General features: G+C 49.0%; 16 protein-coding genes and 3 non-coding genes across 21 annotated transcripts; 9 read left to right on the forward strand and 10 right to left on the reverse strand.

The window, feature by feature from the left end:
* Window positions 1-1,513: 1,513 nt before the first annotated feature.
* GBGT1 (globoside alpha-1,3-N-acetylgalactosaminyltransferase 1 (FORS blood group)) lies at window positions 1,514-10,744 on the reverse strand. Its single transcript, XM_009953511.2, has 7 exons — window positions 10,709-10,744; window positions 7,519-7,635; window positions 6,378-6,440; window positions 5,018-5,068; window positions 4,884-4,919; window positions 2,657-2,791; window positions 1,514-2,198 (listed from the first exon to the last, which is right to left on the reverse strand). Exons 2-7 carry the CDS (start codon window positions 7,578-7,580, stop codon window positions 1,514-1,516), a joined length of 1,032 nt encoding a protein of 343 aa, XP_009951813.2. The 5' UTR covers window positions 7,581-7,635; window positions 10,709-10,744.
* Window positions 10,745-11,315: 571 nt separating this feature from the next.
* On the reverse strand, window positions 11,316-36,703 carry CCDC180 (coiled-coil domain containing 180). Its single transcript, XM_086475724.1, has 37 exons — window positions 36,635-36,703; window positions 35,906-36,090; window positions 35,009-35,091; window positions 34,368-34,477; window positions 34,143-34,271; window positions 33,841-33,951; window positions 32,741-32,833; window positions 32,323-32,486; window positions 31,987-32,106; window positions 31,593-31,672; window positions 30,820-30,908; window positions 30,181-30,300; window positions 29,383-29,556; window positions 28,734-28,849; window positions 28,015-28,141; window positions 27,543-27,582; window positions 27,197-27,444; window positions 26,394-26,611; window positions 25,742-25,917; window positions 24,411-24,591; window positions 23,716-23,862; window positions 23,294-23,438; window positions 22,967-23,083; window positions 22,454-22,552; window positions 22,008-22,121; window positions 21,137-21,336; window positions 20,342-20,412; window positions 19,410-19,548; window positions 18,734-18,808; window positions 17,723-17,789; window positions 17,256-17,397; window positions 16,682-16,842; window positions 14,325-14,462; window positions 13,190-13,301; window positions 12,852-12,957; window positions 12,194-12,332; window positions 11,316-11,447 (listed from the first exon to the last, which is right to left on the reverse strand). Exons 1-37 carry the CDS (start codon window positions 36,701-36,703, stop codon window positions 11,316-11,318), a joined length of 4,737 nt encoding a protein of 1,578 aa, XP_086331850.1.
* Window positions 36,704-37,780: 1,077 nt separating this feature from the next.
* On the reverse strand, window positions 37,781-40,499 carry SURF6 (surfeit 6). The gene is made up of 4 exons (XM_009957021.2): window positions 40,406-40,499; window positions 39,756-39,971; window positions 39,048-39,139; window positions 37,781-38,580 (listed from the first exon to the last, which is right to left on the reverse strand). The coding sequence occupies exons 1-4, from the start codon at window positions 40,497-40,499 to the stop codon at window positions 37,909-37,911; spliced, it is 1,074 nt and encodes a 357-aa protein (XP_009955323.2). The 3' UTR covers window positions 37,781-37,908.
* An 867-nt stretch (window positions 40,500-41,366) lies between these two features.
* MED22 (mediator complex subunit 22) lies at window positions 41,367-48,071 on the reverse strand. The gene is made up of 4 exons (XM_009948843.2): window positions 47,944-48,071; window positions 47,177-47,257; window positions 46,654-46,862; window positions 41,367-42,509 (listed from the first exon to the last, which is right to left on the reverse strand). Exons 1-4 carry the CDS (start codon window positions 48,064-48,066, stop codon window positions 42,311-42,313), a joined length of 612 nt encoding a protein of 203 aa, XP_009947145.2. The 5' UTR covers window positions 48,067-48,071; the 3' UTR covers window positions 41,367-42,310.
* A 105-nt stretch (window positions 48,072-48,176) lies between these two features.
* On the forward strand, window positions 48,177-52,410 carry RPL7A (ribosomal protein L7a). The gene is made up of 8 exons (XM_086475948.1): window positions 48,177-48,205; window positions 48,779-48,899; window positions 49,334-49,483; window positions 50,263-50,403; window positions 50,758-50,837; window positions 51,183-51,313; window positions 51,737-51,806; window positions 52,242-52,410. The coding sequence occupies exons 1-8, from the start codon at window positions 48,203-48,205 to the stop codon at window positions 52,344-52,346; spliced, it is 801 nt and encodes a 266-aa protein (XP_086332074.1). The 5' UTR covers window positions 48,177-48,202; the 3' UTR covers window positions 52,347-52,410.
* On the forward strand, window positions 49,193-49,265 carry LOC147414115 (small nucleolar RNA SNORD24). Its single transcript, XR_015183978.1, has one exon. It is a non-coding gene; the product is annotated as a small nucleolar RNA SNORD24 (small nucleolar RNA).
* LOC147414116 (small nucleolar RNA SNORD36) lies at window positions 50,513-50,589 on the forward strand. Its single transcript, XR_015183977.1, has one exon. It is a non-coding gene; the product is annotated as a small nucleolar RNA SNORD36 (small nucleolar RNA).
* On the forward strand, window positions 51,033-51,105 carry LOC147414117 (small nucleolar RNA SNORD36). Its single transcript, XR_015183972.1, has one exon. It is a non-coding gene; the product is annotated as a small nucleolar RNA SNORD36 (small nucleolar RNA).
* Window positions 52,411-53,028: 618 nt separating the features above from the next.
* Window positions 53,029-58,092, reverse strand: SURF1 (SURF1 cytochrome c oxidase assembly factor). Its single transcript, XM_086475576.1, has 9 exons — window positions 58,030-58,092; window positions 56,844-56,925; window positions 56,592-56,719; window positions 56,155-56,237; window positions 55,168-55,359; window positions 54,797-54,869; window positions 54,262-54,424; window positions 53,740-53,821; window positions 53,029-53,527 (listed from the first exon to the last, which is right to left on the reverse strand). The coding sequence occupies exons 1-9, from the start codon at window positions 58,090-58,092 to the stop codon at window positions 53,461-53,463; spliced, it is 933 nt and encodes a 310-aa protein (XP_086331702.1). The 3' UTR covers window positions 53,029-53,460.
* Window positions 54,898-61,464, forward strand: SURF2 (surfeit 2). 2 transcript variants are annotated; one of them, XM_086475578.1, is made up of 7 exons: window positions 54,898-54,924; window positions 58,300-58,365; window positions 58,733-58,887; window positions 59,111-59,214; window positions 59,652-59,843; window positions 60,431-60,597; window positions 61,381-61,464. In XM_086475578.1, the coding sequence occupies exons 1-7, from the start codon at window positions 54,898-54,900 to the stop codon at window positions 61,462-61,464; spliced, it is 795 nt and encodes a 264-aa protein (XP_086331704.1). The 2 variants fall into 2 exon arrangements, with proteins under 2 accessions (XP_086331704.1, XP_086331703.1); XM_086475577.1 differs by lacking the exon at window positions 54,898-54,924 and having other exon boundaries at window positions 58,255-58,365.
* Window positions 61,465-64,075: 2,611 nt separating this feature from the next.
* Window positions 64,076-75,116, reverse strand: SURF4 (surfeit 4). The gene is made up of 6 exons (XM_086475599.1): window positions 75,062-75,116; window positions 67,867-68,053; window positions 66,633-66,709; window positions 65,979-66,022; window positions 64,838-65,024; window positions 64,076-64,615 (listed from the first exon to the last, which is right to left on the reverse strand). Exons 1-6 carry the CDS (start codon window positions 75,107-75,109, stop codon window positions 64,349-64,351), a joined length of 810 nt encoding a protein of 269 aa, XP_086331725.1. The 5' UTR covers window positions 75,110-75,116; the 3' UTR covers window positions 64,076-64,348.
* Window positions 75,117-75,608: 492 nt separating this feature from the next.
* Window positions 75,609-89,304, forward strand: STKLD1 (serine/threonine kinase like domain containing 1). The gene is made up of 19 exons (XM_009958176.2): window positions 75,609-75,623; window positions 76,191-76,286; window positions 76,772-76,816; window positions 78,122-78,196; window positions 78,821-78,925; window positions 79,132-79,202; window positions 79,812-79,927; window positions 80,397-80,509; window positions 80,611-80,771; window positions 81,228-81,358; window positions 81,978-82,061; window positions 82,952-83,068; window positions 83,630-83,764; window positions 84,671-84,799; window positions 85,931-86,059; window positions 86,961-87,089; window positions 87,624-87,755; window positions 88,085-88,164; window positions 89,257-89,304. Exons 1-19 carry the CDS (start codon window positions 75,609-75,611, stop codon window positions 89,302-89,304), a joined length of 1,911 nt encoding a protein of 636 aa, XP_009956478.2.
* A 606-nt stretch (window positions 89,305-89,910) lies between these two features.
* Window positions 89,911-94,535, reverse strand: REXO4 (RNA exonuclease 4). The gene is made up of 8 exons (XM_086475619.1): window positions 94,341-94,535; window positions 93,640-93,998; window positions 93,180-93,335; window positions 92,768-92,961; window positions 92,204-92,292; window positions 91,533-91,607; window positions 90,760-90,834; window positions 89,911-90,014 (listed from the first exon to the last, which is right to left on the reverse strand). The coding sequence occupies exons 1-8, from the start codon at window positions 94,533-94,535 to the stop codon at window positions 89,913-89,915; spliced, it is 1,245 nt and encodes a 414-aa protein (XP_086331745.1). The 3' UTR covers window positions 89,911-89,912.
* A 579-nt stretch (window positions 94,536-95,114) lies between these two features.
* ADAMTS13 (ADAM metallopeptidase with thrombospondin type 1 motif 13) lies at window positions 95,115-115,165 on the forward strand. Its single transcript, XM_086475687.1, has 29 exons — window positions 95,115-95,189; window positions 95,511-95,577; window positions 96,408-96,691; window positions 96,891-97,032; window positions 97,408-97,547; window positions 98,315-98,398; window positions 98,484-98,608; window positions 99,394-99,540; window positions 99,872-100,006; window positions 100,566-100,716; window positions 101,374-101,478; window positions 101,946-102,097; window positions 102,225-102,288; window positions 102,839-102,965; window positions 103,173-103,321; window positions 104,665-104,785; window positions 105,477-105,557; window positions 105,801-105,982; window positions 106,429-106,564; window positions 108,274-108,403; window positions 109,070-109,259; window positions 109,969-110,086; window positions 110,443-110,572; window positions 111,995-112,199; window positions 112,704-113,013; window positions 113,392-113,538; window positions 114,003-114,179; window positions 114,526-114,710; window positions 114,999-115,165. The coding sequence occupies exons 1-29, from the start codon at window positions 95,115-95,117 to the stop codon at window positions 115,155-115,157; spliced, it is 4,218 nt and encodes a 1,405-aa protein (XP_086331813.1). The 3' UTR covers window positions 115,158-115,165.
* A 2,356-nt stretch (window positions 115,166-117,521) lies between these two features.
* CACFD1 (calcium channel flower domain containing 1) lies at window positions 117,522-124,023 on the forward strand. Its single transcript, XM_086475805.1, has 5 exons — window positions 117,522-117,645; window positions 122,611-122,683; window positions 123,107-123,232; window positions 123,378-123,485; window positions 123,930-124,023. The coding sequence occupies exons 1-5, from the start codon at window positions 117,522-117,524 to the stop codon at window positions 124,021-124,023; spliced, it is 525 nt and encodes a 174-aa protein (XP_086331931.1).
* A 5,841-nt stretch (window positions 124,024-129,864) lies between these two features.
* On the reverse strand, window positions 129,865-134,314 carry SLC2A6 (solute carrier family 2 member 6). Its single transcript, XM_009946067.2, has 10 exons — window positions 134,214-134,314; window positions 133,448-133,610; window positions 133,142-133,348; window positions 132,427-132,526; window positions 131,645-131,856; window positions 131,342-131,494; window positions 130,984-131,092; window positions 130,581-130,754; window positions 130,136-130,281; window positions 129,865-130,046 (listed from the first exon to the last, which is right to left on the reverse strand). The coding sequence occupies exons 1-10, from the start codon at window positions 134,312-134,314 to the stop codon at window positions 129,891-129,893; spliced, it is 1,521 nt and encodes a 506-aa protein (XP_009944369.2). The 3' UTR covers window positions 129,865-129,890.
* A 23,080-nt stretch (window positions 134,315-157,394) lies between these two features.
* On the reverse strand, window positions 157,395-164,985 carry MYMK (myomaker, myoblast fusion factor). Its single transcript, XM_086475879.1, has 5 exons — window positions 164,851-164,985; window positions 162,314-162,428; window positions 159,703-159,851; window positions 158,587-158,703; window positions 157,395-157,541 (listed from the first exon to the last, which is right to left on the reverse strand). Exons 1-5 carry the CDS (start codon window positions 164,983-164,985, stop codon window positions 157,395-157,397), a joined length of 663 nt encoding a protein of 220 aa, XP_086332005.1.
* Window positions 164,986-175,187: 10,202 nt separating this feature from the next.
* Window positions 175,188-200,413, forward strand: ADAMTSL2 (ADAMTS like 2). 2 transcript variants are annotated; one of them, XM_086475719.1, is made up of 18 exons: window positions 175,188-175,298; window positions 176,358-176,503; window positions 177,095-177,170; window positions 177,555-177,657; window positions 179,346-179,491; window positions 179,592-179,715; window positions 180,673-180,753; window positions 181,714-181,889; window positions 182,851-183,193; window positions 183,890-184,271; window positions 189,677-189,780; window positions 191,700-191,826; window positions 193,990-194,203; window positions 196,323-196,478; window positions 197,223-197,393; window positions 197,525-197,701; window positions 198,856-199,000; window positions 200,295-200,413. In XM_086475719.1, the coding sequence occupies exons 1-18, from the start codon at window positions 175,188-175,190 to the stop codon at window positions 200,411-200,413; spliced, it is 2,901 nt and encodes a 966-aa protein (XP_086331845.1). The 2 variants fall into 2 exon arrangements, with proteins under 2 accessions (XP_086331845.1, XP_086331846.1); XM_086475720.1 differs by having other exon boundaries at window positions 176,361-176,503.
* A 3,483-nt stretch (window positions 200,414-203,896) lies between these two features.
* FAM163B (family with sequence similarity 163 member B) lies at window positions 203,897-204,552 on the reverse strand. Its single transcript, XM_009959238.2, has 2 exons — window positions 204,460-204,552; window positions 203,897-204,286 (listed from the first exon to the last, which is right to left on the reverse strand). The coding sequence occupies exons 1-2, from the start codon at window positions 204,550-204,552 to the stop codon at window positions 203,897-203,899; spliced, it is 483 nt and encodes a 160-aa protein (XP_009957540.2).
* Window positions 204,553-205,706: the final 1,154 nt, after the last annotated feature.

Genomic DNA, 205,706 nt, shown 5'->3' on the forward strand with positions numbered 1-205,706 from the left:
AACCATTTTCTCTCTCTCTGCCAAATGAGCCTTTTTTCTTTTCTTTTCTTTTTTTTTTTTCCCCCTTTTCTCTTGCTGAACTGTTCCCTTAGAAACAGCCCGCTCAGCCCTTTCACCCCTGCTTCTCCTCCCCGCGCCGCACAGCGCTGCCATTCTCCGCTGCTCCCCGTGCTCCCTCTCCCCGCTGACACCAAACGAGCGCGGCGCAGACCTGCACAGCCCTCTGGTCACTCGCCTCGGGAGGGAACGGGGCTGTTTATGGCAGACACGCTGCAGCAAGGGAGGTGGCACACGAACCTCCATGCTGTGACCTCAGTTGACAATTACGCTGTCATGTTGGCAAGCCGGGGCTGTTCCCTCAGAACCAGGCCCCCCCAGCCTGTTCACCCCAGGGAGCTGTCAGGCTTTAAAGGCTGCAAAACGCCTGGTTCAGCTTCTCATGGCGTCCACGCAAAGGAAACGTTAACCCCAGCCTACTCCCAGCTCTAGCCTGAACTCACAGGTTCACTAGAGCATTTCACTATAAAATGAAATCACCCTGTTTGCTGGAAATGCCTCAGCCCTTTCTGTCAGTTCCAGCAGCTTCTAGCCAATTTATTTCACAGAGCTTAGAAAAGTTGGAAAGGACCGAAGCAATGGATAGGAACATGAACTTCTCAACACCAGATTTTCTGTGTTGGAAAAGATTACATGATCTACAGAGACATGTGAACCATGGAAAAGGTTCAGAGCACATCTGTGATTGAAATAAACCCAAAGAAGTTCAGTCTGGGCCTGAGCTGTGCCAGTTCTGTCTAAACTCGGCTCTCCAAAACACAGACTGGAATTTGGAAGATAACTGCTATATGAATTCACGCTATTTCTCCTGTTAGACCAGGGTCCTTACTGGCAACGGCTGGCACCGGCCTTCTGCTGAGAAGGTCCAAGAAATCCCGCTGCATACTAATCAGGGACAACTTGCTCCAAGCACAAGTTTCCTCCTGATCCTGACAAAGGGTATGAGTTTAAATCACAATGTGTGAAAATTAATTGCCCTGCAAAGGTTTTGGTTTGTTGTTGGTTTTGTTTGTTTGGGGTTTTTTTAAGTGAAAAGGTCTTTACTAAAACTCTAGGTCTTCTCCTTCTCCACAGGAATGTCAAATACCAATCTGATCTTGTTAAGTTTCTGCTAGGCCTCAGGAAAACGCTTGGGCAAAGGCAGCTGCAGCCTTGCTATAAGGACAGACTTGCATTTGATAACTGGCCTTTTGGATGCCTTTTTGAGGGCTGCAGCCTCAAGCAGGATGCTTGTATTTACAAAGATTAGGAACCTATAAACGTTTTCATTCTCACCTCCACTTTGGCTGCTGCTTCTCCAATGCATTAAGACTCCTGTTCTCTAGAGAAACTACCCACATGTTCCTCTCTCAGTTTGTTCACACTGGAACAAAAATTCATAGTGGGACATGTTCTGCGGGAGCTAATATTTAGTGGGTTTGATTGTGTGGAGGACACTTCTGCAGGGATCAGATGGTCAATCTCGTATCTCTTTGTAGTTCTTATCCACTGTAGAAAAACGTACAAGGTGAATTTCAGGGGGCTTTGCCTTCCTGTCATCCCATAAATACTCTGGAGAAAGCACCTTGGAGGGTTTGTGGGAGAGGAAGTGCCTGTTGAGATGACTTTCTTCCTGCCAAGCTGCCACGATCCCATTGGCTTTGTCTGTCAGGATGGTCATGTGGCAAGTCTTCGTGAACTCATAGACTTTCTTGACCAGCCCTCCAAACACAGCTCCTCCATAGTAGAAGTCCCCTTCTCCATCAGGGATGTAGGCCGCTGAAGAGGTCCTCCTCTCATAAGGGAACTGGCTTCGAGGGACATTGAAATAGCCAGGGTGTATGGCTGCTACCATATCACCCAACGTCTCAGCCCCCCAGACATTGTAGAACACCATGTCAATGTCCAGGCAGAAGAGGTAGTCCACTTCCCGATGGCTCCTCTCTGCTATGTGCTTGTTTATGGCCTCCATCCTGCGCATGGAAATCTCCTGCCAGCTGGGGTATTTCCGGATGGGGACAATGACAAACCTTCGCCCAGGCTGCAGCTGGACATCGGGAATTGTCTCAGGGTTGTCAGTGAAGACATAATAGTTCACCCGATAGCCTTTCATGAAATGTTGCTCTGCTGACTCCAAGAAGCGGCCGACAAACCTTGTGTATCTGCGCAGACACAACACGTGAACAGCACAGCAGAGACAAGGGGACGCACGGTGGATTATGAAGGGCACTTTAATGAATGGAAGAAGACAAGGCATGAAGAGTGTGGACTAGCTATTGCTGCAAGGATCCACACACTATGCATGCAATAGGTGAAGTTTAGTGGAGGACAAGTAACAAGCGGATTATCCCTGCTTTCACCAACCAACCACCTACCTACAGCTCTAATTCCCAAGGCACATGCTGGTACTTCAAAAATACTGACCATGCTTCAGGTACCTTAGGTGCCCAGTCAGTTATCTTGTAGGCTTGTGTGAGTATGGACATAATACATGGGCATAAAAGTTTACTACAGATTAGGACAGATGTCAGCTCTGCTGAGGACAAGAAAAGCCAAAATGATCTTTCGACAGAGGAAGGACATCGACCGAAGGACTGTGCCCACTGAGCGGTTCACTTACTTTCCTACGGCAAAGGCTGTCACCCCTATGGTGAGATTCAGTGGCCTGTAGGCACTGTCTAGGACCTCAGAATTGAAGGTTCCTTCCCAGACAATGGGGGCCAGCCATGGTGTGACTGTCAGCACATCCTGACGCCTGAAGGAAAAGAAAGGGAACGTTAAAGAAATGTAACTGTTCCTCTTGGTTTCAAGGCCGGTAAATGGGAAAGAATCATAAAAAGGCAGCTGCAAGAAGAGCGTGTCCATCAGCATTAACTCATTATGGATGGTATTATCTTCAGATCTTTTTCCCTGCCCTTGTATTTAAGGTTACCAAGCATGTACATTTCAGTTCCTGGGATGAAATTAAGCACTGTTTAATGAATTGGCAAAAACCTGAGGATCTACTAAAATCTCATTTAAGCTCGTAGGACTTTTCTGCTGAGGAGAGTTTAATGACCACTGAACTGACAGAACGAGAAGCTGTGTATATTTGCTATCAGGCTGATGCAGATTGCTACATACAGATTAAAACACAAGTAATAATATGAAAATTACTGTAAAAATACACCCCATTGCTGTGTTATTAAAACACAGCTTGCAGCATGACAGTTTATTTTTCCAGTGTTTATATATAGCTTTAACACATTCAGTTACAATTTAAAATTCTGTATGTGAGCCAGCATTCAAATGTGTAACAAAGTTAGAGAAAATCCTTAATCTCCTGTGTGGCTAGTGGAAATATTGAATATATATGCAGCAGAGTCTGATAATGCCCTATTACAGCTATGCAATGCTATTTTAACTTTCTTCTTTGTTTTCAGGGCTTCTTTCTTACCTTTTGGATTTTAAAACACGACATAGTTTATGATGTGTAATTTACTCTAGCCCACTCACATTCGCCCCAGGCCATGATCGGTGGCACTCTGCTAATGAAATGTGTCATGCACAGCACAGGGCCACACTCGGGGGCTGAAGCAGTCTCCTGTCTGACACGCTCCCAAGGTAACAACAGCACAAAAACCCAACCAAGGGACCTGTGGGGAGCAGGTCGATGGCTGAGGCAGTGGTACATTTTCAACCCAGATCTAACACTTTCAGTCTGAGTGGATACCACGAAAACAATTTCACTCCCTCCTATAGTAATGCATATCATTAAAAGACTAAATTATACAGGAAGAAGAATTTGGTTTGTAGAAAATGTACTAACTGAGCTGTTCTCTTTCTGCATTAATTATCCTTTTTTTAGAGAGGGAGAAGAGAGACAGAGAAGGTAATCTGCAAGTTTGTTTCTCTAAACAGGGCTTTTTTTCGTTTCATTTTGAAGGGTTGCACTGGGTTTCCTGATGACTCATTTCCATGGTATACATCCTCTCACGGCGTGCTAGTGAACTCTCTTCAGAAGACACAGAGCACTAAAAGCTGCAAGATTCTCTCCTCACTTCGTGCAGGATATACCACCTGATTTTGCACATTAATTTATTCCAATACAGAAGAGAGAAACAGTCAGGCCTAGCACATCCTGTGGAAATAGCAGGGGAAAGAAAATATATGTACCAACAGGGCGTGTTTATTAACATGCAACAGAATGGTGGCTGTTGAAGGTGAACTGCCTGAGATAAGAGTCAGGTCATAGGAGCTAGACCAAAGGAGACTGCTAACGAACATGAGCTCACAAGGAGCATTTGCCTAAGCTACTTCTTAACTGCTGCTGCCTGGAACCTTCCACGTCTGTTTAAATTCACTGGTTTGACTGCTTCTCCTAGAGACTTGTCTGTGCGGGTGCCTGCAGTTTGCTCCAGCATAAGATCCAGCAGGTTAGCTGAAACCATCGCTGAAGGTCACACAAGGCACCTGCTTGATTTTGCCCTGAAATGGATTCAAAGCTCTCCCACCGCTGGCTACAGCTGCAACACAGGTTTCCAGAAGGTATTTTTCACTGTCTTCCAGCTATGATGTATCTCCCATCTCAAAAAGAGATGGTTCCTGGCAGCAACCATGTAGACACGTTGTGTGTGTGCGTGCTGATGTATTAATTGGGAATTTACAGGAGGTATGCTGGCCAGTCTACAGTGACTAAACCCAACCTTATGGCAGCACAGACGGCTGTAGACGCACCCTTATGGTTGGGCTTCTCATGGAAGAAGGTAGTGTTCAGTGTGTACCAGGACTCCAAAACTGTGAGTGCCACAGAGCACCCAAACCAAAGTCAGCAGAAACAAACAACGAAGTTCAAACAAGAAACTTACTTTGGAGCCAGCACTCTTGGCTGCTGATAAAATAATCTGTAAAAAGGAAGAATTATCCACTGATTAATGCAGGAATATGCCCAGAGGAGAGGAACAGCAGTTTAAAGGCCAGGAAATAAAAAGCCAGGACTTACTGGGGGAAAAGCTGGATTAGCTTCTCTTCTGTATACTGGAGTTTCATGGAACTGCATGATGGGGTGGAAAAGAAAGGGATTGTAATGCTTTTCCTAAAATACGAAGCAGGCTCAGCTTCAGGACCTGCTGCTGTACTGAGGCCTGTCCAAGTCCTCGCTCCAGCTGCTGTGCGCACCGCTCTGCCTGGTACAGAGAGTCAGACGTTGCCTTGCACGCACATTCAAGGGCTATCAGGTGAGTAACAGTTTTGAAACAGATCACACCACAGAACAGGGACAGAGAGGTGCTGGCAGCTCTCCAAGACTGTGCCTAACTCAGAGTTTAGGGGTCAAAATCCAGGGAAGCACATGCTTGTTGGGGACTGCCAGTACTGGTCACGTATGTGCTCCATTCCCTGCAAAACTGTTCCCGTTCACTTGGAGGGCTGAACTCCCTGAAATATACCACACTTTAAAGAAATTTAAAGAATTTAGCATTTAAAGAAATAAGCATCTTGCTAGACACAATGTTTTTTCATGGCTTGAAATTACTAGAAATGCCTCTATAAGAGATCATCTTTTCTATTTGCATTTTTGTGTGATGAAGGATGGGAAAAAGCCATGGCTTGTCATGTTACAGCCATGGCCTGATATGGCAGTGAAGTCACTTAGGCTCTGTACCCTGCTCCTCCACAGTGTAAAAATTCTCTTTTATGCAGCCTCAAGGTAGCTTTTGGGACCGCTGCTAAGTCAGGTAGCTGTACATCGGTTTGCATCACACAATGAAGCTGACCCCTTAAACTGTAAGGTTTCTGGAGACGCAGCTACCCTTTCATTCTGTTCAGAGCAGGCTTCTGGTCCACAGCTCAAGTGCTGCCATAACACAAATACATTCATAAAGTGAGTGGAAAGCGCAGAGTGAAGGAGATGAACATGATTAGGAGACGGGGGGGGGTTATTCCTAACTGCCAGAACTCCTTATATGATTGTTTGTTTTGCCTGACTTACGTTTCTCTACCCAGTGAGCTGGGATACTTAATGCACATCTCAAAGCACAGAGAGAGCCTGTGTGTACACAGGCATGTGTGTGATTACACCCTGATAACAAAGCCACCGTTAACCTGTTAGTCACGGTCTCTGGGACCCACAACAAACAAGGCCTCACTCCTGCTGTACAAACACAGAGCTATCCTGAAGGGCAAGCAGACTGAAGCAGAAAACGTTGCATTATTACCATTTTGTTTTAAGAGAGTGACTAATTACAGATTGATAAAATAAAGAACAAGTGACTACTTGTTAATAGCTACTTATGCTGTCAGTGAAGTGCAGCTCCTGTAACAAGGACCTGCGTTACCCATTACACACAAAATGGGATACTTACAAGATCTCAGGGCAAGGAAGGTAATATGGGAGGTAGTGCACTTTTCCGTTCCCAACTGTAATCCTGTGACAGCAAAGAAACATTTTAAGATAGGTAATGTTGAAAGATATCTTCCTAGGATTTTCCAAGATCTTCCAGAATCTGGCACATACTTTGAGAAGTGACTGTCGCTAACGGCGCGAATTAGCATAGGATGCGGTGTAGTCATGTTTTAACATCATACACTGCTGCTAAGGCAGAAATGGGAAAGGCAGGAGAAAATGAGTCCAGAAGCATCCAGCTCGTAACATGAGGTCTAAGTATTATTATTTACATCAAGTGGTCTCCAAAGCGTAGGTCTGCATGTTTTTTAAAAGCATACACAAACGGAGGTACACAAGGCAATGCTCAAAATGGATAAATATGCAACATGCACTGATGTGACATGCTGACACTTCCTGGAACTTTAAATGCTGTGTGGGCATCCTTTAGTTTGTGTAGCAGAGAAAGGCTGCATGGGCTTTTTTCTCCCCTCAGTTTTGATCACAATCTATATAGATTTTTATATACAATCACTTAACTATCGATGAAGTGCAACCACCCACAATGTGAAAGCAGAGCAAATTGCAACATCAGAAATACAGTATCATTAATAATAACTAATGATTTAATAGTTAATAGAAATGCCTGATCTCAGATTCCTTTCAAACAATGTTTATATTTGCTCAAGAGAATCTGCAAGGCATACTCGGTAAGTATACCCAAAGCTACAAACATTCTCAGCGTTGGAAAGCAACAGTGTGTGATAGCTACAAAGCTATCCCCAGTTACTTTGGAGTTTGGACTGTTTGAAGAGACAGATAATCTCTTTTAACGCCTTAACTGAAATGTAACCAGAATATTCTGTACTTGAGCACTTGTTTGTGAGGCAGGTATGGCGTTAGCCTAATTTAGTCACAACTGGTCTTTTTTTCCTCTCTCCCTTCAGAGGCTTCTCCCTCTACTAGTGTTACTTTATCTATTATACAAATTACTGTTCATTCTTACTGCTCTAACAGGGGCTTTCCATAAAATGCATTTTTTCTGCTACTATGCTTTTTACCACAGTATAGATATAGACAGGATGTTTTAAATATGACCAAGCTTGCCAGCAAATGCTTACCAGATAAATGTGGTAACAACTGACAGACAAACAAGAGATCCCAACAGTTTCCTGGAAATCATGTCTTCTAGAGTAGAAGGAAGGAAGGGCAGCTTCCTACTCCCAGCAGCTTTCAATCTGCAAAGAACAAAAAAGCAAGGGAAATTTGCTATAAATATCCTACTATGAGAGAAATGTATTATTTCATCATAGGAGCATGAGGTTCTCCAAGCAGTTTCACTTTAACTCAGTCTTTCTGAAATCAGGAACACGGAAGGAACCGGACTGTAACAGCCAGGCCACTTGGTCACTGAGGCAGCCCCTGTAAACCTTTTGAGAAACCTCTCCATTTCGGCAAGACGTAATCACAGTTACAAGTGCGTGGGGAGCCTTTCCTCATTTGATTCTAGTTCCTGTAGATTCCACTTATTAATCTAAAGCACATACCCTTTGCAATTTCATGAACTCACCACAACCAGTCATACCAGGCGATACGGAGAGCTAATCCAGTTATCATTTTAGCTGGTAAATTCCATCTTTGACAGAAGAGGAACTACCAGACATCTCCCTCCAACAGCGCATGCAGGAGAAAGGCAAGCTGAAGTCCAACACAAGCAAAGAAACGCTCCACAATGACGATGCATATTGGCTAACGATATTTCTCTGTAAGTCAGAGAGCTTACTCCCTTCTTAGCAGCCATAAACATCAACTTCCCCCAGCTCAGCTGTCTTACTTTAAAAGCTCAAATTAATCTCTTTTCTGTTCCCAGGGAGGCAAAGGTTCCCACAGCGTGACTCACGGGACCTGGGACAAACACACAAAGCCTTTGCACGTGGCCTCCACAGGGGCTTGTTCCAAGCACGTTAACTGTTACAGGCTACGTTCATTGTTACCTTTGGTGAAGGCAGAGCTGCGGTACTGCAGGTCAGGCTCTCGTGCAGGCACCCTCACTTCTGCCTCCGTGGCATTCTCTGCGTCCACCTAAAGCGCTCTTCTGCAAAGCAGCTTCCCAGGCTGCTGCTCTACGGGCTGCCATGCAGTCTCGAGTCAGAGAAAAGCACTTTCTAGCGTGTGACTGGAGCCTGGGGAGCGGGGTGGGAGGCTGCTTGTCAAGCTCCTATTTATAGACAGTCATAGCATTGATGTTAGTGGGAGGAACCGGTACAGGGCACTTCTTTCGGGAAGGCTGAAGTAAACATCACAGGGATCTTTTCTGTCCTGGCTCTTGGTAAGGCATACAGCAGTGCCAATGGATCTGAAAAGGCAGTGGTGATTTCCCCACTTTAATTTCTTTGGTTATAAAAAGACAGGTAACAAAAATGTCTTTATCCTGCCATACAGAAAGCCTCTCTGGTCCTTCTTCCTCACCCTCTTGTCAACCAATCTAATCAGCTTTCACCAAGAAGCACCTCAAAAATCCCACTTAAAAAAAAATTTAAATATATATATATGTCTTGAGGCCTTCCACCATTTAAAGCCTTCAGGGATTCATGCTAAGCAGTTCTGGATTCTTGCCTAAAAATGCTGCAGATCTACAAGTGTAGAAGGATTTGCAGCCAGGCTTTCCTCTCCAGCTGTTATTCTGTGCTTTGACCAGTTTTACCCAAATCCTGGGCTAATTCTGTAACGAGAGCTGCTACACCGATGTGGGGCTCCTTCGGTGCCACGTATCTGACCTTGTGCTTGATGCCTCCAGCGCACTGAAAACGGACAAGCGTGCAGAGCGGGGTTCAAACAGTTGCTTTTCAGTCATTCTTTGAGAGCTGGCTAGGCATAGGGGGGTAGGCAACCTGTGCCCGTGCCTTACTGCCCTTCTCATCAGGCTTCCTCATTTCCAACCAGGATCTCACTCGCTGCCGTTCAGGTCCACGCCTTTTGGTGGCAGTGATCACGCACCTTTACATGCCTGAAGGACATGATGTTTCTTTCCCTCTTCTATTCTGTGAGCTCAACCATCACAACTTCTTCAAACTTTCTTTGTAGATTAACTTCAAGACCTGTGATTATTTCTGTCAATTCCATCTGAACTCTCTCTAATCAGTCCTTTCTGCTGAAATGTGGTGCCAAACCAAACCAAGTACTTCTGCTGAGCCCTCACCAGTACTGACTAAAGCAGGTTACCCCACAAAACTGAAATGCTCTGACAGTTCATAAATTCCCATATGATATTTCCCTGCTTTCCAAGAGCACAGCACTGATGACGACATTCTGCCTGTGGCCAAATATAATCCACACATGTTTTCTACAGAACCTCTCCTAGCCACATCTGTGACACATAAAGCCTTGTGCTTGACTTTACAGAATTATTCTCCATTTTCAGGCTATTTGTTTTTCCTAAAACATCACACCTTGATTGAATTCTGTTTTCCGTGGTAATTGCAGCCCCTCCCAGCTTGATACCACTTTCCAATTTCAAAAAAACATCCTCTCAAAATTTTCCCCCAAAGCATAAATGAAAACATAAAGACAGTACCACTTTGCAGATAGTCTCCTGGGGATTCTCAATTCTGCACCTGACCATCCTCATGCACTTACTGCCATGGCATAGAACCTGACAGCATAGAACTTGGGTGATGGGAAAGGACAGAGGATAATGAACAGAGAAGAGGAAGGAGAATAAAAGTTATCCTGAAACTGAATAGTAAAATTAACACAGAATAAAAAAAAGAGACATGGGCGTTCTGGTTATTTTAGTGCAGCTTCAGCTGTTGTAATAGGCATAGTGTACTTCCATGTGTCTTTACCAAGTAAACATCTAATCCCTCAGGAAAAGTAATAACACATATTTTGAAATATTGCATCACTAGGAGCACAGCTGATTCATTCCCCCTTTGCTCCAGTTTCTGTGTTACAAAGCTGCAAGCACACAGGAGCCAGATGAGTTCAGAACGTCTCCTTGCAGCTAAAACCATGTCATTGACTTTTACCATGTTTGTCCTCAACTGATTTACAACTCTAGAGTTCACAATGAATGCAAACAAAAATGAAATAGATGCGGTTGCAGTTAATGACAGACTCTCCTAACAAACACAAAAAACAGCTAAAGCATTTTTCATAGTTCCTTGAATTTGCTCAGAGGTTTTTTTTAAAAGCGATATGGTTGAAAGTAGCTATGTTACTGCCAAATGAACTTGCTTGACCTCCCAGAACAAAGCAGTGCTTTATCTTCAAGCCCTGCCTTGGAAAGCATTCTGGATTGCAGATAAATACCTCACTTGTAGACCGTTCCATGGAAAATATTCTTTGCAGAGCGAATGATTCCAGATTCTAAACCTGCATTTCCAATTTCTAAAACTGAAGTGGCGAGCTGTGAGCGCAGCGTCGTTCAGAACGTGAAGAGAGAGAGGATATCCACAGGAAGGGCTTCATCTGCACCAAAGAAAAATCTTCTTTGCTGGACTCCATTATTCAAGAGGCTGCCTTTGACCGTTACAACCTCAGACTGCGCCGTGACACGGACATATTCAATCGCGCCTGAGTCTTGAACATGAACTTCAGTACAAATCCACTGCTTGGGCTTCTAGCTTTTCAGATTCTCCTATTAAAGCTAGCACCACAATGAGTTAACTTTACTCTGGCTGAGATCCAACTAGGAAGTACTATACAGAGTCTACACTTCACTTACAGCACATTCGTCAGATTTTTTTCAAGAAGAAAAAATAGCTCCTTTCACCATCGCACTTGTTCAGTGCAACAGAAATTAAAATAAAAAAAGAAAATTCTGTTCAACTAAATCTATGACATCACTGACATTTGTACAAACTTGTCAGTTTATGCCCACAATGATCAGAAGGACATCGGCAAGATTTGACTGATCTCATGTATAGAGTTGCTTAATCTTCTGAACGGATCGTTTCCACCAATCTTCCCAACGCTGAATTGTCAGCAGCTGAGCTGTACTTTCTTCCTTGACCTGGGCAAACTGCTGCTCAAGTTTACATCTGTATTTCTGTATAAACAACAATAACAACAAAGGACAAAATTGGTAGTGATGAAATATAATTTTACTTTGCCTAAATCCAGGTCCTGATCTACTGTGTCAGAAGATTGCATACGTGCCGCTTATTTTCTGCCTTTGACCACAGAACTATACGAACAATGACTTATCCACTGCCTTCCTTCTATGTTCCTTTTAATTCTGAAACTAAATTAGCAGAAATATTTAAATTTTGCTAAAAGTACAAGATCTTCACCTCACTTCCATTAGCTCCTAAGATTAAAGAGCTGCCTCCTCTAGAGGAGAGAGGGGAGAGGGCGCATCTCAAACCCAGAATGCACTCCTGCTCTTGCCAGAACCTCCTAAGTCATGAGCACGAACTGAACTATTACAAAGCTGCTAAACAGGTAGTTCACCTGAACAGAAAACTTGCAGACTGCCATGAAAACCTCAAGGCACCTTTATTCAAGAGTCTAAGCTCCAAAATACAAAATACTCTATTTTTAATGCAACATGCATTCAGGAAAATACTTCTGTGGCATGCATTTACTGTATGACAGCCTGCTGGCAGACTACGTTCACTTCAAAACTGCACTGTAACCACGTGCTTAGATGCCACAACTAGATACAGAAATACAGCTTTAAGATCTGACAACAGTGTGTATATTAAAAACTTAACTTAGCCGTAATTTTCTTCTTAAAAAAAACAAACCCACAACAGCAGCAGCCCGAATCACAGTCCTTTCCCACAGACCAACCTTATATACGGCATCTCTTGTTTCTACTGCTGCTACGTGGGCCAGGGTAGTCTTAGTTGTGGTAACTGATACGGTTTCTCTGCAAAGGATGTAGTCGGAATTGTCTGTGAGAGTAGTCACGGGTATTCCTGGCCAAGTCCTTTAAAAAAACAAATCAACCAACCAAAAAACACATGAGAGAGAAAGTTAGAAAAGAGAGCAGATCATACTAATTGATGTTTCTTGTACTTAAAATCATTTTTTTCCACAAAGGATTTACCCTGAAAACTAGCTTATTTAGTACAACCAGATTTTCTTTTAAAACTTCAGGATCTCTGCGCAGTAAACACAACTCATATCTTCTGAGTGAAAATATGCAGTGTATTCATAGATCTGAAAGTGCTGAATTGATAAACAGTGGCCAGCAAAGTGGCATAGCAATAATATTGAAATTAGACTGCTTTACAATACAATACATAATTCACTTTTATTTGGAACCATTTCTACTCTTTCTTTAAAATCACCACCAACCCAAACCGCCCCATAACTAGTGAAACTACATCACTAATGATGAGCATTGTATTCAGCAGTTTCAGCAAAAAACTACGAGGACAGTGCCTGACACCAGTTTAGAGAAGAGAAATTCCATAGAACAGTGTTCGATATCTTCAAATATTACCTGCTCCCACGTCCCGTTAACTGTGCAACTTCACAGATTTCTAGAGGAAGCCCAGCTTGTTTACGGCGGATTAAAGTGGAGGTCTTCTCTCTTGGTACTTCAGTTTCTGGGAGGTAACAGAGGATAAACTCAGCAGCCACAAAACCATGGCAGTAATGTCATTGTTTTGAAGTAACTATACACCGCTAGATGCTCTTCACTTTCAAGAAATAACTTTGCATGCAAATCTTTCCATTTAAAGTACTATAGCATATAAAGTCTCCTCTTCCTAGGGAAAGGCTGCTGCGATCTTTGAGAAGGAAACAGAGGCCCGAACAAGCAATCTCTTCTTTACTTACTTGCTACTTCCACATCATCAATAGTGATAGTTTCATCTAATTCCAGAAGCAGCTTTTCGGTGAAGGCAGCGAGCGCAGAAACAAAGTTCTGAGCACACTCAGCAGCACAGTCCTGTTGGGACATTGGAGACAAGTGAGAGGAATTCCTTTGATAATTTGATCTCCTCTCCTGTTAGTTTAGCTCCAAAAGAGCTACACAAGTGTTCAACCTTGACACTTTGCAACAGCTGCAAATAACAGATGTAAGGCCCTGCGTTGCACATAAAAGGGTCTACAAGCGCCTCTCTGCAGTATTCTCAGCGCTACCCGACTGCCTAAGGTAGAGTACAAAAAGCTACAGAGTTCTGTGTATAGTGGCCCAGTAGCTGTATATTTGGTTTAAGCATCCAAACCTGATAAAAACAGCTATCTGTAACTGCCTCCTCCTGCCAAAGCAAAGGCCATTTTGGAATATGGCTACTTTGGGTGGAAGTGCTTCGGCTGGGTATTATTCTAAAACAGGGTGTCTTTCTGTGTGTGTATGGGCTAAGAGGAGAAGGAGATATTACTTTGGAATTAAAAAATCTAGGATTTTGAGTAAGTAAACAAAGTGCTTTAATGCTGGGGAACTGACCATCAGTATCCCTAGAAGATGGAGCAGGAAAAGTGTTTCAATTCCTGAATCTCTCTCCCATAAAAATCTCCTTATTCCTGTTTTTAATCTTATGTAGCAAAATGTCAAATATTTGCACTAATGAAATTCACACAGAAGAAACCCTTCCAGGCATCTGTCATCTGCAAGTAAAATAACTAACCAGAGGATGTCACTATTACTCCAAATTTAGAATTATATCCAACCATTCTACCGTTAAGAGACAAGTCATCTCTTCCTCAGTATGTTCTATGAATGATACAAAAGATCAGTTAGTTCCCCAATAAATCTATGCATGTGTACATGTGCATATGCATTTATGGATATATCGATCTAATGCTGATAATATAGAACTTAAAAGTTAAAAGATATATGGACAGGATTGCCTAAAACTGAAAACACTTTCCAGTTTACTTTTGATGGGGAGGAAAAGTGCACCCAAGATGTACTCTCCTTTCCAAATGCAACATCTAAGATGACGTTAAGCAACGGCTTTACAAGTACCTGCAGCATCTGCGTGTTGAGGTGAACACCATCAGCGTGGTCTTTTTGCCTTTTTATTTCCTCTTGGCACAGAGCGTCCAGCTGAAGTAAGTTGTCCGGGTGTCCCAGAGAGGGATGTAACCGATTCCTGTGCACAGCCTTTAAGTAAATATATTAAGACAGAAATGCCTTCAGTAACGAATGTGCAATTGAGTCATAATAAGGAAGAAGGAAACCCCACACATTTTATATAATATTCAGAAAGACAAAGAAAATTTAGTGTATTCCTTGGCTGTCTAGAGGCAACCCTTGCAGTGCCAAATCGCCTGTCTGCTGGAGAACACGGCCTCTGATCTCACCCTGGTTTTTGTTTTCAACAAACAATAATCTCTCTTGCCAAGTGGTAAACAAGATGTTTTTATATCTTTATACTTATATTTTTTCCTGAATTTAACTTAATACTCAGAGGGACAAAATCTCAAGCTACTACTCTGTAACATGTTATGCATGATCTCTGATATGATTCTGTTACCAGTCCTGATATCAACTCTTTTTTGAAAGGTAGTAAATAATGATATTTCATTATCTGTATGTCACAGTACCTACAAACAAGTGCACCCACACAGTGTGGGCTGTATAGCCATACCATAATGTCACGGTCCCTAAAGAGTTTACAGTCTAAGTGTAAGATGACAGGCAGAGCTGTACGAGATTACATAGGCAGTCCAATGCTGGAAGCAGTGCAAGAAGGGACTGAGGTATTGGAAATAAAAGCTTCCAGCAGAACTACACAGGCTAACTGCAAGCACAGAAACTAAATCTGTGGCTAGCTCAGCAAGGAGTGATTAAGCAAACAGTGAGATTAATAAGAACAGTGAGATTAATAAGAACAGTGAGATTAATAAGAACAGTGAGATTTGCCCATCTACAGGGAGGGCTGGAAGAAGGATCCAGGGAGCTACAGGCCTGTCAGCCTGACCTCGGTACCCGCCAAGATTACGGAGCGGTTCACCTTGGGTGCGCTCACACGGCAAGGGCAGGACACGCAGGGGGTCAGGCCTAGCCAGCATGGGTTCAGGAAGGGCAGGTCCTGTTTGTCCAGCCTGATCTCCCTCTATGATCAGGTGACCCGCCTAGCGGATGAGGGAAGAGCCGTGGATGTTGTCTACGGGACTCCAGCGAGGCATTTGACCCCACCTCCCACAGCATCCTACCAGACAAGCTGGCGGGTCACGGCCTAGACAGGTGCACCCTTCGCTGGGTTAGACTGGCTGGATGGCTGAGCCCAGAAAGTCATCAGAAATGGATTTAAATCCAGTTGGTGACCAGTCACAAGCGGTGTTCCCCAAGGCTCAGTACTGGGGCTGGTCTTGTTTAATATCTTCATCAAGGACCTGGATGAGGGGATCGAGTGCACCCTGAGTGAGTTTGCAGATGGCACGAAGTTAAGCGGGCGTGTCCATCTGCTTGAGGGTAGCGAGGCTCTGCAGAGGAATCTGGGCAGGATGGATTGATGAGGTCAATCATATGAAGTTCAACAAGGCCAAGTGCCAGGTCCTGCACTGGGGTCACAACAACCACACGCAGCGCTGCAGGCTGGCGATGAGTGGCTGGAAAGCTGCCCGGCAGAAAAGGACCTGGGGGTGCTGGTCGACAGCCGGAGGAATGTGAGCCAGCAGTGTGCCCAGGTGGCCGAGGAGGCCAACAGGATCCTGGCCTGCATCAGAAACGGTGTGACCAGCAGGAGTAGGGAAGTGATTGTGCTCCTGTACTCAGCACTGGTGAGACCACACCTTGAGTACTGCGTCCAGTTTTGGGCATCAGAGCGTAAGACAGACATTAAGGACCTGAAGCAGGTCCAAAGAAGGTCAACGAAGCTGGTGAGGGGTCTGGAAAACATGTCTTATGAGGAGCTCCCGAGAGAACTGGGGTTGTTTAGCCTAGTGAAGAGGAGGCTGAGAGGAGACCTTATTGCTCTCTACAACTACCTCAAAGGAAGTTGTAGTGAGGCCAGTGTTGGTCTCTTCTCCCAAATAACTAATGACAAGACAAGAGGTAATGGCCTCAAGTTGCACCAGGGGAGATTTAGATTGGATATTAGGAAAAATTTCTTTACTGAAAGAGCGTTTAGGTGTTGGAACGGGCTGCCCCAGGAGGCGGTGGAGTCACCATCCCTGGAGGTGTTCAAAAGACGTATAGATGTGGTGCTTAGGGACATGGTTTAGTGGTGGGCTTGGTAGTGTTGGGATGGTGGTTGAACCTGATGATCTTAAAGGTTTTTTCCAACCAAAATGATTCTATGAAAAGAAAATTTTGTAATTCTTATGCATTTAGTGTTGCTTACACCGGAAGCGTTCCAGTATGTCCATGATACATACCTTCATACTTTCCCAGTCTTCCAGCTGTTTATTGAAGTGGTGCCGAATCTGATCAGTGGAATAGCTGAGCTTCTGTTCATGCTCTTTAAAAAGACTATCAACTGCCAACCGGGAGACATGAGGGAGTTCCTTCTCAAACAACTTCAGTTGATCATGAAATTCTTTTTGGAAAAGACAGGGTGTTTATGAGATGTGGAAGTATTCATTGCAAGGAAAAAAAACTCGAGTTCAATGTACACTGCAAGGGTCAAACAACCTGGAATTTTCTGTCACAGAGATTCTGTCCCTGGCATTCCTTTTTCCAATTCCAATGCTTTGAGAAACATACACTTGCTAAAAGATGAGACCTCGTACAGGTCTTTCAACTTAGTCAGGTGCCCTTCTGCCATGCTCTTTGTAGCTGATAATATGTAAAAGAGAACATTGGCCCAATTTCCAGTAAAATCAACTGGAGCTTTTCCACCGAGTGTGATGGACTGAGAAAGCTACATAATTCTCCGTCACTGCGATTTTTAGTTTACAAAGCTGAAAAATTACAGACAGAAGAAATTAAGTCTGAACTGAATGAATTTACCTGTGAGACTGGCATTGTAATAATCATCTGTCTGACTTTGGTATGACAACAGACGCTTGTTGAACATTTCTGCACAATGTTCAAATGACTCTGGCAGACCTTCAGGCATTGTCATTTGACGCTTCCCTTTTCCATAGAACTCCTTCAGGAGGCAAAGATAAAACAGAAAAGTTGTTGATAACACATTCCAACAAGTCACATCCAGGCATACAACCCTAACAGGGATACATAAAGGCTATGTATTTGAGACCAGTTTTCTTCCCCTGATTCTGAAATGCCTAGTTAATATTTATAAAGAAACCCATGGTTAAAAATACACTGTGTCAAATACTATTTAAAAATTAGATGCTCTGGTGAAGAAAGGAAAATTCTTGGAACATTGTAAAGAACCAAATTATGTAGCTGACACATAGGTCCGAGTACAGCTATGAAAGCAAAAGTGACTGCAGAACACTGGTTTTTCTTACCTTGGCAAGGGAGAGCAAGCTGCTATTACCCGTCCAGAGAATATTCATAATAATCCCCTTAAAAGTACTGAAAACAAACAAAATTTAATAAAAAAAATTAAAAAGTCAATCACACTGTAAAATGTTCACATCGGCAATATTTACTGGTTTTCAAACACTTTGTTCAGGTTTATTTCAATACATTTTTCAGACCACACACAAACAAATACTCAGAATGCCTAAGAACCTTCACCCCCATTAGTACAGATTCTCTTCAGAAGAAGCCAGGATCTGAGCTATCATAAATGCTTACTGGAGAACGCTGTCACCTCACTGTACCAAAAGAGCAATCTTAGCCAACTTCTGTGCTGGAAACTTACCTTGAGAGCTCACCATGCATCTTAGATAATATTTGAAGGTGGGTCTAGTTGTTTACTGTAAGTATTGTGGAACAAAATTCCCAGGCACATAAACATCTTGGGCATTAATTTTAATAGTTTCGCACGGCACATTTGAATTATCTCAATTCTGTATAGTACAGCTGCAACTATTAAGGAAAAAAATGTCACAGTTTTCTTAGAGGAGACTGGAACTGTTTAAAAATCATCTCCTGAACAGTTTGTTCCTTGTTTACTCATATAAATGTAATACTGTAAATACTGTAAAAAATGTAGTTTATAAAATTTATTGATCTTCTTAGAGGTGAAAGTAACTGAAAGACAGGCTGGTTTACGTTTTCCAGACCATTTTTTGTAAGTGTACAAAATGGGTGTCAATAAGGCCATCCACTTCGGACACGAAACAGAATAAAATGGATGACTTTTATATTCACTATTTGTATGCTGCAAAAAGGAACTGTTCTGTAAACACTTTGACCCATAAATATCAAGGTTAAATACCTCAAAACTCAGTGGTGAACTCTATAGATCGTGGTGAACTCTATAGATCGTGATTATAAATAAATAAAGAGAGAAATAGATAGATATTAATTTGCAAAAAACCCACCTATTTCTGCAAATAAACATGACTTACTCAGATTCTGGAGGCTTCTCTCCAAATATCTGGAATCTCTTGACACTGCGAACTGGACTGGTGTGTTTCTGTTTCCTAGGGAGTCAAAACATTAATTTGAAACTATCCACAAGTATCTTTCTTCTCTGGCTGATTATTTGAGCTAGTCAGTCATATCATGGACATGAAACTGAAGAAAAATTCAGAAAATTGTAACTCTAAAACTAGTGTTATATGAAAATAATTTTTTGATTGAAAAAATTCTCAGAATTCTTTCTTCAACGGCTCTTCAAAACTTTTCTGTTTTCACTATTACAGTAGCTCATTTTGTCTATGAATGGACTAAGCTGAAGACACACTATTCAGATACCAGACCTGAAAATGAAGCCATATTGATTTAAGAGTGGGATTAGTCTATATTTCAACAACTTCAATACACAAAACAACTGCAGACAAAGGAGAAAAAGAAGAATATTTTTCCAGCCAAAATCTAAAAAAAAAAAAAAATAAATATGCAGAGCTGATCATGAGAACATAAACAGGGAAGAGACCCCAAATGACAAGCACAGATAGAAAGAAGGCTAATACAAAGAGGCCTTAAGAATTTTTCAAAGAACAGGCAGTGGACAAAGTTTAAGTAAATTTCTGCACGGACATACTGTAAGTGGAACTGAATGCCTCCTCTCAGGGGTCCTACCTTCCCGTTGGCATGTTTTTCTTTTTCTTGAAAGACGACCCCTTGCTGGTCTGAGTTGCGCAGCGGGAAGTGGCAGAGCTCTGAGGACCTTCATCAGATACATGTAACTGAGAAGTTCTCTTTGATGTGGGAATATTTGCTTCATATTCAACAAGGAAAGATGAAGAACATTGTATAAATGCTGACCAAAGTCTTTTTTTATGTGGCTTTATAGTTTGTGTTCTCATTTCTAGAATGTTTCCTTACGACACTAGGGGGACAACTGCAGGAGCAATCATTTCTGGCAGACAGAACTGAAGTAATCGAGCAGCGGCAACAGCAATAAAGGTTGTGCACTGGGGTATGAGTAACGGGAATGTCATAGAAGTTATGTGGTAGACGGGAGGAGATTTAAAAGAACATTAAGGCAGGGAATAAGAAGGAGAATAAACGGGCTACATTCATAGTCTTGGCTGTGATGCGGAATTATGAATGTGGAAGACAGAGAGGGTATCTTTGCAAGTGGCTGGAGGAGTCAAGCTCTGGAGAAGAGAGATGAGGAAATGGGAACACTAGGTAGGGGAGCAGCTGGAGTTACCTCTGCACTCACCTTTGAGTGAATGATAATACACTCAGAGGGATGCCTGATCCCCTAAATATTTTCACAGCTTCTCTTCTAATGCTTTTCTCCAACCCTTTTCTCTTTTGCTAGCACAAATACAGTACTCCTTATAAAATTATTATCTCATTCTGCAGCTTTCATTGGTTAAGAGCCAAAAATCCTCTTATTATTGCAAAGTAAAGATGTCCAAGAAAAAAATTGGGATGCACAACTCTCTCAGAGCTAGCAAGTAAGGCACTGGCCTGGAGCGTGCTAGACTTGCTCCATGATATGTTAGGAACTACAATTTAAACGAATGTAATATATATATATAAAAGAAATGCTGGCACACCTGGCCGTAACGGATGTGAATGATCACCTCTCTCCTCATTTAGGCCTGAAGATTTTCTGGACGGCTCAATTCTGAAACAACACAAAGAGAGCTAAGCAGCTATTGAATACCCTGCCCTTTATATTCTGTATTATATATTACATGGAGAATTATGCAAGTTCTGTATCCGTACCGTGTGCTAAGCGCAGTTAAATTTCTGAGATAATATTTAACAATTACTTTTACAACTGACAGTGTAAATATAAGTACTTTCATGGGAGTAACTAATTGTTTAACTGGAAATTCAGATTTTCTACAAGCAAAACTGTGCATTAAAATATTTAGTTGCAAATCACACACTTTTCATTTCACACTTTGTATGTTCATTCAATTATGTAGCAGGTAATCACCTTTTAACTAAAATTATATAAACAGTATTATAGAAGACAAAAATGTAATACCTAAAATTTATCATAATGCTATTAACTAGATGTTACTTATTACTCACAATGTGATATTTTTGGCTACTATTGTGCTTTTAAAAAGAAACTAGTCTCAGACTGATTTTTAAAGCTAGACTGATCAGAAAGCATGTAGTAGTATTACCTAAGAACAATATATTCAACTGTTCTGTATATACAAAATATGAATTCAGGAAAACCTTGATACGCTTCTGGAATATAAATTTAAAAAATACTATACTGAAGCCCCTTGTAGTGTTATCATGAGCCTCATGAAGAGAAGAGGAATATATAGCAAAGAAAATCTAAATAAAGATAACGACAGAAAAATACCGTTAGGCAAACAAGTACTTACTCAAGTAAATTTTTAATAACCCTTATTGATAAATCATCAAGTGCAGACTTTTCCATTCTGCTTGGATTTAACAAAGGATATTTGACAGGATCCAGCCCCATCACCATCACTTTGTTGTTAACTCTGAGACACTCTGTTCGACTGGCAAGAGCAATTGGACCTTGTAACTCAACGTCCGTTGCAAGAGGGGTAAAGTCCTCCTGAAATGGGAAGTAAAATGAAACCCTGTTGACTGTAGCAGGCAATTAGCAGCACATGTAGTTACTGATCACCAAAGCAGATCTTCCAAACACACACTATTTTGCTTCACAGGCTGAAAGAAAGTTTTTTATAATTCTACTAGTAATGTTGTTAGAGCTATACAACTCTGAGACGCTTAGAAGTAGTTATGAGTGGTTTCTCACCATTATCATAAGCAGTATTTAAGTCTATACCCTTAAAACAACGATCCACTGTAGATCACAAAATAAAGACAGACTTTCCACACAAGGAGGGAAAAAAAAAAATTCCACCTGGTTAATAAAAACCAACTCTCATCAGGACTTATTTAATTTTTTAAAAAATTTAAAGAAATCCATTAAATATGTATCTATGAATAGTGCTACACCTTGAAAATAAACTCTTTTGAAGAACAGAGCGACTCATTGCGATGCTGTGCATCTTTAACATTTAGTAAACTCAGCGGTGACTGATTTACTCAGCCTCTTAAAAAAGCTGACCTAATGTTACAGTATCTTGGACAGCCTGGCATAAAGCAGCATCTTTATTCATTTGAAATTTCAAAGCACAGATTCTGAAAAACCTTTAAAACATACACATAAAAATTCACTCAATATTAAATAAAATACAGAGAACTTAAACGCTGTCTTACATCAGCACGTGGGCTCATTGCTTTTACTAGCAAGCAGTCAAGGTACTGGCTCCTCTTTTTCAGCTCTTTCGACACTCCTTGGGTAAAATCATACCACTCTTCAGAAGTCAAAGCCTGAAAGATATGATAATACAGGTGGTATTTACTAAAATAGCATTTTCAGTAAATACAACATCGTTTGATTCTGTTCTGTCACCATTTTATTTGCACCTACACGGAAGCAATGAGAGTGAATAGAGGCTGAGGTTTTTGTTTGGCAAACAAGAAAACCGGAGCTTCCTGAGCAAAATCTCTTTCTTAAATCACTCTTTCCACCCACACCCCCAAATGCGCATCAACAGAAGTCTGCCTCAAAAACATTAGTTTCTGCATTACACAAACATGCACAGTGGGTCAAATTAATACCAAGTTGAATTAAATACCATTTCGTGACGATTAGAACTTACTTCTTTATCTGCAGTAGGCTGAGCACAAGCATCTATCTTCTGACGGAGCTTCTCCAGAGAAGAGTTTAATGTCGCTGCCTGCAAATTGGAATTTGCTACCTAAAGCAGAAGCGGATATTGGTGAAGTGAAATCTCATTCAAGGGATTTTCAAAGGCTCCACTTTGAAACCATTAGACTTGCTGGTAAAAACACTCGAACACTGGTACTCAGAGGAGAAGCTGAAAACAGTAACTCAGAAAAGCAACACTTCACATCCTTCACGGCACCACACAAAAACGCTGGTCTATTCAGACGTGCCTACTCAATGTGCTGCAAGACCACAGTGCTCCAGCGTAGCTGCAGCAGTATCAAAACATAGTTTTAAGCTGATAATGGCAGAAAAAAGATTTTGAATGACTATAAAAAGTCACTTAGTGTTTGTTCACTCTGAATTCAGCTAACATCGCTTCAATAGAATAAAAGAGAAATTATCATAATTCATTTAAACAAAGTTCTGATGTTTCTGTTTGTACCTCTGATTTGATTCGCACTTTTAGATTTGCCAAAAATCGTTGCATCTTCTCCATAAAGACTCGACTCGCAAAGAGATGACGGAGCTTTTTTTCAGACCGGTTGATAAGTTCAGTAGCCTTTAAGAATGCCAGAAACAAGAGACACAACTAATTAAATTTCACTTTTTGAAGCTTAAATAATAGAACTCACCATTTCTACTTATTTTTTCCATCACGTAATTGCCACACAGAACAGTCTTACAGCCCTAATCTGGGAGCAGGCTGATTATAAATCACATCAAACGTGCCAATATAATACATAATTTGGAAGAATGAAACTCTGCACACCTGCTTCAAGCAGCTTGATTCCATTTTCTCCATATCTGTCTTGATTAACCTTTCAAAAGAGTCAATATTCTCACTTTCTCTCTGAAGACGCTTGATGAAAGACTTGGCCTCCTCAGGAGAAAAGTCACCTCCCTTCAAAGACAATCTGAAAGCAACCAGCAAAGTAAAAGCAATTGGCTATGAGTCTTCCTTTTCTCAAAGACTATTTTAGCTAAGCAGCCCTAAAACATAGATATCAACACAAATGTGATAAAACCAGTATAATAATTGTAACTTAACAAAATAAATGTTTTTTTTTTTAAATAGCAAACTTGATGATTAACAAAATAAACTTTAACTTTACTGTTCTGCCTATGCAACAAATGCTGACGCCCAGAAAGAGGGAACTATTTATAAAGAGCACTCCAGTGAAATCTCTCTACCTGCAAGCTTTGAGAAGATCCACATTTGAATCCCTTAATTTTCCTAAAGCTTCCTCCAATGAGTTCCGGTAACTCCTCAGGGAAACCTGGATGGCTTCCAGACGATCTTGTAGCTCTGAGTGCACACTGTCGCTGAAAGAAACTAACCTAACAGCAAATAACAAAAGACAGGGAAAACATACAGAAAGAGGAACAGACGTTATTATTCAGAGCTGTAAAGAGAGGGACAAAATCTGAGAACTCACAAGCGGTTTAGCATTCTGAAAGCAGCTCTCTGAACTGTGATTGTGTTGATGAACCCTTGGAAGATACCAGCAAGCAGTTGCTGCTATCGAAGAGTATCCTTCAAAACAAGTTAGTCAATTGCTATTACTATGCAGGTTCAGCAAACTATGTAAAATCTAAACAGATGAAACATCTTTTCTACTCTAAGACTGCCAGCACTTCGAAAATACATAGAAATTGTCATCCGTTCAGTACTGATGTTAACTTATTCAGGGAGAGATAAAGGAAACAAAAAATATTTACATTTTTCTTTGAAAAAGAAAATGTTCATCAACATCTTCATGAAGCAGTCTTCACTGAAGAGTAATGACATAAAATCGATTCAGAACGCATTCAGGAGCATCTCAGACAGCAATCAGGAGTACTTAACTAAGGAAATCCACAGCCAGCAACACCCGTGGCACACTTACTTCTCAGTCATAGGAGCACTGAGGAAGACAGACTCCATGTCATGGATCCGTGAACGTAAGTCTTCGATGATGTTATTTTGCTGATCACAAAATGTGATAAATTCAGCCTTCTCCTTTTTCAGAGCTTCCCCCACCTCTGAACAGTGGCATTTTAGACGCTCTTTGTGAAGCAACATTTCCCCTGATAAGAAAAGAAATTTTACAGTATGGTCATTCTTCCCGGCTGACTGTGGACTACCACAACCACCAGCCAACCTATTATCAGAAACAGTGGTAAAATAAACCAAGCCACATCTCAGAGTGGTTAAAACATACAAACAAAATACATTTGGTTCTATTTCTTTGACTTCTTTCCTGCATTTGACATATATCCCTGGCAGCTCCTAATCCATTCAAATCACAAAGGTCTTTTGTTTGCTCCAAGTCCTCCTTTTCCTTTATTTTTGGTCACTGGTGACATCTCTATTATGTCTCTGTTCTATCTATCTTTTGTTACAAGACTGATCTATCTATCAGTCTTGTAACAAAACTAAAATGTAAAGGATTTTTTTTAATGGAGAATACACTTCTCCCTATTTTTGTGTGGAAAAAAAAAAAAAAAAAAATCACTTTTGGTCTCCCTTCTGGAACGACAGTTGGATAAATCAAGAGCCAGCCAACCAACCTTGAGAAAACTGCCAGAAAAGGCACCTGTCCTCTTTGCAGGAAAAAGTGGAATTCAAAAATTATTTGCCTGTTCTCCCAAAATAGAATTTTTTCATTTATATGTTAAAGACCAATAAACCTGTCTGAAATAATTTTTTTCCACCAGAAAAAACTGACACTTCTCATAGAAAAAAAAGAGTTCTGATAAGTGGCTAATCTGCAGCTGCTCAGTGAGATCTCATATAGATAAATCCTTCCTCTCCTGCACTCAGAAGCCAAGCCCTGGCACTCTGTCTCTCCCAACACTTGCTAATTCTTGTAAACACGTTAAAAATTCTTTTTTGTCCATGGCAAATTCTTGTTAAATCATTTCAAGGAGAATGAGGATTCACAAATATCAACAATAGAAACTGAATGTTTTACAACTTTCACAATCAAGTCATTGATCAAGGCACTGCTGGGTGTTTCCCAAACATAACATAGCACAAACCTGTATGAGCTATAGAAAATAAACATATTTTTTAGCATATATGAGGAACATACTACACTAGGAGTTATTAGACATTCAGCTGCTCCCTACTGTCCTCTACCGCTGAGTCAACTGATGCTGAAACAGATTTTGGTCCACTTATGATCACTTCTAAATGAAGATATGTAATGTTCAGGGTAAACAAAGAAGTCAGTACCAGCTCTAACGTTGTAGATATTTGTCTCTATATTCTCCTGCCTTTGCTGACACAAGTCAAGACGCAGCTGAAGTTCTGAATCCAGCTCCTCTTTCTTGGCAGCTACAAAGACACGGGAGTCGGACAACGACTCTGCAAACCATTTCTCCAAGTGTTCAAAAAACCAGAGGCGAATCCTATGATTGAAAAAGAAATATTACCGTGAGGAACAGTAAGAAATAAATAATTTAGTAAATATATTAATTCTAATAATTTAGCTTCTGACTAGAGGAAGATATGGTTTCATTACCATTGGCACAATACTGGTGGAGTTTTTGAGCGGACTGCATATCACTGAGTACCAGGCATCTTACCTTCATGGCTCTGCAGGGAGTTTGGGCAAATTACTTGCCTTTCTTTAATAAGTTTTCTCACTAAATAATTTGCTGTAAAATATGAATATTCTGTAAGAGGTAAATGCTTGTATGGTACTTTGAGAGCCATGGATGAAAAGCAATATAAAAATTTTCTCTTATTTTATCACTTTAAAAAGAGGAATAACATCAAAATAATTAGGTAATTTTCCCATCATTAGTCTAATGTTTCTTCCAAACAGCTGAAATTTGTCTTTTACCTAGAGGGAAAGAAAGAACATAAACTTTTTGCTACTAACTGTTTCTTCAGCTCTACAAACATAGTTTCTTTGATAAGCACGTATTTCAGGTACGTAGGAAGTGATTCTTCTTTTTCATATTTTGTAAAATAAGTCTCTGGGATGTCAGTCTTTTCTGCCTCTTCAACTCCAAGAACCGTGTAAGAGTTTCCACTTGAAGTAGAAAAGGTCTCAACGGCAATTTCAGAGCTTTCTACCGTGCTGCTCTCGAACGTAGCCTAGGAAACAACTGGAAATCATCATCTATTGCCTTTAAAGGTATTAAGCATAGAACAGTGCACAAGCTAATGTAAGAATCCTAAGGATATTAACAATAACGTTCTCGTTCTCAATTTGGACAGCATTCACACAGAGAATATATGCTTACAAGTGTCAATAGGCAGCCATCAATGTTTTAAAAGGTTTTTGTTATGTTAATAAATTCACATAACTACAGACCTGAAAAACTAATACTTAGATACAAATACAGCTTAAATCATTCACCATGGGTTAAGACTACTACGATAAAAGAAAGATATTTTGAAAAAACAAAAATTCTACACAGGTTTTTACAAGGGTAAAAGCAGTGCAAAAGGAACGGTTACAAACTGTTCTGTGTACTCCTCTTGCCCATAGAAACGATCTAAAGCCCTAATACTCCAGAAATAAATGAAAACAATAAAAATTCCTGTGTGCTTTGTGTTCAAACTGAATCTAATCTACTTCAAGGAATTTAAGACTTACCTCAGCAAAAAGATTTCCTATTCATCATTATTTTGTGCAAGACTTTCTTTACCTTCAAATTTATTCCCCTGTTCACTCACCTGGGTAAGGCTTACCCCCTGTTCGGCATGCTCAGTTTCTTCAATTTCACGAGGAATAGTCTCCACATCTTCTTTTTCCTCTCTTTCATCAGTTTTCCTCTGTCCAAAGCTCTCCTCGTTCTCAGCTGTACTTGTTTCTTCATTTTCTTGTTGACAACTGTCACTCTTTTCCTCTCCTTCATTTTCTGGCACAATGCTCTCAGCTTGCTGCTCCACCAGACATTCAGCTTCTGAAGCCTTAACTAGTTCTTTCCAGTTAAAGCAGAGTTTTACTGGTCACAATCCAAAGAAATACACATTAAAAACAAGAAAGCAAAAATACCTGCTTGTATCATTGAGGCATTACCTTGATCTTGAAACGTGGAGTCTATCTTTGCTTGCAAGTTCTAAAAGCAAAACAACAATAAAAACCACAATTTAAAAATAAGGACTTGCTTGCTTAGAAGAAACCCATATTCCTCCCCAAAATGTATCTATTTTAGTAAGATATGACAGTCTTGAGTGGATCATTTATCTTCTAAAGAAGCTATAACACTGAAATTGATTATTATAACTTTGTTACCTTGCAGTTTTCTGTTTAAAAGGCAAGTGAATTTGCTGAAATGCAGTTTGTAACAAGGACAGAGCTAAAAGAGTGGGACAGAGAAAGGTTTTGTGTTTTCCCCCTCTATTTCTACCAAAAGCATTTCAGTCCTATGGCCAAAACAATGCTTTAGTTCACATAATCTAAATGTTAAAGGTAATGTAAATATTCCCCAAAGTGAAAAATTCATACACCAGTAAGCTTTTAAACCAGAAGTTGTTTATTTTCTTTATACCTGTTTGAAGATTTCCTTTACATTAAAATGTTGGCTGATGGATTCACTATAAGAAATCAACTCCTGCAAAATAGCTTCTGGGTAAGCCATTACTTTATCCGTTAGAATTGGGTGGAATGACTCATACCTGTCAAAATTAAGGTCACTGTTTAAGACACTCAAGTATGTATAGAAATAAAATGTAACATGACTACAGAGACTTTAAATTCAAATCTAACTTTTTGACCAGTCTCATAAAACCTTTAGGCTAAACATTCTACTGCACCCGTGTAGCCATATTTTGGCTATCTGAAAGTTATTAGTAACTTCTAGTGCTTGCAACTTGGAAAGAGATCGAGTCTGTGAGCCCAGAGCAGAGGTGATGGCACAGATCTACTTTCTGATCCCTGGGATTCAAGAATCTGAAGCACTCCTTTCACCTTCTGAATACACAGTTATCCCATTGGCATGGACACACGGTGCACTACATAGTAACAATACTGATCCGGTATATTTTTTAAATGACACGTATTCGTTGGCCTTCTTTAGTTCTGCTCCTGAAATGTGGGTATTATTTGCCTTTACCTTGTTTGATATGGAGATTATTTTATTTTACACACGTACATGAAGTAGCAAGCAGTGTTTCCACACCTTCACACTACAGCATAAACAAGACCTAGGTAGGATAATCAACATTCAAATATGCTTCACTTGTTACATTTGCACTCCAAAATTCATACCTAGCTCTAATGCCATCTAAAGAAGAAAGGGCGTTCTCCAAATATTTATTCAGCTTTTCTTCAGAGCTCGCTGTCCTCATTTTATTCAAAATTATATCCAGTTTAGCTTCCATCGTCTAAGGCCACATAAAAAGAACGCAGTAAAAATGATTTAATAATTACTAAAATGCTTCATAACTATTTAGGATTCAATTAATTTAATTATGTACATATATTCTACACCAAGAAGGGAAGCTACCTTACCAAACCTTGTGGATTTGAAGATCTTTCATAGACAACGAACAACATCTTTGACGTTGCCACCCCAAGTTGCACGATATACCCAGAACATGAGAACTTGACATACAAACAAGACTCTACCTGCACAAGACCTTAGGAGTAATAGAAAGTTGCAGCCACTTAATAAAGAAAACACAATGTTTATCACCGTTGTCACATCAGGAATAAGATATGAATGCTCGTCAGCGTGAATCAAGCAGTTAGCAAAAAAGGCACCTGACAGGATGAAACTACCCTGTAGAAATTCCAGTATAAACGTCAAAGATTACGTTTTAAATTTTATACCAGCTATTTTGAATTGCAGAGCATTCTCTGCATGAGGAAGTCCTTTCTTTACATCATACCACAACCCTTATTTTTATGTTTATACCTGTATTAAGTTATCCCGTTTCCATCTGCATTTGTCTAATTTCTTCTGAAGTTCACCTTCCTGCTCGGACAGTCTGAGTTGATGGACATCCCAGAGACCCATCACCTCCTGAAAATAGCTGTACAAGTCTCTACAATTCTGCTCGTTCTGTTTAGCCAGCTCCTCAAAGTCTCTCTAAAGAAACACATTTAAGTGAAATGGTTATTACTGAACTGTTTGCTGGAAGGTGAAATAAATGAATAAGGGGACCTATGGTAAAAGGTTGCCTGGGAGTACACTATCAGTATTCAACACAGTCTCTTCTACTTGGAGAGGAAAAAAATAGTCCAAAGAGACTGGTTAAGAATTTTTGTTCTAGAAGCCAAGATATCAAAACTTCTGTTTATTCTTCTGGTACTGTAAAGCACAGACTCACCAAGTTCTGCATACCCCCTTAGGTAGCTGGCCATCTATCATTTTAGGAACAACTGCCCAGTCATTTTCATGTACAGAATCATAGAAGATAGGATTGAAATAAATTTGAGAGATCATTTAAATCTACTCCTCCACCTCCAGGCAGGATGAGCTATGCCTAATTCATCCCTGACAACCTATCACAAATATAAACCAAACAATTATGAACTCTTCTCCTTGAATCACACCGAACTATTTTTATTTGTGGGGCTGTTGTTCAGTCACACCGTGGACTTCTTTCTAATGTGACATCAATAGACTAAGATGCACGTGGCATTTCAGGCAGTGGTGCAGGAAGAAGAGACTGCTCCCAGAGAGTAATAAACACAAATGTAATAAACCTACGTCCATATGCTCCAGTTCTTCAAACTGACTTTTTAGTTTCTCGGTCAATGGAAGTAAATCAGAATTCACAATTTCTTCAGCTTCTTTGTTTGTGCAAACATTCCGATTCAACAGATTATTCTAAATGAAAAGAACGCCAAGTTACTGACTGTGAACATAACATAACAAATATTGTGTGGCGTGTAGAGAGCATGGCTAAACTCGGTGTTTCTTCTTTTCTTGAGAACGGTCACAGATTCCTCCCCCGGGATCTCACATTCTGCTAGTAAACAGTACAATTCTATTCGGACACAAAGGGAGAAACTGAGAGAGAGATGGAATTTCTTGCCCAAGATAAGACAGACTCAGCACAAAGGATGAGGATTCTCACCCCACACCTCCCTCCACACAAGTCCTCTACCTAAATGTGGGACAGTACTCCTTCCATTACTGGCATTTGTTACTGCTTTTACACATTCCAACGCAAACACCACGTGCCACTGTGAAACAAAACGGACAGCAGGTTTGCTAACAGAGGTTAAAAAGTAGTTTCACTTGTCAGCTCCACGTTTGGTGATCCTCCAACACCTCTTACTGCAACACCACACCGTACACTGTCACCAGCAATCCTTCCCAGCATTCGCCAAGCTCTGAACTAACCTTGCACAACTGCACTTCTGCTGAACATTTTTGCTGGACCATCTCATACTGGACGCGTATTTTCGTCAGGCACTGCGCATGGCGGGTATCTGAAGGACATGCGAGAACAGGCCATTGCAAAGATTTCTGTATTTCACAGCGCGGTGTGAAACAGCAGCAGGACAGAGGACCTGTGCCGAGTCTCAGCACAGGTAACGTACGCCAGCAGCATCTTCACCCTCGTACGACACTATCAAATGTTTTAATATAAATTGTTTTATCATTATTCTTAAAAATAGTGAGTTATTTATAGTCCCTAGCAACTTCTTTGCTACTATACAGGCTCCAAACATTGAGAGGGAATGTGCTCAGGAGAAAGAAAAGGGAGACACACGGAGGGGAGGCCCACTACAGGGCCCAGAGAAAGGAAGCATCTCAAATACTTCCCTGCTCAGTTCTCCAAGAGGTAAAAAAAAAGAGTCTTTTTATATGATTGGGAACTGATCTGCATTAAAACCAACCTTCTGCTTTCCCTAGATTAATTCTAATCAAGTCAGTTCCTGCTAGATCTCACCATGCAAAAATGCTTGTGCTGGCAAAAGGGAGGCGATGCGAGGGATGGCCTATTTTGGTTGTATCGCTAGCTCGGAGGCACTGAGAAGGTAGATGGAAACACACAGAACAAAGAACACAGCAAATACTTTCAGAGCAACTGTCTGACTCATTACTGCCTGGAAAAAAAGAAAGAAAGAATTGCTTGAATTCCAGACTGCTTTTATGATTTCCCAACTTACCTATACTCCTGTTTAAATTCACCAAAGACGTGTACCATTCATCTATCTCAGCTTTCGTGTGCGTCGGAGGCAACAAGTCACTATCAAAATAGGAAACCAGAGTCAGATATCTTCAAACATAACCCCGTGAGTCCTTAAAGGATAAAATTATTAATCAGAGTAACCAAACTACTGTGATTTATCTTATTTACAGCCACACCAGCAATGAAAATAAAACAAAATGACTGCTGTTTTTCAAGGCCACTTTCTAACAAAAGAAGTTTAGGCCCTGCCTCACTGCCGTGTTATACAATCACACGCTGAAAGGAAGCAAAGTGCGTTTTGTAGTCAAGTCCCTCATTAACTCTAGAAAGAATTCCATTTTCCTTTGTTCCTGTTCTCTCTTTTGTCATACCCAAGGTGCTGTAAAAACTCCAGTCTCCTTTGACTAAGCACAATCTGATCCGTTATCATATTTTCCATCTCTGTTTTCACAGTCGGGGGATTCTGTATTTCTTCACTAGCCATAAATTCTCTGTAGGATGGAAGAATACATCAAAGTAAACGTCTGTGTGAAAAAATTTCATGTTTGAAATACAAATAGCAGGTAAAAAAAAGAAGGTTAAGTTCTTTTAGCTTTTTAATTTTATAATAGAAAAATGATAAAATATTACTGTTTACAGAAAACACAAGTGAACAATTGTCACTTTGTGTGATTCACACTCCAAAATATAACTGTAAAATTTCCGACCTGAAATTGTGAACTACAGAGTTCTTTTGGATGAGCTTCCAGTCCTTGACTCTGTCTTCCCATTTCAATCGATGAGATAATTCTGTCTTCATCTCTGATTTCATTAGATTAAAGAACAGTTTGGCAAGTGCCCTCTGATTAGCCAACAGTGCTCTGTTAATCAGCTGCGTATTAAAAAATAAAAAAAAAGGAATAAAAGCAGCATATAACATGCAAAAAAAAAAAAAAATTGCCTGATCTATGCAAAACGAGGGAAAAATACAAATTATAAAAAATACTCAGAAAAACAGAAAACTCTTCTATATTGCAGCAATTGATAGGTAGAAATAATGAATTTCAGCTGGAAATAAAAGATATTTGAGAATATTCAGATTGCTGTCTTCTCACAGGTAAAACAGACTCAGTACGAAAGATTTACCATGGCCTCATCATTCATGAACCTGTAAACATCAGCTGAAGAGAAGGAAGTTCCCTCCAGTATCACAGTATACTTCCTCAGCACATCTGTTATCTGTGTGATAAAAGGACAAAAAAAAAATAAAAATCCATATAAATCAAATGGCAGTTTTCCAAGTTCAGCAATGACATGAACAAGACATTTTTTTCCATTAAATAAATTCAATTGGCTGGTAGACAGATTGAGAAGTGAATCTTAAAATACCATCTAAAATAATCATTTTTTTTTTAAATCATTCATAAAAATAGTAACTAAACCATTCCATTTTTCTTACTACTCAGCTGATTTCTCTTTAATATCTGTGATAATTGAGTGCTCTGCAGACAGGCTGCAATCTGAATTTAAAAATCAAGCCAACTTCCTTTCAAATATCTGTAGCGAATCCACCAGTGGCTGTTTTAAGCAGACACGAAATTTAAGCAAACACGGTCATCTCTGGCGTTTGTCATAACTAACCAAACAGAGAAGTTACTGGTGATGCTGTTGGACATCAGGCCTACATTGCAGAGACGGGGCAAACTGACAGAGGCGTAACAGGGAGCTTTTATTTGCCTACAAGGACAAAGCAGCACGGGCTTCCTTGTGGACCATCCATTGATTATCCAACCATTTACAGTGATGTCCCATGACTTTCACAGGTCAGGCTGGAGCCTACAGAACTGTGGCATCTACCGACACCCCGCCTACCCAAACTCAAACCAGCGAGGGCACCTCTGTGCTGGTTCTCCGCTGCAGAACAGGTACGTCCCACCAAAGTAACATTCGACCTGATGACAGTTTGACCTAAACAGCCCTGCCAAAAACCAAAAGCAGCTCACATATTCCTTGCATCTTTAGTGCAGGAATTGTGGAAGAAACCTTGTAATTGGCAAAGAAGGATCTTCTCCTGATTAAGGGGGTGTAAAATGAAAGAACGATCTATTGGTGAAAAGACCTACACAGCAGGACCCCTGTCAGACCTCTGCCTCCTGTAGAAACAAGCTGCTCTCTGCTCTGCATCCAGCATTATGAAGAAATAATAATCTTATGCTTAATTAACAGCTATTAAGTCTACAGCTCACTTTATCAGCTCGACTCCTTTCAACCTCTTTTAGGGATTCATCCATTTCCCTAATCCACGCCTTTCTGGTCAGGGATTCCTGATGGATGATATTCCACAGTTCTTCCAAACCCTGCAAGAAGGATTTAACTCTCAATCTCCTTGAAAAGTAAATGTCCAAAAAAATAAAAATAAAAATATATAAAAAAAAAAAAGAAAAAGCATTTATAACTTCAAACTACAGCAAGACATAAGGAGCTATGTTATGTTAGACAGAGCGGGTACAAATAACTGAAGAGGAGATAATGGCAGAAGCTGCCTTACTTCAATGGAGAAACCTTCCAGAGTAGTGTCACACTCAATCTTTTCAAACAGAAGTTCAATTTTTCTATCAGATTCCATCAGTTTTTTCAGCAGCAAATTTCCAGGCTCCAAAACAGAGGGTTCCAACTCCTAAAAAGGTAAGGAAGTCAGTCTGATCTTCTCAATATTAGGCCCTGACCTTAGGATAGTCCTCTAGACTACCAGGGTTACAAAATCCAGTCTTACCCTGGCAATGCAAGCAAGCTCAGCGTACATCGAGGTCAGCGCTTCATCGCGACGGCCGTGCCAGCGCTCTGACAGGCATTCCAAGATATTACTCCCCGTTTCCTCAGTAACTGCCAAGAAAGAAACAAGGATGATGTAGCTTGGAACTGTTGCTGCAGAATACCTCATGCAGGCACAATGAATCACTGAATCCACACTCTGACCTCTGTAGTTTGTGCAGCTGTTACAGTGCATGACAGCTTTCCACGGGAAATCTATGCAAATGTAGGTTAAAAATAGTAAAGCATATTTTAAAATTTCCTTGGGATTTATTAATTTGTGATTTTCAGAGGGATAACAGCATGGAAGCTATGAACTAAGTTCAGGTACGATGCAAAAAAAAATGTGACTTCCAAGAACGAGACCTTACATCATAACTGGAATTTACCACCTGAACACAAACCGTGATTGACTGACAGTTTTACAACCATTTTTTTCTATGAGCAGATTCTCCATCTTCAAAATTACCTACAAATCATCAAAAATGTGTCAGGTCATTTCTGAGCTTGATTTTATACCTTGTCCAGCTAAAATCATTATATGTACAGTGGCTCCCATGAATGCAAATTAAAACATCTGACATTAAGGGAAATCAATTTTACCAACAAAATCAGGTAGGCCTCTGACTTCCTCAGCTGCAGTTATATCCACACTTTTCCAAGCCCTTTGAAATGCTGTGGCTCCTCTGAAACAGAAAGAGAATAAAGCTTTGCTTTGTACTAGATATGTAAGAGAAGGGGCTTGCAGTGGGTATAACATTCAATTTAATTAGCAAAATGTAACATTTAAGTGAACATAAGCATCATCCTAGCTTCCAATAATATGATTCAAAGAATCAGTGTTGCTGCTTCTGAGATAAATTGAACTGAGTAATTATCTAGCCTGGGTTGATCACAACCTCAAATCTGCTCCGATGGTAGAAAAGCAGTAAGTGCTAGATTTAATATGGGTAAACTAGAAAGACATCCGGACCATCACTAAAAGGTATAAAAATCCATGAACTGTTATGGAAGAAGCAGCAAGAAAAGTGGAACTAGCCTGTATTTGCCCACTGCTTTTCCCATCAGCTGGGGCACTGTGTTTCTGCTTGGGGGAAGCGAGAATAAGGGCATCATGATTAGAGGGAAAAGGGGGGATGCACTAATGTCTTTTCTTGCTCACTACATAATCATTACTGCATCATCCTGTAAACCATTAACATAGTTTCAAAATATGTATCAGACTGGGTTTATATCTAGATTGCTTTGAACAAAAAACCCCACACAATTTCTTTTTAAAAGAAAAGCCATACAATACACAGGCTGTTGCAGATATTAGCCTGTTGATCTGCACTTTAACAGGCAGCAGCTCATTATACTCAATTTACATCGGGCAAGGAGACAGTCTATTACAAGTCGTTAGTGCTGCCACCAAGAATTCAGGAGTGTCAGTGCAAGTCTTACAACTTCCTATGTACAGTCACGAACGTATAATTGGGGTTTTATGCTTCTGTTCTCTACCTGTGCAATGGTGGCGTTGCTGTGCAGTCATTGTAGGGCGCTTTTTCAACACACTTCTGCTGGTAACACGGTAGTAGCCTGGCATCAGTAGAAATTTCTGATTCCCTAACCAAAGTGAGCATTTCTGTCTTTATAGGAGACCTAGTCTTGTTCCTTACTTCTTCCAAAGAGCGCACTAACTGCACCTTCAAAGAACCATAATCAAAAGCATTAGAATTCTTTCCAACCTACTGAACAGAGAATAACAACAAGTCAATTGATAAAAATAGCGGGGGAAAGGCAGCAGAAGAGAAAGTTAAAATAATGAACGCTACTTGGCACATGCAGAACAATTTTCAGCCAAGGCTGCTTTAAAAATGAGAAAATATCCCTTTCCTCAGAGAGGAAAACTGAAGCAAACGGGACTGTGTGCCTTGCTTATGGTTACATGGAAAGTCAATGGCAGTGAGAAATGCCCGATTCTGGCTTACTATGACTCTTAAATCATCTCTGCTGCCGTGTCATAACGGTTCTGTCTTCAGTTAATGTATCGTGATACCAAATGAAGACACAGGAACACTCACAGGAAGCATAAGCTGAAGGTGACACCATTATTTTCTACTAAAACAAACAAAAAAAAGAGAGGTAGAAACTGACCTCGGGTTTGAGGCCCCCACCCAACAGCCAGCAACCAAGCGACCAACGTAACAAACTCATTTGGCTTTTACCCCATCCCTTCTTCGTGGTTACCTCAGCCTCAAAGATCTGTTTGCAGACTGCCCCCCTGGGAAGGAGGCGCACGGCTCCCCCCGGCCGCATGCCGGCCCCGGGCCTTGTTTCCAGAACAATCGCGGTTCAGCCGCCGGGCCCTGAGGGGCGGGAAACAATTTCCGCTCGGAAAGGCCCTCCTCGGGGCGACACTGCGTGCCTGCCTGCAAGACGGCGGCAGGCGGAGGGTCTAAAAGCACCTCCGTGGTGATTTACCAGCGCCCGAGGGCACCGGGCGGAGGGGGAAGAGCCCCTGGCCCCGCAGCCCCGCTCCCGCTCCCGCTCCCGCCCGCGCAAGCGCAGCGTCGCGCGCTGGCATAGCAACTCGCAGGGGGGGCGTGGCGAGCAGCGCTCGCCGCTGCCCTGGCAGAGCGGCGAGGCGGGGCCTAAGATAGCCCCGCCCCCTCGGAACTCCGCCCCCCACCCCCGGGCGCACTGACCCCGCCGGGCCCCGGGCGGGGAGGGTGATCCCGGGGGGGGCGGGCCTCGATGGCGGGAGGGTGATCACAGCGGGAGCCCGATCCCAAGCAGGAGCCCTTAAAGGCGGGAGGGTGATCCCGGCAGGGGGTGCCTTGATGGCGGGAGGGTGATCCCAGCGGGAGCCCTCGAAGGCGGGAGGGTGATCCCGGCGGGGGGCCCTCGATGACGGGAGGGTGATCCCGGCGGGAGCCCTCGAAGGCGGGAGTGTGATCCCGGCGGGGGGGCCCTCGATGACGGGAGGGTGATCCCGGCAGGGGGGCCCTCGATGACGGGAGGGTGATCCCGGCGGGGGGGGGGACACCCTCGAAGGCGGGAGGGTGATCCCGGCGGGGGGGGGGGCCCTCGAAGGCGGGAGGGTGGCCCTCGAAGGTGGGAGGGTGATCCCGGTGGAGGGGGCCTCGGTAGCGGGAGGGTGATCCCAGGGGGGGCCCTCAAAGGCGGGAGGGTGATCCCCGCAGGGCAGGCCTCGATGGCAGGAGAGTGATCCCAGGGGGGGCCCTCGATGGCGGGAGGGCTCTGGGAGCCACGGCCAGCACCGCACAGCGCAGCCCAGGAAGTGACAGCAACCGACACGTTCGTTCCCTCTAGGAAAACAATAATAAACCCCAACCCATCAGGAGGTGTTTCTTTGGGACAGGAAATTTAATGAACAACCCTACGGCGCGCTGGTTTTCACCCCGAAGCTGAGCGGCCGTGGCAGCGACCACCCCCTCAGCTGGTTGCCTCGGGCAGCGGTAGCACAGCCACCCCCGCGCCCAGGCTGCCAGGACCAGCTCTCACTTCAAGCCAGCTTTTTTCAAGTCCTCCGGCAGAACCCGGCCCTTCTTCCGGGCCCTGGCTTTCTTCTTCTCTATCCTGTCCTTCTTCTTCTTCTGAATGTTCTTGCGACGCTTCTCCTGCCGCTGCTGCATCTTCTCCACCACTTTTTCCGTCCGCTTCTCCCACTGCCTCTGACGTTGCGCTTTGCGCTTCTCCTTACGCTTCAGAGCTTCCTTCAGACGCTCCTCGTTGTCACGAATCTTCACGCCTTCCGCCTTATAGAGAACGTTTGTCCATTTCATCTTGTTCTCCAGCTCCTGAGCTTTCTTCTGGTCCTTATCCTTGAGTTCCTCCAGCTTATTCTTCCTGGTCTCCAGCCTGCTCAGCAGCTGCTTGTAGTTTTTGCCGGTCAGAGGAGTGATGTTGCCTTTCACTGCTTTCCTTTTCTCTTTCTTCTTCTGGACCTTGCTCAGCTCATTCTCCTCACGGACTTCGACCCTGTTAAAGACAATCTCAGCTGTGCTCTCCTCCTTTTTGCTTTCTGGCTCTACCGGTACCTCCTCAGTTTCTTTCTTCTCCGTTTTTGCCTTCATCTTCAACTCCTTCCTTCGGCGCTTCTTTCTCTCTCTCTCGTACTTCCTTCTCTGCCTCTTCTCCAGGACTGCAGGGGGTAATTCTTTGGCATCATCCTAAGAAGGAAAACGGACAGGAATCAGGAGCCTTAAAGGGATAAACAGAATTAAAAGTGGGATGTCCTCAAGCTCCCAATTTCAAACTCCTCCTAAGAAACAGTACTCATGACAAGCAGCTGTGGGCTCAACTTTTAGAGATGCTAAACACAGCGAAGGCATTCGAAACCCTTTACTCTGTCACAACACCCCATAGCTCTGCTCGCTTTGAGGCTCTTGGTGTGTTTCCCTTTCCTAAAATTCACCAGAGGCACGCTCTCCTCCAGGCCAGGCCCTCCCTTTTCTCCCAGACCACAGAATACACCCAGGTCTCCCAGCAACACCTAAAGACACGGCCTCAGGGGATGGAATTAGCTCAAACCCTCAGCCTTGTCACATTGGAATCTTGTCCCCACATCCCCCGGGAGGCCAGTGAGAATTTCCACTGCATAAACACACTTGTGGATACACATTAAGAGCTCTCATACTTGTCCAGAAGCTTTTTTAATCTTCTCATGGAGTCTCTGACGCAGGAGATTCATCGCAGAAAAAGAAGGGGAACCCACGTCACCTTTGCTCCCTGAAAATCAGAGGGAGAAAATAAAAACATGGAGCAGACAGCACTAGCTAAACAGGAGAATTTTCTACGGCTTTGGGAAAAGGTCCGAGAACTCTTCAGATGCTGTGAATAGAAAGGAAAATCTAGAGAAACCGAGAGTTACTATTTCATTGGTTTCTTTAGAATTCCCCCTCTTCCGTCCGTGTTATCCTTCAGCACCGCCAGGCAGAGCGGCCTGGCACACCCGGTGGCTGCCCAACAAGCCCGAAGGCAAGCACCACCAGTGGAAGCAAAGAGCCGAGGGCAGCCTTTCGTTGGGATCCGGCTTTTCAGAGTCACGACGGAAAGCTGGCCTGGCACGACAGAGATCATACCCGGGCAATAATTCCCAGAAGTGACCCAAATACATAAAAAGTCTGCAATTCAGTTTAAATGCTATTTCCCGAGAGCCACCCAGTGGTGACGTTACAAATGTATGTACACAGGCAAATTTTTAGGGCACGTGGAATAAGCAAAGATGTTTTAAATTCAGCTGAATTTAAAGGCTTTCCAAACTACGCTTGTGTGAAGCAACTGAAAAGCAGCCACCTCAGCTCGGGTAACTTCACCCCGCCCACGGCAACACCAGCATTCTTACCTGCAACCAAACCCCCAGTTTGGCTCTGTGGAACACCCTCTGGGGGGGATTTGCTGGCTTGAGGGGCTGCTTTCTGTCCCGCAGCAGGTTTACTGGCAGGAGAGATTGTCTGTTTGACTGAAGGAGCATTCTTCTTCTCAGCTTCCTTCCTGGATTTCTTTCTCCTCTTTTTCTTGAGCTGTCTGCCAGCATCCTCGGGCTGGCCCGGCTTAGACACTAGAAGGCAAAAGAAAAATAAATGACACAAAACAGGACAAGGCTACGTTCCCATGTTGTAGCAGTCAGTATTACTGACCACTAAAGTTCTAGCATTGCGATGACACATCTCAATCTTCAAAAATTACGTATTTTAGGATTTATTTACACAGACCAAACATGCTTGCACACCGCAGTAAATCCCCAGTTCTCCCACATCCAGCCACCACGTGTGTAAAAGCGAATGGAGGCCACCGGGCTACCAGTGCAACGCACAGAGCCTCGGTGCTCAGGAGCCCCCTCTTTCAGCAAAGATTTTTATTTTTATTTTTATTTTCCCTTAAAAAACCGCCACAACGCCGCTCCCCCGGCCCAAGCCCCCCGCGGAGTCGCCCGCCCAGACTCCCCCAACCCGGCCAGGCCGGAGAGAAGCCGAAGCACGACAGCTCCGTTACCGAACTGCCTCTTCCGCGCCTCCGGGCCGCGCTGCAGGCCGACCTTCCTGGCCAAGGCCTGCAGGTAGGAGTCCTGGGCCGCTAGGCTGGCCATCCCCGCCCCGGCCCGGCTCCCTCAGCGCGGACAGGCCGCAGAGCCCCGGCCGGGCCCGAGTCGCGCTGTCCCGCCCTCACGGCACCGAGAACACCGCCGCATCCTCCGCGCGCGGTACCTCCGGCAGGAAGTGACCTCAGCGCGCCGGGCAGGAAGTGACGGCAGCGCGACGGCGGCGAGGCGGGAGGAGAGCGGCGGTTCCCCGCAGGGGAGGCCGCCCCGGGAGCCGCCGTAGCGCAGCGCCCGGCGGTATCGCCACGAGGCCCCGCGCCGAGCCTCGGGGTGCCCCAGCCGGACGGGGGGCGCTCGGGCCTCCTGTGCGCCACAGTTCGCCCCGCCGCCCCCGACACCGTCCCCGGAGCCACCCGCAGGTAGCCCTCGGGTTCGCCCCTGCCCCGTTAGGCTCCGATGGGGAGGTCCCAAGCCCTCGCTTGCCGCGGCTGGGTCGGCGGCTCGGTCTGCCGGCACGGGGGCCGAGGTGGCGCCCCGGCGGGGTCCGTGACAGTGGCGGTTTGGGGGCCACGGATGGGACTGCAGCCCCCCCCCCCCCCAGCCATAGCTGCCCGGAGCGGGGTTTTCCTCTAAACCCTCCTCCTAGCGCACGCATGTTGCTCGATATTGTCGGATTTTCACAAAGCCTTGTGGCTGAAAACAAAGACCTTAAAAATTATACCAAAAAAGTTAGTTTTATTAAACCACTTAATTACAAAAATAAATGGAATGGAAGAAAAACCGAAACATACACCAAAATTCACATCCTAAGAAACGAGAGGTTACAGCAGAACGCTGGGGAAGCTCAGCTCAGCTGCTGGAACCGAGGCCCTGCAGTGCCGAGCTCACACCCCCATCCCAGTCCCCCCACACCCCCCTGTCAGCGGCAGGTCCGAGGCAACGCACAACAACGACCAAGGGAAGGGGCAGGAGCACCAGCTGCTGCAGCGCTGCAGGCAAAGCACCAGATGTGCAGCTTTGGAAGAAAACGGCGAGAGCAACCGAGTATCCCCCACCGCTCCGTGCCCCCCAGTCACCTCGAGGTTTTACTGGGCAGAACTACTGGCCAAGGTCAGCGCTGGCCCCGCGTTAGCTGGGGCTGGGCTAACAGAGAGGCGCTGTGTGAGCGCTGAACGGGGAATCGGACTGACTGCAGTGGGGCGCTGCTTCTGCCTGCAGCCTTGAGCAAGGGGCATCATCCACACCTCAGTCCGATTCCCCAGGCTGCCCCTTCCTCTTCGAAAAGGCAGAATCCTGCTCGGCACTGAGGGGCTCCTGAAAGCCCCCCCTGAACGATGGCGAGCAAGAAGTTCAAGTCTGTGACGCGCTCGACAGTGCAGACCCCTGTGTGAAAAATACTGTGAGATTCTTACTCTAAAGCAGAACGGAGGTTGTCGGGCACCATCCTGAGAGAGCTTTAAAGCAGCCAGAATGTCAATAAGCTTGGGAAGGAGGGTAAAAACCCCAAAACACTCACTGCCCCCACGTCTGGCTCAAGTTTATCCCAAACACACTCAAGTCCCACCCCTCCAGCGTGTACTGAGATTCACGGGGAAACAAACTGCATTTCTAATGAACTCTACACGTAACTGCCACGTACAAAGCAAACCTAATCCTAATTCGTTAGAGCAATCTATTTACTTATCACATTCTCTTAAGGGAGAGGAATGTCCCAGGGGTGGAGGAAGCACCGTGGCCATCCGGCGAGCAGACACCTGCACACGCAGTCCCAGTGCCTTCCCCCACCAGTGGGAGCTGCCTCCTCCGTACAGCAGCGGGAAGACACCGGGAGGACTGGGTCCAGCGGCAGAGGATCCTCTTCAGGAGTGCTCGGCGGGGCCTGCCCCGTGCCCGTTCACGTGAGGGTGCGACGGGGTCGAGCTCTGGGAGGGAGCAATGCTCTGCTCCGCGGTGGCAGCTGTCAGAGGCATGGAGAGGCTCTCGGGGGACAGCGTGGCAAAGTCTTGTCTCCAGTAGGCTTCGCACAGCGGAAGATCATTGCTGTCACACAGACTGTAGCTTTCCAGAACAAACAACCCCAGTAAGGAGACAGCAGGTGCAACGAGAGGAGGGGAGGGAGGGAAAGGGTGGGGGAAGCAAGACAGAAGCAAAGCGTTAAGAAAATGGCAAAAAAAAAAAAAAACTTTCATGGATGTCAGGTCTGTGATCACAAATTCACCACAAGTCTTGTGACTTCCCGGGACACTCTTAGGGCTGGTCTCGAACCTCGTGGCCTGGTGAGGACCAGGGGAATTTCAGCGACAGAACTGCTGCTACAGACTGAAACAGAGGCTCAATTCTAATCCAGATGCTTTTAGTCCCTGCAAAGAGCTGGGCTGAAGTCCTGGCCCCCCAAAGATGGGAGTTCTGCTACTGATTTGAGTGAGGCAAGGACCTCATCCATAACGATTTTACTTGGAATTAGATCACAACCTACGTGAGGGAAACCAAACAGAAATCCTGCTCTGAATTTCAGCTCCGCAGAAAAGCTAGCACAATTGTTTTAGGGCCTGCCCCTGTTGTGATACAGAATAAACCTATTTGCGCCCTTGGCCTTTCAATAAAATGTTCCACAGAACATCTGGGTCTTCTGTTGAAGCTCCCCAGCCTGATCATGAAGTACTGATGGCTCCTACCATTGTCAGCAGAACCTGAGCTAACAGTTCTTCTAGAAGTAGCTTGCTGGGTATGACCACTGTAGACTAGAGCTGGATGAACTAGCAGTGTGGGAAATAATGTTGTTAAACAACTGGCTAATTCTTGCCTGTGCTCTGAGGAGTGCAAGGGCCAAAACTAAAAAGAAAAATGATGGGAGAAACTGGAACAAAACCAAACCAAATTCCAAAGAGAGGAAGGAGCTGCACACACAAAGAAACACCCAAGATAAAGTGAGTGCTGGAGCGGAAAGCAGCTTGCGTTCAGAGTAAAAGAAACCCAATGGGTCAAGTGATTTTGTTGTTGCAGCTTTATTTATATTTTTAATGTATGGACTTGAATAGATGCTTAGGGAAATACTGTAAGTGTAGAAATACGAGACAGTTCAAATTGCACAAACATGAAACATGTTGAGATCTAACCCCACACTCAAGACAGCTCCTGGGATCTCAGAGGAGGGAGCAACAGAACAAAAACACAAGTTTGGGGTTTAGGATGAGAGAAGGCAAGCTGGGCTTGAGTTACCACTTTGGGGAACAAGCACACAAAGCACTAGCTGCAAGCATCTACTTCTGAGCTCCCTTCTGGCAGCATCACCCAGCTAGTTTTGGAGTGGAAGTGAGGAGGCAGCGGATACAGGTTTTATATCTGGGGCCTTTGTAAAAACCCCTTGGAAGATCACTCGTCCCTACAGTCCCCAACACACAGTGAAGCCGGGTTCAATTAGCAAAGACCTTCAGGACTGAACCAGGACTACGACTCCTTTTCTGTCAAGTCTTGGACCTCGGGACATGGTTTCCAAGGAGAACCTGGCCACAGCATCCACCCCATCTGGGCAAGGGAGTGACTAAGAAAACTTCAGCTGCGCTAGAAGCGTAACTGCTTCTCCTCCTGCCCCAGTCAGAACAGTTCCAAAAGTCTAAGCTTCGTCTTTCACGCAACGCTCCTCAAAAGTCAGGGTGAACGAGCAGCTACTACCCAGCCCACCACAGCACTGCCCAGCCGGCTACTCCGTCCCTTGCCTGGGGGTCTGTCAGTGCGCGGGAGGGGTTCACTACTGCCCCTGGGGGCACGCAGCCGGGTCTGTGTGCAGGGGAGCAGCTCCAGGAAACCATTGGAGCGCAGGGACTGAAAGCAAAGGTTCCTTCAGAACAAACTACTCGGCTTTAGTTTCCAGGACCTGCTTTCAGGTCTCCTCATCAAAACCCCCACGTGCACAGAAAAAGCCCAGCAAGGAAACCTGACCCTACAGCCGAGGTCCATCCTGTTAGTTACTCCCCGTGGGCAAGGGGCTGCCTCCTCAGCCCCTCAGCACAGCGGCAGTGACATTCCCCGGGCAGGAGACGTTCCCTTTCTCGGGCTTTTCGCGGGGAGCAGTGCACAGGGACCAGAGAAGCTACAGAGCACGGGGCAGCTCTCAGCTCCGCAGCGCCTGGAGGTGTGCTGCTGCAGGGAGCTCGCTTTTCTACAGCCTTCCCTGGAGGGACAACCTAAAATAAACTAACCGGTGGCCTTCAGGGAAACCGGAGCATGGGGGAGCAGTTTGGCTGCACGGAACCCGTGTCCTGAGCTCATGGGACCGCACACCTCTGTAAATCCCATGGGATCAAGCCCCACAGGAAAATAACAGAGGGTGCAGAGAGGCAATCCCAGCTGGGCTCGCGGGACAGCACAGAATGCCCACGTGTGGGCAAACCAGCCATTGCATTTACAGCCATGATTATCACCCTATGACCATGTGACAAAACAGAAACCCTTTTTCCCCACACTGGACAATAAGGTTTCATTAAAAATATCTCAGTGCTCTAATTATAAAAGGACTTTGAATAAATCACTGTTCCTATATTTACACACACACACAATTTCTTTGGTGCAGAAAAAGACAGGAAAGAGCACAGGAAGGGAGTAAGTGCTGAAAGCAAACATCTAAGTGCTATATGACAACAAGTTTCAGGGGAGGGAGCACAGCTCGGTAGAGCTGCCAAGTTTCCTCACCTCGTGACCACTCTTGTAAGAAAGAGCATGAAGGCAAATGCACGGGGTGTATGCCAACATCTGTGCTTAGACGTTAGTTCTGTTCCAAAGGGCTGCTTTACACGGCATCTGGTGCCGGGCAGGTGAACAGACCACGCCAGCATGGTCAGGACCCCTTAGTCCAGAAGTTAAAGCTACCGACACACAGTGGTGGCAGTCTGGTGACAGCGTGAGAGAAGCACGTCTGGCACACGTGAGGCACTATCATCTCACACCTCCTCTTTGGACACAGCTTGCTGCTATGCTGCATGCAGCCCACGTAGTGGACGCAGCCCTGACCTATCAGGGCCTGGACTGGTGCTTGGGTTTGCGACCATCGCTCTTCGTTTCTGAGATACTTCTAGGATTCCTCACCACCCCGCCCAAAAAGTGAGCAGAGTTTGAAAAACAACTCTAAACTTTTACCTCTAGTTTTCTTCCAGTGTCGCAGCAGTTCCTAAGCTATGTCTTATCAATATCTTTTTTTACTCTTAAAATACATGTATTACTCATAAACAATGGCCTAACTTCCAAAGATACTGAGCAATTAGGGCTTTAGGTGACTCAGCTGGGGTTATAGGCATTCAGCATTTTTAGAAAGAAGGGAAAGGCAAAAATAGAAAACCTGGTCATTAAAATTTTAAATAAGATTTTGAAAAGTTAAGTTTTTTAAAAAATCACGGCATTATTGCACTGACTTCGCTTAGCTTGCACAGTGCAGCCGAAATAATCAGATTCTTATTTGTTTTCTCCTGCTTTCATTTACTGCATCATCAACTAGAAGTGCTGGAGTGCATGATAGAAAATAAAACTAAAAAATATAAAGTGTCTGAATTCTCTAAAGCCTGTTTGCTAAGAGTCTTTTTTAAAAATATTTAAAATCCCACAAACAAATCAGTAATGAGTCTTCCATAGAAAATCCTATCGTAATACTTCATAATTCAATGAAACAGAGCATGTCTTTCCTGCTCATTTCAAATGTTGCCCCCAACAGGACTCCAGGCAGCTGGGGGTAAAGGGAAAAGGCACACTGTGTAACCAGGTCACTTGTGAAAGAGCTCACCACGAAGGCGTGGTGATCCCATCTAACATGAGGACCCAGCTTAGCAAGCTAGTCTCTCTAGGGAGAGAGGGAGGCTCCTCCAGAGGGATACTCAGACTGAAGCCTATACCCCCAGGGAAATTCATCTCCTTTTACAACGATTACAAAAGAAGCCTGAGCAAATTCTCTGTCAAATCTAGCCAACTAAAGCAGGCACCTAGAGCTGGATGCTGCAAATACCTCCTTCATCATGGCATTTATACCTCACAGGCTATCTACAAGGAAAAGGCAGTTGCTTTAGTTGCAGAAAAAGTCTGACTTAATTAAAAACAAGACTGAAATTTTGTTGGGAACATTCTCAAGACCTATACTCCAAGGACTACTTGTTTGTCTGGACTAACTACCCCAAAAGGACTGGAGTCATAAGGCAGAAGTCCACTGCCCTATTTGTACCTGGAAGAGTAATATTCTTCTTCTAGCTCGTACAGGTCAATGGAGATCTCATCCCGTAGTGCAATCAACTTCTTGTCACATTCCTCCTGTAAGCTCCTCAGCTGCTGGTTGCGCTGGTTGATAGCTTCATTCACAGAGGGGAAATCATTGAGGATCAAGAACTGCTTCAGGTCGGACACAAGTTTCATCAGGGACTCACCAGCTCGGACCTTGTAGCAAGGAGAAAAATCACATAGCACATGGTACATCAAAACAGTGCTTCGCTCCAATGCCCAAACAAGATCTCCCAAGCTGCTCCCTCAGCCCAAGCTTTGAATTAAGGAGAAACTCCCACATTACGTGAGGATTCTGACAGAAGCCTGTAGCTGACCAGCCAGGCTTCCCCAGCCACCCCAAACATCAGGTTACCCTTCCAGCAGCAGTCCTCCTGGATGTTATAAAGGCTGTCCTAGATGCAATAATGACTCCAACAGTACCTGATGCACGTGCTGCCCGCTGATTTGAACAGCAGAGCGCTACTCACAATGTTTGCAGCTCTGACGTGCATCTCATAGTTATCTTGTTCGCCCTGGGTTGCTCGAGAGACTTGGGTTTCATCCTCAATCTAAAGAAAAAAGTATACATATCCACCTTTACATACTAAGATCCTGATAGATGATTACTACATTATAAGGCATTCTCACCTGGAATCCCTGTGGCAGCCTCTGGACTCTATAGCACCTACGTATCATCCTTGGTACCCCTCCACCCACTTGCTTCTGCCCCCTTCACAGCAGCATCGCTTGGCTGCCCGGAGGGTGGAGGCAGGGAGGCCAGCAGCAGCCGGGGAGAACTGCCCACGGCCCACCCTGGGGAGAAACCTCTCTTCCCTCACGGCTGCCCTCGGCGGAACAGGGAGAAAGGTCCCTCAGGGCCTGTCTCCCCTCAGATCCCTTGCTCTCCCCTCAGAGCCCTTCTCCCCTCAGATCGCTTGCTCTCTCCTCAGGGCCTGTCTCCCCTCAGATCCCTTGCTCTCTCCTCAGGGCCTCTCTCCCTTCAGGGCCTCTCTCCCTTCAGGGCCTCTCTCCCTTCAGGGCCTCTCTCCCCTCAGATCCCTTGCTCTCTCCTCAGGGCCTCTCTCCCCTCAGATCCCTTACTCTCCCCTCAGATCCCTTACTCTCCCCTCAGGGACCCCCGTCCCTCCTCAAACCCGCCCCCGGGGTAAACCCGTCCCTCTCCTCTCAGGAGCCCTAGTGCTCCCGCGGGGGCAGCCCCCTCCCCTCGGAGCTCCGCTACGACCCAGGCCCCCACCTTAGCAGTCTTGATGATCTCGGTGAAGTTGTCCATGATGGACTTGATGTCGTCCTTGAGGCGCTTGTTGTAGGACTGCAGCAGGGTCTCCTTGCTCTGCGGCAGCACCCGCTGCTGCGCCATGGCGGCCGCCGCCTTCCCGCCCCTCCCCGGCCCCGCCCCGCCGCGCGCTCCGCCGGCCCCGCCCTCTCGCGAGACGTCGGGCCCCATAGATATTTCCCAGCATGCACCGCTCCCCCTTTCTCTTCCTCAGTCCAAGATGGTGAGTGGCGGCGGGAGCGGGGCGGGGGGCTGGGCTCATCCGCCGCCATCCGCCTTCATCGCTGGGCCGCGGTCCGGCGGGGAGGGCCGTGCGGGTGTTCGGTAGCCTGGGGGAGCGGCGGAGGGGTGTTTCGTGACCGGTTTGCGGTGACCGGGGCCGGTCCCGAGGAGGCCGGGTCTGGGCCTACCCACCCGCAGCGGGGCAGCCCGGCCAGGCCGCAGCGTTTTTCCTGGTGTAGGGCGGGTCCCGGGCTGGGCTTGGTGGCCGGTAACCTGCGGCGGGGAGTGTCTCGGCGGCTGGCGGTGCCGGGGGGCGCTGGGCTGGGAAGCGCCAGTCGCTTCTTGGGCGATTGCGGCGCGGCCGAGGAGAGCGACAGGCGGTTTGAAATGGCGTCTGTCGGGGACGTTCATAAACCTTTTAAATCGAAGGGTTTTGTCTGTGGAAGAGCGAGGCTGGGAGGCTGCCGGGCTGGTGAAACGCCTGGGAAAATGCGCTTCCAAGGCGGACTGAAAGCCTGTTTAAGTACACGAGTGTTAGAGGCAAAGGAAGGAAGAGTGTGTTTCTTGCTTGCAGCCGAAAGGAAAGAAGGCCAAGGGCAAGAAGGTGGCCCCGGCCCCTGCTGTAGTCAAGAAGCAGGAGGCCAAGAAGGTTGTCAACCCGCTCTTTGAGAAGAGGCCCAAGAATTTTGGCATTGGTGAGTAAGTGGGTATTTGGGCTACTCGTTCAAGGCTTTTATTTTGTTTTGTAGACAAATGTCTAAATCCTAAGCAGAAGTGTATTGTAATAAAGCTGTGGAGTGGAGAGAGTGATGCAGTTGCTTTGCTGCCTGCAATTAAGCCCTTCCTTAGGGATATGAAGGTGGCTATGGACACCGTGCTGAATTTCCCGTATTGTGAAGATTCGTCATGTGATTCTGTTGTGGTGAATCTTGCCCTTTTGCAGGTGGCGTGGTAAATCAGCCTTCTAGAGGCTCGTTTTTGTGTACTGTGCAGATGATGTGAAAGAATATTTGCTATCTGAGTGGCAGTGCTGACATGTCACCACCAAGATCACTGATGCACCCCTGCCTGTTCGGTGCCGTTGCCGTGTGGGTTTGGAACAGCTTTGAGTTAAGGTCTGTATTTTTAGGACAGGATATCCAGCCGAAGCGTGACCTCACACGGTTTGTGAAATGGCCGCGCTACATCAGGCTGCAGCGCCAGAGGTCCATTCTCTACAAACGCTTGAAGGTGCCTCCTGCCATCAACCAGTTCACTCAGGCTTTGGACCGCCAGACAGGTAAGGATGTGCAGGATGTGCCCCACAAAGTTCTCCTGCCTTGGGTCGCTAATGGGACGTGCCTCAGAGAAGAGGAAAGAAACCGAACTAAGAATTAGAGCTCAGCTAGAGAGGAAGCATTTTAAGGAGGCTTTAATAGTGACTGGGGTGATGGCAGCAGCATGGTGCTGTCTGAATTGCTGGCTTAAGTCTTGAGAGCTGCTGTGTATTTGAAAAGGGAATCGAAGATACCAAAGCTCCTACTTAATGACCCAAACCCAGGGTTATCTTAATTGCATGTTTCTATCAACCCTGTAGGGTTCTTTTAACTGTGTAAACAGACCAAGAGATGGGTGTGAAGGAGAGGCAGCATCCTGCAGGCGGGCGTTGATACAGGGGAAGAAGGGACTTCAGGGTCTTCCCTGGAACAAGTAAACAGTCTTTTTCTGGGGGATGGTGTTTATGCAGGAAACTTTCAGCCTACATAGAGTAACTCCCTCATAGGTGTTGCCAAACAAGTTGCTTGCTTTAAAGGAGAAAGTGCCCCACCAGTAACCGTAACTGCTGTGAGGGTCTGCAGGCATTTCCTCATGCAAATAGCGAAGGAGCTCGCATTGCCAGCAGAGGTAGATGCGAGCTCTAGAGCCGCTCTGCTCATGCACTGTGCAAACCATGCTGGCTTTTTGCTGCCTAAATACACTTGCTGCCAACCCCCAAGCTCGCTGATGCGCTTCGGTATTGGAAAAAGCAATGCTGAGATTTGCAGATCATGCAACAAACCAGTAGATGTTCTCTTCCAGCTACGCAGCTTCTGAAGCTGGCGCACAAATACAGGCCGGAAAATAAGCAAGAGAAGAAGCAGAGGCTGCTGGCTCGTGCGGAGCAGAAAGCTGCAGGAAAGGGAGATGTGCCGACTAAACGGCCACCGGTCCTCCGAGCAGGTAAGTTTGTACCAGGACGTGGCCGCTGGCACAGAGGGAAGCGCGGTGCTGTGTTAGAGGGAATGGTGAGCCGGTGCTCTGCTCCAGGCAAACGGGGTTGGACAAGCTATTGCAATGATGTATGAATTTCTTCACCTGAGCTCAAAGTGAAGAGCAAAATAGACGAGCTTTTTAACCCTGAGCTTTAGCAGATTGTCCATGGAATATCTTCTCTGTGCTACTGAATGGATGGGAAGAGCTTTCACAGCTTCCATGATGAAGCTGTGCTGTGGGATCTGAGCTGGTTGTATAAGGCTTCTATGAAAACTGTGGAAAGAGACTGAGCAGAATCAATACCTATAACTTGTTTTTCAGGTATTAACAGTGTCACAACTCTGGTAGAGAACAAGAAAGCTCAGCTTGTTGTTATTGCCCACGACGTAGACCCCATTGAGGTGAGCACACTCGCTGGCACATGTTAGGGGCTACCTGTGTAACTTAAGCTGAGGTCAGAACGAGGCTTGGGGTGAAAATGCGTTGTAGGCCAAATGAATTGCATGTAAAGAGAATGCATAAAAAGACGTATGTACCAGAACTGGAATGTTTATGCATATTCATAGTTGTCCTGGTATTACAATGAGGCTTGGCCCTTGCGATGATGTATGAATTTCTTCACCTGAATCAACAATGAAGAGTAAAACGAGCTTTTTAACACTGAGCAATTGCCACAGCCCAGGCTGATTCAAAGAATTAAGAAGATGTTGTCCCTCAGTTACACAGCACCCTCCCTTTCTTTTCAGCTGGTGGTCTTCTTGCCTGCTCTGTGCCGCAAGATGGGCGTGCCGTACTGCATCATCAAGGGCAAAGCCAGACTGGGGCGACTGGTCCACAGGAAGACTTGTACCTCTGTTGCTTTCACCCAAGTGAACCCGTAAGTATTTGGTGTGCTGACATCACTCACTGTGGTAGAGAAAGGAAACTGCCTGTAGTGACAGACTGCAGGGCAGGTGGAGAGCAAACTTGGGTCTCTGTAGTTCAAAGCAGTAAAATGAAATAATACTGCCTCTATAATGTGCAATAATATAGATGGCTTTTGGTATGAAGAGCTCTTATCAGATCCTGAAGGTACAGATTACTTTGGCGTACCAAAATATGTAGATGAACTATTAACCTTAACCTGAGCAGTGCAGGTTCCTGAAGTATTGATGGTTGGAGCGATTGCTCCTTGGTAAGCGATGCTTATGCTTAACCTGAAAAATCACATTGCCACCACGAGCGCTTCAATCCTGAGGCAAAAGATTGATGGAAAACTTTAAATTGAGGCTGTAAAGCAACTAAAACTTGTCACCAACAGGGAGGATAAGGGAGCCCTTGCAAAGCTGGTGGAGGCTGTCAAGACCAACTACAATGACAGATACGACGAGGTAAGGTTCTCTGTGCTGCTAGCCGTGTCTTTCGGTTTCTACTCCTAACATCCCCAAAAGCTTCCCAGTGAAATGCAAATTATTTCAGACATAGTGACATCAGCTTTAAGCCTGTTGGGGGTGTTGTACTTAGATTTGCTTACAATGTATGCAGATTCTTTACTTGAGGGTGGGGTAAAATGTGAACACTGTCACAGAGTTACAAGTAAACAGAGCTATCCCAGCGTTGGGCTCAGCAGCAACATTCGTGGGGAAAGATCAGTTGAACTTGTATCTGCGCTGCCCCAAAATGTAGGTCGCTGCTTGAAATGTGCAGGACTTCCTTGCTGAGGGAGCTCTTCCCCTTGTGCAGAAAGGAGTGGGATTGAGCAAGTCGATTGAATGATGTAGGAAGGGGTTGTATGAGGCATCTAACCTGTCCTCCCTTCTTTGCAGATCCGTCGTCACTGGGGTGGTAACGTCCTGGGTCCCAAATCAGTGGCTCGCATTGCTAAGCTTGAAAAAGCAAAGGCTAAAGAGTTGGCTACTAAGCTGGGCTAAAGATGTACTGGATTGCTACCATGTTTTCTGTACATAAAAAAATAAACCCCCAGATGAAGTTTCAGTGGTGTCTAAGGGCTGTTCCAGGCAGGGGGTAGCACATTCGCCTTGCCTTCTGTCAGATGACTGAATCGTGCTGTGCAGGAACAGCCGCAGAGAGCCGGTCACTGCTTTACCTCAACAACTGCCCTGAACTGCTTGTCCTGTTGGAATTCCTCTCCTTTGGATCTGCAGCTCAGCTCCGTGTGCTGTGTGATCCTAGAGCTGAGCGGGCCAGGCTAGTTCTGGCTGTCAGCCCAGCGTGGGTGTGCAAGTATCTCCCCACGAGAAGGGGCTCTGGGTCATCTCCATTAGTACTTCAGACTTCGTTACCGCAGGGGTTATGCACCACTTTACCGGGCTAACGAGGTGGGGACCTCCTAGGAGGTCAGTGAGGGCAGGTTGAAGGGGTGGGAGAAGTATCTAGACCTTGTCCTTCCCTTCTTGCCTGGCTGCTGACAGTCTTGTGGCATTGTGCAAGGCCACAAAGCTTGATAAAGCTCCAGTGGCTTGTTTTTGCTAGCCCTCATGGTGCTCTTGCAAGGAGAGCCCCAGGCTGCCTTACCCAGCTAGACTTGAGCATCCACAGTAACCTTTAATGCAGGTCTGTTGCTGTTACGATGTAAGATGCACAATGCAAGTCACAGGGCAAGCACCTACAGTCCCTCTTTATTCTGATGAGAACCACTTCTACTCACTGGAAAGAAACTGATTCACAAAATCCCTTGCCATCTGGAAAACACAGTAGTGAAGTTAAAACTTCATAGCTTACAACCAAGCACGAAGGAAAAAAAGCATCCTTAGATTTCTAGTGAAGCTGATCGATGGAGTAGTCCCAATGGCCACGTGTAATTTCGAAATGCTCCCAAGCTACAGCCAGAATCACGCTGGGAGGAGCTCAGGGTCTGCAGCAGTTGCTTAAAGTCTGTTTGCAGCTTGATGGCTGCACGTGTTGACAGAACACATTGCCCTGAAACTCTGGGTGCTTCAGTCACGCAGGACTGATCAGACTGCTGTCTTCTATAGAAGTCTGCTCTGGACTTTGGTACAGAAGAGAAGAAATTAGCCTTTCCCCTCACAGAGGTATCTTCTGTACAAATTTTCTGTACCACAAGAAGGAAGTCGCAGCACACAAGCCATACCTATGAAAGAAAAAACCACACGTTTACAACCCTCTATTCAAGATGGACTGGGCCTCCCCGTGTCAGCTGGGGTGCTATAAAACAATGATTTCAAATCACTCTGCAAATGTTACTTTGGGTAAAGCTCCAGGCTTTTGTAACTTAGGAGCTCATCCGGACTGCCAGGTGCAGCTTTACACTCCAAGGAAACGCAGGGAAGGTCGGGCACTCACCAGGTGATGATGTACTGCAGGTGCTCGTTCCTCAGGCTCACTCGTGTCTGGCCTCCGATGGGCCCCCCCGGCACTGTGCTTCCTGCAGGGACAACAGCACAGGTTACACCCCTGCGCTGCGTGGAGCTGCCCTGGCTGCCAGAAGCGGGATGAAGGTGGTCTGTGGTGTAGGTGCCCTGCTCCTCTTCCTCAGGCAATCCCAGCCAAGCCAGAGCCGGGGCGGGCGGGCGGCCCTCCAGCACGTGGCCGGTGGTCCTCAAAGCACCGACCACCACCTGCACCCCTCCCGAGCTGCCACCGCTCCCCAGTGCTGGCTGCCTATCGCCTTCAAAACAGAGCCAGCAGAGTACACAGAGAGAAGACAAAGATGCAATACCTTGATGGACTCGATCTCAAAAGGTCTTTTCCAACCCAAATGACTCTAGGACTCTACCTTCCCAAGCGCCATGGGGAAAAAACTGAACGGAAAAGGGGGGAGATGGGTGTAAATTGGACAGGGGGGTGGGTTCCTCTGTGACTTACTGAAATCTGCATCGATAAAGATGGGCTCAGCGCCGGTCACCTTTGCCATAGCCTCCAGGTTGCGGTAGTGCCAGCGGTTTTTCTCAATGTTATTTTCAGGCACAAAAGGTTTGCGGGTTTCTGATAACCTCACCACCCCAGTGAGATCAATTTCATCTTCAATCTGAAGAGAAGTGCAGAGGAGAAAATAAAAGGAATCTTTCAATGTTCATTTCGTATTCTGGCATACCAGGTCCTGGTAGAAAAATACGGCCCTTGTGGGATCGGATCATACACCGAGTGGTCGTGCCCTGCAGTGGGGCAGTGCTGTAACACCGCAGGGAAAAGAGGCAGAGCAAGAACAGCTCCTTGTTTGTAAAAACCACTATTTACTTAACAGAAAGGTGGATGGAAAAGGTTTGTTGCCTTTGAAAAGTGCAATAACTATTTAAGTAACCCCCCGTGATGCTGAACGTGGTTACTGCCTTTGTCAGCAGGGCCTCGGGGTAATCGCGGGGCAGAAAGTAACGCACGGTGCTCCCTGTGTCCCCCTTACCTGGCCCTTCAGCCTCGTCTCCGGTTTCAATTTCTTTTTGGGCACAAATCCTCGGTTGACTAAAATCGTGACCCTAGAGTTACATAAAGAAGTAACGGCTCATGAGTGAAAGGAAATTTATTCCTGCTGCTGCCTCGAACTAAGCACCAGAGGAAGAAGCAACCCGTATGTTTGGTGCCACCTTTTTTGTCATCTGAGGGCACATTATAGGGGAATTTAAACACAATCCCAAATCAAGCCCCGGTGACCCAACAGGCTGAGACATGCCTTTTAGGGGAGAGCGAGCGATTTATCTAAACCCAACCACCGTGGCGCAGCCTCTCGAAACAGGAGTGAGCTGCTCACATGAACCACGACTTTCATTAACTTACCCCAGCTCGGTGCAGTAGAAAGGAGTGACGACATTTGCTCCATTCTCCGGGTGGGATGTCAGCCTCCCGGCTTCTCTGGCTTCTCGCTCAGGGTCCACAAGTGACCGTGGCAAAATATAGAGCTCCTTAGAGTGGTCAAAATGCCCTCGGACCTTTACAGGTCTGTACTCCAATTCCTTCAATTCCATGGGGCTGCATGGAACACGATGAAAACGAAATCATGGCTGCGACAGGCGAATGAAATTGGGGGATTTTTATCGTGGGATTCTCCTTTTCCCTAACGGTTCACTCCAGAGCCAGTTGGCAAACAGAAACAAAGACAAACCTCTCATGGAATAAGCAGCTGGCTCATATTGTATTACTATCACAGGGAATCAGGAGATGATCGTGAGTGTCCAGAGAGCAGCTCTTCTTCCTGATACCTGCAACCCAGTGCCACTTCAAGGGCACACAGTGATCAGCAGGGGGATAAGCTGCATGTGCCTCCAGCCAACAGGGAGCATTTCTTTCCCAGCCCAGACCTTGAAATGGAACAACTGAACTGTTTTGATGATTGTGCCACATGGCCAAGTGACCTTAAAAACCTCTCTCCTGCTCCACGCTTGGGGCAGGGCCCGCTATTGATCCAAGACTCCCTGTTGCAGCAATAATCCCTTCAGGGCATCACAGACAACAGCTACTAAGTGCTCCTCCTCCAGGAGGATTACAGACGGTATGGACAACATACGACATTTTCCCAAACAGAGGTTCATCCCTTTTACGTGCATTTAGAGCATCCCCTACGGAAGCATTCACGTATTCTTTTAATAAAAATAAGAAAATGAACGGGATGTCTGTCTTTCTAATTCACTTGCACGTCCTGATTCCCACCGCATTCCTTCATTTCCATGCAGTTTAGTTTAGCACAAGCTCATTAACACAGGGACCATATCTAACATCCCCAGCACGCTGCCAGTGCTCTGCAGACAATAATCTCAGCTTCCTTACTCTAACGTCAGAGGGATGGGCTCTGATGTAATTCTGGATGCCAGTTGTGCAATCAAATCTAATTTCCACTTTCGTCGCTGAACCTGAAAGTACACAAACACATAATTAATTCCTCGCGGTAGAACAGAGCAATGTCATAACCCCTGCATAGCTTAAAACCTTTGTCATAAGTTTCTCCTCAGACCTGGTCTAAACCAGGGTAATTGGAGATATGGAAATGGAGGCTACTGATTTTAGTTGGAGGAAATATATACTGAAATAAAAGTGTAAAAAATAAGAATCTCTCCTTTAAAGACTTACAAATGGACTTAGAAATGTAAAATAACAGCAAATCTTTACTCTGCATGTGATTCGAACTAGATTAAACAGGGAGAGATGGAAAAACCTGACAGCCCTCAAGTGCTCATCTCTTGCAAGAATGAAATATCTATTTGTACCTGCCATGTGCCGAGACAGAAGGTGGTCAGAGGGATCAGGAAAAGGCCCCATTTCAGTAAGACGTCCTCTCCAGATGTGTCAGCAGCTGCTGTAGAGCTTCGTGGTCTGCAGAACCTCAAACAAACATCTAGCGAAAAACAGAATGAGGAATAGAACATGTACAGGAGAGGAGATGCCAAATTCTCGCAGGAAATGTCACCTTTTGGTACAAGGTTGAAACAGGGCAGAAACCCAAATAAATCTTTTCTTACCTTTAGTCTGCTGGACCAGACCAGAACCTGCTTTAGTTAGGGGATATCCAAATAATGTTCTTCTGATCAAGCAAGGTGATACCTACATGAAGTAAGAAAGAACCTTTGTAGTGTTTCTGCTTTGGAAAATTTGTGTCTAGATGATACCAGCTGCCTCAACGGTTGCATGAAATTTTGTTTGCCCGTTGATGCAAGTCTCACCTGAGCAACCGCCTGTGAAATGCTATGGGTTAGGTTATAATTAAAAAAAAAAAAATCAAAATCCAGTTACAGAGCTGACTACAGCACAGCAAGTGATCTTTCTCTTTCTGCCCACGCTGTCAGCAAGCATACACACCACCTTAATTTGCTGGTGAAAGCAATGCCAGCCGAGCCCCTGCCCTTCCCCCCACGCTGCAGCGGCGCAAGGACACATTTACAGCTTTTTGGACACCCATTCCGTTCACTTTTAGCGCCGCTCCGCCCCGCGCACCGAAACGCCACACCGCGACGAGGGGACACCGACCCACCGCAGCCAAAGCCCGGGCCGCGGCAACGGAAGGGCGGCGGCTGGGAGAGGCCGGCCGGGCGCACCTACAGCGCCGAGCACCGCGCACAGGATCGGGGCTTTTCCGGGCCGGCCCCCGCTCCCCTCGGCCCGGGCCCGGCCCTCTCCCGCTCCCCTCAGCCTTCTCCCGTTCCTCTCGGCCCGTTCCCGCTCCCGTTCCCCCCGGCCCGGACCCCCTCCTGCTGCCCTCAGCCTGGGCCCGGCCCTCTCCGGCTCCTTTCGGCCCGGGCCCGGCCCTCTCCCGCTTCCGTCGTTCTTCTCCCGTTCCTCTCGGCCTTCTCCCTCTCCCGTTCCCCTCAGCCCGGGCCCGGCCACTCTCCCGCTCCCCTCGGCCCGGGCCCGGCCACTCTCCCGCTCCCCTCAGCCTTCTCCCGTTCCTCTCGGCCCGTTCCCGCTCCCGTTCCCCCCGGCCCGGGCCCCCTCCTGCTGCCCTCAGCCCGGGCCCGGCCCTCTCCCGCTTCCGTCGTTCTTCTCCCGTTCCTCTCGGCCTTCTCCCTCTCCCGTTCCCCTCAGCCCGGGCTCGGCCACTCTCCCGCTCCCCTCGGCCCGGGCCTAGCCTCTTTCCCGCTCTCCTCAGCCCTCTCCCGCTCCCCTCGGCCCAGGCCCGGGCCCTCTCCCGCTCCCTCCTTCAACCCTCACCCGGCCCCGGCGCTCCCGCAGAAGCCGCGGTCCCGCGCGTAGCAGCAGCCTCCCCGTCGCCATGGCAACGCCGCCACCGTTCCCCGCGCCGCCACCTTCCTCCGGCCCAGACAGCCCCGGCGCGGGCAGGCCCCTCTCTAGCCTCCCCTCTCTATGGTGCCGGCTGCTCCACGGCGGGGCCGGCACCGGAAGTTGAGGCGCGCTCCCGTCTGGCGGCGCCTCTCTATGGCGGGGCCGGGCTCCGGCGGGGGCGCCGCGGCCATGGCTGAGGTGCCCGAGGCGGAGCGGCTCTTCTTGCGGCAGCACCCGCTCCTCAGCCTCGCGGAGCCGGGCAAGGTGGGGCTGGAGCCGGGCCGGGGGGGACTGAGGGGCGCCTGGAGGGCCAGGGCCGCCCCCGGAGTGGGGCCTCGAGGGGGACTGGGGGGAGGGGGGGGGGGGGAGGGGGGGGGGAGGCGCCTCCCTGAGGGGTTCGTGAGGGGATGCCGGGGTCGCGTCCCCTGAGGGGCCGTGAAGGGGGGTCAGGCCGGGGCGGGGGGATACTCCGGCAGATGGGTTCGGCCCCAGTGAGCTCCCTGGCCCGGGGGCTTTTCTCCCGCCGTGGAAGTGGGAGGAGGGCGCTGGTGAGAGCTTGAGATCTCACCTGCCCTCCCCAGTTGTGGGGTAATCGCCCGGGCTTCCCTGACCAGACATCTTTTTTCTTTAGGTGAGATGCAGGCTGACAGGCCACGAGATGCCGTGTCGGCTGCCGGAGCTGCAGGCTTATACTAATGGCAAGAAATACCAACGGCTGATAAAGACAGCCAGGGAGTTCGACTACGGCAAGTTTGAGCCCCATATAGTGCCCAGCACAAAGAATCTGTACGTATTCTTCCTCTTCTGGGTTATCCTTCACACTTTGTTCAATCTCAGACACAAAGTGGTTAAGCTTTACAAAGTTCTTGAGTGTTTATGGGTTTTGGGAGACTGAGAAAGTCTTTATAATTTATCTATTTTGAGCACAGTGCTTATAAGTGAAAAGTTATTAAGTAATAGCATACTTAAACTCTGTTGCTGGCTCGCTCTTTCTTTCTGTGTCTGTCAGACACCAGCTGTTTTGCAAGCTCACTCTCAGACACATCAACAAGTTTCCAGAGCACGTGCTGCGCCATGTCCAAGGGAAGCGCTATCAGAAAGCCCTAAAAACATGTAAGTAGCTTTTCTGAAGCTCTAACCAGACAGCTTGTTGCATTGAGCTGTTGAAATTCCAGTAGATCAACATGAAGAGAGGGGCTCGGTTTTCTTGAGATTGACAGTAACGTACTGCTGTTGCTGCGTGTGCTCCTTAGCTGGGAAGGAAGATCCCAGAGGTAGGGGGCAGTTGGCCTCTAGAAAATACCTTGGAACATCCCTACTTGGGAGGAGCAGTTGTAAAACCTCCCGAGAGAGGGCGGTTCGCACGTCCAGCGGTCTCTGTGTTAACACCTTTCCCACCTTTCATGGTCCGTGCTATCGCTGTAGGTTACATGAACGTATACTGCGGTGGGAGCTTGGGTTGCATTTAATAGGGGCTGGAGCTGTAAATGGAAAGGACTGGGGGGACTGGGCGGCCTTGCTAAGTGCTGCCCCACCCCTCGCCCTGTCAGATGAGGAGTGCCAGAGGGAAGGAGTGCAGTACGTCCCCGCCTGCTTGCGGCAGAAGCAGCAGCGGCCGCGGCAGCCCGGTGACCAAAGGAACGGGAGCGGGCAGCCGTGCGGGAGAGAGGAGTTCTGGGAGCCAAAGTCCAGCGATGAGGATGGAGAGGAGACGGACGACAGCATGAGTGACCTGTACCCACGTGAGTGAGAACGTCGGTATCGTCTGTGTCCTGATGGGAGTTTGTTGGGTAATTTTATTCCTCCTTCTTCATACTGCTCTCTGCGGCTCGCGTGCTGGAGGCATGTGACTTCCCTCCAGTTGGGGGTTCTTGGGTTTTGGAAAAGCTTACCACCAGCGAGTAAGAAATCACAGTTATCAGCAAGTAATAACCAGAGTTGGATCACATAAAGTGTGAGGGGAGGGAGACAAGATCCCCTGGGATTTGCTGCTTTAGGTTGCCTCTTGCTTTCCTCGTTTCTCAGCAAGTCCTGGGGTCTGACAGAAGGTGGTCAGGCTGTTCTGCTGTCTGACACCCGGAGGCGCTGCGCAGAGGTGCAACACCACCGAACCGCCTGTGCCGAACCAGAACGGGGCTAGGGAGAGCCCCAGGCGCGTTTCTAATAAAACACCAGGGCGTTTATGTCCCAGGTATTTCGGTAGCGACACGTATATGCTCAGAGACTGGGAGCAGCTTGGGAAATCGCCTTTAAGGTGCCCTCAAAGTTAGGGGGAGGCAGAGCCTGTGCACATGGGAAACTGGTCCTGAGCTAAATCTTTGTCCTTTAGCCGCACTCTTCCCAGAAAAAAGCCCAGCAGCTCCACAAACCACCAAGGGCAGCGACGACTTTGCAACAGAGAGCGAGGATGACGGGGCCAAGCAGAACGGTGACGTGACCGGAGAGGGCGGCGGCAGAACGGGTCCCAGCAGAGCGGTTGGCCTCAAAAGGGGAAAGGTGGGAGTCGCGCTGCCGCGTGCAGCAGCAGGGAAGCGCGGAACCGGGATCCCACCCTGTAGGTGTTTGAGCTGGCAGCGAAGCAGCAGAAGGTGCAGAGCTGTTCAGAACAGGCTTTCCCCACGCGCCAGCCACCGACTGGCATCCCGAGGTGTGAATTACTGCCAGTCAACGATCACCCTGTCTGCTGTACCCAGGGGGGTTCCTGCCTGGATCTCGTCTGTGGTGGGATCCTGCTGCGCCCTGTTTAACAGGGAGACTGAAGTGTGTCTTGGACGTTCTGTGATCTTCCTCCCCATACACACAAACACTAGTTAAAGCCTTTTGAAGTCACAGGGTCCTTCTAGATGCTTTTTCTGCCTCTTTTGAGGAGCTGGCCAGGTCCTGCCTTGCAGGACATACCCTGATCCTTCTCAGCTTGGGGAGCAGGCAGATGTTGCATAAAGCCAGATAAAACTTTTCACTCTCTAAGGCAGCACCTGAGGAAGGGGCTGGATCCTTTATAACCGTGTCAAACTGGAAAGTGAAAGCTGGCTGCAGTTTAGGTTCATTTCTATGAGGAGACAGTCACTGTATCCAGTGAAACCACATGCCTGCCAGAGAAAGAGGGATGGTAACCGGCAGGATGGGGCAAGGAAAGATCCTGGCTGGCTCTGTGAGCAGGGCTGTGCTGCTTGTGTCTCTATTGGTAAACGAGACCACACTCAGCTTCTCTCCCCACCCAGGGAGGGCTGGATTTGGGGTTTGGAAATAAGCTGATGAACTTTTTTTTTTCCTCTACAGAAACAGTCTGGCCCTTTAAAGAAGAAATTCAAGAGCCATCATCGAAAACCCAAGAACTTCAAGAAAGCCACCAATGGCAAATAAATTTTATGGTAAATACATGACCTGAAGCCTGTTGTATAATTGCAGAGGGTGCGTAAGGCTGGCTGCAGGGTTTGCCCATTCCAGTTAACTCTTACAGCTCAGGAGGGAAAGAGGGGGATGGAATGAAGTTGTATCCCAACAGCCTCGAGCCACCCCCTCAGGAACCAGGACTGCTGCAGGCAAGCACAGGCAGCCCAGCACACAAGAGCACGAACCAGCTCTTCCAGTAGCCTAGCTGGGGAGTGGTACCAGTCACACACCCCGAGTGGATACAAAGATGCCATTGTTTTATTTTGATTGTTTCCAAAAATCAAAACATTTTCAAACACAACTAAGGTACAAAATACAGCATAAAATGAGAATTTATACTTATTTCTGTTTCCACATAGAAAGCAAAAATATATTCAGAATGAATTCCAGAACACTTTGCAGAGCCAATCGATAGCTGACATCCTGCTTGTGAGAGCTTCTCAGCCACAGGGAGAGGTCACTGTATTTTTGGGAGATGCACAAATACAGCAGTGTACGTAGGAAACCAGAATCTTCTGCGTCAGGACTCAGTAAGTCCACATACTGCGCTGCCTAGGAATACCTTGTAATGCCCTCCACCTAACTGTGCCCCTTCAGCACCAAAATGTTCTGCCGCAAGGGACAGCATCAGTTCCTTTTCTGGGGCCTTCTGTCGGAAAGGGGACTTGACTTCCAGAGGAAACTAGCCCATACACTTCAGACTAGTCCCTCACCCAGCTCCTTGGACAGGACACAGAGAAGTTGAGAAAGCCGACTTAAGGGCTACTGACAGGAGTTGTTTCTGTCATTCTGTTTATAAATACTATGAACATCAACAGCAGTTCAAATATCTGAGAATGGCTGCCTCGATGTAGTCTAAAACCGTTGTAGGACCTGCAGTGAAACTGAGCAAAAGCATCCTGTGCTGCGTATCCATAACCGAAAGGACCAGTTTCTTTTGCTGTTAAGAGACAGGCACAGCAAACACTGGAGGTGAAAACTTCTCTTGCAAAATCTATTTAAAAAGAAACCCTTCTATGTGACCTGAACTCAAATGCTGGGCTCCCGCTCCCATCTACCAATTCACTTCCTTCAGCAGCAGCACATCTTGCTATTACATAGGCTATTTCCCCCCCCTAAGATGAAGAAATCACCATTTTAACACTCAACAGTGCTCCTCCTCTATTCGTCATCAGTTCTTTCAGCCCAGTTTTCTCACCTAAAATGCAACAGTTAAGCCGAACTGTCCAGGTTAGTGTCCTTACCAGGAGACCCTGGCAAACAGCTCCTGCTGGAGATGTTCAGCTGAATTCCTCCTCGAACAAACAGTTGAGCAGCTTTCTCAAGGGAGACAACAGTGCAAGGAATCAATGTAATGTTAGCAAGTTGGTAGGGCTCATGCTTTCTAGAATTCTTTCATGATCTAGTGAAACAGGTTCACCTAGTTGACTAGCAGAGGACAAAAATGCCTCCTCTGAGCAGCACTAAGCATGTTCATGGCACAGAGGTTGTGGCACCGAGAGGTGAAAACAGGGCCTTCCTCTCTCCTCACCCTTATGCTGAGGAGTTCCTCCCTGTGAACAGGCAAGTGACATCCCTGTCTGCTTATTCCCTACACAGGCTTTGCACCTGCATTCTTCAGGTATAACCGTCTGCACACGGAGTTGAGGACCAGGGCGATGGCAGCACACAGCTGACTTCCATGTTTCCTCCCCACACATCTCAGGGGTGGGCCGAGATGGCAGAGAAAAGGGGCCGTACTCGAGAGTTCAGTACCCCAGCTCTCTGCTGTTCAGTCAACTGGGACTTTTACAGCCGAGAGACTGACACAAGTGAGTCTAAGAAGCAAAGACTACAGATTAGAAGATTGACTTGCACGTACTGAGTGCAGGGGAAAAGGGGAGTTTCTGTAGTTCTGAAGACACTTTCACCAAAAACCTGCAATTCAGATACAAATTTGGGGCATGTAAGGGAGGAAGCTGGTTAATGGCAGAAAGGAGCTTCTATTATGGAACCTGCAGCACAACTTGGCTCCCTTCTTGGGAATTCAGGAGGGGCAACTTTGGGGAAAGAATGCTGAATAAAGAGTTCTTTTGGCACAGAATTTTCACAGAATCTAACATTCTGTCTCTTCAGGGGATCTCCTCCCCTTCCTTCTTGAAATCTGATTAGCCACATAGGATTCCTAATTAGTAATACAGGATTCTCCCTTGTTCCCCTCGAGAGCAGAACTGGGACCTGTTAGAAAACCCTCTCCCTTTTCTTACCTAGAGGTGGGTACAACTACTGTCAGGGTTTTCTTTTTGCCTTCTATTTGGGGGCAAGAAAGACCTCCCCTGTCGTTAAACGAAGTGGAATTACAGACCTCTGAGCAGCAAGATAACAGTGATTTTTTTTTTTGATGCTGCTTTCCACCTTGATAAGCAATGCTATAACCAGCAATGGAACTCCTTATGCACAAGACAGTTTTGATGAAGGAGGGAAAGGGGATCCACTTTTTTTTAAGTTATAGCTAGAACCCAACAGCACACTGAATGATACAGCTGTATCTGCTCACAGTACTTCAAATTTTAGAACATCGCTGACATTAAAAGACAGCAACTGTTCTACTGCAATTCACTGAAGCATCAGCAAAATGCAGGTTCCTTGGGTTAGTTCCAGATCTAGGAAGTTAGAGTAAGCCTAGGCAACATTCCTTGAAGAAACAGGACTTTATCTATATATTACTGGTGCCACTGTAAATCAAATTCAAAACATCTGTGCCTTTAATAGGAAGGGGGCATGTACGTGTAAAATGCTGGCAGTTTTTGTTGAATCCATAGAGAATCAGTTCTGGACTTAATATGTTATGTCCCAAGAAGTATTGCTATTCCTGTTACCACTCTTTTTTCTTCTCATCCATGGAGACTCCACCAGGACCCAGTGCAACCACAAGGAGCAGCCCCCCAATTACAGACATGGTCTGGAAGAAATCGTATTTGAGGAAGTCGTGCATTGGCTTGTAGGCTGGGACGGTCCAGAAGGCGTTGAAGTAGATGTTGATGCCAAACAGCCAGATGACTAGAGTCAAGGCAGCCAGCTTAGTCTTAAAGCCTATTGCCACCAAGATAATCAGGGCTGTGCCCACAATGTTCTGCAGAATCTGCAAGATAAAAAACCCCCACAAGCTTACATAGGGTTCTTAAGTAGGTACACAAACATCAGAACAGGTTGTCATGGCATACATGATCTAATAACTTTTTCTAAATATTAATTCTACTAAAACCAGACTTATATGATAAGCATTGAGCAGGTCCTGCAGCCAATCTGGGAGCTGTACTATATTCTAGTTCCTTAACTCCTACTTTTATACTCAGATACTTACAGAAAAGAAGTTCATATCAAAATGCAGCAGGGTCATGAACATGAGGACCAGCAGCACACGGCCCCCCAGCTGCATGTACTGCTTCGGAGAGCTCTCCCGCATGGTGGGGACACCAGCAAACATGCTCTTCCCCTCCGAGCGTGACTCGGCCAGAAGCAGCAGCAAGCCTCCCCCAAGGGCAAGATTCCTGCAGAAAGACAGAAATGGGGAGAGGAAAAGAAAAAAAGGCAGTTTACTACAGTTTGCACCGATCTGTAGATTTAAAGTCTTAACTGACAATTTCAAGTGGGTAAGAGGCTAGTGAGGAGCGACCTGCTCAGCATCTTGTGGTGTGTCTACACTAGACTTCCCAGCTGAAACAGCAGCATTGTACACAACGACAACGTGCACAAGCCTGTGCAGACACGTACAGTCTGCCAGGGAAGTCCAGCACCTGCAGCTCAGGCACAGTTCCTTGGCATTTGTTACAGCATCAATTTGGTTGTGTGGAAGTTACTCTGTACCTCAGGTTTAGCCATATATGCCAAAGTAGTTCAAGGGTTGCTTTGAGAAAATAGAACAGCAGTACTGCTAAAAAGTTACACATTTACAGGGTTGTAGTAAGCCCAGAGTACAGTTCTTGTGCTGTCCCCTGCCCTCCTCTCGGAGAGGGGTGAAAAGGTGACAGCCAGCCATCACTCAGGATTTGACAAGAAAGCTCATGTTTAAGAGCCCTGCCTTCCACCTAGAGAAGGTTAGACTTAAAACCCCCAAAACCAGCCTAGTACCTACATGCTTTAGCTTTCTCAGAAAATGGCTTTGGTCATGCACAGAGTTATTTTAGCCATTTCCAAAATAATAGCAGCTCACTGATCCAGTCTCGACAGTTGTTTGTGAGCTCTCTGCAAGGAGGAACAAGGAGAGCAGAAGCACTTAGACCCTAGTGGGTCAGGACTAGTCTTTCCCTTCTACAATACTGAGGGGCTGGCTTAACACAGATTCTACCGATTTTAAGAGCTGCCATTTCTTCTCTAATGTAAATGCACCATTCATAGTCTTTCAAGCAAATGCTACGTACAAAGAGAGCGTCCCCTGTCAGCAAGCGGCAGTAACAGACAACAGTTTTCATTGTGGTTTGACAAAAGCTAAGAAGCAGGCATACCTCATCAAGAACTTCAGGTCCCACAGAATGCTGTATGCAATAGTCTAGGCAAAGAATAAAACAGGTTAAAACACCTAAATGACACTGAGGTTCTGAATTCACCTTATCGCCTCAAGCCTGCGCTATCCATAGCAGAAGTCAACTACAAGTATGTCACACCGAAGGAAACAAGGCAGGTTATGTCAACGTGGCCCAATGAGTCAGTGTAAAACGGGGAACTGAAGCCAGAATTTGACTCGTGGTTTAGCACCCACAGGAATTAATTGGTTTTGAACAGGAAGGATGCTACTAGCTAGGACGGATCCTTTGTGGTGGCGACAGTCCTTTACAAAAGCTGTGTGCTGAAGGCCAAAGCAGCTGCAAGCTCCACATTTGGCACGTTACTGACACACAGGTAAACTGCAAGTTACTTCTGCTAAGCTGGTCAAGTATTGAATCAACATCTCCAGCTGAGTAACTGCAATTACAGCCAAGGATCTACTGGGCACATCAGGAAGCAGCAGAATAGTTCAATGCCACTGAAGGGTGGCACTAGGCCAGGGTGGAGAAAAATTCCAGACTTGCAGTTGTCTTTAAGTATGTTGGTAGTACTGGGGCTACGAGAGAAGATTTGAAAGACACAGTTTAGAAGGGCTGAAGACTTAAGCCTCCTACCTGTAATGCTATAATTCCAAACAGTCCAAAGCAGGCATATTGCACAAAGTTCCTACTCAGCACCAGGATACAGCCGCCTGAGTTGGGGAAATTGAACACAGTTACATTCTGGCTTGCACAGGAAAAGATGCTGCAGGAATGTTAACTTGTTCTGAACTGAGCGGACTGCCATTGCTTTCAGCTGTGCCACTGAGAACATCAGGCAGGAGATTTTAATGGCAAATTGGCACCAATCAGATGAGAACCTAGAATTGTTAGTGCATTTTAAAGTATTTTGTAACTCCAGAAGTATCTGTTATTTTACAAAGGGTAAGCACATGTGGAATGCAGTCCCCAATACACAGCACTGTACAGCAGCTATCGGTGTTAAAGCATTAAAAGAAGTTAAAAAACTCAATTCATCATGGATTTTCTTTTTTTTTTTTTTCCCCAAATGAGATAACCGTTAGGGCAAACACACTGCACTTTTCCTTGAAAGCTTTTGTTTTCTATCCTTTCTCAAGCCTCCTGTCACAAAGCAGTGACAGCCTTTGTCACTTTGACATGAGGACTGATAACTACATTAAGTTAAGGTGACTCTACACAAAAAGATGAGGGTAAAAAACCCCAGGCACGAGACAAGAAATGGGCAAACAAGAACAGTAGATCAGAGACATATACAAAGAAAATAATTTTACTTCTCTCCATTTCTGATACCCCAAGTCCACCTAACAAACATACAGAAGCTCTGCTTCTGGGATTATTGATTATTGATTCCCGGGCTCTTAAAACTTTGAAAATCTGAGACCAGTACCTCTCAGGCTTAAGTATATCAACTGCAGGATAAGACTTTGCCATTGAGATTAATACCCATAAAAACAGGAGGCTGAAAGTCTTAACACTGCCCTGTTTAAGAAAGTTACTTCATTTAGAGAATTTGGGGGGTGGTATGTGTTTATAGACGCATGTACAGAAACAAAACCAGATTGTCCTAATGGATTCTTGGCATCTCTGACTCAGAGGTAGCGTGTCACGAGAAATTCTGCAAGTTTACTTCCAGGGAAGGCTGAAGCAGGTCAATTAAGAGTTCGTTTCATTCAGCCCATGTAGTACTATCAGTTCTAAGCTGTCAATGGCTATTCAGAAACCAGTGAGGCAGCCCATGCTTACATGATTCACCGTGCTTACACGAGCCAGGGTGGCAGACACACTGGAGTGCTCTGGCATCCACCTTATCAGCCTTAGAGCCACTTACTGAGCTGTCCGAAGAGATTTATGAACACAAAGATGGAGGCCAGGAAATAGCCACAGTTCCACGTGCCATCAATGTAGTCCCTCTGTTCACTCCACTGGAACCACATGCGGATGCCGTCCTCCAGGAAGGTGCTGATCAGGCACAGGCGGGCCACGTGGGGAAGGTACTGCTTCGTCACCCTCAGGAACTGCACGGGCAGACAGCAGCGTTAGCGGGGAGGGAAGGCAAGGTGACACTCGAGGCACAACAGATCCGTGCACCCTGCAGACTCTGTGGTCAGCAGTTCTCACGCACACAGGGTCATCAACATCTACAGAGAAACACACACTTGGGACTTGGATTTAATGAAATTTTTCTCTGCTCCATTTGAGAACAGTGGGGGAAACCTGTTGTCATGCTCCAAAGAGCATTTTGGACAAGGACTTGGAGAAAAGGAGAATCCAGCAGCACCTCCCTGTGTAAGGAGAACTGTGTTCTGATGGAGCTCTTACTAGATGAAGGCTGACCTTGGTTTTAGTTTGTCTATCTCAGGGTTTCACATTACAGCTCAGCTATCAGATAGCCGGGAGCTGAAAGGGCAATCCTACTCCCACCCACATGCTCAGGCACTCAACACCCTGTAAAACTGATTCAGGGAGTCAGGCTGACAGAAGACTAACTCTGTACAAATTAAAACACATTAATAAGCTTTTTGACAAGCTAGTTCCCCACTAACAGCTCAGAAAAGCAACAGTGTGAAGCATGTGTACCGGTGTAGCAGCAGCTATTAGATCAGCGTAGCCATTGCATGAAAATGCACCCTCTATCCTCTATGCAAGTACACAGTTTCTACTTCCATTAAAAATAGCATCCTCTGCAGAAAGAAAAGAGGCTTTTACATACAGAATTCAGTGTAGTAAAGAGGAAATGATATCATCTTTCAACAGATGCTGAGCCTTAGTTCTTGGGAATGCAAGATGTACCTGGTCCCACGTACCCCTTCATCCCACAAGCTCTCTGGGTTAGTTTGCTCTCCAGTTACCATAATTATAAAGGAACAAATACAGACTTGCCAGACAGTGCATAGACTAGCACGCTCTATAGGACTGAGGTGCACAGGAAAACTTAAAGCCTCTGGATTATGACAAGCGCTTAACTGTCACGCAGCTTCCTAATCAGCACTAGTTATGACTAATGGAGACTTCCACTAGGATTTGCACTGTCACTCGGAATGCAGGCTAGCACCTGGCTGGCCCACCTCACGCACCGGTTCAGCTCAGCCAGATCTCCAGGACACAGCTGGAGTCAGTGTGTGCTGGAGTTAAGTGCAGTCTAGAAAGAAACAAACAAACTTAATCTAAAACTACAAGATTATCCGGCAGGTTCGTACGTTCAGATGACAGGAGCAGTTTGGGCAGGTCGACGCTTGTGAAAGCGAATGCCCGTGCCACGAGCCTTCACGCAGAACTGCCAGCCTCGGCAGAGATCCCCGCCGTAGAACTAGGAGGGGCCGTTTCACAAAACTCCATTATCCCACGCAAAGCACAATGTGGCGTAAGGCACCTTGATTCACACGGTTTGTGCAACATTAGGATACCTCAAGTATGAAAAGGGGCTGAGGAACCCACAGGTGCACAGGTGTCTTCCAGACAGCACTGGACTATATTATAATAAAGACAGAAAAGTCACAAACCTTATCTTTCTTAACTCAGTATTTACACCAATTTCGGGTTAGACAATACAGCTGATTGGTTTCTTTCTGGGCAGAATCTGTTTTTTAAAGTTCTGGCAGCATTGCATGCTGCCAGTATATACTGAGTGTGGAGAAAGGAGACTAAAGCCATTCCTGAAAGTTCATTCTTCCCACAGTAATCAGTAAATACTAAAGGCTGTTCCAAATCCTATGACAAGCCTTGCTTGCTGTGTAATTGAAGATTATCACAAAAAAAAAATCCACCAGACATGCTTAATTAAACAGTTAATATTGGAACAAACTACACTAGTCATACTGCATGCATCCAGAGTCTAAGGGTCAAGATTCAGGTTAATCAAGTGCATTTTAAGTGCAGCTGTACTCTGACTCAGGGCTGCCACTTTGGGCTTTTAAGCCATGTCAACAGTTGGATGCATGAGTCAGAAGAAAATTTGTGATCTTTGTCACTGAATGCGACAGACATTTTGGTTTACAGCTTTCTTCTTTCCCAGGTTTCACTGTGCATTTGGGCAAACCTGCTGAGGAATACCAAGGATGAAATTGTTTTGGAAATAGTACGAAACTAAGAGTGGTTTGTAAAGCAAGTCTGCCTTGACAAGACACAGAACAGGCAACATTGGTCTAGAAGGAAATGAAAGAGGACAAGTGCTGAGCATCTTTAGGAAAAGGAAAAAACACTGCTGTGGAAAGGCTGAAAAAAAGCAGCAGACATTAGGGTATCTGCCTCCAGGCCACATCTTTGCTGCTTCTGAAGTGGGTCACAGGAGCTGATCTCATCTTCCTCTTCCATGAAACCAAACAACTGCTAACAGTCCAGGTGAAGGAACCAAAAAGCCATTTAACATTTACCTGTTCTCGTGGCACAGAAAGAATTGATCACTATCTATTAAACATGAGTTTGCACATCCAGTCAGTTTAAGACAAGTCAGAAAGACGGAAGCCCAAGGCAGCCGCAGTGCTAAGCAACCTTTATCATGACACACATCATCTTTGGACACCCATAACTCACATAGCTGCATTTACTAAGCTACAAGTTGAAACCCCTGTACACAGCAAGGTGAAAGTAAATAAGCTTCAGAAACAGGCTGTATGAACAAAAATCCAAGTCAAAAGAACGAGCCGTGGAGATCCAGAGCAAAAGAAGAGAACAATTACACAATACAAGCGAGGAGAACAGCCATCAAGTGATTTTTACAATTAGAGGATTCAGGTATAAGTCACTCCAGTTAACTAAGGACAGAATAACTTAGAAGGAACAGGAGATCTCTAGAAGTGGGACTGAACTAATAATACCAGACACCCTGGTTTTGTCCCACACATCACTAGCAACATGTGGCTCAAACGCTGCACCCTGAGACCACTTCCTATTTCCTTTATGATTCTCATAGATAAAAGCAGCACATATGGGAAACCTGGTAGCTGCAGTTAATAAACATACCCAGCCAAGACACAGGACTTGAAACACACACTCCACTAAGCACAATACACGTAAGCTAAAACAAAACTGTTGAGATTGATAGAGGTGGCAGTGTTAAACTCGAGACACCAAGTTGTTGGATGGCTTATTCTGCTACGGGCTTTGCATCAACTGTTCTTAGTACGCGCTGCCTCCTTGCAAGAGGCAAAACATCTTGAGAAAAGACAACAAAATGCTAAAGTACAACTATTTTAAAGAAAAACAGCTGGTTCTGTGTTGGCAGCCAAGTCACTAACATAGACCAGAAGGGCTTTGTGTTGCCACTTCCCCCTCTAACAGGATTAGAAAGGCAAAGATAGACTTAAATGCTCCTCTTAGTTTAACAAGCAAAGACGCACAAGAGGATCCAAGGATCCCCAAATCAAATCTCTGCTCAAAACCCACTTTTCAAAAGGAGCCTTGAAATATTCAAACTTGTAAAGAGGCCTGCCCAAAGAGAGGTAATCAATTCATTCCATTTTGACTCTTACCATGCTTTCTGAACTATATCCCACCTCCAACAGTCTCAAATTTGTTACAAATCTAGTCCATTTTGTTAAAAGCATACATACCATAGCATAATTACAAGCACAGAAGCCTTTTCTGTGTAAACGTGTGTGTGCTTGGATCAGGGAAGTTATGACCATGGTGACGAACAGCAGCCTGCTAATCTACAAGGAAAGCCCTCACGGGCTGCACAGCATTATTAGTCTAGAGCTTTCAATAAAGGCACATCCCAAGTATCTAGTTTGTTGGGATTGCTTTGTTCTGGGAGAAGAGCAGCCTGGGACACCAGTGATCTTTTCCAGAATAGGATGCTCAATCCTCTAGCAGAGAGAACAATCACTTCCCTTCACCAGCCTGCATATATCTACTTAAAGAGATCCCAATCCCACCTACAGGCCCCAGATGTATGCAATTTTCTGTCTCTTTTCATGAGAAGATTCTTCCCCAGCCTAAACAGAACGGGCTGTTTGGCTTGTAACAATGAAGGATCAGTGCACTGACGCGACTACGTTATTGAGAGTTTCCAAATTCAGGTTTTTCAATGTAAAACACAAAAAACCTTCAGACTAACAATGAAATGTTTTCTTCTCTTCTGTTTTCTGCAAAATCGGATACAGCGATGTTAGAATTAGCCGAACAACGTCCATCAGCATTTATGTTGGAAAATTAAATAAAACCCCCAGTCTGGTTCTCCCTTAGAGTCCTTTCACTGCAGTACAATGACTCAATAGTCTCGTTGCATTTTTGTCCATCTTTTTTTTTCAGAAGAGCAGAAATATCAGGCATCCACATTCCTAAAGATTATTACAGACACCAGGAAAGTTGCTTGAAATCTGCTCCCTCTTATGGGGATTACAGAAGAGACAACCAGTTCTATAACCCTAAACAATCAGTACAGGTCCCATATGCAGCTATTTTCAGCACGATAATGTCAGCAGTACATGGTGACTGCAATGAAGGGCTTCGCATGTTAATATCTTAACAAGAATCACCAAAAAAGGGCTTAACTTCTAAGTAAATTAATTAATAACATTGGGGTGGTGTCACAGGGCTTAAAAACAAATCAACCCATAAAGCCTGAAGCCAGGCATCATTCTGAACCAAGATCCTGATTTCCTTGCACTGTGTATCACCTATATTTTAAGAACCTTTAACTGCTTTTCCCACTTTCCCCAATATCTAGGAAGCTGCCTTCTCTGAAATCAACAGGACCGTACCCTGACACCCACCAAGTAGCTGCCACCTCCGCTGCAGTCCTTGGAAACTCCCAACAGCGCGGAGCGGAGCCGCTCGCCAGTGATCCCACCACCAGCATTGGTGCTCACTGGACCCAAACAAGGAGGTAATTGGAACCAACAGGAAAAATCAACGCTTCTTTTTTTCCTGTCAGCTCAGCTGTACAATCCAGTGACAGAAAAGCGTGAGCGAGCGAGCAAAGGGGAACACCGCCTTGGGACGGGTGGGACAACCCCTTTCACCGACAGCTCGCTGTCAGGCAAGCCTAGCTGCTCCTGTGCCTGCAACGCACTTGCTCACCTCTGGATAAGAGCCACTTGCTACTACTTCAGGGGAGACTTCCGACAAGTATCTTGACATCCAAGGCATAATTTGCCATTTCAAATGGAAATTATAGTATTTAATAAAAATTAAGCTTTAACATTTGAATTTAAGGAACAGACGATTCTTGCTTTTGCAAGAGACATTCCATACTTACTGATAAGCCATGGAATTAGCTGTAACATATTCCCGAGGGCTTTTATGCTACAGAAATCAAGAGTCATTAGGTCTCGAGCACTAGTACAGGGAGCGGAGAACGCAGCAACATCACTGAGAACGCATTCGGCTCCCAGAACAGCCATTGTCCAGCTTCACGACCTCCGCCTCCATCAAGGGGAGTTTCGACACAATTTCAGTCCAAATGTTCCAAGTATTTTTTTTAATCCAAGATGAACTAACAGTTTCCTTAACACCAAGTGTTAACTTCGCAATATATATCAAAGGTTATTGTTTAGTAAATCTCTCCACTCCTACCTACACTGGTGTGATACTTTTTAGCAGCATACACAGTCCTGAAAGTATCTGATTGAGCAATAAGGCAGCTATTTGGAAGTAGAATTACCAAAGGAGTTAGTTACTTAGAAAGTCATAAAAATTGTCTGATGGGTAAGTGTATGTAAACACTCCAAATTCTGCAGCTAAAGGAAAGCCTCATCTTTAAATAGAATGTGGACAAGCACAAATAAAGTTGTGCCATTTAAAACTCATTTCAGGAGTAAGCAAGCTGCATTTTAGCTGGACAAAAGAGCTTTCAGTAGTGTGAAAAAAGGGGTGTTCAAGACATCTAGAAATAGTCACACAGTAATAAGTAGAGAGGTGTTATAAAAAGGTCTAGACAAGTGGTATAAATTTTGGCAAGTAATTTGAACCCCATAGTGATAGTTTACTTTCTTCTCTAAAAAGAGTGAGAGGACAAGGTAAACAGGGAATGAAGAAGATGATTCAGACATCCCTTAAACTGAACACACACCATCAGAAGCTCTATCTCTAAAAGGACTCTTCCATCCGGAGGTGGGGAGGAAGCGCAGAACAGGTTTTCCCAGTGAAACGCAGTTAAAGACAGAGGCAGCACAGCCCCCTGAGCCGTGACGTGTTATCGTGTACCACACAACTCTCACACTGCTTCTACAGAGTTGTAGAACCAAGCAGATTTTCCAGAGAATTTGCTAAATACGATTAGATGCTGCCTCTTACTTTCAATTAGATGAATCACCATGACAGTGAACATCTAACACCGTCACCAGAAGATCAACTACTTACACTCAAAATATTCCTGCTCTCACATACAGTAAGAGATCACAAACTTCTACTTAACAGAGAAACCTGTAAGGGCCTCCACTGAAATAAATGTAAAAAGGATTACAAGACAACATCACCTCATTTGCTTTCATTTTGCCCCATTCTAAGCACAGCGTGATGGCAAGCCTCTTCCAGTTTGCATTTCCAGGTATCAGTCAGCGTTTAGATTCTTCTTTCTTGTCACCGCCACCTCATCCCGGTTTCCCACACCCCTTTATACTTTATTTGCCAGCCTAGAGAGCCTACAAGACGACGAGAGCAGCTCAGCCTCCTACTCTCCTTTCCATTCACTCGCTCCTAGGGAGAAGCCGAGTTCCCAAGGAGAACTGGTCTGCTTCGCTCTACAAGCGGCTCAGGCCCAGCCGCAGAGCTCACACGAGGGCAGGGGGCAGCCACTCCCGCAGGGGCCTGCACCGGCGGCCCCTACTCCCACGGGGAGCCGGGCCCCCAGCCTCCCCTCGGGAGGGAGGCGGCCGAGGAAGCCCACAGCCCCACCGACCCCGCGCCGGGCCGCCACCACCCCAGCCCGCCCTAGCAGGGCCCAGCAGGGCAGCGGCCTAACCCCCCCCCGCCCTCCCTCAGCGCAGGGCCCGCCAAGGCGCCCCCTCACAGCCGACCCCAGAGCCCGAGGGAGCGGCCCAGCGCACAAAGGCCGGAGTTGGGGAAGGCGGGCGGGCACCCACCTGGTCCGCGAAGTCCTCAGCGGTGCTCATGATGTCGTTCTGGCCCATGGCGGCGGGAGGGGGACGCTACCGGCTGCTACGCGCCTGGGGCCCGGCCTGACTCTCGACAACGGCGGCGGGAAGAGCGGGAGAGGGGGGGGAAGAAGCGCCGGGCCGGGCCGCGCCGCCGCTCGGCTGCTGCTGCTGCCACGTAGGCCAGCCCTTAAAGGCGCCGCGCGGGCGGCAGCGCCGGCGCACACGGGGCGGGGCGGTGGCTCCGGGAGGGCGGGGAAGCCCCGCCCCTCCGCGCCGGGCTCTTAAAGGGGCCGCACCACGCCCTAGGGAAGCTGCGCGGTAGGGGCGGCTCGGTTCTGAGTGTTTCCTGATTGGCTAATTGAGAGTTTATAACGGCTGGGTTTTTGTTGGTCTGAAAGTGTAGGTTGTAGGGAAGGAGGAGTGCTCTTGCCTCACCCTGTACTGCTGGGTGTCCCGCGGCTGGGAGGCTGCTCTCATCTTGGGCCTGGGGCTTCCTCTGCACCCATCCTGCCTCACTGGGCCCTGTCCCACCATGGAGAAATATGAGGTGCTGTCCTAAGGGCCAGGCCCTGCCGGGCAGGAAGGTGGCGGCTGCAGCCTTGTGGGTGGTGTTGGTGGTGCTGGGGGGGGGTGTGATGTGTGGCCCTTGGGGGGGTACATGGCCCTGGGGAGGGGTTTGTGGCTTAGGGAGGGGTGTAGGTACCCCTGGGGGTAGTATGTGACTGTGAGGAGGGAGTGTAAGTGGCCCTGAGGGGGTACTGGCCCTGAGGAAGGGGTGTGCAGCCTTGGTGGGAGTGGAAGTGGCCCTGAGGAAGGGACCTGTGTGGTCCCAGGGAGGGATTGCTGGGGTGTGAATGGCCCTGGCATGATGGGGGTGTTCTGCGAAGTAGGGGGGAAAGCGAGGGGGAATGTCCTGGAGGGGAGGGGAAGGCCTGTGTGCCTCTCAAGAGTTGGGGTGCAGAGGGGGCTGCCTGTAGTCCTGCCCTGGGGAACTGGAGGTGTGTGCTGTTGTGGAGGGTGTCTGTGCAAAAGTGGTTTGAAGGGGCTTTCTGCCTTCATTGTTCTACCACTTGCAGCTGAACAAGTGCCTTAATGTCTCTCCCCTGCCCCACAGGTACTGGAGCAGCTCCAGCCTGGGGCACTGGGCACTATGCTGGTAGCTGAATTGAAAACAGAAAAGGGGGCAGAGAAGAAATATATAATAAAGCAGGTGAGAAGGTGGTTGCTAGGAAAACAAGAGTTCATTGGCATGTTTGTCATCTCCATGGGCCCTTCTGATAGCAACGGAGACATGTTAGGCAGCTTGGCTGCTGGGTAAGAGTAGGCTTACATCTTAGTGTGCTGCTGTTTTGCAATTTGGAAGATTCAGATCAGTTTACTGGACTATTGAGGTTAAAAGTGGGGAAAAGGGGAGCAGCCTATTTAGGTCTAGCTGGTGTGTTTTCGCCTTAGCTTACTGATACTTTTGACAATGCAGGAGAAGGACTGGCTAGCTGTTGCAGACTCATGTAAAGCTCTGTTTCTGGCTGTCTCCCAACAGCAAGATTGCTCCAAACATTAGAGACTGGAGCTATCATTGAAAATTTATGCCAATTCATACACAATTTGCAGTTCCAGTCAGCTTGGCAAGAGGGTTCTGGCTTGAAGTTTGCCTGTCTATATTACAATCTCATCCTTGTCTTTTGTTTGGTGCAGGTTGAGTGCATTGAAGAAAAGCAAGCGAATGAGGCCTTGAAGGAGGTATCAGTGCCGGTTTTCTTTACTACTTCGCTTACAAAGACCAAAGTCTTAACAGAACAAAGCCTTTTATTTACAAGGTCTAACTAAGTAAATAGTCAAGATGTAAATGAGGTAGGACTATCTGAGGGGTGTTCTCCCTGCCCTCTGCTTGAGCTCAGGCCAGGATTTTGTATTAATTGTTCTTATATTTGAATAGGTAGGCTCAAATGGACAGCTGTTCTCAGAGGATAGTCTTTTTTCAGAGTTTGTATTTGTTTTGTGCTGAAGACAAAGAAAAAAAGCTCATCCTTTTGGCCTTTAAGCTGAAGGAGAATCTTGGTCTGTTTATAGTTTATTATTAGTAACTCAACTTCTAGTTAACATATTTCATTATAAGTTAATTTTTCAGATGTGGATGTTTTTTGATGTGAATGATTTGATTGGTTTTCTTCCTTTGTTGTACTTTTTTTTGGTGCAAACTTGTTTCAATGCCTTAAGTAAGAAGCAACATCAGAAATACTATTAAACCACCAAAATTCATTTCAACAAAATATGTGAAGTAGCACATGATGGATTATTCTCAGTGTCCAGTATATGTGACCTCTGCAGTTGTAAATGAGTGAGAATACATGTCTGTGCAGGTGCTTCATCCCACTCAAGAGAGGTGACCTCTTTATGTATTGATACTGACTTTACTGATAAAGTTTCATTAAATTCTTCTGCTGATGTATGTGTCTATTGAAATAAATGCAGTTGTGCCAGGTGGAACTGTGGTTCTTCTTAGTTTTTCTGTAGTGTCTGCACAGCCACAAACACAGCTATAGGAGAGTAAGTTGAATTCTTTTTACCTTTCGTGTCATCAGCAAATTTGCTGAAGTAATTGGTAGAGCTCTTCATGAAACCAGCTTCAGGGAGATAAGCATCTCACTAGTGTCATGTTTTCTGAGGTTCAAGCTTGCATAGGGGTTACTAGAAATAATGGCTAGAAAGATCATCTTGACTTTCATATTCTAGGATGTGTTTTCAAGTTTGGATGTTAGGGACTGAAGAAGAGCGTTGTTTACATATCATCTCCCTAAGGATCAGTTTATATCCTTGAATCTCACATGGCTGTTACAGCATTACATTAAGTAGAGTCTTAGTGAAATTTTCCTTAACTTGACATTTGTGCATGTGAATATATAACAGAGCTTGCACACTGAAAGGATTTGATCAGACACGCAACATGAACAAGTCAGGAACTGGCTTAGGATATTATTTAAGCTCTTGCTAATGGGAAGGACTGTGTAGCTCTAGAAGGCTCTATTTTTTTTTTATTCTATGCAGGCAATGGATTTGCTAAAACTTCATCATTCAAACATCTGTGCTTACAAGGAATTGTTTGTGACTTGGGATAATGAGGTGAGAATGAAATAGGATTGGTTAAACCATAACACCTGGTTAACGCTGTGGGTGTGTAAGTGTTTTTTGCAGGTTTAAATTTGGGGTCATTGGTGTGAGATGCTAAAAAAAGGTTATTTGATTTGAAACAAGCCTGCTCTTTTAACTCCTGAATAAACATGCTGAAAAGCTGTGAAGATACATGGACTGAGGGCCGTCACATGGCAGGATTGCACGCTGACACATGGGTTCTGATGTGAATCAGTGTGCAATACTGATTTTCATGCCTGCATGAAAACCCTTTTACAGGAGACTGAACGCCCAGACTTATTTATTTGCAGATTTTATTCAGTGCTCAGCCAAAATTTGTGTTGATTTTGTGGATGTATATTTGACTTGAATTGTCCCATATGGCTTCAGATAAGATGCTGGATTTTTTTAAAAAAAAAAAAACCCAGCCATGCTGTATTTTTAATTAAAGGAAGTAAATACCGTCTCCTCTGTGAGATTAATCCTCTCAGAACACCTTGGTATTGGTGAACATCACACCCACCAGTTTGGCCAAGTGCTTGGTTTTGTCTTTCTTACTGGACATGCTATTGCTTGCAAACAATTAGACAATTTTGGTGTAATGTTTTATTACAGATATCGTCTCTGTTCCTTTGTCTGGTAATGCAGCACTTGGGCCAAGGAGATCTCTCATCACTAATCAAGGAAAAAAGGCAGAAATCAGAAAAAATAACAGACATGGTAAAAAGCACAGAAGAGGCATCTGGTTGAACTGACAGTGTCTCACTGCTTTTATATTTCTTCCTTTGTATTCACTCTTTCTCAAAGTCCTCCCTAAAATCTTCAAAGCACAGTGTTTTGCTGAAAGGTGGTTTGGAAGCTATCTTCCAAAAGATATTTGGAAGTTATCTTGTTTGTTACACTTTCATGTATATTCCCCTCAACAGATGATTCTGAAGTTCCTGGGACAGATGGTGGATGCTTTGCTTTATATACATAAACAAAATATTTTCCACAGGTGAGTAGGAATCTTATTCTTTGTCCAGTAGGTCATTGTTCTCTGCAGTGACTGTTGGTTCAGCACAGCTGCTCAGAGGCAGTGAATTTTCCTGTTCCAAAAGGGGGAATAGCAGCTAGAAATTCTGGACATCATATATAGATTGGTTTTCTGTGACATCTGTCTCTTGAGTTTTGTCCAGTATTATCCATTCGAATGAGGTGTTCTTTCTGGTTTTTTTGAATGGGCTAAAATTCTAATATTTTAATATTAGAATATTGACCATCTCTGCTTACATTTTGGTGGCTGTGATGGACAAGGTATACTTTGTGTATCTAAAGTAAAAGACAACCATCGCGTTCCACATTCAGATAACGTTGTATCACAATCACAAATTTTAAAGCATTTCACAGTAAAAGATGATGATGATAGCATTTCAGCTGATTATCAGTTTAATATTAAAAAACCCCAAACCCACAAACAAAATAACCCCTGAACCCCTTACCACCACCCCAGCTACCTTCCCCAAAAAAACCCAAACCTTCTGATGTGTAAAGATGCTGGGAACCTGTGGTTATGTATCATTAGACTCTTGATTTCACAGGCTGACAGAAAATATTTGTGTTGCAGAAATCTCAAGCCATCAAACATACTTGTGACTGGTGAAGCATCCTTCATGCTTAGCGACTTCAGTACAGAAACACTTATGACAGATGAGATGAAATGGAAAATAAGAGTGGAAGAAAGTAGATATTTGTTTTACTTTATTTTTAAAAGATTCGGTCATGGTGGATATTTTTAGTCCTTAGAGAAAAATCAGCCAAAGAGGAAAAAATTATCTTCCCTCCCCCTTCTCTGCGTTGTACTATTTGTATTCTAAAGTATGAATAGGATATTCATAGGCAGTTGCCTGCAGCATTAATTCTGTTCACAATTGAAAACTATAGATAGGTCTGAGTCTCAGAACTCTGCAACAGATGCAGTTGGAATCCTGTTTAGCTTCATACATGTGCAGTAACATCTTAGAAAATCATTTATTAGTTACAGTGTGTTTCTTAGTCTTTTGTGGCATATCTCCAGTAAAAAATGTCTAGTATCTGCAGAATATCTCTACTTTTAGACATAAAATGATTGCCTTCAGCTCATGCATGTGCAAGCAAAACCTGTGTACAGTACAAGGTCAGCAACATTACCGTATGATTCTTATTTCAACAGATAGCAAGTCTTGGATGGCTCCAGAGACGTTTGTTTTTAGTTTTACTGAGAAATCTGACATCTGGTCTCTAGGTTGTGTTCTACTTGACATGACGACCTGCTTTGTTCTGAATGTATGTAATGATGTTTCATTATAGATTTAAAATGTCACGGGCTCGCCAGGTTATCTGTAAACGAGTGTGTGAAAGCTCTTCTGACACCACGCTCTTTGCAGGCAGAAGAGATAACTTCATTACTGCAGGATATTAGACAGGATACCAGCCGTCTTGAGGGAGCCCGGACTCTAATGCAAAACGGAGAGAACTGCTCTTTGCCTTTATTTCCAGTCTTATTTATGATGCTACAGATTCAGCCCAGCATGAGACCCACAGCAAAGTGAGTTCTGGATGCTCTCCCTTTATTTTTTTGTCCCGCACCCCTCCTGCCTTCACAAAGGTGGGCAAGTTAGCTACTGGTGAAAGAGATTGAGTCAAGGTTGCTGATCTTACTGCCTCAACAAACTGCGTTATTAAAGAAGTCAAAGACTTGGGGTTCATTCAGAAGTGGGCATTCTGATGCACAGGTGCCCTTTTTTTAGTGTCACATGATAAAACCAGGTAATACACGATTTTACAAGCCACTAACCTGAAGCCTAAGCATGTCTCAATGCAAGCTCTTTCATTAGCTGTTTTGATTAAATGGTTTAAGTTCTGTCAAAAATAATCCAGTCTTTAATAATACTTTGATTAGCTTTTTATATAAAAATGAAACAAAGCCTATAGATTATTTTTTTTCTTTTAAAATTTACCTGTTCTAACTTATTGGTATTGCTTTTGTCTCTTGTAATCCTAGGGATCTGACTGATGTTCCATTTGTTAGGGAATGCCTGACGGTTGCTGGTGCCTCTTCAGTAAAACTGCAAAAGTCTTTGCCTCCCAAAATAATAGATGTGCTCCTTGAGGGAGGAATCGAAAGTGTTCTGGGTAATAAGGAAAATAATGTAATGATGGTTTTCACAGGAAATAAACCCTTGTGTTTTCCAGGCAACATGTATTCTACTTGGAAATGAATTATTTGACATTTGTTTTACTTGAAATAAAGTGGGAAGCTCTTTGGAGGAAGGGTCACTGTACAGCCTTTTCTATAACCTTGTAAGATCACCAGGTATACCTACTGCATGAATTAAATGGGGTCAGAGGTCATTCCTCAGAAAATTGTGGAGCCACACTTTGTTTTGGCTGCCTTCTGTTTGCCAATTTATGCCAGCGAAGGAGCTGCTCTATTTTCCTTCTAAGGAAGATATTATCTTAATCTGCAGAGGCTATTGGAATAATGCATTTAAAGCCCCTATTCATGCTCTGATTTAATATTCCAACAGGTCCCCATAATATATAATGCCAAATACACAGATTATACAGGTAAATCATAACACTTCATAATATTTATATATTTGATGCTTTAAGGGAAAAGTTTTTCACTTTTCAACAGTCACGTTATTTTTATTTATATGAATTCACATCTTGCACAAAATAGAGGAAAATTTGAGTGTTTTTTATCAGTGTTTGTATCAAATGATTAGAAGAATTTTCTTGGTTTATGTAGATTTCATGCAGGCTTTCTGGGATATAGAAGAAGCACAGGCTAAAGCTATTCAGCACCTTGCCAGCTTTGTAAGAGATAAAAGTGGTAAGGCACTATTTTATTAACTTATTTATTCTGCTCTTTCCTTACATTTTGAGATAATAGGAAAAGGAAAATATTTCTCATGACAATAAATGAGAATGAAATTTCTCTCTTCGTATTTCTCATTTTTGGAACGTACTGGAATAGGCCACTGCTCGATGTGATTGTGTTGGTACTTGTTTTGTAAATGCTTTTGTTGAACAGCAGAAGTGTTTTACTGGATAAGAAAAATGGACACTGGAAGAAAACTCAGTGATATTTTAATTGGCAACCAAGGTGAATTGGCAAACTGACATTTGAAGAAGGTAATGCACACGTCTGACTCGTTGGGCACTTCTGCACCATGGCTTGCCGTGACTGATGCTCACGTATTTGAAGATGCTTCAAAAATGGATCCCTAAAAACCATCCAGTTTTTCCTAACATTTTGTCATGTATTTGTGGATTCACTGAAGGGCTGTATTAGCTGTTCCAAAAGCTCAAAGTCTTCCTAGAACTAGGAGACCCGGTGAAAGACTTTCCTCCACAGGTTCTGAAAAGCACGGTTTTGGGCTCATGCACCGTGTTCTACCCCACAACTCACTACATGACCGGTGGACAATGCCAGTGTGACTTAATGAGGAACGTGCTGGTTACACTCAGCTTGCGTAGCCTTGCAGCTGTCTTTAATAAGAGACATTCCCCACAGAGACTACAAAATTCACTCTGTATTGTTCCATCCATACTTAAATTTTGTTCTCTTTGATTCAAGAACGTTGTTCTGCCACATCCCATAGTCCATAGGCACTCACATTTATTGAAACTGGAACTCTTGTGTTTTGGAGCATAGATAGTTACACAGCTTAGAACGCTCAGGGGGTGAGTGTTGTCTCAACTGATTTCTTTTCCCTGCAGCCTTGCCCTATCTGCTGACGTTAACAGAATTGATCACTGGTGCCATGAAGACTCACGTAGATTCGCTCCAGTTACAAGTAGATGGTTGCAGTTTATTGCTTGAAATTCTTAGTCAAGGTACAGTCATGAGACTTCCAGCTTACATTGGGTGTATCTTGTAAAGTTAGATGTGGCAGATAAGGTTTGAAACGGGTTCAGCAATGATTTTAGGGGATAAATTTAAAGTAATAGAGGAATTTAACTAGCTCTAATAAGAGTCTGGATTCTCCTGGACTTTTTTCAGGACTGGCATATATGAATTCTGTGTTAGTATTAATTTTAAATACAAGCTCCTGATTGTAGGTTACCAAGTTTTTCATATTATGTGGAGCGTTACTAGAGTGCATAAATAAGAGACTCTCAGTGTTCTGGTATTTGAATTTCAAACCATAAAAGCATTTTTGGTCTCTTGTGTGGTCTCTGTTCTTGGCGATTTACCCCAATGACGCCTGATAATGATACAAGCTTGAAAATAGTAAGAACTGTGTTTCAGAAAAAGAACATTTAAAGTGACTTTTGGATGTGCTATGTGAAGAAATGCTGTTAATTGAATGTTTTAGTTATGCTGACAGCAGGGGGTTCAGACTTCATTCAAAGCCACTGAAATCTTTGTTCTGTTCAAATGTTTGCTTTTGACAGCTCTAGAACAGGAGGTGATGGTGGCCCTGGATGAGATGGTGACCAGCTCTCTCTTAGACACAGCGAGAAAACACTCTGAAAATGAAGAGTTACTTTCATTGGTCTGCACGTTATTGATGATGATTTCAGCCAGTGGTGGGTCACCTTGTCCTTTTTTGGGGGAATATTCTTATGTTTCTACTTTCATAATGTAATCCAAGATGTAATGCAGAACTCGTGACTTCACTGAGAGATGCTAATGTCTGTAGGTATTAGTTTAATAGTCGTAATATTGGTAAGATTGAGTGCATATTGGTAAGATAACGCTCCTGGAAGTGTGAGAAGGACCGCTGAGGTTTCAGGTACTTACAGAATTGTATCTATTAGAGTGATCCTGTATTTCATCCTGTTTTGGAAGCAAGTACAAACTGTGCAAATAGTAGTGCTTGGGAAAATGAGGGCATAGAACCTGGATTCTATTTTTGGCTGTGCCATGGTGAATTGAAACCATTCTACCTAATTTCTCTATTTTGCTTTTTCTCCTGAGATTGTAGTTGCTTAATATTTATAGTATTTTTCACTTGTTTTCAGTGTCAGTTCAACAGTCCTCAGAAGACTCTTTACAAATGATTACAGAAGGATTTAGCAGCAACGGGATAATCTTAAAAAAAGTCACGTACAAATAAACTTACCATCTAAGACCAAACTATTTTTATACAGTGTTTCCTAATTCTGAAGCTCAGATAGCTTGAACTGCTAAATTGCAAACATTTGAAAAATAGTAATTTATACCCTCTCAGTTCCTTTTCTGCTCTGTAAATTTCAGATCTGTAAGGAAAAAGGATGGCCAAACATCCATTTGAAAGGTTCACTTGTGCTAAACACTGTGCTTAAGTGCATCTTGCTAAAGAATTCAGTCTGTTCTCCTGCTTTCTTTTGTCCAGCTGATGGTATCATGTTACTGGTTTATCACTGTTCAAATATGGTTAGTGGTGCTGTCTGTTGCACGGACAGCGAGTGGGACAAAAATACCAACTTCTATAGAATTTCTGTGTTTTTCAGAAGTTGCTGCAGAGAATCTAAGGAAAGTTGGAGTAATTCCAGACCTTCTGTCAATTTTAAGAAAATTTCTTCATAATGAAAAGATCTGCCTCTCTTGCTGTGGAGTCCTCTGGAGCTTGGCTGTGAGTGGTAAGTAGAACACAGCAAGTATTGTGCCTAGCCTCATGTGACTGAAAGGCAGCAGGTATTGTGCCTAACTGAGTTCAGACATTCCTGTTGCTAGGGCTGGATTTTTCTTCTTTCTCCCATTCTGGAGAGATGTCTCCACAGCACTGCTAGAATAACTGTAAGTCATCCAGAGTTAAATGAGAGACAACTAAAAACTAATGCAGAATTTTTAGGAACCCTTTTTTTTGTGGTAAGGTGTCAGTGTCAAGTTTTTACTGTTTAGGCCAAGATACAGCTTACGAACAGACTGTCAGAAATGAAAGGGCACATGCAGTTTCTGGTTTGTCAGTTACGTGGCTTTGCTCTGCTCTTCGCAGAGGGAGTGCAGTGCAGACAGCATATTAGATTAGGTATCAGAATAGCATTTGGCATTAATAGCAACTTATTTCTTTGCATCTCACTTCTCTTGGCAGCACTGGACTAAATCTTGAGTTGGATGTCTCCTAGAGACTTGCTTTTCCAAAAGAAATGTGATTGGCAAGGTGGCAAGTGTACTTTTATCGTTGCCTTAGAACTACACCAGCTTCATCCCACAGTGTTGGAGAGCCACGGGTGGTTGCTTGAGCTGACCCCTTCTTATGAGACCACACTGGGAATCATTCAGGGGATTTGTTTCTGTGACGTGTTCTTGTATAGGTGTGTGGTGTTCTAATCATCAGGGAGGGCTGAAAGCACAGAATGCACAATTGCACTTGCTGTGCTTTATTCCCTCTGTGCAACAAACCACCCATTTGATTTATGTGACCAGCTAAATATCCATCCTGCAGACCGTATTCTGTCAAAAAGGTGGTTATTTTTGGAGGCTTCATGCTGTGATCCCCATGTATAATTTAAAAGGCAAAGAAAACTAGTTCCTGAAGAAGTTCAGCTGTCTGCCATAAATGTTACTATTAGTCCTGTAAAATTTGATTTGGTTCTGTGCATTTTAAATTCCTTCCCTCTGCTTTTGTTCAGGCTAAAATAGCATTGCATTGCTCTGATGCCATCACCCATTAAGGTTTTACTGATACAATTTGACATACAATGTGCTTATGTTATCACTTGATTCAATAACTCTGCTCGATGCATTTCCTTTTTGTCGTGATAATTCAGACAATAATGTAGACAAAGCATTGCTGAAAAGTGCCGTCCCCGTTACCTCTGCTGTCCTTCAAGAGCACCTCCGGAATGGAACAGTTACGGAGTCTGCTTGCTCTGCTCTGTGGGCGTTGTCGCTCCAAGGTGTGTTTTCCCAGTCTCCTTGTCCCTTGTGCACGGAAAAGGCACTAATGCCAAACACATCTGTCTGTCAGCGGTGATCCTCGAAATAGAGGCTGCTTGGCCCTAGCAGGCTCTGCAGATGGCAGCAGAGTTAGGAACTTGCAACCAGTCTTCCAGGCACTTGCTCTCTTAACGCTTCCTAATGAAGCTGGTTTTGGGGAGCCGTAGCGGTTTTATGTAACTGGTGCTGTGAAGACGGGCGGCTACAAGAACCCTGCGGTGCAGAGCATTCTCTCTGGCTTGTCTCTTAAGACCAAGAATCCCATTTGTGTTGCTGCTTTGAACACAGCATCACTGTTGTGCAGCATGGGCTGGGAGGTTGCTTTGTATGCCAATTGCTTTGTAAGTTGGGAACAGTATTTCAGATTAAAACATAAAACTGATATCTCTTTCATTATCGTGTGCACTAAGAAACACATCCTTGCAGTACTACTGTCTTATTTCTTCCTCATGCAAGAATATTGCCATGTGTTTACCTACTGCCCTGCGCTTATGCCATTGTTCTGTTAGGAAGAACCAAGTAAACCACTCTAAGCAGTCTTGTTTCTAGTACCTACCAGCAGAATAGGTCGAGTATTTGGGACTCTCCATTCCTCTTGGCTTGGAGAATGAAAGGGAATCATGACATAGAAGATGTATCAGAAATTTCTGAGACCCCTCAATCAACTCATGATAAGACTTCACTGGGCTTTTTTTTTCTGCAATGCAGGTGTTCACATGCTTTCTTCATAGCTTTTATCATGCCATTAAAAAGACGTTTCAGAAACGGGAGGCAGAAGTTGAAATGCTGATGAGTATTTTAAAGGCTTTTGAGTATATTCAAGTTTTGGGGGTTTGTGTGTTTTGTTTTGTTTTTTTAAAGGTTGCTTAACTGAAAATGAGTATGAGCCCGTAACAGCGCTTCTGCTGGATGCGCTCAGGATGAACCTGGAAAGACCACTGCTGGTGAAGAATGCCTGCCTGGCATTAGCAAGCCTTCTAAGGCTGTCTGGTAACATTCAGCAATTCTTTTTTATTAACTGCAAATCAGCTCAGAAGTGGATGTTTGTGTAGTTCAAGAGTTTGTAGTGGGATTGGGATTGACAATCCTGAGTTAATCTTTTCTTGCAGGACTGGAAGAGGAAGTAGTGAAACTGGAAGTGTGAATTTTTTTCCTTCCCATGGACCCAGCATGCATGTATGAAGTACTAGATCAGCACAATCTGATCTATTAGTAACTTGAGAGTGTTTTGTTACTTATTTTACCATGACGTTGCCTCGACTGCATAAAAGGGTAGAGCTCCATCAATGTGAAAATGATAAGCATTAATAAAATACCACTTCTGCCACGCATGACAGTCAGCTGCATATATGGTCTTCTCGTTGCCCAAACAGCCTTCAGAGTAGCTTTTAGGAAGACTGAAATTAATGGGCATGACTTCCTGGAGAAATATTACACGTGTGCTAGCTGGAGCAGGGGGTTGGAAGGCGGATAATGCAGTCTGCAGCTCCCAATTAGCCCAGCAGTGTTTTGTCTCCCTTTCAGAAAGATCAGCTTTGAGATTTATAACGGATTCAAAAGGAATAAACCTGACCAAAGATGCCTACTGCCTTCACTTCGATGATCCAGGAGTGGTGAAAAGTATCTGTATGCTGATGAACGAGGTGGCTCAGTACGGTGAGATGGTGGTGGCATTTGTTGAGTCTCTTCCTCTCCCCGACTCCCAAAAGATAGTAAAGAAAATGGTACCAGCAGCTGCTCAGGGACCTGTTAGTTGCTCTCAGGAAAGACTCGTGGTGTATCTTGAGAAAGGAGGATGAATTGGAACTGAGAGTTCATACCCTTGTCCTTGAATAATTAGAAATCCATGCTGGTGTTGTATGTTGTAACTCCATCGTATCTTGCCTTCTCTTTGTGTAGAGCTGTCCCCTCTCTGCTCTCCTTTAGCTCCTGCTGAAGCTATTGGCAGTTGTAACCATAAATTATCCTGTTTGTTTACGTTACAGATGATGGTGTGCTGGATGTGCCGTCCCAGAAAATGGAAGAGCTGCTGTCTGAAATAAAAATCCGTTTTCCATCTAGCCTGGTATGTAGAAGTTGCTGTGATAATAAAGGGTGGATGTGTAGTATATTATTGCTGGTTATGGATTTTATAATTCTCAAATAGCTGGAATTATAGTGCAGAAATTTACAGAATTATGTGTATGGGGTGAAGAGTGAGTTTGTAAGAATAATTCTAACTACTGGAAACAAGTAGTTGGAAGTTTTTTTCTTTATGCTGTAATTTTTAGAAACTACGTACTGGTCTCTTGCAACACTGCATTAATTTACTACATTCTTTATACTAGAACAGGATGAAGTTTACATGACTAAAGCATATCACATTCAGTTATTTTGTTTTGTAAAGTATATTGCTTTACAAGTGACATCCTTAAAAAACCCCAACAAACACAACAAACCCTTGTGACAGTTTGCCTGAAGGTTTAACTTGCATTAAATTCCAACAAGTAGTCACACTGAAAAAACCCCAACACTCGAAACAGCAAAGTTACTCAAGCTATTTAACATGTTACGCTAATACTTCCTTTGCAGTGGCTTGCTGTCAAGAAACCGGTAATTACAAGTTTTTTTTCATCAAGCCAATAAAAGTCGTTAGTCTTGTAACTTTGCTCTTTAGTTATGCATTTGGCCTGCTTACAGAAATGGTCTCAAAGACAGTTACACGCAAACTTGCTCTCCAGTGTCTCCTGCGGGCATTGCCTGCACCAACTCAATGGACGCTGCAGCTGTAAGGTAGTGCAGGAATAAAAAAAATCACAAAGGAGAAGAAAGCTCCCTCTTCTGTCGTAAACGTACTTTGTTGTTCCCTGCTGACAGCCCAGACAGGACCAGAACACTCTTGTTCTGGGAATAGAGTGTGAGACATGCAACTGCTACATCTCTGAAAGCCATTCTTGTTACCTTCCAGTATCCACTGAGATTATTTAAACTGCAGCATTACTATTCAGTCTGGTAATGACAGTTGCTTTGGACTTTGCAGAATCAGACCCCAGATATGTTGAAAACAGCACTCGCTTTACAGGCCTGTCAGACACAGTGTTTTTATTAATAAAGGAATACAAAAATAAGTGAAGCAACAAGGTAATCTTACATTTGACAATTCTCACATTTCTCTCAGGAGATAATGACCCTTGTGGATTCAACGCTTTTGAAACTGCATAAGTAAAAGAAAAACTTCTTGTACAAGAACAAGACTTGTGCACTTCTGGTTCAGATCCTTGGACCTTCCAGAAATATTTTAAGGTTGGATACTTCAGAAATATTTTAAAAGACTTTTCTCACCAGAAAAATTAATATTGGGCCATTAATAATATAGAAACAGTTATATGTTCTGTTGATTCAAGCATCACAACTGTGAGACTAACAGCAATAATTAAGAATTCACCTTACTTTGTAGACTTTAAAATATCTGAAATAAACATTTTTAGTTGGGAGTTTCAGCAAAGCAGTGACAGTTTCTTCCTTCATCTATTGTAATTTAAAACCACTTTTTTTAAAACCTTAGTGTGTATTTCTTTTGCAGAAATTGAGCTGATGAAGTACTTCACAAATGCAGGCATTTGTTACAAGTAATGTTTAGACACAGTAGCAGGCATTAGGGATAGGTACCATCCAGAAAGGGGATACTAGCAGTATTCTTGATGGCAGTGTCCGTGTACCAGGTTAGGGAGTGTTGTCTTTTGATGGATTTTATGAAGTAGCTGCTGTCAGTTCTGAGTTACCTTCAAATTTGCCCTGGAATGTGACATGAAACCAGCTGCAGATAAAAACCATTCAAGTTTTACAGTTTTTGTTGTTAGATTTGTTCTTAACAGCAGCTTCCCATTTCTTTTTCTCCAAGGTGTACAGTCTCATAGCTGCTTGTGCATCCTGAATCTAGAAGAGAGCAAACAGGAGGTTTAATGAAACAGAGCGGACATGGTTTAAGAACGTTACTGTTAATAAGCAGCTAAATCTTCCATCATTTTAATACATCCTTTCAAGTAATGTTTCACAATTTCTTTCTAGATTTAGGTTCTGTGACTAGTGGAAGGGGATGAGTATGTACTCAGAACGCATGGCCCACCACAAGGCTGTGCACTTCTTTTATCATGACTTGGAAAGCCATAACGATAAAATACTTGTGATACAGTATCTTGGAGATACCCTCACAATTTCCCCTGCTTCTTCAGTTCATTCCTCTATTATATCCTCCTGTCCACTGAAAGAAAGGAACCAACTGCTGAGATCCAGTAGTAGGCTCTCTCACTGTTTTATCCAACCTGCCACAGTTCAACAGTGCAGACTGCTGCTTTTAAGGTAAGCAGTTGATACCCGAGAATGAATTATTTTTCCCTGGGGATCTTAAAATAACAAGAATTAACATGTAAAGAAAATACAGTTGACTTGTGCAAAAAAAGTTTATGAAAACAAGGAAATAAACCAAGTGGTATGAGCCACGTAACAGTAAGCAAGCTTAGATGGCAATCCTACTGCGTGCTGGCGTCCAAGCAGAGCTTGCTAACTTTCATCAAGAGGCTAGAACGAAGCCACAGCATTCTGGATTGAACCTGGATCCTACAGCTAATGTGTAGTACCTTGTTGATCTACCCAAAAATGTGTGTTCTGATGAGATACGTACCGAGCAGTGCTCTGATGTCTGCACTTGAACGCTGAGCAGTCGCTCACAGAGCAGTTTCAATGATGGCCGTGCAGTCTAGAAACAGAAAAGACAGAATCAAGTTGCCTTGAACTACCTGAAATAGATATAGAGAGGTGTGTGTGTATATATATATAAAAATATTAGCTTAAGTGTATTCCTCAAAGTACATCACATCTCAGCTTCTACTGGTGAACTGTCAAGAATAATTAATGAATTATGAGATTTATGTGTACTGCTGAGAGGATTTTGTGTACTACCATAACCCTAAGATTTATGTTTGGGGTGCTTTGTTGTGAAAAAGAAAACCCGAGTATATAGCTATGGAATTGAAAATATCTCCCTATAATCTGAACATTTACTTCTGCAGTCTAAGCAGAAACTTGAAGCCATCTATTTTTTTATATCCCTTTGGAAATGATACCATTAAGAAAATTGCATAAGCCTTACTGGAAGTATAACTGCCCCATCTTATTTTGCTATCCAGAAAAGCACTATGAAGACCATGCAAATCCTAAGGAATAGGACAGCCACTGAATTTTGTGCACAGGTAATGTTTGTACTGAACTTACTGATCTATTTCAAACAGTAAGCGCTCACCTAGACTAGTATTTTCAAGTGACAAAAAGCAGGGATCCTTGTTCAAGGCAGGAAGGAACAGGGTCAGGCAGGGGCAAGTGTCGGAGTGAGCCAGCAGCTGGGAGTCAGCAGCTCCAGCCAGTTAACTGAGGTGCACCTTCCCATCAGTGTCTTACCTTGACTCTCTGTCTGAAAGGCTTGTATCGTTGTGTGTCGCGTATCTTCTTCTGAGGATGATCAAGAAATAGGACCTAGAAGAAATTACATTTCCAATTCAAAGCATGCTGTTGCATGGGAATGTATACAGCTGAATTATAAATTTCCTGAATTCCTGAAGTGAAAGAAAGAGCTTCCTGCTCTTTCCTTCCAGCTGTTGTAAGAGAGAGTTCAAAACCATAAATGGAGAAGACCCAGATCATCCAGATGCTGGCTGGGTTCAAGAACCGCAGTTCTGTTTAGTATGGGAAACAGAAATGGATCATGGAGAATACCTGCAGTGCTGGTACAGCGTGATGAAAGTTACCTGGCTCTGGTACCGATGACCAGACTGCTGAGCTTTGGGGACTAAGCAAAGCATGCAAACAGCTTTTCCAGTTTCTTTCCTGGCTCTTTAGTCGGCAAATCAGTGCTATCAGTAACAGAGTTTGGAAGCTGAAGAACTCTAGTGGGCAAGTGACTACAGCTGTACTTGGTACACATGAAATGGCAAACCGAGCTAACAGCGATAAAGCTGTAGTTTCTAGGAGTTCAGGTGTGTTCAGCTGATGCAGAAAGATGTATCAGAAATTTCATCAATCTTAAATTTTTGGAGCCTTGTCTTCAAAATAACAGATCTGCAGCCATGTACCTTTAGATCATTGCGTAAAGCATGTCCAACTAAAATCCTTCCATTCAAGATGTCAGCAACCTCCTTCTGAACTGTTTTAAAGTCTTCACCTAAAAAGACCACACGAGGAAATGCTTTCCATTAGATACATATGACAACTAAGCCAACTACAGTTAAAACACCGCATCTTTTTTTGTGAAGGCAATCGTATCCTTGGGACTGTAGTGACACAAACTTGTACGGTACACGAAATCCTCTGCTTGTTACAGGCACAGAGAATTCCATTATGAGTGTAGCACTAAAAGGAAATAAACTTCCTATCACTCCCATTCCATAATCCACAAGTTAGTTTCTTCTAGGGCATTAGTGACAATAAAAAAGTCACTAAAAATGACTAAAAGTCATTAAAAAGTCTAGGGCATTAAACAGTACTTCTTCCCACAATTTTTCTTAGCATTCAGACTGTATTGTTTTTAATTTTCCAAAATTAAAACTTTTCCAAGCTCAATCAACAAGGCTTCTGTGATAGCCTGTTAAATTTTGCCTCCTTAAGGAACACTTTAGGGGGAAAAAAATCCCTCCTACCTGTATTTATATTCTCAGGGCGTATGCCACTAACAGCTGTTCTGTAATCAGTCACCTCTTCTGTAGGCTTGACATACTTGTCATAAATGCACTTTCCAAACTGGTTCACAATGGACACACGAGCCACAATACTGTCTTCCCCCTTGGGTCCCACTCCAACCATCTCACAGTCCATGGCTACAGCTCGTGTCAGCCTAAAAGACAAAGGACAGCTTGGTGACACCTCTGTTACTGGGACCCCACGGTGGAGTTCACGAGGTTCACGCATTGATATAAACAGGGAAAACTCGGCAGTTTTTCTGCCACCAGACTCGGGGAGATGTCAGCTTACGCTGTGCACCTGCAAATCACAGTTATTAGAAGATAATCTTGATGCTTCTGCTGCCATCCTTCCCGCTGGAATGCCACTCACCCTTCAGAAGCATTTTCTTTAACCAGCACCTGCTCCACAGACTGTTTGGATGGGCTTGCTTCAAGCCCCAGATTTCTTCTGGCAATTTTTGCTGCTTCAGGTCCTATTGCTGCTTCAATATCTTTTGGATCAACGTCATCGAACCAGATTTCAGCCCTGGTAAGTACAGATTTAATTACGTTTAATAGTCTTAAAGCAGTTGTGCATCTTTATAGGGTAGAAAAAGCATATTTATTTTTTAAATCAAGAAATAAGCTCTATGAAAATTAGTCTAGTACCCATGCACAGTCTGTCACCCATGCACATTCATTGTTATATCTGAGAACCATGGGCAGCACGTGTCTTATTTCTCCCAAAATTTAGTCTGGAAGAGTGCAGCTGTTTTGAATCTACTGCTCTGTACCCCTCGTGTACACCTCCCAAAACACTCATGTACCTGTGCAATGCCTGTAGTACTTACTCTTTGGGTTGCTGCTCTGCATGTTTTTCAGCTTTCCTTCTCTTATGTTTTATATCACCTTTCTCCTTTGAAATATTGCCATTCTCCTTTTTTTCTTTGCAGCCTTTTCCATCACTTTTGGTGCCATTTAAATTCTTATCCATTCCAACCCTCTTGGATTTTGCCTTAGCCAAAGGAGGATGGTCTTTAGCAGAACCAGTGTCTATTTTATTTGCAGATTTAGCCTTTATGACGTTCCCATTCCCATTCATAGCTGGGACTTCTTGGCTATTTCCCACTTTGAGCGGATGCTTCTTTTTGGTGTCTGTTTGACATGTAGAGCGGGACTCGTTGGAGCTATCTGCCTTTTGTTTCAGTAGCTAAAACGACAAAAAAAAAAAAAAAGGGGGGGGGGAAAAAGGATTATCTCCCTCTGCTTCTGACCCCTCCATCGTTCTGAGGGCTCATGGCGCTCTGCCTCAGTGCCAAGCGGCCCCGCACTCTCTCTAGCTGGCTTAGGGGAATTACCTGCCACGGGACGTCCCACATCCCTGCCCGCAGCACTGTAGTTATTGACCTAAAAATCATTATTTTATGTTTTCCCATTCCTACATACAAGGTGGGACTGCATTCAGGGAGCAGGGCCCCGGCCGGCTTTCCCACCCCAGAGCCCCGGGGGATGCCTCCGGCTCGCCCCAGGCGCACCCCCCGCCTCCCCTCACCTCCTGCAGCGCTTTCCAGTTGGAGGAGAACTCCTGGGGGCAGCGGGGGGGAACTACTGCCGCCGCCGCCGCCATGTCGGGGCCTTTCGCCGCGTCCCCGCGGCCGCGCCAGGCCTTCCTCCTCCTCCTCCTCCTCCTGCGGGCCGCGGCGCTCGGCCCCGCCGCCTCGGGCTCCGCGGGGCTTTGCTTCGCCATGCGACCCGTCCCCTCCAGGGGGGTCGCCGGGGCGGGGGGGGGGGGAAGCGAGTCCCAAACGGGCCGGGGTTACCGCTTCCCCGTCACGCCGGGACCGCGCAGCAACGCACCGGCCCGGCGGGGAACGCGGACCCGCGCTTGGGTTCCGGGCTGTGGGGGCCTACCCCGGTGAGGGCCTGGCAGCCCGGGTGGGTTGGGTTTTACCCCGCTGCCATGGCGGAGGCGTGGGGCTTGTCAGGGCAGAGGTTGAACAGCACAGAGCCCCCCTTTTTCCCCTCGAACATCGCCCCTTGTGCGTTTGGCCGCGAAGAGCGGCTCCAAGCTCGTTATTGCCGCGCTCTTTGGCTGCAGTGAAGTTGCAAACATTGCGCAAAACCGCCCTCCCTCCAGCTGTTCCTGTGAAGCCTCCGGCTGCAGGCCGTTCCCCCCGAGTGCCCCTCTCTGCAGAGGATCAGCTCCCCTGTTTGTTTAAACCCTGCGCTCTTCCCTTCCGCTCCACGTGATGCTTTGGGCCAAACATCGTCTTAATCACCCCTGGGCCGGCGCTGAGTCCGCGGCGCTGGTTGCAACTCCTCCAGCATGATCGTCAGCTTGATGATCCGGGCGCTCGTGATGCTCCCCTTGGGGTTCTGCTGGCCGTCGGCTTTCCAAGAGGTGAGTTTGACCTCCAGAAAACGCAGTTTCCAGGAAGACTTTTTTTTTATTTCTAGGAAAAAAAAAAAAAAAAAAGAAGAGACGACACAACGCGTTCTAAGCCAAAATCCATCAAACCTCACTAATCAAGAAGATAAAGCTGTTTCCTCTGGGTGCCTGTTTTGCAGCCCATGCTTAGTGCAACATAAAGCCATGAGAACTTGGCATCGGTACTTGTTGAGTTGTTCGCTGGCGTTCCTTCCAGGTTAGGTTCAGTTAAGCGATACTCTTGTATCCACTTGTTTTTCTTAAAAAAATGTAAAGCTATTCTTCTTCTTGCAGAAATTTCTCGGCGCTTTGGATGCGGAAGATGTTTTCTCTTATTTTGGAACCAGCTCAGTGTCTGATGGTATGCAGGGCTCCTTCCTTCTTGATTTTGGAACACGTCTGTCAGTTTATTACTAATCCTGTATGTTTGATAATGCTTATTAATGATCCCTGATCTGACAAGCATTTAGTATTTCTGAGTCACATTACTTAGTGAGGCAACCCATGTTTCAGTGTGAAAGTGGTTGAAGAACTGGGTCAGTATTTAAAATCTGCTGAAGGAGATAAGATTAATCTTTTTGCACATTTCTCCTGTGGTCTTTGTTCTCTGTATTGGTATTTTTCTATGAGATTAAGAGACCCAGGTCTTCTGAGTGGGAAGCTTTAGACTAAGAATAGCTTTAAATGCACTAGATTTTTTTTTTTTTTTTTTTTAAATAAACACGTGGAAAGACTAGTATTCTGGGTCTGGATTGATGTTAGTTCAGAATAAAGTTACGCTTTAAGTTCTCAAATCCTTAAAGCAAGGATGTTGTCTGCTTGTGAGTTCACCTAGTGCTCATCCCAGTGTCTCTGTCTGGATTATGATAATTCTCACTCAATTATACTTCACAGCTGAGGAAGTAAAATTGTCTCAGCCTTTGTTAAATGAACTGTTCTCCTTATCGAGAGAGCAAAAGCACTGGTAAATCAGGAGCCAGTTTCAGAGTTGTCTGTTCCCAACCAGATTATCTTCACTTTGGAATACATGAAAGCATAGAGGCTCTCTGTTGACATGATGACCCTGAAAGGCCACAGTTGTCATTTGGAGAGTATGTTTTCCTAGGGAGACAGATCACTGCATTTAATTTCTGTGTATCGTCGTTTCTCATAATTGTTCGCCTTGTTCTGGTCTCATTTCGTTTCTTTCAGTACCCGAGTTTGTTATTGCTGAGCCAACTTGCCCTTGTAAAGAAGAACAGATTGGGCTGGTGTCTTGTGGTATTCAACACTGCTCCTTTGAGGCCTGGGGAGAACTTTACGCCTTTGAATTTCTAGAGGACCATGCCCTCCTTTCCTCTTCCTTTGTGAGCAATCAAGTGGTGAACTCTTCCTTTAGCTTACTGAAGCGATTCTCAGGCAACTGCTTTGCAGGTGGAAATCCACTGCAACCTCCCGGGGCTAAGTGTAGAGTCACTTACTGTGAAGGGCAGCTGGTGAGTATGCACTGAACTTGTTCTTACAAGCGTTTACAGCCTTTGTATGTTTGCAGCTTGATGCCCCAAACATGTGTGAGCCATCCCTTTAATAAATCTGAGCATTGCAAAGGAGAAAAAGGAAGGATATGGCACACAGCTCTCCATTGATAGCAGATGTCTTTGGAATAACTCAGAGGTGGAATTTCATCTCCTTTAGCAAGGAGTCGTCATTGCAGATGAGGAAAAGATTCATATCAGGCCTGTCAGAAGCAAAGATACGGCCCTGCTGAAGGACCTCGGCTTCTCCAGACCCCACATTGTCTTCAGAAGTGCCACGAGAGGGGAAAATACGGCAAGAGGTAACATGGATGGAGAGGAAGGCCTGCTTGTTCTGCTTGGAAAAGTTGTCTCCCAGTGGTGGCGTTGCTTGCACGAGCTTAGAGGGAAAATCTGTATCTACCAATACATGAACATACTTGATAGATGTTTCTCGCTTCGCTGAGGTGTAACTAGCGTGTTCTCGTTTAGATATTTGTTATTTTGATAGTGTAAGCATGTTATGAAGGATGCTGGCTAGTGAAAGAAACCAACAGAGGTGGGAAACCTGAGCAAGCAACTGGAGGAGTGGTCCTCCAGCTGGATTATTCTAGCCTTTCAGGAAAAGGGAGCGGATCGGTAGGACCTTTTGTGTTGTCTTGCATTTTACACTCCCTGTGTCCCTTTGTGCTGTTCAGCAGGGCAGTTTCCTCCTCGCCTGCGGAAGAGGGCTGAGGGAGCTGTCAAACATCTGGAGCTGATGGTCGTAGCAGGTCCAGACGTTTACTTGTACCACAAAGAGGACACGGAGCGATATATTCTCACCAACCTGAACATTGTGAGTAGCTTTCTCTTTGGATTGTTGTCCCAGGGTGAGAGCTCACAGTGACACAGGACCTCTGGGAGTGCGCTTTCAGAGGTGTTTGTGGTTACCTGCTCCTGGTACAGAGCACTGCTTGTGTGCGGGGTGTTCTTCTGTGCTTCCCTTGGCATGCGTGGCAAGCTTTCCCTCGTGCAAGGAGCGGCATGAGTAGAAGTGGATGTTGGAAGCTTTGGGGTTGTAGCCTTAGAGCCCATGTAGAAAACGCAGCTCTTCATTTCATTACTTCTAGTGGTGTATGTCAGATACAATAGCAAGAGTTTTATCACCAGACCCTTGATCCAGTCCCTTTGCTTTCAGTGAGATTGAACGAGATCCACTGAATGAATCTTATATTTTACATTTCAACATTTTATTTCCATTGCAGGATTTCTCTAAATGTCTCCTTTTGCTGTTGTTAAGAATTTGTTTATGCATTTGCTGTGCGTCTATGTTACAAAAAAGTCTTTAGCATTCAGTCTCCTACCCTATGAAACTGTTTTCCATGCAGATTCTTCTTGCTGCTTCAGAGTGTCTGACAAGTCTAACCACGGTTCTCATCTGTTGACGGATTTATTTAGATTTGCAGTGCGTACTTCAGTGTAGTACTTCCCAGTGATTTTATAGTTGCCCCTTGCGGTTACCAGGTGTATTACCTCTGTAGTGAATTCAGCCCTGTCGTTGGGAACAGGTAGTGGGAGTCACCGAGGTGCCTTCATTATCGAATCCTTTCTACCTCTTAACAGGGGGCGGAGCTGCTGAGAGATGCCTCACTGGGTGCTCATTTCAGGGTTCATCTTATGCAAATGCTTGTTTTGAGAGAACCAGAGGTAAGCAGGGAAGACTGTGTTCAAGTGTTGTCCAAGGGGTTGCTAAAAGCTGTATGAAATGTGCAAACATGTGCCTTCACTCTAGGCAGAAGTAAACATCACAACAAATATCACCTCCTCGCTGATCAGTGTTTGTGAGTGGAGCAAGAAGGTCAACCCCCAGAATGACTCTGACCCGCAGCATGCTGACATTGTCCTCTACGTCACCAGGTACTCAAGTTCCCCTGCCCTGGGAGGGAACTGGAAACAGGGCTAATGGTGTCCAACTGTGTGACAGTGATTTGCAGTGGGCCTTCCAGCAGTTGAGCATCACAGAGTCTTTGGAAATGGGTTGATTCTCCTGTTTGGGGTTGATTCTCCTGCCCTTAGTGTCATGCAGTTAGTCAGAGGTGCTGTTTCTTCAGTTTCTGAGGGAACTGGAATATTCCCCAAGCACTGACCAGCCAGACTGGAGCAGATGTTTTGTGCTTCCAGAGCAGCGCATCCAAACCCACTGCAGCTTTTTGTGGGCAGGAAAGTCAAACAGTAACTGGAAGTGAAAACCCACTGGTGTTGTCTGTGGAAGATTTCTAGTGCTACTCTGACTCAGACATTTCGTCTGACTTTCAGACTCCTTGCTCTAGATGGCCTTGGCTAAATTTGTCGAAGGCAAACTAATCTCGAGTGTAATGGCTTTGTTTTGGTGCTCTTTCTTCAAAGAGGTAACGGTACTGCTTTTTGTTGCAAATTGGATTAGATCATTTTATTCTGTTCTGCTTGTCTGGGGTCATGGGGATTTTTTAATGTAGAATCACCACAAATTTTGAACAGGGGCTGTTCGTGGGACCCTACTGCTACCATCTCGCCCCAGGGAGCTCCGTGTGTCAAAAGAACTGTTAGGCAGCTGGCAAAATTACATCAGGAAGGTGCCAGTAAATTCAGTTGAATGTCTAGACCTGAGTTGATTAGCTACAATGGTTCTTTGCTCTTCCCTCTATCTGTCTCCTTTACTTTAGGTTTGACTTGGAGTTACCTGATGGGAACAAGGAGCTACGTGGAGTCACTCAGTTAGGTGGAGTCTGCTCCTCCTTCTGGAGCTGTGTTATTACCCAGGACACTGGCTTTGACCTTGGAGTCACCATAGCCCATGAGATTGGGCACAGGTCAGTAGGAAAGCCCCAGAGCAGCCCGGTGTATTTTATTCAGGTAAAAACATTACCAAGTTTAAGGGATTCTGAAGAAGGAAGAGGATCTCTTGGCATAACAGGGGGTTTCCCATAGTATATTCAAAACTTTTGGAAAGAGTTCCTTGCATTTCTTGCGTTCCTGCATGCTCTGTGACTATTAGAAGCTGCGAGGAGGAGAGAAAACCTTTGTGACAACAGTAGGAGGAAAGGCTGCAGAGGGAGCTCAGTCCTTGCTTAGAGAAGAGAGGCTCTGAGGGAACCCGGCCGCTGGGTTTCTTCTCAGGGCACTGTGCTGCTTCTGTTACAGTCTTGGAATCCCCCACGATGGTGAGGGGAATCGGTGCAGCAGCAGCGGTTACATCATGGGTTCAGCAGGAAACCACAACAGCATTGACCTCGTCTGGTCGCAGTGCAGTCGAGAAGAGTTCCTGGCCTTTGTCAGGTAAGGGCATGGTCAAGTTCTGTGTGGCTGTGTGGGAGTGGTTCCCTGTGCTGGGAGCTTAGGAGAGAGCAGGGAAAGACAGGGAATAAAATATAATAAGATTCCTGGAAAATGAGGAACTGTGAAAAGCTTGGGGTTTGTTTATTTCTTAGCACTTGTGTCTGTTGCTGAGGCTGAATCCAGTTTTTTTGCTTCAAGTAGCTGGAAATGACTTTGGTTAGTGACTAACATGCCTGGGCTGCGTGGACTTCTCAGACGCTAGCTCAGCCTGGAAATTTTATTTAAAATGTCAGAGCATCTAGGTTTAAACAAGCATTGTGGGCTGTGAGCTGGCTGGGTGAAGAACAGGAATGGGTTTCTGTTATAACTTCAGCAGCAGGGAACTGTGAGCATCTCCAGGCAGCTGCTGCAGCTAAATCCATCACAGCCCACAGTAAGCATGTGTTGTCTGGGAAAGCAACAGCCAACTCCCAGAATGAAACGCAGCAGAAGTTTGCAAACATGTCATTGTCCTTACTGCCCACAGCTGGGAAAGTGATATTTCTTGTGTTTCTATCAGCACAGGCCAAACAAACTGCTTAAATGACCTGCCGGACATGGACGGCAGCATCCCTGGATGGAAGCCTGGCTTGTACTATGGAGCAGATGAGCAATGTAAAATAGCCTTTGGGAGTGTTGCCACAGCATGCACCTTTGCTGACAGCAATGTTGTAGGTAGAAAGTTTGTCTGTCTTGCTAGGGGCAGCAGGGAAATATTCTGGAGCCAAGATTCAGGAAAAGGGAGCTGGGGACATTTTTATGATGAAGGGATGGAAGGTACTTTCCTGCCACAGATTTCTTGGCAAAGAACAAACCTTCAAAGGCTTTAAAAATGCTTCCCTTCTCTCCATCACCTGCTTTGTCCATGTAAGTCTTCTTTAAGGTTTGCACAGTACCCAGAGCCTTCTGTCCGAACAGTGGCTGGCGGTGCTAGGGCTGGCTACAGCTACTCAGGGTCCTGTCTTAGGAAGCTCTTGTTCATTGGATTCCTTCAGCTTCCTCACCATTGCTCGAGTTTCTGTGTCTGACAGATGCAGGGTGGCTACGAGCTGCCATCTGGACATGTTTTGTTAATGAGGAAGCACTAAGGTGGGTGAAACTTTAATTGCTTCCGTTGATCAGCTTCTAGCATTACAGCTGACCGCGCCGGACATGCCCACAACTTTTCCCCAGTAGCAGAAGAAATGAAGGGACTTGCTTGCCTTGTTGGGTAGCTGTGGGGAAACCAAACATCTGGGACAAGCACCATTTGAACGGAGCAGCTTTTGGGACTGCTGTTGATGAGCCTAAGTGACTCTCTGAACTCCCTGATTTTCTCGTCACACCAGGACGTATGTGAAGTTCTCTCGTGCCACGTACAACAAGGAGACAAATCCACCTGTACTCGGCTTCTTGTACCCCTCTTGGATGGTACTGAGTGTGGGATCAATAAGGTAAGGAGGCTGCTGATCTGCTGATCAGAAGTGGGTGTGGGTGCTATGGAGCTCATTAGACAGCGAGACATTGTCAGTGGCTGGAAGGTACATGGCACTCTGCCCCTCGGTCAGGGAGCTAAGGCCAGACGTTCCAGTCACAAACTGGTACCAGCTGATCTTGGTGTTTCCACCTTGTCTATATCTCTGGAGTTGCTTTGCAGCTCTGTAGCCTGATCTCTGAGCTCTCCTCAAAGGCTTTGCTTTCCCCTTGAAATGACTGGTCAGCTCATTGTTTTAACCCCCAACCCCATGTTAGACCATAATTAGGAATGCGGCGCTTCTAGGCTCTTGTGGGAAGGTGCCTCATTCATCTTAGGATTCTCTGTTACAGTCTGGCCTGCAACAAGATGTGCCACCCTTGTAGATCCCAGCCCTGCTGCGTTTGCTGCGGTGCTGCTGCCCATTTTCTGTATTCTTGCTCCTAGTGGTGCTCCAAGGGACAATGCAGCTCTCTGGAAGAACTGAACCCCATGGCTGTGGTCCATGGGCAGTGGTCAGTCTGGAGCCCCTTCTCCTCCTGCTCCCGCAGCTGTGGAGGGGGAGTTGTGACAAGGCAGCGGCTCTGTAACAACCCCAGGTGAGAGGTGGGGACCCGGGGAGTTGGCAGTGCCCGTTGGCTGATTGAGGGCCATGGCGGCTGAGACTTGCTCTTTGCTTGTGACAAACCTGCCCCTGTTGAGGAGGAGTTCTCCTGTCATTTCCAGGCCTGCTTTTGGGGGGCAGGAGTGCCGTGGCGCCAGCATCCAAGTGGAGATGTGCAATACTCAGGTAATGGAGCTCATCGTCTCTTCTGAGCTTTTTTCTTAAATGCTGTTTAACCCTTTGAGAGCTGTGTGGTTTGGGACTGTACTTCTCACAGCTGCTTGCTCTGGGAAGGAGGACTAAAGATCTGGCATACAGCCTCCATCTGTCTGACAACAGGAGAGGTATTTGTTCCACTGTGTCTGAAGACAGCAGTATTATTTGATAGCTTTGTTCACGTGTAATCAAGCATTTTCCTCTATGCCTTCATAACAGGACAGATGCTGAGAAAATAGTGACTCACTTAATGATAGTTTTCTTCAGAGGGACATTCTTATATTGTTCCTATTTTCCTTATCCATTTATTTTGTTGAAATAGCAAGATATCAGCTTCCACACACAATTCTCTGCATATCCCGCAGCCTCCCTTTAAAGTGGTTTTCTTTATTTGCAGTTGTTTTGGTGTTTTACTTAGCAGCCACTGCTTTCTGCCTTTAGCTAGTGGGTAAAATGCTGCTTGGGCTTCTGTGCTCACTAAGTTCCTTTCATTACCCACACAATTCTCTCTGGGGTGTAGGCCTGTTTGATGACCCAGCAGGACTTTATGGCTGAACAGTGTGCAGCAACAAATTTAAAGCCACTATATCTCACTGTAGAAGCGCCATCCTTTTATACCTGGACTTCTGCTGTTGGCTTTGCCAAAGGTAAGGAAAGACTGAGAAACCGTGGTTTCTTTGTGAAGGGGAGCACTCATGGACCTGTCTGTGCTTTGAAGTCAAAAGGCCACTTCACTGATTGTTTTAATTTCCACCTGAAAGCTGGGTACTCTCTGTCAGATCCTTTTGACTTCTTCCCATTGCTTGATGATCAGCTACGTGCCTTTCTGAAAGAGTAACTCCTGTCTCCTCCAGGGGACATGCTATGCAAGCACATGTGCAGGGCTGTTGAAAAGGAATTCATGGTAAGCCGCGACGACAGTTTCATAGATGGAACCAGATGCGAGCAGGATGACTCTGAACACCGCGGGGCTTTCCATCTGTGTGTCATGGGAAGCTGCAGAGTAAGTGACTGGGGAATCCAGGTGAACCTCTGACATGTAATCTGCCCCAAAGGAGTCAGTTTATTAGGAGCAGCGGAAAAACAGTGTCCCAAACAACAGAGCGAGCTCTTCGCAGAAGAAGAGAGTTTTGTTCTTAGGTTATTGGATGGAGTCCAAGAAATCTACTCTTTTGTCTGTGTGTCCAATGCCAATCTGCTAATTATGCAGTAAGTACATAAGGGTGTTCATCCCTAATCCAAGAAGCAATTGGTTTGTGAGCTGGCTGAGGAGACATCATTAGCTGTTCAGTTTACATGGTATAAATGGCCCTATAAAACGCTGGCTCTGTTGGAGAAAAGTTACGTGGTTTGAACATACCGAGTCAGTGGCAAAATGAGTAAAACCTGGGAACTGTAAGTTGACAAATCGATTGCTGCAGTATCACTAATCAAAGTTGAAGTAGAACTTTTTTTTTTTTCTGGATTGAATGTCAGAAAGGCATTCTTTCGTGGTGAACTTGAACGGAACTCCCCCGCGCTGTCTGCATTTTAGTAACTGCTCAATGCTGACCCAGTTGTATGTTTTCTGTTGTTTCTTTACATTCCCAGAATACACTTTTAACATTTTATGTTTTTCTCATTATCCTCGTGTTCACAGTGTTTCGTAATGCATTTCCACCTCAGGAACAGCAGAGGGTGTAGGCATAATCTATTCTGGTTTCTGCTGTTCTGTTGGCAACAGTGGTAACTATGGATGTTATGGCAGCATCCAAAGCCTGGGATCAGTGCCTCTCGCATAAATTCAGCAGTTGCACATGTTTTGCTGCTAAGCCTGCCGAGATCCTTCTGTAGCTTTGTGTAAATTAGTCTTGTTCATGGGAATGAGGATAGAATCTCTTTTCTGAGCTCCATGGGATTGAAGGCCAGGTTGAAGGATGTGAGCTAGGTTTGGGGAGCTAAAGATTCCTTTAGAACCTGCCATTCATAGGTACTGTTCTTCTGGGTGGGTTTTGGTTTTTTTTTTTTTTTCTTCCCTGATTCCAGAAAGAGTATGTACAAGAGAGGGAGTTGAAGAGCCTTTGTTTTAGGTCACAGGAGGAATCTTTCTGGGCTACTTCTTATGGGAAAGAAAATGTCACACAATTAATGAAACTTCTTGTGCTCTCAGCTAGGACTTTCTAATCCCTGGCTTTGCATACTGCTGTACAGTGGTAGATCTAGGTACAAATGCAGCTTTGTCTATCTTGTCATCTTAAATTGAAATTACAAACGAAAAAGGCAGTTGCAGGAATTTGGGCGTTGCTTTCATTTGCCTGTTTTCTTCTCAGAACAGGCAAGTCTTGACAGACTCTTCCCTTTGCTCAGGCATTCGGGTGTGATGGCAAGGTGGACTCCAAGAAGATAATGGACTCTTGCAAGGTCTGTGGGGGTGATAATACCACTTGCACCAAAGTGAGTGGATCTTACACCGAAGGAAAAGCTAAAGGTGTGTGGTCCTCACCCTCAGGCTCACCGTTATAGTACTGTTTGTGTGCTACATATTTGTGCATGTTCAGTGTCCATGATCTTCTGCGTGTGACTTCTCTCTATTTCTGCTTGAATTTATTTTATAGTGGATCTGGCAATGGAGTTTGCGTAGTCAACAGAGAAGGCAGCTAAGACCTGTAGCAGGGAGGTAGCAGTTGTGTATGCAGAGTGACTTTTTTGGTCATGGTTCTTCTCTGGACATGGATCAGCAATGTAGCCATGAAGTCCAGCAAATTATTGGGAGATGGGGGCTGTGTCAGATGCTTCCTGACCATCTTAAACATCCATTTGGGAACCGATCTGGCTCTTGCAGTGTCACATATAGATATGAGCAGAGAACATCAAAAGAACAAAAGAAAGATGAGAAGACAGGGCACAGAGTTTATTTGCTGTGTTCAAGCCAAGCTGATAGAGCTAAGGTCTGTGTGAATTTAGCCTGCTGGCCATCACTGTTATATCCTTATTTTTTTAATATTAGCTATATAATCTCTGCCTGCATTTAAGCTTTGTTGCTGCCTGTAAGGCTTGTCCTCCAATGGATAGCATGCTAGTAAGGTGAAGAGGGGCTGGTCTGCAATCCCCAGCCTTTTTAACAGAGGCACAGTAATGGAAGGTGACCATATCTTCTTTCTTTCTCTCCATGCTTCCAGAGTATGTTACATTTCTGTCCCTGCCTTACAACAGCACCTTGCTCCACGTCACCAATCGGAGACCACTCTTCACGCATTTGGGTGAGTTGAATGAAAAGGAGAGGAGGCACTACAGGCAGGGCTAAAACAAGCTTGTAAAAACAAGAAAATGGAATTTGGGAGGAAAGTTCTTGATGATGCAATTTGTTTGTGGGATGCTCTTTGGGATGTCCGACTTAAATCAAGCTGGTTTCTAGCAAAAGGGCAGTCTGTAGTTGCCAGCACCAGGGGATCCTGGTGACTGCATAATATCTCTTAACCTCACTGCTCCTTTTGCTCCTCTAGCTGTGAAGGTTAAAGGAGAGTATGTGGTTGCTGGCAAAGGAAAAATCTCGCTGAATGTCACCTACCCATCGGTTCTGGAGGACAGCCAGATCAAATACAAAGTGTTTCTCACTAAGGACAACCTGCCAAGCCTGGAGGAAGTCCATGTGGATGGGCCAACACAAGAAGACATTGAAATACAGGTAAATTAAAATAGCAGAGTTGGAAAGGGCCCAGTCAGAATTGGCCAGGCTGAGTTTGAGTAGCTCTGCTGCAGTGCAGAATCCAGGTGTAGCAGGCTTCGTGTCCAAGGCCGGTGGAGATGGTGTTTGCTAAGAGGGATGGTGTTGCTTTTCTTGGGAAAGGTTTGAGGGTTGGCTGCCTACAGGCTTTCTGCAGGTCTGGGGGATGGTTGTGTGGGGAAAACCATACTGAGTTAAACCTTTTGCTTGGCTTAATCTTTTTTTTCGGTGCCCTGTGCACAGAATTCACAGGGTGACCACCCTGCCTGCGTCTGGCAAGAACTGAGAGTCGTAGCATTGAGGCTCAGGCTTGGATCAAAAAAAGGAGGACTAGCTTCTCTTATCTCTGTCCTAAGAAATGAGTCTGAGTTGATTTGTGCGTTGACCACAGCTTTTTCCTTCACCAGGTCTATCGAAGGTATGCGAAAGAATATGGCAACGCCACCAACCCAGACATCACCTTCAGCTACTTTGTCCCCAGAGAGAATCTGACATATATGTGGATTCCTCAGGAGGGGCCGTGTTCAGTGACCTGTGGGGAAGGTGAGGCAGCAGTACACAATCTTTACAGAGATCTGGGCAGACTTCCAGTTTGGCTGGCTGGTAGTCACCCAGATCTTTATTCCATGGGCTCTCCTGGGCTGACTGAAAGGAATGTGACATTGGCGATTAGATTCTTGGTTAGACCTTATTAAACAACTGAACTGAATTTAAAAGCAAGTTGCTGAACGTGAGCTGCAGTTGCCAGTGTTAAACTGAACCAAAGCAGAGTGGTGCAGCTTTTCAATTAAATTAGCAAATCAGCAAATGAGCTGAATCATCAAAATGATAGCGAAAATGTTTGATCATGAAGAGGATTTTTAAATAGGTTTTAACCAAACTTTTGGTTTTAAGACTAAATAATTTTCTCAGATTTTTTGAAGTTATTGAAGACTGTAATTTGAAGCTGGCTAAACATCAAAAGTCTGAGACCAAAGTGGTATCTAGTGTCTAACTAAAGCCTCAGAGCTAATTATGAAACTTCCTTCTTAGAATTCTATTCCTGTGCCATGGCTAATCCTTTCTGTCTCCCTGAAGAAATCATAATGCAGATTGTAAGAGATCACTCTGGTAGACAGTCTGACATCTTGTTTACCAGATAATACAGATGACTCTGGCAAGCCTCTCAAGAATTTTATGACAAGGATTTAGAAAACACGTTAATGAATACTTATGGAAGTCAATTTATAGGACTAGTTATGTCTGGAGAGCTTTTCTCCAGCAGATTCCCCAGGTGAACTGATTGCTGAAGCCCTGAAGTAGAGAGCTGAAAGTGCTCTGGGGCTTCTCAGCTGATGCAGTCACAAACAAAAAAATAAGAAAGCGGGGACTTGAAATAATAGGAAGTTGAGAATCTGAGCTGAAATTGCATCTTGAGAGCTGGAAGTGGTGCTCAGGCCCTCCTTACCAATAGACATGATTTGAAAACAAGGAGGGTAGTGAAAAGATAACATTGCTGGTTGATTCTTGACATTTGCTTCTCAGGGTTGTGCTCTTTGAGATTCAGGAATGCCTGTGTCTCTGTGGGTAGCTCATTCACTGCAAAGGAGACCCTTTACAGCTTTGCTCGTGACTTTTTTGAGTTTGGATTGTCACCTGCTTTACCTGTTAGGTTCAGTATTGTTAAAAATGTTTTTTTATAGCTGTAGTTTATGAGTATTTCATTTCTTGCATGCCACAGGCACTGCAAGTCTGCAGTTTCTCTCCCAGTACCTCTAGTCTAGTTTTGGATATTGATGGTCACTTTGAGGACACTGGCATGGTGCTGTCTGGGCACAGAGGCTGTGTGATGACATTACAACATTAGTTCTACAGAATGTCATTTTTAAATGGTGGACTGCTAGAGAGTGTATTTTCAGCAGCCTGTCCCTCATCAGTCAGACATTGAGATCATTAGAGGTAATTTGGACCAAAAGATGATTGATATCCTTCTTCTTGCAAATGGCCAGTTTAGAGCGATCTTTCCCTTTTGGCAGTGGATTATATGTCAAACTTCTCATCTTCTGGGGTGTTCATCTTGGAAAGTCACTTTAAAACTCTTGAGAAAAAGTTGCATTGGAAAGAAGGGGTTTGTGTGTTTATAGAAAGTCTGGATTCCCAAATATTCCATTTTCCTACACAGATAATTTGAGTAAAGTGAAATTACTGCATCTTCCTGGTGTGACAGAGGCAAACTGTTCATAACTTCATTTCCTTTTCCTTTTGTATCCCAGGGATGCGACCAGTGGATCATGTGTGCTTTGACCAGACAAAGAACGAAGTAACAGAGGATCAGTGGTGTCTGGAGCTCCCACAGCCCCTTTCAGAGCACAAGCCCTGTGCCACAGAGCCATGCCTGTACAGGTTGGTCTTCCTGGAAGCTCAGCTGAATTCTTGCTTTGCTTGTCCCTTCTCTGCCAGCTAACCCCATCTCTGCAGTCTCATTTGCATTGTGCAATGGGGAAAAAAAAGGAGAAGTATGAAGTAGTTCTTCCTAATTATAATGGTGAAGCAGATCCCAAACCATGTTCTGTCTTTCCTGGTCCCATGAGGTAACTGAGATGTCAGCTGAATGAACGGGAGATAGACCTTCCAGTATTTTACAGTAGTCTGCTAAATGAGAATACTTTGAGGGCATGGCCAGGAGAAGATGCCTGCTCACGTCCTTTCCAAGATCATGCCGACAAAGATTTGATCTTCCTCTGGACGATACCCTTGTGGTAATTAGACTGGAAAGAGGACCAAGAGCCAAGCCTGCCCAGACATTGATCTTGTAGACATTTTAGTGTTTAGTAAAAAGTGATTACACTATGAACTCTTCAGCTTGAGTGCTTTTAGTCCTAGAGAGCTGTCAGTGCAAGGACTTAAATTTCCAGCAGTTGTCCTCTCAGTCACATCCAGACAAGGCTCTTGGAATAGAGAAGCTGAATACTCTTATGACCCATTTCTGTAATCAGTGGTGTGAGTAATAAACAATAAACCTCCGTGATCCAGATGAGAAATAGGGTGATACAATTGCTTCCTGTTTAGGTGGAAGGTGTCTCAGGTAGATGAATGCTCTGCTGTCTGTGGAACTGGAGTTGCCCAGCAGAATCTGACCTGTGTTCAGTTTCGTGATGGATTGGAGACTGTTGTGGATGACAGCCTGTGCCCAGCAGAAGAAAAACCCTTCTCCATTGTGCCGTGTGTGGTTAATGTCTGCCCTTTAGGATGGGACAAAGTGAGTTTACTGGCTTGACTTATTTCAGGAGTCTTACTGGAAGCTTTGCACTTGTGATCCATGGGAGGCGGCCGGTTAAGAACCACCACCTTACTACTGGAATCTGGGAGGGTAGTTTACACCACGGATGTCTGCCTAGTTAAAGGTTCACCCTGTCACTTTAGACAGCTCTGCCCCTCTTAATTTCTGCTGCTGGATTCATCAATTCATAGTGGTGGTTTGTTTCGAGCAGCTGTTGACTATGTTCCTTGTTCGTTTCTCCTTGCAGAGTCCAACAAAAACAGAAACAGAAATAACCCCTGGTCCGCTAGGAGATACCTCACTGGCAAACAGAGGTTCTGACATGGTAGGGAGGGTCGCTAGCAGGGAAGAGGGCTTCTCAGCGTGGGATCACTGGCCCGAGTCTGTACTGGGGAGCCACTGCCAGGTTTACATTTACAGATAGGGAATGCTTTAGGCATCTCCAGTCTCAGGTATCTCTCTTCAGGTAGTGTGAATTAGGAGGGGTCTTGGCTGTTGGATGTCCTTAGCTATTCCTGATACTTATATGTTCTGCAAAAATGGAGAAAGTGCTTAAACGTGCCCCTTTCTTCAGTGACAGCAAATATGTTGTAGGCTTGATCTGGAGGTATCCCCCAGCTTCATTAGGTTGGGACGATGCGGAAAGCAGGTGCCAATGTCAGTCTGGGTCTTTTTGCTCTGTTCTGAGGAGGAAGATGCACACTTATTTCAGACTTTGGAGTCACTCGGGCATATCCAACTGGAAAATCGGACCGTGTATGTCTGGAGCCCTCTAGCTGGAGAGTGTTCAGTCTCCTGTGGTAGAGGTGAGATCTTTCAGTGCTGCAGGGAAATGTTACTTGGCTTTAGGCGTGAGCTCAGTGCCTAGGAACTTCAGGGACCTGGTCTTTTCCCCTCTACAGTTCTAAGTGCATATGTAGCTGTGGTCACAATTTTTTTGAGTCTGGAAAAGGCAAGGGGGCCTGGCTCAGGCAGGGAATAGTTTAGAGGGCTGGCTGGCTGCTGCTGTGCTTCAGAGTTGCGGGGGGGATGAGTGCAGTTAATTGCTCCTGGGGCTTGGGCAGGGTTTGCTTGGTTTGTACATGCAGATGTGATTTGCACTGCCTGACTTAGTTCCAACCCTTGCATGCGTGGCATGCAGTAAGGTCACTTCCCTTTCTAGGTAAGACTCAGCTACAGTATGTATGTGTGGCTTTTGACACCAAAGAAGAAGTCCAAGAAGCAAACTGTCATCCAGTGCCGAAGCCAGAGAGCAGGATGGAAGTCTGTGATCTCAGTCCCTGCCCACCAAGGTAAAGCAGTTACCAGGAGACAAAGAGCCAGTGAGAGGTGTCTTTTGTCCCTCTCTCTAGCTCCAGGGGCATGGTAAAGTACGGGTCAAGCTACTCTGAGGATGTTATCTTCCTCTCCCCTGCTTTGAAAGCACAGCCAGCTGTAAAAACAGTAGCACTGATCCATACTCAGCAAACTAACTGAGAGTCTTTACTGGGCTGGTGTATTCTCAGGCAGAGTGTGAAGTCTTTGGTGTTTGAGTCCAGGGAAAAACTGAAAACCTCTTGATCCCTTATTGCCCTGGGGAAGTAGGAACAAATCCACAACTGTAAAAGGTGGTGACACGTTTGCCAGCTGTGCAGTTTCCACATAGCATCAAGGAGAGTAGCTAGACTCAAATGCTCTAAGAGTCTGGAACAGCTGCTCTGAGAACTGAAGGAAATTGATTGCGCTTTCCTTAGGATTTATGGTATTGCAGACTGCACTCAGTGGGGTCACTGCTGATCTCTCAAACGTAATCCAGTGCATTAACAGAATTCCAGTTGTACTTCCAAAGATTGGTTGGATTTAAAATCCAGTGAAGGCAGGTGACAGCTGGAGGTACTCCCTGATGGCTGTGTTATTCCCAGGTGGCATTACAAAATGGGCTCATGCAGCGTAAGCTGTGGAGGAGGTGTGATGCACAAGGTCCTCTACTGTGCAAGGGAGACCAGGGAGAAGGCAGAAGAGGTTGTGGCAGACGCCCAGTGTGATGGTTTGCCTCGCCCAGAGGAGCAGGAGCCGTGCAATTTGGAGCCATGCCCTCCGAGGTAAAAATGGCCACCTGGACCACAAGAGCATGTGCTGGGGGATGAGCAGTTGTCCATGAACATGTATGGTGTGATCTAGGCTACGGCTCCAGCTTGATAAATGGGGCAGAGCTTGCCCTGCCCTATTTGCTGTGGGGCTGGAAAGCCACTGGCATTTACACGTTACGAGATGCCTCTCCCAGGATGAAATAGCCCAGGTTGTTCTCTGATCGGGCTGTTCAGAGTGGTGTGCATTTTGGAGGGAGATAAGATTGGTTTTGCAGTGAAGCCTGTGTATGTCACCCTGGGGAAGATGGTTTTGCAGTGAAGCCTGTGTATGTCACCCTGGGGGAGACTGTAACGGACGCAGAGTAAGACTCAGTGCGTGTTTCAAGTCTCTTGGCTTCTTGCAAAATGTGAATGCCCTCTGCTTGGGTCCAACTCCAAACCTGCTCCAGACTGCCCAGCCTTGTTTCAAATGCTGCCTTCTCAGTACCATAGGCAGCAAAGCGTGTGAGGCGGAGGGGTGAAGCAAGCTGCCGAGAAGCAGAAGGGGCAGGATGAGGGAGTTGCAGTGCATTTTCTATAGTGAGAGATAGTCGAGGGTGGGGATTCATCCCTAACTTAATTTTTCTCCTCCCTGTCCTCTGTCAGATGGAAGGTAACCCCAGCTGGCCCCTGTTCCTCCAGCTGTGGGCTCGGCTTAGCTGTGCAGCTGGTCACCTGTGTGCAGACTCGCCAAGGCAAGGAGGTTTTGCTGGAGGAGCGTTTGTGTCCTGTGGCAGAGAAGCCCCTTACCAGCGTGCCCTGTGTCATCCGAATGTGCTCCTATGAGTGGAGCTTCAGCGAGTGGACAGAGGTACTTGCTCCTGCTCAGATGCAGCACTTGGTGTCTAGTGCAGTGGTTTTACAGCCATTCACTTCCCTAAAGCGTACAGGGGAGAAATACCACTTCTGCCTTGTATGTTTACTTCCCACAGAAATGCTAAACTGTTTCTGGGGTTGTTTTCCAACCTTTCCACTGGCCCTGTGTTTAGCAGCTGTAGGTTTGATTCCCCCCTTTCTCAGCTAAGGTTTTGGCTGCAGTTTAAAAATGGTCCTTGGCATGTTTTCTTCTGAAATACACATCTTTCAGGATTTTTTAGGAAGTCGTTCTGTGATTCAAAGATATAGTTTGGAAGATCCCCTGGGAGGTGGGACATCTTATAGCTGAAGAAACTAGAGCACTGAAAGGGCAGTGATAGAACAGCATCAGTGAACAAAAGATCGACGCTCCAGATCATGCCTGAGACAATAAATGCGTTGATTTCTAAATACCAACTGAAACACGTGTGTAAAGGCCTGTGGGTTTCTTCCTCTGCAGTGTTCAACTTCGTGCGGGAATGGCATTCAGACACGGCGGGATTTCTGCCTCAACCCGCTAACCCGTAAGCCCGTGAACCCCATCTTCTGCAGGCACTTCCCCAAGGCCATCGTGGTACGTGGCTGCTCTGCAGGGCCCTGTCCTGAGCGGGTGGTGGGCACCAGGTCCCGTGGAGCAGAACTGCAGACAGTGACACCAGCCGCGCATCTGACGACAGCTGCAACTGCCGAAGAGGCCAGATACAAGGGCCTGGATCTTCCTCCATCTGCTGTGCCAGCTGTGCCTCAGGAACAGGCAGAGACCGCTGGAGGTGAGGAGGACACTACCAAAAGGTAGAGATGGGTGCTTACTGCGTGCAGCTGAGTTGTGGTGACCCTACTGCCATGCAGGGACAGGAGCATGGCAAGGAAATACTCCTGGTTAGGAGGGACAACATGCTGTTCCTTCCAGCATGCTGTGAGCTGTCCATTTATCTGGGCTATGAACAATGACTCCCTTCCCTGGGCTTCCCAAAGCTCTTCTGACTTGGGACTCCTTGAGGCAGCAGCTGCCTGTTCCTGTGCTCCACCCAGAAGGTGGGCACACCGTTGGCCCTTGTCTGTTCGTTGTGCCCTGTAGGGAATGGGGGCTGGTTTTCGGCAGCTGTAGTTCCTTCTGGATGTGTTTCTCATCTGTCTCTGCTGTACAGGTGTCTGTGGAAAGCTCTTTCTTGACGCCACCGGCATCATCAACATGACGGGTCTAGAGAGCAGTGACTGTACTGTGGCCATCGGACGTCCTCTCGGGGAGGAGATAACAGTCAGCGTCCTGGAGAGCTCCCTCAACTGCACTGCAGGTACTGCCCAGGGCGTGCTGGGGACTAGCCTGGCCCTGTGGGAAATCTGCACCTCACTTCTTCTCGTGCCCCGAACGGTTCTTGCTGCCTTGGAGCCTCTGTAATCTCTGAAACCGTTTTGCAGGTTTTCCTGTCGCACCAGGTCTTTGCCAGATGGAACTAAATGAAGATGATGCCTTTCCTCCCCCTACATAATGGTTTCTTACCTGTTCTGTTGATAGATAGGAGATGAAAGGAGTTTATGGGGTTAAAGAAGCTTCTTGCTTTGGCCCATTACAAGCTCCCTCTGTGATATACCCTCTTGCTGGAATCAGTAAAGTTAGATTAGTTAACTGGACAGTTTTCATGACAGGTTTTGATAAGATAGGCTCAAGATACAGAAATTACTTGATTCCAGACCTATATAAGATAGGTTGTGGCCTTTTACTTAAATTGTTTCTAGTCCCTGTGCTCATCCATTCCAGGTGAGGTAGTGCTGTTTTCTGGGCGAATGATGTGGCGGACAGGCTGCAGGAAGCTCCCTTTGTCCCTGATAAATTCCAGAACAAATACACTGATTGTGAAACAGCGTGTTTTGCTGCCAGGAAATGGGGTCATTCTTCAGTACAACAGCAGAACTGCAACTAAAAAGTATTACCAAGGTACCTCGCTGAAAGCTTTGCTATTGCTTTAGATTAAGGCATCCATGACAAGGCCTGCAGAGTTCCATGGGTCACGGTTGCTTGTGGAAATCTGGGGAAACTTTGCTTCATTTTTAGCAGCTAGTAAGCCCCTTCTTGAGGGCTGTTGGAATTAATATTACTTGTGAACTACCCTTCTGTTTTAAAGGCAAACCCCCTGCAGGTGTTTGCTGATGCTTAGAGGTTCCCAGATTAAAATCCTTAGAGAAACTTTTCTGCCTGTGTTTAATTTAAATGATTTCTTTCTTGGAGATGCTGGACACTTCTCTAAATCATTTTCTGTTCTCCTCCCTTTCCCCGCCCTCAGACTGTGACAAGCAGCTGTTTGGTCCACAAGGTGAAATAGTGAATCCTGTGCAACTGCCTGATCAAAGGCAAGAAGTTGTGTGTCGAACCTTCATCAACGTGGCTCCTCAGCATCGCGTCGCCGTTCGCGCTCTGTATATTGACCTGGGCAATGAGAGCAACCAAACACATTTTAATTACATCCTGGTGAGTCAGAAACCTGAAGGGGATGACTTGGATGGGACCAGACCCATCTCCTCATTAGAGATTTCCATCCAGATGCAAAGTTCAATCACAAATCCTAGAGGGTCAAACTCTGCTCTCCGTTATGTAAACCTGGGTGTGAATGAGCACTACTGGTGTCTGCTGTGGTTCTTCTGACCTTTGTATAGGGCACTTTTCCCCCTGAGTGACCAATTTGCAAGTCCCCAGTATTTTGTGGGTACTTCACTTGAAGGCTGCTGTGATAGAACGGTTTGGTCTTTCTTTATGCAGGTCCGTGATGTAAGCACCATGAAGACGATGGCGTTCCATGGGAAAAAACAATTCCTCTGGGAATCAACAGGAAGCCAAGCTGAAATTGAATTTCATGAAAACGTTAAGGATCACCCGATCAGTTTCTGGGCTGAATATCACGCCATTGAGCCCAAATAAAAGGGGGCCAGGGCCACTGCACTGAGAAAGGCCGTGGGCCAGTTAGTCACTGTTGCCTGTTCACTGCTTGAGGTCACATGAGTCATTCAATCTTTTTGCAACTGTTTCCCCATTTATCGAGTAAGAACAATAATAGCTACTGACTCCTTTGGGATCTCAGTTGATATTCATGAAGGTTATGCAAAAGACATGCGATTACCAAATATTTAGCAAATAGTCCTCGTATGGATTTTCTGTCTGTGTGATTGGTGTTAATGCAGTTTACACTTCTGTAGTTAGTGACTTGGACACGGATGTCTCAGGGTCCTGCTTCTGTAATATGCTGTGACCTTTTAGGGTAGTAATTTAAGTTCTCAGTGGCTCAGTGTCCCATTTCAAACCTCTGTGTACCGCAAGTAGCTACGATTACGGTTTAGCCATTCAATTCACCCTCCTGCTGTGTAAATGCCCCTTAAAACTGAGGCCCATGGAAATTCTGGCATGTTATATAGAAGGCAAAGACGTGTATGAGGATGAACTGCTCGCGCATGAAGACGAGAGACATTTGTGAGGGCAAGGCACGTGCCCAGGAGGGTAGTGCAACACTAGGACAGGTCACTCAGAAAGCTTGAATGTTTTCAGGACTTGGCTAGACTGAGGCACTGCTGACCTGGGCAAGCCCGGTGACAGTTGGGTTTATATGGGAGGACTAAATGACATCCAGAGGACCCACCCCAGCCACCCCTCCTGTGGTTCTGCTGTTATATATCAGACAGTGATACCAGCACTACTTTTCTATGTGAAAATAAAAGAATTCTGTCTCTTAATGATGGGTTTGGTGCCAAGACATATTTACTCAGATAAGAACAGTAGCTGTGCTATTAATCCGCTTGTATCTTCTTCTCACAGGAACTGTGCAATGAGAGATTGTGGAGACTGCATGATACAAGTTGTACCAGGAAGAGGTATTTTAGAGCAGTGACAAATACTCAAGTTTGATTTAAATACATTTTGTAGGTTGTTTTTATTGAATATCTTGAACACCAGGCCATGTTTTGGTCCAAATCTGTCATCCTCCTCAAAATCACAAAATACTGCTTAAGGGATCTTTTCTGCACCTGGAGCCTTGGCTGGACACATCTGCCCTTGCTCTTCATGCTGGATGCAATAAATGGTTCTGCCTGGGCAGTTTTAACCCTGCTTCTGCTTTCTTTCAGTTGAATTCTCTGACATCTTTTTACAACCGCAAAATCTTGCTTTCTTCTGTCTTCTTAATAGTTGTTTTTGCTGGTTAAGCCTGGAGTTTTTTGCTTGCCAGCCTCCAGATTTACGTTCCGTTCCTGGAAGAGCTCGAAAGTAGATTCTTGAAGCGAGATCCTCGAGGAGCTAGATGTATCAGCTATCCCACTGCAGTGCGTGGGTGATGCAGGCCCTGGGCCTTCATTTCCTGTCTAACAGGAGATGTTAATGAAAAGGCATCCTTTTCTTAATCCTTTTTTGTAACCTTTTAGCAGATGGGATCTCTCTTCCCACTCTGCTCTGGATCCCAAGTCTCACTGCTATTTATTGCTCCAGATCAACTAGGCAGAGTCCCTGGCCTGCAGAGCTGGGCTCTGGTTGTTGACTGTATGCTCCGTGTTAATTTCGAAAAAAACACAGCAGTTGTCTTTATAATTTAAGAGAATTAAGGCCGTTTCCCTGTACCACTTGTTTGGGTACCAGCAGGTTGCCAGCTGGGACATCTCTGACTTACAAAGTCCTGCTGCTGCTCCCATTTTCTAGGGAGAAAACCAGGTTCCGTTCCGATTAAGAGGAGTGTTTCCCTCTTATCTCGAGGGCAGAATTTTCTAACACTGTTGAATTCATGTTAATGCGAAAATCCACGTTTCCCTTTCTTCGAACCACACGCTGGCTGCCTGGGTAAGAGCATCGGGCGGGGACCCCGAGCTCCTGGGCACCCCAGACCCTGGCGTGGAGCGCGTGGCTGCTTATGAATATGTACACGACGGGTTCTGCCCACCAGCCTTTTCATGAGAGTGACATCAAAGCCCTGCCTGCTGGAGGAGGGGACCCACAATGCAACACGCAGGCAGACGTGGAGGCAGCTCCCACGGCCGCTGGCATCGCCGCTGCAGGCGGAGACCCTCCATTGTCAGCCCTGGGGGGGCCGCCGGCGGGCCAGGCCCTGCGTGGGGGTTCGGGGAGAGGCCCAGCAGCAGCAGGGCTGGGTTTAAGGGCTGTCTCCTGGGCTGGAGGGGGGGGCACAGGGGGTGTGTGTGTGTCACCTTGGTGGTGGGGGTGGGTGGGTGTGTGGTCACCCTGCGCTGCTGGGGCTCAGGTGGGGAGCGGGGTGCTGCCCCCTGACCCCCCGGGAGCGGGGGTGCGATGAGCTCTCAGGATGAGCAGTTCCAAGCAGCAGCCCCTGACCCTGCGGCTTCCTCCGCCGATGATGGCATGACCTGGTGGTACAGGTGGCTCTGCAGGATGGCCGGGGTCATCGGGGGTGTGTGTAAGTATCCCCTCGCAGCCAAAGGGGCCCCCTCGGGGCCGCTTGTGCATGCGAAAGCGCGCGTCGGGGGGGTCCCGCCTGCCTCTTGTCAGGGTCACGTTTGCGTGGGGGGGGGGGGGGGGGGCCCGCGCCATGAAACGATCCTTTGGGGTTAGGGGTTGTGTCTGCTGTAGGCGGTGGTTGGCTGCGTTTTGGGCAGAAGGAAGAGTCGCCCACGTGCCTGAGGTCGGGTGGCTTTAGCCGGCGCGCGAGGGGCGCGCTTTGCGCTCGCCGAACCTGCTGAACCTCGGCGCCTGGGAGAAAGGGGCGTCACGGGGCGGGGGGGGGGGGGGGGATCTGCAAATCCTCGAGTTTCTTCTTGGATCCGCCGCTCGCTGGAAGGGACGGGAGCAGCAGCTGACCCCTGGTCCCGCGGGAGGGCTGTGGGCAGATAAACCAGACGATGATTTCACTGCGAGCACCAGGCTCAGGGTGCTCAGCAGGTATCAGGTTCAGGGCTTGACGAGGGGCCACGGGATTTGGTTCGTCTTATTTGACCGTCGGGTGTTTGTACGTTCCTGCAACTTATTTTCTTTCCCAGTCCTGAACGTCGGAGCGTGTTTCCTGTTACCCCTCTTGTTGGTTGCAGAGGGCCTGCCTGCGTTGTTTTCCGAAGGCGAATAATGGACTTGGTTTGTGTTATGTGTTTTTAAGGGATTTAGTCTTGGACGCAGAGAAGGAGGGAGTCTGCATACAGCAAAGTGAGTTGGCTGCGCTCTGAATTACCTGCTGCTGAAAAAAATTTTCCCAGGGAAAGAGCCTTTGCAACTTTGCCAGAAATCAGCCTGTCCTGTAGTGCTGTTTTGCTACATTCTGTGGAGAGATTAATAGCTCTTAAAAGCGGGAGGGACTGTTATGACCGCTTAGTCTGATCTCCTGCAGAGCACAGGATGGAGAATTTCTTCTGCTTCAGGTCCACGACTTCTAGTAAAACAAGAGTATTTCTCAGCCAGTGCAGTCAGCCCTGATTTATCCCTTCGGCTCTAGCATTCCGTCTGATCCCCCCTCTCTCCCTGCCCCCTTCCCATGCCTGTCTCTTGCCTTGGGACTGGACTGCACAAGCCCACGGCGTTTTTGCAGCCGACCTTGTAGACCATGGTATCGTTGGGCAGGCTCGTTACAGCCCTTTTTGGCTAGGCTGGTAAAACATATGCTCCTCTCACTGTTTTAAGTCTGAGGTGCTGAAATTCCGGAGGTGTGAAAAGATTTGGTAGGACTGCTTTTATGGGGCAAAACGTCCTGGCCTCGCCATGCTCTGCCTGGGGCCCCTGCGCTTCTGGTCCCGGCAGGCGGCCAAGAGACCAGCTGGGACGTGTCTTCAGTGCAGGTCCCAGGTGGGGGTTTAGTGTAGCAGCGTCTTTCCCACGGGCTGGGGCTCTAGCTGGAGCCTCGGTGCTTTTTTACGTGGCTTTGGTCCATGCAGAGCTCAGGGGGATGTGGATGGAGGGTGAAGAGCTGGAGGGGATTGCTGTTGGGTTGTGTTGGTGGCATTGCCCACCTCATGCCAGAGCAGCTCATGAGTGGCTTAAAAGTGCAAGTCTTTGAAAACATGGGTTTTTTCTCTCTGTCTTCATGTTTCAAAGCAGCTGAATTATACTTGGATTATTTTCCTAACCTTTTGTTCACAGCTCTGAGAGCTTGTGACTTGTTTTTAAAGGAAGCTCAGAGTTTTACGTATTTGAGTGAGTCTGTGAGAAGAAGCTTTTGGAAGAAGAGCCAGGCTCTTAACAGGATTGCCGACGATTTGGGGAGTCAGCTTGCTCTGTAGCCCTGACAGTCTCCCCTCATGAAATTTGTCAGGCAGAGACCAAGGTAGTGTGAGACACAGACTCCTCATACAAGCAGGGAAATGGGGGACTGTGGAAAGAGGCAGCCCTCCAGTGCCCCATGCTAGTAATGGCCCTCTTCAAAACGCTCCTTGGTCAGCACCACCTTGTTGAAGGTGGGCAGTTTGGAAAAGGGATGACTAATAAAACAGCAAGGCTGGAGTTCACTGCTGTTTTCAGAGCTTGCTGTGAAAGAACAGAACTCATTTATAAGGGTTTTGAGCAACGGGATTGTGCTACAGGGCTGGATTATTTCTTACAGAAGGAAAAATTCCCTGTAGAAAGGAAGAGGAACTTTGTTAGCGGAGGTGAGACTGCAGACAACGTCTACCACATGCAGACACCTGCTGCCCACAACTTGCTTAATCCAGGAAGGTCCAGGGGACGGAGCAGGAACAAGAACAACAAGATTCAGGATCTTTTCTGGCTCGTGACTGGCTTGGTGACCTCGGCCAAGTCCTTTCTCTTCCTTGTGTTCCTGTTTGTAATAGGACTAGGAGAGTGTGGCTTTTGTGAAAAGCTCTCGGAGCAAAAGTAGGCTTGTGCTGAGGACAGTGACCAGCTGCTTGAAATGAATAGAGCCTTTGTAGGGGGTGGTGTTCTTCCCCCTCAGTTTAGCTCCCAGTTATTTGTGCTTCCTCAGGGATTTGGGATGGGACAGCAGTTAAACAAATGGCACAACTGTCCTTCTTCCATAGCTTACGTGCCATTGAGCATTATTTACATTTTAAACCTATTGCGAGGCCTCTGTTTTGCAAAAAGAAGTCTCTGGGTTGGCACCTCGGTCCGCTTTTGGCTACTGAGGCGGGTGCAGGTCCCATCCCAGTAGGACAGGGATGTACCAGGCTGCTGTGGGATGTGCTGCTCTGCAAAGGAGACTGAAGGTCACCGAATCGTTGTCTCTGTGGCTGTTGGCAGCCGCCACCGAGTGCAGTGTTCCTGCGACTGTAAACCTTTGACTCCTTCCCTGCTGGCTGGTGCTTGTGCTGACGTAGTGGCTTGCTCAGCTCGGGCTTGCCGGGTCATTAGTCCATTGGCAACTGGGGTGGTTGCTTATCTGAGACTCCGGCAGGGACACTTAGTGCTCAAGGGTTGGTTTGGGGTGTTTGAGGGCAGAACCAAACCAGAACCCTGATGAAACAACCTCTGTTTGGCTAAATTAAAAAAAGAGTAAGGCAGAAAAACCTGCTTGGAAAAGAACGTTCTGCCTCCCTAGGTTTGTTCTGTGGTTGAGGTTGATTTTGTAGCTGTGAACTGCTTGGACTGCTGAGCTCTGCTGTGCTGTTAAGCCACGGCTGCGTTTCAGTGGTGCTCAAGGTGTACCTGATTTTTGTTGCTCTGCTAATTATGAAGTGCCGGAAAGTTGTTCAGCATTATTTTCACAAGCGTGCTTTCGTGAGGGAGAGCAAGTGTCACGAGCCTGTAGCACTTGTGCTTCCCCTGAGCTCCTCTTCCACCAGCACCCAAGGGTTGGTCAGTCACGGAGAAGAATTAGAAGTCTCTGTGTTGTGCCCTGCTCTCTGTCCTGCCCGCTGCTCCCAGCAATCCTACTTTCCGTTGCTTTTCTAACTCTCCAGCTGTCTGCGTGTGTGACCGTGGGCAGATCATCACACTCCCGTGCCTCAGTTTCTCCCTGCAGTGTGGGGACACTGACACAGGTCCCTCTGCTCTGGGAAGCTGAGAAGTGCCCTTGGAGCATGGCTGGTAACAGATCCTCTGGCATTTCTCCTCTGGTGGCTGATCTTGTTCTTGCAGGATTCTGTGAAAGACTTTTGGGTCCTGTGGAATAGTCTTAGGAGGCCTTTGAAAATAACCTTGTTTAGTTTTTTCCCGAAAAACAGGAGGCCACTTGCTTGTGGGATGACCTTAGATCAGTCCCGTCATAGGCCTGCAGCTCTGTTTCCCAGTCAGGTAAATAAGGATAACTATTTTGGGGGGAACTTGGAGAATTCAGCAGTGACTTCTTGAAAGAAACCTTGTAACGTGTGCCGGGCTTTTGAAGGTCAAGACTGCTCTCGGCAGCTCTGCTCAGGGATCCCCTTAGCAAAACACAAGCAGACATCTGAAATAGCTGAACCCGGGCTGGTCCCGTTCTCAGAGACGGACTCTGCTGCTCTTCATTGTGCCACAAATCATCCCCAAGGCGGCCTTTAAGGGCTGTACAATTTTGGCTGGAGTTTTGCAGGGTGGTGGTGTTTACCGTCCGTGTCTCGCTGCCCTCCCTGCCTGGGCTCGCCTTCCCAGGTGAGCAGCAGCAGCCTGTCGGTATCAGCGGAGGAAAAGGGCTGTATCAAGTGCCAGGAACGCTCTGCAAGTTTAATGAGGCAGGAAGAAGGCGCATGCAACCTCAGCTTGGATGCTGCTGCTTGGTTCCTCTCCTTGCATTACAGAGTCAGGAGTGCTGGGGCTATTTTGGGCTCTGCTTTATCTAGCATCTGCTTCCAGCTGCATTAGTGGAGTCCCAGACTTGGCTTTCTTCTGCCCACCCCTAGTGCAGAACCAGCAGCGTGTGGCTAAGACCAGGTTCACCTCTGCTTTATTTATTTATTGTGTGCCTTAGTGCTGCAAGTCATGTTTTCACTGATCTTTCCCTATGTTGCTCAGAGACGGGTGCCTGCTGGGACCTCTTTGTTCATCCTGGGAGAAAGCAGTAATTCCTTAGCAAATAAAACCCAGGGTGCCTCAGGGTGCCACGTACGTGATGCCACGTAAAAGCAAACGCTCTGTTGTTCTACACGAGTGAAATAGTTCCTTGAGACAACAAGCACTTGGAGCAAAAGGATACCCAGCTGGAGGAGCTGGGAACAAACCCTCTCCCCTGCATCCCAGGCTCCTCTTTGAGCCACCAGACCTTTCCACCCGCCCTCCTGTACAGGCTGCTCTCCAGTGCCTAGAGATGCCGGACAAGGCAAGGGGTCTTCTGGGCAGCCGCTGCACTGCAAAACATCCCAAAACACAGGAGAGTGAAGTCGTGCTGGTGTGGCTGCAAGGGCAGAGCTGGGAGGAGAAGCCAGCCCTGCCTGCTGGACTCCGGCCCCGCTGCTCCCATGGGTGCGCTGGGCTGGTCTTCATGGTCACTGAACCCCTCTTTGCTTTCCAGCCTGTGCCTTCGCTGGTCTCTGGAACTGTGTCACCATCAACCCCCTGAACATCGCGGCTGGCGTGTGGATGATGTGAGCGGAGTTTCTTTTCTTTTTTACTGCTGGGAGGGAAGATTGGTTGATTGGACACCACTGGGCGAGGGGCAGAGCTGCCCTGCTTGGGCAGTGGACGCGAGGGATCCAGGCATCGGGCACTGCGGGCTCTGAGAATTGCTAGATCTTGCTCTACCAAGTGGGTTGAGATGCTGGGTTTACTCTATTTAATTCTTTTTTTAGCCTTTTTAGGTCAATACTGAGATACTCTTGTCCAAAATAAGTCTGGGGGACCAGGATTTGCGAATTATCAAGAAGTGGGGAGGGAGTGCGGTGGGGTCCAGCCCCGCCATTCCCTTCTGCCTGCGTTTGGCCAAGGGAGTGGCTGGTCTCCGGGGGCCATGGCCAACGCTTGCTGTGGGCCGTGCGGGCAGAATTAACTCTGGTTTGCTCTGTCTGGAGGCTCAACGCCTTCGTCCTCTTCCTGTGCGAGGCCCCCTTCTGCTGCCAGTTCATCGAGTTTGCGAACGCCGTCTCTGCGAGGGCGGACAAGCTGCGGCCCTGGCAGAAAGCTGCTTTCTACTGCGGGTGAGGATGCTCCCGGGGCGTGTTGTGGTGGCGAAGCCGCCCCAGGAACCGTGTTGGGATGCGCGTGGGTGCACCACGATGGATGAGCATCCCCGTATCCCACGGGGAGCAGAGCCTGGCTTTGAGGGCTGCCTCTCTCTTCCAGGATGGCTGTGTTCCCCGTCATGCTCAGCCTGACGCTGACCACGCTCTTCGGAAATGCCATCGCGTTTGCCACCGGGGTGCTTTATGGCCTGTCGGCGCTCAGCAAAAAGTAAGAGAGATCTCTCTGCTTGGGGAGGGGAGGGAAGGGGAAGGTGGGCCTCCAGCCCTCATCCCCATCTGCCTCCCTGAGGCTCTGCTTTCCTCTTGCACTAACCATGCCGCTGGAGAACGTCTCCCTGCCATCATCTCAAAGCCCTGGGAGGGAAGGTCCTAAGGTTTTGCTGAGGCTCTGAGCTTTTCCTTGGGAGCTCAATCTAGGTTGCCCTGTGGGTCCCAGCCCTCTTTCTGCAGCTGTTGGATGGGTGGGCTCAGCTCTGGGGGCAGGGAGCAGCTTTGGTGGGGTTGGAGAGGGCCGGCAAGTCTCGTTTTACTCCTGGCATCCCTCGGCACAGGGAGGCCTGGGCCCTGGTTGGGAGACCTCTCTGCCAGGTGCTGTACCCACCACTGTGGGCACCCGGAGCTCGCAGCCCCACGCTGTCCCTTCTCTCCGCAGGGGAGATGCCATTTCCTATGCCCGTATCCACCAGCAGCAGAAGCAAATGGATGAAGAGAAGCTGACGGGCGCCCTGGAGGGACAGGCTCTCTGAAACGTGTGAGCTTGGCGTAACCTCTCCTGGACGCTGAGATGGTGAAGATAGGGAAATCCACTCTGCCCTTCCCTCTGCCTGCCCCCCTCTCCATTTTGCGACGATTTCCCCGGACACTGCAGCAACTGGAAATCTCAGGGGCTGGGGCAGGCTGTGCTGCCCCCTTCTTACACCAGCAGCCAGATCTCAGCGTGTTGGCCCCTATCTCCTTCTCAATTCTCAACCAAATATCTCACAGACCCCCTATTTTTTAATTTTTAATTTTTATGGGTTTTTTTTTTCCTGCAGAGGTGCTGGCTCTTTGAGTGCTGCTTTACAAGCCTGGATAGGTAGCCTTTCTTTGGAGTGGTGCCTGATAACGAGCCAAGGGTGCAGTGCTCACTGGGGAGCTGCTCTCCGGATGGGGTGAGCAGGGACAGAGCTGACGTGCCAGCTCCTTGCCCACCCTGGTCTCATGGGAGGCAGGGAGCTGCCGGCCTCACACCTGGGGGTAACCTGCCCTTGCACATCACACGTTTTTAGTAACGCTCTCCGCTATGGCCCTTCCCAGGTATAACACACTAAGCCAGGGTTTAGCAATACATGGTGATGCTCAAGCTTGGTCTTCTTCCACTGAGTTTATTTTAATATGGGCCAGGCATCGTAGGCATCGCTGCACGGGAAAGGACTTCCAGCAAAAAAAACCCATCTAAAGACAACAACCATCTCTGCAGAGGAGCTGCCAGGGGTGCTGGGGCAGATCCTGGTACTTACAAAGCACAGTCCCCGCTTCCTCTTCATGCAGCTGCAGGCAGTTACTGCAATTTACTTGAATTGTAAGAGTCAATTACTTTGTCTTAAAAAGGGTACTTTTCTTAAGCTTCACTCTTTTTACTGGGGAAGAAGGGAAATAAGGTTTGCTTTACCTCAGCTGAAAAAGGTTATTATTGCTTGAGCCAAGTGGGATTTTTTGCTGGTCTAAGAGTTACTGATGTGCAAGAGCATCCTCCTCTCTAAAGCCTGGGACTCTGCTCTGTTATCCCTCATTCCCTGCATCTGCTCCCATGACCCATCCCTCCATGCAAGGGACCTGCGCTTTGCTTCTGTCTGGTATAGTCTTTCTCTTTGGGCTCATGTTCTTTTTTACATCAGTCCTGGGCTGGGTTTGTGTGGGAAGGTGGCATATCCTTCCTTTGCAAACAGAGAGAAGGCTGCACCATTTCAGTGTGGAGCGCTGGGATGTCTTGCTGCTTTATTCCATGCTCCATCAGTGGTTTTTGCATCATGTTTTCTGTTTGCTTTGTATCATGCAGAACAAAACTGCTCCTTAAGTCCAGATCCCCCTCTCTTCTCACCATGGTTTCTTCTGGGGGTTTTAATTTATTTGATGTTACATGATTGTTTTTTTATTTTGATTAGGAAAAAGGGGAATAATTTATTTCTAGTTATTTAAGTATTTTGAAGGGACTCCTTTTCTCTGGACATGGGAGAAAAGAGTGTTCTCTTTCCTGTCCTTCAAAGGACTGCCTCATTTCACTGGGGGGATCTCTCAACCCAGGGAGAGCCCTGGCTGCAGTAACTGGGGCGCTGTAACTGGGATACTGTAAAATCCTATTTCAGCCTTTGGAGTGTTTCTCATGCTTTTGGAAAAGGTGTGGTCCTTTGACCCTTTTCTGGGCCACTGGCTTGAAAATGTCTGGTTTCCCCCTCTCCTTGGAGAGAGAAGGGAGGAAAACTGGGCTGTAACTGCTGGGCTGGAGGTTTGTGCTCCCTCAGCAGCCAAGGCAGGTAGCAGCTATGGCGAGCAGTGGCTCCTGCTGCCACCAAAACTTTGTGGTCCCATTGGAATCGCTGGGCGACCAGAGGGGTCGTGCTGTGGTCTGAGAAATGCTGCTGGAGGCTGGGTGCTGTCTGTCAGAAGGATCTGTCCTTCCTCTAGGTACCGTGTGTATTCGCCTTCGTTGAACGACACCAGCACGTCCCTGGCAGAGCCCGGGATGGCGCCGCTGCTGGAGGGGGTGGCTGGGTACGGGCGTAGCGTGTGCGCCACGGCAGGAGCAGAGCGGTCCGTGGGGATCAGGGGGCTAAGCTGCCAGCTAACGTTAGCTGCTCTTTCTTCGGTGGAGTTCAGGGAGGTGTGAGGATTTACACCAGCCAGCAGCGCCGCTTGGGTTTATTTACCCACTCAGGCCCATGCAGCTGGATGCTGGGCAGCCACTTTGTGCTAAGCCCCTTTCCCCCAGGCCTCTGAGCCGTGGCTGCTCTGACACCAGCTTGTCTGGGAGGCAGAATAGGCACCACCAGCCCAGAGGCAGCTTGTTTCAATAAAGGCTGTGCTGTTTCGGAGCCCCCAGCTCTGGGCTGAGCCCCGTTGCTGCGTGCATGGGCCGTTGGCCGCCTTTGTGCGTGTGGGCAGGGACCACAGCCTCCTGCGTGGGTCACGCTGCTTGCTGTAACGGGGTGCTGCAGAGGAACACCCTGCAGAGTGCAGGATACTCCACTGGTAACAGCCTCTCTGCTCTTCGAGCCGGCAGTGTCCCTGTGCAGCACCTTCACTGGGTGGTTTGAGTGCGGAGTCCTGCCTAGCAGGACACGTGCTTTGATTTCATGGGGGGTTTGGGGAGATAAGTAGTGTTTAGTAGAGGAATGTTGCAGACTGATGCACGTAGCTACGAGCATGTCTTTGGTAGTGACTGCTTTGCTCTGTGAGTAGTTCCACAGGAGCTTTAGGGACAGGAGGCAAAAGGCAAAGCAGGGGCAGTAGAGTAACGCTTGCAGGCTGATCTACACCCGTGGTGACGAACCACAGAGCTGGTTAGGACCCTCGCTGGCTTCATCTGATTGTCCTGATGCCACAGACCAGCAGCAGTCCCAGGCGCTGCTCCAGGTCGCCTGGAGGGCTCGTCGGCACGGACGGGTCCTCTCTGCTCCCTTGGCACCAGTACTGCCATGCTGTGTTTCGTGGCAGTTGGGTCTGACACTGGGGCCAAGGCAAGCGAACAGTCTGACAGCTCTGTCACCGTTAGCGGGTTGTGAAGCTCAGGTCTGAGCTCGATGCCTTTGTTGAAAATGGGCCTCAGGGACTGTTCTGTGAGAGCTGAGCTGGAGCCTTTGGCCACAACGCTTAAAGACACCAGGTCTGTTCAGCGTCTCTGCGCCTGCCACAACAGGAGGTGTCTCAGATCCGTGCTCCAAGAGCGCTGACTCCTACAGATGTGTGTCTGGAGCGGGAGCTCTTGGGAATTTCGGCTGTCTGTGATGCAGCTGAAACCAAGCCAGAGGCTGCCATCATTGCAGACGTGGCTTGGTGACAGCACCCATGGCTTTTAAGAGTTGTAGTGACAGTTAGTGGATGATCTCACCTCCGTATGGGGAAGAGACTGTTTTTGTGGAGATAGAAAGGACCTTTAGAGTAGTAGCATCACAGTAGTTAATATGCCCATTACAGTGCATGGTGGTTATTAATTGTGTTTAGAGGCACCTTCAGGGTGCTTGGAGCTGTGTAAGGAGAAATGAAGCTAAAAGTCCTGCTCTAGAGATTTTACAAGCTCAACACAATCCCTGCTGATGGCATCCAGGCTGGATGGCTAATCCATGGGGTCTCTGTAGAAGAGGTTCTGCTTGCCAGGTCTTGGAAAGACCTCCTGGGGGATGATGGGACAGAAGTTTTGTTACGTGAGAACTCAAGAGCGGGTGATGTGTTGACTACAGTGAGTTGTTGACACCAAGTGTGGAAAGACACCTGGGCACTGGTAGCACGCGTGCACTTAGCGACGGACTGTCACACCATTCACCACGTGAGCTGTGCGCTTCTTACCCGCGTGCATTTATACAGCGTCCAACTCTTCCGTGTCCCGTTCAGTCATGAAGTTGACAGCACTGGTGCATATTAGCTCTGCTGTCCCCTGGGGCTGTCCATTGGGTGTGAAGAGAAGAGCAGAAGCTCACTTTCTGCTGCATACCCAGACCTCGCTGCTCTGGGCAGGAGCTGATTTTGTAACACCAATCGATTCTCTGTGTGTGCAGTGAATAAAAAGACCATTCTACCTCTGGAAAGAGCCACTGTGATTTCTCAGACTCTAAATGGTGTAGCAAAAACCCTCAGACTTTCTATACTGAAGAAAGGGGGTCACTCAGAAAATGCTTCTCCAATGAGGTTCTTGCAGGACCAACCTCATTTCATATTTGGGCATTTCCTCCTTAGGCCGAGCCCTGGGAAGCTCAATTCATCTTTGTCATTTTTTTCCTCAGGAAAAAACATCCACTGTCTTCAGGGAAGGGTTTCACTGAAGTGAAGATATCAAGACCTGGTCCATAGCCATGTGACAAAGAGAACACTAGCACAGGGCTGCCAGAGATTCTGATCTTCAAAAGGTCAGTGGAAACCAGAGGCTCTTGAGACCTCTTGTAATCAGGCCGTGCTTAGAAACAGTCATATTCCAGCCAGGGGCAAACATCTTTCTGGAAATGGGTCTCAGCTGCAAAGGTTAGGTCTGATACTGGATTTTCTCTGTGATTTTGACTTTGGCCCATCTCTCTTTTTCTGTCCCAGGCTGCTTTAAATTAATCCTCTGATAAAGCGCATCTTCTCTTAGGTGATTTCTCTCATCTCCTGCTGCAGGGGATCTCAATAGTAGCTAGCATATCTTGAGATCTGGGTCAAATATGCTATGTTACCCCATGCTTCCTTGTCACGGCAGGCTGAATGTTCCAGGACTGGGAGGACACAAGCATCTCCACCAGCCCCTGGGGTGCCAAGTGCATTTCAGGAGGTTGGACAAATGCTTGGGCAAATCATCTCCCAGCTCAGCCTTTGTTGTTCTGCCCTTTTGGGAGGAGTTAGGTTGGATGTGGTACTCGGCAAGGCCATTTGTTCCTCACAGCCGTAACCACCTCCTGCAGCTGTGTTTTACCTAAGGTTAGGCTCTAAAAAAATAAAGTCCTTAATCTTGCAGGACACAGAGGGAAGGGGTAAGAGCAACTTGCTACTAACTATGCAGTTGAAATCTCAAAGTGCTGGAAGTGGAGGCTCCACACAACTGTGATGGAGGAGCATCCACCTTCTTCTTTGTGGATGAGTAAAACCCTGGGGTGGGGAGGACCTGCCCCAGTACAAAGTGTTGTCAGTACCCACTGTGTCTTTCCTACAGTGAATCACTTGCACTACAGCTGGAATGTTTGTCCGTTCCTGTTCTTTGTTTTGTCCTGGGTTTTCTTTGTGAACTGTATGTGGTCTTGTTCATTAGGCTTCTAGTGTAATGTGTGTTTTTAGAGCAATAAAACGTGGCAGCTTTTTATACAAAATATCTGGCTCTGCCTCTTTCACAATCCTTCAGTACACGAGAGTCATGTGGGAAGCTGCAGGCTGCTGTGGTCCCCTTGTCACGGTCCTGGTCTGCCTCTCCCATCCCACGCGCCTGCAGCTCCCCTCTCTGCAAACCAAGGCAACATCTTGCAGTTGGAGGCAAAACTGGTTTATTCTTGCAACTACATGATGAACTTTTGCCCAAATGGCTACAGCTAACTCTGTTCCCGCCAAACCCTCGGGCTGCTTTGGTGGCTGCTGAGCGAAGGATGGGCATGGTCTCTTGTCTGCAGCCCCACCTTTTATTTTCCAGGATATCTTTATCTCCAGCCTGGTGCTGGTTATCTGGTCCCATACCTTGGGTTGACATGTTGCCCGGAGAGCAACAGGTAGTGTTGAATGATGGGAAGAGAAGGTAAAATTTCAGTTGGGCAACTTCTACCTCCAAAGCGAGACTATTGTTGCCACTCGTTCCTCTCCCGTTGCCTTCACAGAGAGCTCCAGCCTCCGCCTCCAGCAGCACAACAGTTTTCTTTGTTGCCCTTGAGCACGTGGACTGGTAGCCTGGCACAGATGGCAGCTCCTACCTCATGAACGACCTCCGGCCAGTCCTGAAGAAGGCCTCGATCTGTTCCAGGGACCTGCCTTTGGTTTCTGGAACACAGCAGCCTGTGAATAAGATGTTCCCAGCACAGATGACAGCGAAGAATAGGAAGGGCACCTCAAGGCCGAAGGCCTCCTGGAAAAGTGGGACAGAAAGCAGACGTGAGCTGGTGCAGAGAGGGTCTGAGGAGGGGCTGCTGGACACCCTCCCAGGGCAGTACCCACCACGACCCGGAGGAAGAACTGCGTCAGGGTGAAGGCTGTCAGCCAGCTCATGACAACGCAGAGGCCCGAGGCCACCCCACGGGCTTTCAGAGGGAGGATCTCCGACATTAGCAGCCAGGTGATGGGGCCCCAGCCCATGGCATAACCTGCAGGGGAGGAGGGGTAAGGTGAAGCTGTTGAGGCTTCAAAGCCTACTGAGGAGTGTGGAAGAGCCCTGTGTAATCCTGCACTGCTCCCCCATCAATCGTTATTCCCCTCCAATCATGCTCTGTCAGTCCTCAAAGTGACTTCAGGTGCCATCTTGCTTGGTCTTCAAGGGATGTCTGCCTTCCTTCCAACTCCAAACCCAGTGTTCCGTGTCACCCTGCCTCAAACGAGAAACCTCCCCCCAGGCTGGTGCCCAGCCCTGTGCTGTGGGTCCTGGGCTCTCACTCTCTGCACCTACCCATTATGAAGAGCATGGTTGCCAGGAGGGGGATGAGGGTGATGTAGTTTGTCGGCTCAGCAGGAAGGTTGGCAGAGCTCACCAGGGTCTTGTTGGCAATGGTGTCATTCTGAGAAGCTGGCGCGAAGTGGATGTAGAGCCCCATGGTCAGGTTGGAGACCAGCATAACACCAGCTGCAGAGAGATGCAACAGCACGGTGGAACCAATTGGCACGGGGTGGGGGATCACTTGCCCAAGACTAAGCTCCTGGGAACGCCTCTGCTCAGGAGCTGAGCCAGCACCAAAGGAAAGAGACGTTCCCCATGCCCTGCCCGAATCCTGTATGGCTGACACTTTGGCACGTTGGCGGAGTTCCTGGAAATGCTTAAATAAAGATTGCACGACAGTGAGAGAGACACATACCCGATACAAAAAGAAGAATCTTCCTCCCAGCTTTATCCATTGACACAGCAGCGATCGCCACCGAGAATAGACGTACCAAGCCAACAAGGGCTGCATCGTACTCTGGTTTCTGCAACGGCAAAGCAGTGGGGAAGCAGAGATGGGAGAGCCACGGAAAAGACAGGTTGTTGTGTTGCCTTGACTCTGGCTGATGACTTTGTCAAAGCTATCCTCCTATAGTAGGAGACCAGAGAAGAAGAGCCTGAAGCTCAGAGGAAGAGAGTAGGAAGACGAGGGGCCAGTCCTGCTCCATTGGGGCATTGGGCAGCCGTCACTGAAAACAAGGCAGTCTGCGCATGGACTGAACCCCAGGGCTCACCAGGATGACGGATGTTTTCTTGAATATTGACTGCAGGTACACCAGGACGCAGGTGACACCCGAGAGCTGCTGCAGGAACCTCATCCCCACCGCGATCAGGATGGGCTTGTAAATGAAGGGGTCCTTGATCTCAGCACACGAAACCCGCCGGCTCTGGAGGGGACAAAGGCAGCAAGCTGAGGTGTTACCACCTGTGGGCACCACCGCGGCGCCCAGAAGGTGGCTTAGGAGTTGCCCAATGGAGGGTGGATTTTGCAGCTTTCACATTACATCTCCCCCACGCTGGAGGTGAGCCTCCATCACCTGCTTCCTCACGCTGTCCTTGATCTGCTCGTACTCCCGGGCATAGTCCGTGTCTTTGCCCCGCAGCCAGCACAGCGACCCCAGAGCCTCGTCATCCTTCCCCTGGGAGAGCAGGAACCTCGGCGAGTTGGGCATGAAGCAGAGCAGGACAATCATCACGAGCACGGGCACCTCCCCTGCCACAGCCAGCCAGCGCCAGTCCAGGCCCAGCCCTGCCGGAGCAGTGCAGTTAGGAGCGGAGAGCAGGCAGGGAAGGGTGTCCTGGCCTTGCCTCCACATGGGCACCCCAATAATTCAATTTAATAAATCCAGCAGGGATAAAAAAAAATTAAAAAATAATAAAAAAAAAAGGATTTTTCACGTGCTTTTCTCCAAGCAAAGAAGCATTTTCAGGGGTATGATATGGAGAAATTCCAGCAAGCTCCCCCAAATCTTAGAGCATCCAGCAAGATCCTGCCACAACCAGGGTAGGTGCTGGCAGGAGATGCACGTGCATTTCATCACGTGCTGCCCTTCAGCCCTGACAAAACCTCAGCAGGACCCGGGTCTGCAGGCCTTGGGTCCGTGGGGGTTACGGATTCATCCCTCTGAGGACACACACGAGTGTGGGTTACGCCCAGGTGATTCTGTCCAGACCCCCTTTGCACACCCGTGGTGGTGATTGTGAGCTGGCTGTGAGGGGAAGGAACCCATCAACTTGCTGAGAAAGTAGTTTAGAATCAACTCTCCTTCCCTAAGGTCTCACCGAGGGTTTCCTGCCCTCTGAACACCGAGATACTTGCCCAGCGTGTACAGGAAAAGGGAGCCCAGCACTGCCATGATCTGAGGACACGCGCCCAGCATGCCTCTGACCCCGGGGTGGGAGATCTCAGAGATGTAGACCTGGAGTGAGACAACACACGCTTAACAGAGCTGCAACATACAGCCATCACCACCTCAATCTGTCCTCTGACACCTCGCAGACACCCACTGCAGCCAGGGGAAACCCAAACCGCCCTCTCGGGGTGGAAACCAGACCGGTCCAGCAGCAGGAGCGGGTCCTGGCAGGTGGAGAGGACAGCCTTGCAGGTACCGCTGCTTCCCTCCGTCCCCCCCCGGCATGGGAGAAGTGCTCCAGCAGCACACTCAGGCTCCCGTTACTGGAAAGACGCGGCCCAGGGTTACTCAACTCTTGCCTTCCCCCCTGCATGCAACACGAGGTTGGTGTTTGGTAAACGTAGGAGGAAATAACCACCAGGAGGAACAGGGCAGGGATCGAGGACCTGCCTTCCCTTTTCTGCAGGCAAGAAAGTCCGGCACCGTGGGAGCAGCTGGGGCTGGCTGTGCCAGGGCTTCTGACCCAGTGCATCCTCCCCACCCGCAATGGTCCAGCCACAGCCCTGGAGCTCTACCGATGCCTCCAAAAATAAAGCAGCAGGATGCCTCAGGCTCAGCTACAGCACTGCCCCGTCTCCTGCCGTGCAAATCCCCAGCCAGCTCCCTCCCCCAGCACATTACCGGGATGGAGGCGGACGTCACGCCGCCGGCGTAGCCCGTCAGCACGCGGCCCAGCAGCAGCATCCCGATCCCCTGGGCACCGGCCATCAGCGCGTATCCCACGGCGCAGGGCAGCGCCGAGAACATGATGCTCAGTTTACGGCCCAGGCGGTCGTTGAGGAACATGGCGCTGAGCCCCCCCGCCACCGCTCCCAGCGTGAACACCGACTGCGGAGAGACACGGAGAGGGGCCTCGGTGGGTCTGGGCTCCCCCCGCACACCCCCTGGCTCTGTCCTTGCCCCGGCAGGGACAACCCCACTCCTTACCCCGAACCAGGATGCCGTGTGCTGGTCCAGCCTCAGCGCAGGGTTGGGGTGAGCCTCCAGGGCAGGGATGACGGGGGAGGCGTAAACCAAGGCGAAGCCAGAATTGAAGTTGCCCAGGACAGCAGCAAACGCAGCCAGGTAAAGCCGCTTGTTGTGGAGGCTCCTGAGGGAGGGATGGAGCGAGAAGGACAACGTTGACTGCCCTTATTGCACCCAGCAGAAACTTTAACTCTGTCTTGCAGCTTCCCCTGGGCTTTGCTGAGGCTCTCGTGATGCCCACAAAGTGGTTTTCCTGGGGAAAGGCGCTGCACAGCCCAGGGCTTGGTGGGGTTTCTCCAAACGGAGCAGCAGCTGCTTCTGCGGTGTGGAGGGGGACGAGAGCCCATTCCCCCAGGTTCTTTCCTGGTTCTTTCCTCTGCACCGTGTGGTTTTCAGCAGGTTCAACACACTGAGAAAAGCAGAAGCTGCAGCCTGGCAGCACCGTGGACCCAGCCAGCAGCCGGCTTGTCCTGGCAGACCGAGGAGGGGTTTCCTCTCCGGGCCCCCGTTCCCTCCAGCAAGACCTTTTGCCCCCATGAGAGTCAGATGCCCCCAGAGCTCTCCCAGACAGGCTCATCACACACCCTGGGCAGGACGAGACCCCGTCGGAAGGCAACTCAGGAATGACAGCAGCGTGAAGCAGCTCTTCCACCAGCTCCCCCCAGCCCAGTGCTCTTGGGGCAGGGGGCAGAGCCCACCCCAGAGCCAGCCCCAGCCCAGCCCTTACTGCAGGTACTCCTTGTCGAGCCTCTTGCCAGCACTCTTGGAGAAGGTTCGATACGAGGAGCTCGTCTTCCTCACGAGGGGCTCCCGTGCGCTCGGCTCCATGGCGGTGCCGTGGGCAGGGCCCGTGGCGGTGCAGGTGCTGCTGCGCTCGGGGCCAGATGCTTGGGGCTGCCTCAGGGACGGGGAAGAAGAGAAAGCGAAAGGGGAGAGGCTGCCTGGCGTTGCCTAATCAGAGAAATCTGTGCCTGATGGGCTCACGCCCTGGCCAGCCTCTGGGGAGGAAACTGGGGGCGGCCCCCGGAAAACCAGTGAGCAAAGAGCCACGGGGAAAAGACGGTGCCCTGCGTCCACCCAGCCCCTGTCCCTCCCAGACCCCATTGACACCAAAACCCATCGCTGCAGCAGCACTTACGGGGACAATCCTGGCAGAAATGTTTCCACCAGTAGAAACATTCCTTGGTTAAGGCCACGTCTCGCCCCTTAAGGAACCGGTACTGGTTAGACTGGCCAAACGCTGCTTCTTTTTACAAAGGTAAATTGTATCCGTGTGAGCCTCCAAGGCCACCCTGGGGAAGGGTTTTCAATGCAGACCAGCGCTAGGGAAGAGGAAGGAGAGGAAATGAGAGGGAGGTGAATATAGAGGGGGCACAGGGAGCAGGTGAGGGGGATGAACAGCGCTGATGAGGGTGGAAACGGGGAGGGCAGCATCCCTGCAGCATTGGGTGCAGCTGCCAGGGGCCTTGGGCTGCCCTCAGGTGCCTTTGCCCCCTTGCCCTGATCCCTCAGGGCTCAGTGGGCAGCATTGTGCTGGGGCATCTGCAGGTGCTTGAGGGGCTGCAAGGTCCAAACCCACCCTGTAGGAAAGAGAGGGACACACCTACTAACTTTGCACTTGAATTTAATTAGCAAAAGATGCCTTTACCTGAACTACTCTTGTAGTGCTCTTCTTGTTTCCATCATTTACCTTAGTCCCTCGTGCTTTTGGGACCACTTGGATGGTTTCTGCACCCCCAAGCCTGAGTGGGAGCCCCAGTGATGCGTCTGTGTCAGCTAGGACCCGCTACGCCCTTCCCTCCATGCGATCTGGTTTCCTTTCCACAACCACAAAGTGCTGCATTTAGTGTCCGATCGATGCTGGGGATTTACAGCTGACTCAGGCACTCGGGGCTGTGATTCCTCTGCAGGAAGAAAGGTCACGGAGCAAGGGGGTGTCGGGGTGGCAGGCCATCTCATCCCAAAACTTTCCAGTGCCGTTTTGGTCTGAGCAGGGGTGTCACAACGGCCTCCAGCTGACCTGGAGCTGGTCCCTGTGCCTTGGGCTCCCCCTCCACCAGCAAACACCGTTGGTCACCTCCTTTGCAGGCACTTTGCTCCGTGCATCTGGGCTCGCTCTGTGCCAGGTCCCGAGCTGGGATGTGTTGCTGCTGGCTGCGTCTTGCAGACCAAGGAAAATCTGCAAATGCGTGGCCTTAGGGAATTTGGAGAGGAAGGATGCTGCAAATTCACTCCAGGCTGGGGCACCTGCTCGGCACGTGGCCACTGCACGCGCTTGTCACGGACCTCATGGAAGGACGCAGTGTCTGTCCAAACCTGAAGCCATTTGGACATGAGACAGAGAGGACTGCTCAACCCGACCTCCCCCCACCTTATATCTGGGGGGAAAAAGCGTATTGGAGAGGAGCCGTGAGCCGGAGCAGTCGGATCTCCCTGAAACGTGAAGGTTGCCCGGTTTCTGCGCAGATTTGTCAACTGCTTCAAACAGGAAATTTGTGTTTTGAAAACCCTCCAAGAACCTGTAATGCCGGGAAGCCCTGGGGGAGCCGGCACCGCGCTGGTCTTGGCTCGAGGAGCCGGGAATGAGCTCCCGGGCAGGTCTGTCCCTCGGTGTGCAGGGGGACGGTGTCCCCTGGAGGGAAGGGGGGTACCTCAGGTGTGGTGTAACGGGTCCTCGCACTCCTTTTTGGTGAGCACCATGTCCTCGCTCTGCCCTCCATGGTTTCTTCCTAAAAGTGTAGTCGTGGTAAGGAATAAAGCACCCACCACCCTCTCCCTGCTCCACCTCTCCCTGGGGACTCTTCTGACTTGCTGTAGGTTCTACCGAAACACAGAAGGGGTCAGTAAGGTGAAAGAAGACTCTGCATCAGCAGCGTCTCTGGTGGGCTGTGCTTGGCCATCGGCACAGGGAAGGGGATCCTGCCCCGCTCCCCACCTCTGTGGCAACTAACGGGGCTCCAGGCCCTCGGGGGTGAACCGGGGAGGAAGGAGGCACCCGCTTTGGGAAAGCAGCAAAGCAGCCCGTGGCCGATTAAAGGGCAATCTGGTTTTGCTGAGAGCTGTTGGCTGCCTTGGCTGGAGTGATGCATTGCTCCGGCTCATCAGGACCTTCCTCCCCCTCTGACAGCTGTGCAATAGATCACGAACATATGCAAAAAAATAAACTGCATCAAAGCCACTTGGCAACTTAACTAACCCGATTCATAAATTAATTTCTGTTCCTCTTGTAAGGGAGAAATCAGTCACTTCTCAAGGCTATTCGTCTCCATCGCTCATCTGGCCACATCCTTTCATAAATCTTCCCCGTAAGTCTGAACTGGTGATTGCTGGGTCAAGATACAACGATGCTCAGTGCCTGCGCCGGGCTGAGGGGCAGCCCCGGGGCTGGTTTGCCCTGGGCTGCGGCAGGGCTGCTTCTCTGCATCGCCCGCGTCCCGTAAGGCTGCAGCAGAACTGGAGTTTTGCCGCATGGTGCTGCTCCGTGGGTGATTTTGGGGAGCGTATGGTCCCTGCCAGGGAGGTGTCAGGGCGGTGCAGAGGTACAATGGTGAACCAACTCCTTGCAAAATGCGGCTGAACGGCACGTGCCGGGTTTCCAGAGCTGCACCGGGGGCGGCCGGTGACTGCAGGGTGCTGGGGGCATGTGGAGGGAGGGTGGGTGCTTGGAGGGGGCAGGCTGGGGGCACCCCTGTAGCGTGGCGCTTGTGCAGCTGGGGGAGTCTGAGCCCAGGAGGCAGCTATGGCAGCTCCCCCACAGCTTTCCAAGCCCCCATGGCTTTCCAAGCCCCCCAAAAGCCTTGCAACCCCCCGGGCTCCAGATGAGCATCAGTGCCTGGAGCCCAGCTTAGCTTTTCCAACCAGGCAGAGAGAAGTCAGCTCTTCCCTGCTGTATCCCTCACCCCGCTCCCCCTCTCACAGAAAAAAATATCAGCACCTTTTCAGGCTGCCATCTGCTTATTTTGTTGGACTCGGAACTTGCTGAAATGTCTTTCAATGGATGAAGGAACGCAGAGTAGAAGAACAGAGCCTGGCAGGCTGCATGGTGAGTGGAAAATAGATTTTTTGGACTTTCTGGAGTTTGAAGGCCCAATGATGGATGTGCATGCGAGGGATGGTAATGGCTTTGTAAGTATCAAAACACAGAGCAAAAGAATAACTCTGCCTAATAGACTGAGAAATGTATGTCGGACAGGACCCGCTCCGCTCCGACACGGGCGAGAGCGGCGGTGCTGAATGATGAAGTGCTGCGGGGCTTGGGAGCGCAGGCTTGTGTTGGTTTAATGTATTGGAAAAAGTGGTACAGCTAGTTTTGAAAAAAATATTAGACGCTGTGAATGTGTTGGAAAAGGCTGCATCTTGCCTCAAAATGAGTCTCGAGGAGACCCGTCGTGTTTGCAGCGATCCGTTCGAGGGGCTCACAGCCGCCCGTGGCTCTGACCCGCCGGGCAGGGCTGCCTGTCCCTGTGCCTCCTGGCTCCCCTCTTGCTGCCTTCCCTCTCTGCTTCTGGTGTCCAGACCTACTGACAAAAGTGATGGGTTTATGTGGAAATTTTGTGGGGATAAATATTTGCCTGTCAGCAACGCTTGGTCGGAGCATGATTTCTCATGTGCCATTTGGAAATGACATTTCCAAACAGAATTAGAATTTCCCATTGAGGGTTTTTTTGTTGTTTTTAAGTTGGAAAAGGGTTGAATTTGAGGGGTTTTCTGGTTGCCACACAAATGGGAGACTTGTTCATCCCCCCTTGCTTAAAGCGAGGGGTTTTGATGTCCCGTTTCCAACCTGGCTAACCCAGAAACTGGGATGAGCTGGAAGACGTGTGTGTGATCTTCAGCTGGGCGTGGAAATTACCAAAAGCAGGATGTTTTTTTCCCGCTTGCAGGGCTTTTTTTCAGGTCACATAAAATCTTGCAGCCCACAACTTCCAGTGCCTGTGGGTACAAGCGAAACTGAGACAGTGGATCAAGAGGGGACGTGGGGGCAGATCGCAGGTTTCCAGCCCTTCCCATGCGATGTGGTGGCTTCATCGCTCGCTGCATCTTCTGCCACAGCTTTTGGGTGGCTGCTGGCCCGGGGCGGTGTGTGCGAGCAGTGCCAAGGCAGCGTAGGGCCATGTTCTTCTGGAGCCTGAATTTCCCCAGGGCTCCTGAGAGAGGGAGGGATGCAGCCAGTGGAGCTCAGAGCTGCTCCCCCGTGGTCCTTGCACCCCACAGAGCTATGTTTTGCCTTGCTTGGGTGATGTGGTTGATCTTCATGCAGGGACGTAGCGCAGCGATACTGCACAAAAGCAGGTGCTGAGCACCCCCAGGGATGCTGTGCTTTCAGATGGGCCGGCCCTGGGAAACACCTCAGGTTTTCCACAAAGTCCGGCGCTGGGCAGGATGAGCCGGGATGCAGCTGCCTCCAACTGGGATAAGCCCCCGGTGGCTCTCGGTGCCCCAGCGCCGAGCTGGGAGGAGGCTCAGGCGCTGTGAAGCGGTGGCGCTGGTTGCTCGTGGGGATGGGTGACAACTCAGTGAGCGCAGGGCTGCGCTGCTGTGGCTGCGGCAGCGTGCGTGGAAATACAGCCGAGCCCTGCTGGGCTGCGGGGATGTCTCCAGGGCAGGCTTTAGGGGCTGGGCAGTGTCCCTCCCGAGACCTGATGGCTCAGGTGAGCTGCAGCCTTGGGAGGACGGTTCTGCCATCACCCAGCTCAGCTCAGCTCACAGCCGGGATGTAGCCACGAGGGCTAAAAATGGAGTTCCGAGAACAAGCACAAGAAAGTTTCCTTTCTGAAATAGCCCGCATATCCCGAGCCACGTTAAGGCACCAACAAGGTTTTTGACAGCCTGTGTTGGCTGGGGGGGTGGGGAGATCAATAAAGCAACTCTCAATAAGAATTTTTTAAAGAAATTTTTTTTTTTTAGTGTGTCCAGTTCAACTCCATGAGCTGCTGGGACAGGCTTCAAAGTGGTGCCTGTCGCAGTGCCGCAACCTGGGTTTTTTTGAATCCCCCTTCCCTTGCCCATGGGCACTACTGCTGGGTATTTTGAAGTGAATCTGCTTTTTCTTTGATGGCAAGGACTGGATTTCTTTATGCTTGGGACACAAATCTCCCCCCAAATTCCTGAGAACTGCCGCCTGCTCCTTCCTTGGCTCTGTGTGGTTTTTTCCTGTTGAATATGATTTTTTTTTTCAAAAAAAAAAGGGCAAAACAAAACATATCATTTCCTTGATTTAATGTGAGCCAATTACGCCTCACAGGCTGTTAACTTCATCACCGCTTCTTCCAAGAAAGACCTTGGTAAAATAAACCACCACGCCGGCGGAGCGGAGCAGAGCTGGCAGCCGTGCCGGTGCGCTGGGACCTGCCGTCGGGCTCCGCGTGGGACCAACAAAGCCTCAGCTCGAGCCATGGCATTTTATCCCTCCTCCCTGGCTGGAAAAAAAGCCAACAGCTCTGTCATACACATGCCCGCTAAAATAGCCAACCACTTGTTGTACATCTGCTGACGGATACCAACTGGAAAGGAGATTAGGGCTCAGACTCCCGCACTGGGCTGTCTGCCCCTCCTAATGAGGAACAGATTGGAGCCCTCGCCGGCGCTCGAGCACAGCACGCTGCCTCCAGCGCCCGGCAAATGGCAAAATCAGGAGGGCTGGGGCGGCCGGCGGATAGCAGGGTGTGGGCCAGCGTTGTTAAATGATGCTGGCAGCCAGGCATAGCCTAGGCGAGGGCTTGGGTGGATGCTGTGTGGGGTGCCGGGGTCTGCGGTGGGGTGCTGGGGTCTGCGGGGAGATGGTGGGACCTCAGGAGTTGGGAGGCACTTGAGTTGATGCATGTTTGCAGTAAGGGCTGGCACGGGGGTACCGAGGATGCTCTGTGGGACGCTGTGCTCCCACCCAGGGGCACGTTTGTCCCTGCACTGTCCTGCCCATTGCCCCCAAATCTCAGTGACTCACACATCTGGAGGCAGGATTGGACCTCTCCAAGCTGGGCACTGCTGGCTGGGGGACCTGGAGCTGGATGGTGTCCAGCTGCAGTCAAATCCCACATAGTACGGGTCACCTTTTGCATGGTGTTTCCCAGCTGCTTTGCTTTGGGAAGAGATTGAAAAGCACTTAAAAGCATTTAAAAGCACCTCGGGGCTGTCCCTGGGAGCAGGGTGCGGGCCCATGCTCTTCCCCACCGTTGACCATGGCCGTTTCCCCGGGGTTTTACATGCTGCCAGGACTTGCAGACTGTGCACGTGTTTGCCAGGGACTGCATCGCCACCTCCTGAATCGCTCCGTCCCCTGGCCAGGGGCCAGCACAGGAATGTTAAGGATTTTCAGTGGCTAATTTGGGGCTATGGGCAGACCTGGTGCTGCCTTCTCCCTCCCTTCCCACCGCTGGTGCTTGTTTTATTTTATGTTCCTTTTCAGAGGTGGTTGAATTGGAAATTAAGATGTGCTGGGCCCTAATGCCAAATAAAAATGCCGGTGCCTTCCCTGCAGGGTCCTTGGTTTATCCTCCGAGGTGGGCAGCGCCGTGCTGGTTGTGCAGCCCTACGTGGGGACACATCCTTGTCCCCATCCCAGGGCTGGGAGTGAGGGCAGAGGAAAACCCAGCTCCTTCCCTTTGGCAAAGCATTTTCCACTGGTGGCGGGATGGGAATTGCTCGTGAATGATTTGCCTCGCTGGGAGCTCGGGGATTGCAGCCTGCGGGGTGCCCTCGCCAAGGAGGGTGACGCTCTCTCGGGTGCCGTGGGGCTTCGATGCTGTGCATCATCTACGAGACCCTGCCATCGCCTGCACCCCGCGGGATTTGGGATGGGGACGAGGCCGTGTCCAGCTGGGGCTGTGACACTGCGGCAGGCAGGCTGGTGTCCGGCTGCCATCCATCCCCGGCTGCTGGCAGAGAGGTGCGGGGTTGCCGCAGTGGCCTATAAAAAGGCAAAGTTCAGCTGGGATTCCCATACAAGGGGGAGCAGGAGGTGGCTGCGTCTTCGAGGCAGGAGAATAAGGAGCTTTTCATAAGCCCATTTTTGCAGGCACCTTTTAACGTGTTTATCCTGCTGACAGAAAATCTCGTGGATGAAATTTGGAGCGAAAGCAGAGACCTGAAAGCACATTTCTGCTCCACTGGTGATCTGCTAACGGGATAATCTTGTTACACCCACCTGTTAGTCCTGGAGTGAATCTTGAGTATTCCTGGGCAGATACTAATTTATTTTATTGGCATAACAGCACTCTGCCCCGTGATCCTGGGGTGTCCCCCAACACCCCGGCCCTCAGTTGCTATTCCCATTCAAGGTCATTGGAAGCAGCACTAAATATTTCAATTGCTCTTAAGCAAACGGAGCTTTGAGGTTTTTGAAGATCAGGATGCACCAGATGGGCCAGGAGTTTATTCAGGGGCCTTTGGGCCAAGCCCTACATGCATGAAAAAAAAATCTTTACGCATCTCCATGGCCTTGAGTTTCTCTGAGTTTTGTGAAAATCGGTGGCTAGATAGAGGAGAAAAAAACCCAAATAGCTGAGACTGTTATAGCCAGCCTGTGCCCAGGCTGGGAACCATCCGGCCACTGCCTTGGCTCCTTTCCCTTCCCGCCAGCTTTGCTGCAGATCCTCTGGGGTTTTTTCATCGCACTTTTAGATCCCGCATGGCGTGTGTGTGTCCCCCCCAGCCCCTGAACTCTCCCTCACCTGCCTGCAGCCGCCATGGCAGGTAGGGGCGGCCCCGACCCCATGCTCCCAAAATTCATTTCCCCTGGGAAAGCCTCCTAAGCCAGTCATACATCCCGCTGCCCCCCGGGTACCTGACGGGAGAGCCAGACCTTGCAGGAGGATGAGACAGGAAAATTTGGGAGTGAGAGGGAGCAAGGTTTATATGGGAGAGCGATGGGAAGTGCCGCCCCTGCTCAGTCCCCGTCTCCTCCTGGGGGCTCCCCGGCTTTCGGGGACCACTTGCCTGGGTGTCCTGAGCCCCCGGGGCTCTGCCCGTGTCTGGAGGAGCTCATGTGAAACCCATTAAAAGCGTAAGGAAAGGGAGCACGACGGTTGGGAATCATTTTGTTTGGGTTTCTAAAACGTGCGCATGAAAACACTGTGTGGTTTTCTGACAAATTTGAAACAGCGCTGCTCAATTCGCTCCAGCGCTGCTACTGTTGATCTAGCAGACTGTAAAGCATTTATTGGAGTTGCTCGAGGCAAACTTAAGCATCTGTGGAATAACAAGTCCAGGAAGTAATTGCATCCACAAGGAAAATATTTTTATGTATAATTCAGTGACCCATTTTATAAACATTGCGGTTCCACCTTGGACTTTTTTTTTTTTTTTCCCTTTTTTTTTCCTTTTTTTTTTTTTTTTTTTATCCACAGCCTTCCCTATCCAAGTGTCTGAGGTTAGCGAAATATGCAGGGTTGTGTTTGGTGGCTCCGTGTTTGGTAAGGCACGGCGCTGGGCGGGAGGTGGGGGGGGGGAAAGCCCCGGCCCTGCAGGGGAGCTGGGGGTCCGGCTCTGGAGGTGGCACCACAGTGGTGGGACGCCGGCGCTGGGCGCTCCCGAGAAGGGGAGAGACAGCGTGGATTGCTCCTGCCGAGCTTGGCAAGAGCAGAGGAATTGTTTCGGGGCAAGGGCTTTGCTTTCTTCCTTAGCAAACCAGCTTTACGAGAAGATGAGTCATTTACAGCCTGGGTGGCATCGTGCTCGGCGCAGGGCTGCGGAACCCCGGGGGGGCTCTGTGTCCAGTTTTGGGGGATTTTTGGGGCGTTTCGTTTCCATGCAGTTTAAATGCACCCCCCCCCCCCCGCCCCACCTTCTCGACCCAGGAGCTCCGTTTGCTCTCACGGCGCCGCGCAGGTGGGAGCTGGAAGGAGCCGTCGCACAAAACCTTTTGGAGGGGACTGGCCCGTCCCGAGCGCGGCAGCCTGGACACGGCTGGTTTGGGGACTGGCGTTAGATACAGGCGTTTAAATGGATGATAACTTAAAAATCACAGATCTGCTCTAACAGAACAAAGTTATGACAAGATAAAGCTTTGAAATATCGTGTTAAAATTGCACTTAATTTTCGTGGCGTTAATATTGTGGGGGTTTTGTCGGTGCGCTGGCACCTTAGCTGGGGTAGAGCTGTCCCTCCTGGGGCGGGGTGTGGGATTGATGGCAGGGGAGCTCGCTCCCCCTTCTCCTGCTTTGCCTGCCACAGATTTGTTGGCATCTTTATCCCTTGGTGGGGAACAAAAGTCCAACCCAGCCTGAATGGTCAAAGGCATGTGGGGGCTGTGCCATGAAACCAGCCGGCATCTTGGGGGTCCCCATCCTCCCTGCGGCATCACGGGGAAGCGACCGACCCCCCCGGTGTCTGTGCTGCTGGGACGGACCCATCGCCTCCCACCGGGCAGCGAACCCCCAGCTCCTGCCCCGCTGTCCCTCCCCGTGCACAAATCATGGCTCAAAGCCAGGCAGCGCTGAAAATTGGAGGGCAAACCTCAAGCCGGAGATGCCAGGCAGAGCCTCCCCTGCTTTTCCCATCGCCTCCATCACCCCCAAACCACCGTGCCCTGGGCGCAGCCGCCCCCCTGCCCACAGAGCAGCGATGCCAAGGGCAGCCGCAGCCCCGGGGCCAGCCCCCCCTCCAGGAGGCAGAAGAAAACAAAACAAAACAGGCCTGGGAGTAAATATTATCTGAATATAAAGGAACGCGATGTTTCTTCGTATGGGTCTAGAATTTCTGCCTTTTAACAGCTAACCTTGACTCAGCCAATATCCACAACATGCAGCCCTGGCCAAAATATGCTGGGCCTTAAAGTACCACAACAGCTGTTTTTCTTGCTAAAATATGACATTAAATTTTTTGGACGGCTGGATGCTTCCTTGATGAAAGTGGAATAAGGGGCTATTTTTCCTCTCTCTCTCTCTCTCTCTCTCTCTCTCTCTCTCGCTCCCCACACCCCATCCTGTCTTTCCTCCTCCTTCCATGCAAGGTGATGAAGCCCGAGCCCTTGCAGATATCCCATGCGGGCAGCCGGCCGATGGGCCCGTGGGGCCGGAGCCCCGGCTACAACCCGACAGAAGGGGCTGCTGCTCGCTGAAACCCCCCCTTGTTATTCCTGGATCCCTCCCACGCTCCGGTAGAATCGATGCCAGCAGCAGTTACAGCCCTGACATCTTGTTTTGCTGACGGTTTGTAGCGTGTCAAAAATGTTCCGCCCTGAAAACAAGGGCACCGGTGGAGGGACTGGGGAGCAGTGGGGCTGGTGGGTCCCCTGGTGTGTTTTGCACTTCAGACCCCCCCGTCCTCACAAGACAGGCAGTTTGGGGCTTTTCAAGAGCTCCAGTTGCAGCGGGTGGTGCGGGGCAGGATCCTGGTGGCTGCATCCAGCCCTGTGAGCTGGTGCTGGTCCCTGTCCCTGAGCTGACTTGTGTTTGGAGCAATCACCAGTGACGTGAGCTGGCGCTGGCCACGATTTGCCCCTTGTCACCCAGCACGGGCAGGGAGGTCTTGCCTAGGGCTTGCAGCCAGCCGCACGCCGGAGTGGTACAAACAACACTGCGGTGGCTTTTGGTTCGTCAGTGCCACCCGGGTGTCACCCAGCATGACGGGTGTCTCTCAGGACAGCATGGTTGTCCAGGGGTGCTTTTGCTGGACCAGCAGCAGTTCCCAGGCTGTGGTGGGTGCTGGGATGGGGATTTGCAGCAGAGTCACTGCCCTGGGTTTTAAAACGTGGGGATGGCTGTGACAGAAGCAGGGGTGCGTGGCAGGTTGTGCCCCGGCCAGCGCCAGCGAGGTGGCTCTGCTCAGCAGTGCCGCGGCCACCCCCAACAGCATCTCCCAGCGGCACCTGGATGCGGGTCCAGGGCAGCTCAGGGGACGCTCATGCATAGTGGGTGATGGGGGCAGCATCAGGCCGGGGTGTCCGTTCCTCTTGTCCCCATCCTGTCCTCACCTCTGGAAGCACTCTGGTTCCTTGCTCAGCTCCCTGTGCACAAGTCCCTGCCCTCCATGCCTCATCTTCTCCTTCTTTTTCAGGTTTTTTTAATGATCAGCTTGACTTTCAGTGGGAGACAGAAGAATTTTTAGAAGGGGGGAAGTGGGAACCAAACTAGGGTGAGGGTTTCACTGTCCAGAGCCTCCTGGGCTCATCGATTTTGACTGGGGCCTGCCATCTCACGGGCTGATGAACCGGGAGCACCAGTGAGGTGCTGCACAGGCATCACAGCCACGCAGTCGGGCTTGGGGGCTCCAGCCCCGACTCGGGGTTACTCATCGCTCCTCTTATTTATTAACAATTTCCCTGCGGTACCTTATTTATACCTAGCACTGCATCCGCCAAGCCATCGTGCTTGCTGTGCTATTTACGGAGGCCCAGGAGTACTCATGGCGATGGGGATGCGGCCAGGGGGTGCGCAGGGTGCCGGGCTGGGTCCCCGGCGGTACCCGTGTGTGTGTGTGTGTAGAAGGTACGTGTTCCCTTCCCCGGCCGGCGAGCATGTGGTTGGAATTAGCGGCGCGGCTGCAGGGGGAGCGGGCAGCTGGGTTTCTCCGGAGCGTTTCAGTGCTTAATCTCTGAAGAATGCAGAATGTCTGTCTGGACGCCCCGGCCAAGATCAACTCCGCAGCACGGGGAGGCCAATATAAACGTTCATGTTTTGTGTCACCGAGATTTCATTAGATGTTTTTTATGTAATTGCATAAGTCGAACTACCGTGATGAAAATGCCACAGCGAACAAATGAGATGAATTGTGAAACCTCTCCTTCGAGGAGACGCTGGCCTCCTCCGGACCACAGAGATCCAGCTCCAGCCTCTTCCAAGGCGCTTGTGACCTTTTGGGATAAATAAAAGGCTGCTTGCCCGTGTTTCCCCCCGCTTCACCCCTCACCCTGACGTCAGGGCGAGCTCAGACCTCAGCCGGGCAGCAGGTCTCCCCGTGGCCAGTGCTGGGATGCAGAGGGGCTGGCTGGCTCCATGCTCCGATGGGCTCCCATCCCTCCTCTGAAACCCGGGGGGGGAGGCAGCAGGGTGGGGGGGAGAGGAAGAAAAATCTCTCCCGTTTCTTGGCTGCCCGATGTCCAAGTGCTCTGCAGCATCTGAATGATATCACCACCCTCTTGGTTTCTTGCTTTAAACCCCTGGTAGGGGCGGGGAGGGCGAGCTGCAGGGCTCGGCTAGCATTTGCAGCGGTGCTGCACCCCATCCCTCTCCTCTGACCCTCTCTGCTAACGATAACAACTTTGTTAATCTGTCCCTTAAAGGCCTGGCGTGCTTCCCTGATGATACAGATTAATGCCAACGTAATTAGGTCTTAATCAGCGCCTGCTTGGTTCAAACCCAGATGTGCTCCCTGATGCCAGGCAGCTCCGTGGGCTGCTGAGCACTGGGACAGGACAGTGCTGCTCCTCCCTGGGATGTGAGGGCTCAGTGCAGCGGCATCCCAGCACCCACCACCTTCCCCCGGCTGCGCATCCATCCCGGTTCTCCTTGGCGGCTCGGCAGCGCGGATGTCTACGCAGGCTGGGAGGCCGGACCCCCTGGGACACTAGCCCAGCGCAAAGCCCCTGGGTTTTGCTCCCAGGGGAGGTTTTCCTGCAGATGCACAGCAGGGATGGGGAAAGCGGCCGACAGCGCGGGAGCCCCGGGTGCTGCATCCCTGCGGCAGCTTCTGCGAGACGGGCTGGAACGGTCGCCCTCGCCGCAGACACATCTGCTGGGCGGGAGGGCCTGGAATTTGGGATATTGTTTTTCTGGCGGGGAGAGGTGGGTGCCAAAAGCCTGATAAATTAATCACCTCTGACATGGGTCAGTCCAGCTTCTGGCGTGTGCAGGCTGGGCCCCCTGAGCCGCCGAGCGGAGACGGTGCTGCTGCAACGCGAAAGTTCATTACGCAGCGAGGCCGGGAGCGGCTGCCCGCGGAGAGGAGCGGGTTTCGGCTGGGCTGGGAGGGGGCAGCCGCTGATGGCAGGGGGCTTGTCCCCCAGGACGGCCGGCTGCAGGAGATGCAGTGGCATGACTCTTGCCGTGTGCGATGCCATGACCTGAGAGTGCTCATCGCCCTGGCTGGGCTGCTGCACGCTGCTGGCCCTTGGGAGGTGGGAATGTGTTCAGGATTTGTACAGCTCCTGGCACAGCAAGGTCCTTGGTCAGGGACGGCTGCAGTCCTAGTGCTAGAGGGCATGCAGAGTGCAGGGGAGGCTGCACGGGGTGGGGATGTGCAGCGTGCAGGGGGTGTGCAGCATGCAGGGGATGTGCAGCGTGCAGGGGATGTGCAGGACACCGCAGGGGTGCAGGTGCTGGAGGTCACAGGCAGCTTTTTGCGGTCGCTCACTCCAGTCCCTGTAGGCAGGTGGGCTCGGGGGGATGTCCCACCCTGTGCATGCTGGTGAGCCCAGAGCTGGGTCGGTGCGATGACGCTGGTGCAGCCCGGCGCATGGTCCAAGGTGGGAACCACGCTCCCCGCCTCCCATGATGAGTGGCATCATGGACCCACCATGGTGGGGCTTTGTTTTGTGGAGATCTGATCAATCTGGTCTTGTTGCTGGGTGCTCAAGCCCGAGGCAGGCTGAGCCCACACCTCTCCAGGCTCCTCTTGCCCTTGGGGAGGGGATGGGGTCCTGCAGGTCTGTGCTGGCGTAGGGTGTCCATCCCTGGGTGGGTGGCAGTCCCTGACGCTGGAAGAGTCCCCTGTGCTCCCAGTGATCTCCAGAGAGGAGACAGTGAATGGCTTTGCTCACCTCCTGCTCCTGGGGTTTCTGCGCTGCTGGGAAACGAAGGGGATTTTTCTGTTTTTAATGACTCTGCTTACCGTCTGCCTCTTCCTCATTTTATTTACTCTCCCCTCTCGTGTGCTGCTTCCCTTCCCGGTAATCACCAGCATCCCTTCCCCTGCCAGCAGCAGCATTTGCTTTACTTTCCCCAGTCCTGCTTGGGATCATTTCTGCTCAGAAAAGGAGAAGGACGAAAGCAGAGCGGGGAGAAAAGCTTGAGGAAAGGATCTCACTGGGGTCTTCAAGAGCGTTATGGGCTGTGTTTGTGCCTCACATTCACCAAGGCGTTCACAGGCACTGTGCAGCGCAGGAGCACGCTGCGCTGGGAGGCAGAAGCTGTTCAGGGCAGGAGGTGTTAAGACACACGGCATGTGCTGCAATCTACATTTGGGATCTGAGCAGGTCTCATCAGGGCGATGCAGAAGCCTCCCTTCATCCTTTCTGTCTTCTCGGCTTGCTTGCTCTCCTTCTCTCTCCCACCCTTTTTTTTTTTTTTTTTGTCCAGACATAATTAATGTAAACCAAATGCTTTGTGCACAGCTGCTGGCATCCTGAAACCGTTTTGTGTGTGGTCTTTCCTTTAGCCCGGACAGAGATGGAGCAAAACTCTGAGCACTATCCCAGACCTGCTTGGGTAGAGAGCAGCATCTATTGCACAAGAGGCACCTTGAGTTTCTGCGTTCCCCTCGTGGGACAAGGTTATGCAGTGGCTGGTTGAATTGATTTAAATAAAACCATGGAGCTGCCCAAAATCTTCATCTCCCAAATCCAGCCAAACCCAAGCTCAACTTTTCTTGTTGGTTGGAGGAAATTTGCTTAACTGAACCCCCAAATATCTGTCTCATTTTCATGGCAGCCTCTTGGTGCGCGTCTTCGTTCCCCTGGAGCTGGATGCTAATGCACCAAAGCTGCTGCAGGACGCATGTCCTCGTGCTGCATCTGGCACCTTTGGACCTGGGGAGAGGCGAGATCTTGTGATTTATTTTTTTCCAGCCAAAGGGACAATTTCTGATCACTGCTATCGCTTGGTATTGCCAGTGGATCTTTAGGGCACAAGGTGTGAGGGAAATTATCTGGCCCTACCTGCTATGTTCCCAAAAGCCCAAGCATTAGCGGAGCCTCTTGCAACCCAAGCAGCTCCCGACTGACTGCAACTCCTGGACTCCCCGTAATGCCGGGGCCAGGGCTGAGGGGCTCCCACCTTCTGCAGCCCCACGCTTCACTGCCAGGGCTGCCCCTGTGGCCACCCCTTCCCAGTCCCTCTCTGATGGTGCTTTTCTCCTCCATTGCTCCGACCGCTCCCTTAAAACCCCAGCATGGCACCAGGATCATCAACAAAAAGTAGCAACTTCCACGTCCCCTATCCTGCTCGCTCGCCGGTAGCGTGCCGGGTGTGCTGGGAGAGGTGCAAAGTACCAAGGGATGCTTGACTTGGAAAAATCCCTTTTTTTTTTGGCCAAACACCACTGCTGGGGCAGCGGCCGTGATCCTGCCGCGGTGCGGCGAGGGCAGCCGAGCACCGCCATGTGCCGGCTCGCCCCAGGCCCTGCGGTGAGTCAGTGGCTGAGCATTTTGCAAAAGTTTAAGCTAAATGGGAAGCATCTGACAACCCTGCCGTGGACGTGCTTTGGATTCCAGGGCGATTAGGATGCTGCAGATGCCTGGGCAAGAAGGTGGGCTGGGTGGTGTTTCTGGGAGCAACTGCTCTGGTGTTTCTTCTCATAAACTCTTGCCCTGTTGCGGCTGGGAGCTGGGGGGATCTGGGAGGGGCACCTCTTGAATGCCTCCTCCTCATGGAGACTGAGCAACTGGGGCACATCTTGAGGTGGCTCCTTCTGGGGAGGCTCTGAGCAAAAAAGGCTGAGCAGAAAACCCATGTACAATGGAACAGTCAAAGTTTGGGGGCAATACTTGCAATTTACTTTTCCTTTCCTAGAGCAAAGGCACATGGATGCATCCAATATTTTAGTTTAAAAAAAAAAATAAAAATCTGACTTTCTATGGAAGTTTTCTGTGGAAAACTTTCAACCAGCCCACGGTGGAGTGCCTGGAGAGGCTCAGGTATCTAGGAAGGGCACTTTCTGTTCTCAGGGCTTGGTCAAGTGATGCTCACAGGAGACGGGAAGGGTTCTGAGTTGCAGAGAAATGTCCCCCCGGGCCCCCCATCCTTGCACCCAGCCCCGCACCAGGATGCTCCAGGGCCATGGGACTGGTGAGTGCCAGAAAATGAATTGTCTGCACCGAGTGCCCCGCAGCTCCTGGGCAATGACAATTTTAAACGAGTGAGAGGTTGAAAAATAGTGAGTGAGATTTTTTAAAAGGTCACCTTGGCGAAGGAGGCAAAAATTCTTCCTTGCGCGAGTGAGATGCTTTAGGAACTGCCTTAAAATTAATCCAAAACATGAGCCCGGCTCCAAATGAGTGGGACTTGGCAAGACGGCTGGACACATTATCTTTAAATATAGGCAGGCATCCCAGAGGGTTTCTGGTGGTTTTCCTGGTCACTTCTTATTCCTTCGTCTCCCCCTCCACTCCCCCCTCCTTGCATAATTCTCTCTATTTTAATGCCTCTTTCCACATTTTGGGTAGTTATTTGTTTATTGGTATGAAGTCTTCCCAAACCAGGCAGGGTTGCGACACTGCAAGAGCTTTTGTGTTGGGGTGTTTTGCTCGCAGCGGTGCTTTTTCTCAGGAGGGCATTGCCCTTGAGAGCTGGTGACCTCTGCCCGGAGGAGGCTGCGGCTCTCAAGGGGTGACAAAGTTTTTTCGAAGGTGGAAACACCTCTGGCTTTTGAGTTGGGGCTCTGATGGACCCCAATCTGTGCAAAATTGGGGTAAGACCTTGTGTGCTTTTGATCCTTCGTGCAGCAACCCAAGCAAGTTCTCACTGGCCAGCGAAGCCCCCGAAACTCCTGTGCCAGGGGCAGCATGCCCAGCACGCCGGCAGGCTTGTGCAGACGGGCTCTACGGTGCTTTCCTGAGCAATTCAGGTCCTTTTATTGAATACACACCTTAAATGCGAAGTCGAGGGTGTACAGAAAACAAAGGGGACTCGGTTTAGGCTGGGAAGGAGAAGCAAGCCCCTTCCCACCAACGCAGGGAGGCTCAGGACCTTCTCAGGCTCTGAAGCGGGCTGTTGGACATGTCTGGACATGCAAAGACACGCCTGTCTTTAATCCTTCCCTCTCTAACAGAGACCAGGACCAGGCAGAGCCCAGCGAACCGTCACCGCGTGCTGCAGGTATGTGTGTGTATGCGTTTGAAGGGCCTTGGCAACGTGGCGGTGCTAGACCGGTTAGAGCCATGTTCTTGCGAACGCAGCTTCCTATTGACTTGTTAAACATTTGCTATTTATCAGATTTTGCTTTTAAACTGTCTGTAACAGTCTGGGAGAACTTGTGTCAAAATCCCTTCCAGATGTGAAGGTGCTACCCGATACTTTGGTTATAACCTGGACCCTTGCTCCTGCTCCATTCAGATTAGCTCAACTACTGTGAAAACAAAAATGCAAATAAAGACATAGAAAGAGAGGAGAGCTGCATGTAAAACTTCCCCCAAACCTTCCCTTTTACAGGCAAAACAGATCCTCCCTTGTAAGGAGATCATGAGTTTTATCAGTGAACATTTTCTTTGTGGGAAAACCACAGGTAAGCAGGGACGAGCAGCCGCCCATCCCTGTCTGTCCACGTGGGTGTTTTTCAAAGCATTATTGACTTTTTTCCTCATTGAAATCATGTTTCTTCGGGTCTGGGGCTTCCCAGACACATCAGCTCTTTTTATGAGCATCAGATGATGTGTGCAGTTGGAAACCTGAGTGGTTCCCTTGCATTCGGAGCACATGGATCAGATAACGATGCTTCGTTAAACACTCATTGAAAGGCTGTTGCGAGGTTGGGAACTTTTCTTAGCAGCACCCGCTCTGCAGACACGCTGCCCAGTCCCTCTCCAGAAGAAGTTTTGGGGCCACGAGATATTCCCAGATTAAAACAACTTCTCTCACTCCGTGGTATCTGTCAGATCGTATACGGCCCGAGCCAGCTCCCATCGTAGCGAGGGAGGGTTTTTCCACTGACTTTAAGAGGTGCTGGACCGGGGCCATCCTCTGTGTAATGCGGATCCGGGAGTGTGCGTGATGCACTGCATGATGACAGAATTTCTGGGAGATTGGCCTAAACCAAAAACCTTGGACCGCCGCTCTCTGGGACCGCTCCGCCGGAGGAGTGGGGAGGCTGGAGACACTGAACCTGGACCTGGAGCGGGATTTTGCAGCTGTGAAAGCAGCCCCGCAAGAGCCGAGCGAGCCCGGCTGCTCTGCATCTGCCCTTCCCTGGGCCGGGGACTCTGCTGGGGTTTGGTCACTTGGGTTGAGTCCACCATCCGCGTCCGTCTCCGGTGCTGCTGGGGAGGGGGAGCGGACACCTGCAAGTGTGCGAGGGGCTCCCTGCCCGACCCCCCCGGGAACGGAGCAGCTCAGCCTGTGTGCGGCATCGCAGATGAGTCCCTCCGTGCCCCGAAAATACCCTGTTGCTGCCGAGCGGTGCTGGGATGGGGCTGCCCTGCCTGTGCCAACTGGGCTGGAAAATTTGGTTGGAAATCTTGCTGAAAGGCTGAGAGGGAAGAGGAGGAGACCTGCCAGGACACTGCATGGCATTTTTTTGAGCAAAATCCTGATGCATCAATATTTTTTTCTCTTGCTGGTGCTGGGTTAGGCTGCTTTGCACCCATGCAGGTGGTACCACTTACTGATCCCCATGGTTGCATCTGCTCTAACTCCATCCTGCACTGCTGCAGAAAGGTGCTGCTGCTGCAGAGCAGCACCAGCCATGGCAAATCCCACTCTGCTCTTCCTGGGTGCCCCCTGACTCCTCTGAACTGCAGGAGACCTTCTTCGTGCACCAGAAAAAGATGTGCCTTGGGGCTGGGATAGCTGGAGCAAAGCTGAGAGATACCAAGTCATCCCAGATAAGTGCTTTGGTTGCTCCATCTTCCCTTTTTTCCAGGCTAATGGATGAGGCTGGTTTCTCATAGTGTGCATCTGTACCATGCCCCATGGCTGTGAAGCCCTGGGTCTCTGTAGGACGTTGGTGGTGACTCCCCTTTGCCCTTGCAGACCTGGTTTGTCCCTGTTACAGGACACAGACATCTCCTGCACATCAGAACCAGAGGGTGATGGAGGACACCGGGGAAAGACCTCTCCCTGGGGCTCTCCACAGAGCTCTTACCCCTACCTGCACAAGAAATCACCACTCTTGAATTTCCAGGGAAGTTTGGTTTCTTCTTCCAGAGAGGACGTAATCCTGGTGGATGCATCTCCTTGGGTTGTCCATCACTGCTCCCGATGAGCTGCGTGTGCCCCAGGATGGAGCAACAGCACTTTCTGAAGCAGGATAGCATTGCTGTGGCCTGAAGGGCATAAAAATGGTTAGAAGGAAAAACTTGGCCCCATGGTCTGTGAGGTAACCTGGCAGGGCTGGCCGGGCTGGCTCACAACTTGAACGTGCATGGAGGAATGACGGTGAGAGGGTGAGGAGGGAAGAGCAGCGTGTGGAAAAAACCCTGAAGCGGTCTTTCAAAATCACATGGTGATAAGGCGTTTTCTGGAGTGCCCCATACAGCTGGCAGCAGAAACCAGGCTTTTATGTTTTGGTCTGGCTAGTTTTTCACTTTCTGCAGCCAAAGGGATCTGGATAAAGTTTGCCTGGAAGATTAGCTGGCACCGAGCCCCATTAGACATCTCTGGAAGCCTCCCCTCGAGCAGGAGTAGGTCCTAATTCCCCTCTCATCCCGGCCCTGCTGTAAGCAAGCGTGGGGGAACGTGTGTCCCCCGGAGGGGACGGTTCCACCCCGTCACTGCCTGCTGGCCCCTGTGCCTGCTGCAAGATCCCTGCGGGGCTGCGGTCCAGAGCCAGCCCTCTCCCCTCCGGCATGCCGGGTCCCTGCTCCTCCCGTGGTGGGATGCTGTGGAGCGTGCAGAGGCGAGCGAGATCCCAGCGGATCCCTGCCACCGCGGTCCCTGCGTGCGGCGGAGGTGATGCCCCCGCAGCCCAAGGCCTGGGATGGGACCAGGAATCCCCGGCACTGGTGTCTGGCCATTGTGGCTTTGCATCAGCCCTCACCTAGGGACGCCCGTCCTTCACGTGGTCTGTCCTGATGCCGAAACCAAGCGGGGGAACGGGGTGCACGGGAGCCCTGCGGGCAGGGCTGGCCTCCCTCAGTGCCAGCTCCGGGGCAGGTGTGTCCCAGCACCCTCGCACTGGATTTGGAACCGGGAGCGGTGTCCGGGCGCATCCGAGCCGCCGGCTCCAGGGCAGAGCTGGCAGGGGACGGAGGCGCAGGAAGAGAGGCCGCGCGATGCCATCCCCACGGGGCCAGCGGGCACCCCATGTTGCCACTGCAGCCCAGACACAAAGCAAATGGGATTTTTGTGCCAGGGGAGGCATCGTGGAGCAGGAGGGAGGCTGGCAGGCTCCTGCCCGCCCTTGTCGCTGCTCTCTGTCGCTGCGCTGGTAGCAGATGCTGATGCCTCCAGAGTGGAAAGCCTGGTCTCTCCCTTCTCATTCCTTTTTTCTTTCTTTTTTTCTTCGCCCCCCTCCTGCTGATCTTAAAAAAGCCCAGGCGTTTTGGGCTTCGTGAAACCCAAATGCCTTTTGCAGCATCAAGCCCAGATCCCATAAGTAATATCCCAGTGTTCGAGAATAAGACAGTATATGAAGTAGACGGGGAGCTATAAAGACGCTTTAAAAGGGGCAATAAAAGTTTTGGGTTTCATATCGTCTTACCAAAGAAGAGAATAACAGAGAAGCAGGAAATTTCAGTAGCAGACATGACAAAGGTCACAGCACTCAGACTGCACCTTAGACGAAAACACCTACTCTTATGAAAACAGCAAGAATTTTTGGCAGAGGCTCAAGAGCTCTTACAGGCAAAGCTCTCGGCAGCGCTAAAAGGTTACAAGAGACTGTTTTGTCTACGTTGCTGTAAATGTTTATAATATTTCACTGCATTTGTATTGCAGGGGATATCCTGCCCCAGTGAGAGCGAATTCAGCCCGTGCACCTTCCTCCTGGGTGTTGGGGTGCCCAGTCCTGCTGCAGCGGGTGCTGCTGCTGCTGCTGCTAGCGTGGGGCTGGTGCTGCAGGAACCCTGCGGATGTGCCCGGCTGCATTTCAAGTCCGAGGGTGGGTGCTGGTCCTGCACTGGGGTGCAAAGTGATGGACAGTTTGCACAGTCGGAGCAGCACCCTGGGGCATCAACAGGCAGAGGGGGAAAAAGGAAACCTTGCCTGGGATTTTACTGCATGCAATACACTTTTGGTTTGCTTTTTTTTCTTGTGTAACACCTGAATGCATGGCAGGTGGGAGCAGGAGCTTTCATTTACTCAGCTGGGCCTCAGCTGACGTGCCGTCCTTGTTTGCACGGCGTTTGCCAACCTTGCTTCCCTCCTGCTCAGCCACGGTAAGGCGGTGCAGTCACCCAGCGCCTCTCCTCCCAGTGCTTTACCTGCACAAGGTTCTCCCCATGCCCGTGCTGCCCATGAGCTGCTGGGGCTTGCTGCGGGGTTATGCATGTCACTGCAGCCCAGGAGGGGCCGTACAGCTGCAAAATGGGCAGGGGTGGGGGGATCAGGGTGCCTCCGATCAGCGGCTGCAGCAAGCAGCGAAGGTTGGAGGGCCGGAGGCTGCTGGCACTGCTGGCCAGGCTCCTGGGGAGGGTCAGCATTGAGTATTTGCACCCAAAGATGTGCTCGGGGTGGTTCAGCAAGAGCCAGTGTGGGCCTGGCCATGGGACACCCACGTGGGTGACCCCCTGGGAAGTGGCCGTGCACCCTCGGAACCGGCTCTTGCACACGGTGCCGAGGTGCTTCTCGCACTCAGCTCTGAATTAGGAGTCAGAGAACTTGGGACTGTTTTTTGCAGATGCCCTGAGCGATCCTCACGTGGCAAAGTACTCCAGTAGCATGCAAGCAACAGGGAAAGCATTGCACACAAACCCTCAGAGCATCTTGCAAAACATCCCGGGGGCTGGATGCTGCAAAAAGACCTGGTGTGCTGTGTTGGTGTAGGTGCTGGTGAAGCCTTTGAAACCGCTTTGCTAGCGCTGCCTCTGCGTGCAGCTGCATCGGCTGTGCCACCGCTTGCCAGTGACTCTTGGATGCTTGGGGGTTCATAATTCATTTATATTTTTGTTGGAAGCTCATTCGGTTTTGCTTGTTGCCCCGTCGCAGGAAGTTGCTCTGATGAATGACCAGGGTGGATTTCTCTTCCAGAGGAACCCAGGCTTTATGTGGGCTTTCTGTGGACATCACTGTATATCAATACTGCTCTAATTGTCCATGACATATAGTCTTGGCGGTTTTCCCAGACAGTCTAAATAAATCATACACTTCTGCTATAGTAAATAGTCTGTTAGAGGAGATGTTATAGGCTTACAGCCCTCCCCCTCCCTCCAGGAGCTTCTCTTCTCTGCCTCTAATTTTCCATGTACTTTCCATATTAATGAGGCTCTCCGAGAGAGCACCTGCTGCCTGCGCCGCCCGGGCAGGTCTGCAAGGACAAAGTGCCCAATGTTGCAGCTCCCTCCAGGCCGGGAGTGGGGGCTGTGGGCAGGGGAGGCGGGGGCTGCGCCCAGAGCTCTGATTTGGAGCTGGCATCTGCCCTCGACTGAGTGGGACCTGAGCTGGAAAGTTTCTTGTGCCGCTTAAGAAATGCTGGCGTTGCATGCTTGCGAAGTCTTTGTTAGTATATATTATTTACACCAAGAGAATGCATAAATAAAATAGTAAATATCTCACAAAATACAGGTTCCGTTAATTGGGCATTGCAAACGAAGCCTCGTGTGCTCAGGCTGGGCAAACCTGCACGGAGGGGACAACTCGGGTCCTCCTGGGTGGGTGCAGGTGACGGCCCGGGCGGTGACATGGCCCAAGGGTGCAAAGATCTCCTGAGGGTTGCAGCCCAGACAAGTGCCTCTCCAGGGAGAAGTACGGGTCTGTAGCAAACTGGAAGCACCACACTTGCTAGGGCTGATGGTGGAAAGGTGAAGACTTTCCAGGGAAGCAAAGACTCAGAGCTGGTGGGAAAAGATGCCGGTGTCCCAGAGGAAAATGCAGCAGCAGGCATTTTGCTTCTGCTTGCATCACCCCAAGAGCAGAAAAGCAAGTGCCCTCCTCACCCGGGCGGCTCAGACACAGCAGCAGAGCGTGGAGCAGTCGAGCCTGGCAGGGGTCCCGCCGCTCCCGGCCTTCTTGTTCTCCTTGGGCAGCAGCAGCACGAAGGCCATGGCCAAGGCGCAATGGTAGAAGCTGTGCACGTAGGTGTAATCCCACTCCTGCAAGTGAGGAGAGCATTAGCAAGACCTGCCGGGGCCGCAGGAGCAGCGGTGCCGGAGGGGGCTCCGCGTTAGGTGCAAAACGTTAGATTTCTGCAAGTAGCCAAAAGGAAAGGAATAAAACAGATTCCTGAGCCTTCTGCCTCTTTCTGCTGTCAAAGAAGAAAGGACTTCCAGCCTTAAAAAAAAAAAAAAAAGGCAAAGTGGATTTAACACATTCCAATTTGCACATTTCCCAATTCTTGAATGAAGTGTTTCATTACCCCGCAAAGGACGCGGCGGCGAGGCCGGGGCGCAGGGGGAGGCGGTTTCTGCTAAGTGACATTTTTATGTTCTGCTAGAATTTGCAATTACTAAATGCTTTGAAAAATAATCCTTGGGGATGACTGTGAGGTTGTATCTAGCAGCTCCCAATGCACAGAGCAGCCGTAACGGCGGGGCTGAGCGCAGGCGTGACCGGCAGCTGTGTCGGGGGGTTATCGCCTTCCCCGCGCGGGACGGACAGACCCTTCTGCGCAGGACGGACGGACCGGCCAGCGGTGAGAGCAAAAGTTTATAAATATGGGATCCGGTGCCCCTGGGAGTCAACTGGGAGTCTTTTTTTGGCGTGAGCCAGCTTTGGATCTGGCCATGCCTGGGTCATATCCAGTCCCTGCCGTGGCTCTGCAAGGTGTCCTTAAGTCACCCATGCCCAGTTTCCAAAAAACCCCACTTGCGTTTGACAAAGCCATTTTGAGGACTATGTGCAGCTGAAGAAGGTATGGCCCGTGCCCTTGTGACTCACTTAACAGGGGCAAAAGAGAGCAAGCCTCACCCTTGTGATGTGTCCCTTGCTGTCACATCGCTCCCTGCCAACACCACAGTTAACAGGCCAGGGGCTGGGATGGGGACCCTCATTCCTGCACGCCAGCCCTGGAGACCCAGACGTGAGCTGGGTTTTGTCCAAGGCTGCATGCAGCCAGTGGTGTGAAGGGGGAGGTCTCCTATCTTGGTAACGTCCTTTACACCTTGTAAAGTCAGGGTGATTGAGTGTGCAAACAGGTACCTCAAAGAAGAACCTCAGCATCAGCGCTAATGCCCCGAAACAGAAGCCAGGACCGATCTGTTGGGTGTAGACACTCTTGTCTGGATAGAGCCCTTTCTTCTCTTTCATCTTTTGCAGCTGGAAGGAAAGAGAGAGCACACCAAGCGTATTCACCTGCATTTAGCTGGCTGCTTTGCGTCTGAAAGGTCCCATTAACGCTGAAATAAAACCACACAAAGCCCGCAGACCAGCTCTGCCGGGCTGCAGGTGGGAAGCACCTCTGCCCGCATGCTGCAACGGGTCCTCCTGCTTCATTCCTGATCATAATGCTGTTTTCTTAATATTCAGCCCCAAACCCAGCTCAGGGAGTGTGTGCCCTCACAAACCCAGTCTGTGGGAGAGCGGATCTCCGCACAGCATCTACGGGCTGGGGGATGCAGGGTGGTCTTGTGCCTCGGTCCCCTCCTTGCCCATCTCCTCCCCATCATGGCCACCTGCTTGTAGCTTCTGGCCAAGCAGTTAAGAGGGGGCTTAGTGACAGTATATTCCTGGGACTTGCATCACTGCATTTCCATGGTGCTCGGCAGCATCTTCCTGCAATTTTTATCCCACCACTGAATCCTTCTCCTTGCCCGTGCCTGCCAGTGGCTCCACCACCGCACTCCCGCCTGGGTCCGCAGCATCTGCCGTGTGCGGGGCACAGGTTGCGGCATGGTGCCCGACTGTTCCAGCCAGATTCAGGCTGACTACAGGCAGATTCCTTCCCACTTTATCACCGTGTTTCATGCACATCTTCCACCAGCTCCAGGGCAGTTTACCAGACCCCTCTGCCTCTGAGTAGCTGTAAAAACTCCATAAATACGTTCCTCCTGATTAGAAACGCAGGGACAGGAGATGTGGTAGATTGCTCAGACTGATTGAATCTGGCGTTTATCACAGAGGCTGCTTGCTGTCTGCCTGCTTGCTGCCCGAGTTGAAGGAGAAGTGCTGTTTAATCACCGGGATGGCCTGTGTGGTGAGAGCTGGACCTCATGGAGGAAACCGCTGGCCCAGGTCGGACCCCTCTGTGCAGGGCTCAGCCCCTTCCCCACCGCGAGCATCCTGCCAAGCCCTGGCATGCTGCCCTTCCCTACATACCCATTTCACGGTTATCACCAGGACGGCCGTCCCGATGGGTCCCGAGTAGACACCATAGCCCCAGCGGTCGTGGTAGATCCTCACAGCGATGGTGAGGACGCCGAACATGACGAAGGTCGATCTCTTCGGCTCGTCAAACTCTGCCAGGGCTGCACGGCACCGAGCACAGGGAGCATGAGTTCACCCACCCCCTTCCTCAGCTGCTTCCCTAAAGCCTTACTGGGGTCTGTCCTGCCTGCCCCAGGGACCCTCAGCGTTTCGTCTTGGTCTGGTTTGCCCTTCTTATGCCACACAGCTGGGGAAACTGAGGCACGCAGGGGCAAAGTAAAACCATCCCGAGGCAGCTGAGTGGTGGGTCTAGAAGCTGATTTTAGAGGTCTTATGTTCAATGTTGCATGTGGAATTTAAAGATTTCCCACCCGTATTCCCCTTTCCTGCCTTGACCCAGATGTCGGAGACAGTTGCAAAGACGCTCGCGTCCAGTGAGCCTGCAATCGGCTCTTGGCTTCATCCTACATCTCCAACCCCCCCAAACTTGCTGGCTCACACCGATACAGCCCACATCACCCCACTCCAGTAGGACCATGCTCGCCGGTGTGATGGGGACTGGGCTGCCCGGCCGTGCCGGCACCTGCCTGAGGTTTGTAAGCTGGAAGTCGCCAGTGCGAGTAAATTATTAGAGGCTTTTGTTTAGCACAGAATGGGGTAATAACTGATAAAAGTTATGGATCCCAGTGGGCTCCATGCTTTTCCAGCTCGCACAGCTGTGTTATGGCTGTCCTGGATTTGCATTCCGGGAAGTGTGCCCGAGGGTCTGCGTCCGCACATGTGCGCTCGGGCTTTACAAGCCACAGCGAGAGGCTTCCCTGGGCTTCAGTCACCATACCTTCCATGTCCTTGGATCGTGGTTTTATAGGGAGTTTGGCTAAGGGATAATGTCCGCATTTTAATCTATGTTGTTTCCCTGGGGGTCAATATTTTAAACATTGTAGTCCAGGATTTGTATTTTTTTTTTTTTTTTGCAAGGGTTTTGAATGCAGCAATGAAGCAATCAAGTTGAATTTTGCTGCAAGGAGCCAAAGTGTCTGGATCAGCTCTGACCTACCCTGACACTGCTGTTATCTGCTGAAAATGCCCTTCGGAGATGATTTGCTTCATTGCCTTTTCTAGCTGAGCAGAGAACACTAAAGTGCCGTGGACAGTGCGGGACCCCACTCTGGGGCTCACACCTTGGGGGAACAGAGCCATTTCTAAGGTTAATTTTTTTCCCACTTATTTTTCCCTACATGGAAGATTTATCCCATCACATGCCCTGGGAGGGGGATGCTGCTGTCTGCAGTGAAGGGAGGAGGGATGGACCTGTGCCCGGTGGAGGGGGAGCTGCCCCACGGCTTGTGCTGGGCTCAGGGGCTGCAGGATCTCCCCCATACGGGGCAGAGGTCCTGCACCATCCCCGGAGCCCCGAGGGGCAGAGGGGAAAGTCTTGTGAGAGTTTTGGGGCTGTGCATCAGCATGGTGACCCCAAGTCCCCATCGGGAGGGCTGGGGACCCTGCCTGGCTGGAGAGGGGACTGGGTGTGCAGCTGCTAGAGATGGTCCAAATCTGTTGAGTAAAGCCATTGCTGTTGGAAAGTGACTGTCCCCTCATCTCTCTCCCCTTACCCTACTCTCTGCTCCCATCAGAAATACATCCTTCCAAAAAACATGTTAACAAACTGGGGAAAATAATTGGTTTGAAGTTTTCATACTTCTTTAGTTCTGTCTTTTTTTTGTTGTTGTTCTTGTTATTTTGTATTATACCTTGTTTCAGTGGCAAATGAGGAACAAAATGAGAAAAAAACGAGAGCGAAGGGAATGTAGGAAAAGGAAAACTGAGTAACGCAGCAAGGGTCAGGATTTTTTTTAAAAAGGAAGTGAAATGTATTTCTGCTTTTTCTAAGTAGTCTAATATTTCCCGTCAGCCCAGACTGGCCTTTCGATAAGCTAGGAAGATAATTTGTTTTGACTAAGCCACTTTGATTTGCACACTACCCAGGGAAGTGGCAGCTTCTGCATTTCTTAATGCCCCCAAGCCAGGACAGAACAAGTTAATGGGCTCAGTATATGGGGAAAATAAGGAGAAATGGGAGAACCCCTGACATACGAGGTTTCAGACTCAGTCATCTCATAGTACTGTCCTGCTTTGAACTAAAGCATAAGGCTGCATCTGTCACTTGCCAATTTGAAATAAATAATTCTCCTGCTGTAAGGACATGCATAAGAGCTGGTGAAGGCAGAGGGACACCCAACTTACACAAACACCAGGCGCCAGAGCTCTGTTTATCTCCAAGGGAAAAACTTCCCCAGCCACCACTCAGGACAGTTTTCTTGTGTGTCTGGACCCCAAGAGAGCAATGACTTTCCAAGGCATGGACGAGATAAAAATGGATTAAACCATAGCACAGGCTGACTCCATAAGCCAGTCTCAGAGCTGAGCCTTGCTGATGGGAGCTCAAAGGCAACAGCATTTCTGGGGACTGTACCCACTAGCTGTCTCACCAGTGATGCTGGCAAATCCTGCCCGACCTGCAAACGCTGGTGCTCTGGAGGCACCACGAGAGACCAGTGCTTACCCATCAGGGACACCCAGATGGACAGAGCTGTTCCGTAGATGCTGAAGTACTCCAGGATATCGTAGCGCATGAAGCACAGCACTGATAAGCCAGGACCGTCACACGCATGGTAAAACTTCAAAACCAAAAGAAATAAATAAAAGAGAGTTAGAAAACTAGTTCTTTACCCACAGACCAGTAAGGTAAAAGCTTTTATCAACTGGTTTGAAAAAGTCTTTGCATGGCTGTTGAAAGGATGGCCAGCCAGAACAGAACAGTCTCAAATACACCAGGGTCACTGATATGTAGCAATGAATATATTTGAGATATAATGTCACCGTTCCCAATTGTGAATTGCCTGAGAATCAGCATTCTTCTCTTTTAGTACAAATTATTTGTGGACGAGCCTTAGTTTGCCTCTCGGTCTGTGCCAGAATTTGCAATCTGATGACCAAGCTGCTTCGAGTCGAGCCGCAGGCGGTGCGGGGACGTCCTCTCCAGCAGAAGGAGGACTCTGGGGTTATGGCTCTAATTGCGAAAGATTCTTGTAAAACAATTCAAAATGAGTGTCCTGATGAAATGTGTATGGTTGCCAGGTCACTGTCCAGGCTAAATAGGGTTTGTACGGCCACAGTCTGAATACTGGGGAATTCACTCATTAGTGCATTCCCTTAAAAGCCGCTGGTTCCTGCCCATTAGCTCATTGATCAGGTTATTTGCAAAAAAACCCCCATTGTCATGCAACACAAAGGCAAACCAAGCCAAGAGAAATTTTCCAGTGCAATCAGAGGAATGCTCCCAGTGTTTGCCTGGCGCTCGCCTTTTCCTCCGAGCACTCAGCCCTGCGAGTTTTCTAGTGGTAGCACCAGCGTGCTTCGCTGTTTCTGAAGAAGTCCCTTCACTGCTTGGCAGGGCGCCCTTGGAACAATCCTTGACTGTCATGGCCCAGCGGGGATGCTGATATTATTTATAATGGGAATTGCTGCAAGTCCTTTGGCTCGCTGCAGTTTCTAGAAAAGGTTGCACCACGGCCATAATTCTTTTCTCTGTTTGAGGTTGGGTTCGGGGAGTCTGGAGACAGGGGGAAAGAAAGGGTGGAAGACAAAAAAAAACCCGTGTTTCTGGCTGGCGTCGCAGCACTTGTCTGCGATGGACATATGCTTTCACCGCTCTGGTGAGGTCTCCTAGGGGAGGAGGAGTGGGATGCTACAAGAAAGGCAACAGCAGCAGCTGCTGCCCTTCCTACCCCCCCGACCATGCTGGCAGCTGCCTTCCCTTCCTTCCCTTCCCCACGCACAGCTATTTTGCCTCTTCAATCTCTTCGGTGAGGACCCGTTCCACCTCCCGTCGAAACACATGCCAATTTTCCTATTGACTTCTCAGGGAGGTGGAGCAGACACAAAACTGGTGCAAAATGAAATCGTAGATGTCTGGCTTCCCCGGGGAGCTGGGGGGGCCTCGGTTGGGACGTTTTTATTAACTAGTCCTGTAGTTTTTATGGAATTGGCAGAATTTCTCCCCCTGCATTGTGCTCTAATTGGAGGCTTAAATGGTGGATCCTTAGGAATAAGAGACTGGGCTGTTCAGAGCCCTGCGGCTGTGGAAGAGCTTTTCACACCGGGAAGGTCCTTTATCTGCTCCCTGCCTCAGTTCTGTGTCACCGTGCAAGGGACGTGACAACCCTGATGAGATGCCTTGAGATGGGTGGGAAGAAAAGGTAAATGCAATATCGGTTGGGTTGCTGGGCTATTCCCTTCATATTCTTTAGCAGAGTGTTGCCATGAGGTTAAACAGGAGATTTTTTCCAGTGGGAATGCTGCTTTAGGTGCTCAGCCAGGGTGTGCGGGGGCACTTAGCAGCAATACAAGGCGCAGGGCAGCTTACTGCCAGGAGCAGGAATATGAATTTTTTTGTGTACATACAGACAACTGACTTTCTCGGCTCGTTACTCCCACGTGAGGGAAGGCAGGGCGATTCTGAGCCTGGTGAAACACACATTTGCAAACGGCTCCGCCACGGTGGAGGGTTAATCATTATTTTTCTCGATAGCTCAGCGGCAAGTTTTGGTCTTTCCTTTCCCAGTGCAGAAACTCCCCTGACTCCAGCATCGCTCCCATCTCTAGTTAGCAATTGCAAAATCAATAATTTGTCTATGTGCTTTTGGCTGAAATGACAGAAGCAGAGCAAGAGACTCTGGATAGGATTTAAACCCCAAATTCAGCATGGCCGCTTACCAGCTGTAAAACAAAGAGGAAACCCAGCTCCAAAACATCGCGAATCGATCAAGTGTCTTTGCACCCAGACCCTCTCCCTAGCCTCACAACCATAAACCACCATTAAATCTGTGTAAGGCCACCCCTTAGCACATCCTAAACTGAAGAATCAGCTACTCAGCACTGCACACAGTAGGAAATAACTGAAAATGGATATTCTGGGGGTTGCACTCGCTGCTGTTGGATGAGATCCAGCTGCCCTTCCCAGGGGAGGCCCGAAGCAGGGGGCATTTGGGGGGACAAACCATGCCAGGGGGGGTGGGGGTGGGTATGGGGATATCTTACCGCCACAAAGAACATGGTGAAGAAGTAAACCATGGCTTCCATGTGGAATCGCCGCTTGGCCGCGATGCTGATGGTGGGGAGGAAGACCAAGGTGCTGATGGTGGGCAGAAGGAGCTTGGCCACCAGCGAACCCATCGGTGCCTCGCAGGCCCCGTGGCTCCCGGGGAGAGGGTTTCTGTGAGCCGGGTGGCGACGGTGGAGAGAGCAGCCGTGGCAAACGTGCTTTAAAATTTAAATGCCCTGCGTGGCCGGGAGGGCTGCAGGCAGGGAACAGCTGCCACCGCCGCAGCCACCCCCTTCGCTCCTGTCTCTCCCCAACAGCGAAATTCTTGACGCAGCCGGCGGCTCCTGGCAGCAGATGCTCTGTGCCCCCGATATTGTCCCGGGTGTTTCTAAAGGAGCGAAGGGGAAAGTCGACCTTGAATGCCTCGTGCTGGGTGTTGGACCTGGGTGCACAGCGGGTGAGGACGGCGGGTTTGCTTGCTCCCCACGGGGACACCCCACCTCTGCATCCCGCTGCCCCTGTGCCGAGCATAGGTCAATGCTGCTGGAGCAACCGGGCAGGGAAAAACCATCCTCTGCTCCACGCTGGCACAAAGTAGGGAAGAACTGGTACGTGGCAGGTACCAGGGGTTTTTAAAACAGCGGGACATACCCTGCTGCCGTACCTTAGAAATACGCACAAAGCCCCAAATCTGCCTTTTATTTGCCCACGAGGGCAGACCTGGAGCGGGTGGCCCTGCTCCAGCAGAGCCCAGGCATCGGGGAGCTCGCATAATGCAGCACCTAATGCCTGCAACGCATGCCTACGTGCTCTCCTGTGTGCTCAGGTGGAGTTAAGTGCAGTTCTGTTTCTCAGCCGTGCCCTCAGGCTTTGCAGCGTGGACACCTCCAGGAGATCTGTCTGAAATTCAGGAGCTGAGCATCTCTGGGATCGAGGAATTTGAGCAGATCACCGTGCGGCGCAGAAAAGCTGAAGGAAAGGAGACCAGAAGCCAAGCAGCGTTTGGGCTGCTAATCCACTCAGTGGCTTCTCTCTTTTATTATGACTTTTTATTATATCACTGCTGCTCCCCTCCTGGGTTAATATCTTTTCCTTGGAGCCTTGCAGGGATTCTCGGCATCTTTTCGGTACAGCTGTTCCCGGGACGCAGGGAGGAGGAATGCTACGCTTGAGCAATCGCCTTTGCGGCCGTGGGTTTGGGGAGGAGGCTGCGAGCTGCGATATGAGCCACCGTCTATTTCTGAGGCTGACAGGACGGGCTCGCCTGTCCCCCGGGAGGGGGTCTGGTGGAAAGATAGGCACGCACGGAGAAAAAAAAAAAGCTCTTTAAACCACTCCAGCCAAGTTGGAAAGGGCTCCGGGAGGGAGAGGGCAAGGGCGTTGTGTGTGCGGTGAGAATGGCACGACAGCGTTAAAGCACTGACCCGAGAGGGCCTTCCTCGGGCACAGCTGAGATGAGCTGTGTTGGGCTCCTGTTTTTAGCTGATATTGCAAGGAACCATCCACATTCCCCGGCCGGCTGCAGGCAGCATCCCTCCGCAGGGCGCGGAGGCTCCACGCTGCCCACACCACATCTCCAGCCGCCCTCCTGCCTGGGCAAGCCATAAACTTACCACAAACCCCTGCAAAACTGAATCTCTACCAATAAATAGTGAAAAGCTCTGATGTCCCTGTTTACTGTGAAAATTAATCCCTCCAAGCCAGCCCATAAATACCCTGCTTCTCCCCAGGCGTCCAGCCCTGAGCGGGAAGCGGAGCCGAGCGCCAGCACGCCCCGAAGTACCCTGTTCCTTTTCTGTGCCATATCCTCAGGCGTATCCGTTATTCCCTGTTATTCTTGCATGAGCTGCTTGGACCGAGGAAGGTGCTCGGGGCCACCGTGTGCTGCACGGCAGGGCTTGTCTCCGGGAAGGTTTCAAGTGGGGTTGGCGTTAGCTGGTTGCACGAACCTCTCTGGATTCCTGGCTAAGAAAACTGCGTCCACCCGGCTTTTATGGCCAAGAGGTTGGCATCAGAGAGGTGAAAGCACAGCTCAGAACCTGTTGGTGAGGACAAACTTCCACGTCTGGGTGCAAAGGAGCCCCCCTCGCCCTCATGGGACCATTTGCAGGGACATAGTAGTTGTGCAACAAGCCCCCATTTGCAAGGACGTGCAAGGGTGGTGGTTGTGCAACAAGCCAAATGGCATCAGTTGAAAAATATGACCAAGCAGTTGTGAAATGCGTCCCCCTCACCCCCATCCTTTGCCCAAAATCTAGCTGGAGTCCACTCGAAAGGAAACCCTGTTGGCTGCTGGATGCGGCAAGTGGCAGCCATGGCAAGTGCTCCCCCGAGCAGGGATGTGTTGGAGCTCTCAGGAGCAAGGAAACATTCCCCAGGTTGTTGTTTTGTTTTGGGTTTTTTTTCCCCTCTCCCAGCCGCGCGCCCTGGGCTGGCGTTTGGTTTGCAGCCAGCGCTGTAGGCATAGAGGAAAAAAAATCGCACCGGTTTGCACACATGTTCCAGCTATTATTGAGAAAGAGACCCCAACGTAAACTGCAAGGCAAGGGGCAGGCAGGTGGCGAGCTCCTGTTGGGAGCTGCTGCTTAAAAGGTCTTTGTTCAGGCTGCAAACAAACCACAGAGCTAGACGTGGGCTTTGCAAACCTTCCCGGGAAGGAACCCAAATAACAAAGGGCCAGGACTTTGTTCCTCCTTTCCTAAACAGGTAGGAAATGTAGAAAGAGCAAATTTTAGCTCCTGCATTTAAGTACTTCTGGAAAGCGAATTTTAAATCGACATTCCACAGGGCTAATTTTGTGTGGACCAGAGTGCACGCAGGAACGGTGATACATATGGCTGAAAACTGGTTCCCAGATGCCAAAACCAAGTTCTGGTATGCCGTCCTGGATCCTTCCATGACTTTCTGTAAGCACTTCTACCCTTTCAACTCAGATATCTCAGTGAAGCAGAGAGACACAGATAGTTTTGGTTTATTTTTAATATGAGGGTGACAGTTTGCAAGTGGATATATGTTGGAACAGAGGATGGGGGATCTGTGACAATTGAGACTATTGAGAGTATATTCTCCTCGGGATGAGCGTAGGATGTCTTTCATCTGTGTGTGGTGTAGACTGTGTCAGAATTGCAACCTGCTCAGCGTTCCCAGTTACTGCTAGGTTTGAAATAACGGTGATAATGACACTAAAACGGAGAGTCAAGGCTGCAGCTTCTATACGGGCTTGGAGTTTGCAATGCTGCAGACGAGCAGGTATGCACGGACGGCTGCACTGATTCAGCGCTTACTGCAAAGCATTATTTACCACTTCCATTACTTTCAGAGTCTAATTTTTCATCTTCACAATGCTTTGACTCCGGACTCAGGGATAAAGGCGAAAAGCTGGATGTTGCCCGGTTTCAGCAGGACGATGTGCAAGAGCTGCGGCTCTGGAGCAGCACAGTCAGCCCCAAGGAGCTCCGAGCAATTTGACGCGCATGGCAAAGCATTCTTGTCTTCTTGCTGCTCTCCCTTGGGAATTTGATCGAGAAACCTCCTGGCATGGAAGGGCCTGGAGCAAGCGTGGAGCAGCCCACGGGCACAAGCCCTCCCCTGACCAGCTGGAGGAGGGAGGGCTGTAGCATCTGGATAAAATACCTCTTGTTACCTACCGCAGCCTGCGACGAGAGCTGTTGTGGGAGATGCCGGGGTGCACAGTGCTTTCTGGGTAGCTGAAATCCATACACCCTGGCACCAGGGAACAGGAGCCCAATAAACGCAGAGCCACCAGCTGTGCCTGAGCCCCTCGCGCGGCCGGCACCGCAGACGCGCCTCTGATCAACCGCAGCTCTCGCCCGCTCCCGTCCACAGCCCTGCCAAAGCACCTGCATCCTTCTTTTTTTATTAGTGGAATAAATTGCCACTTAAAATATCCATTCTCCGTAAGGCCTGGCCCCATTTTCGGCAACTTTAGCTGAATACTTGCCCTTGAAAAAATTCCCCCTTCCCATCTCCCTGTTGAATAAAACTATTAGCCATATTCCTCCCAGGTATCTCTGCTCCTTTGTTCCTGAGGGGTTTTTTCACTCCACCCTGTCCTAGCCCATTACAAACATTAGCAGCGAGCACATCTCTTTGCTTGTCACCAGGTTTCTACTGTTTGTACCCTTCAGGGTGTCCTGGGGTGGCCATCCCGCTGCAACTTCAAGGGGGCAATGCAGGGGTTTATTGCTCCTTTCGTGGTGTTTAATGTGTTTTTTATGCAGTCACGGCTCCTAGAGCCCAGTGGCGATGTGCGGGTCTCAGATCTCACCCCGTTGGTCAAAAATGTCATTTTTTTTTAAGAGAAAAGCTTGAAGTTGTGATGCTTCAAGGCTCAAAATCCAGAAAGGAATGAAACCAGTCTTAGGGTTTTGGGGAGTCTGACTCATGGGTTTTGAATGCCTGTGGTTGGCAATGCTGCATAGCTGATGTCCCTCAGCACAATACTGCACAACTGCCATGTGAGACTCATTCCATTAAAAGAAAAGGCTTTGTACTTCTTTTTTTTTTTAATCTTTCCATAGCTAAAATTCTGAATAAAGCACGACTCATCTGGAAGCTCCTCCAGGTTCTTGCAGGGATGTGTACTGTTTGGGGACAGGTAAAATTAGAGTTAAAGATACCTGCAGGGAAAAAAGAAGCTTTTAAAGCCATTGAGACTCTACAGCCATGACCATACCTGGGGTCACTGGGGTCGTTTGTGGCTTTCAAACCGCCCAGAGATATTTTTAAATAGGAACCTGATGGCGAGAGCAGCTTGGTGGCTTGGGCTTGTTCAGTTTGACTCAACATTTTGCATATCTCCACAGACAAAACCCTCATGCTAACACCATATCAATCATTGCTGTCCACGCTGGATGGAGGCACACAGAGATGACGTGCCTTGCCCAGCACTGTGCCATAGTTTTTTGGTCTCCTCTTGCTTGTTTTAGCTTATGGCCCTTTGGTAGGCCATAGCCACAGCTCTTGAGAAGAAGGTAGAACTGGCTGTCAGAGCCTTTTTTGGGGGCTTCACCACATTTTGGTTCCCCTGGCAATGTCCCAGCCGTGCAGGGACCTTGCCTGCTCCATACCTGCCTTAAATCTGCCTACGCCATGCTAGGCTTGCCTGGAAATAACGTGTGTGGCTGTGCAGAAGTCTGGAACAAATGGGTCAGATCTGTAGGCAGTCTTAAAAAAGAAGAAAATCAGTTAGTTATCTTGCCCCTGAGCAAAGACAAAGCTGATGAGGGGTCCTGGACCAACAAAGCAGACCATGCTCCTGCTCCTCCTCCAGCCTGGCTCTCCTGGACCTGAGCAGGCGTTTTGGTGGGGCTGGCTGTGGCAAAGCCATCCTGCCTGCTGCTCCAGGACAAGGGCTGGGCCAGAAAAGGGCTAATTCTGCTGGGAAAGCAGTGCTGGCACGCTGCAGCACCAATGCCAGGCCGTGGCTCTGGTTCACCAAGAGTAGGTCCTGTGGCACGTTGTTCATGGAGGACCCGCTCTAGGGATGTGCTTGGGGCTTGGCAGTGCTAGGGATCCCACTCCGGTGGGTCCAAGGGCTGGTGCCTGGACCAGGGTGGGAAGGTGTCCTGCGACGGGGAGCACAGCAAGACGGTCGATGTCTTGTGCCTGGATCGGAGCTTGCCATCGCTTTCTGCTCCAGGTCAAGGATGGAGGTCCCTCCACCGCGGCAAAGGCTGCCCTGGCAAAAGGATGACCCCACCCCTCCCTAGGCGAGAGAGGGCCTGATCCTGCAAAACGCAGAGCGCCTACGCTCAGCTGAGCAGCCCCAGCTCCTGCTGAGCTGCAACGGTGCCCAGCCCAGCGCTTTGTTGAACTCGTTTCAGCCAAGGAAACTCCTTTCCTCTGCAGGCACTTCTCTGGCCAAACCAGCAGCCAGTCGCCGGCGACTCTCCCCCGGCTGGAGGAGGTTATTTTGGAGTGTCTGTCGCTCCTTTTATTTGCACTCTGAATTATGCACGGCACCGGTTTGGGATGGAAAGCCTGGCAGCTGCCTGCCCGACGGCTGCCGCGATTCCCTCAGGGTGGCTGTCGGGGTAAGAGCCCACCTTGCACGGTGCCGGGAGGTGAATGTGCGGTGCCAGGACCGCCGGGCTGCCTTGCCAAAGTGCGGGAGGCAGGGAGCAAGGCTGGCTCAGGGACCCTCGCCCAGATCCTAAATTTCCCTGGGAAAGTCCAAGACAAGCCCTCAGCGACTGTCCCTGGGTGGGAAAGCCTCTCGCTGTCCGTGCAGGTGCATCTTGTCTCAATTTACTCCTAGCCCAAAAGCAGTAAATAACATCTGCAAATCATTTCTAACACTTATGCCAAAAACTGGGAGATAAAAAACGCTGTCGTCTGAGCCCGGCTGTCGGTGATTAATGCCGTACCTGCCGGCAGTCTCGGCAGCAGCACCCGCGGCCCCAGGGTTTTGGGGCAGCACTGGCCCCGGAGGTTTTGGGGTGATGGGAGCAGGGGCCGGTCCAGTCCCGTGTTGGAGCCGTGGGGTTTGGCCGGTGTGAAGCTGGAGGGAAGCTCGCGTTTTGGATCTGCTCTCCGGTGCGTTTTGGTTTCGGGGCTGTTTTTGCTCCCACCGAGGCGATGGCATCGCTCCTGCTGATTTCACGAGGACGGGCCGGGGCTGCGTAAGCCGCGCTGCTGCGGCCAGGGATAACACTGCGTGATTTATGGGAGCAATCAGTTGCCACTAGGAGCTGGTTAGGAATTTTCCGATGAAACGGGGATTGCGTCAGAAACCGCTGAGTCATCTCAACTGTTTTTAAAAAAAATAAAAAAATAAAAAAAAAATCCATTGGCTTTGACGAACTTTTGGTGAAGTGCAGAGACCGAACGCGTCTCGCCTGCTGCCGGCTCCCCCAGCACTTGCTTTGGGGACAGCCTTCCCCCACCCTCCCCCTTTCCTCCCCAAACCCAAGGCATCCCTGTGGCAAGACAGGGTGCGGGGTCACCCAGGGATGGGGTCTCCTGGGGTGCAACCTCCTGCCAAACCCTGAGGCTGGCAGCAGCACTGGGGGGATGCTGGGGCTCACACAGACCCAGGCTGTTCTGGCGTTTTCAATGTGAAATATTTTGATGCTTTTAAAACCTCTCATGTTCAGACTTTTCCCTCCTGGTTGTTCCAAAACGGAAAGGGTTTTCTCCTGCGTGTCTCGGGCTGGGATATTTTGAAATGCAGTAGTTGGGTGAACTCAAGTGCTAAATTTTCCCAGTGTACTGGTCACAGCCAACCGATGGAAAATTGAAAGTTGCAAATCAACCTAGCTGGGTAAATTAAAACAGGCTGGCAGACATTTAGCCAAACAGAAAAGGAGACTTCATTTCCCATGTAAATTTTTTGGGATGGATTCTCTGCTCAGCTTCACACAGCCATCCCTGGGAGGACTGGGTCCGAATGAACAGCACCACAGATCTGCAGCGATTCCCGCAGGGTGCTGGGAGCTGTGCAGGGAGCTGAGTCCCGCAGCAGGGTGGGAGCACACCCTGAGGCCCTGCAGATGGGAGCTCCAGGCCCATGGCAAAAGGTGAGGGGGCTGAACGCTGCCGCCAAGGGCCAGGAGAAGCTGGTGGCGATAACCTCAATAAACCACAGTGATCGCCTTGGGTGCAGAGCCCGGCTGCGGTGCCCTGCTGGGAGCACTGGTTTTGCCCTGTACGGGGCAGGTCTAGAGGGGAAGGAGAAAAACCTTGAGCTGAAGCATCTCTGGTGGGATGAAGGGAGTTGTTCAGGTGGGTTGATGGGTTGCGACCACCGCGTGTGCTGGGGGTTGTGCTAAGGGATGCACCGGGATGTGTCACCACGTAGGTGAGGTGCCTCTTCAACCACATTTTACACGTAAAGACCGCAGAGAACAGACCACAGATATCGTATATGGGTTACATACACTGTACAGCTGCGTCCTTCGCTACCCCACAGGCTTTCCTCTCTGACACACAGGTACAACAAGCACACGGCTGTCACTGAGCCGGGGGGCCCATTCTCACCCAAAACAGCTCTTCGCCCGCACCAAGCCCATTTTCTGACCAAGCGCCCTACCCCTGCGTGGCAGCAAACCGTTTCACACCTCAGCAAACCACACCAAAAGCACAGGAGCGCGGGGATTTGGGTTTCTTTTTCAGCAGAAAGCGCAATTAAAAACCGGACAGTCCGTATCCCACCCCACACCCCCCGCCCCCGCAATTTCAGCGGCAGATCCGCCCGCACGGTGCCTGCGGAGGTACCGGGGGTGTTTTGACCACCTCGCTCTGTGCCGGCGATGCAAGCGGGGTGGGGGGTGGGGGGGTGGGGGGGCAGCAGGTACGGTCCTCCCATTTGGGGGGGGGGGGGGCAGCGGGGACGCATGCGTGCGGGCTCCCCCCCCCCCCCTCCCCGCCGGTTCCCCCCCCCCCCCCCCCCCGGCCTCGCCGCAGGAAACCGGCTGGCGGCCGCGGGTCGGCGCCGGGGGAGGCGAGGGGTTAACCGGGGTGGGGGCATCCCGGGCCGAGAGGTGTGAATTCCGCCCCCCCCCCTCCCCCCCTTACTCCCCCAAACTCCACACCCCCCCACCCCCCCCCACGCCGCTATAAGAGCGGCCGGCGCGGGCTGGGGGGAGCCACTGCGGCGGCTCCTCCTCGCTGGAAGCCCCGGCGCTTTTGGCTGCCCTTTGAAGTCGGAGAGGGAGAAGGAGGGAGGGAGCGTCTGGGGCCGCCGCTGCCGCCGCCGCCGCTGCTGCTGCTCCGCCACCGCCGCCGCTACCGCCCGGCCCCGCAGCATCGCCCCCCGCCGCCTCCAGGTACGGCCCGTCCCGACCCCGCGGGGGTCTCGCCCCGTCGGACCCTTCCCCGCTCCGCTGGGGACCGAGCCCCGGCAGCGCTGCCCGGAGCGGTGTCCCCCCCCCCCCCCCCCCGCCCGCCTCAAGCCGCTCCGGCATCGCCCTCCCGCCGCTGGCAGGTCTGCAGGCTCCGGTACCGGCTCCGCGATGCTTGGCGGTGACAGCCCTCCTCCCCGCACCCCTCCCCGCGCTTCTTTAATTTTTCTTCTATTTAAACATGCAGCTCTGACCGGCTCTAGGATAAACTCGGAGCGAGCTCCGTTATTGGCTTTGAGTCAGAAGTGTCTGGAAGCCTTAATGAAAACCAAGTGTAAGGCAAGTCTCAGCCACCTGTCCCCGGCATCCCCAGCCAAGCGCTCTGGGCTTCCATTAATCAAGGGATCTGCCTCTTGGAAAGCGTCTTTTGCACGCTGGACCTCTACCCTGGGGCGATTGCAAAGCGGAGTTGGGGACCTGGAAGCCCTCTGGTAATTTCTCTAAGCCAGAAACCAAAGCCGTGCTGGCATTGCCGGCAATTCTGCATTTCCAAAACCGCTACAAAAGCCCTTGCGAGAAGAAAAAGGGGTAGGAAAGAAGCTTTTTGTGTCGCAGGTCTGCGGTCCTGCCCCCTCTCCCCAGGAGCAGCACCTCTCCCACCTCCCTACTTCCCAAAGATACTGTCTAGTTACTTTTCAAGGGAAATTAGCTTAGGGGAGAATATTTTTTTTTTTTCTCTTTCTTACAGACATGAGCTGCTTTGATTGCCTGGAAGCATGATTTCCTGAAACCTGCTCCTTTCTGGCTCTTGCAGTGAGGTTCACAATAAAACGTATTGTGGTTTTGAGCTGGGTTTTATTTAAGAAAATGGCATTCTGGGTTACTCTCTTTCATGAGGCAGACGGAGAAAGATGAAAGGCTGACACTTGGGATACTTCATTTCTGCTCTTTAATTGTGGGTGGTTTCTTTTCTATAAGAACAGGCTCTTCCCTGGGAATCGGTGGGAATTGGAGTGGAATGAAAGAAAAAATAAAAAGGAAAAATAATGGCTGTTAATTGCATTTTTGTGTTTATGAAGCTTTTAATCTCATTCTTCTAGTAGCGATTCTGTAAATGGGGATATTTAAATGCACAGCTTTTATAGATCCAGGGACACTTCTTGTTACTTGCTGCCTCTTGTGCAACGCTTGCTTTGGTGTAAACTACGCTTTCTTCCAAGACAGGCTTGGAGCCTCAGCTAGCACTGGTGGTATCAGGTGCAGCCACTGGGAACCAGTGCAAAGTTGTGGTTTGGAAGATAGCAGCCAAGACGGGATGTGAACCTGTACCGTGTTAATGCTTCCACTAATTAAATATAGCTTCAGGATCAAGCCCTTGCAGTCACTGGTGGTTGGTGTCACTTAGCTGACCGGGAATGCTGAAGAAGATGCGTGCTGTGTAACCCAGGCTGCAAAGCAGCCCCTGCTCTCAAAGGGCGGTGGGGCTGGATGGGAATTTTGCTTAGTGTGGTGTTTGGTTGCTTTCCAGGATGAAGATATCTAAGTGGAGGTGGAGCAGCATCTCCATCAGTGCGCGATCCCAGCTGAAAGGCACCCTGGCCCTTCTTCTTGTGGGCAACGTTGCCTTTGTGATAGCTCAGGTGAGTGTGTTGCCTTGCTGGGGGATCTCTGGGCTTTCAAATGGTGTGGGGTGCGGGATGGGTCACCCCTGGGACTTGCAGGACTGGTCTGTGCACGCATCAGGTCTCCAGCAAGTGTGAGGACATACGACTTGGCTTAGCTCTTTAATCTGGGCTTCGCCTAAGCTGTACCTTCCATGGCTAAGAGCGTGCACAGATCATTTCCAGGGCTCTGAAAGGCCATGTCCTGCTCTTGGGTGAGCATCACTTCCTCCATCCCTGCAGTGGTTGGGGCTTTCGTTCACTTTGCATGGAATATTATCCCTCCCTCAGAAAAACACAGAATTAATAGAACTCCCCTAAGCAGCATGTGATTCTGGATGGAAAAATACATCCCCCCCCCCCCAGCAATGAGCAATAGCTGGGACCCCCCAGGAGAATCTGTGCCCCTTGTGAAGGGCTGTGGATGCCTTACTGAACGCGGGCATGTGGTGGTGAGGCTGCTGGCGGAGCAGCTCCTTTGCCCTCTGATGCGTGGTCACACTGCTGCCTGCAGTGGCTGAGGGGTGGGAGTGGGGGCTGTCGGGGACCCACCTGACGTGACAAACCTGTACTTGCAAAGACAGCACATGGGCTCCTCCAGCCTACTAGCATCCACTGGCATGCTTTCATGGTTCTGCAAGGGTTTGGTTAAGCTTTCAGTGAAGTTTTCGGCTACAACTGGCGCTTCAGCTCCCTGAATTCACTGTGGAGCAAGAGTCAAAGAGCACCAAAGGACTTGGAGGGTTTAGGATTGTTTGGGAGCTCTATTTTGCCAACTGAGTGAAACAATGAACATTTCCTTTCCTGAGGAATCCCAAATATTGCCATTTCATTCCAAATTGTAATGAAAACACAATTGGAAAAATGTAGGGTTTCTTGCAAGATGGAAATCTCAGACTTGACCTCAAGATGGGGAAGGAGATGCCCTGTTGGCTGAGGGCAGGCTGGGCAGGGGATGCCCTCAATTCCCCCCGCCAAAGCTCTGCAGTGCAAATGCTGACTGCTGCATCTCTTCCCCCACCTGCCTGATGCTCCGAGCAGGACCTGACGCAGACCTCCAACAGCCTGGAGGAAGGGGCAGACGTCACCGCGTACTGGTGGGGCGAGTGGACCAAGTGGACGGCGTGCACCAGGACCTGCGGGGGAGGCGTCAAGTCCCAGGAGAGGCACTGCCTGCGGCAGAGGTACGGCACCCGTAGATTCCTGGAGCTAAACTTGATCCAGAAGGTCATGAAGCACTGGTGAAAAGGTGTTGTCTGGCAAACCCTGCTGGTGCAGAAGGCAAGTATGTCCCAAGCATGCTGCCGTGAGGATGCTGTGCCCTGGGCATCCCTGCCAGGAGGACCAGCCAAGCTATTCCTGTGCTAGCCCTGGTGTTTCTCCCGTGGGGATTAGTGCAGATGGGCAGCAGACCTAGTGTAAGCCTGTCCTCAAGGCTTCTGGGCACAGCAGCCGGGACACAGTGGTGCAGGGTTGGTTGAGGAACCGCAGATCCTGGGTGCTCTGTGCACGGCTCTGACCTCTCCGGGCTGTGTGGTTGCCAGAAGGCACCTTGCAAACCTTGTCCCCAGGCCCTCGTCCCTGTGATACCTCCTAGGACGCTGTAATAAGAATAGTTGATGGTGCAGGTAACAGAGCCAGAGAGACCTTTGCTATCGACCCCAGTGAGGCTCTGCTACATGGAGACCAACCTGACAGAAGCAGGGGACAAATATGTTTAAAAAAGAGGAAAGAAGAGTTTCTGAACCCGGTCTAACCACCATTTCTTTATTCAGAAGAAAGTCAGTGAGCGGGCTGGCTAATAAAACGTGCACTGGAACATCCAAAAGATACCAGCTCTGCAAAGTACAAGTAAGGATATCCTTCTTCTCATCGGGAACACTCAGTGCAAAATGTGGAAAGCTCTGCTTGCTTTGTGCAATGGCATTTCTGAGGGACACCATTTGTCCTGTAGCTGTCACCCCGTTGCCCCTCCAAGCAACTGGAGTTCCCTTCCTCGGTGCCCATCACTGTTGTGTCGAGGCTTTGGGCCTTTTGCCTGTGCTGGGGGCCATAAAACCCAGTGGGTGGTTCTTGCACCATCTCCCAGGGAGGGTCCCCTGGCTGTCCCTGCAGTGGGAGGAGGAGGAGGAGGATGGGTCAGGCAATGGAAACGCTCCTTGCAGCCGGTTGAGATGTGCCAGAAATCTTTCCCACATTTTGTTTTCATCAGGATATTAATGTATCCCATTCTAGGAGTGCCCTGCGAACGGAAGGAGCTTTCGAGAGGAGCAGTGTTCATCATTTAACTCCCATGTGTATAACGGCAGAACGTATCAATGGAAACCTTTATATCCTGGTAACAAGACATTCTTTGTGTGTTTCATAATGCTTAGCCAAAATATTTTGATAGTTATGATGCTATAGCCTGCAGGAAGGCTCCTCCTCTGCTCTTTTAAAGTGATTTTTCAGAGACACAATCAGCTGTCTCCCAAGTTCAAAGGCGTGTTTTGCAGCTGCAGGGTAGCTTAAAAATAAAATAACAACATGAATTTATGGCTGTAGCCTGTGTTGGTCACAGCTCCCAAGGACCAAAGAGCTGAAAAGCTGGAGGAGGATGCGAGAGCGTGGGGTGATGGGCTGTGAACAAGTGTCCTTTGAGCTGGGGCCACTACTGGCTGCGTTGCATTTCGGTGACATTTGCTCACTCCCACACCCTTCGTGTGTCCTGTCAAACGTCACCAAGATGCAGTCAGTCAGTTTGGTCATCTGGGGTGAGCGACACAGAACTGCAGAAATAACCTAGGAGTCAGAAGCTGAGATTTTATTTAATTCATAGGCAACTAACTCCCATCAAAATCAAGCGTTAAACAAATCTCGGCCGATTTTTTTAGAGCTGTTGGGAACCCAGGACCCTTCTGCTGAGGAGGAGGCTCCTGAGCGCTGGTTCTTCAGATTCACAGTGCCATTTGGGTGTCTAAAAATAGAGCGGGGATCTAATGCAACTGTCTTATTTTAGGGGTCCCTGTACATACCTAAGAACAATTATGCTTCACGAAATGACTCGTTGCCTCGTTTTATGTGAAACAAGCCCCTGCCTTGCCAGCCTTGTTGGCAGGGTCAGCGTGGTAGAACTTGGCCCATGGCAGACTGGTAGCTCTAGCTACTTGGCTGCTTTTGTCCCTTTCCTATGGCAAGGTGACAATTTCTTTAAACACATTTGCTCTTCGAGATGATTCACCAGCATAGTTACAGTGAATTGTTTTGTTTTTTAGCAGGCGTTCACGTGGCTCCTGGGGGATTTGCAGAATAATGTTTTGACATTGATGCTGCCTTGCTTGGGCGCGCAGGCCAGTGGGTATATGACCGCTCGCTAGTTGGCGGAGTTCAACACTTAGCATTGGGTTTCTGGTGTAAATATGAATTTGTCGGTTGCTTCCTGTGGATATTTGTATAATGTGGGACTACGGCGCCAGTGGATGCAGCCAGCCAGTTGCCTGCAGAAAGCAAAGGGCAAATTAAGTCCAGCTTGGGTGAACTTTTATGGAAAAGTTCTTATGTTTGAAGCTGCTATGGTTTTGGATATAGTCCTACTCGTATGGGTATTTATAACAGTATATCTATGTTAAATGAACTCGTGTATTAAATGTTGATATGTGAACATGCATATGTGGGGTTTTTTTTGGTAATGTGTGCATGTATCACTGCTGCAAGTCCTTGCACAGAGCAGTGGCTGTTCCTGCATCAATGCATCCCCTGGGCTGCTGCTGGTGATACTGCTGGCATCCCTAGGTGCACCTCTCCCCGGCAGCGGAGAGGACTGCCTGGCTGTGCAAAGGTTTGCAGCAGTGGGCTGGTGCTCTGTCAGAAGCGCGATCTCCTGTCCAGCCTGAAACGCAAGAGATGGGAGCTTCTGAACTGCTGGCTGCTGTGCAACTGTGCTGGTGCTGCTGTTGTTTAGCTTGGCAGAGATTCGTTGACATTGGTAGGATGAAAGTTATTGTGTTTCTGCTGTTTTGAATGTGTCTTTATATCCTTTCCCCTTAGATGACTATGTTCACATTTCTAGCAAGCCCTGTGACCTCCATTGCACCACTGTGGATGGTCAGAGACAGTTAATGGTTCAGGCTCGGGATGGAACATCCTGCAAATACACTGATTTCCGAGGGGTTTGCGTGTCTGGAAAATGTGAGGTTGTTAAACATTATAGCAAAAATATTGTTAGTAGCATTCAGAAAATTAAAAATTGCGACACTTGCCTGACCCTCAATACTCTATTTGTGCATTTCTTAGCCCATTGGATGCGATGGCATTCTCTTTTCCACCCACACCTTGGATAAATGTGGAGTTTGCCAAGGAGATGGGAGCAGCTGCACTCACGTAACCGGCAGTTACCGGAAAGGAAATTCTCATCTTGGTAAGGCTTTTTTTGGGGACCTTTTGCTTTATTTGTACCAGAGGGCTATTTTCTAAATGTACTTTTTTTTTTTGGTAAATTGCTTTCAGCTCTTACCAACTGTCCTGCTTCAGTTTTCCCCGTGTGGTCTATGTGTGTTAACGCCACTTGTAAATTTGGGCAGGGAAAACTTTCTTTAAAGAAAACCAGTAACTTCGCATGGCCTTTGTCAGAAGCCTGAGGTCTCTGATGCTGAATGGTGCAGAAGGGTTATGCAAGAGGCTGGCGTCTGTTCTAGCCTTCCTTCTCATGACCCAATAAGACTAGAAATAAATGATTTGCAATAACAGGAAGGGAAGCTATTTTGCAAGACCAGGATTTCCAAAATTAGTGTGATGTAAAGCAGCAGAACCTACTTGTCCTAAATATAGCAGTCTAACTCGGGAATAATGATTAATGTTCTCTGAGGGTCAGTTTAAGACAGAGCGAGGTGCAGGAACTTTGGCGGCCTTAGGAGGACTTGTCCCACCACTTACCTGGTGCTAGGCAAGGGGGAGTTGGAACGAGTTGTAATCTCTTGCTGGCATTTTGGGAAGATTGGCTAGCACAGCGTTCAATACTGAACGACAGGACAGCTTCTGTAGCTAACAAAGCAGTCTTCAGATATCTTTTCTTACATCAGTTTAGACAAATGTGATTTTTTTGTGTGTAAGGTTTGCATCCTTTCCCTCCCGCTTGGCAGTGTTTTTCCACCATAAACCAGGATGCATAGTTCACACATTTTTCTCTTCTAGTATTGATAAGATCCTGTTTGCAGCCTAAGAGTTATCAACATTAGGGTTTTTTTAATGTAGAACTCATTAAAAATAATTTTGGCTCGAGGCCAGTTTGCTTGATATATTGCAGTTTTGACTACCAAGAGTTTCGTTCAGATTATTTGTTACAAGGTTCCTTTCGTTAATCTGTAGTTTCCCATAGGCTATTCTCTGGTAACGCACATTCCTGCTGGAGCGAGGGATATCCAGATAGTAGAACGGAAAAAATCTGCAGATGTTTTGGGTGTGTATAACCTCTTGGTACTTCCCTAGAATGCATGCCTAGCTGATGCTTTTTCCAATCCGAAGCTGAACGTAGTTTTATTGCAGACATGAGCTAAATCCGTGGTCAATGTAAATCACAACCACGTTGTCTAAGCCAGTGCGTTTCTCTTCGGTCTGAGCACCTGGGCTGTGCACAGCAACACTTTGATGGCTTTAATGCAGAAACTCTTGGTCATTATTGCTACTTCAGTGTGGTATGACAAACACACTGGTGCTGGATCGCAGATAGCCAAGTGACTTCACCTCCCGTGTGATCCCCTCGATCTTCTCCTGCTTGGGGAATGTGCAATGGCCACATGACCACAGCACTGAGGAGATGTGACCTACGTGTCGCCTCGCTGAAGCGTTGGTGGCCCAACCATCTGTCTCTTGATGGGAATGGCAGAGCTGCTTGGGAGGAGTGTGGAAAAATCGGGACTTGCCCAAGAGAAACACATCTGCAACCATCGTGTTCTGCTGCCTCAGAGGCTCGTGGCCATGTGCAGGAAGGCTTGAATGAAAAAGGCTTGATTTAGCATGGTTCTGGGCTAGCTCTGCATGACCTGTCTTGGGCCACCGCTGGCATCAGCTCCCAAGGAGGCAACTCCTGCTGTTGGCCATCTGACAGCCTGCTTACTGTCTGCAGAGCTGTGATTATTACATGTTCGTGCTGTGCTAGTGCTAGTAGGGTGAGAGGAGCCAGGGACTAGTGCAAGCCACATACCCAGGAGCTCGCAGTGTAGAGGGATGCGTGGCCTCTGAGCACGTACTTGCACGATACGTGTTGGAAATAGGTGACAAATGCATTGTAACGTAGGAGAAATACTTGTTTTATTTCTGTGACACTCTAACGATTTTATCCCCTGAATGAACAAGTGGCAACATTGCAGACCTCTGCTCTTACATGTGACGACGCTGATTTTTTCTCTCTCCTTTGAAGCCGTGGCTGATGAAGCCGGGTACTATTTCTTCAATGGGAACTACAAAGTTGACAGTCCAAAGAACTTCAACATTGCAGGCACAGTGTTCAAGTACCGCAGGCCCATGGATGTGTACGAGACCGGCATAGAGTATATTGTTGCACAAGGACCAACAAATCAAGGGTTGAATATCATGGTGAGCTTTGACTTTTCCAGTTTGCAAGGCTAGGGGTGATGGGGAAGGGAGAATCTATATTGGATCGAGGAAGAGGTGGACATGAGAGCAGAGTCCTGCCGTGGTTTCCCAGCTTTCGTGGGCAACTTGAGGAGAGGAGTGGGAGCAGTGACTGCGCCCAGTTCCTTGCGCAAACCTATTTATATGCACCTGCACTCTTGGATGCAGACAGGGCTGTGAATAATGAATGTGGGCTTGGTAACCCCTCTTTCTGCCTGGAGATGATGTCTCTGGCACTATGGGGGGATTTCTTTTCTACTCCTTGGCATTTTTATCCAAGTTAACTAGCAGAAAAAGTAAAAATAAGAAATTGGACCAGATAGCTTAGACAAGTGCACAAAACTTAAACCCCAATCCTTTCTTGAAAGCAAACCATCTAAAACCAGGCACATGAAGAAAAATAATTTAATTTTCCTCTGGGCAGCCAGCCAGAGTCCAACTCTTGCCATCTTTCATGTAGCCCTGAGCTCTGGAAGAGGAAGGGATGGTTTCTTGGTTGCTTATAAAGCATTAGACCAGTAAGAGGTTGTAGTGCATCAGCTGTGAGTCCCCCATCCCCAGTAGGGATGTAGTAGCTGAAGAGGTGTGTGCATGCTCCTCATAAAGCCACAAAAAATGGGTTTGCGAGTGATGGTCAGGAACTTCTGAAGTGATTCTCCCAAGTCTTTGGCCCTCAGCGGCAGAGGTGGAAGCATGACCTGTGGCTCCCAGTCCCTGAGCTGGGGCAAATCCCCAGGGAAGTGCTGCCAAATAACCCTTTTAAAATTGTGCTGGGCTCCAGTTGTAAGAAGTTGGCAATACGATGGAAAGCAGAGTGGAAATAGCAAACTAGATGCTCGCCGACTGTTAAGTCCAAGATGAATCACAAGCTTTGTGTGCCATATATTCTCTGCATCCGACAATAAATTAACTTGTTTGCTAGGTCTGGAATCAAAACGGCAAGAATCCATCCATCACGTTTGAATACACCCTCTTGAGGAAGCCACACTCAAAAAATCTGCAGCCCATCTACTACACCTTCTCTGAGTCAGATAGCGAAGAGAGCAGAGAGTTTGATGGAGACGTGCCATTGGGTTTTATCCAGCACAATGCAACCTATTTTGGGAAAATCTCCAGGGAAAGGATAGACTTGGAGAACCAGGTGTTTGGAAGGCAGGACACGGAGGAAGATTTAAACTTGAGCAAAGGTCAGGAAACCAATGAGGTCTATGAAAGAGCAGAAACAATTGACTGTGAGCCAAAACTGAAGGGCAAACAACCCCAAGGTAAGGAGGAGACTTGGGCCTCACTGTTCTGCTTCTCAGAGCTCTTGTTGAGAAATGCTCTGTTTCTACCTCTGGTGATTCTGCTGGTTTGTTTTTTGGAAACCTTGGAAAGTTCTTTAAAACATCTCTGCTCATAAATCCTCTTTGCCCTTCAGGTTCTGGTTTCTGGCGGGTGGGGGGTGGCCATGGGTAAGGTCTCACTGCTGGTGCCCTGCTGTGCTTTGCCTTATGCCAATGACAGGAGGGAGCCCTGGGTGCACAGAATTCCCTGTCACAACATCTTCTGTCACCTCCCACCTCTCCACAGCCCCCAGTAACCTCCTTCCCATGCCGGTCCCTTGGGTATCCCACCACCAAACTGCCTTGAGTACTTTCCCAGCATGGCTGCATGGGCTCTGGGGCCGGGAGGGCATCTTCCTTTCTGACCTCTGCTATTGCTTGGGGCAGTGCTGGCAGGTGCTGAGCTCTCCTCTGGCCATGCGGTAGCAGGATGAGACCCACAGAGCTGCACACCCTTCCCAACAGGGTACAACCCCATGAGATTCCCTCTCCCCCAGACCCCAACTCCTGCCTCTAGCCTCCTGGGTGGCTGCTCAGGCTCCGGCGTGCCCCTGCTGCTCCGGGCTGCTTTCGCCTCCCAGCCTGAATGCATTTTGTGGTTGTCACTGTTGTTTCCCCCTGTTGGCTCCAATCTAGATTCAAACGTAACCAGGTCTACTTACCAGACAGACCATGACGACAGAGACTTCGACCCCAGGTTCACCTCCAGGGAATTCGTTTTGGAGAACGCCATCACGGACAAGCTGCTGGACAAGACCTCGGACTCCAAGGAGCTGGTGCTCAACATGACCATGAACAGCATCTTTGCCCAGGGAGACCCAATCAACTCCGTGGGGTCACATATTGACAGCCTCTATGTTGACTACGAAGACACTGATGGCATTGTGACCTACACCATTAATAGCACTTACATGGAGCTGAGCAACGGCAAAGCCATCAACGCATCTGCAGAGACGCCGTTTTCAAATGCCACTGTCACCATGACAAGCCCTCAAGGGAACAGAACCCACAAAGCAAGGTAGGAGACGTCTTTAATTATAGTTAATCCTGTTTATTGCTATTCTTGACTCATAATAGCCCTGTACTCAATACAGACCCCATTGCAGGGCTTCTGTCTGCTTTGGAAGGTAAGTGGGGGTAGGATGATGTATGTGAAAGCTTTCCGTTGGGGGTTAATTTGGAAGGAAGGGCCGGAGGTTTGGAAGCAGAAAATCAAGAGAGCACTTAAGCAAGAGGAAAATGCACTGCCTTCCTTAGTGGGGATGTTGGCAAATTCATGCTGGTGGCTGTCAGCCTGTGCATTGCTTTCTGCCTGTCATAGCCTGTTATCAGAGCCATGGCCATAAAGAAGCCTCTTCCTTTTGCCTTCTCTTGATGTCCTGCTCTGATTCCCCAGGCCCCTTCCTCTGAGTTCTGATGCAGCAGAAGTTGGTCATGGCCCCTTTTTGCCCACCCTATTGACTGCCACCCATGGTCTTCCTCACTTGTGTTGGCACGAACATGCTTCCAGCAGCTCCCAGGCACGGCCCTGCCTGCTTAACCTACTGCTGGAGAGGCAGAGCAGGACAACAGGAGCTCCTCTGCAGGGCCTGGGTTTGCTGCCCTGACAGATGCAGAAGCAGTGCAATTTGTCACTGCTTTGACAAGAATATCAAAAGCTTTCCGGTGGCAGCTCATGGGTGGATATTAGGACCATCACTTCAGGATTGCTTTTAATGGCTGGTTTGGAGTGGTAGTGTTCAAAAATGCAGTGGGAAGGTAAAAAAAAAAAGGCTTGACCTAGCTTTTAGCAGCAGAGTTTGTCAAGGCAAGGATAGGCTGGGTGGAAGGGAGTCTCAGGCTAGTGCTTGTCCACGAGTTTGTGTCTAGGGCCTTTTCTAGATACCCTAGGGCTGTCTGGGGAGCAGCCTTTATTCCCAGTGTGGGCAGATGGGGTCTGAGATGGGACCATTGCTGCAGAGCAGCAATCAGCCCTGCTTCGTGTGTAGCCACACATTGGAGCGCTCCCTGGAGAGCTTGAGGTGAAGTCAGGGCCGTGGGAGTCATCCAGGTCCCAGACCCACAGCTGTGGATTTGGCTCCTGCTGTGCACCCACCCAAGCTTCCACGCCTCCCCTGCTGCTTTGACTCTTCTGTCTCCCGGTCTTCGCCACCGGTAGAACATGGGTTATGGTGCTCAGCTTCAGAAGACATAAAGCACTGAGCAGATGCTCTCTGGTTATAATTAGCTGTATTTACCCAGAACTTACCCTAGCTTATGCTAAAGAAACTTATGCTAAAGAAAATGTCCGTGCAGCCAAACGTATCAACAAACTTCTTAATGATAAGAACATTAAAACATTGCCAAAGGTTTGAGTCTATCATCTCTTCTCGTGGCTTGGCTTGGAAACTTTGCCTTCAGTTGCCAAAGCAAGCATTTCATTAGCACTCTGACAGGCTGCCCTGCCTCACCGTGCTGCGGGGGCGAGGAAGGGGGCTGCCCTGCCCCTTGGGGCTCTCCTGGTCCCTGGCGTGCTCCCTGGGTGGCCTCGGCTGGCACCCTGTACCCCAAACCTCTCTCCCAGTAGCTGTTAAGTGGGGCTAGTGCATTCCTACCTCCTGGGAATACAAGGACGTTGACATGCTTTAAGGTTCGGAGCAGCTTGGCTGTTACAGGACAATCACAAAAGACTCTCAGCAGTTCTAGTGCAGTTTTTCTGTGGTGCTAAAAAGCTCCTTGCACTATCCCTGGCTGCCCATCTATTGAAAACACAGGGCAGGGATTTAAACCCCTTCAGGAAGGATACCCAGCATGGCCATTTCTATTCCCCCATTCTTCCCTTGGTTTTGGTCTACAGTGTTCCCTCTTCTTCCCCCACTCTAGAATAAAATACGAGCTTTTAAAATCTAAATGGTAATATCCAAAAAAGTTTTTTTGCACTGGCCAAAAGGCTGTATCCAGGCCCAGCTGGGGCTATAGCTTGGGCTGAGAGATGCACAGCTCCTCACTGGCTCCATCCCTTGCTGTGGGGCTGTGGTGGGGGGTTGAAAGGCCAGTGGAGGCAGATGTGGGGCATCTGGCATGTAGGAAACATGCTGCTTGGAGGCCTGTCAATTTATTTAAAAAAAAAAATAGAGGGGGAAAGAAAAAAGGCAACAAAACAAGTCGTGCCTCATTTCAAGAGGCCTCACCCATGGCTTGGAGGCATCACTCTCCTCCCCGGCAGTTCAGAAAGTCCCGTAATGTCATTGACACCTGCATGTGTGGGCACTTGTGGAGGAAGGAGCGACGGGCACGCTTGCAGGCTTGGGGTCTGGCTGTTCTGCCACCGCTGCGGAGATGGGCGATCATCGCTTCCAGGGGATGGGACAGAAGGGATTGTGTCAGGACAGCCTGCTTGTGCCCAGGCCTTTATTGCTTCCTACAACTCTTTATTTATTTCTTCAAGTCTAGTTGCAGTCATAACACTAGTCACCAACCTATATCTCCTGGGTGGGAATGATGGATGAGGAGCCCCAGCTCAGCTCACTGAGGCCAGGGTTAAAGCTCCTGCTGGCACCTGACACAGCAGGATAAAGCCCGTACCGACAGTGGGATGTGGGTCTGGGTTTGAGGTGTCACAGGCAGGGTGCTGGTGCACCAGGCATGTGAAGGGCGTTGGGGATTGGACTTGTTCCTCCAGGAGGAAGGGAGGTGGAGGGGACAGCCAGAAGCTGCACTGAAGGAAATGGTGGTGGGGCACAAGGGAAAACCTCTGGCCCTGGGTGTGGGGCAGGGTGGGGGATTTCCATCCTTGGAGATGGGCAAAACTGTGCAAGGCCCTGTGGGGCCCAGTCTGTTGTTGGGGTCAGCCTAATTCCAGGCAGGAACTTGGACTTGAGACCTCCCAAATCCTTCCCAGGCTCAGCTGGGGATGGACCGTGGCTTTTTTTTTTTTTTTTTGCTCCTTTTCATTCCCTGTCAATGAACAAGCGAGGGAAGATCATCTCTTTGCAGACTGTAACCAGCCAGTCCGTACACACAGGACAGTGTTGGTTAGAGGTGGGGCATTTTCTTTCTTTCTAAACTGTTGTAGCTCTCAGTGTGGATGGGGTTACCCAGTCATAGGAGCACCTTGCACCAGCATGCTGCGTTGTATTTCCTCTGGGAACAAGCCCAGATGGGAGGGGTGGGTGGCTCTTGTGCCGTGGTAGGGATGCAGTGCTGCTTTTCCTCTCCTGGAGCAGTTAAAACCTTTCCATGGTGTGGTGGGGCAGATCCAGGCACCCTTCACCTCTCATGCTGCAGGGTGTGCAGACAGGGCTGATCCTGCAACAGCAGCCACGTGTTTCCCCCTTTGCTTAAAAATAAAAAACAAAACCATGAAATAAGATACAGAAGTGTGAGCCCAGAGACTCTGGGTGTGGATCTATGGTGTTTGTGTGCACTTGTTAGGATTATTCTTCTGCTATGGGGACTATTTTGGGAAGATGGGCAGCCAGACCTCAGCTGGGGGTGAGGGACTGGTGCTAATTTTTGGTACTGTTGCTTGAAAAGCAGAAGCAAAGTGCAGGCAGGGAAGAAAATACTTGACTTTATAATGAAGTTCATAATGAAGAGGAAAAATAAAGAGAAAAGCTGACCAGCTTTGTGGGACAATATGCTGCTGTTTGCATTTAGAGGAGAACAAAATGACAGTTTTGTTTTTGCTTGAAATGGTAAGAGAGCTAAATGCTGCCCTATGACCAAATGTCTGATTTATCTGGAAAGAACTTGTCCCCGCAACCTCGTTACGTGTAGAAGAAGCTCTTTATTTAGGATCGCATACATTAAAGGGACACTGTTGAAAGAGTATTTTTTTTTCTGACCTCAGATGTGGCATAAAGCTTATTTTGAAGCTTATTTTCTCCTTTCGAGAGAGAGGAGTCTTGGTCACAGGAAAACTTTGTGTTTACCCAGAGAGCAGGGTATAGACCGGAGGATCTAGGTAATACCCCGTTTTGCAGGCAAATTAAAGTACAAAAAAGCAGATGTTGACTATGTTTTAATGGATCTTACTGAAAACTGTCATCTTGTGAGCCCTCTTCTGGCTGGGTGGCAGTGGGCAGCACACCAACGGCAGCCGGGGCTGAGCCAGGATCAGGGGCTGATGCGGGTCCCCAGGCAGAGCTCTTCTGGCAAGATAAAGCACTATTTATAGTGAGCCGAGGTTGTTATTTTTCCACAAAAAATAGTCACATTCATTTCAGTTCCATTTCAAACGCAGGAAGCGACCATTTGCCAAACTGACAGAGGCAAAATCAACAGGGAAAATGAGATTGTTGTTGTTTTTAATCCTTCTGGAGGCTCAGTGCTGGCGGTGGAAGGAGGGTGGGTCTGAAAGGAAACGGCTGGATTCTCAACAGTGTCCTTTTAAAGGTTGATTTGATAGACTGGACTTGAACTTTTTCTTAGGAACAACTAAATAAGGCAATTTCAGAGCTTCTGCTGCCTAGAAATCATACAAGCTGCATATCTCGCCAGGCCAGAGACAACTGGATGTCAGGATACAACCTTGTACGCTATTTCAGTGTAGCTGTTTCAAGGGTTTGAACAAAGGTATGAGAACAGAATTGAAGCCTTTTGTTGTAAAGGTGCAGTATCCCTGATGTGTTATAACCTCACAGCACGTAGGATGCACTGAACTGGGAGAAGCTGCTGTTCTTGGTTTGACAAATGCTTTTTCGTACACCAGGCTGACTCCGTTACCCCTTTCCTGATGGTATTACATGTTTGAGCGCAGCGTGGATATGAGAGATGCAAATTACCTACCTAAAATAAAACAGAATAAACCAAAACAAAACCAGAGTGGCAAAAGCAGCGGGTAGGCAAGTGGCATGCCTTGGTGTTTAAAAGCAAAGTGTGCTTTGAGAAGCAAGCTTATAAACTCCTGTGCCACGTGTTGGCTTTCGGAAGGAGTGAGCTGCTGAGATTGGAGCAGCCAAAAGCTCTGCTGTGTTGAGCAGCACGAGTCGGCCTGCCCGGCCCTGGAGATGCAGGGGAGGAGATACTGCACCTTTAGTCACTGTATGCCGAGGGCCAGGTGTATTTGAGCAGAAAATGCAAACTTTGTTAAATTCTGAACTGTTTCTACTTGTGGGTATTTTTATCCCATTCTCTCTATTTCTAGACAGTGGAAGCTCTGCCTCTAACCGGGCTGGGGATTCTACTTGGGGCTCAGGACAGGTATGTTGTGAAACGAAACAAACCAATTAAAACAAACAAACAAACCCCAAAAAAATCAGAAAAACCAAACCCAACCGCCAAAAAAAAAAAAAAGCAAATCCCCTCCCAAACCCGAACCCAACCGAACTGCAGCCTGCTGGCAGATGTGTGTGTGTCTGACGTGGCCTATCACCGCTCGCCTTGTAAATGCCTTTGTTTTGTTTTGTTTTGTTTTGTTTTTTTTTGTTTGCTTATCGCTAGAAACAGATTGAAGTTGTTAAGAAAGGGCCAAGGTGTGAGTGCTGCTGACATGTACAGGTGGAAGCTTTCCTCCCATGAACCCTGCAGCTCTACATGCACCACAGGTAGTTATAAGAAGCAGCCAAATTCTGCACAACCGCTGAAATCACCTGGTGTGTGAGTCACTTTTATGTCTGTTAGGGATGGGAAGGACCTGGTGATGTGTAGGGGATCTTGTGCTCTCTGGAGCTGGTTTAGCAGGACCCCAAATCTGCTCCGCCTGGGTGCAAGGGCGGGGAGAGGAGCCGGGGGCTGAGAGCGTGCAAAGCCCAACGACCTCGCAGGCACGTTGGGGGCCGGGCGTTGGTGCCCAGCATGTCCATCATCCTGCAGAACACCCTCCCTTCGGGGAGCTCTGAACCTCACCTTTGCTTCCCAGCCCAGCGGGGATGCGCTGCGGCTTGGCAGGATCCCCAAAGCTGTGCTGAGTCTCAGCGTATCGCCTCCTTTTTCTTGACTTCTTCCCCTTTTTGACCATTCAGAAGGGTTTGAAATGCTCAGCTGCTTCCCCACAGAGTGAAATTTTGAAGATTGTTCAGCTCTGGCAGGAAACAAAACAGCATTTGGCTTTTTGATTTTTGTTTTTTTTTTCTCCCACTCCTTCTACCCTGGAGCCTGATCTCAGCTGCGAGGGCGTGAATCTGGAGCAGCCACGTAGATACCAGGGATATCAAAACCAAGCCTGTTCTCTTTTTGCATAAATTCCCCCTTTTTGCCCCTCAAAAACCTTCAAGCCACCTGATCTCTCTCCCCCTTTACTCCTCGGTCAGGGGGTCCTCACCCCTGTGAGCCCATCACTTGTGATGAAGCCTGCACGTGGGTTGTGTGCTCGCCTGCACCGCTCCCCAACAGGACCGTCCCTGAAACAATCCAGATCCTGCAGTGCTTCTGGAATTAGAAAGTGGGAAAAAAGGGGGAGAGAAGAGATAGCGATCTAAGGGACATCTTTAAGAGAGCAAATGCAAGGATTTTATTTTTAAAGCATTTGTTCTTGTCCAGCAGACATATGCCTGCAGTGTGCCAGTGGCCATCCCGTTCCCCGGGATCTTGTTAGCCACATGTTCTGGGACATTTTTGACTTCTTTGATCCCTTCTGAACAAATTTCCCCCTTGACCAGGCCAGCCTACGCTGCCCTGGTTTGCAGCTAGCAGAGAGAGGTATTACTTAAATTTCTCCTTTCTCATTGCCTTTTCTTAATGACATATTGCAGAGAAGCAATACCATGTCAAGAGCTGCAGATCTTTTTTTAGTTTCATGTAAACCATATGTTCCCGAGAGCTGCAATTCTTGTTACCTGCAGCCAGAGCAGCTTCCTGGTCCCCAGCCAGGTCCCAGAATGGACTTCACAGCATTTACTCTGGCACGGCAGGCTGCGGGGGAAAAGGTCTGAGTCTGACGACACTGGCTGCCTGCGCTTTCGGTGGGGGAGCAGGAGGGGCAGGTGCCTCCTTGCAAAGCCCCAGGAGCCCTTTCCCTGGCTCAGAGCACTGGCTGCACCTGGGGGCACCTGGGCCCAGGGGGGGTGTAATGCAGAGAGAGAGAGTGGGTGGACGGAGCTGGCTGGGGGAGTGTTTTTTGGTCGCTTCCACCCACGAGCCCAGCCGGGTGGGAGCTGATGGCTCTGAGGTGGAGGGAGCTGCTGAGCAGACTCGTTGCCCCGAGCGTTTCCTGTAAAAAAAAAAAAAAAAAAAAAGTGTTAGTCATATATTGATCTTGGTGGCAAGCCCTGGCTAGGGGTGGCCATGCCTGCCTTTGGAGCTGGCCAAACCCAACCGCGCTGCCCATGATGGCTGGGTGGCCACCACAGTCCTCCCCTCCCAGCAGCATCCATCCCACGGGCCAAAAGGTCCAGCTTGCTGCTTTCTGTCAGGAGGAAGTTTGGAAAATACAGCTAAAAAAAGAAAAAAAATTAAAATAAAAGAGTTTGGATGTCAAAATCACCAAGCGTCCTCTGTTGTGTGTGTGTATTCTCTTTGAAACTAGGAGTGATGTCCACATATGCTATGTGTGTTCGCTATGATGGGATCGAAGTGGATGATACGTACTGTGATGCCATGACCCGTCCTGAGCCCATCCATGAGTTCTGTGCTGGGAGAGAATGCCAGCCAAGGTACCAGCTCAACAGGGTGCTCCTGGGGGGCTCTGTGCTCCTCTTTTGGGGGAGGGGGGTTCGGTGTGGATTTGGTGGGCGGGGGGGCAGCAGGGATGGCCTGTCCCTCCTCCCCTAGTTGCATCTGCGCTGGGATTGCAGCAAGACTCCTCCTGAGTGCTTTAGCTCAAGCTGACGGGTTAAACCTTCTGTAAATCCTGGCAGAGTTTGCACCTAGGACTGCCATCTTCTTACGACACAGGCAGCGTCCTGCCCTGGCCTACGTGTGTGAATTGGGTGGAGGGGCTGGGCTTGCAAACTGCGCCGCGGATCCTGCTGGTCCCTTCAGCATCCTAACCATCACAGAGGTTTGCTGGTATCAGGGCAAGAGCTGGTGCAGAGGGGAACCCGTGCTGGGAGTCCTTCAGAAGGTTTCCCTTCTGACGCAGCGCTTTAACTGCAAAAGCGTTGACTGCAGCCCAGGCTGTACGTCTCGGGGCGCCTCCACTGCTGGCTTGTAACACGGGGCGGGCTCGTTGGAAAGGTTGCAAGCGACAGCAGTTATGGGCAGGACAGACCGGGGTCTGTCAAAGGCAGGAGGACTGTGATGGTGTCAGACTATGGGCAGGGCAAAGGGAGAAGCAAAGCTGTCTGGTGCGTGCCCTGGAATGGTGTCACTTGTCAATGGTGCAAAGCAAGACTAGAGTGATGCCAGGGACCAGGTGGGGCACTTGGTCTTTGGAGGGTGCTTGCTTTTGCCTCTGGTAATTGCGAAGGGGGACGGGGGAAGAAAGCACATGGCCTTTGCAGTGTAAGATCTCGTTGAACCTTGCACGTCAAGGCTGAAAGCCAGAGCAGGCTGCAACTGAGGCAAGAAAAGCGTGGGGAGATGGATGGTGCTACCGCTGGGAACATACCTGCCCTGCAGGCACCATGGGGACTTTAATCTCTATTTGCATTAACTTTGTAATTTTTTGGTACACCTACTAGGCCTGTTTTCATGCTTAGATTATCCCACTGGTCTTTTATAAAGCCACCCCTCCTTATAGTTGTGCTGTTCCAGCCCCATGGGCTTGCACTGTAAGAGAGAAGAGCTGCTCTGTGATTTACTGGTGATTACAGCTTGGTGGTGGGTAAACCAAGGAGCTGCCGACAGCTCAAACACGGCAGCCGAGCACGTTCGCTAGCACTTTGGCAGACGGGATGCTGCTAGGGCTGGCCACGCTTTTCTAACGGGAAGTGCTAAGAGAATTTTGCCTGATCTGGTCAGGAAAGACCTTGATTCCATCTCCCTTCTGAATCTGGGTGGCACCCCTAAATGTGTGACATTTCCCTAAGGCTGTGTGTTGGGCCTGCAGCCCCATGCGGGGGCAAGGCCGGCGTGCGGCCGGGGGACCTGGCTGTCCTGTTCGGAGCGTGGCAGCAGTGGGTGGCCCCGGAATGTCAATTCTGATCCATTTAGGTTTTTACATTTTTAGCTTATTCTTTACTTCAGAATTGCTCTAATGATGCTATACTGTAAAAATCTTGACCTTCTAATGTCTTTTTCCCTTGATTTACAAGCTGCTCCCCTCTTGTAACATCGGAACAGTAGTGACAGGGGACAGTAAGGGACAGGCAGTGCCTCGGACCAAATCCCATCTCTTCCAGCTCGTTGCATGACGTTTCCAGAGTTAGACTGATGGTGGTACATGAATGTCTGTCCCACCGGGGCTCAGACAGCTTTGTGTGACATTATTGCTGGGATTTGCGGAGTGATGGATGGCTGGTCCTCTCTGTGCTTTAGCTGATCAGGCAGGAAAAAAAAAAAAAGAGAGGTGAAACGTGGGCAAAAAGCATGGCAGAGAAATGTGCTGGCACACACGGGGTCACAGCCGGGGAGTGTGCAGCCTGTGGGTGACAAACGCTCTGGTCCGTGCCTTGTCGTGCCAGCACCTCCTTCATCTTGGCAGTCTGGTTTTAGCATCCACCGCTGCAGGCGTGAGCTCAGGTCTGCTGGGTAAAGCTACCAGACGTGAATATATCCCATCCCACAGGAAAACCTCTCACACGCTGGCAGCCCGGCTGCAGCTCATTCCTATTGCAGCCATCTCCCTCCAGCTGCGAGCAGGCAGGGCTTTCCCACGGGATGCTCCAGCCCCGGTCCAGCCGTACCCAACGCAATGGCCTCTCTTGCCTCCGCAGGTGGGAGACGAGCAGCTGGAGCGAGTGCTCCCGCACCTGCGGGGAGGGCTACCAGTTCCGCATCGTCCGCTGCTGGAAGATGATCTCCCCGGGATTCGATAGCTCCGTCTACAGCGACCTCTGCGAGTCGGCCGACATCACCCGGCCGGACGAGCGCAAGGTCTGCAAGAACCCAGCCTGCGGGCCCCAGTGGGAGATGTCCGAGTGGTCCGAGGTGAGTCCCCGGGGGGGGGGTTGGCCCGGCAGCGCTGAGGGCGAGCACACGTGGCCGCACTTCTCCGTTCCTTTTCTGACTGAAACTCACCCATGGCCATCAGAAACTCTGCCTTTTAGGACCACGGGCTGCAGTTGTTGCACGTGGACCAACATGCACCAGTGATTTTTTTTTTTTTTCTCTAAAATGAAGCCTTGGGGTCCACTCCAGGATAGGGAGGCCACCGCCATCGGTCACTCACAGCCTTTGGCCACGCGTAAGGTGCTGGCATTGCCCACTGAGACAGGGCAGGAGTCCGCAGCTAAGATCCTCCCACCACTACTTGCTGGCAGCCTCTTCAACCCGCAGAGCGTCAGGGAGGAGATCCCACCTCACACGCGTGTTACGTTCCCATAAACTCCCCTTCCTCACCTCCAATTTCACTGCACCACCTGGAGAATTAAACCTTTCCCTGGCTGTGCCTTAAGCAGATCCCTAAAGCAGTTGGAAGATGGTTTGGGGCGGTGCAGTGCTGCTCTTGCTTTAGCTCGTCTTGGGAAAACACGTGAAAGGGTTTGTGCCCCTGAATTCATCTCCAGGCACGACCAGCGCTCCAGCATGTCGCTTGCAAACATAAAACTATGGAAATGACCAAATCAGTGCTGTTTCCTTGGGGAGCTGGTCTCTGAGCTGGGGTGGCTGGGGAGCCAGTCCCCTGGCTGCCACGGGCGTTGGGCTGGGTCAGCACTCGGGGCGCCGGGAGGAGGATCCAGCACGGCTTGCAGCGAATGCGTAAAATACACAGGGGGTGTAACTATGCCCCCCTGCATTGCTAGAACACAGCCCTGCCTCTTCACTGCCTTCTGGCAGTGGGTGTGCATGGGGAGGAGGAGATTTTGGGCCTGTGTCTGTCTCCAGGCTTGCCTGGGGTGCCACCACCAGCCCCCTGCGATGGTGATGGCTGTGTGCAGAGCGTGGCATTTGTGCCCCGGGGTCCACACGCTCATTGACTCTCTGCATAGGAGCAAATGCCGTTCCTGCTCCCAAATCAAGCCCGGACCCCTTCTGAGCAAGAGCAGACTGAGCTCCGAGCCGAGCTGTCCACGGGTGCGAACCTGCCCCACGATTTACAGCATGAGGGATCGGACTCTTCCTCCTGGAAGGCTCCCAAAACACTTCTTGGTCATAACTGAAATGTCTCCTTTCCTCTGCAAGCCGGGGTGCATTGTTTCCCTCAAGTGGCTGGTGCATTCTCTGGTGTTGCAGGATGTTTTGACTTTCCCAGCTGGGTAGAGAGGAGCTCCCTGCGCACGTGCTGGCATGTTATTTTGACCAGCATAGCAAACCAGAATGGCTTTTTTTACAGAAACCTGTATTCTCCTCCAGCATGTGTCAGGGACAGATTGCTTGAGACAGTCCTGGAGTAGTTCATTCTTAGCCAGGAGCAAAGCTAATCTTGTTTGGATCCCATCTGAAGTAGGGTGCCAAGTTGGCTGGGGAAATAGGCATAAAAAAAAAAAAAAAAAAGCACATTTCAGGGATCTGAGGATTAACATATCAGCGTGGTGTGTCTGAGCGCTGTGCTGTTGACACTTTTCCCTGCTTTATGTTATGCATGGAGCAAATGTGTGTATGCGAGACTGTAGTAACTCAAATCCAGTTCTAAATAATGTCACTGGGCTGCACGGTGCTAAATTTATCCGTAGCATAAAAATCTCAGTTTGGAGAAAACATTCTCCAAAGAGGTGGAAAGGAGCTGGCTGTTCCTGGGAAGGAGGGGAGGGAGATCTGACCCTGTCTCTAAGTGACAGCTAAAACTTTTCGGCTCTGATCTGGCATTTTTGGTTGCTTGGGTTTTCACCCTCTGGCATCTGGCATTACTGAGCAGAGAGCTTGCACAGCACCCAGGCAGGATTCAGCCCTCCTGCACCTTAACCTGACTGCTGAAGCTGTTGAGGGGTCTTGGGGAAGAAGGGTGGCTTTGCTATGGATTGTTGTACAGTCACCTCTGCGTTGTCGGCATGTGTTTGTAGAGTTTCATGTTAAAAATGTGGAAAAAAAAAAAAGAAAAACAAACAGAAAGCAGCTCCCAGTTCCCATCACGGCAGGAGCCCCTGCTGAAGCTGTCCCCTCCCGGCAGTGCTCAGCCCGGTGCGGAGAGCGGAGCGTGGTGACACGGGACATCCGCTGCTCGGAGGACGAGAAGCTGTGCGACGCCAGCGCCCGGCCCCTGGCCGAGAAGAACTGCACAGGGCCGCCCTGCGACCGGCAGTGGACCGTCTCCGACTGGGGACCGGTGAGACCCTGGGGTGGCCGGCCGAGCGGCCAGCACGACCCATTGCAGCTGGCCCTGCTTGCAGGCTTGCTTGCGTCTCCGGTGCTGGGAGTTCGGGGCTGGGATCCATTCTCCCCGTTAGCTCCCAGCTCCGACAGACTCGCAGGCAGCCCCTTCTGCCTTTATTTTTTTTTTCCCTTCCTGCACCATTCTGCTACAGAGACCCCCGCCATCCAACGCTATTTTTACCCAGGTTTTGATACATTAGCATCAGCTAAAAATAAGTAGTTTCCATGGCAGCGGCGGCGCTGTGAAACCACTGTGCATCTCTGCAAGAGCAGCTGCAGAAGAGCCGGGGAGCGCTGGCTGCCTCCACCAGCGCTCGGGGCAGCGCTGCCTGGCCCTTTGCGGTGGCCACAGTGCAGCCACTTGCTTGGTCCCCTTTTGAGAGCCACCCCGGGGTTCCACGCTCGTGGCGCTTCCCCTCTTGCCTGGCCTGAGGGATGCTGAGTTTTGCTCAGCACCGGCACGATGGGGCCACGGGATATGTTGGCTGTGGTGGGGCTGCCCCAGGGAAGGATGCGCTGAGCTTCCCGGCAGCTGTTTTAAGCTGAGCCCCAACAATCCCTCCATGATTTGGGGAAGGTGGGGTTGGGGAGGTGGCTGAGCCCCATGGAGGCATCTCTGTCCCCGTTGCGGGGGCGGGGATGGAGCCGTGCTGCCTTCCCCGCCGCTGACCGCCCGCCGTGCCCGCTGCGGTTGCAGTGCAGCGGCGGCTGCGGGCAGGGCAGGATGATCCGGCACGTGTACTGCAAAACCAGCGACGGGCGGGTGGTGCCGGAGTCGCAGTGCAACCTGGAGACGAAGCCGCTGGCCATCCATCCCTGCGGGGACAAGAACTGCCCCTCGCACTGGCTGGCACAGGACTGGGAGCGGGTAAGTGCAGCCCCTCCGTGGGCTGGGGGGGGACACGGGACTTGGAGCAGGAGGGGCTTGGTTTTGGGGAGGGGATGGAGGAGGGATGCCCCGCGGAGGGGTCTCAGCCGGCCATGCTCGTGCCCCCGCAGTGTAACACCACGTGCGGCCGGGGCGTGAAGAAGAGGATCGTGCTCTGCCTGGAGATCGTCAACGGCAAGATCAAGACCCGCAACCCCGCTGACTGCGACGTCGCCAAGAAGCCCGTGGAGGAGACGACGTGCTTCGAGCGGCCCTGCTTCAAGTGGTACACGACCCCCTGGTCAGAGGTGAGGGGGGGAAGGAGCTGAGGGCAGCTCGGGGGATCCCTGGGAGGGAGATGGGGACGGGTGAAATGCTCTTCCTTCAAGATACACTTGCCCTGAACGTGCGGTGCCCCATCCCCTCGTACCAAGGGTCACACTGCCTGCAAAGTACCCCAAGGAGGTGGGCAAGTCTCTGCAGGACACAGCCCCAGGGGGCCCTTTTGCTGCACTGGCAGCTCGGGGCAGAGAGCCTGCCCTGCCACGGTGCAGTCGAGACTGGCTGTGCTCAGGGAGAACAGGAATGGGAGGAGGTGTTTGGGGTCAGCTTTGGCTTTTGTTCCTTTTTTTTTTTTTTCTTTTTTTTCCCTTTCTTTTTCCCCGCAGCTGCTGGTGGGAGGGTGGCTGGGGGTGTGTGTGGAGCCCACGGGGTGGCTGCCCTGGGGATGCAGAGTTTGGGGATGCAGAGTTGGGAGCACAGTTTGTCCCAGCACCCTGTGGTCCACAAAAGCAGCCAGGGTTCGGCAGCTAGGGGGTGAGCCCAGCGAGCGCGGGTGAGGGGCTGCAGCCAGCTCCCTGCAAGCCCTCCCTAACGCAGCCTTCCTCATCCGTGCTCCAGGCACCTCATTTTGTTTAGTCTTGCAAACCATCGTTGCAGCCTATAATTAGCCAAAGCAGCCCTGCTGTAATCCCAGCCTGACAAGGCATCCAAAGGGCAGCAGGCAGCAAGCACCGGGCCCAGGAGCGGCTTTCCAAACCCACCGCACAACGGGCAGAGACCCCAGCCCCACGCCCCAGGTGCTGGTGGGCATCCCATGGCCTCGGGGTGGCTGCAGCCACCCTGGTGCCACGGAGCAGTGGATGGACCGGGCCAGCTTGTTCGTGGCCCTGTGCAAGGGGCAGTGGGAGGAGGGAGGATCCAGTGCCAGGGGACTGGGAGCGCATCCACGTATCCCCAGGCAGAAGCTGTTGCAGGCGGCTGGTGGTGCTGGCAGAAAGGACGGAGCAAGAGGCCAGCAGTGCAAGGCTGAGACATGACATTTAGCCAGGGGAAGAAGAGTTCCCTGCCCTGACATCTCCAGCAAGCATGGTTTTTGGGGTTTTTTTTTAGCAGGTTCTGACTTAGCACAGACCCCCCACGACAGCAGGGTCTCGCCTCACCCCCTCTCTCTGTTCCCCAGTGCACGAAAACTTGTGGCATCGGCGTGAGGATGCGGGATGTGAAGTGCTACCAAGGGAAGGACATTGTCCGGGGCTGCGACCCGCTGGTGAAACCGGTTGGCAAACAGACCTGCGACCTGCAGCCTTGCCCCACAGAGCCCCCAGGTGAGCCCTGCTGCCGGCAGCACCCCCTGGCATTGATTTTCCACTGATGCCCCCCCCCAGCAGCACCACCCAGCATCTTAGCTTCCACCCACCCCCAATTTGATCGTCATCCCAGGGAGGATGTAAAGGGCACAGCTCTCCTTCTGTGCCCAAGTAATGGGGCACCGTGCACTCGCTATTTCCAGAGGTAACCTCGTTAAATTAAGGGGAGAGTTCAAAAGAAGCACGCCCTGACCTTAAGATAAAAGGGAGCTTTGGAGAGCTGACTCGGGGGCTGCTTCTGTGTGATTCCAGCTCTGTCTAAGAAGTTTCATCTGTGCCATTATTTTAATGATTTTTGGTCTCCAAATGTCCTGCGGGATTTGTAACTATCTCGTTATCTGACTCGTCTGCTGGCTCAAAGCCCCTGTGATCTTTAGTGAACACGCGGTTCTAATTCTTTAATAGGATTTGGGAATAAGGACGGTGTGGGAGAAAAGCATGAAAATGGGAGACAGATTTGGGGCCGGCTCCTGGCTCGGCTCCGGACCCGCTGGGTGCCCTCGGCTGACCTCTCCTGCAGGGCCTGGGGTGCAACATGGTGCTTGCGAGGTGCCTCGTGGGCCCCTTGTAGCAAGGTGCCTGCCCTAGGAGCAGCCTGGTTTCATGCATCCTACGGACTTTATGCAATATATATATATATATATATATATATATATATATATATATATATAACTGTAAATCCTATGGATTTGAAGCAAAATATTGCTCTGCAGGGAGCTGGGAGAGTGTCATAGCGGTTTCTGCCCTCCTCCCTCTCCTGCAGCTCGTTTGCCCCAAGCTCATGCTGTGACACTGCTGGATTCCCATTCTCACATAGCCTTTTTGGGGCAGAAATTGTGAATGCGTTGGGGTCACCCTGTGCCACGCCGGTGGAGGCTCTTGGCTCGGGGGCAGCTCAGCGCCAGGCTTCCTTGGTGGCTCCAGCCATCCCTGGGCAGCTCCGTTTCACAGGGAAGAGCTTGAGTTTTGGGGCTGGGACTAAACAAGGCCAGGCAGGTGTGATGAGAAGGTTGGCCCGTTTCATGCCTTTGCTCAGGTTGACGACTGTGTTTATGGAGAAGCTCTACGCTGTTTTCCAGGGGAAGCTCTGCCAGATATTAGGGAGGTGGCAGCTGCAGCCTGGGGGATTCGTTGCACAGCCCGTGGTGTTCAGGGCAGGCTGTGTATGGGGGGGAAAAGGAGCTCATGAGCTTGTAATGGTTTCTTTTCTTTTTCTTTTCCGTATCGGTGCCTTTTGCCTTCTCTCCACCAGACGACAGCTGCCAGGACCAGGCAGGAACCAACTGCGCTTTGGCCATCAAAGTCAACCTGTGCAGCCACTGGTACTACAGCAAAGCCTGCTGTCGCTCCTGCCGCGCACCCCACTCCTAGTGCCCGGCAGCACCCAGCACCCCCGGCACACGCCGGGCCGGCAGCACCCGCGGCACGTGCCGGGCCGGCACCCCTGGGCTGCGCCTGCCTTAGCCAGGGCTCCGTATACCATTTAGTAAGCGCTACACCTCCCACAGACTGGTGTTAAGGATGCTTTTGGATTCTTTTGGGTTTTGTTTTCTCCCCACCAATGCAGAACTACTCTCCTTGTCCCTCTCCCGCGTAGAGGAACGGTGCCGGCACGGCTCGGTTGCAAAGCCGTTACCGCTGTACATTGGTAGCCCCCGTTATCAGAGCTGTACATAAAGTCGTGTATATTTGATTCCCCTGAACCGCAGACACTTGCACGTGTTTCACAAGGTCTTGTCCTTTGGTTTCTTTCCTCTGTGCAAGTTTGGGGTTGACAAGGGGAAGGTGTGAACCCTGTGAAGTGCAAGATTCCCTTCGCAACGGGGTTTAGTGCCTCTCTCCTAATTTATCCCCGAGACCTGCGTGCTCTCGTTAGCTGCATTTAATGTGGTGGGAAGCCGGTTTTCGTTTGCTAAATGAACTCAAGCCCTTTTTTTGTAATATGTAGGTGTATACTTTTTCAGAGAATTTTATCTTATAATCAAATGTTAGTTCCATAGTCCTTACAACCCCCCCTCCCGTAATGCTGACATATTGTATATAATATGGAAACATAACTGCACTTTATATCACAAAAAAGACGTGCTCTTTTTTTAATATATTTGTTTACAGACAGTGAACTTTATCCATATAATCATTAATTTGTACTCATATGTATATTTTAATAAAGTTGTCATATTTATGGTGGTATCTTGTTTTATTCTCCAGTTTGTAGTGGGTGTTTGCCCCATGTGCTGGGAACACTGGAGTCAGGGCTACGAACTTACTGGTGCGTGGGGGGAGCAGAGCAGCTCTAAGTCAGGGGAATCACAGCTGCTTGGAAAGTGATGCAAGGAAAAATCCCAGCAGTGGGAGAGCCGGGGAGTTGGGGACTGTTGCTGTGGGTTAGGGGCCCTTCGGGGTTATGTGTGTGGCTTTAGGAACTGCAACCCTGAAACTTCTCAGGAACTTGCAAGCAAAGAGACTTGACATGGTGGCAGCAAGAAAAGGGCCTTTCCATGCTCCCAAGAGGGTGATTGCGCTGTGTTTCTGCAGCCGTGACTCATCGAGGCTGGGCCAAAGGCTCTTTAGCATCCCCCGTACGAGTGTGCGCACCCCAATTACTGCTGCATTGCTCCCCTCAGCAGCAGGGAAACTCCTGCGCCGATGTGAGAGCTTTGCAAACAACACCCTGTGTTCGAAGATGCAGGGACAAAAATGTCAGTCTCAAAACCCATGTCAAAGTAGTTTATTTCTTTTTGTTTGTTTGTTTCTTTGCTTTTTCCCCTCTGATTCCCAAAGTCCTGTACAACAGATCACCAGGTGAAGGTTAGGGCACCGTTTGCTTAGTTTCCAAGCTACAGGGAAAGGGAAAAAGGAAAAGAAAAGAAGGAAGGAAGGAAGGCTGGCGAGAAAAATACGGTCACAAGAAATGCAAAGAGGAGGGTTCAATGCGTGGAAACAAACCCTGGTGAGAACTGTACACGGGAGCACGGCCCAAGCGGCTGCGTCCCCTGGAGCAGAGGCATCGTGCTCCCGGGACATGGCACTGCAGGGACCAAGCCCAGAATATTAAACACGTACGAAACTAAACCCAGCCCCCCCACCCCCCCCTGCTGCCCCAAACAGAACCCCCCGAGAAAGTCAAAGATACTCATTTGCAAAGACTGACTTGTACTTCAAAAGATTTCCTGTGGAATTAAAAGCCCTCGTGGTTAAAAGTAAAATATCCAGCGGGGCTGCATACAGTGTTTGTGAGCCGATGGGGCTGAAGCCGCAGCTTTTCCTTCCCATGGCATCCCTAAAAAGGAAAGGTGACCCAGAGCACAGCGCTGAGGCCATTCGAGTCTCTTTGCAGCCAGTCCATCCTCTCCTGGCCATCCCCAAGTCCAGCACGATGCTTTTAACCCGACTAACGCACAACCCAGAAGAAAGAGGGCGTTTTGTCAGACAAGCTGTGAGTATTGCAAGGTTGGAGGGGAAGAATTGAGACAGCCAGGAGAAACCGGAGCACGAGAGTCCCCACACAGGCACTGCTGCAACGTGCGATTCCTTTCTCCTCCCAAAGCACTGGATTAACCAAACGGCTCCTTTGCGGCACGTTTAGTGCAGAGGGACGCGCTCGGTGGCCGGCTCCGTGCCTGCTGCCCTGCCAGCGCAGTCCCAAGCCGATCCAGGGTGGCTGGTGGAGCTGGAGCAGAGCCAGCGCCAGAGCCAGCGCCAGAGCCCTGGCCAGGCTGCCCGGCCGTGGGAAATGGCTCGATGAAAAACGTCAAAGAGGTGGTTCTGCCTAAATCTAAAGGGTTTTGACACATTCCTGGATGGGGAGAAAGTATCATGGCTTTTTTTTTTTTAAAAAAAAAAAAACCAACAAAACCCAAATGCATGTTGATGTGTGCATGCAGGGGGGTGGGTGCACACACGGTCACGCTCTTGCTCGCTCAGCCCTCCATCAGAAGTCGCATGTGGCATTATTTGGAGCGGGGCTGCTGATTATTCGGAAAGGGGCGGCTGCAGGTGTATTCCTCCATCCAAGGAGGTGTTATTTCCACAGCCAAGTAATGCAATGGGCTTGCAAACCCGCCCAGCCCAGCTCCATCAGGGGGGGCCATGGGGCCGCTCCAGAGGCAGGGACAGGCTGTGCACCCACCGGCCATCCCAAAACCCTGAGGGGATCGCGCCTGTCACCCAGGAACAAATGACCCACTTGAGGAGTGAGATGGCCTGGGAACAGGCCAGGGCTGTGCACACACACCCACAGCCACGCACGGCCGCAGCATGGAGCGGGGCAGGAGGGGGTGGCAGCAGGGTGTGCAACAGCAGCCCTGCTTTGCTGTGGGACTGTGGGGTGTACGTGCCCCCCCCCGTGTGTGTGCACACTAGGGCCCGGAGCAGTTGGCTGCAGCGTGCCCCCACGACACGGCAGCAGATGCCTGCTGACTTGCAGCACGAGCCATTTTGCAGCCAACCGTGTGCCCCATTACCAGCTTGTCATCACTCGGAGCTCCAGCCGAACGTCGAGGAGGGGCATTTACTCTATAAAAGGATGCGCAATATCAAAATCCTCTTTATAAAAGGAAAAAAAAAAAAAAAATAAATGCAACGCAGAGCTAGAAAACCTTGCGTCCCGGCTGCAACCGTCCTCCCCCGTGCTCCCCTTTTGGGTTTGTTGTTTTGCTCTCCCTTTATATTCCCACTCAGCGTGTCTCTGCCTACAGAACGTAGAAATACATTCTTTTTTTTTTTTTTTCTTTTTTCTTTTTTCTTTTTCAAAACTCTTCTATGAATTTCAAAAAGTTCTCCCTGCTGTTAAAAGCCCCGGTAGCAGCGGTGAGTGGCGATGTGCTGCTCCGGGCTGGGCGGGCAGCCAGCGCCTCACACATCGGTGCTTATGCTGCGGCTGCGGGAGAAGGCTTCCCGCATGGCCGAGAGGCGGTTGGGGTTGAGGGCCTGCAGGTTGGTCACGCTCACCGGCAGCTCCAGGTCTTCCTGGCTCACCGTCTTGTAGCTCACCCGGTCGCCCCCGTTGTGCAGCTCCTCGGGGGGCTCCTGCAGGAAGAAGGTGGGGGGCTCGTACGGCGCGCAGCCGGGGCAGCCGGGTCGGCTCGGTGCCGGACTCTTGCCGAAGGGGGACGAGGCGTAGATGGACGGGCCGTTGGTCAGCACTATGTTGCGGTTGCAGTGGAGCGGCGGGATGTGGGAGTGCACGGCGAAGTCGGGCTCCTCCTCGTCCTCCTCGGACTCATCCTTCTTGCAGCAGTAGTACTGAAACGGGACGGCCCCACGGGGCCGGGGCTCAGCTGTCAGCCCAAACCACCCGCCCGGACACCGCAGGGGCTGCTCTATGCATGCCAGCCCTGGGGACCGCCAGGCAGGGGACACTGGGCTGCCTCTGGGGTCCCCTCCCCGTTGCAGCACCCACATCCCCCCGGCCTTACCTGGAGCCTACAGTAGCAGAGGACGGCGATGATACAGAGTAAAATGACAGTCGCTAATATTCCACCTGTGATGACCACGGTCCCGGCTGTCATCCGCCCTCTTCTCCATTAACAGCCTGCAAAAACGAGCGCACAGGGTGACGGGGTGCAGAGGGGGCCAGGGTAAGGCTGGTGCTGGGCAACGCACCGGGCTGCAGATCCCCAAATCCTCAGCTCACCCCTGTCTGCAGGGGGCTAGAAACCAGGAGGGCTCTGCGGGAGGTGATGGGCAGAATCGGGCCAGATCCTGGCACTGGGCGTCTTTGATAGCCATCAGGGAGTCCCCGTGCCCGCTAAATACCACCTTGCAGGTGCAGGGGGATCAAAAATGCTTCTTGCAGTGGGTGAGAGATTCAGTGAGCAGCAGCTCTGGGGTCACATCGGGCTCTTCTGCATGCAGGAGGGGGGACCCAAGGGAAATAAAACCTTCTGCCCAGCGCTTGTGGCACCCAGGGCACCCTCGCAGCTCCTGGCCAGTGGTAGAGAGCTTCAGTGATGGGAGAAGGAGCTTTGCAGTAAGGATTTCTGAGCTGCACACATTTTTTTCTCTGAGCCTATAATCCATTTTCCCCATGAAAACAATGTGGTATTTTAATTTGGAATAACTGGAGCTGCTAAGTGAGCCTTTAATGACTGCAGGGACAGGCGCTGTCCCCCTCCACGAGCAGCCAGCTGAGGTTTGGGATGTGTTCGCCTGCTGCATGAGGCACCTAGCTCCTTGCCTTCGCCATGGCCAAACCACAGTGTTGGGGGGGGGGGCTGTGGGGGCACCCCAGGATGATGCTTCTGACAGCCTTGGGCAAGCTGTTCATTCCAGCTGCGGCTGGGACCCAGTGCGCTGGACATCACAGAGATGCCGTGGCTCAGCTTGGCCCCACGCTTGCGTTTTGGGGTACCACCAGCACCCTTCTCTCCCTGGAGTGCCCCTTAGAGAAAGCTGGGTGCTGACACAGAACCGGTAGCGGTGGAAGGTCCCTGCTTCTGGCACTGCTGGGCTCACCCAGCAGGCAGACGCTGTGCATCATGCGCCGCGCACGAGCCCCGCGACACCAGCACGGGTTTTCCTCTGAGCATCCTTGCCTCAAGAGCTGGCAGGAGGGCTTGGATTTCCCTCCATCCTGTGCAGAATAAGACCAAGCTCTTTGCCACAGGTAGGATGCTGGGGAGATGCAGACCTGCCTGCACACACCTGCTAGCAGCTATGCAGA

This window comes from Leptosomus discolor, chromosome 19 (genome assembly GCF_034619465.1).
Source record: "Leptosomus discolor isolate bLepDis1 chromosome 19, bLepDis1.hap2, whole genome shotgun sequence".
NCBI classification, from domain to species: domain Eukaryota; kingdom Metazoa; phylum Chordata; class Aves; order Leptosomiformes; family Leptosomidae; genus Leptosomus; species Leptosomus discolor.

Coding starts and splice junctions, on each gene's coding strand:
- SURF2 (XM_086475577.1), top strand. CDS start 58,255: ATGGCGGGGCCGGGCTCCGGCGGGGGCGCCGCGGCCATGGCTGAGGTG. Junction 59,844..60,430: donor CATGAGTGACCTGTACCCAC/GTGAGTGAGAAC, acceptor TTTGTCCTTTAG/CCGCACTCTTCCCAGAAAAA. Junction 60,598..61,380: donor TTGGCCTCAAAAGGGGAAAG/GTGGGAGTCGCG, acceptor TTTCCTCTACAG/AAACAGTCTGGCCCTTTAAA.
- CACFD1 (XM_086475805.1), top strand. CDS start 117,522: ATGAGCTCTCAGGATGAGCAGTTCCAAGCAGCAGCCCCTGACCCTGCG. Junction 122,684..123,106: donor GCGGCTGGCGTGTGGATGAT/GTGAGCGGAGTT, acceptor CTCTGTCTGGAG/GCTCAACGCCTTCGTCCTCT. Junction 123,486..123,929: donor CTGTCGGCGCTCAGCAAAAA/GTAAGAGAGATC, acceptor TTCTCTCCGCAG/GGGAGATGCCATTTCCTATG.
- ADAMTSL2 (XM_086475719.1), top strand. CDS start 175,188: ATGAAGATATCTAAGTGGAGGTGGAGCAGCATCTCCATCAGTGCGCGA. Junction 191,827..193,989: donor GGGAGAGAATGCCAGCCAAG/GTACCAGCTCAA, acceptor TTGCCTCCGCAG/GTGGGAGACGAGCAGCTGGA. Junction 196,479..197,222: donor CCGTCTCCGACTGGGGACCG/GTGAGACCCTGG, acceptor CTGCGGTTGCAG/TGCAGCGGCGGCTGCGGGCA.
- RPL7A (XM_086475948.1), top strand. Junction 49,484..50,262: donor GGCTTTGGACCGCCAGACAG/GTAAGGATGTGC, acceptor GTTCTCTTCCAG/CTACGCAGCTTCTGAAGCTG. Junction 51,314..51,736: donor GCTTTCACCCAAGTGAACCC/GTAAGTATTTGG, acceptor TGTCACCAACAG/GGAGGATAAGGGAGCCCTTG.
- GBGT1 (XM_009953511.2), bottom strand. CDS start 7,580: ATGATTTCCAGGAAACTGTTGGGATCTCTTGTTTGTCTGTCAGTTGTT. Junction 6,441..7,518: donor GTTGTTACCACATTTATCTG/GTAAGCATTTGC, acceptor TTGCTGTCACAG/GATTACAGTTGGGAACGGAA. Junction 2,199..2,656: donor ACAGCCTTTGCCGTAGGAAA/GTAAGTGAACCG, acceptor GTGTCTGCGCAG/ATACACAAGGTTTGTCGGCC.
- MED22 (XM_009948843.2), bottom strand. CDS start 48,066: ATGGCGCAGCAGCGGGTGCTGCCGCAGAGCAAGGAGACCCTGCTGCAG. Junction 47,258..47,943: donor AGATCATCAAGACTGCTAAG/GTGGGGGCCTGG, acceptor TTTTTTCTTTAG/ATTGAGGATGAAACCCAAGT. Junction 42,510..46,653: donor GAAGAATATTACTCTTCCAG/GTACAAATAGGG, acceptor TGTTCTGGAAAG/CTACAGTCTGTGTGACAGCA.
- ADAMTS13 (XM_086475687.1), top strand. CDS start 95,115: ATGATCGTCAGCTTGATGATCCGGGCGCTCGTGATGCTCCCCTTGGGG. Junction 110,087..110,442: donor TTCAGTCTCCTGTGGTAGAG/GTGAGATCTTTC, acceptor TTCCCTTTCTAG/GTAAGACTCAGCTACAGTAT. Junction 110,573..111,994: donor CTCAGTCCCTGCCCACCAAG/GTAAAGCAGTTA, acceptor GTCCTCTGTCAG/ATGGAAGGTAACCCCAGCTG.
- FAM163B (XM_009959238.2), bottom strand. CDS start 204,552: ATGACAGCCGGGACCGTGGTCATCACAGGTGGAATATTAGCGACTGTC. Junction 204,287..204,459: donor TCTGCTACTGTAGGCTCCAG/GTAAGGCCGGGG, acceptor GTCCCGTTTCAG/TACTACTGCTGCAAGAAGGA.
- SURF6 (XM_009957021.2), bottom strand. CDS start 40,499: ATGGCCAGCCTAGCGGCCCAGGACTCCTACCTGCAGGCCTTGGCCAGG. Junction 39,972..40,405: donor GGCGCGGAAGAGGCAGTTCG/GTAACGGAGCTG, acceptor TTTGCCTTCTAG/TGTCTAAGCCGGGCCAGCCC. Junction 38,581..39,047: donor TTAAAAAAGCTTCTGGACAA/GTATGAGAGCTC, acceptor TTTCCTTCTTAG/GATGATGCCAAAGAATTACC.
- MYMK (XM_086475879.1), bottom strand. CDS start 164,985: ATGGGTTCGCTGGTGGCCAAGCTCCTTCTGCCCACCATCAGCACCTTG. Junction 162,429..164,850: donor TCACCATGTTCTTTGTGGCG/GTAAGATATCCC, acceptor TTGGTTTTGAAG/TTTTACCATGCGTGTGACGG. Junction 158,704..159,702: donor TGGTGATAACCGTGAAATGG/GTATGTAGGGAA, acceptor CTTTCCTTCCAG/CTGCAAAAGATGAAAGAGAA.
- STKLD1 (XM_009958176.2), top strand. Junction 76,287..76,771: donor AGAAATATATAATAAAGCAG/GTGAGAAGGTGG, acceptor TGTTTGGTGCAG/GTTGAGTGCATTGAAGAAAA. Junction 76,817..78,121: donor CGAATGAGGCCTTGAAGGAG/GTATCAGTGCCG, acceptor TATTCTATGCAG/GCAATGGATTTGCTAAAACT.
- CCDC180 (XM_086475724.1), bottom strand. CDS start 36,703: ATGCGGCCGGGGGGAGCCGTGCGCCTCCTTCCCAGGGGGGCAGTCTGC. Junction 23,439..23,715: donor GATCTTCTCAAAGCTTGCAG/GTAGAGAGATTT, acceptor GGTTGCTTTCAG/ATTGTCTTTGAAGGGAGGTG. Junction 14,463..16,681: donor AAGACTGGGAAAGTATGAAG/GTATGTATCATG, acceptor ATTTACTTAAAG/GCTGTGCACAGGAATCGGTT.
- SURF4 (XM_086475599.1), bottom strand. CDS start 75,109: ATGGGCCAGAACGACATCATGAGCACCGCTGAGGACTTCGCGGACCAG. Junction 65,025..65,978: donor GACCTGAAGTTCTTGATGAG/GTATGCCTGCTT, acceptor GTCTTTCTGCAG/GAATCTTGCCCTTGGGGGAG. Junction 64,616..64,837: donor TTGATATGAACTTCTTTTCT/GTAAGTATCTGA, acceptor TTTATCTTGCAG/ATTCTGCAGAACATTGTGGG.
- SURF1 (XM_086475576.1), bottom strand. CDS start 58,092: ATGGCGACGGGGAGGCTGCTGCTACGCGCGGGACCGCGGCTTCTGCGG. Junction 56,720..56,843: donor TCTGGTCCAGCAGACTAAAG/GTAAGAAAAGAT, acceptor GTTTTTCGCTAG/ATGTTTGTTTGAGGTTCTGC. Junction 54,425..54,796: donor AGACGAGGCTGAAGGGCCAG/GTAAGGGGGACA, acceptor ACTTCTCTTCAG/ATTGAAGATGAAATTGATCT.
- REXO4 (XM_086475619.1), bottom strand. CDS start 94,535: ATGGCGAAGCAAAGCCCCGCGGAGCCCGAGGCGGCGGGGCCGAGCGCC. Junction 92,962..93,179: donor AAAGAAAATGCTTCTGAAGG/GTGAGTGGCATT, acceptor TTTGTCTTTTAG/GCTGACACGAGCTGTAGCCA. Junction 90,015..90,759: donor AGACATCAGAGCACTGCTCG/GTACGTATCTCA, acceptor GCTCTCTTCTAG/ATTCAGGATGCACAAGCAGC.
- SLC2A6 (XM_009946067.2), bottom strand. CDS start 134,314: ATGGAGCCGAGCGCACGGGAGCCCCTCGTGAGGAAGACGAGCTCCTCG. Junction 131,495..131,644: donor AGGACAGCGTGAGGAAGCAG/GTGATGGAGGCT, acceptor TGTCCCCTCCAG/AGCCGGCGGGTTTCGTGTGC. Junction 130,047..130,135: donor AGTTCTTCCTCCGGGTCGTG/GTGGGTACTGCC, acceptor CCACTTTTCCAG/GAGGCCTTCGGCCTTGAGGT.